At 34.8% G+C, this 281,019-nt stretch overlaps 4 protein-coding genes and 1 long non-coding RNA gene across 15 annotated transcripts; 3 read left to right on the plus strand and 2 right to left on the minus strand.

Moving 5' to 3' along the window:
* Positions 1-9,974: 9,974 nt before the first annotated feature.
* Positions 9,975-27,545, minus strand: LOC128237458 (transcription factor E2F8-like). 2 transcript variants are annotated; one of them, XM_052953017.1, is made up of 12 exons: positions 27,393-27,545; positions 25,559-26,036; positions 25,266-25,345; positions 24,912-25,042; positions 23,965-24,130; positions 23,466-23,536; positions 22,275-22,359; positions 21,276-21,422; positions 20,162-20,233; positions 18,494-18,547; positions 17,854-17,970; positions 9,975-13,806 (listed from the first exon to the last, which is right to left on the minus strand). In XM_052953017.1, the coding sequence occupies exons 2-12, from the start codon at positions 26,032-26,034 to the stop codon at positions 12,440-12,442; spliced, it is 2,766 nt and encodes a 921-aa protein (XP_052808977.1). In that variant the 5' UTR covers positions 26,035-26,036; positions 27,393-27,545; the 3' UTR covers positions 9,975-12,439. The 2 variants fall into 2 exon arrangements, with proteins under 2 accessions (XP_052808977.1, XP_052808976.1); XM_052953016.1 differs by lacking the exon at positions 27,393-27,545 and adding an exon at positions 26,522-26,667.
* A 378-nt stretch (positions 27,546-27,923) lies between these two features.
* LOC128236678 (neuron navigator 2-like) lies at positions 27,924-216,697 on the plus strand. Of its 9 annotated transcripts, none has more exons than XM_052951710.1 (29): positions 27,924-27,933; positions 28,587-28,734; positions 99,059-99,179; positions 99,995-100,047; positions 123,494-123,566; positions 124,497-124,683; positions 135,543-135,700; positions 137,056-139,591; positions 154,549-156,248; positions 156,595-156,647; positions 157,279-157,302; positions 157,747-157,821; positions 160,222-160,263; positions 161,193-161,210; positions 194,166-194,249; positions 200,909-201,116; positions 202,961-203,103; positions 205,996-206,177; positions 207,190-207,337; positions 207,494-207,653; positions 208,119-208,222; positions 208,562-208,651; positions 208,932-209,100; positions 209,721-209,892; positions 210,605-210,820; positions 210,990-211,061; positions 211,647-211,843; positions 212,205-212,323; positions 212,683-216,697. In XM_052951710.1, the coding sequence occupies exons 2-29, from the start codon at positions 28,663-28,665 to the stop codon at positions 212,914-212,916; spliced, it is 7,410 nt and encodes a 2,469-aa protein (XP_052807670.1). In that variant the 5' UTR covers positions 27,924-27,933; positions 28,587-28,662; the 3' UTR covers positions 212,917-216,697. The 9 variants fall into 9 exon arrangements, with proteins under 9 accessions (XP_052807670.1, XP_052807669.1, XP_052807664.1 ...); XM_052951709.1 differs by lacking the exon at positions 27,924-27,933 and adding an exon at positions 28,125-28,204; XM_052951704.1 differs by lacking the exons at positions 27,924-27,933; positions 28,587-28,734 and adding an exon at positions 67,650-70,203.
* On the minus strand, positions 103,624-105,668 carry LOC128236680 (uncharacterized). The gene is made up of 3 exons (XR_008261402.1): positions 105,593-105,668; positions 104,791-104,956; positions 103,624-103,683 (listed from the first exon to the last, which is right to left on the minus strand). It is a non-coding gene; the product is annotated as an uncharacterized LOC128236680 (long non-coding RNA).
* Positions 216,698-220,693: 3,996 nt separating the features above from the next.
* On the plus strand, positions 220,694-235,449 carry LOC128236821 (rhoGEF domain-containing protein gxcI-like). Of its 2 annotated transcripts, XM_052951936.1 has the most exons (9): positions 220,694-220,820; positions 221,865-222,047; positions 222,888-222,975; positions 223,267-223,366; positions 224,761-224,887; positions 225,644-225,776; positions 226,134-226,353; positions 226,831-227,022; positions 229,518-235,449. In XM_052951936.1, exons 1-9 carry the CDS (start codon positions 220,728-220,730, stop codon positions 230,593-230,595), a joined length of 2,214 nt encoding a protein of 737 aa, XP_052807896.1. In that variant the 5' UTR covers positions 220,694-220,727; the 3' UTR covers positions 230,596-235,449. The 2 variants fall into 2 exon arrangements, with proteins under 2 accessions (XP_052807896.1, XP_052807897.1); XM_052951937.1 differs by lacking the exons at positions 222,888-222,975; positions 223,267-223,366.
* A 28,500-nt stretch (positions 235,450-263,949) lies between these two features.
* LOC128238000 (uncharacterized) lies at positions 263,950-264,837 on the plus strand. Its single transcript, XM_052953572.1, has one exon. The coding sequence runs from the start codon at positions 263,950-263,952 to the stop codon at positions 264,835-264,837; it is 888 nt and encodes a 295-aa protein (XP_052809532.1).
* Positions 264,838-281,019: the final 16,182 nt, after the last annotated feature.

Raw genomic sequence — 281,019 nt, forward strand, 5'->3', positions numbered from 1 at the left:
ATTATACAAATAGCCATACTACATGTCATATTTTGAAACCACCTATTAACGATACTCGTAAATTTGATGAAAATGATAAACTATCTAACGGTTTTCACGAAGGTGATAACGGAAATTTGCGTCTTTTATCTTTAAATGTCTGTGGACTGAAATCAAAGATTAAGTGTCTTGAATTTATCGATATTTTGAACAATCATGATATTATCGGCTTGCAAGAAACAAAATTAGATGACGTTGATTGTATTGATATTGATGATTTTGTGGTTTTCACAAAGAACAGACGAAGTGTCGTATTAAATACCCGAAAGTCGGGTGGTGTAGCTCTTTTAGTTAAAGAAAGTATTTCTAAGTATGTACATGTTATTGACACTGATTGTAAAATGGTTTTATGGTTTAGCATTGACAAAGAGTATGTTAATTCTGAGTCAGATATATTATGTGGTATTGTATATGTTCCGCCTGAATATTCTTTATACTCTGTTGAAGACCCTTTTAATGATATTCAATTAGAGCTAAATGAATTGATCCCTAAATATAAGCTTATATGTATATTTGGGGATAACAATAGTAGAACTAAAAATATATACGATATTATCCCAGTTGACAAAGATTTGTCTAAAGTAAACCATTTCGAAGAGGTATATGATGAGTATATACATGAGATAAATCAATTTGAGTGCGCCAAACATGTAGAGTTAAACAGAGAAAGTTGTGACAAATCTGCTAATAATTATGGAAACCGATTTATTGAGTTCCTCCAGTTAAATAATTTATATATTCTAAACGGTAGAACAAAGGGTGATATTCCAGGTAAAGCAACATGTAAAGGAGTCAGTACTGTGGACTATTTCCTGTGCAACGCTAACATGTTTAAGTATGTATTATCTTTAAATATACAAGAATTTTGTTCTCTTTATTTGGATGCACATAACCCTATATCGTTGACGTGTAATTTTAATTTGTCTAAATACAAACAGAACCAAGAAACGATCGAGCCAACATTAAAATTATGGGATAACACAAAACAAAATGAGTTCATAGAAAATGTTAAATCGCATAAATTAAATGACATATTAAAACAACTTGATACTGATAATCAATCAAAATCATTCGCGCAAGAGGATGCTAATCTAATTGTAGATAATATTTCCGACATTTTCGTAAATGCTTGCAAAACGACATTTGGCTTCAAAACGTTTTGAAATAGCACTGATTGCAAAACTACACGGGGATGGTTTGGTCCAAAATGCAATAAAGCAAGAAAATTTTTCCATAGAGCAAGATATCTTTATAAAATCAGAAAAACCGAAACAAATAAAATTAACTTAAACGCAAAAAGTAAAATGTATAAAAATACAATGAGAACTTTTCATATTAAACATAAAAATAACGACATATTAAAGTTAAGAAATCTTAAGGTCACAGAACCTCGTAAATATTGGAAAATATTAAATAACAAAAGTAAGAGCAAAAGTGAAGCAGGACTTGAAGACCTGTCTAATTTCTTTAAAAGCGTTAACTATAAGGATATACAATCCACAAGTAACCAGTCTGGTGAACATAATGTAAATGTGGTAACTAATTAATATTCCAATTACATTGGAAGGAATTGAAAAGACTGCAAAATCATTAGAAAATAACAAAGCAAGTGGACTAGATAAAATAACAAATGAACATATTAAAACTACTTTTGACGCTCTTAACAACATATATGTCAAATTATTTAACTTAATTTTTGAATATGGTGTTATACCTCAATCTTGGACTGTTGGAGTTATTGATCCTATTTTCAAAAATAAGGGTGACCCTACACAACCTGAAAACTATCGACCTATTACTCTACTTAGTTGTATGGGGAAATTTTTTACTTGCGTAATAAATAATAGACTAAAACATTACGTCGAATCTAATAATATCATACATAAATGTCAGGCAGGTTTTAGAGCTGGTTTTTCGACATCAGATCACATGTTTGCCATAAACCACATAATTCAATATTTGAACAGTAACAAAGAAAAGCTATTCTGCGCGTTTATTGATCTTAAACAAGCTTTTGACACTGTCTGGCGAGAAAGGCTTTGGGTGAAACTTTTAAAATGCAATATAAACGGCAAATGTTTAACTCTTATTAAAAATTTGTACAAAAATATCAAATTCTGTGTCACAGTTAACTCAGAATTGTCAAATTATTTCCCAAGTAAAATAGGTGTCAGACAGGGGGAAAATCTGTCTCCACTTCTGTTTTCCATGTTTCTTAACGATTTACACGAGTACTTTTATAAGTAACAATATAGACAGCAGTGTACAATTACCAAATCCGAACTAAATTCAAAATTTGCAAAATTTCATAAAAATATTCATACTTCTATATGCTGATGATACAGTTATAATGTCTGAAACTCCAACAGGTTTACAAAATGCACTCGATGCATACGCACAATACTGCGATTCATGGAAACTAACAGTTAATATTGCAAAGTCTAAAATACTAGTATTTGGAAAGGGAAGACCGGTTACATTTAATTTCTCATTTCAAGCAAGCCAACTCGATAAAGTTAATGAATATAAATACCTCGGTATATGCTTTAGTAGAACCGGTTCTTTTCAAAAATGCAAAGTACATATTGCAAATCAGGCTACAAGAGCAATGTACAGTTTATTACGAAACGCAAATCGCCTTTCTTTACCTATAGACTTACAAATTGAAATCTTTGATAAAACTGTGAAACCAATACTTCTTTATGGAGCTATGGAAAAAACGATGTTTTAGAGAGAGTTCAACTTCGATTCCTTAAGTATATTTTAAAGCTAAAACGATCTACCCCAAATTATATGGTCTATGGTGAAACCGGGGTAATGCCGCTTTCGGTTGATATTGAAGATAAAATGATTGCCTCCTGGACAAAATTATTAACAAATACTGATAACAAAAAAACTCTCGTCTTTGATATATAAGAGTATTTATAATTACTCAATCAACTATAGTGAGCAAGTATTAAAAAGAAAATTTCCATGGATCTACCATCTAAAATGTATTTTAAGTAAATGTGGTTTAATTAATATATGGGAAGGCGAAAACTTTGTGAATCAAAAGTGGTTGAAGGCAACGGTTAAGCAAAAGTTAAAAGATCTCTTTATTAATGAATGGTTTAGTGCTACGGAAACATCCAATAAAGCAACGTTTTACAGAATATTTAAAACAAAATTCGGCATTGAGCCATACATTTTAGATCAACCGACTAAAAACTTACATTTTATAGTTAAATTCAGAACAAGAAACCATAGACTCCCAATTGAAACTGGTAGCTGGAACAGAACGCCTCTAAATGAAAGAGTGTGTACACATTGCGATAAATTAGGCGATGAATTTCATTATCTTTTAGTATGTAGAATTTTTGATGAAGAACGAAAGAAATATTTGAAACCCATCTTTTATAGACACGCGAATATTTTTAAACTAGAGAAACTAATAAATACCCGGAATGAAACGAAGATGTTTAACTTAATACTGTTTGTTAAAGCAATTTTATTGAAATCATTATAGTTGTAGGACATGCCTGTTAACATATATAGAATTTGAGCCATTTTGTTTCTAATTGCTACGATATTTTGTTGACTCTTCATTTATTTATTTATCCACTAATGTATGTGACAATTACCAGATTGACTACACTGGTAATTTACTTTATATAATATTCATTGTCAAACGTTTGTAATATAAGAAAACAAACCTTTAAATGTACCCATTCCACTCGTTTGCCTTTGTGACATTTATCTTTTGATATTACCTCATTTATCCATGTTTGTATTGGAATGAGTGAAATAAAGGGAACTTGACTTGACTTGACTTGCTATTCCCAATCAAGAAAATGAAATATATACTAATCAAACTTTACTCATTAGCAAAAGTTTGCATATGTTTGCCTTGTTATTCACAAAACAACTTCGAAAATACAACAGATTAAAGAGAAATAGTTTCTTAATTAAAATGATCAAAATTAAAATAACTGATTTCAAACAATTGTAGATGAAACACCTAAAAAAGTTAAAGTTATTAAATCCGTGATATTTTCTCATATTTACACCAAACAGCAAAAAAATTAACTCAATTCATTTCAATTAAATGCCATTTTCATAAATAAATAAACAAACATTCGTCTATACGTACACTATAAAAAGTATATAAAATAAAGTTAACATTAAGTCTTGAAAATTCTTTAATTTCAAAACATTTTTCCTTCATTGTCTATATGGTCAGCAACTCTCTTCTATTTCTATATCGTCAGCTAACTCGTCAGCACTTTAGTACGTGCCTGTCAAAATGGCGGGCGTTTGTTATTTCCACACGATCTTTTAAGCGGGGAAACTATGCGATCATTGAGATCATTGTGTCACGTGATGGAATGATGCGCTTTGCGTGGATAGTAATTCTTTGTTTACGTTTCGATGTTCATTCATTTTTGGGCGCACGGATACTACTTTAATATTATCTTTATTTAAGTTCAACGAATTAAATGATTAAAATAGATATTGCGTTATGATTGCTTCTTGCTTTGTCAAATCTAGCTCGGTTATTGGAAACATAGCTTGCAATTTATAAAGTCCGCCCTTTCTCAAACTATATTTTTGGTGGTAAAGAGGCAGACGACACTTGTTACTATTAATAGGCATTCTATGTTGCGAGTGTCGAGTTTGTGGCTGCACTGAACAGGGTTGAAAACAACCCTGTTCAAAAATCACTGCCTATGCAAGGGAGACACCTGGTACCATTACAGGAATCGTAATAATTTATTTTCCAGAGGCGTTGCGGTTCCGCGGGTTGGGCATTCAGTTCTGTAAGTGATCAATATCTCTGGATTTCGATAATCCACTTAAAACAATAGCGCATGTAATTTATATAGTTTGTGTAAAATATATAAGAGAATATGATAATGTATGCATTATATTTGTATATATAGGTATGAAAATATTTGAATGCATTGTTGGTATAAATGGAATGGCATATTAGTGTAACGGCACCTTCATTGGGAATATTGCGTATGGGTATTACAAGGGTTGATTTTCTACAGACGAAGGACAACACTTCAGAAAGTCGGGAACATTGGTATCTCTGAGCGAACAGCAACTTGTTGACTGCTCCCGTTCATATGGTAACAATGGATGCAAAGGCGGGCTTATGGACAAGGCGTTTAATTACATTGAAGGTGCGGGCGGAATTGAGGGCGAATTAGACTATCCATTTTTTCCATTTCCATGGGTAAGCAATCAGTTAGCCAAAGATATTGTTTTGTTTTTCCTTTGTGAGGACAGAACTTAACTTGAAAAGTTTAATTGATTAGCGTATGCAGCTATCAAAAACTGAAATAAATGAACTAAACAGGCCCCAAACTACGTAGCGTGGAGATAGATGGGGTAGGGGAAACCACTGCCGGTGAAGTTTGGGACCGCTGTCAAAATAATTTTTCACTTTCTTGGAGTTCAAAGACTACAAAATCACGTCTAATTATTTGGATAGCCATTACATGTAGGTTATAGTTGTTTTGAATAATATATGAAAAGTACGTAGTTAAATAAATCACACGACTTATGATACGAGTAAAGCTAGGTCATGTCCTAGAGAAACTATCGGGAAATTAACAATGTTAAAACTGTTTAATTTACACCCGTCACACTGAATACGCACGATGTAGTCCCAGAAATCAATGTCTTGCATATGAAGATTACATCTTAGACGTGTGCCAATGCAGTATTATTAGTTACGCATTTGACATAAATGGTCAAAACAAGAAAACATATGATTTGTGAATTGATAAAAACATATATAAGCTACATGTTGGCGCTTTTTAATGCTTTTTAACTGGGGAAGTTGTGAACACGTAGCTGTTTATTGAAAACCCAATTTAAAAAGGGGTATTTTTTCACGGTTAACTGTTTCAAACTTTTAATTTTTCTATAAAGTGTAAACTTATATTTTGCCCCTTGAATATAGACTCAAGTATTGTCCTGTTAAAAATGCCTGTTTTGAAACATTATTGCTTTACGATTTGTCTAGATTAGTCAGTCTCTGACTCTATATTTCGGAAGTTTCACTGCAAGTTCCAAAAGTCTAAGGTTAAAGCTACCGTAACGGGAAGCACACTTGTCACAAAAGGTAGCGAGTCCGCGCTCCAGGCGGCTGTAGCAACCGTGGGCCCGGTGTCTGTCGCTATACACGTCACTCCATCCTTCCAGCACTACGCCGGGGGTAAGACTAAGCATATTTAACAGAAACAAGGTATGTAACTCGAACTTACCGGATTTCACGGTTCAGTTTTTGTCAAATTTCATATTCACCATAAAAACAATCCATTTAAGCTATGCGTGCAATGGTGCCCTTTAAAATCGTACGCGATATGTCGATATAACTTTATTATCCTTAGAAGATTAAGCCAAATTCATTGTCCCATTTTCGTCTTTGTTCTGCAACCGGAAACACTGTACAGCATATCCAATATGCAATGCGTCCCCCACCCCGTGTAAAACAAACACTACATACAGACATCTTTGAGTGAGTTAATTAATGGTTCTGTGAATAGATTAAACTATATAATTCCAAAATACTACAATACTATAATACGATAAATGCATGATTCCAGGAACAACCGTTTTAGTCTTCAAATTTAAATTCACATTACAATTCCGTATGCGACGTTCACCATCCTGACAAGCGCATATATGTTTTTTTCTCAATTTATTGATCAATACAAACTAGGATATGACCCGTGTACAGATAACCAAAATACTAACGAGATTTTATGGCCACGTAGCTATTTATTGGAGAAAAAAATCTTATAAAGGCTAAGGCCTAAAAAATATTTGTTTGGTTAGGGTTACATCCTTTTCAAAAATAGGTAGGGTAGGTAGGCTTTTTTTTTTTTTTTAGTTTTTCATTTTTTTTTTCAAACTGACTATAAACATGGTAGGGTCGGCGCCTATTCCGTAGGTAGGGTCGTGTTACCCGAACCAAATGTATTTTTAGGCCTTATCTATATTTTTTGGATCTGTAGACAAATAATAGTTGTTTTTCATTTGTTTCATCATAAAAGTCAAATGTGTTAAACCTATTGCATTGAAATAAAAATATGTATATCACTTAAAAGCCTGGCGTATGGGATAGAAACTGGGGTAAAGATGTTCACAAATGTAGGTGTTTCATAAGCCCGACAGACTGGCCCTTAACTAAGAGGGATGACACTATAACAAACAAACACTTTACTTTTATTTAAATGGCGCCCATTTAAAGCTGTCCTCTCAAAGATGGGACGTTTTGACAACTTTTATATTTTTTTGTCCTGGAACGAGCCAATTTTTGCGAAAATCCATGGAAACCAGTCATTTAAGACTGCTGACAAAAAATAGATCGCAGATTTTTATATTTAAGTTCAAAAATCGATGTGTTATGCAATTTCCTTAAACCGTTAGTTACGGTTTAAGCCATTAAACATTAATTTTTGAACGAAATAATGACAATCTGCGATCTGATATTTTGTCAGTTATCTTATATCATTGGTTTGCAGATATTTACGCAAAAAATTGCTCATTCCAAGACAAAAAATAAAAAAGTTGTAAAAATGGTATATCTGGGGAGAGTGCAGCTTTAAATCACTATTACAATGCAGCGGCCTTAAACAGTAACATATATTCGCTAACTATGTTAACTATTTCAGGAGTGTTTAGCGACTCTACATGTACACCGGACTCGTTGAATCACGGGGTGTTGGTGGTGGGGTACGGCTCGTCCCCAAAGGACTACTGGCTCGTGAAGAACTCGTGGGGCAAAGGCTGGGGCAAACAGGGATACATCTGGATTGCCCGCAACCATGGAAACCTGTGTGGCATCGCTAGTTTTGCCATCTATCCGGAGGTGTAACTTAACACAATGGCGGCGTCACCCGTAATACCATTCGGAGCTCCTCGGCCATTTTTTTCAAAAACAACTGATGTACCGGCATACATACGAGTTTGTTTTTGAGAAAAATGGCCGAGGAGTTCCGAATGGAACGTTTCACGTTTTGAAATAAAAAAGAGAGTAGAATATTGATTGTAATACACTTGATATAAAAATCGTTTAGATGCAGATAATATATGAAAGATGCAATGAGTCGGTTCATCATTTGCCACCACATATAGTGTTCCTAATTGTATTATGAAAACTATGGACTCTTGATCTAGACAGTGAGTGTATGTGAGTGTTAGATGACATAACATCAATACTATGATTCTTTTATTTGATCCTGTAAATGTTTGGAACCCTTTCAGTCTATATATTATAACACTGTACAATAAGCGGTATTGTTTTCTTTGCCATAACAGGTTTGAAAAACAATACAGATTTTGATATTGAGGAATATGAATGAAAATTTATTACATACACATGGCTTTCTTTTAAGTATGGCACTTATTAATATAAATTTGAGATATTGGCAAGACGTCTTATGGCTATAATCTCTGTCTATTGGCCCTAAACCATAAAAAAAATCGTAAACGAAATCATTTTCACAAAAATGAACCATTTAATACTTTATATAGCTAACTTTGTCATGGGAAGGACCCCTACCCCTCACATTTAATCAAAAGTTGCGTCCCTTGGTTGTGCCGGCATGGACGCCAAATCGTTGAGCCGCCCCTATTGGCCTGACTAAACTTTCAAACATAGAAAATAACGCTGCGAAAAAAACTCTAAAACCAAATCCTTGATCCGCCAATGATTTGACTAAACTTGCCAAACGCCGTGAAAGCCCTCTATAGCCAATTCCTCTACCGGTCCATGATTTGACTAAACTTGCAAAACGCCGTGAAAGCCCTCTATAGCTAAATCCTCTAACGGTCCATGATGTGACTAATCTTGCCAAACGCCAGGAAAAGCTCCCTAAAGTCAACTCTTGCCCATGATTTTACTAAACTAACAGTACCAGACACAATCACAAATGTTTCCCACAGTTAACTGGTATTTGGACCGCAGTTTTTGCCATTCGAGCTATCCCAACTATCTGATTCGAGCTATTCGAGTCCTAGTTTGATCTCTTGGTCCGAGAATGATAAAACAAGTGTGTTCTTGTTCTCTGTTGCACAAATCAAACACAATCCACTTACATTTTCATAATTATAATCACGATATATTAAAAACTATTGAAAGGTCAAGGTCACACTTGCAGACTTCATTACAAGTGTCTTTGACTATTGTCATGTAGTGTCGTGAATCCCATCAAACTTCACCGATTTATAGAGGTGCGTCGCATATAAAAATCTCCATCGCATTTTAAAGGTCATTGTTGCATAAAATGGATCTCATCCCAACACCTAGTGTTTCAGTAATAACTTTGAAAGTATTTAATTGTATATAACTAGAATGTAATCAAATTTCCAATTATTATAGCGCAGCACGACAAGGCTTTTCTATTATAAATTCATGCTCTTTGTGGTATGTTAAAAGTTTGTTTTTTTAATTAATATGTGACCTGACGTCTTACCGGTTGACTTCATATGCGTACGGCATGGTTAGAATGATGTGAACATGTTAAAATGGAAAATGAGGGGAAAATGCAAGCTCACTTACTGGCCAATAATAACATCACATTAAGCTGCAACTATCAATCAGATTAGTACACTATGCTGTTTAGAAGAAAGACCGTGGCCTATGGCCCTAAGTCAGGTGGCAAAAACTCCTGACAGGTAAAAATATGTTGGAGAATTTCCCAACTGTCCTGAAGGGTTTAGAAGAAAGAACGTGGCCTATGGCCCTAAGTCAGGTGGCAAAAACTCCTGACAGGTAAAAATATGTTGGAGAATTTCCCAACTGTCCTGAAGGGTTTAGAAGAAAGACCGTGGCCTATGGCCCTAAGTCAGGTGGCAAAAACTCCTGACAGGTAAAAATATGTTGGAGAATTTCCCAACTGTCCTGAAGGGTTTGTAACACATAATACAACAAAGAGTAGTAATAAATTACATTTATTTGCTATGACATACCCAGATACAACTGCTATGTACAATTGCACTTGCAAGCCATTCCTGCAAGATAAAGTTACTTTTTGCAAAACATTTTCACAAGCTCTAACATCCAAGAATTGTCCTCTAAAAAGTAAATAAATACATATTTTCAGTTAGAACATTTATTTTCACCCACTGAGTAACAGTAGCTAAAATGACTTTACCAGAACTTAGGTTAGTTCTTTTTCTGAAAACTAGGCAATATAAAATATTTCTTCCAATATAAAACTTTTTTTAATCATAATGGATTCTTTTCCCGAACTACCAAATGTTTGTCCTTTTTCTGTTAGTGAATGTAAAACTTACTTATTCATATTGCATGTATTATCATTGGACTAGCCTTATCAAACTCGGGGAATAAAGTGAAGATTTTTTTAAATTATTGTTTAAAATATTATTATTTCATCTTTGTATGAATATGATGCCTGAGGCAAAAGCCTCTTTTCTGTCATTCAATGCACTATTCTAAACCCTATTACAGTCCTATACATCCAGTGTATATACTGTTGAAAGTTTTTTTAGTCAATAAAACATGCTGTAATTTTTAAAGTAAAAAAACACAATTTTCTCACTTGCTTATAAAATATTAAGACTTCATAAAATATACTAAAATTATAAAACCAGGCTCACATATAAAACTGATACAGTCTATAACAATAACATTCCTAAACAAATTTAATGAAATAGTTTGCATGCTACAAGATATTCAACCTCGAAAACAAATCGAGAAGTTGAAAGGCTTCATTTGTCTCACTAGAATACCATTGAAAACATCTATTCCTAAACCCATTTGTACAAATGCGCTATCGTATCCACAAGACATTGAGCAATTTAAGAAAGTTAAACAAAATAGAAATACAATTTTACACTCTATCTAGAATACTTGACTATGAAAAAACAAAATAATCACTAAGTCAACTTTTGCACAAATACGTTTTGCCCCTGGGGTGATGGTGGAAGGGGCATTGCGGCACTGGAGACTTAAAACATTGGTCAATATCCATCATAAGGATGGCAACAAACGCATTGAGATCCCCACCCATTTAATTCATGAACTTGGGTGGTGTGTACACCCGCTCCGACAATTCCGCCTGCTCGCAAGTGGATTACAGACATCGAAATGTTCTCTTTGTCACCTCTTGGGCAAAACATTGATATGTGCCTTACAAATAATTTGCAACTTATATAATCATCCTTACATATTATTATAATACAATTGGATTCTGCTAGATAATAATTAATATAATAATACCAATAAATAGGCTGCCTTATTTATGTAGAATAAACAAAACTCATAAATATAATTAACAGCTTTCAGCTGAATTTGACAATTAAAGCACAAAAAAAAACCCAGATCAGAAACTATAATGAATTTTTTAGATTCCATATTTTGGAATATATTTTCAGATACTCATAAATTATAGGTACATTCGATACAATTATGTACAATTACTTTACAATTTCCGTTACAAAATATCCATGCACTTTTGGAAGTGATCACATTGTAACACACATACATACAATAACACATTTGAATTTTACAATTCATCTACTTTCATGCTTTTCCTATGATAGCTTTTATTACCTGAAGGAAACTACTGAATTTGACACAGTGCTACAGGGTATATAAATCTCTAATTAAGACCCAAATCAGCAGTAAGCACTCAAAATATTATGCCATCTCAATTTGAGTTATTCTTTAACCTCTTTTTACCAGTTAAAAAATTATATACTATAAATTTAACTATCGGGTATAAGAACATGGGACATTTATGTTTAAAAAATTCAATTGATTCTTATGTCATTGCTTGAGTAAGAAATAAAAGAGGACTAATGTTTTAAATACATACCGGTTTTATTTAAGCTTTATTATTTTAATCAGATATTCCATTCATACAGAGCAGACAAATGTCTAAATTACAGAATCAAAAAACTAACAATCTGCCATTTTCATTGTTAAAACCTAGCTACAGCTGCAAATCAACGTGAAATTATAATGAAGTTGTATTAAGATTTCATTCCGAGACTAGACTCAACTAGTTAAATGATAAAAGCACTTAAAACAAAAATAAAATAATCTTTAATCCAAATACTTAACAATGAAAGCACAAGAGCCGCATAACAGCAAGCACAGGGATCCATTTAACATGTACAGAGCAACTCTCAACGCCTTTTTTGATGTAATCAAAAAAGCACAAGCTCAAAAACCTAGTTGAAATATATTGAATGTCTTTCTTGTTCAAAACTTTCATTAAGTCGGGCATGATCGACTGTCCCATTAATCAAAAAAGTTATTTGACGACTGTTTACATTAATACGTTACAATATGAATGTTCATATTTTTACTGAACTTACAAGGTTGACTTAGTGAGAAATCAGTCAGAGTAAAGAAATAGGGTCAATAACTGTCGTGTTAGGAAGATTTAGTAAGAACAGCTGAGGTAGGGAGTTCTGTCATGGACAGATTTGATGAGGCTACAAGCACCTTAGGCACACTGGCTGCAGCAGTTGATATGGGCATAAACCCTCCAGGGGTGCTGTGGATGTACACTGGCGACTTGCTCACAATCTGTGGGGCCACAATCTGGGACCCCGCCCTTGGTGAAGCTGTCACCTTTGTGGCTATTGGCCGGACAAGAGGTGACCCCATGTTTGAGCCAGTCTGGGCAGGAACAAGTTGAATGTTGGTGATCGTTTGTGAGCTGGGTAGAGTGTAGGTGATCACACGTGGACTGCCCACCATGGTGCTCGTCTGGGTCATCGGACTGAGACTGACTGGCAGATGCATAATCTGCTGACCATTCTGAATAATCTGGATACCAGGTGATAATGTCAGCGTACTAGCTTGACTGACCCGTTGATGAACATTCTGCTGTAATGGCATGACTGGCAAATGCAATATGGCAGATGGCTGGTTAGTTAACTGAACAACTGTTTTACCCGCATTTGTTCTTGGACTTTGTAATATGGTACCAGCTCGAGGGGACGTGGAATAATGAACAACTGATGGAGCTGGTCTCACTACTGGGGAACTTGCAACAATTCCAGAGGGTTTTAGTTTAGTAGTCTGAACACTTGATAATGGGTCATTAATAATAATCTCTATTTTCTTTGAGTGTGGCTTGCCATCCCCATCAGATTGTGTTTGAGAACTGGAGGCATCCCCACTAGGCATCATACTGTTCTTTGGATTTGTGAATTCTGGAGTCAGATGTAATGCTCTTTGAGGTGAAGGCTTATCATCAATAACTTTCTTCTTAAGCCTAGCAATGGTATCATGTGAAAGCAATATCGGTGACTTCTCTTCACCCACAGAATTTGGAGAAGAAAACGTCAACTTGACCCTCTTATCCAGGGGAATAGTATCTCCACTGGGTGCAGGCCTCTTAATGCCTTTGTCCGGTGTATTTATAGTTACAACTGGTGTTTTCTCATTCAATTCTTTCATTTCAACTTCCTCTATCTTTTCCACCTTAATATTCGTAACATTGTCCTCAATTTTAATCTGATCGTCTACAGGTGGCGAGGATTGGGTCTGAGCGTCTGTTACAGCAGTCTTCTTTACAGGCACAGGTACCTTAAGCGAGCGGAGAACTGCATCTATCTGGTCTTTAGTCAATGGTATGACTGTTGGTTGTTTTCCACTGATAACCTGCCGTGTCTTGATGATGATGGAGTCGGGGCTGTTTGGATCCCCGTCCTCAGCCCGGATTGGACGCTTTCTAACAAATCCCCTTGTGGGAAGTTTTGACTCGCCATCACTGTCCGATGCTGGAGTGCCTGAAATGGACAATAATTTGTGGGACTATTCAACAATATCAATTCAGGTTTCATACACAAAAAGGCTCAAATTTAAGTATCAAATTGTATTTTATTGAACATTTTATTGAAAATGTATATGGTTGACAGATTTCATATATAGCATGTATATCTTGTATCGATATCCTTTCTTAGTTAAGCTTGATATAACGCATTATGATCTTTTTCAAAACTCATCATTTAAAAACTGCTCATTTGTATAATGTTTATAAGGAAGAGTTTGAGAAAACAAAAGGAGGCAAATAGAAAATCTGAAGTTTTTCAAATTTTATTGCTCCTGCAGAATTTTGCTTTAATATATTTGAAAACTGGCAATTTTCTTATATTGGAGTGTGCTTGTGCTATTGGAGTGTGCTTGTGCTTTTGGAGCCCTGCTAAGGTTTAGAATCAGTCATACTGGCTATAGAGAGTGTATTTGTATCAGCTGTTTCCTTTTTGGGGGGTGTTTCTTTCAACTTAAGGTTGGTATATTAATTTTTACAATCCCCACTTAAAAGCTACCAGACAAAACTGATTTGAAAAGCTTCATTATTTGTTAAGCAAACTGTTAATAAACAAGAGATGTTTGTCAAACATTATGCCCCCCCTGAGCGCCATGTTGTCAGGATTATATGGACAATTGAATGAAATATGCATGGACCGAAATGACAGCTGATTTGTCGCTAACATTGTATGCCGTTGAGGCAGTTTTAAGATTATGACCATTCAAAGTTTGAGGATAGAGTGTGTTATGACCATGACCTTTGACTCTATGACCTCAAAATCCATAGTAGTCATCAGCTGGTCACCAAAAATCTAAATGTTAAGTTTGAGGGCCATGGGTACAGGCATTGACAAGTTATCACACAGACAAGCATTTTTCGTTCAAGGTCACTGTAACCTTGACCTTTGATCCAATGACCCCTTAAATCATAAGGGGTCATCTACAGGTCAGACACAACTCCAAGTCAAGTTTGAGGGCCATGGGTGCAGGCATTGTCCAATTATCACTTGAAACATTTTCGCATTCAAGGTCACTGTGAACCTGACCTTTGACCCAATGACTCCTAAAATCAATAAGGGTCATCTCCTGGTCAGGCCCAACTTACATGTCAAGTTTGATGATCATAGATTCAGGCATTGTTGAGATATCACTGGGAGAAGATTTGTTAACTTTTTTGCATTAAAGGTTACTGTGACCTTGACCTTGGCCTGATGACCCCCAAAGTCAAGAGGGGTCATCTACTGGTCAGGCCCAACATTCATGTCAAGTTTGATGACCATAGGTCCAGGAATTGTCGAGTTTGCTTTCAAGGTCACTGTGACCTTGACCTCTGACCCCTTAAATCAATAGGGGTCATCTACTGGTTAGGCCCAACCTCCAAGTCAAGTTTGAGGGCCATGGGCGCAGGCATTGTTGAGTTATCACTCGGGCAACCTTTTAACGTTCAAAGTCACTGTTACCTTGACCTTTGGCCCAATGACCCCTAAAATCAATATGGGCCATCTACTGGTCAGGCCCAACCTCCAATTTAAGTTTGATGGCCGTGGGTGCAGGCATTGTCGAGTTATCACTCAGACAACCTTTTACCATTCAAGGTCACTGTGACCTTGACCTTTGGCCTGATGACCCCCCAAAACAATAGGGGTCATCTACTGGTCAGGCCCAACTTCCAAGTCAAGTTTGAGGGCCATAGGTGCAGACATTGTCGAGTAATGACACGGACAACCTTTTACCATTCAAGGTCACTGTGACCTTGACCTTTGGCCCGATGACCCCCAAAAATAATAGGGGTCATCTACTGGTCAGGCCCAACCTCCAAGTCAAGTTTGAGGGCCATGGGTGTAGGCATTGTCGAGTTATCACATGGACATCCTTTTACCATTCAAGGTCACTGTGACCTTGACCTTTGGCCCGATGACCCCCCAAAACAATAGGGTTCATCTACTGGTCAGGCTCAACCTCCAAGTCAATTATGAGGGCCATGGGTGCAGGCATTGTTGAGTTATCACTCGGACAACCTTTTACCATTCAATGTCACTATGACCTTGATCTTTGACCCGATGATCCCAAAAAACAATAGGGGTCAGCTACTGGTCAGGCCCAACCTCCAAGTCAAGAATGAGGGCCAAGGGTGCAGGCATTGTCGAGTTATCACTCGGACATCCTTTTACCATTCAAGGTCACTGTGACCTTGACCTTTGGCCCGATGACCCCCAAAAACAATAGGGGTGATCTAATGGTCAGGCCCAACTTCCATATCAAGTTTGATGACCATAGGTCTAGGCATTGTTGAGTTATCACTCGGACAAGCTTTAAAATTATTTTACCATTAAAGGTCACTGTGACCTTGACCTTTGACCCGATGAGCCCTAAAATCAATAGGGGTCATCTACTGGTCAGGCCCAACCTTCATGTCAAGTTTGATCACCATACGTCCAGGAATAGTTGAGTTATCACTCGGACAAGCTTTGGTCTACCGACGGACCGACCGACCGACATACCTTTGCAAAGCAATATACCCCTCTTCTTCGAATGGGGGCATAATAATTGTGGATAGAAAATGGTGCAAGTCACAAGAGGCATCCGGTGCTGAAATTTCTATGCAACTACTTATAATAGATAGAAATCATATAGCCAAACTGATGATCAATGAATATATTTCGATATTTTATCCCATAGATTATATTTAAAAGAAAGAAATTAAAGGGGCCCTACTCTGTATGATGAAATAGCGAAAAAAAAAGAAAATTGTCAAAAACTGACATAAACTTGGTATCGATGTGTACAATGCATTGAAACTTAATAACTGAAGTACCACATAGTTTACAATCAATTTATTTTTTCGCATTTTTTTCGTATTTTTCCATTATAACTGATTACTAGGTATGTCTACCTAGTAGAATTCATTCCTTATGCGTGATTGGCTAGTCGATGTTATCACGTGATATTACCAAGTTAGGTACAATGCATATAGCTTAAATATTTCACTTGATTACAGTAAGCCTTCGTAGCACAGTGGATACAACATTGGTATGCAATTTTGGCGACACCAATTTGAACCCGGGCTCAAACTTGATTTTTTTTTACATTTTTGTATTTTTTTTACAATTATGATATCAAAGAGTAAATCATTATATTAAATAATTGTCCTGAGATTCGTTACAGAAAAAAATAATATGGACAATCAGAAAACCTTTTTTCAGCTTACAGTCACACTGACCTTGACCTTTGACCCACTGACCTCAAAATCAATAGGGTTCATCTCGAGGGGTGAAAGCGAAAAGGTTCTATCTGCTTCTTTATTTAATGTCACTTAGAACCTTTTCGCATTCACCCCTCGATCTGCTGGTCATGACCAATAAGCCTACCTAGTATGAGGTCCCTGGGTCAAAGCGTTCTCAAGTTATTGATCGGAAACCGTTTTTCATGTTAAGGTCACACTGACCTTGACCTTTGACCCACTGACCTCAAAATCAATAGGGTTCATCTGCTGGTCATGACCAATACACCTACCAAGTATGAGGTTCCTGGGTCAAAGCGTTCTCAAGTTATTGATCGGAAACCGTTTTTCATGTAAAGGTCACACTGACCTTGACCTTTGACCCACTGACCTCAAAATCAATAGGGTTCATCTGCTGGTGATGACCAATACACATACCAAGTATGAGGTCCCTCGGTCAAAGCGTTCTCAAGTTATTGATCGGAAACCATTTGGTATTCCGACAGACCGACAGACAGACCGACCGACCGACATGTGCAAAACAATATACCCCACTTTTTTCAAAAGGGGGCATAAATATAAATTATACTGGAAAGAAATAAAACGTGTATGTTTGACATGAATAAGTTCCTAAAAGCATATTACTATCTTAGTTCCAGTGAATATTATTATGAACTTAAAACAGAATTGCAGAGTCCAAACCAAACCACAACATGTAATTTTATGTGTTAATCCATTCTATTGGAATGAGTTACAAATGCGTAAAATTGATCCATGGCGACTAAAAGAAAACAAAAATTGATACCTTTGACAGGACTAGAAGGAGCCGAGGCGTTGAGTTTGTCTGTTTCTACAGACGCTACAGCACACAGGGTCTCGAATGAGGTATGTCGACTGAACCTAAGCTTGTCCTCTTTTGTGCCTGTAAATAGAGGACATCTTTAATGAAACCACACTATTTCCACAAATGGTTAGCACTTATTAAACTGACAAGACATTGTGAAAGTTTGGAAGTGTCAGTCATTTGGTCAAACAGCATCTTAAATTTTGTCAGTCCGAAGAAAAAATATTCAGTCCTACAAATAACTTCCAAACTAACTGATTTAAAACCCATGCAAAATTATTACAGGACCAAAACATCAATACTGATGCAGCAACCCAAAACCCGACTAAAGGCTATGATCAATCTTGCACATGTAAAAAAGTTTTACCCATTTAAATTTCTTCTACTATTCTCCAGATAAAAGATCACTTTAGTGAACACACACAACAGTACCTACAAACATTGACAATAAATGAAAGACTGAATTGGCTAGCTACATTAAATTTTGAACCATTTGCCAATGTTATTTAGTAATACCTCATTGAACTATGAACATAGGGTAATTTATTTCTAATATCTGCCAGCCCTTCTGTTATTAACTATAATTCAGCATTTTACAAACCATCAGGCTTCTTTGTATGGCATTCTCTGTTGTAGGTATCAATGATTTTGGCAACTGAAAGAGATAAGCTTTGAGTAAGAGATACACCTTTTTACATACTTGAATAATCAACACACTTCTTTGTTTTAGACCAACATACATAACTGCAATAAAAGCCACCACAGTACAACTGTGGTTCAATTTAAGATTTCGGATAAACAAGCCAGAAGACTTTTTCAACAAGCCAGAAGACTTACACAAGCCCTCGGAATAAAGGATCTCAACAAGCCAGAAGACTTACACAAGCCCTCGGCATAAAGGATCTCAACAAGCCAGAAGACTTACACAAGCCCTCGGCATAAAGGATCTCAACAAGCCAGAAGACTTACACATGCCCTCGGCATAAAGGATCTCAACAAGCCAGAAGACTTACACATGCCCTCGGCATAAAGGATCTCAACAAGCCAGAAGACTTACACATGCCCTCGGCATAAAGGATCTCAACAAGCCAGAAGACTTACACATGCCCTCGGCATAAAGGATCTCAACAAGCCAGAAGACTTACACAAGCCCTCGGCATAAAGGATCTCAACAAGCCAGAAGACTTACACATGCCCTCGGCATAAAGGATCTCAACAAGCCAGAAGACGTACACATGCCCTCGGCATAAAGGATCTCAACAAGCCAGAAGACTTACACATGACCTCGGCATAAAGGATCTCAACAAGCCAGAAGACTTACACAAGCCCTCGGCATAAAGGATCTCAACAAGCCAGAAGACTTACACAAGCCCTCGGCATAAAGGATCTCAACAAGCCAGAAGACTTACACTTGCCCTCGGCATAAAGGATCTCAACAAGCCAGAAGACTTACACAAGCCCTCGGAATAAAGGATCTCAACAAGCCAGAAGACTTACACAAGCCCTCGGCATAAAGGATCTCAACAAGCCAGAAGACTTACACATGCCCTCGGCATAAAGGATCTCAACAAGCAAGAAGACTTACACAAGCCCTCGGCATAAAGGATCTCAACAAGCCTGAAGACTTACACAAGCCCTCTGCATAAAGGATCTCAACAAGCCTGAAGACTTACACAAGCCCTCGGCATAAAGGATCTCAACAAGCCAGAAGACTTACACATGCCCTCGGCATAAAGGATCTCAACAAGCCAGAAGACTTACACAAGCCCTCGGCATAAAGGATCTGAACAAGCCAGAAGACTTACACCAGCCCTCGGCATAAAGGATCTGAACAAGCCAGAAGACTTACACAAGCCCTCGGCATAAAGGATCTCAACAAGCCAGAGTACTTACACAAGCCCTCGGCATAAAGGATCTCAACAAGCCAGAAGACTTACACATGCCCTCGGCATAAAGGATCTCAACAAGCCAGAAGACTTACACAAGCCCTCGGCATAAAGGATCTCAGCTAGATAAAATCCAAAATTCAAGCAAATCCTTGAAAACATTTTACCAGTGCAGGGTTACAGACTTGTGATAATTTCAACATCCTTAAACCCGTTGTTATATGCTGGTCTGTTATTTTTTACTCAGATAGGGTCTGGTTGCCCAAACAGATTTTCCTTTAGCCTAAATTGACAGTTGAAAGGATGCAATCACAAAACTAGATAGTATCAAACATCTTCCTTATCATACACAAGTACCAGTCCTTTTCTTTTTTCAGGTTTACCTCTGGTGTTCTGTACACAGTCCAGGATGGAGTGCCTGGTACTGGGGCGGTGACAACCATCTGTGCAGCATGCTGAAATGAACATTTTCTATCACATTCTGCCTTATATATCATTAGAACAAATCATAATAAGTACAAGTTTCAAGGTCTCTCACTATAGATGACATTGCTGGGTTTGTTAGGGAGTTCAAGATTTGAATTTTGCATCGCCAGACTTTTAAGCCTTTCCATGTAAACAAGTTTTGAAGGATTCGGACCTGTAGGTCAAAACTCTTATAATATTAATAACTGAATAATTACTCCGACAGTCTTACTAAGTGAAATGCACAACCTCAAAAGCCAGTGGCTTGTAAAATTTCTTCTTGGCATATAGAAATTCCAAGGCTACTGCGCTACAGTGGCCAGTGTGGCTATGTGTTTTGTAATAAATTAATGTGCTATTATAATGTTAATTTGTTTGATGAGTATTGGTGAAAAAAAACCCATTTTAGTTTGGAGTTAAGTGTAAGTTCATGTGTCAGAGCATTAAGTCTCTTAATACAACAGACCTTGACTTTCTAAACTTCTACCGGTATGTTTTTGAGACAATCGGACCATTTTAAACCCTTTGAATCTACTTCTGACAGCCACTGCCATCTCAATTTCTTTTTCGCTGACCGTTCAAACTCTTTAGTAGTGTACCCTGTGGTTGAAACTTCATTGTTAACATTTTGTTAACAGAGTTTTCTAATTACAATTTTGTCACCAATACGTGGTATGTGGTAAAATGTTGATGAAAATATTCATGTAACTCTGCAGAGCACCGATGACAGATAGTCATGTAGTTTACCCCCATCCATCTACCTAGACAATTTGAACTTCCAAAATATCCCCTCCAAGACATTTTTAATTTATCACTGTTCCGGCCCCCGTTACCTCTTTTCCTGGAACAGCCCTGTGTAACTTGCGGCTGAAATAATGCCCTATTCACAATGCTAAAACAGACTTTATTCCAAAATGTGAATATAAAACTAATAGCATTTACAGATCATATGTGAACAGTTATACAGCACAAATATCTCCCTGCGATCACTATTCAACAGTTACTTTAACTGAGTTATAGGATTAAACTTACTGAGATTCACTTCTGTGGGTAGATCAACATCTGGTCCTGTGTATTTGAATGCTGGTTTCCGACCTCTTATTTCCGTCACATGCACCTTCCGGATAAGGCCAAGACTGGTCAAGATGTTGGCAATATCATACAGCCGTCGGATCTTCGCTACACAAAATAGATATGGACAATGTATATATGAAGGCCTTTGTCTAGGCATCCCAATGAATCAGATTTCCTCCCTTATTCCCAATGAAAAGATTTTTAGAGCGTAAATTCCCATTTCTACAATCAATCTTTTGTGCAATATTTTTTGTGTAAATGTTTCCCTCAAGTGCCCTGGTAACAAGGCTTGGTGTAAACACCTTTCCCCCATTTTTTTTAAACCAGTCAGGTAAACAAACCCATTCCCAATTGCTCCAAAAATGTGTTTTTCAAAATAACAATTTTAAATCCCTAATATTGTGGGTCTGCTCGAGTTGCTTCCCTTACACTGGTGACTAGCTGTATCCAGGTTTTTCATTGCTCAAAATGTAAGATTTCCAATTTAGGCAACAAGCAGTGACTCAGCTAAGGTAATACATCTTTTGACCAAAGTTATATTTTTTTTTAATAATTTATAAGGACAAGTTATAATGTATTATATGTTTTATAATTAGTAAAGTTTTATTAACTTCTTTTGGGTGTTTATCTATTGATGAAACCATGAACCTTTACATATGCACCCCTGTATAATAAAAAAATCCCAATGTCAGAGCATGTTTCGCAAAAAAAATTCCCCCCCAATTTGCCTGTTTTTGCGATCAAAAACCCCACCTGGAAGGTTTAGAACCCATTCTCAAAGACGTGAAAAATTATCAATGCATGTATTATTTTTATTTCCAACTATTATTGCATGACTTTAGCAACTTACATTTTTTTCCAGATTCATGACTATTTTTAACAGTTGCAATTGAAGAAATGCTGACCAATTTCAGCAAAGTTAACAATGCAATAATATCTAAACAATGCAAATCTTACTCTTGAATTTTGAGCTTTCTGTCCTGTCAATGTTGGCATCTCCAATCAACAACTTCGCCGCTAGGTCCAGATTCACAGTCTTTGGCTAGAAAAAAATATAAATACAAACGTTAGAATGTTAACTTCTCCCTTTATTTTTATGCATTTCAATCATTTTTATTTTATGCACAGAAAAGTTCTTTTCCTAAGTTTCCAATTATTTTTTTGCCTGGTGATATAATTGGACCATTCCCCATGACCAATTTCTTTGAAACCATGCAGAAATCCCAATTTTAACTAGTTCTCCCTGCAAATTTCCATTCAAAACTTGATGAATTAAGTGACAAATACTGCCAATTGTAGGTGCAAGTACTTGTCCTAAAATTACCCAGAAAAATGCCCAAATGAAACAAACTAACATAACATTTATTTTTCATCAACCCTTAACTAACCACTGTATGGGAATGATATTACAATGTTTAAAATAAACTTGTATAAATTGACCTAATGCCAACTAGTGTGTGGATGCCATGGAGCAAACGCCAATATCAGTCTGCCATATATAATTTAAATAGGGCATAACTCAATAGTTATTTAAGAGACTCGCTTGTTTTTTGGCATCAAAAATAATCATGCCAGAGTACTGCCTGTGTTATTTATTTTGTTCTTTGATATCAAAGTTGCAGAAAAAATACAATCAAAGTATATGAATAAAAAAAACCTGGTTGTAGTGGGGAGCAAACCTACTGGTACAGTCAAGACAACATAAGAAAAACTGATACCAATCTACATGTCCACAGGGACTCATTATTGCTGTTTGATATCAAAAACTTTATTGAAAACATTGGTAGCACCAATATTTGAGCAAAATTTGTTAAAGACTTTCAGTCAATATCTTGGTTGTCACTCATTATTTGCCACACTACATTTCGTAAATACCCCCCCCCCTCTCGAAAAAAATACATTTTACAAACCATTAACAAGTCCCTTTTATGCACGAGCTATGAAGCTAAATGCTAAATCTAAATGGATTGTCTCTATCCACATGTGTACCAAGTTTTCTTGACCATTTGAACAGATCTTTAGTTGTGCAGAGGTTTAATTTTTTGCATCCCAGTGACGACATCATGGCTATAACAATTCCTCAACTCTTTCTTCTCAAAACAGGAGATAGAAAAACTAATTTACTATATAGGAAACAAACTGAAGTACCCTTGAAACCAAAAACAGCATAAGGAACTTCTGACTCATAATTCCCAGGGATTTGTCCTTGCGTAGTGCAGCTGGAAAAACAAAATTGTAGCATGAACATGTACAGTGTTTTTACAGCCAATTTTGTGCCTTTCTGGTTGGTAAAAATGTGTCATTTTGATAAGAATGCTTTCAAAATAGGAAGAAAAGAAAAACATATCCACGACAAATAAATGGGCATTTGATTTATACATCTGAGAAAAAGGATGTTTTCACATTAGGAATCAATGGGGCTAAAGTTTGGCCTCATATTGGTCAGCAAAACAACAAGAAATACATCTTTAAAATAATTTCAAACTATAAGAATGATCCAATTTAAGAATTTTCACCAAATAATTTCCAAGTTTTGTAAAAGCCGCCCTAATAGTCATGTTTTGTAAAACTTGCCTCCAGGGCTCTAACCATTCAGGCATACACTAACTGATCAAGCGAGTATATCAAACAACTGTCAAATTCATACCTTGATTAAATAGGGAGCTTTCTCCAAATATGGAGAAGTCTGCATCCATCCCATTAGCTTTCAACCTTGGATCCGAGCGTCCAAACTGCTCCTCTAGTTCCCTGTTAAACTCAAAGTCCTTGAGCTTCTGAATCTGCTCACCAAACCTCTCACTGTCACCCAGGGCCTGGAAACACAATGTTTAATGCAATTCTTACAATACTTCATTAAGCCTTTATAAAAACATAGTTTTTTTCTGGCTTTGGCTTGCAAAAGATATGGGTCTTTCTTTTTTAGAATGGCAAACAGTACTTATTCTTTTCATTTCAGGTCCGATACATTCATATATTTATTTTATAGACTGCAAACCTTCTTCAACCCTTCCACCCATTTTTTTTATTTTGACAGAAAATAGTAATCAAAAAAAAAAAAAAAAAATGGTTGGTGATAAAATTCTGAGGGCTATTCCATTTAAACATATAAACTCCAGTGGGAAGGCACTTTTAAAATATACCACCCCTCTACAGAAGCAAATTTCCCCTTTCAGGGTCCAAATTAGGGAAAAAAGACACCCATCCCTGTACTATTTAAATAGTTGCCTTTCCCCCGTGGGTTATATATTTTACTGGAATAGCCCTGATCAGTCGGTCAACTCATTTAACACCGAAACATGTAGATGTAAGTTGTGTATTTTCTCAACCTTGACAACTGGCATTGATTACTTCATGTGCCATTAAACATGCAACAGCTGGGGGTTTAATCAACATATTTGTTGGTGATAATTGATTTGGCTCAAGAGCAACATGGGGAAAACACTCCTTCATTTTTTTCAATTTTTATGTTTATTATTTTTAATCTTGCTTATCAAACTATGAAGGAAATCTACCTATTCATTGACCATGTCAGGTTTTCAGCAAGGACTAACAAGTTATGTTATAAAGCTGCGAAAACAATATGCCGCATTGTACCTTGAGTTTGGCAAGTGTTGTACCGAGGTTCCGCTTCCCATGCCAGGCATATCTGTTCTTTGCCACACGGCTGACTATCTCCACACTCTCAAGAACGTTTACAATGTCGTAGATTCTTCTTCGCTCCACCTCTGCAAAATGAAGTCAACAATAGAATGTGCAAAACAGAAAATCAGCACTACTATTATGTTTACATTATTAATAAACAAATTTTTCAAATGTTGCAAACAAGTCTAGTTCGTTTTTTAATTATTAGTATGAGCTTTCTGGGTTTTTTTCTGACACCTTAAAAAGCGAGATTTCTGACTCTCTGCATGAAAAATTATTTAATTTGTAAAATGTAATATAACTCACGAAGTTCACTGGCCACCTCGTCTAAGCATATCTCTATCTTCTCTCCTTGCTCTGGATGTTCTGGGTACATCTGAAGAAACCTGCAGGTTTTTTGCAAATAAATAATTTTCCATGATTTTCTTACATGTACATGTTATGGTATATGATAAAAAATATACAAATAGTTGGTAAATTATGTTATTTGATCGTCCTTGAATTAAGTGTAATGTATCCAGGGTTTTTCTGCTATTAATTTTACGGATATACAGATAATCAGGGTTTTCCAATGGTTACAATTTAAAACATAATTATACCTCTGACAAAGTAAACCAAGGGATTTTTCTTTTCTAGATGGACCAAACTTGCTTTCTGCTTCTGCAGATGATGGAACTTCAATAATAGTTTCAAACTGGAATTCTTGACTAGAACTGAAAACATCTTCATCAGAGTTCAGTTTCTGCTCATCTCTATTCCGAAGTTCAGGGCTCATTGCATTAAACAACACCTTCAAGTTTGCTGTTGGAGTCAATGGCTGCCCAGGTTCAACCTCATTAACTGGTGTCACTGATCTATTTTGGTTTTCATCTGGGTCACCAGTGTTCTTCATGTTTTCTTTATTTTGTTGAGCACTCATTGCTTTCAGACTCCTGTCAATTTGTTTCAAGTCCATCCGTATGGTATTTTTAGCAAACGGAACTCTGTCCATGTTGATCTCGCCATCACTGTCATTTTCTGCATCACTGAGGGATGACTTGATGTGTTCTGGAATAAGGTTGTCCACCTGACTCATTTCTGAAACAACGAAAAATCAGTTACTTATTAAAATTGTTTATTTACTTCAGAATGAAATGTGAACCCATGTGACATTTTTCTGCCAGATTCTGTATTTTTGCTTAATGAAATTATAAAAAAGTAAGTAATTGCTAAAGTAAACTTTGAAGGAAAAGTTTGCCTTGTGTGGACTTAACTGACTGCTAAAATGTGAAATCAAACTTAACCAATCCAACCCGGATGCACAAATTACTGCATCAAGTTATTAGCCAGACAGGCAGACATTGAAATCATTTTGCCCACATAGTTATACATTTCATGTTTATCTCGCTAACTTATATTGATCAATTTCATAAACATAAACTAAAATTAGACAACATAATGACTGGGACCAAGAATAAATCCTTTAATCCTACTACCAGATAAATGATAACAAATAATTTGTCATTTTTTTCCGCCAAACCAGACGGCTAAAATATTTTTTGAATAAGCCATTTACTACTTACTTAAGACGTTCATTACAGGTTGACGCCACATAAAGAAATCCAATAACAATTTCACACCTATGTTAACACGAATCTAACGTTTCTTTCAGAAGAAAACGGGAAAATAATGAGTGCTTGCGTTCTATTTTGAAGTTTGTTGTGGGTCATAACAGCGCGTTCAAAATTTGGCGCGTGATCGTGTGCTATTACAATACCTACTCACGCACATGTAAAACACAAAAATGGGGGCCTGCATTTTATCCGAATTTTCAAGTCAAACTGATTGTTTCAGTAATAAAATAAATAAAGTTTATGGGCACATAAGCGGAATCAAAAGTATAAGGAGCAGAAAATGCATTTCTTCGGCATGCTATGCATGGGGTTTTCAATATGCGCAAACCAGCCATTTCATCAAGGTCACGCGAAACGCTATGCGACTTCTTCGCGGAATAAATCCAACATGTCTGCACCGAAACATACTTGTTATATATTGCGTCGGAAATCGGCCAATACCAAATTTGTAGAAGCTATCCAATTAATATTGAAGACATATGTGAACAATTCATAACTGATTGTAATTAAAACAACTATTCTATGTGTAATAACCCCGCATAGGAGAACCAAATCTCAATGCAAGCGAGCCATTGACAATGTAGGTCACACCCACCGTAAGTCTAGACAGCAAGCTGAAACGGTTTAAAAGAATTTCTTGACAACGATTCATGGTTAAGAAAGAATAATCAAGAGACATCGACCCAGGATTAAACAACAGACTTCGTTGGAACCTCAAGCAACTCATATTTCGCTAAAGAAAAAATATTTTCTATCTACGTCACCAAAATGGCAAAATTCGTTACAAGATTGCAAAATACAACACGGAAATGCCACATACCAGATCAATTACCGTTCAGTTCCACCCTATCATGTATATGTCCAATCCAGCTTACTAAAAATTATATAAATTAGGTCAATTAACTTATTGGAAACTACAATTATTCACTATTTTCACGTATTATTTGGCGCGATATGATGTAGCCCTTGGAGAAAACGGTTCCGCCTACAATTGTTCGACCAATGAAATGCCGCAACTCGTCAGGATCATGGGCTTCGGCCAATGATTTACCCTGTTACATAGAGGGTAAAGGTCAAAACATCTATTTTCTGGGTCATTGAATTTAGACATGTCTGTTCTTTGCCTAGTACATGTATAAGGTATGAAAAAGTTCGGGAAAACATGTCAAGTCATATAATCAGTGATTTGGTTCCAACTAATATGAACTTTTGATTAAAAAACATTAGTGCATATGAATACTGACAATAATACACCAATTATAACCATACATTGGCAGAGCATGAAGTTGGTCAAAACAAATAGAATGTCCCAATTAATGCAATACACAAATATTGATGACGTAGAACCCAATGGATGCTGAGTATGACTAAATACTGATGCTATAGTAGTACTTAGTGTATTTAATAGATATTGAAGCCAAATGAGTAATGTGAATTCAACCTCTGGAATATTTTTTGTTTAAAATTTAAGTTCTTTAAAGTGATTAGTGGAATATGGTTTAAATCACATTGCTATATTTTGCTAGACCAATGAGTAGTTAATCATGCGAGTCTTTGTGTGTACATGCTGGTGTGTACATGTATTTGTTTACAATTTGAAAACACGTGAATTTTTGCCAATTGATTGAAAAGGTATGTGGATTAAACATACAGCAGTACAATGTATGTGATATTTGTTAATTATTGAACTGTGAAGTGGTATGACATTTTACTGATATTGAGTCATCACAAAAATATACAAAATTTGAAATCGATTTCAATAATTAAATGTTATGTATACAGGTTTAGGACAAGAACTGCTCTTTTGTTGGGTTGTGTGTATACAATGACATGTGTGAATTACTATGAAAAAAAATATATATATTAAATGAAGTTATCCAACTTTTAAGATAAAAACAAAACATAAAGAGTAAAAATATTTATTTATTTTTAAAGTCTTTAATGCTGTATAGTAATTCTAAAGTGTCTAAAATAGTCCTTGTATATTTCAATGAATTCCTGACAATATTTTCAGATTCTGAAGACTGAAGCATACACATGGCATTGAACCTACCATATCAGGTGCATGCAAAGTCAAGTTCCTTGTAACCATGTCAACATCTAGCCCAGCAAGGTCAATAGGTCAAGGGGCAGCCCCATCATCCTTGGATGAGACTGTTAAGGCAAGTGGACTTACATTTTGATTGATAGATGTATATTGTGTGGTGACCAGTGGTGGAATTAGTTAGAGGGGTTGTCACTTAAGGGGAAAACCTTTTGACATTTGCCCCGCCCTCAGAAAGAAATTAAAATGTCTGAAGGCGGGTTTGGAGGTTGGCCCCCAGAACATTTAAACTATTTCTTGTCTGAAATAGTGCATTTTGAACATTTTTTTCTTTTTTTTTAATTCTCTGATATTGACATAAAAAGTAAACTTGGATAATTTAATGGGGGTGTTTGATATAATATTATACATGTTTCTTTTAAGATTTCTGATTATTAGAGGAATAGGTCTGAGTCTTAATAAAGTTTCAATATACATATAAACATTGTATTATGCTAGTAGTATTTTGTACACTAACTCACATTATTTAAGTATATACTGCCAGTATACAGTATATATAATATTTTGCACATAACTTTTTTTTTCGAATAAAAAGTCCAGGTATAGTTTTAACCTTGGTGTTGTTGTCAGCGTTGACATCCACATTCTTTTTTAACCTTGGCTTTAACATAAAAAACATTTAAGATTTTCTCATATGAAACTTGGTGTACATGTTGCAAGAGACTATAAACAAATGAAAAGCAAGGATCATAACTGTGGCATTAATAATTGTCTAGTTATGCCCACCGCTTGACTGAAAAAATAACAGACGAGCGTTTGCGTCACTGTTCTGCTAACAGGGGTTTTGTACAAATTGCCTTCATACTTTTGTGGTGAAGAAACCCAGTATGGACTTCTACATTCAGGCTTTCATTATATAACATATTTTCTATAACAAACAGAAATGTGTTATTATTACATCATAAATTAAGCCCATATTGTAGAAACTTTACTACACTTATATTGCACTTATAAGCTTCAGTTGTAAGAAGACGGCTGACCCTGGGCTTTCATATTTTGTCTGTAAATTATTTGCATATGACGCTTTGTTCTGTGTTTCTTTTATCTTGCAGGCAGAATAATTTGGGGAGAAAGATTGCATTTCGTAGGAACTCTCTGACCCATTATTTATTTGTTTTGCTGCTATAATGTTAATCTGAAACCAGGATTACATATGCCAGAATTCTCCCGACAATTCCTGTCCATATATTGAAATAAATTGCCCAATAATGAAGGGTTATGTACATATTTGGTTAAATGTGTTTGTTTTTTGGCCTTTCCTAGAGATATTTAAGTGTGTTGCAACCACAGTACACAAGCAGGAAGACCCTCAAACCCCACTGCCAACATTATAAACCAAATAAAAATCAGTACCAAAGAGGGGGCGAAAGTAAAAAAACTTTACTGCGCCCTTAGCAATTATGTCAAATAACTTCAAATCCTGGATCCACCTCTGCAGCATATATATGTACATACCGAGTTCCATGCAGAAACCTTCCTGATCTATATTATATATATTGTCAGGAAATGTCTTTTATTAATATGACAACTGTTTTTAACAATCATGTTTTGCAGATCATTTTTGATATTGAAAATATTATGTTGAATGTGATTTAACTGCACTGGTCGATATCTCAAACTGGCCAGTATTTGATGTTTTTCTTCAATTTCTTTCTGAACTAAATACTATTTCATGAAAGATTAGCATGAACAATCTTAATTGTTCCCATGTCTAGATATAAAGGAAAAATCCAAAAAATTATATATGAATTGCGACTTTTATATAATTTAAAAAAAATATGTGAATAAAAAATAAATGAAAAACAAATACAAAGTCATAAAACCATGACATGCCTGATTGATTTTAATACAATTTTCATCAACCATATTATTTTACCCATGCTACTCACTCGCTGGTCACCTGATGACCCCCCCCCCCCCCCTTCCACACTGACGAATATTTATGACCAATATGTAAATTTCAGAAATTTTGTTTGTAAATATTTATAACTTTGTTAACGTTCTAACATCATTGTTGTTAACGTTCAAATTGTTACTTTGTGAACTGTTGTATCTTAAACAATATTTGAGACAGCTGTATCTGCTATATTTAAATATGTGAGCACGTCACCAAATATTTCAGTCTTTAAAAGTTAACAATACTGTTGTTATCATGTTGTTAACTTTAACAAAGTTCTGAACAATCAACCTGAAGTGTCATATATGTGGAAAAGCAATAATTGTACAACAAGGATGTTAGAAATCAATTTTAGGATATGCTCTTTCTAACAATATCTCTTATGTTTCCCATATTTTAAATTTTAAAGTTTTTGACTTTTTTTATAATAGCCCTTGAATTATACATTTGTATTAGCAAGAGATCCAGTTTTAATTTGTCATGCTTTCTCAAAATTCAGTCTGTTTAGAACAACTATGTTATATCAATGAGACTGGCTCCGATTTTCTGAGATCAATTTATAACATGATTGGTTACAATTTTGCAAAATTTCTATCCCTAAAATTGATCATTTTTTACTTCAAATCTGCTTATATTGGCGAAATTCCTTCATTGTTCATCTTCCCCTAATACTGCAGGGAAAATAAATCATCTTAGAAAAAATTTAGCTGATTACTGTTGATTTAAATTGGAACAATATATGAGATCATCCGCCGCGTCGCTCCTTATTTGCAGTTTCTCACATTTCCAGCAAGTTACGTGATAAAACCGTGGAAGTGTCAGAAAAGGGAGCTTTAAAATTAAGGGGTTCCAGAGCATTTGCATTCAGTCATATTGTCTTGAAGCAGGTTCCAAGAGATTTATGTTCGAGACATCACATATTCCCCTGAACTTTCCAACATTGATTGAAACCGAGCCAGAAAGACGCAGCTCTTGCGTAAAAAAATGAAGAGAAAACAAGTTGAGATGACTCACAGTTTTGTTGTCATTTGGTAATGTCCCTAATGTGGAAAAATGTCTCTGAGGCAGTATGACTCTATTTCTTAGCCGTTAATTTCTGTCTTTCTCGGATGAAGTCCTACTCGCTCTTCTGGAATTTCAGCTTGTCGTTTGTAAGCTGCTGATGATGACTTCGAAATGATGTCCTTGATTATTTCCAATTTTGATTAATGAGTTCCATGCATTGTTCTTTTTTAATGAATTTAAGATTTTTGTTTGTATGATGAGGATAATTATCTTTTGGATACAATAATGAGTATGAAATTATAGGAATACTCATAATAATATGGATGTTCACTTCTTTTTTTTAACAATTTCTTATTTATTGAAACTATTTATTAGGCAAAATTCAATTTTTGTGAGAAGTAAATTTTCTGTAAAAAAATATTTCAATGATATGATCTTCTACAAAACAGTGTGCTGAAACCTTTTTAGTAAGGATTGAAAATTGGTCTAAAATCATATTTATTATCCCTCATCAGAAATAATCGATCAATCAAGACTTTTAGCTGAATACAAAAATATTATTCTGTTACTCTACCATTTTTTTAAGGCGTAAAGGGATGATCCATTTCAAGATAATGACATTGATATTTGCTGACCTCAGTTGTAAATGATCGATTTTTCAACAAAACTTGATCATTATCGATTTTATCGCTACGTTTTTGAGATATTTTTTTCATGTTTGTTTGTTAAGATATACATTTCATGAGCAGTAAACATTAACTATGCAATTCCCAAAGCGGATAATCTTTCCCTCCATGAGAAATGCTAAAAAGAATTACCCCTATTGTGAAAATTGCCGAACTGCCTTCAAAGTTTTAGGTGTAAGCTGATCCACGACGTCTGAAATATCTTATTGTTTTTTCGGAACGAGATGCAATTTGTATAGATTTTTCCCTTATATGAGTGTTCTTGATGGTATATTATTTCGGAATCGGACTCGGAGGTGTTGATGGAACTGGCGAGAGCAGAAGCTTCCCGACTTGGGAGTTGATGTTGATGTTTGAAGGGCAATCTTGTCCTTTTGGCTGTGAATAATGCATTATTCATATGTTGTTACAATGAAGATTCAGTGATTACATGTAAAAGAACCTGACCATCATTTTTTGTATTGGAAATTTGGAAATTGAACAAATTGAAGATAAACCATATTTTTTTCTTTAGGTTTGGGACGTATTTATCCATAAACTTGCATGATATTCTTGTACAATCATGAATTTAAGTTATAAGTTTAGTTCTAATCACAAATTTAAGTGTTATTTCATGTGTATTTTTTATTAAAAGTACCAGAGTGATTCAAACAAATGGTGTTGAAGTAAAGATTATAGAATCAAATACAATTTTGTGATTGGTTTGTTGAAAAGAATGAAGCTGCTTCATTTCAGTGATATGTTGTACATTTTTTATTCTCAGAATACAAAGAAACAAATAGATCGACAAACTTAAAATTCCTGGCACTATAACATTGAGCCCCCTAGGGAGTGAACGCAGGTCATCTAGCCTTCATTTTAAGAAGATTAGTGTCAAAGAACTTTCTAAAAGATTTTTTCCAGATGTGGCTTGGAGACAGCCTTGACCATCCACCAATAGGCCATCGGTATCAGCCGTCCTAATTGGTCATTCTTGGTCATGTGACATTTGACAAGTGATTATGGTGATAGTCAGTCATATCAGTGATGTCATTTTTGGCCCCTAATCATATCTGATAAAGGGGTTCAGTGATGTTATAATTGTTTCTACATGGATAATGACTAAGCTCTTTAACTTGACTCCTTTGTATAATTGATTCTTTATGACCATAGTGACCTCTACTTTAGATAAAAGGAATTCTATAAATTTATAAGAAAATCTTCAGATAAATATAGGTGTACTTATAAGTAGTTGTTAAACCCAGGAAAGTTGTATCCAGTGTATCAGTGCTGTAATAAAGTACCAAGAGGCCTCTTTCCTAAGAGTCATGGTATCCCAACAAGATCTCTTGTATCTCACTCTGTTTCTTCATGTCTTCTAATGTCTGGATTTTACTTGGAATCACAGTCACTTCAATCTCCTGTCACTTTCGGCATTTGAACATGTTTTAAGTCTTGATGGCATCACAGCAGGGTCAAGTAATAATGCAGACAACAGGCGCAGGCAGACCTTAATAAATTTGAAAAAGCGAACAACTAAAGTACTTTATATGGCTATATTTAAAATATTTTTTTGATCTGGCTGGTTTTGTTCAATAGTTTTTCTCTAAAATCATCCAGTGTCTTGTTAAAAAAAATCAGCTTAGATTGTTACATTGAAAAGTTTGTATGTTATGTTGTTGGTCACACACATGGATATCGTCCAAGTTGGATTCCTCCGGGAACTATGCCCCACTCCCACTTCCCTACCGCAGCATTTTAGTCCTTAGACCCCCATCCCCCTAGCCTATTAACTCCAACCCAAGTAAATAATATTGAACAACTAGATGTTGATGGTCTAATTAGTTTCACAACTGTTATGGAATGAACAAATTTAAATCATTGCTTTTTTTTTCTTAAAACAATAATAATTTTATGTTAGTTTTATGATGCATGATCGCTTAACCAGTGTAAGGGAGACAAATCCTTTTTTAATAAGTTGATGATAATATTTTAGTATTCTCCCTTGGCCTACATATATCCAGATTAACTAAATATTGTGACATTTCTCATTAGCAGAAATTTGCAGACCATTAATGTTGCAGAATGCACTGTGAAATTATTGGATTGTAATCAAAGTGATGAGTTCTTTCATTTATATTTGGACATCAGAGGGACTCATCAAAATTTATCACCTTTATGCCTACATCTAATGAGTTTTGTCAGGAATATGTGAATAATTACTAGCTGTAATGAATTTTCTTTTTTTTGATCAAATGTTTTTACTGCTAATTTATCAATATACAACGATGTCATGCACTTTATTACAAGGATGGACTTTTGTGGGAAATGATGACTCAAATCAGAAAATAAATGTTTTGTTTTTTTAAAAAATAAAATATTGCATATATAGTGATGTGTCCTTCTTCCTGAAATTGCATTAAAACAGAATAATGACTTATTCAACTTTGAATTTACATTGTATACTACATCTAATACAGGGACTCACTCATGGTTTGTAAAATGCACTTTTATATTACCTAATAAAGTGTGGCAAATCATTAGGAGTGTTAAAACTATTTAAGATACTGACAGCTGGAACACTTCAGCAAACGTTGATATTTGTTCAAATATCGTCTTTGAATAGGACAATTTTCAATAGAGTCACTTACGTCTTTGAGCAATTTGTTGTTGCGTGATTGGTTGATTGACATTATCATGTGATGTAATCAATGTATTGTTAAAAGGTCAAAATATCCACAACTGTTGTACAAGTCCTTTCTTCTTGACTTTACCGATGTGGGCTCGCTGCAAAAATACCCAACTAAAACCAAATATATTTTAATACTTTAATTGTATATTTTTCTGCAATTTCAATATTATAGAGTATTGTAATGTTAAAATACGTGTTTTCAGATGCATTAATTATCAGGAAAATAAATTTTTGGTCTTTATTGTACCTTTAACAAAAAAAGCACTCGCAGTTGTTGAAACAACTTGAAGCAGTGTTGATTACCCTGAACACATAATTGCGATATGGAACAAAATCTACAGAAGTACCACATTTTCAGCCAGTCAGAAATGTTACATTTCTATTCCATGAGTTAATATTCAAATGAGGCTTCTCAATCAACTCGGAGTAGTTTATTTGCTTTTTCTCTTTTGTGATGCATTTAAATAAATAAGACAAAAGCACGTTTTGCTTGCAGGGGATTGAGTTCAAAGAATATTCTTAAAAAAACATATTAAGCGATTTTTTCCGATTGTATATTGGTTTTGCTCGGAAATCAAAGGTCTTTACTCAAACCGAGGGCCAAATGCATGTCAGGTCCATCGTTGATATAATTGATAGAGTCGGATAAATGGAGAAATAAACATCGGTCTCCACTAATCACTGTTTTATGGAAACCATGCCCAATAAGGAAGTGGAGTAATGAATTGTTGGGGAAACTTTTCCACTTACGTTTTCACTGCTTTGGACATTTGGCTGAAATTCAGAAGAAATTTTGTGGGTTTTTTTTTGCATGCACGACAGAATCGATGTTCTTCATAAGAAAGTAAAATAAATTTTGCTATGGATAGATTCTTTTTTATTCTTGCAGAATGTCTTCAGTTTCCAAATGCCCTATTCTCTAATGGGAAGGCTTCTTAGAAATATTTTATGGACCACAGATATTGCTTATTTCATCTGTATGTTCATAATGCTGACATAATTATGATACAAAATTCATAGAAATTGCAGGAAAAGATCAAATCGGGTCCCAGTCTGTCTCGCTGCAACCAATTGGCGTACAATGCATTACATTACAACATGTCTGGTATCGAACGCAGTCCACAGCTCTCTCAATATCTGTAATATAGATGTACGGTCATTACATGTGCGCTTATTGTTCTTTTGTTCTGTAATGGGGGTAGATATTATTCTGGTATTACGGTTTCGTTGTTCAAATATTTGATTTATGTAATTGGATGGCAACAAACTGAATACGAAAAAGTACATGGGCTTACATGTGTTCATAGAGATATCAATTGGAATTAACAGTTTCTACAGTGCCATTTATATCAACGCCAGATCCAATACTCATTGGCATTTTTATTGTCCTTGTCATCATCATCATCATCATCATCATCATCATCATCATCATCACCATCATCATCATCATCATCATTTCATCATTTTGTGCCCCCCCCCCCCCCCACTTCGAAGTGATGGGATAGTGATTTCCACAATATGTATGTCAGTCGGTAGACCACTGTGTGCACCTTGTCCTATCAAACTTGGTAGGGAGGTTGGTCATGACCAGCAGATAATGCCTTTGGTTAAGGTTAATAGGTCAAAGGTCATGGTTGCAGTGACCTTGGACTTAAAATGCTTGTCTTGTGATTAATAACAAGAGTATGCTTGGTCCTATGGTCCTAAGCCTTGATAGGGAGGTTGGTCATGACAAGTAGATGATCTTTATTTATTTTGAGGTCAGCAGGTTAAAGGCCATGTTCTAAGTGTCATTTTACAAATAAAGCTTGTCAATTTGAAAGCTACAGTATGCTTGGTCCCACAGTCCTCAAACTTGGCAGGGAGGTTGGTCATGGCCAACAGATGATCCCCATTGATTTTGAGGTCAATATGTCATAGGTCACAGTCAAGGTGACCTTGGATCATAAAAGCTTGTCTGAGTAATAACTAGAGTATGCTTTATTAGGCCTATGGAAATCAAAGTTGGTAGGGAAGCTGGTCATGACCTGAAGATGACCCACAGCCATTTTATGGGAAATGACTAATTGGCTGCCATTAGGGAAGGAGGCATATATGTTTTACAAACATCCCCCATGGTATACGTTATAATGGCTATCCGTCATCCAAGGCCCAATTTTGGGCATTTTTCACATGACTGTGACAGGTCTTGTTAGCTTGATACTTTTACTGAATTTTTTTTTATGGATTTATAAAAATGGGGAACAGTAATTATGGCAAGTTGGCCCTCACAATCAGATAAATAAAATTTTCTAAATAGACAATGTTTGACTGCTTTTTTCCACTGTCAATCCTGGATCTGGCAGACTACGACTCCCTGGAATTGCCTTAGCTTGCAGAGGAGATGCGCTTGACAGGTCGGAAATGCAGTTGTAAAAAGATGTCTCCAATTACATTCATTCTTAATTGCTTTAGTATTGGCTTGGTAATTGCTTTGGGATATATGTTGTTATCTGAATATAGGCTAATGCTTTGTCTTGTAATCTATTTTGCAAAATTATTTTAAGTGTATACAGAACATTAGTGAGAGTAGACATGACTGTTTGTCCAACGGTTCCTTGATTATAAAGATCCATTTACAGATATGACTTCTTGTTATACCTCCTTACGTTTTATTTCCCAAAGGACAAATGTGAAGATATTCTCTTACAGTTTCTGTGCTCATATTTTCTTGGCACATCTTGGTACCAGAGCCCAGAAAGTTTCACAAACAATCTAAGACAAGAAAATATTTTCCCACCTGAAATCCTTTAATAGTGATTAGACATAAGCTTTTGTACTGTAGTGTCCAAAATATCTCCTAAACACTCCTAGCTACATGTACATTCTCTCCCCTGAGAGGAACAAACTTTCTCCTAATCTCTCCTAGGTAAAAAATTATATGAGGCACACAATTTCTTCTTTTCTCTCCTACAAATTATCTCCTTATCTTGCATAGGTACAAAATCTCTCCTTATTTTGCCTAGGTGCAAAATCTCTCCTTAGTCATTCCAGGCTAACCATCATTAAAAAAAGCCTGGACAGCATTTTAGAATGTCTAAATCTCTCCTTATCTTGCCTAGGTACAAAATAATTCCTTATCCCTTCTAGGTACACAATCTCTCCTTACTGGGTAAAAACTCTCTCTTTATCTCTCCTAGGATTCTTGATGAACTTACCACCACCAAGCCCTGGATTTATCTTAGTTAGAAAGAAAGGCAAATTTTAAAGAGTTATAAGACATCATGCAATGCCATGATATATCATGCTTCTCACAGAAATATAGATTTCATGAGAAATGATAACAGTGCTTCTTCATGCGTTTTATTAGAAAACATATAAAATATTAATTATTTCAGTTATGATACCATCAGTAGATGTACACTTGTTCGGATTGATTTTGTCCAGCAGCCAAGTGTCCAGTAGTGGCCAGTTTTCAATCAATTAGCTGGACCACTTTTACCCTTTATGGTCATTGGTGTCCCACAGTGGTCATTAGCACAGCAGGATTATGGGTAATCTCTGTTTTGATGTATGTTTAGAGCCTTGTGTCTGCTGGTCAGCTTTTGTTTTGCTGGTCAGTTGTAAGCTATTGTTTTCTGCATTGGTCAGTAGTTGACCTCGGTGTTGACCGTGTTGTAGTCAGAAGGTGTCCTGGCATGACCTGTCACTGACATATGGAAGGCTTTAACCTCATGGTGCCATTCTGAAATAAAGAAGGTACAAGAAGCATTATTGGATTCACAGTCGTATTCTGCAGCTGTAACCACAAAAGACACATATTGCTTAACAAGTAGCCATTTTTAAAAAAATATTTTAACGTATAGCATTTGCTAGAAAATGTTTTACACCTTTATATGGTTGTGTTTTATCAGGTTATTTTTCTTTACTGTCCATTATTTCTCAAGCAGCTCCAAAGAGACAGTTATATGTTTTCTTATAATTTTAAGATACCATAAATTGGCAAATTTATTTACCTCCGCTCATCAATCTGTCACAGGTGAAAAATTAAATATTTGTTTTTTCCCTGTTTGTACTATCAATTTGTACCTGGTTGCCATGGTTACCCATCACCAGACATTTATTGCCTATTTATTACCAATATCTCATAATAGCAGGAAACATATGTGAGTTTTACATGGAGATAATGAATAATTATAGTTCTCTTATGGAGGTCTTAGATCTCAAGAAAACAGGATTCTTAGAGTTTTGATGCTTCATCGGGGAAGACGTATTTTCTTAGCATTTCGGTTTTTATTCATACAATTTGCATACAATTTAAATTCCTACATATTTTAACGTCAAATTTATTTTCGGCTGGGTGATATAGCACTTTACCATGAAACTTATTGCAGTTAGGACCAGGAGCAAAAGAGCGATGTTTTCAGGGTGTCACCTATTTAAAGGACCATACATAAGCTAAAAATTTAAAAAAAATAAGTTAAGACAGGAATTAATTTTATAAATATAATGAAAACAAGTAAATCAGATCTTTCTTTTAAATCTTTCTGCATCAGGATTCGAACATTTCTGCTCTGGGTCTACAGTCAAGTATCTTATCCATTACACCACTGTGAGTCCGGTATCATTATGAATAATCCACCACAGTACACAACATGTTATCTGAGAAGATCTTGTGTAAAAATTAAGATTTAAAACACAATTAAAGAAATTGTCAGAATTGAAATAAAAGTTGTCAACATTTGAATGTTTACTGTTATTGTTTTGAAAACTGTTGTGGGTTGTTGGAAGATACTTTAAAACAATTTATCATTTTTCAAATTCGGACACTTCGCTTTTAGATAGTTTAGGGTTATCAGCCCATTGTTTATTTTTTTATTCCTAAATATAAACCATCACTAATGGAATTAGCCGACTATGCCCCTTTAAGTCTGGTATCATAAAATTGTCACTGCATAAGGAAATAAAATATTTGCCATAATCACTTTGCTGTTCAATAGATCCTATGGGGAAACATCATACTATATCATATGGTGAATTATTCAAAACTCTCCAAATTGTGTTCCACGCCTAATACAAGATATTGCAGTCAGTGGCAATGAAAATTTATGTTTTAAAAGCTATTGCTGTAGAAAAAACGGACTTGCATACTCTTCCTGATTACCATATTTGTTAACAAGCTCCAGAATTGCCTTTTAATTCCTGACACACTCCTAACTCTGTGTTATATCAGCAGAAAACAGTCCAATGGCTATGAAAACGCCTGGAATTGAATTCCTACAGACATGGATTGGAACCAATAAATATTCAACATGTTTCCTTCCCTTAATTGCATTGTTCAGTTCATCACAGAATGAAGTGTTTTAAGCCTAATCAGTACCAGCATGCAAGCTGAACTTTCTTTTCAATGAAAATGGAATTAAATCTTTGATCTCACAAATCTGCTGTGGTTTCAGTAGATCTAAGGAAAATTGTGATGAATGAAATCATGGTTCTATATAGAGTTGGGGCTTTAATTGTAATTGTGCACAGCCTGCAGAAAAGGCCATTTGTATAGCTCTGACTGAAATTTGCAAACAAACAGTGATGTTTAAGATAGACTTAAATGCAGCCAATATTCAGGGTTAATATTTCTTTATATTTGATTGTCACTGACTCAGAAAATTTGCCATCCAGTAAGAGAATGAATGACTTTCCAGTTTCCATTACTGATGCTCTGTAAAATTAATTCTCACATTGTGAAAGAAACATGGACACACTTAGACAGATAAAGAGACAAACAAGACTTTGAGAAAATGACATTGTTCTGTGTGCAATTAACCACAAATTCAGTTGAATCTCAAAGTATGTTTATGTTTTCAGTCAACATAACCCTAACCCTAGTCCTAACCCTAAACCTCTTGCTGTGCTGAAGGCAAAGGCAGCATCACAAAGTGTGTAGAAGCATTGATAGCCAGAAATTCAGAGTGCTATTGGTTGAATCCCTAACCTCTGACCACAGTCTTTATAGGACTGTCAGTAGTTGTCTGGCATCAGAAAATGATAATACCACATTAGAATTGATTTCCTAAACATGGACATTTATCATTCCAATTGATTATACCAGGCACTTAGAATATGCTCAGCTCAAGTAATGCGTTTCGCATTCAGAATGGTTAAGACCAATTTTTGAATCTTGACATGTAATGTATTATACTTTATCTGAGTTGAGGCTAAAGGCTTTAATTCCAGTGGAAACATTTTGATCCATCAATTTTGATGGAATAAAAATGAGCCTGCTTTTAAGTGTTGTTTAATGTTGCTTATCCGATTTTGTCAAACGGTTCTCTGTATTTGTATCAGTTCTGAAAGTATACTATGGCTAACATTAAAGCCTGAGTGAGTGCTGTAACCAAATCAGTTTGTGCAGCTTAAATGTTTTGGGCCTGCTGAGTTCTGATGTCAATTATGGGAGGCTGTAACAATGTAAGGATTATCGGATCCTGCTGGGGCTTCAAGAGCCACTGACCTCTCTGTTTAGAGACCGATGTGACCAAACCATGCAGTATATATAGTCCGGGGAAGATGGCCAAACTCTCTAACTGGAGTTACATGGCTATACATGTGAAATTCCTCAGAAAAATAATACTATATAGCTTAGAACAATCAAAATGTACAGTTGATTGCACAATAATTGAAAACTAAATAAACATCCAATCAGGCTGTGACAATAACTGCCTTGGATTTGAATCCATTTTCTTGTCCAACTGATTAATTTTATGATTCAGCACATTTTCTTTGTTTCTGAAACAAGCAGTTTGACACAATTATCTTGTTTAACAAATCTTGCCAATTCATCAGAACATATCAGAATTTAATTAACTTCATCATTTCTCCGGAAATTTATTGTATCAGCAGAAAGAGGGGTAAATTTGTCTACTATTCAATCATGGCTATGATGTGCTCTGAAAACATATCATGTAGAGGCATGTAATAAAATTTCATGCCTCTGCATAACATTGATGGCCAATCACAGTGTAGCATATTGACAAACTTCATTTATATTTAATGAACTGGAATATTTATAAGTTGTAGATGGATGCTGATAAAAACTATTAAAGCCAACCAGTGAAAAACACTTTAAGCATACCATGATATAGAAAGTTGAGCTTTTTTTGTGCCCCAGCGAGGATGAATACTGTCCGATGTTTCTGTGTGAATAAAGTGAGCCCACTTTCTATCCATAGCTGTTTGCTTCAGTGAGGATAAAATCCCCCTTCTGGTACCTGTGTGCCTCAGTGAGGATACAATTAGCCCTATTTCTGGCACCTGTGTGCCTCAGTGAGGATAAAATTAGCCCTCTTTCTGGTACCTGTGTGCCTCAATGAGGATACAACAAGCCCCCTTTCTGGAACCTGTGTGCCTCAATGAGGATACAACAAGCCCTATTTCTGGTTCCTGTATGCCTCAGTGAGGATACAACAAGCCCTATTTCTGGTACCTCCATGTATGCCTCAGTGAGGATGTACAACAAGCCCTCTTTCTAGTATCTGTGTGCCTCAGGGAGGATACAACAAGCCCTATTTCTGGTATCTGTATGCCTCAGTGAGGATGTACAACAAGCCCTCTTTCTAGTACCTGTATGCCTCAGTGAGGATGTACAACAAGCCTTCTTTCTGGAACCTGTGTGCCTCAGTGAGGATGTACAACAAGCCCTATTTCTAGTACCTTTGTGCCTCAGTGAGGATGTACAACAAGCCCTATTTCTAGTACCTGTATGCCTCAGTGAGGATGTACAACAAGCCCTATTTCTAGTACCTTTGTGCCTCAGTGAGGATACAACAAGCCCTATTTCTAGTACCTGTGTGCCTCAGTGAGATATACAACAAGCCCTATTTCTAGTACCTGTATGCCTCAGTGAGGATACAACAAGCCCTATTTCTAGTACCTGTATGCCTCAGTGAGGATATACAACAAGCCCTCTTTCTAGTACCTGTGTGCCTCAGTGAGATATACAACAAGCCCTATTTCTTGTACCTGTATGCCTCAGTGAGGAGACAACAAGCCCTATTTCTAGTACCTGTATGCCTCAGTGAGGATGTACAACAAGCCCTCTTTCTAGTACCTGTGTGCCTCAGTGAGATATACAACAAGCCCTATTTCTTGTACCTGTGTGCCTCAGTGAGGATACAATTAGCCCTCTTTCTAGTACCTGTGTGCCTCAGTGAGATATACAACAAGCCCTATTTCTTGTACCCGTGTGCCTCAGTGAGGATACAATTAGCCCTCTTTCTAGTACCTGTGTGCCTCAGTGAGGATACAACAAGCCCTATTTCTGGTTCTTGTATGCCTCAGTGAGGATGTACAACAAGCCCTCTTTCTAGTACCTGTGTGCCTCAGTGAGGATACAACACGCCCTATTTCTAGTACCTGTGTGCCTCAGTGAGGATGTACAACAAACCTTCTTTCTGGTACCTGTGTGCGTCAGTGAGGATGTACAACAAGCCCTATTTATAGTACCTTTGTGCCTCAGTGAGGATACAACAAGCCTTATTTCTAGTACCTGTGTGCCTCAGTGAGATATACAACAAGCCCTATTTCTAGTACCTGTATGCCTCAGTGAGATATACAACAAGCCCTATTTCTAGTACCTGTATGCCTCAGTGAGATATACAACAAGCCCTATTTCTAGTACCTGTATGCCTCAGTGAGGATACAATTAGCCCTCTTTCTAGTACCTGTGTGCCTCAGTGAGATATACAACAAGCCCTATTTCTAGTACCTGTATGCCTCAGTGAGGATACAACAAGCCCTATTTCTAGTACCTGTAATCCTCAGTGAGGATATACAACAAGCCCTCTTTCTAGTACCTCTGTGCCTCAGTGAGATATACAACAAGCCCTATTTCTTGTACCTGTATGCCTCAGTGAGGAGACAACAAGCCCTATTTCTAGTACCTGTATGCCTCAGGGAGGATACAATTAGCCCTCTTTCTAGTACCTGTGTGCCTCAGGGAGGACACAATTAGCCCTATTTCTAGTACCTGTGTGCCTCAGTGAGGATACAACAAGCCCTATTTCTGGTTCCTGTAAGCCTCAGTGAGGGTTTACAACAAGCCCTCTTTCAAGTACCTGTGTGCCTTAGGGAGGATACAATTAGCCTACTGTCTGGTACCCAATTGTGTCTCAGTGAGGATGAAAAAATTGCATTCTGTGCCTGACTGGGGATAAGATAAATTGTCTTTTTGGTACTTTGGTACCTCAGTGAAAAAATATAATGAATGGTTGAATGAATATGTCTGATGGGATCAGCAAGCTGTGCAGCCGGAGTCTGGGGATGGAACCCAGGATTCCCAGCTTGCAAGTTAGTTAATTGTTGCACTGGCTAAGCTCCCCCAGGCCAGGAGAAATCACTTAATCTCTCAGACCTGCGTAAATAACTATTTTGATGCACTGGCATGTCCAAAAAATACCCCATGGACAAATGTTCAGATATTAACGCAACAATATAACCTTGATATTACTAGATATATATTATTTTACCATGATAATCAGAAAAATAATTTTCTTGTAAAATCCAAAATCTCTTAAAAATGTAACCATTAAACAAATTACACCGAAAAATAGTAAGCTCAGCTAAATTCTGTACAGGACTTAAAATGTTCCAAGAACGTAGGGCCAGATAACCTGTTTACCAGTTCCAATAATTTAAATAGCTTAAATTAAATGTACCGGAGATATAACAAAAAATAATTGTGCTTTCAAAATAAGACATTAAAATGCCTGTTATACTGATCAATGCAAGAATACTGTTTGTTTATTCCACAACTTAATGCAGCATGTTTGATGACATTGTTTTTGTGTCTTTTATTGATTCCTGTTTGTCCTTTCATGAAGTCTTGCGGTGGTCTCGTCTCGTAAATGTTTTGCTATACTCGCACCAAGTGACATCAACATTGTTTTTTTCTTAATTCATTAGATGTCAAAGGATTCAATATTCAAAAAAATCGTCCTCATTTGACAGAGGCCAGATAACTTTGAAGGTGTACTGTTATTCCATGTGAGCTGGCTGTTGTATTGTTGGGTGGCCTGAGATTATAGTTACAGACTGTTTTTTGTCCCATTACTGCTGGATTTATGGAAAATAAAAGAGTTTAACATATTATTTAAGTCGGCGCCCAGAAGGGCACCGACTATGTTTGATATTACTTTAGAAATATTCCAACTAAGGGACTGAGTTCATAAATTGCAGAACAATGCTTTCAATAGTTTCGACATTGCATGATAAAATATGAAGTTTAGTATGTTTTATAAAACTGTACACTTTAATTGATAAAGAAACCTTAAATAATAATAGCCCTGCTTATCATTTTGAAAATTTTGATTTTAAATACCAACTCGATCATAACAACTCGGCCATCTCCGAGATAGATACAGGCCGAGATGTTCTGATTGATACCAACTTCCGCCCAAATAGATGAAGGTTACACGGTACTATTACAATATCCTTTATGTTTGTAAACCTCCTACACAGTAATCTCCCTTGGCGACAGCAAAAATGCTGAGTTTTAAAAAATTACCATTGAGCTTAATTGTTTGTTTTAAAATTGTCAATCGAAGGAATGAACTCCAGATAATTCCCTCATGATGTATTAAAGTATTTTTATCCCCGTTCTTTATACTCGTATGAGTGAAATGTGTTACAAAAACTTATACAATATATAAAGCAAGGAATTCGCATAACACGCCAGTACAAATATAAGGTGAATTTCATGCTATTGAACTCTATGTATTAGTCAATTAACTCTATTTCTTCCGAAAAAACGTATGTATATTTTTGGTATAATTTAGTTTTAACCGGAGGATTAGCTTGGAAAAAAACCCAGAATATCTATAATTCAGGGCTTAAACTATTGTAACAATATTATTAACCATAATGTCCTTCGAGCATATGTACACCCAACATAAAAAAATATTATCATTGAAATAATAACCATTTTTGGTTATCTGCATCCACGTTTTTCTTCTAATTTCATTGCGCCGACTTGATGCTATGCATCAACTTTTTTCTTGTTATAGTTTGATTTATAACAAGTTTCCAGGAGCTTTTTTCGACTTTAAGCCATTGAAACAAACTGTGAATCAATGGTGGCATTTCTAAGCAATAGTGTTTCATTTAGTCTGCACTTCAGACCTATTAAAGTCAAAAGAAATCATTAATTAAAGTCACTGAGTGCTAGACCTGAAAACATTATCTACTGTTTCAGAAACAGTCAAATAGGGATTGTCTTTGTTGTACATGTGTTTAAAGCTTTAATCTAATTTAAAGTTAGTTAAATCATGCAGGGGCCTGCATGTAAGAGGAACGTCCAGGTCAAGGTTTTACCTTTTTCTTAAATTAAAAAATGTTTTTAACTATTCTTTTCCATTGTTAGAAAGTATAGTCTGTAATTAAAAGTTGGAAACTTGTATTTTTGAAAATGGAAACACCATTATTTTTTTCCAGGAATTTAACATTTCAAGGGTTAACATTATAAATTTAAATTCTTTTAAAACTTTCTTAAGGTGCAATTCTGTTTTACTGTCCCTGGTGGCCTCTAATTCCTGCAGGCTTTGAAGCATTCAAAGGGAAAACGAACAAAAAACAACATTTTACAAGAAAATCAAGAGCTCTCAGACAAAGTTGAAGTTTGTTTGTTGAACTGATTGTATTGGCAATGTACTTGACTCCAAATATTGCTTGGCACATTTCCTTGTGCAATATTGTGGTCCCAAGGTGCAAGTCTGCAATATCGGCCTTAATTGCTTGGAATTGTGCAGTGGGAATACTCCTGTTAAACCACATTTCTATTTGACAAGAACAAGTGTAAAATACTTGACTCTTGAGCTAAGCTTCGATTTCATGACTTAAAACTAAATGATGGAATATTCCAAGGAAATAGCTAGAATGGATGTGATTCGAATTAACTTCCAATGCGCTGTTGCCAAAGTCATAAATACTTCTTGCGGAAAAATAATGGAAGTTGAGCTTTATTGCTATAATCATAGGGTTTATGTGTAATTTTAAATCAAGCAGGCAATAAAGTAGGGATATTTTGTACTTTGTTATGGAAGTATAATGTGCTTTCTAGATTTTTTTTAATCTTGAAACCTGTTGCGTAATGGAAAGTAGAACAATTGATTTGTGAAGAAATAATTTCTCAGAATTTAAAAAATTCCCATATGTTTGGAGAATATCAGCTAGAGACCAATTTCAAGTGGGAAATTCCAAACTGCATCAAATAACTTTGATAAACTGTTAAGCTCTTCCAGAAGTAATAAATCTTATTCAGCCACTCACAGAAGACCGAGAACTGCTTGCCTGCGATTGCTAGTTGACAGCCATTTTCACAGCCGCGATGACATAAAATTGTTCATTTGTCAATGCGATTTCCTTTTATCTTCCGATGGTGGTCCCTCCATTCAGACATCATGCACCTAGGGAAATGTTATTGAATACATATTTTCTGATTGAACATTGGTGTTTTCCTGAACAGAAAACTATTTTGTCTGGTAAATTGTACAAAAGATATATCAAGCCATCAATTTTGTTGCATGAAATGTTCAACTCAACATAATTTTTTACTTTTCCACACATGGTGTTTCTCATGGAAGCCAGAGACTGTGTTAGATTGCTCATTGCATGACTTCATGTTTCATGACATCCTAATCCAAGATTATTGGCCAGAAATCAGAAAAGCATTTCCCACCAACTTTGCAATTGGTCATGCAACCAAGTTTTTGTTTTATTCCATGCTGGATTTTAGAGAGCATTGTCATCTGGATATTCTTGATGCAAGTGTATTTCACCAGTTAGTATTTCTCCAGAGAATATCTGCAAGTATTCTTTGTATGGAACTGTCAGTTTTGTCTACAGCGTTTGCTTTGCAATCTTTACGATGCATAAAAGGGAAATTTGCCGGCATAAATGTGGCTTAGACATTGAACTGGTACGGCAGGTTGGAGGACTGGTTTCCAATATCTTAAAGCAATAATACAGAGTCAGAGTACAGTCTCTATATTGTCTGTTCTGAGGAAATAGTAGATTGTCACAAATGAATTTTAACTCATTGTAAATAGATCGTTGACAGTTCTAGATATATGCATTCATTTTATTTTTTATGGAAAAATAAACCGTTGACAGGTCTTATGTGAGAACCAGTCATTTTATTTTTTTTATGGAAAAATCATAAATTCTGTCTTTGTAAGTGAGTGAATTTCTGGAATAGAATGGAAATGGTGACATTACTTATACTGAGAGTGAATATTCAGAGAAGTGATATTTGAATTGAGTTTTAAATTTTTGTGGGCTTGTCTAATGAAGTTTGTTGAATGATAACATTTCAGGATTTATCAATAGTGGATCTAAATTGTTAAATTAAGTGGCAACTGATTGTTGCTAATTGTAATGCAAATCAATTTCAGAGGATATATTTGGAATATAATCGAATTTGAAATTTGCTTTTATGCTATTAGCTTCACACTGTTCTCTGAATGCATACAGAAAATGGAGATTTAATATGTCTGTGGATAGGAGATTGTGAAAAAGGCTGTGGAATAATTTCCTGGAAATACCTGTGTTAATTGTGGATTATAGTGACATGTGACATATTTACTATGAGGATTTCCATGGATATGTCCGCTGGTAAAAACACGAAGATTCCAGTGTCCACTAGTAGGAAGGAAAGCCATGTACAAAATCCCAGTAAACTTAAGGTATGTTAAGTCGGAGTGCAGAAATATTTCGCTTTTACGTTTTGTTTTATGTAAGTCTATAAAGGCCTTAATTGAGATATAGATTAATGTTCATCTGTCTGTCTGTTTGATAACTGTAAATTTTGATTCTGTGATACTATGTTATGGTTTAAGATGAAGTTGGTCTGGCGTGGTCATAATCAGGCCAGACCGGCAAATTGCCGATTTTTAGAAGCCCTGTACATAATGTATATTATTAACCTTAGGGTCAAGGTCACTGAATGCTGAACTCAATATGTTTGATATTTTTATTGTGCCAGTTCTGAAGGTGCTTTATAAGTTCAATGTACAGGTCACATGCACATATAAGTATTATTTCCTTTACTGAAAGGTCAAGGTCAAGAATATGTGCAAGCAATTTGACATTAGGGGCGGGGGTTAGGGGGCCCTTGAGCATGCTCCCCTCTAAATCTTCAAAGTTCACTTTCTATTTCAGTATTGGAGAAAAAAAGTAATAAAATACGCTCAAAATGCACCACTTCGGACTAGAAATTGTTTAAAATTTCATTGGGGAGTAACCCCAACCCCACCTGCGAACATTTAGAACAATTTTAATTTCGCTTTTGAGGGACAGGCGAATGTGAAAAGGTTGGGCTCGTAGGTTAGGCCCCCACTTACATCAATTCCTGGATCTGCTCCTGTATATAGCTTGCAAGACAGTTACTGTCCTGGGGTAGGCCTTTAGTTGCCACAACAAGGGCAAACATTGCTGCTGTTAGAGCTATGGTAGATGAAGATGGCCGATATAATATTTCCCAGATAGCTAATAATCTGGACATTTCATATGAGATTTCTATCATATTCTGAATGAAAGAAGCTTTGTGGTAGATGGATCTCCCACTTGTTGACAATGACCAAAAGGCCAATTTAGCCCTTTGATTGTGCCATGAACTTTTGAAAAACAATAAACATTGTTATCCTAGTAAAATTTTCAAGTTGCCCTCGGGGATGAAACTTAGTTTTATTATTTTGAATCCTAGTGATACATAAATATCAAACAATGGCCTAGTAAAATTCAGGTAATTAAGGCTGGTCATTGCAAAGAGGACAAAAAGAGATTTTCGTCAATTAAAGTCTATCAAAAAATCTAATATAACAACCAAATAATGGTTTGAAAGGCATGCAGCATATTCATGACCATGCTTCAGCCCACACAAGTAAAACTGGACAATCTTTTTTAGAACAAGGAAAGGTTATTCAGGTTGTACACCCGTCTTATTTCCCCGAACGACGCCTGTGTGACTTTTTCTTATTTCCCTTTCTAAAATAACCCTCTTTGGTAAGTGCTATGCTACTAGAAGTGCCCTTGGTTCAGCATTTTTTCAGTGTCTCAACAATTTTCCAAAGGGAAACTACTTTGCAGCATTTTGGTCGTGGATAGCATTGTTAGCATTATGGTGATGAAATTTGTAGTATAGAAATCCTATTTGAAGACATACACTGGGATCGCTTTTTTGGGTCAGTAACTGGTGAAGGTCGCTGTTATTCATATATAGCAGAGGTGGTTTGATGAATTGTAATGACACTTGGTATGTAGGTAGATCATGTTAAGACTTAATTAGCTTGTGATTGTTTTTGTGGTTGGTGGGGTCAAGGTGAAGTGCAATATTACTAACATACTTCTCACTATTTACTTACATACGTTGGAATTGGGTCAAGGTCAAGTTTGCTGTTTTTTAAATAGGAAAGTGATTTCTGCTCAATGGCTTTGAAAAGTAATGATGAATGTGCATGCAACTTAGTATATATATAGCAAGCAAATGTATATTAGGATTCTTTATTGGTTCAAGTGGGGGTGAAAGTCAATGTTGCTGTTACTTTAAATAGCAAAATGGTTTATACTAAAAAAAATAGTTAGGAATAACTTATTTTGATGAAATTGGTTGGAAGTACCTTTTGTGTCAATAATGTCAAGGTCATGCATGCATGTATCTGTTATAAAAATGTGGGCAAATCTTCAAGGGTATGGGGATCAGGTCACTGTTACTATAATAGAAGTTTGCTTTAAAAAATAATAAGGAATAACTCACAGTGTTGAAACTTCAACATATCAAAGTAATTATACCAAGCTGATGTGAATTTGTACATTGAGTTGCATATGTGATAAAAGGGGTCAAGATCAAGGTTGTTGTTGCTTAAAATAGAAAAATCAAGGTCAAGGTCATCTATTATAAAATGTTTAATAAGACTCATCAGTGATCATGATACCCATTTGAAAACAGGTTTTGCTGTGAATGATGTGCAGTTGTTAAACTTGGAAAGTAGCAAACTGAAGATAACATTTTGGGTTGGTAGGAAGACGATGAAGGTCACGGCATATTTAGATACCAAAAACTTTAATGTGTCAAATTTTCTGATTGCACAAATAAAAAACTTGGGGTCATGTTCCATGGTGTTGCTGCAAATTTAGTTTCATTATTTCTTTGAGTGAGAAATCCTGTTCCATTATTTGATGCATTTTAGTCTAAGGATTGAATGAAATGAAGAAAAAAAATGCAGGAGAAAATAGTTTCAATTTCAATTGTCTAATTAAGTTTTGAGAAAACTGCTTTGATTGATTTTTGGAAACTTGGACATATTTTCTACTTCATGCAAATTTCTGATTGACTTGTATCAAGATAATGATGGCATATTCCAGCAATATTCCAAAAATAAAGATTAAAACTCAGAAAAATCGAACCCAATTTTCGCTAGATTGTTTATATATAACTCTCCAGAGATGGAATATGGTTTTATCTTTTATAGCTTTGTGGATTGAAAAAAACTTCAAAACATCAGCAATTTTTCTGCTGAATTGTTCAATATTGGAAATCATTACTTGTTGACAGTCATTTGCAGCAGAACAAATTCCCATGTTGTTCATTTTGTCATGTTTATTTATTTGTTAATCAGTTAAGTTTCATGCTATAATGTTCATTTATAATTCAGAGGGAGATCTAGTGTGCAAATTGAAATATGTGTGAAAACATTAAAAAAACAATGAAACAAATTATTTCATGATAGTCGTAAATTGATGTTTCTAATAGAAAAGAATGAATGGAGGTAATGCCTGTGTCAGTATAACTGGGAAACAATGGCATATAATTTTCATACTTGTATATTAAAGCAACAAATGCTAAAAACTGTTTTAATTTTATTTCTGGGTACAAAGGTTTAGATAACTGATGATTGTTACTTGTGTTATCTGGAAACCAAAGCAGATAACCCTTGCAGACTGATATGTCTGGGAAACAAATGCAGATATCTTTGATACTTGTATTTTTGAGAAGATAGAAGATAACTCTGGTACAAGTATAAAGTACACAAAAGTAGATAATTTTATTTCTAGTAAATCAAGGCAGCTAAATCTGGTATAAGTATTCTTGTAAAACAAGGCAAATAAGTCTGTTTTTTTACTCTGATAAACTTAGGTAAACTTTTTTTCTGAGAAATGTCTTATGTCTGAAAAATACAGGCAACTTACTCTGGTGATTTTACCTGAGAAACAAAGGTAAATGACTCTGGTTTTGGGGGTGGGGTGTGGATAAAAAACAAAGGCAGATAACTTTAGAACTTGAATTTCTGAGAAACACAGGCAATTAAATAAATTTAGTTCTTTTATTTTTTTGAGAATCTAAGGCAGATTACTCTAGCAAATGGGTTTTAGTTCTTGTATTTCTGAAGAACAATGGCAAATAAATCTGGTACTTGTAGGTTACACACCACCATTGTTATTCCCTATATAATTCAATGTAAAATTATAATTTTTAGACAACATTTAAAGGCATTTTGAGCGAATGCAGGCTATGATAACCACATATATTCTTAAAGTACAAGCTTAAAATTACCTTTTAAGCCAATAAAAAAGGGGGGTCAAGTTATTCCTAAGAAAAATCACTCCACTTGAAAAACAAACTCTAAAAATTGCACCGTCCGCCATGACAGATCTTCCAAAATGACCTTTCAACTATAGGGCAGCGGTTTATGCTTTAATCTCTACTCTAAATGATAAATCAAGCAAGAATAGATACTTAAGGTATAAAAGTTTCAGGAATAATGATAGTTTTGATTTACAGTGTATTGAGCATGTGAAAACATGTCTATCAATCATAAGAACATTTTTTTTTTATTGAGAACTTTCCACACAACGGAAGTACATATGACGTAATGGTGACGTCATTCCTGTATTCATGAGAAAGAAAGGCAGAAAACTCTAATACTTGTATTTCTAAGAAACTAAGACAAAACAATCTGGTGTTGTATTTTTCAGAAAAAGGGCAGATTACTCTAGTACATGTATTTGTGAGAACCAAATGCAAATAAATATGTTGCTTGTATTTCTGAGAAAGAGAGGTGGATATTTAACTCTGATGCCTGCATTTCTGTGAAAGAGAGGTAGGTAACTCTGATGCTTGTATTTCTGAGAAAGACAGGTAGATACCTCTGATGCTTGTATTTCTGGAAAAGAAAGGTAGATAACTCTGATGCTTGTATTTCTGAGAAAGAGAGGTAGATAACTCTGATGCTTGTATTTCTGAGATGGAAAGGTAGATAACTCTGATGCTTGTATTTCTGAGAAAGAGAGGTAGATTACTCTGATGCTTGTATTTCTGAGATGGAAAGGTAGATAACTCTGATGCTTGTATTTCTGAGAAAGAGTGGTAGATAGCTCTGATGCTTGTATTTCTGAGAAAGAGTGGTAGATAGCTCTGATGCTTGTATTTCTGAGAAAGAGAGGTAGATAACTCTGATGCTTGTATTTCTGAGAAAGAGAGGTAGATAGCTCTGATGCTTGTATTTCTGAGAAAGAGTAGTAGATAACTCTGATACTTGTATTTCTGAAAAAGAGAGGTAGATAACTCTGATGCTTGTATTTCTGAGAAAGAGAGGTAGATAACTCTGATACTTGTATTTCTGAGAAAGAGAGGTAGATAACTCTGATGCTTGTATTTCTGAGATGGCAAGGTAGATAACTTTGATGCTTGTATTTCTGAGAAAGAGAGGTAGATAACTCTGGTGCTTGTATTTCTGAGAAAGAGAGGTAGATAACTCTGATTCTTGTATTTCTGAGATGGCAAGGTAGATAACTTTGATGCTTGTATTTCTGAGAAAGAGTGGTAGATAACTCTGGTGCTTGTATTTCTGAGAAAGAGAGGTAGATAACTCTGATTTTTGTATTTCTGAGATGGCAAGGTAGATAACTTTGATGCTTGTATTTCTGAGAAAGAGTGGTAGATAACTTTGATGCTTGTATTTCTGAGAAAGAGTGGTAGATAACTCTGATGCTTGTATTTCTGAGAAAGAGTGGTAGAACTCTGATCCTTGTATTTTTGAGAAAGAGTAGTAGATAGCTCTGATGCTTGTATTTCTGAGAAAGAGTGGTAGATAACTCTGATGCTTGTATTTCTGAGAAAGAGTGGTAGATAACTCTGATGCTTGTATTTCTGAGAAAGAGTGGTAGATAACTCTGATCCTTGTATTTCTGAAAAAGAGTGGTAGATAACTCTGATGCTTGTATTTCTGAGAAAGAGTAGTAGATAGCTCTGATGCTTGTATTTCTGAGAAAGAGAGGTAGATAACTCTGATTCTTGTATTTCTGAGAAAGAGAGGTAGATAACTCTGGTGCTTGTATTTCTGAGAAAGAGAGGTAGATAACTCTGATGCTTGTATTTCTGAGAAAGAGAGGTAGATAACTCTGATTCTTGTATTTCTGAGAAAGAGAGGTAGATAACTCTGATTCTTGTATTTCTGAGAAAGAGAGGTAGATAACTCTGATGCTTGTATTTCTGAGAAAGAGAGGTAGATAACTCTGATTCTTGTATTTCTGAGATGGAAAGGTAGTTAACTTTGATGCTTGTATTTCTGAGAAAGAGAGGTAGATAACTCTGGTGCTTGTATTTCTGAGAAAGAGAGGTAAATAACTCTGATTCTTGTATTTCTGAGATGGCAAGGTAGATAACTTTGATGCTTGTATTTCTGAGAAAGAATGGTAGATAACTCTGGTGCTTGTATTTCTGAGAAAGAGAGGTAGATAACTCTGATTCTTGTATTTCTGAGATGGCAAGGTAGATAACTTTGATGCTTGTATTTCTGAGAAAGAGTGGTAGATAACTTTGATGCTTGTATTTCTGAGAAAGAGTGGTAGATAACTCTGATGCTTGTATTTTTGAGAAAGAGTGGTAGATAACTCTGATGCTTGTATTTCTGAGAAAGAGTAGTAGATAGCTCTGATGCTTGTATTTCTGAGAAAGAGAGGTTGATAACTCTGATTCTTGTATTTCTGAGAAAGAGTGGTAGATAACTCTGATGCTTGTATTTCTGAGAAAGAGAGGTAGATAACTCTGATTCTTGTATTTCTGAGAAAGAGTGGTAGATAACTCTGATGCTTGTATTTCTGAGAAAGAGAGGTAGATAACTCTGATGCTTGTATTTCTGAGAAAGAGTGGTAGATAACTCTGATGCTTGTATTTCTGAGAAAGAGTGGTAGATAACTCTGATGCTTGTATTTCTGAGAAAGAGTGGTAGATAACTCTGATGCTTGTATTTCTGAAAAAGAGTGGTAGATAACTCTGATGCTTGTATTTCTGAGAAAGAGTGGTAGATAACTCTGATGCTTGTATTTCTGAGAAAGAGAGGTAGATAACTCTGATTCTTGTATTTCTGAGAAAGAGTGGTAGATAACTCTGATTCTTGTATTTCTGAGAAAGAGTTGTAGATAACTCTGATGCTTGTATTTCTGAGAAAGAGAGGTAGATAACTCTGATTCTTGTATTTCTGAGATGGCAAGGTAGATAACTTTGATGCTTGTATTTCTGAGAAAGAGAGGTAGATAACTCTGATGCTTGTATTTCTGAGAAAGAGTGGTAGATAACTCTGATTCTTGTATTTCTGAGAAAGAGAGGTAGATAACTCTGATTCTTGTATTTCTGAGAAAGAGAGGTAGATAACTCTGGTGCTTGTATTTCTGAGAAAGAAAGGTAGGTAACTCTGATGCTTGTATTTCTGAGATGGAAAGGTAGTTAACTCTGATACTTGTATTCATCTTAAACAATGGCAAATAACTCTTTTGCTTGTAATTCTGAGAAACATAGGCAGATTATAGCCCTGTTGTTTTGTTGTTTATGTCTTTTGCAGCAATTAGCTAATGCATATATATAAACTCTGATAAACTTCTTTTCTGTCTGAGCTTTCAGTATATATAATTATATTTACCAGACCTTGTAAATGAAAATTAAGCAGAGTCTCCTTTCACAGACAACGTTCTGTTATGATGGAAAACGAAACCATGCATTTCATGCATAAAGGAAACTGAGCTGCAGATATAATTGGGGATAGGTTTTCCTGGATTTGCAGAATTTGATATTTTATTGCAAAATATAATAGAGCCAACCACCGGATCAATACATTTGTCTGATAAATTCTCCTGAATAGACATATATATCTCGCATATGCCATTAATGTATTATCATGCAATTTCCATTAACAAAATTGTACCGATTTGTTGTATTGATAATACATAATTAGGTGAAAGTTTTCCTGAAAACTTCATAATAATAACGCAAGTTTGTCATCAATTCATGGAGGAACAATTGAGTAAATGTAATAGCTGTAGAATCGCAGATAAATGAAGGTGAATTAAATCTTTATGAGTGTTTTGGGATTACCATGTATGTTGATATCAGTCCACTATTTACTGTTTGTGAATCTATAAATTCTGTATTGATTTGTGATTTATGTTGTCTTTCATACTGAAACTGACACATCTGTCTCAGAGTGTTTTTTTGTGAAAAAGTAGAAAAAAAGAGAAATAAATAATTATCATGAAAATTAAGTGAGCTTATAAGTTATTGGCTATTCGTAAACTTCTAAGAACAAAATATAACCACAATCAGTAGACCTTATTTTTAGGTAGTTTTGAACTAAATGCCAAGTGCCCAGCTGTGGTCCAGTACTCACTATCTATATTTAAAATTGAGAATGCTTCTTTCTTAGTACAATATGTAGAGTGCATTTTGGCGATCTACAGTAAAAGGAGAGAGAGCAGGGAGTCCGCAGGCTGAGAAAGCATGTAGTAGTGGGGATTGTCAAAATGCTCCTCCCCCCTCCCCAAATGTATTTTTCCAAAAATTAAAAAAAAAAAAAAAAAATGAAATGTCAATATTTTTTTTCAATAACCACTAACTATTCCCCACAAATTGGTAAACATTTCTAAAGCACCATGAGGCACCTGTCTATGTCATGTTAGACTGAGTTTGAAAGAGGGTTATTTTTGGGGTCATTTCAAAAATCATAGTCAAATGAGTTTTAGTCATCGTTTAAAAGAAGCATTTATGATACATCTATAGGTTCAAAAAGTTCCCATTTTCTGTAATTTTTCAATCGGTGTCAATAATTTTTTTTTTAATGCTTAGCACCCCCACATCCGTTTACAGTACTTCATTAGAATAACGGTTTCATGTTACTTGAAGTCACAGTTTTAGTAAGTGGTGAAAGAGACTTTATAAACGGTTTATATTCTTTTCAACATTTATTATTCAATAGATTGAGCTACTGGAGAACTGTAAGAGGGACCCTGTTTAATGATAAGGGAACAGCTAGAATGGCAACCACCTTGCTCGTTGGAACTCAAGATTCCAGCAGGGAGTGGTTTGATCCCACACGTTGCATTTTGAGGTGTTGTATTGAAATGCCTTATATAAGCCAAAACTTTTCTTTAGTAAAAAAGTTGTCAGTTACTTCCACATTTAGTACAGGGGTAAATGAAATAGAATGGCTAAGTCTGGGCTGCCCAGGAACGGTTATTAACTGACCCCGCAATATGACTGAAATATTGTTGAAAGCCTTCAAAGCAGCGTAAACCATCATTCAAACAAGTCCAAATAAACAAATTACTATTTCTGACTCAAGACCCTTGTGACTGTTGCGCTTTAATTATTCTCTGTTTGTAGTAGAATGTTAAATGTGCACAATAAATGATCTTTTTATTCTGTTCAAATTCAAAGAGAAGAAAAAAAATATAACTTAATTTTCAATTTTCAATTTTATTTTTATTTGACTGCTCAATTTCAGAGATTTTAATTTTTATCGAACGACCCCCTGACCCTGACCCAAAATCTGAAGAAAAAAATCCTGTTAATCATTTAATAAAAAAATGCAGGCCTAAATAGGGTAAATTCTTGATTGTCATTGTCCCACAAAATTAATATGTCCGATGACCAAATAAAGGTTGATATTCAGAGTAATGCAAATCATTAATAGTTTGTTATACTTTGAATTCTGTCCAATATCTACATGTAATTAGAAAGAACCAAATACATGAATATCTCAGAGATTTACACATTTTCTGCTGGTTTAGAATTTTGCTTCTAACCTGATGTTAATGTATTTTATAAAAAAAATAACATTGGTTATCTTTAAAGTAACTGAATTTTCTTAGGAGGAACAAGACAATTGACCTTTTATTTTTCTTAAACAAGTGTGTTTTAGCTGAATTTAAAGGAAATGTCTGGTTCTAAGATACTGTAAATGCTAGAAATGGTATTTTGTTCAGCCTGAAGTTTGCCTAATTACGGTATATTGAAACGTATATTAAAGGTAAAAGTCTATGTAATCTTATAAATCCAAGGGCACCATTTCATCAAAAATCTACTGAGGAGTGATATAATATTATACCTTGTAGAGATTTTTTGCTATTCTACTTATGTAAGACAAACTTGAAATTTCTTCTAGGTTTCATGTGATTAATCACTCCTGGCCCCTGTACTGATATACACATGTACTAAAGTAGTGTCTGCAAAAACTGTCTTTAAATTGTATGAGGTGTCTGTAGGGTCATAAACCCATGTTCATTCTGTCAAAGACAGATATTAGATTGGAATTGAATTCTAAAGGAGGATAATATTTCCATTAACTGCTGGACGCTAAGCTTATTTCCACTAGTTACCATAAACATAACTGGTAGCCTGGGACCTTTAGTGCGTCAGACTTCAGACGTCCTGGAGTCGGAAATGTTTCTAAAAATTCTCTTAACTCATGAATAATCTTCAAACTCATGAATAGTAGCTACCTTAATGATATATGCTATATTTTCTTGTAATTCTTGAGAATTAAATATCTGGAAAAGCTGATATTCTGGAAATAAGCTGTTCTTTTTCTTGTTGTTCTTCTGTTTAATTAGTAAAAACTATTTTTCATAGTTATATTTTGAACTTATTTAATCACACTTAAATATAACTGTGAAGAATAGTTAATCAATAAATATAAACACATAATAAATTTTGTCCCGAAAGAATAAATCAAAGGGAGCGTATTCTTGATGTACTATTGTAAAATGTGGATTTAAATCAGTATGCCTGCAAGAGTTGTCCCTCTTTCATATGAAAAAAACTCGCTTTAGGAAATACTTGCCGAGAATATCATACAGACATTTTTCCTGCAACAAAACGCCATAAAACATTCGGAAAACTTGATCGCAACAAGTGATTTCTGCGATATTCCCAGAAAATGAGTCTGCCACATGCAACTTTCTCGTTTTCTGGTCAATATCGGAACTGTTTGTATGATGCCTGCCAGAGATATGATTTATGATGAAACGAGCTTGTGACAAACAAGTTGATTGACAGAATTGACTGTTTTTCGGTTGTTTATAGGATTTCTTATTGTAATGCACAAAGTAGACACCAAATCAGTGGATACCCATTTAAAGAAAACAAAATTTTATAATTGGTATATCAAAATTCCTATGCGTCTGAGAGACTTTTACTGTGAAGATATTTCTTCATTTGATTTGTGTTCTTAAGTACATGAAATTGCCGTAAGAGTGCAAGTCTTTTTGCCGAAAAATCATTATTTTTGGTAAAATTTCTTGAACAGTAAACAATTGCATCATTCATTCCTACTATGACATTTCAGAAATAATGTTAATCTAGCAAAATCAACCAACTAGAATTATATTGACCCTGCTGCAAGCTGTTACGATTAACAGAGATGACGGGCACATTGATGACGTTTTAAGGTTATGTATAAAGTTTGATCTTTTATTTACCAACTGATATTTGATACATGATAATAATCTTCGGCCTTGCATTGTTTATAATTCAGTAAAAAAAAACCTGTTAATAGTGATAATTCTTTGCATTAGAAAGTCCGGATCATGGGGAGACATTTAGTAAAGGTAAATAGTTTAAATATCTTTCATTTTTGTGTTCAAACTTTAGTTTTAATACTGAACTGCATGAATTTCTTTTATTTTTAGCAATTTTAATGAGTTTCAGCGGCTAATTGTATGAAACTGGTTAAGTCTTTGGTTTGGTTAAAGTATGCCTAAATCTTTATTGATTGGTCAATATTTATCCAAGTATTGCTTAATTAACCAATCAAATCATTTTAATATGCAAACTGGCCTAAGATAAACCTGTGGACAACTTATCCAAGTTGCTTTTTTACTAAACATTACTAAAATTCAGATCATTTAAAGTTTGGAAGATAATTTACATTTGAAGACTCACAATATTCAGGTTGATGCAAAAATATTTTGAAATTATCAAAAATAAATAAATACATATGCGATTTAGGTACCATTAAAAATATTAGCAATGTTTAGTGCTTTTTTAACTTTTAAACAGGGGAGTTTATGGCTTCGTATTTAGCTATTATAATTGAAAACATTTATAAGGCTATAATATTTTTTATCCGTGCCTATAAGTCATATGCTTTGTTTATTTTAACATTGAAGTCAAATGAGTTAAAGATGATAACGCATTATAAAAATATAAAAAAATTGCATCGTCCTAAAATGCGCCTTTAAGATAGTTTACATCATTCAATAGTTTTGACTAAAAAGTGATAGTCTGGTGATTTTTTTTCGTTAATTCAGCCTTAGACCTGTTTGCCTAAATAAATATTTGAAGCTTCAATCTAAACAAAATATTAAGATAATGCCGATTTGAAGCATTAATCAGCCATTAAGAATATCTTGAAAATGAATGTAATGCTATTTGGAGCTCATATATTGCAAGGACGCCATTAAAATAGTCATAACTGTAAAAGCCAACTGCAATTTCCCCCCATATCCCTTCTTGCCCAGGATATAATTATATTAAGGGACAGAGGAGACTGCATGAATCACCCATCAAGGCACCACAGGGATGCTGATTCCATATGCTGGTCGCCCCCCTGTGATTCTTAATGCAGTTTGCCATCATTTATGGATACATTTGTCTCCGTGTTGACATTTTCTGCCCTTTTTGACAACGCAGACTGAAGGATCGCATATTGATGGCGTCTGATCTCACCTTAATGTAAGAAATGTTCATAGTGTGCTTGCTTGCAAACTGTTGAAACTGAGTAAGGGTATTTGGTATGGAGGCAGGAGCTTAATTAAACTGCTTACAAGAGAGGGTATTATATACTACTCATTGTATTAAACCAAGCCTGATCAACACAGGTCTCTAATCTCACAGTGGTGATTTCTAATGATTCAAACAAATTAACCCTCCCTGCCAATCATTCAGATTTCTTAGCAGACAGCAAAAACCTTCTTCTGACTAACACATTTTTGGGCTAAAACGGTACCGGAAATATATTAATTTAATTTAAGAAATGAAGACTTAATACATACTGAAGAATATTTATGACAAATAAAAGATCGGTTTAGTATTCAGTCCATTGTAAATAAAGTTTCAAGTACACAGAAAGAGTGGCCATTTCTTTCTCTGTTGTCAGCATCACTGTATAATTTTTGTATTGGTCTTCAAGGTCATAATTTTGTTCCATTATAAATGAATCATATTTAATATGAAATCAGAGAAGCTGAAGTGGGGCCCCTAAACCAATTATAGCAGGGGCTAGTTATGAGAAAATGTAACCAAACCACTATATTGACCCCTGGGAGAACTATGACTACTGTCTCCTGGAATTTGTTTCCTCGGAAATACTCAGAATTTTAGGGGCATCTCTTTTACTTGTTGCTTAGAATTTTTTGGTAGATGTTAATTTTGTTATATTTATTGATATTTTTTGTGCACCTTAATGCACCAGTCAATTGTAACCATGGCCCCCCAGGTCCAGGGAATAGCGGGGACTTTGACTTTCGGTCCAGCCAACCCTGGGTAAAATCCCCGTCCTGCGGGGACAAACTGATGGTAAAATCTCCGCCAAATGCCCCCGCACCCAAGGGACCCTAGGTAATAAGGCCCTTTTCCCGCTATATTTTGCTTGAAGACAAAACCACCGCATTCACCCGGCACTGCGGAGCCACCTGAAAGGTAAAACCACGGCCCATTTCCCCGGCTCTCCCCAGGATATCACCAGACCTGGGGGGGCCGTGGTTACAATTGACTGGTGCATAATTAATATAGCAAAGTATTGAAAGGTAAATAACTGTGCTTATAATGCTTGATAAGCAGTTGTTTAATCTGCCTTTATTTTCTTAAAAGAGCAGAGGTGCCACTAATGGGCTGATGGTTGTATTAATAACACTTGCCTGTTAGGGTGGCGCAGAATTGGACGCACACCTCTCTCCCCCCCATGTTCATATTAACTTTGTTATGACAATATCATATGGCAAATCAATAAAATACACGGAAATGCATCTTTTAAGACCACATATACCGTAGGCAAAATGTTCTTGAGGGAGGAATCCAAACACATGACCTAACCATATTTAAAACATATATTTTTCAGCTTTGGAAGTTGTGGCCCTTGGTTACACGTCCCCTTTAATGCCAAGTCCTAGTTAAGTCCCCTTTAACGCTATGTCCTTGATCAGCTCCTGAGTAAAACTGGTCATACTGCATTCTCTTGAAATTTATTCTGATTTTATAAGTTTTTTAGCTTGAGAGCTGTAACAAGATTTAAAGACTTTTCAAACTCATTTATAGTTCAGATCTAATTAGTTGCTTATGGAAATGAAAATCTGTTTTTGATAGTGTTATATATTATTACACCTTTCCATCTAGTTAACAAGATCACAGAAATTAGAGAAGCAATATAAATCATGATTAGTGGGAGACAAAACTCATTTGTTGGCGCTGTTTTGGGGGAGTCACAGTAGGAAAACAATCACAAGTCGTCTGATAGCCGGTGGGAATGGACATCTTCACTCCCTGGTCTGTCTTTTATCAACTCCATGACTAAAAATATACACATAATTTGTAAGAGTTAGTAGGTGTTTTAAGATCCGGTCTTCTAATAGGAAAATTGGCACTTAGTCAATTAATGGAAATGTTGTGGTTTTCATCATTACATAAAGGAAATTATATTTAGATTGGCACTTAATTGTTTAGGTTACTTAATTGAAATTTGGTGGTTGTTTTCGTTACTATAATTAAAATGGAAATTTGGCGCTTAATTGTTTTTGTTACTAAATGGAAATTTGGCGCTTAATTGTTTTTGTTACTTAATGGAAATTTGGCGCTTAATTGTTTTTGTAACTAAATGGAAAATTGGCGCTTATAATTGGTTTTGATACTTAATGGAAATTTGGTGCCTAATTGTTTTCGTTACTTAATGGAAATTTGGCGCTTATTTGTTTTTGTTATTAAATTGAAATTTGGCGGTAATTGTTTTTGTTTCATAATGGACATACATGTGATAACGTCCTGGACGTCCGGGATTGTCCCGGAAATTTTTATCTCTGTCACGGAGTCACGGAGGGTGCATGTTTGTCCCGGAAAGTCATAAAAAAAAAACGAAAAAAAAAAAATCTATCTTAATTTTACCAATGTAAGTCAGCTATTTTTCCGGGACACTGGTTGTAAAACCAAGACATGTTGACACTAATCTGTTAATTGGTACGTGTGTCGTCGAGATCATCGTCAATCACCCAATAATTGATCTATTGGTCTATTGTTGTGCTTAACGAGTCGGGGAGGGTTCTTGTATACAAATTCATTGTTTTCATATGGATTTGTTTGGTCTTATGAATGATAGCTTTTAATTGATAAATTGATATTTTTCACACATTTTACCGACAAACGAGCATGAAGGTAAGTTCAAAGAAAGTGACAAAATGAGTAAAAAAACAAAATTAAAACACGGAAAACATCCCATATTCCATTCAAATTTCAAAGTCGATACGTCGTTATACTTTAAACAACTTACGCGTCCATAAGGAATTTTGAACTTTTTTTCGAACTATCGTTGTGTATTTTTACCCCGAAATAAAACTGACGGTTACAGGTGGTTATATAGACTGCTTTAATCATGTGACCATGGTAAGTCACGTGATCGCTTTAAACAGCCGATTGTTGACACGTCTCTATCAAAATTATATGCATCTCCAAACGGAAAAAAAGCTCATCGACTGGAAAATCTTCTTGATCGTCTGGAAAATATTGTGTGTCATAAATTGCAAATGTTTTAAATGTGATGAAAACATAAATATTTTGTAATGCAAGTTCTCAAAAGCGCGGGAAAACAGGTGCCTGTATAGTTGTTTATTTCCTGTTTTGATGAAACCGAAAGTAGACTGCATATCCTCCTGGTTAGCACATCATTTACAGCCTGGGAAAATATCTGGTGGTTTTATTTTTTCAAGAAAATGCATAAAAAAACTAACCATGTCAAGTAAAAAATACGTCTTGGCAGTCAAAATAGGTACATTTTCCCGACGTTAAAAACGACTAAAATAGCCCCAGATATGCTTTGGAATGCACCACAGATGTTCCCCATTTAAAAAAAATTCAGGGGGGGGGGGCATGCCCCCGGATCCCCCTAGTGTGTGTTGACATTACGATGAGTGTCCCGGAATCGACCCAAGAAATTATCACATGTATGATAATGGAATTTGGAGGTAAAAATGTTTTTGCCACTTAATGAAAATTTGGAGGTTTTGTAATCTGCTTAATAATGATGGTTGTCAGAGCTCTTCTGAATGATCAATTGTGAATCTGTCCTGCAATTCCAGTGGCTGTCAAACATGAGTCTGAATACTTAGTTTAGATATGAAATCTCTCTGCTACTGTGTGCAGTGACAAATGCCACGTTTATTAGCCCACAATTAAACTGCAATAAGGGTTCAAATAGGAGCACTAATATGTAACTCTTAAAATAATTGAAAATCATCTAAAACTTGCCTTTATCAGTGGTGATGGCCTCGTAATTAACATATTAGACTCTGGAGCAGAGGGTCTGTGGTTTGATTACCTGCCTGGAGCTTTGTCAATGATTAAAACGTGGTTTCAGCAAGGATAATGGTATTAAAAGGGTTTTGAATCACTTCACAAATTTTATAACAGTTACTGTACATATCTTCTTCCCTATATAAAAATAATAAGCTCTTCAAAACTTATTTTTGGTAATGTGACATTTGAATAAAAATGTATCTTCACTGTGAATCTCTTGTTTCATGTCGACCACAAACAGTCTTGCCTTATGCAGTTGTCAAATTGGCAATGTGTTGATATTTTTGCAATAAGGAAGTGTCCACTATGAAATTGACGTATACATTAATCATTGAAACATGAAAATTGTTCAAAATAGCATTTAAAAAGTGAACATAAATTCATGGGTTATGAATCAATTGGTTCTCATCGAAATATTTCTTTGTTTCTTAAGTTAAATAAAAAACATAAAGACATGCTTTGTTTTGATACAAAACCGTCAGTTTCAACTTCTGATGAGACTGAGAAACTGACTAGCTTTAAATGGTTTTGTAAAAAGGAGCAATTATTTGCTATGTGAAACTGAAGCTTTGAACGATTGCTAGCAAAAAAAGAGCAATTATTTGCTTTATGCGAAATATGATACAAAATTGTCCTTTGTTATTGATGTACAGCAGAAAACAGTCGGCAGAAAACAGTCGCCTTTATTATCACACTTGTGGTGTTTGGACAATGGCGATATGGAGGGGATATGGAGGTTAATTGATGGTAAATAGTGGAAAATGGTGCAGCAAATTACCCTCAAACAGTGGCTAATGTGGCCTTATCTGTGGTTTGCATCTTTTGTAACAAGTAAAATTGATATTGAAGTTCAATAATGATGTTAGATGTTAGATGTTAACATAATTATCAGGTAATTATCTCACCTTTGTAATACATTTGTAATACATTGAAAGGGGAACCAGAGATATCGAGTGGAGTGGAACCATTTATGCAGATTTATGAATATTTCTTTGTTTATGTTTGAGTTCAATTTTGGTGATCCACAGAAAGTTCTAAGAATGGGTGTTCCTCGGTAACATGCGTGGGCAAGGGAGGGGGCGGGATATGATATGATTATGAACTAGCCACAATAATGCGTGTTTATGGAAAAAAAATAACATTTGGATATTCTTTATGTTTCCTTACGCCACTCAACCATAGAGTCGCTAAAACAATAATCGTCAAAGACTCTGAAGCGGCTGTTAATATGGACTAGATTATGACCCTGTATGCTCATTAACAAAATACTCACAAGTAGCATTACCACCTAGGTAAAAGCCAAATTGGGCTGAACATAAAACATGATAAATACAGAGCCTTAGGATTGGTTGGCTTCCGTCCCTTGATTGGATATATTTTATGTATATTAACAGATGATGCATGTGGTATTGTTATGGTTGATTAAAATGCCAAATGTCAAGATGTAACACAGTGCAAAGGTGTAACAATATTAGCTGCTTGCAGCCTCCCTGGGGTGACTGTGTTATGAGGAACTATTAGTTGAACCAATAACCAATAATTACTGACCACATGTTATAAACAAACATCGCCAGAAAAGTCAATATTCCATGCCGATAAACATTATTCAGACGATATTTATTTATTTTTTAAACATTTGTGTTTTTTGTACCAATTTTATATAAAATAATCTTAAACAGGAAGACAATTGGACAAGCATTAAATAAATAATTAAGTCAGGTTGTTTCATGTGGTTTGGGTGGTAACTCACATGTCGCTATATCAGTAGGGTTAGGTCTGAACTCACCCTCAAGAAATATTTGGCTATTTTTATTCCAAAATAGTGAACATTGGTGTGGTCTATTCATTATTTTTCTCTGATATTCACATATAAAGTACATCAGTCTTGTACAATGTTAGTGGGATCGACTGCGCCACTTCCTACTTCCGTCAGTGTGCCTCCATCTAAATCAGCTAGTCAAAATGATTTGTAAAAAAACTGTACACTAATTAAAGCTAGTTTAGTGTTGTAAGTTTTAGATATTGAGTAATAAACACTGAGGTTTTGTTCTGGTATAGTTTATGGTCCCTAAAGTGGTCTGAGGCATCAGGTCAACATCTCTGGTGGTCAGCTACAAGTACACAATGAATCATAACCACTGGACTCAGGCCATGTTGTCGTATTGTAGTCCAATATTGGTTCTTAGTCTGTGGCTAAACATAATGGAATAGCATGGAGTCACAGAGGACACTCACAGATTTCCGCCACATGATTATACATTAATGGCCTGTTCTAAAGTCTGTCCTGTCCTACAGCCGTGCTCGTATTAAGACTGTCAGTGTCACCATTGAATTTGTCACCCTGGCTTTGTCCTGTGGAATTTGTGATTTTTGTCATTTTTTGTCTGGAACTTGTGGATTTTTTCTCTATCTCAGACTCTCATCAGTTTGGGTTGTGCTGGAATTTTTGAAATAATCTGGTGTCTGGCCACCTGGTTTGAAAATTAGTAGAGGAAATATTGATGAAAGATTCTAAATGTGCCAATAAATGAAATTGATGGAAAATGGTGCTGACATATATGTGGAAATTATAGATAGATGGATATAAAGATACACCTTGGACAGACACAAGAAAAAAGTATTTCATGGATTTTCTTTGGTATATATTGTTTGATAGCATATGGCAACGAATTGATAGCTTTTACATTGTGAGTGCAAAAGAAACAGAAAGTGAATTCATTTATTTGCTTATCGATATAATTCTTATTTTTGTAACTGCTCTCTACCAGTGGGGTAAAAATTGTGTATGATTTTGAGGAAGTTATTGCAGTAATTAATGAAGAACTGCAAATGCTGAAGATAAACATGGGAGTTATGATAACCTGGTGAGGGTTTGGGCTATAAAAAAGAAAGAAATTGAAAGGAGAGGTAAATGGCTTGGATCGGCACCAGGAATATGAGGCCCAGATCTTGACAGACGGTTGGGAGATCAATGGAGTCACCGAACTACTTGTTAATGGAAATTAAAGATATTTTGGCTGAGAAGAAAACAGATCATTTCTTAATTGTGGAAAGTTAATTGTGTTTATGTGATGGGGTTATAACTGTTTGAACAGATTTGAGACTTTGGTTGTCTGTTCTATGACAAATATAGATTCCCTGGAGGAGTTTTGTAATACATAGTGATTGCCATTTTGGATTACTGTTATCACATGTGTTTGAAATTGATGATTATTTCAAATTCGGAAAATAATTGCATGATTTAGATAGCTTTCATATTTGAGGATAGTTATAATTAAATATAAATAAAGAGGAGAAAAGAAATAAAACTATACCTTACCTGCGAAATGGAGAAAAAACAACAACAGTGACATATATAATTTGCTTTTAATTATAAATTGAGGGAGGCTGTAATATATGATTACAACAGAACAGAGCATTTATTTACCCATATGTGGCCAAATATCCATGGCCAAATATCCTACGTATATTTGTACAGAAAAGTACAGGAAAGTATATTTAAACATTTCTGAAACAGAAACTCTTGTTTAAGTGGACTTGTATTAAGCTCTTTAGACTTGGACAACACGGCTCCTTGATGACTTGTGAAAGTGCTTAAACAAAAAACAACTTGTTCACTCCAGTAATGAAGAGTGGTTTAATATTATACGATTTAAACAATTCTGGCGGCATTCAGCTATGTTTGTGGTTTGGGATTAAGTGATAGACAGTGAAATTGTTTACTGTTTGAACAATTATGATCGGATGCGCCAGGATGAGAACATACCAAAGCTCAAAGGTGGCTTTTCTTCTATTCATACTGTTGTTCAGTGTGTGAATTAGTAATTAATGCATTCTCATGGACTGGGTTAGTGGCATGTTGGGTTAATATATAGACACATGTAGCTTTCATTTTTACAGTGTGAGCTTATCGGATTGAAAAATTTGCGAACATTTAAATTGCTTCCCTGATTCGTCATCAAGTGCTGAATTTACATGAATTAAGTTTTTATTAACATTAAACTGATTGTGAAAATTCTAATGGAATAGTGTGAAAAGTTCACAAGAACTAAAATAATGCACTTTTTGGGGCAAAACAGGTGTTATTCTATATTTAATGCAAAAATATAATCAAATTGTTTCAAAGTAAGCTGCAGAAACTGAAGTTGTTTTTTCTACATAAGATGCTGCTAATGTCAGAAGATGAAATAAACTTAACATGCTTCTGCTCAAAGAAGCTAAGATTATCTCTGTAACAAACTGATCAGGAGATCAAAGGCTTGAATAGGTAGAACAATAACTTAATTGTTTGAAGAAAAAAGGCAGACTCATAGTGAAAATGTTATAGAGAGGGATATTACATCAAAACTTGTAAGAATCACATCAGTGTTAATTTCAAGTTAAAGACAGTATGAGTTACAAATGATTGGTTTACGTTTCACCTGTGCATGTTGACATAACTGTCCGTTCTGTCAAATCAAATCGGGGCACCTGGCGTAATTGACAGGAACAAAAATTCGCTTGAACAGAAGCTGTGACACGCGATACGGCATCCTATCACTTCTCCACCTTAAACGTGTAACTCTATATTTCTTATAACTTAATAACTTGTTTGATGAAACTTCACATTTGCCAGGTTGGAGTTTAAACTCTTTTTTTTTGCTGTTGAATTCATCAATAGTTTTAAATGTTCGAAAGTTGGGAGTTTCTTGTCTAATTGGATACAGTCTACACTTTCCAGTGTTTTAATTGAAAGTGGAAATGTTTTAGTTGCCAAAACAAAGCTTAGAGGATAAAAGAATGTTTGTCTGTAATGTTTAAAGTGAATTGAAGATGTTTTAAAACTTAGTTTACAAACAGTTTTCCATAATAAAATTTCTAGCGTGCATGAATGGAGTTTAAAATCAATGCATTCATGGATGATTGTTATACGCAAGTGGTTAACGTGTTATGAAATAATGTGGTATGAATATAATTAAAATAATAATTAAAAGTTTAAATCGAACATGTTAAAGTTCCGAAGAACTAGTGGTACAAAGACGGAAAATATTGTTGTGAATGGTGACAGTGGCGGTAAGCAAGATGTTGTTAACAACAACAACAACAGCAGCAGCAAAATCAGCAACATTGATAATGTTAAACATGGCAAGGAGGAAAATAATGCCAACAACAGTCTTAAACGAACTCCGAATGGTAGTAGCAGCAAGGTTGCTCCAGTTGACAACACCAGCAGATTTGGTATGGTGAACAGCACCACCCATAGCAACAACAGCAACAATGTTTACCCTAACAGCAGATCAAGCCCCAGGGGTCAGGGGCAGCTGGATAACAGACAAATGGGTGTGGGGGAAGATGGCAGGGGTAGCGGCGGAAAATTTGGATATAATACCACTAATAATAAGCAACCAGCATCGGATTTAAACTCTTCACTGAAGGTAAAGGCTGCCCTTGTGAAGAAACAAAATAACATAATCAAAAAGTAATATCATAATTATATCAGTCTTTAAATTACTTATCTTTTGACAATTATCTTCTCTTTTTTTTCATTAACAATTATCATTTGACGATAGATTTATTGTTTACTGTTAACTGAAAGGATTATGATGTTTTTTTGAACCCAAATTTATATGGCGGAATCAATTAAGGCAATGTCGAAGAACCACATTAATTTATTATGTGTATTTTAGTATACTCAATTTAATAAATTCTTTGCCTTAAATATTGTAATGTAGGTAGCTCTAGATATTTGACCTGCTGCTGATGGAAGGAACAGATTTGTAGCTTATGTTTATTGACAAACCTATTAACTCAAAACATTTGTTTATTGACCAGCTGATTGTGGTTGCTTATTCTGGCAAGGGTTGCTTCCCTTTGCACACTAATGGGACAGTTCATTTTTTATTCCATACTTGACATAGTTAATGTTCTTAAATTTCTAATTAACACGTGCAGTACTTATAATAACCCAGAAAACTCTTGAACAAATGTGATCATACTCTTAACTATTATTTTTATTCAGACATTTTGGCAACATTTAGTTAGAAATGAGGAGCATTATGCATGTACTGTATAAGGATGGAGGAGGTGTGTAGGGGGGAGGGGGGGTGTACACCCTTAAGCCTTGCTCTCACTGTCACAATTTAAGCCATTATTATTCCTGTCTTATCATAAAGGTATTACTTGAGATGAATTGGAAGAACAATTGGCCCAAAATTTGTCTATTTGTACGAATGCTGACGAGTATGACCTATGAAGGGAATACGGTTACTCAGGTTATTATCCCGAGACGGGAATACAAATGACAGTGATAATAAGTCTGATGAAAACATATTCCTCTCAATCAGTTAAAGATATGTTATATATAATCATCAATTACGTAACACAATGTATAAAATGAGATGATAATTCTGTCCATTTGACAAACTGAATCATCATAAAATTAAAGTTGTGATAAGCCACACCTTAATCTGTTGTTATGGAGGTAAGACGTATAAGACTATGACATCACTTAGATTATGCTATGGTCTGAAAATCTTAGCAGCATATATCATGACAGTTCTGAACAGTTCAAATTGTTGTTGATCATCTGTTCTATAAGGTCTATCCAAGACTCTTATGGATTTCATTCATGTTGATGTTGTCACAACGCTTAGTATCAACTCTTTGTCAAAATCCACCAAGATTTTGTTGACCGGGCTTGAAATCGTGACAGTGAAAGCCAGGCTTTAATATATGTCCATTTTCACCCAACTTGATTGTGTATTTGGCAGACTTGAGAAGGATTAAGTATTGTCATGTCTGCTTGGCATCTAGATCTGCCAGTGATACAGCTTTTTGCAGTTTTATTTTGGTGCAGGAAGTTTTTGTTAGGAAAACTATGGTAGTCTGTGGGAGGTTAGCTAGTTCTGTTTGGGTTATGGATGGTCAGATATCCAAACAATATTGACCCATTGCTTGCCTCAGGCCATCCAGTTGTTTATGTTGATAATTAGATAACTGAGGTCACCAATTAGTCAGAATACTAGAAACAATGCCAGCTAGCATATTGGGATTTGTAATTCTGTTAATGTGATGTCCCACCTTTTCTGGAAATATGTCAACTGATGGCTTGCAATTTACTGCATCCATGATGTAGTGTTTATATAGGAAATCAGGTTCATCAACTTTCAGGTCATTTTGATTTTTCAGCCTAAAAAATGGAGAAATTCAAAGTACCAATGAAACTGACTCCTTCCATTCTTTACATAATCAGAAATGATGTTGAAACCAGAGAATGATTTATGGGATCTCGATCTTAACATTGAATTTGACAATCGAATGCCAATTGAAAAAACCTGAAACAAAGGCAGTTTTTATCACTATCTGTAACAAGGGAATGGTAACCTTGCAAAGCATTTGTTAGAGAACATGTTCAAAAAAATGTTACAACATGCATATTTGAATTCCTCTCTGCAATTCATAAAAATTGCCACCGTTGAAATAAAGGGAGATGACAGTTAAAGGGCTTCTGACATTGTTACACTGACAGTTATCCTGATTGTTAATGACATTGATAGGGTAGGGGAGTGTGTCTCCAAATCAGATAACACTGTTGCATATTATCATGGAAATACCTTTGTATTCTGCAGGGAATTACAGTTTAATATGGCCCAGGTAATGGGGATTGTGCCTGTGAAGATTAATTATGTATCCGACCTTAATTTAATGTATAGAAATATTCTGATTGCATAGATTTCAGGCTAATTGAACCTTGGATTGAGAAAATATTCTAGGGTATGGGGGGGGGGGGCATGTGATTGAGTTTGGAGGATTTTAAGTCATCAAGTTTGTAGTCTTCAGTTTGGCAGTAGTTTATTTCCCAGACTTAAAATGACACTTCTAAAAGGTTGTCATCCTTCTGTAAATTCTGCTGGGTTTGACTTCCTGTAATGTTATTCATTGGTTAAAAAATGTTGCCGTTCTAAAAAAGGATTGAAGGCTCTCCTCAAAGTTGTGAATTTGTGTCCACCAGTCATACAGATGATATCAGTGGTTACTCTCCTTCCCAACTTTCCTTTATTCACTTTCACATCTAATTCTGTGCAAAAAACAACAAACTTGTTCTTGTATGAACTTCTTAAACAAGAACTGTTTGTGAGCATCAAGAACTGTTTTTGAGCATCAAGAACTGTTCGTGAGCATCAAGAACTGTTTGCAAGCATCAAGAACTGTTTGCGAGCATCAAGAATTCATCAAGAATTGTTTGTGAGCATCAAAAACTGTTTTTGAGCATCAAGAACTGTTCGTGAGCATCAAGAACTGTTCGTGAGCATCAAGAACTGTTTGTGAGCATCAAGAACTGTTTGCAAGCATCAAAAACTGTTTGTGAGCATCAAGAACTGTTTTTGAGCATCAAGAACTGTTTGCAAGCATCAAGAACTGTTTGTGAGCATCAAGACCTGTTTTTGAGCATCAAGAACTGTTTGTGAGCATCAAGAACTGTTTGCAAGCATCAAGAACTGTTTGTGAGCATCAAGAACTGTTTGCAAGCATCAGGAACTGTTTGTGAGCATCAAGAACTGTTTTTGAGCATGAAGAACTGTTTGTGAGCATCAAGAACTGTTTGCAAGCATCAAGAACTGTTTGTGAGCATCAAAAACTGTTTGTGAGCATCAAGAACAAAAACTGTTTGCAAGCATCAAGAACTGTTTGTGAGCATCTAGAACTGTTTATGAGCATCAATAACTGATTTTGAGCATCAATAACTGTTTGTGAGCATCAAGAACTGTTTGCAAGCATCAAGAACTGTTTGTGAGCATCAAGAACTGTTTGCAAGCATCAAGAACTGTTTGTGAGCATCAAGAACTGTTTTTGAGCATGAAGAACTGTTTGTGAGCATCAAGAACTGTTTGCAAGCATCAAGAACTGTTTGTGAGCATCAAAAACTGTTTGTGAGCATCAAGAACAAAAACTGTTTGCAAGCATCAAGAACTGTTTGTGAGCATCTAGAACTGTTTATGAGCATCAATAACTGTTTTTGAGCATCAATAACTGTTTTTGAGCATCAAGAACTGTTTGCAAGAATCAAGAACTGTTTGTGAGCATCAAAAACAACTGTTTGTCAGCATCAAGAACTGTTTGCAAGCATCAAGAACTGTTTGTGAACATCAAGAACTGTTTTAACGAACTTGTTGAACAGTATCTTGTCTTTAAACCGGTGTTCTAGAATCTGAATGGTTCTTCAGCTCTTGTCAGAGAACTATACCATCTTTGGACTGCACAAATAAAGCCCCATTAATATTACTCAGCTGGTATATATAGCCATAGAAATAAGCTTAAGAAGCCATTGAAGTAAGTAAGCTAGGCAGCGATGAATGATTACACTATAAAATAATGCTGATGTCTCTTAATATGTGGATTAGCCCATCTAAAGGTGAACAATTTCAGGAGACACCATTGGCACTATGTACTATTCAGTCTATTCTTATTGTTGATACTGAGGCACACTGTTGGCTGGGAAGCCCAAGGGTCATGCAATGTGTCTTAGTTCTGTTTATCTCACAAAATGAAATGAAACTTGAGTAAAGCTATAACAAATGTTCCAAGAAAACCAGCTGAAGTTTGATGTATTATTGAGATCCATTGAAGAGGTCCATTAAAAAAACCATCATCAGAAGTGTGTTTATAGAGCAAGGAACATCTGGGGATGATTAAGGTGAGCCTAAGATGGTATCCTAGCATGGCAACAAACTTTCTCCAGGTCATTCTTGAAGAAACATGAGTCAATGCATATACTTATTTTGCTTCTGGTCAAATGAAAATAGTAAAATAAAATACAAAATGTGTCGTAGACCTTTTAAGTTTACAATAATCACTTCCAAAGGCATAGAAGAAATTTCAGCCTGATTTTGATGAGAATATTTAATGCACAAGTCAGTTTTCAATTCAATAAGTTATGCATTGTTGCCTCTGATGATGCAAATAAAAAAATGAAAGTGAATATTTATTAACAAAATGTGACTTTCACCTATGCAGCAAATGTTAACAAGGTCTTGCATGCATATGTTGTATTTTTGTCTTTGACTTTGAACCCAAATGGTAAGGACAACTTTTAGGTGGCTTTCTTCAATCAAAGGGAGGTAACTAAATATGTTACTGTAATTAAAAGCTCTAAGGATTGGATGCCAGTCTAATGCTTACCTGAAAAATTACCTGAGAAGTAATTAAGATTGAAGAGGCTCCTGAAGTGTTGGGAGAAAGTGGAGAAAGTCTGTAGTTGTTCAGGATGATAGCTATAACTAAATATTAAAAATTATTGCTCAATAAAAAACATGCATGCAATGTTCATTATCGGTATGACATGATTTGGTCATCACTTGATTCGATATGTATCAGTACAGCTTCATGCACACAAGGTATTTCCAATAAGTTACAGATACGTAATTTAAAAAAAAAAAAATTACCCGTCCCCCCACCCCCAATAGTGATATTTTTATAATTCCAAAATTGATTAATAAATATTTTGTGATGTTATTGTGATATTGTTTGAAAAGGGAAATTATTCAGGAAATATATTTACATTTCTTAAACAATGTTTAAAATGATTTTTTCTTACAAACTTAACATTTTTCTGAGATATTTGTGACTATAAGACGTGATTAGAAAAAATAAATTATGGAAATAACATTTTACAACTCTTTTTCAACTTTTCTACCATCTTTTACAAATATCCAAGGCTTGTGAAGACACATTTTTTGATTGTTTAAAACTACTTCGTTACGACATCTGATCGACTGGTATCGTTACAATGGGCTTGTATATAGATAATTATACGTATATGAACGGCATATATATCAGTACAGTATTGATATATTTTTTTTTATCGTCTTATCCCTTAAATGTTCAGCATTGTTCATGTCATAGCTGTATAAGGTCTGTTAGGCAGACAGGAATGGTACCGTTGAGACATGGCCTGCTGACGGTCATACAGTGTAATATCCATATAGTCAGATGACCAAATTATTTCCAATATTGTGAAATATTTAATGTATATGGTATTGTTGTGACTCAAATTTCTGATGGGCAAGCCGGCCTCCCACATAATGATGCCAGCAAATAGGCAAACATAATTAAATATTTATAAGGGCAAGCCTTAATCTTTTCTGTTTTAAGGTTGAAAGGAAATAACCATGAGTAAATTTTCTTCTACACTAAAAAACAGTGAACCATAAATGTCCTATAAGACAAGCTGGAAGCAATAATTTTTGAACTCTGCTAAATTTGATGACTTAAGTCACTTAAGTCAGGTATCACCCATGGTGTGTTAAACAATAAAATGGTCAACTGATCATGTGGCTTCAATATAATATGCACAACTTTAGGCAGGAATGAGAAATGTTTCCCCTAAATCATATGTTATAGGGTATGGGTTTATATGCCTCAGGTCAGCATTCTGAACAGGTGCTTGCTTCAATAGATGATAATGGCACCGATGTAATGCTTCTCAATGGAACAAATTGCAGGAAAAGACCCATACATGTTTATTAAGGCATGCACATCTAATAGGACATGCATGTAGGATAAACATAGTTTTGAACCAGGTTTTCGCAAAGTGAAACCATATTATTTGAATGATGTACGTCGATGTTCAGGTGGGCAGGCAATCAAGGAGGGCGGAGGCTGTCATACTCGCCTATGAAAGTGGATAACTTTAGTTACGGTTTATATATTTTCACCAAACTAGGTATAAAGGAGAGTGTTTAGAGACCTTTCATGGTATTGCATTTGGGGCTACTAGGGTCAAGGTCAAGGTCACACAATAGAAAAATGGTTGGAACTGAATATCTTCAGTTTGGGTTGACAAATTATAACCAAACTCAATATGTAGGACTTAGAGTTTATGGAGACCATTCATATAGCGTTTAGGGCCCCTAGGGCCAAGGTCAAGGTCACTGTTACTAAAAATAGAAAAACGGTTGAAATGAAATAACTTAAGTTATAGTTGACATATTATGACCAAGCTTGGTATAAAAGAAGAGTGTATGGAGGCCTTTCATGGGATTGTGTTTAAGACCCCTAGGGTCAAGGTCAAGGGCACTGTTATTATGAACAGAAAAACTGTTGAAAATGAATATTTTTAATTGTGGTTGACATATTGTGACCAAACTTGGTATATGGGAAGAGTTAATGGAGACCTTTCATGGGATTGTGTTGAAGGCCCCTTAGGGTCAAGGTCAAGGTCATCGTTATTGAAAATAGAAGAACAGTTGAAACTGAATATTTTTAGGTATGGTTGACATATTGTGCCCAAACTTGGGTTTTGGGAAGAGTTTATAGAGACCTTTCATAGAATTGCGTTTGGGACCCCGATTCAAGATCAAGGTCACTGTCGCTAAAAACGGTTGAACTGTATTTTTAGTTTTGGTTGACACAACTCTTTATATAGGAAGAGTTAGGGGACATTTGATCTACTGTAAAAAGGACAAGGTTCATATCCTGACATGTTGAAACTTGTGAGGCCCCTATTAAAATCCTATAGTGATATACAGTTGAATACCGCTATTTCGAACACAGTTTATCCAAAATTATCGCTATTTCGAAATTATTTTTCGGTCCCAATTTTACTCCTTCTTTTTATCCCCCGCCTATGAAATAGGGAGGGGGATATTGAAATGGCGTTGTCGGTCCGTCCGTCCGTCCGTCCGTCCGTCCGTCCGTCCGTCTTTCCGTCCGTCCTTCCTTCCGTCCGTCCGTCCGTCACCTGCGTTTTCTCAGTAACTAGCCGGTATAATTTCATGAAACTTAAAATAAATATGAACCACTATACTGGAATGATGCCCGTCCAAAAAAAAATTTGATTGGTCAATTGTCCTTGGAGTTATTGCCCTTGATTTTTTGAAAAATGCACATTCACAGCCATTTCTCAGTCACTAGCTGGCAGAATTTCATGAAACTTAAAATAAATATGAATTACTATACTGGGATGATGCCTGTTCATTTTTTTTTTGGATTGGTCAATTGTACTTGGAGTTATTGCCCTTGTTTTTTTGAAAAACTCATTTACAGCCATTTCTCAGTAACTAGTTGGTAGAAATTCTTGAAACTTGAAATAAATATGAACCAACATACTGCGATGATGCGTGTTTATTTATATTTTGGATTGTGTAATTTGTATATGAGTTATTTGCCCTTGATTTATTAAAAGATCCATGTTTGCAGCCTTTTCTATGCAACTAGCTGGTAGAATTTCATGACACTTGGAATAAATAAGAACCAACATACTGTGATGATGCCTGTCTATTTTTCTTTTGGATTGGTCAATTTTCCTTATAGTTATTGCCCTTGATTTATTAAAAAATCATTGTTTGCAGCTGTTTCTCAGTAAAACCAATGTGCTTATCTTATTCTTTCTGAGATTTTTTTTAACCTTCAAGCACAAACAAGCCATCAAGCACAAACAAGCCATCGTTGGCGGGGGATATCTTTTCACTGAAAATGCTTGTTTAACTAAATTTTTGGTCTTTAATCCGAAATCGCTATTCCGAAATAATCGCTATTCCGAAGTAAAAATTACGGTCCCGATTTGGTATTTCACACCTATTTATCAATTCTTATTTCGAACTCGATCATGTCATAGTTTTTCACACCATACTGCGAATGCATTCGGGCAATGGCTTGAGGTGACAATGGAGCACAATTAGCGCTTGTTAAAGAATTACATTGAGCACGCGTATGTTACAAACATCGATGTCAGAAAATGAGCGATTCATTTGGGTGATGTAGTGTGTACATAATTGCTGGTTACCACAATCTGAAATTCATTCGAAAATGTCTATCTCATCAGATTCGATCACCGCATTGCTCACTCGACCCGCTACTGATCAATCTGAAGAAGGGCCCGGTAACCGATCCAGGAGGATACCTGGATAGGTAATAAAAGGGAAGGGTGCTAAACGGCACCACAATTCGAAAAGCTACTAGGAGAAGTATGACGCAATAAAAGAAGTGGAGGGTGGTATGAAATCTAAATCAAAAGTCACGGAAGCATATGGCATACTCACAGCTGAGCACACTTTCCACATGGCTCAAACAAAAGGAGCACATAAAGTCGCTATATCTCTCCGGAGGTATTGAACCTTTTTTCATATATGAAAGATAACTCAAATCAAGTGTATCGTATTGGAAACGTGTAACTGACATTGTAATCTTCATGACTTAGTATTTCACGTCATCTATAATTCGCGAACGCTGTCATTTGCGGAAAATTGTTAATCCGATTTAACATTGCTATTCGGAAGTAATTGGTTGGGTCCCAATGATTTCAGATTATCGGTGTTCAGCTGTACACATTTTAAAATCAAACTATTAATTACTTTTGTTGGTTAACCAGTAAAAGAAATCATGATAAAACATTTACTTTGTAAAAGTCAGTGAATAAACAAATGCAGATATTCCATTTTTGAGTAGCAACAGGGTTATTTCCCTTGAAAGTACATAATTATTTCTCCAATCCCATTATAGAACATGAACTATATAACATCACATGATCATAAAAATTCTTACTTGATTTCATTCTTTCACATCTAAAATTTATGATGTGGCATTTATAATGTAGCTATGAGACTGTCCAGACAACAGAAATGTTGCTTTTTCCCTTTAAAACAACAAACCAGAGGCCCATACTGACTTGCAGCACCCATTCTCTCATGGGAAGGGAGCAGTTTATATAAATAAAACCCCTGGATGTGGTTTCAAGGTGGAAATTTGATACCATTTTCATACCACTGTAATTGAACTGATATGCAACAAGTGTGCACATTTTCCCAGGAGAAGTCATAACTTCTGAGAAACAGTGAAATTTCATAGTTCCAAATCACTCCCTTTTCTTGTAATATTCATTATATGTTTTTGCTTTAGGGTGGCTGAATGCAGGGTGTGAAACCATGAATTCTATTAGTAATAGTTTGAATGCATTGTGTCAAATTATAATGATTAAGAAGGCGGAGAGATTGAAGTGAGGCAGCTCAGCTTTTTTTTTTCTCAATTAAATTATGTTTAAATTCACTAGGCTCTTCTTATTCAGTTTTTTAAAAAAAGTTCTAATTTAATTAGATTAAAAATTGGTCTTGCGTTTTGTTTTGTTTTATATTTGGATTAAGCAGGAATGGAACCAAATTATGATAGATGTATGTCATGTCAGTAAAGCTGTCAAACTGCTGGTCCGTTTTTCAAAGAAAACAAGTTGGGTATAATGTCATGAGATTATACCCAATTATGTATATTCACTATAGCCTTGCAAAAGTCACATTTGTATTGACCTAAAAATGGCTATAACTGAGAAGTGTTCAAGATACTATCATAAAATTTCGATGAGTACAGGTTTAAGTATAACATTGTAACTAGTAACTATATGCACAGATGTAGCAAGGTAGATAACTCTGTCTTTCATAATTGTTGATAGTGTATAAACAGACAAGCCTATGTCACAGTGGTGCTTTTGGTGTTATATAATTAATTTTTCCTCTAATTAAAGTTCATAAACAATTTAAGAAACAATTACTGTACATAATCCATCAGCTACTCATGTTGCATGATGGTTTTGATGGTAGAGCTGGAAAATGGGTGTCTGTTTTTTTCTTCAATTTTTTTAGTTTGTTTCTCTAATTTTTAACGAAGATTTCTTTCAATCCTTGTCTCTAAGAAACCCCATCACATAAATCTTGTGATCATTTAAGAATTGAATTGTTTAAACCATTTCCAATTACTTGATATTCTAAAACAGGCTCGAGTTTTTGAGATCACTACAGGAAAACACACTTTTCCTTGAAACCATAAAATTACACAGCCTGTTAATTGATTTTACCTGTAAAATTGGAATCCCGAAAATGAGGAAACTGCTACAATAAGTTATTATGTTGAATGGTTGAGAGTGATTTTTGTGGATGAATGGAACCGATAGCAAACACAGATGTGCAACAGAAGTATATAGGTTCGTAAAAAAACAAGGAACTCAAACTAGCTTGATTCAGCAGAAATGATGGCAAAGTGCGCTGGTAATGGTATTTCAGTGGAGAGAAAACAGAGAGAACAATGAAGCATTTCTTATAGATTTGTTTTTGCCACTTACTTCAAGTTGATGCTGGCTTAGATGAGGCTTGTGTAATTTATTTAATGAATATTGATAAATGTTGGGTTGAATGCTCATGAAACCCAGTTTAAACCCCCAGTGAGGTCTAACTTAAGTTGTCACTCAAACTGTGCCAAGACAGTTACCCCAACATCTACCAATAGTGATAACTTGATAGTTGAGTATTTTTTTGGCCTTGATCCATGTGTCATTAAAGGGACTCAACACTTGAAAAAAAGAGAAAATTGTCTAAAACTTAGATAATGATATTGATATTGTTGTGTTACAATTCATTGATTCTTATTTACTGATGTATCATATTCCTTTCCACTTGTATCTCTCGCAGTGTTTGCATAATTGTTTTTTCAGTTTGTCTATCATGTAAATCCAAGTTAGTTTAGAAAATGGCGTTGGTATATGTATCTGTACTAATCACGTGACTTTCACATGCTAAATATACACACTATAAACTGGGAAACCATTATGTGTTATTTTTAAACGGAAAAACTCTGAGCTGAGACAGCGACAAAGTTTTCTTTTAATCGTGTAAAATTATGTATTATAGGCCTCATACTAGCTTGTATTGAAAATTCTAGGCTTGTTTTGTGGAAATAATTTATTTGCCGATTTTGGGACCATCTGGGTCTAGCACAGATAAATATACCAAGGCTATTTTTAAACTAAGTCCAGGGATTTATGTGGTAGGCAACCCTATTAAATTTTGAGTTTAAAAACTGCCGAAAAACTGTGAAAAATTCATGTGTAGTAAGCGATGTGATGCATCATTAAGTAAAATTCAATGCGTTGAGCACAACAATGTCAATTTTATGTAAGTTTATTTTGACAATTTTCTTTTTTTCTTGCAATTGTATCATCTGGTGTCAAGCCCCTTTAAATAGGACAGCTAGTAAAAAGCTGGTTTGTCTTGATTGCCCTTATCATTTTTACTTTTTGCCTGATGTTTACATGATAAACTTCCATGACAGTTGTGATAAATCTGTCATGAATATCATGATAAAAGAACCATATTACATTCAATCAACTGCTTTGGTTGGCTCTGATGTCATGCAAATTTGAGCGAATTATAAGATGAATGGGCTTATTGACTGCCTTTTATGTCTTAATTGGACAATATTTCCAGTAAACTACCCACTCAGTAAGAGTTATTGACCAATCTCTGGCAAGTCCATGATAAGCACCTTGTTAGACATGCTTTTGTTATTTTTAAGGACTTTGATATGTGTAGATCTGTGATGGAATTTGAAAGAAAACATTATTTTATTAGTGATTTCTGATAGTGCTGATGTTTACCATGTCTCATGTGGTATTGTAAGTGCTGACTCCTGGACTTTCTAAGAAGTATTGATATCTCAGATGACTTTGAAAGATCTGAGACAACAACAATAAGAAATGTTGGGCATTTTATTTAGCTTATTGTCATGGCTTTAATGATCAAATCATTTGTCTTCCTCTGCAGTTTAATTATGTCTGGTTCTCTAATGAAAACATGCGGAGTTATTTATTACCTTTGCAAATGAACTCAGCACTTGAAGTTTTGATACATTTGCATATGATGATCGTGGCTTTTGGTCCACCCAAATACACAAATGAATCTTGTGCAACATCAATAGCCTGTCAATCAACTCCACACATCTGCAACTGTGTCAGCGATTGAGCATACCGGTACTCTTTTGTATAAACCAACCTGGAACTTACTATTTAGGGGCATGCACATGTAACACCTGCAAAGGATCTATACATGTTCAGGTTGATTAAGTTTTACATCAACCTAAACCAATTAAATTGATATCTTTGAAGTGCGGAAAACTGTTGTTTGTAATTCAGCTCTTCTGAGCAAAAAGGCATTTCAAGCAAGCATTTATAACATATTGACAGGGGCGTACCTAGCCATACGCCAGTACGCTCGGGCGTACAAATCAGTGATGAATTTTCATTATAAGTGCATGAATCTCTAAAGCATACTGAATAAAAAACAAGTCTTATGAGTTGAATATGCGAACATTTTAATTACTGCTTAAAATTTATGCTACAGGTTGACACTCATAATGCTGAAAATGGTTATATCATTATTGTATTCTAAAAAAATAATGCTCTCACCCCATATTACATTTGGAGTACACCCACAATGATCGTCACATTTTCACAGCCCACTCAATTATATTGGTGTACAAATGAAAATGATCCAGGAACGCCCCTGATTGACAAGTATAAGGTTTGCTGAGTTGATCTGCAAACAGCAGTTACTGTATTAATACATCACAACCAAACTGTTTACCACCAAGATCCCTCAATTAAACAGTATTGTTGAGCACAACCCTCAATACTGGCAGACTAAAAATCTGTCAGGGGAGTAATGGCCCTTGATCACCTGAGAGAAAAAGAAAGCCAGAGTTTTTGTTACAAACAATGCACAAAGAAAAATGCTTCTTGAGGTTAATTTACTGCCATTCCTAATGCAGGAACTCGAGAGTTATCATCCCATGCATTTTGTTGCAGGAATTTTTATGACTTTGCTAGTTTACAAAGCCTTTACTAAAATTGACCTCCATTTAACCATGAACACCCTAGGAGAATAGATCATGTAAAGATGTTCTCTTTGAAAGACAGGCATTTGTCTTTGATCATGGGGGTGTGACTATAAATCAGGGGTAAAAGGCAGTAATGGATCTCAGGTGATGGTCTTCTTTCAGCACTGGTGTTGAAGATTTCAGATGCCTGATGTGGAGTTGTAGGAAGCTAATATTAATGTGCAGGTTTTTGTGTAGGTTTCCTGAAATTTCTCCAAAATTTACAGAGACTCTTGAAAAGTACAAACGTTAATTTAAAACTTTCATACACAAATGAGTTTTATATTAAGTTTTTTTTTGGAAACTCATCTTATTTTTAAGCCCCCACATTTTGCAGTGCTATGCTTTTGCATTGAAGATGTGAACATTTTTAGCTCACCTGAGCAGTGCTCAGGATTAGTGTCTGTTCAGCGTCTGTCAACTATTGCTTCAAATGACATCTCCTCCAAAACTGCCTGACCAATTTATAAGACACTTCACTGAGATGTTCCATGCATAGTGCCCTTTCAAAATTGTTCAAAGAACTGAATTCCATGCACAACTCTGGTTGCCATGGCATCCAAATTGATTTTTTTAACAATCTTCTTGACAAAAACCATGTGACCTAGATATTTGATGCATATCATTGTCTACTGGCCTCGATTTCTCGAAATTTCTTAAGCTTAAAAGGCTTAAGTCGCTTATTTCAATTAGCCAAAATACATACTTAAAATTGATTTTGATAAATGAAAAACGGTTTATAATGATTATCATACAGATAATTCCTATATATCGTCTAAAAATTCTTAAAAAGGTAAAGATAACGCACATTATAGAAACATAAAAATAGTGAGCTTAGCTTAACCCTGTTATAAGGGACTTAAGAAGTTTCGAGAAATCGGGGCCAGGTCCTCTATTAAGTATGTTCAAATCGTGCCTCTAGGTGCATTAAACTGGTACCTCTATGGGGGTTACACTAGTGTCCTATATTCTTATCTAGGGAAATCTTTGAAAATCTTCTTGTCTGAAACTGTTAGGCCAAGACCCTTGATGTTTAGTATTTAGCATCATAATTTATAATAGTCCTCTTTCAAGCTTGTTCAAATTGTGCACCTGGGTTCAAAACTGACCATCCTGGGGTTCACAAGATATAAACTCATTTAGGGAAATCTTTGAAAGCTTCTGTAACATCATATGATGGCCCTTAAATAAGTTTGTACAAATAACGCCCCTGGGGTCAAAGTTGCCCCTCCTCCTTTCGACCTTCTTTGTTATTTTCAAAGCAACAGCAATGACATTTAGACCATGTATACTATGAAAATAAATAGCAATATTGTGCTTAGATGATCTTGATTGTGACCTTTTGACCTACTTTTTTTATTTTTGAAGCTACAACAATGAAATTTAGACCATATGTGGGCAGTTTTGCAAACAAATATCAATGTTGTCCTTGGGTGTGCTATACTCTGACCTTTTGGCCTACCGTTTTATTTTTCATGTGTACAGTTTCAGTGAAAACAAATATCAATGCTGTGCTTGGATGGCTTAAACTGCAACAACATTTGACAATATTCAATCATTGTTTAATCCCTAGTTGCAAAAAGTGCCATAAACCATAAATTCATTCTCATTAAAAACAAAGGTTTAAACCACTCACTTAGGTTAGCGATTTAGGGCCATCATGGTCCTCTTGTTTAAACAATATTCTCTTTTTGTTCAACCTTTGGATGATGTAAGACCCTTATGCATGAAACCCCACACAGTTCTTTTGTTTGCTTATAATTTTGGTGAATTTTATATTGTGTTTATTTATATGATGAGATTGAACATAAAGAGGTGGGAGGGGGCGGCAAGTTTACCTGAGGGCCAAATTTGTGCGAATCAACGCAATTACAATTATACCCATGGAGGTAAATTTATCAGCATTTGTTTAATATTTATTATTTGTTTTTAGAATGAAACAATCATGAGCTGACGTACACACAGTTTAAATATTTCCTAAAATAGTATGACAATATTATTTTTTTGAAAGACAAAGATTTCCTTATTATTTTCCCCGAAATTACTGCAACATAATATTGCTATTAGTGAATAAGAGTGGTATTGATTACAGATATGATTACAGATATGTTTATCATATGTTAGTAATATAAGCGTCATCACTTTTTAGAAGGAAGCAAACATGAACAAGTACAGTTTATTTGTTTTCTGACAGTATGAATTAGTTTTTTGAAAGACGTATAGATTTCTTTTGATATCATCTTCTCAAAATTACTGCAACATAATATGGCTAAGTGAAGTGAATATAAGAGTGGTATTAAATACTGATGTGTCAGCGGTGTAGCTTTTGTGAGGCCAAAAGGCCAGGGCCTGAAAAAACAATTCCTTTTTTAAAAAAAATGTAAATATTGTTGATTTTGATAAAGTCGACTCGAAATTCTTTTTTTGACTTTGACTTTTTAAGCATATTAACCCTCTTGATACATGTATGCCAAAGGCACCATTGCAAGTTCACATTCAAAATTTTCTAAGGGGACATGCCTCCAGACCTCCCTTCTTCTGTGCCTGCCCTTCAAATTGGCTTAAGCTACGTCCCTGTATGTATATCGTATGTTACTAATACCAGTTTCAGCATTATGGCCATTATGTACTTAATATTATACACAAAATATTGGCATTTTAATAAAAATATTATTTTTCTCAATTGCATCCCAAAAAATACGCATTTGTATTTATATAAATGCAACATATGATGACAAAACTACATGTATTGTCACCTCTTTGATGTTCATCCATTATTTCTGTTTATGCTTGGTATTATATAATGGTTTTCAGAGAAAACAATTAATCAGTTCAGCTGATGTATTCAGCACTCCTCCTTGATTGAATTTGATTTCCAGCTCTGTTGTGACAAATGAGGATGTTTTTCCAGACAGATTAACATGGTTAAGCTCCCTCAGCCCCCTGGAATAAAACTGTTTCACTTGATTAAATCACATATAACATGCCTGTAAAACTCCCATCAATGTCCCTTATACAAGAAATATCTCATTGGCAGATTTATTTTCCATTGATTTAACCAACAAATCTGAGATTTTGTCCAAATTTCATGAAAGGAATATTTTGAAACTAACTAATTCCAAGTTTGATGTTATTGGCAATCTATATGGATAATGGCATAATATGTCTGCCTTGTAGCAGAAAATGAATGCCTTTTGTAGAAATAACTGCATAAGGACTGGAAAGTAAAGAATCTGTCTGCAGATTGTTTCCCTGGTTAGACATATTCGCAGATGATCAATGTACTTTAAAGGTTTTTGGTGCAGAGATGAACCAAGAAAAAATGTAAAGGTGCTGTTTTTCCAGTCCAGGGAAATATATACTTCAGAAATTGTTCACAGAATTATGAAAATGTGGCCCCTTCAAAAAACGTTGCTCTTCAATTGTGTTAATGTTGCCCCATTAAAATACATTGCTTTTCAGTTGTGAAAATATGGCTCCCTCAAAATACATTGAGAAAATGTTGCCCCCTAAAATATACTTTGCTCTTCAATTATGAAAATATTGCTCCCTCAAAATACTTTGCTCTTTGATTGTAAAAGTGTGACCTGCTGCACAGCTCTTTAATTTTAATACTGTGGCCCCCTCAAAATACATTGCTTTTCAATTTGTGAAAATGTGCTGCTCTAGAAATCCAACGAAATGCTCTTTGCCATGCCCAATTAGCAGTAAGTAATATTTTCCCTATCACATGGGAGTGACCTAAGGGGTCCAGGGGCACCAATTGTCCAGTCTGCTTTAGCCTCCAATATCTTTTGTTTTATGTTGTTACAAATATACTTCTGTGAAGGAAAATAGCCCCTTGGTAATAATATGAAATGATGGTCATGCCTGGTGATGTTGGTAATACCTTTGAAATGTGTTTTGTTGGTGCCCTCTGATTTAATTTTAAGGTGTAACCTTCCACCTCTTGTCATTTCATTGTCAAAGCCAGTCAAGATCTCTTTCATGTTTATCTGATAATCTGAGTATTCTGTTGTGTGTTAGGTTGGCTTGCTGTGGCTCAAGATCTGAGGCATCATAATGAGCAAATGCAGGTCTGCAGTCTGTAATTATCCTTCAATTATCTGGATGCTCATCTTATCATGGTGGCTTCCCAATCAGACATTGTTCTTCTTGTAGATAATAGATCCTGGTCATCTGCATGCATCTTGCAGACTCAGCAGTCAAAATTGATGGATTGTATATTTTCATTTGTCTGTATTTTCCGATATTTGTGACTCTAACTGCTATTGAGCTTCCCAGTTCATGCATACAGTGACAGACATCTGGGAATTATTGGGAATTATTGGGAAAATTCATGAAAAATCATTCATGAGATAACAATTTTTGTGTTCAACTGTTCAAGTTCTAATACCATATCTGGAATATCCAACTCAACAATTAAACAATATTGGACTGAAATTGTAAACAAAGTTTATGGGTGTGGGAGTATTAGAGTTTTATAGAACAACATGGTGCTGATAAGCCTGTGGGCTTGACACAGAGTATGAAGGGAGTGTAAACACAGTAGGCAGTAACTCAGGTGCGCTGCAGTGTATTTTCGACTGCAGGGTTCCGATAACACGGCCTCATATACTTTCACTGCCATCAATCACTGAAATGAGTCTTACAGCCGTATGAGTACTAGAAAATGTTGCGAAACTTTGGAAAGATTCTAAAGCACTCAGTTTTTGGATTATTGCCCAAATGTGTTCTTCAAGTTCTGTTTTCATAGACAGCCTGGAATTATGTTTTTACTGTCTGCAGTGATGTGATGTGAGAAAGATTATGGAATATTTGTTTGTGAACTTTTTAACAATGTTTGTGATACTCGGATAAGATTTATTTATTGGGTATTGTGTGATTCAAGTGAACTCTCTAATGAAAATGGAAGAATATATCAGGAAAAACATTGGGGTAAATATCAATTTTGATAGAATTTATTGTGAATATTATGTATATTATTATTCTTGTTCACATCATGGTGTTTGTTACTATGAATAAACTAAGGTTGGTTCCCTCATACTTTAGGCTGAAACCTCTCTTTTTGGTATTGGGTAATCAGGTTTTTTTAAGGAGTGCTCAGAGATCGAGGGGGTGGTGGGCAGTACTCAGCAACTAAAAATTTGGCATTTTTTGATTTGAAGACTCTCTAAATTGTTAAATATTATTTGTCATGCCAGATTTAGGTAGAATAAAGCTGACAATTCAAACGTCACAGTACGGTACATATTCCTTACGATGTGTAGCATGTCTTATTAGCTTGAATGTTCATTGGTTACAATACTGCTGTTGTTGATGTGCCTTAAAAGTAGTTAAGAGTATCATCATGAAACTTTTCATGTTTAACAATGCCAGTACCGTAACTCTGGTTGAATACATGTTAACATATTAACAATGGCAGTAAGGCAAAGCAAGAACCATAACTCTAGGTGAACCCATGTTAACAATGGCAGTTAAGGCAGAGCAATAACTGTAACACTAGGTGAACCCATGTTAACAATGGCAGTTACAGGCAGAGCAATAACTGTAACTCTGGGTGAACCCATGTTAACAATGGCAGTAAGGCAGAGCAATAACTGTAACACTAGGTGAACCCATGTTAACAATGGCAGTTACAGGCAGAGCAATAACTGTAACTCTGGGTGAACCCATGTTAACAATGGCAGTAAGGCAAAGCAATAACTGTAGCTCTGGGTGAAATATTTGTTCAGTTATGGACCCTGATTGACTGAGAAATAAATTGAGTGTTTCCTCTGATGATGAGGTGGGGAAATATTGTCATACACAACTTGATGATCCCTTTGTATGGTATTTTAATGGATTGTTTAAAGTTCAACTCAGTTTTCTTGTCTGAAATTTTTCTCGGTTTTGAAGAGCTCTGGAAATATTATTGTGTTTGTATCGATTAGTAAATTGAAATGACATAAAATAATGTAAAATGTTACAAAAAAAAAGCTGAAATTTTATTGAAGCATTTAATTGATGAAAAACGTTTGAACTTTAATTATGTATTGATTGCAAAACGTTACACTGGGTAAGTGCCATAATGTTCCGAGGGTCATTAGTCTTAATGGTGATTTAGTACAATCTTGCATCATGGCCTTAAAGGTACATGCTCATGTTTTGTAAAATGCACTCTTATTATTACATAATGAAGTGTGGTAAATCATTTAGAGTGTTAAAGCTAAGCAAATGTTCATATATGCTTATATATTGTCTTTGAAGTCCCCAATTTTGAAAAGCATGCATTCGTTGGTAACACTTTTCAACAAATAGCTTTAAGGTTAAATTATCCCTCAACTTAATTTGTAAGAGGTCTTATGGGAAAGCAGTTGTTATTGTTTTAACTGTATCGGCGTGCTGTTTCGCTCCCCACTAAAACCAGGTTATTCTTTATATTTTAATTGTATTTTTTTCTGTAAAATTGGTACCAAAGAGCAAAATGATATAATGTTATTGTTTCCAGACATATTACCGTGAAAAAAAATTGTGTCAAAAATCATGAGCAAGTACCTTTAAATTATTTTCACCTCTGCTTTGTTCTTATTGAATTTTCCACATTTAAATACTGGTATTAAGAATTATATTAAACCAAAAAGTGACATATTGTGATTTTCACATTTTAATAATTAATACCATTTTGCACACTCCCTGCAGCTGCCACTTGGAAATGGAGTTATTGAACTGTGCTATTAGCCAACTATATTTCTTTTATTGGCTGAGACAGCTGTGCTGATGAATCAATCACCAAATAAAACCTCAAGTCTCAAGACTTATAATACATGTAAACTAATGGTTGAGTAAATAGTTGGTATAGCACTATCCATGTGCATGTCTGACATTTTCTAAATAATATTTTATTTTAACATATTAGAGAATAGAGAGCCTCAAATTTGGTTGTTAAACCTGAAACCTGGAGCAGAGTCAGGTTTATCAAAGTCCTCAAAGGTTTAAAGGTGTTCAGGGCATCATAAAATATAGTCAGATATAAGTCTTTAATTGTTGTGCATTATCTTTCCTAGTCCAGTCAGAATTGCCCCTGATCAACCCATTTCTATATACATGTGTGTTGGCTATTGGATAAGTCCTTTATACATGTGTGTTGACTATTGGATAAGTCCTCCATACATGTGTGTTGACTATTGGATAAGTCCTCCATACATGTGTGTTGACTATTGGATAAGTCCTCTATACATGTGTGTTGACTATTGGATAAGTCCTCTATACATGTATGTTGACTATTAGATAAGTCCTCTATTCATGTATGTTGGCTATTGGATAAGTCCTCTATACATGTGTGTTGGCTATTTGATAAGTCCTCTATACATGTGTGTTGACTATTGGATCAGTCCTCCATACATGTGTGTTGACTATTGGATAAGTCCTCCATACATGTGTGTTGACTATTGGATAAGTCCTCTATACATGTGTGTTGACTATTGGATAAGTCCTCTATACATGTGTGTTGACTATTGGATAAGTCCTCTATACATGTATGTTGGCTATTGGATAAGTCCTCTATACATGTGTGTTGACTATTGGATCAGTCCTCTATACATGTGTGTTGGCTATTGGATAAGTCCTCTATACATGTGTGTTGACTATCGGATAAGTCCTCTATACATGTGTGTTGACTATCGGATAAGTCCTCTATACATGTGTGTTGGCTATTGGATAAGTCCTCTATACATGTGTGTTGACTATTGGATAAGTCCTCTATACATGTATGTTGGCTATTGGATAAGTCCTCTATACATGTGTGTTGACTATTGGATCAGTCCTCTATACATGTGTGTTGGCTATTGGATAAGTCCTCTATACATGTGTGTTGACTATCGGATAAGTCCTCTATACATGTGTGTTGACTATCGGATAAGTCCTCTATACATGTGTGTTGGCTATTGGATAAGTCCTCTATACATGTGTGTTGGCTATTTGATAAGTCCTCTATACATGTGTGTTGGCTATCGGATAAGTCCTCTATACATGTGTGTTGGCTATTTGATCAGTCCTCTATACATGTGTGTTGGCTATTAGAACATTCAACATCGAGTTCTTTATTTTAGACTTTCATTTAACTGACTGCAGAATCTTCTCTGAATATGGATTACAGTTTTCCAACAAAATAACAAGTATGAAAGTTAAAAATTTCTTCATTTTACTGGAGACTTCAGAAACTTCTCTGAAAATAGATTACAGTTCTCTAATAAAATAACAAGTATGAAAGTTAAAAATTTCTCCAGGAAATCCCAATGCACTTAAGTTGTCCTAGTTATCATACATCATGATAATCCTAATTAACTGATAAAAACATGACAAAGCAGACATCTAAATTGCTACCATGCACTGTGCAGTGAATTTCTGTCTTAGCAGGTAGGATTATTAAATTAAGATAACAGGTAGCCATGATCAGGGTCCTGTTGATTAGCATCTAGTTAATGTTATGTGTTGAAATTCAGGTTGTTATTAATACAGTTTTAATGAGTTTGATAGATGGGGTTTTCTTCATTTTCAGGGGAGGTTGTTGGCTTTCAGGAGCCAAGTTCCAAAAGTCTTACTGTGTGGGTTTAACTTAAATCAAGTAAAAGTTTTGGCACACTTTTTATCAACTGAAGAATCATGTTTCAAAATAACCATAAAGAATTTAAACAACAAATATGATCAACCATAAAATATCAATTGTTTCATGTAAAAGTGAGCTACTGGGTTTTGCTGGTTGAGGACATTATTGGAAATTCATTTGTGTCATATTTGAGTTTGACATGATCCTGTTAGAGATAAACAAATAAACAAGACAAACTTGGATATTTTGACATGAAAGACACAGTTAAGATAAATATATTTTTATCATAATTTAAATCGGGGTATAAACATTAGTTTAAGCATAAAATCTAATAAGTGATGAAAATAAGCAGGGCTGACATGAGTTGATATATATAACATATTAAGCTAAGAGCGCAGTGCGTGTTGTCAGGAACATGATAAAGATTAAATGAAACATGTATCTCCCAATAACCGAATGGCAGCCAATTAGAAATTTTACAGTAAATGTCTGCAGGACAATTTTTGGAGATATGTGGAAAATATTCCATACACCTTCAAAAGGTTGTTATCTAGGTGCGTAATCGCCTTCTTTGAGTTTATAAAGGACTTTCCTTGCCATTATTATATGATTATAATGGCTGCATTATGGCTTAATGTGCTGTATTGCCTGAAATGATTCGGCTATTTTAGTTATTCTAGCTGTGCCGTGAACCCCAGACTTGTACCCTGTTTTTCTTTTAACGTTAGAATTTCTGACGTATGCATGTATGTATGTAGTGATTTAAGGGCAGTGCTTTCCCTTGACAAAGGGAATTAACCACTGTGTCTGACCAGAAACCAATCTAAAGCAAAAGGCAGCTAATAAGTTTGTAGTTTATGGTTATAGCCGTCTGGCTTATTTCCTTGTTTTAAACATGTTATATATATCGATTGTTTTTAAACCATTCCTTTATGTAGTGTAAGGAAAGTTGAAAGAAATGTGTTTTTGTTTTCACTTTTCTTACAATCTAAAAATTTGTCCATAAACCCTTTTCCAACAGGAATTGTAAACATGTATCCCTATAAACTAGTGTCTTTTCTAGAACATGAAGTTGGACTGGGTGCTGTCATAGGTAAATTAGGGACCTTTCATAAACTATAAACCAGTCTATTTCTTCCATGTGATGAGGCTGTCCCAGGAACTGGTGCCATTGATGTGCTCCTGACATCATTATAATAACAAGGACAGGGAAAAGTAAGGGGGCAACCAACTGCTTCTTTGATGGAAATAGCTCAATCACAGAACCCATTTTTTCTTAGGAAGCTAAAATAAATGAAGCTTATGAATGATCGCATGAATGGCATTTAGACTTTCATGGAAGTACATGTACTGGAGGAAAAAAACAATTGAGGCATTAAAACCATCCTCCTCATGATCTCTCACAACTGAAGATGAATATTTACCGAAAATACAGAAACAAACAATTGATGATGGTGCTGAGCAATTTTACCTGTGAGTAGAGTTATAATGATGTGTGAGATATACAGGGTAGATGTAGTTTCCGATATCAGGACACAGCTGTTCTGTAATTGTCTGCCAGATGGGCTGTCTTTCTATGTTTTCTGTAGGAGCTGTCAATGACCTTCACCTTGCCAGGAGAAACTCTATGTTCTGATTTCATTCATAAATTAATGATATTATCATTATGCAGAAACATTAATGTTTGTCTAAATTCATTGCTGCTTTTTGGCTATTTTTGGTGGTTTCATTGTATTTAGATACTCACATGAAATGTTCATTATGGTAACCATTGTGTTATGTATGGCAGGCCCATTACCTGGCTAAATTTGTTGTCAAGTTTAACTATGGTGTGGTGACAACAGAGAGAAAACTAAGAGCATTAGTACTGTAAGTGCTCTTCTATTTGTGCGAAGCATGGGAAACATTTAGGCATTACTTTGACCAGCAGCATCATTATCTACACTACAAACAGTGCCTTTTTTAATTTCTATAAATTGCCCCGCGCCACCCCTGCGTCAAGTCAATGCTATATATGGCTTTGCGAAATGTTAATTAACAGTAATTAAGGTAGCAGTTTTCAATTTTCTGAAGGCCATTTCTTTGTTCCTGTCCTATATATAATTCTTGTCAGTTTTATTAAACTCATATGAACTTGATCCATAATCTAGTACAAATCAGTGCTTTATACTTAACACTTAGTTTGATCCCTGAAAATTTTGCTTTGCAACTGTGAAAGTTTTCAGATGCTTAATTGTCACCATAGTCGCACTTATTTAAATTTCGAATGCCCTCATTAAACTTGTGTCAATATGAATAAATAATATATTGAATACAATGTAGCGTATAATTATTATGATATTTATTATTGGTGGTTAAAAATAGCTAGTGATGTTTAGGGGAATTTTCCACTCAAAAATCAGGCAAGAAGGCCATGTTCTGTGAAATTTGAACAATTCACAATCTTCTTTTTGTACCTGCGGCACCTTTTAAAAATCTGCATGTCGCGGTAAGCTGCATCGGGGCCATTTGCCCCATGCTTTTTTCCAAAGATGTACATAGTAGAAGCAGATATATGTGTGGTGATTACGTATTTAAACCATGGATACCACTGCATTGGCTACTGCCGAATATATCCCTGCCATTTAACGTAGTTTTTAATGACTTTATGTAAAGTCTTCAAACTTGGTACGCACTTTGCTCATATTCAGTAGATGACTAGGAGAATCAAAGAGTTGAAGGTCATCGTGACTTTCCTGAAAAAAATGAGCAGCTCTCCTGACAGTTAACCCATTGTATTTGGAGGGGGGGGGGGGGGTCTAGGGTTTCCTTATTTAATGTTTTGTTACCACATCCAATTAACTTTTACATCTGGGAATTGTTGTTGATTCTTCTCTTTGTTCCCACAATTGGAGCAACCTTTTTAGAGCATATAAAACGGTTTTCTTGTATTTCTTCTAGAAAATAGAATATCATGTTAACAGAATGTGTGTCAGCTATTGATAGATAGAATATGACATCATAGGTTGATTAATTGGCATTTCGCAAACAACATCAAGTCCTGGTACAGGGCCAAAATATTGATGATGAAAGCAGAGAATAGTTAGGGCTGTTTACAAGTGTTTTGTATGTAGTGTTCCAGGTTCTTATTGAAACCAGTGATCCAGTTTTGTCTGGTGTTAGAAAAAACATCATTGTTCATTTCTTCATGCATTTATATGAGCTCTGATTGTGAAGACAGCTTAAAGCTGATATGGATCATTATTGAGTCCAGGGTAGAAACCATACTGGTGTGCTTTTAAAGAGGTCATGAGAAAGTAGCAATGGTGGGGATCAAACCCACTATCTCTTGGGTGAGAGGAGGACATCTATAACACTAGACCTCTCACCCTCTGACACATTTCAGGGATATTTAAATACACTCATATAATTCCCAAATAAAAATATATGCTCAAAACATATAAAAAAAAAACGCATGTTTTTGTTGATGAAAAATTCAATTTGAACCAATTGACAATATGCTCGTGTTTAGCAAGACCATAAAGTCTTGCTTTAGTAGCAGTTGAGTCATACCCATCTGAAATAAAGAGAACAGTTCTGTGGTCATGTGCTGCAGCTTGTCCTTTCTTTCTTGTTTGTTCCTGCATCTTCTTTCTAGTTTATTGCAGTGTTTGTCACAGTTTCATAAAGTTTTCTGACTTAAAACTTCCTCTTATAACTATTAAAAGAGAATCTCCTTTCACTGAAAACAGGAATGTAATATTAAACTTCCTTTGCACTTTAATTTGCTGATCATATTATATGATTGAGTTGTCATATGCATGCTTTGTCCAATAATGCTTTATTTATCCACAGCATGAAAGCTAAAAGGGTCCACCTGCTTTTTGATTTAATGTCACTAAGACCCTTTTTGCATTAATTAAAGATTACCAAATTTCGTGATGTGTTACTGGTTCCCAGACATGAAATTTGTAATGTATATCTACAATCATGGCAAAAAAAGTAAAAAATTTGACAGAAGACAAAATAAATCATGTTATAAAGGTTATCAAGTGGTTCTAGATTTGGGGAGATTAGATGCAGCGTTTTTTGTATTTAATGTAAACATAAATTATGACAGCGTTTGGCTTATCGTACATTGTTACACTTGAAAGTGATTAACTGATAAAACAAGTTTTTGTTCATCTTTTTTTCTGATAATAAAGGGCTATAAATAACTAACTCAAATATTTAGTAAGTTGAATAATTTAACCCACTCTTATTAAAAGGGATTAGCATAAAAAAGAGCTATATTAAAAATAAATTTAACATTAAATACATGAGGAGATCCAAATAATTATTGAAATAAAGTATGGGTGAAACCGTATAATGTACATAAAAAAATTGAACAACACCATAGGTCAAATCATTTCTTTTGTCAGAACAAGACTTTAAAACATGCTTTTGTATGGAATGTTAATGTTTTCAATAAAAATGGGGATTTAATGGTTTTGCAAGTTCTGTTCAGTATGGTTTTGTGTGTGTTGAACACATGTTCCATTATTACACAGTAGAGTGGGTGACTTAATGGTTCAAATCTCATAAAACCCTTCTGTTTGTGCTTAGAATTCTTCCCATTCTGGAGTATTTATGACACATCCAAGTGTTCTATTTGTGCATGTATCCCAGAAAGCCCTTGAAGCCAATTTCTGGATAAGTTAACTGCTTTTGGTCCATTTTTTTGTTGTCACAGTTGTCTCCCTTTGTATGAGATAACATTGTGATCAACAGATTTGTCTCCCTTCCATTTCCTGAAGTTTAAAAAAAAAGAAGAAGCTACATTTGAAAAAAGAATTACTCATTTAATCAAAATTGCAGTTAGCTGCAACAGACTTACGCACATAAAAACATTACAATAGTGACACTTAAGAACATTAGAATAGAGATCTGTTTATAAAATAAGGTATACAGCACCCATTACAAAATTTTGTGATGTGTATTAAATTGGTTCCCAGACATGAAATTTGTAATGTATATATACAAGCATGGCAGGAAAAAAAGAAATTTGACAGAAGAGAAAATAAATCATGTTTTAAGGTTATCAAGTGTTTCTAGATTTCGGAGGAATAGTTGTAGCATTTTTTGTACTTAACTTAAACATTAATTATAACAGCGTTTGGCTTATCATACATTGTTACACTTGAAAGTAATTCACCGATAAAATGATTTTTTGTTCACCTTTTTCCTGGTAATAAAGTGATTCACAACTTTAAATCAATTAGTCAGTTTCTTTCAGTTTCAGTTGTAAGTGTAATAAGTTATCTGCTGTAATGATTTGGATGACTCCATGAGCATGAAATATTAAAGTTTCATAATTAAAGAAATTTTTTATATGACATACATGAGGAGATCAAAATAATGATGAAAACTAAACCCATCTTAATGTTTTATACTAAGTTTAAACCTCAAGTGTTGAAGGAGGATGCTTCACCCTTCCCCTTTTGGTTTTACCCTTAGCATGAAGTCTAGCATGGGCGCCCTTCTGCCTTCTTAGACCAGTATGTGACCCCTCCTGCCTCCTTAATATACCAAAATGTGCCTAATACTACTTGAATAGCATTTTTTGAATGCAAGCTTAAAGGGGCTGTCTCATGTATGATAAAATAGCGAAAAAAAGAAGAAAATTGTCGAAAACTGACAAACTTGGCATCGATGTGTACAATGCATTGAAACTTACTAACTGAAGTACCACATAGTTTACAATTTATTTAAGTTTAGCAGTTATTTCTTATTTTTCCATTAAAAAAGATTACTGGGTATGTCTACCAGGTAGAATTCATTCCTTATGCGTGATTGGCTAGTCAGTGTTATCACGTGATACTACCGAGGTAGGTGTATAGCTTAATTATGTCTCCCGATTAGAATAAGCCTTTGTAGAGCAGTGAGGAAGATGCTGGACTTCAATTTTGGTGATGCGGGTTCGAACCCGGTTTCCGACACAATTTTTTTTTTACATTTTGGTACTTTTTTTACAATTATGATATCAAAGCGTAACACATTCTATTAGATAATTGTCCTGAGATTCATTACAGAAAAAAACTTTTTTGTGCCAATCTGTGACACAGTCCCTTTAACATCCCTAAAACCCAGTCCCTTTTCTGAAATACTCTACCCTTTTTAAAACTTGTCTAAACCCCTGTTTATACACAAATGTTAAGGTCAAGTCTACTCTTTTGTCAAAACAAGTCTTTTGATCGAGTTTTTGTATGGAATGGTAATTTTTTTAAGCAAAAAACTGTCATGAAAATGGAGTTTTAAGGTTTTGAAAGTTCTGTTCAGCCTGGTTTTGTGTCTTTTAAACACATGTTCCATAATTACACAGTAGAGTGGGTTTAATGGTTCAAATCTCATAAAACCCTTCTGTTTGTGCTTAGAATTCTTCCCATTCTGGAATATTTATGACACATGCCAATTTCTAGATTATTGTTGTCACTGTTGTCCCCCTTTGTAAGAGATAACATTGTGATCAACAGATTTGTCTCCCTTCCATTTCTTGCAGATTTGTAAAAGGATTTACACAGCAAAATAAAATTGCATTTAGCTGCAAGGGACTTACACAAACAAGTATAGACATAACTTCTGAGAACTGTGTTTGTACCATAACTGATATGTTAAAACTTATTTTGATTTAATTATGAAAAGTAATAACAGTTTACATGATGCAACTTTGAGCCTCACTGTTCCTAGTTGCTTGTCTGAGTTGTTTGTCACACTTAGTAAAAGTAATCCATTGGATTATACAACCACATGATTTTATTTTTTTACAAAATATAATTTCTTTATTGGTCAATTGAATGGTTGAATGTCAACCATTGTTGTATTTATTGTACATTGAATAAAGCATGACCTCCTGAATTTTGGCCATTTATCTACACAGGTTACATGAAAAACTCCCAGGAGATGCCAAGAGTTCTACTTTGAATTTCAGTTAATTTTTTCAACTTGTCAATCACTTGAGCCATAAATTTCTACAACTTTCTTTTTCTTTTTAGATTTACACTGACTGGGCAAACCATTACTTGGAAAAGGCGGGCCGGACGCGACGCTTCATCTCAGACCTTCAACAGGACGTCACAGACGGCGTTCTTCTGGCCGATGTCATAGAGGCTGTCAGTATGTACCATTTGAAACTTAATGCAGTGATTAATCAGAGAGGTTTCGAAACACGACTTGTAAGAGTGCGTGTACGTGTGGACTACTTTTTGCGCATTAATACCTTATCAACGAACCCAAACATTAAATAAGTGTAGAATTGCAAAAGGAAATTGATTTACGCGCGTAAAAGCAACTCTATAAGTGTTTGGCCGTGTTTCTCCAAACTCTCTTCCCCTCTTTAAAGTGACACCCTTATTCAAAATCATAACATACACATTTATAGCAAACATAAATTTGACTGATAAGCCTTTAACTACTTACTAAATAATGCATTTATGGAAAATATTAATTACTGATAATGAGATTGTAACCGTGTATTTAATAGCTGAAAACGCAAAATTATTAAATGATTGGTGAATGCTAAAAGATTTATTGTGATATACTATCGTTTCATAAGGTAGAAATACCATGTTTTCTGCACCTTTCTTTGAAATTCAACTCGGTATCCTTCATAAGAACCATTGTTTTATACATTTATTCATCCTTTTTGGTATATTAAAACAATTGTATTAATTGTGGTAAATCTTATTTGGGAGTAAGAGTGCATCTTTAAGACTTAGTAAAATACATAAGTGTTAACAGTGTGGAAAGTGATCCATGCAAGCAATACATTGGTCAAGGGTATGAGTAAAAAGAGAGAGGTGTTAATTATCAGCTCAACTCAGATCAGTTACAACAGTTTATATACCATATACCTGTTGACACAATAGTTATGATGTTATTTAACTAGTGTATATTTGTTGTTTTATTGTATAAATTTATTTCTATTACAGCAAATGAAAAGCTCCAGGATATAAAGACAAAGCCAAAGAACAACACACAAATGGTAAGAGAAATGTAGTCCATTACCTCTAGTTTATCTCCTGAAGTCCACTACCATAGAAAAATTCAGCTGGGGGTCCCTAAGGATGAGCATGCCTGGCAAATGAGGGGTCTCTTGTGATTTTATGTGGTCCCAGTATAACTGTTTATTATACTCAATACTTGAGGATTCTCAGAACTTCTTGACCAAGGTTGACCAAAGGGAAGTAAATGGTGAATATATGATACATTGTATTTTGAGTTACTTCCCTTGACAAATGAAAATCTAAAATCCCTGCAGGCACAATAATTATTGCAATTCTGTAGTGAACTACCGAAACCTAATTTAATAGTGTTGCTGCTTTTCTAACAAGGTGTCATCAATGGCAATTATTTCATCATTTCACGGTCAGAAATTTTTTACCCTGCCACCCTAGGGGAAAATGTTTCCACCCTGTCATTAAAACCTATGCCCCATTATAGTCCTTTGGTGACACTGCTTGCGTCGTAATGACCATAGTGGTTCAAGAACAAGTTGCGGAATATATCGCCTCATTTCTACAGCATCTCAAGAATCAATTAAATGATAAGTTGGTAGCCAGACATAGCAATATAACTTGTGGAAAATTCTATGACATTTGCTATATTTGTGATAATAGTGCGAAATTGGATAGCTTCGGAAATTTCCAATTAATGGTACTTCTTATCTTTGCCGTGTAAGTATGCTATAAATTTGATACTCAATTTCTTAATTAGATTCTCTAGGCACCTTAAGTTCAAACAACATGGCTTTTTATGTATATTTTGACAGTATCTGCATAAAATTGGGTTATACTCTTAATACACTTTTTTGAGAAATCAACAAGTTATGGTTAAGGGTTATAAGTATGAATTTACAAAGATAAAACATTAGAAGTGCCTGCTGAGATATGTTTATTTTGGTAACTACATACTTAAATAATCTTGAACTGTTTCAGTGTTTGAAATGATACTTTCGGCTTCCTGGCCACTGAATTTGCCCACAACATGTCATGTGTCATACGGTGTAGTGTTTTGTTCCTTATTATGCAGCATCATTGCCACAGAGAGACAGCAATTAGTGTGATTTGTCTTTTTATTATAAACCTCAGATTCATTTTTCACTAAAATAATGAAAACAAGATATACTGGTATCATACATGCCATATTTTCTGGAGACCATTCAGGGGGATTTGTTCAAAAGGCTGAAAATTTAGGGGGATTTTGGTTGTATTCAGGGGGATTTTTTTAGCAGGTCTAAGTTGGCGAAATTTTAAAGTATTTTCAGACGCAAGTATGAAAAAATGTATTCACATATAGTTTGCTTTGAAAACCTCTTAACTTTTTCATTATACAGAATTCTTTTATGTCATGATTTATCATATTTTTATGATACACTGTCATGTCATACTGTAATGCACTTGCAGAACAAAATATGTCATTGGAAAAATATGTTTTCGAGACAATTAAATTAAATTTACCTTCCTCCAAAGTCTTTAAAAAAATTGTGCTTAATTCTATCAGCTTTGATGACTTTCAGACAATAAGAGAATAGAATAAATATTCTTAATTTCTTCCTTCCAAAATAGTAATATTTCTTTGCCTTTGATAATTACTAATTACTACAAATTAATTGATCACTTGTTGTAAAAGTTTCCTTTTGGAGAGTTTCACTCACATACTGTGGTTTCACTTTGTCATTATTGCCTGATGAAAAATTAAAAAAAAAAAAATAATAATTTTAAATTCCGGGGGATTATTATCTCCCGCCGGGAGACCGGGGGATGGATCGAAAATTCGGGGGATTTTTCCCCCCGCCGGGGGATATGGCATGTATGTGGTATATCTACGTACATTTCAAACATTTTCATCGAAAATTGATAAATTGTTTAGCTGATGCACTATTAGAATGCTTTTTACATGTTCCTGAAATGGGATTTTAGGTGCACTTGAGTAAACACAGTTTGTGAAATATATACAGCCAGCGCCTGTCAGTTTAACAAAATGTGTAGGTAAATACCCTTGCGCATTATGATTATATAATGCATCAGTTTGATACTGTCATTTACCAGAAGAATGTCATAATGTCACGTTCATACAGAAGCGGATTAACTGAAATAAAAAAAAAATTAATCAATGTTTTTTTTGTTTGTTTTTTAAATCTGCATCCCGATAGACAAAATATAAGTTCAAACACTAAATATAGTTATTGAATTGCACTTAATTAATCAACAGCTGAAACTGATCTCAAATCATCATAAATAAGTTAATCACTTTCAGTCTTTTCCGATTATGAAATCTGGGACATTTAATGGCTTCAAATCATTATTTATGGTCTGTTAGTTATTATTTATGACATCTCTTGAATGTACTTCAATGTTTTCAGGGCTTACTTGCCCTATCAGGAAAGTTCAGACTAATTTCCTGTATTGAAAGCAACCGCAAACCACATTCTTCTTGCAGTAATCAAACTTTAGCTATATCCATTATTACCACACATTGAGTTAAGATGATTTGTGCTGGAAAAGAAAGAACTATTATGATATTCTATTAAATCTGTCAAATAAAAACTGTTGAATTTGTCATATTTCTTCTGAGACGTTTTTCATGCAAATATTTGTGATTGAAGTTCAAGAAACATTTCTGTAATTATAGAATCATTTGCCTCATCAACAGGCAAACATTCAAATAACTTCTGTTATTTTGTTTTCATACTTTTTTTATTAGCATTATGCGATTTTTTGTCTTTATTAAATACAGCGCCTGTCAAGGTATTATTTATAGAGGTGTTTGGTTGTTGTTCCTTGAAACTTTTTATAATCAAGATTCTTATAAATATAAAGGTGATAAAACAGGGATAGAAACTGATTTTCCGGGTAAAAGTTCTCAGTACAGTTGTTGTCTCAGAGTATCAAGTTAAAAATATTTAATTTTATGTAATAATTGTAATGATTATAATAATGTAAATAAGTTATATAATTGTTATAAACAAAAATAGTGTGTGATTTTACACAGAGCAAGTGTATATTTTCAAACAGAAGGGTTGCCGGCACCATAACTGCTTTGTACAATGTTGTCAATGACAACGTTTAATAAACAAGGTGCTGCACGGTAGTTTTAGAATGGGGTATGCCCATTGTACTTGCTACCATTCTGATATGGAACTTAATGTGTAGACAAAAACCAGCAAAACATGGTACAACATTTATTAAGCTCATACATTAGTTGGGATCTTTGAATTTATGCTCCTTTTTGCTAGACCTCCAGGTGTACAGTGCATTAAGCCTTAGGTTGGTGTTGTCTCTTCCGAAGCAAACTAAAAATATATAATATAATGGTATATGCCTTAACATGAATATTGTAAACAGAATCAACATGAAACTTGGTACACACGTTAACTATGCCGATTCACCCATTTGGTGCAAGTTCTATCACTCTGGCTTAAACATATGGTGAGTTATGCCCCTTATGTGACTGAGAAAAAAACCCAGATGAATGTCTGCATCCAACTCTGTGTTCTTCTGGTGCCAATTGTCTCAATGATAACATTTTCTGTCTCAGACTATTACCTTGCCTAGCAGATCCAGAGTTGGGCTGAGGGCGCATCCAGCACATCCAGACCCCCAAAACCAAGGTCACCTAACTGAAAAAATTGAGTGAAAAAGTGAACTATTGGTGTAAAAAAGTATGATTCTATACCAGAAAGCTCCAATTCTGATCGAAAGTAGCCAAAAGATTCTTAGGGGACGACCCCAAAACCCCACAAGCCTCATTTTGAGCCAATATTATTCAGTTTATGGGGAGGGAATGCACATCCTAGGTTGAGCCCCCAAAGTGCGCCCCCTCTTACCTGAAATCTTGGAGCCGCCACTGACTTTCCAGTACTTGTGATTACTCAAGGTAAAAGAGTTTATGTGTTAAGGACCTAAATGAGCATTAAATGTGGGAAATGATTATATTCCAGGGCTTGTTAATTATATGTATGGATGAGTCAGTAATCTATAGGAGTTAGAAAATGAGCTCAGTTCCTGATGATAATTAAAAACGATTTTATGTTTACATCATCAGTATAATATTTGCTCATTTTCATATTTTTGTTGTTAGTTTCCAGGTGTTCTGTTTTGGGTGCATGGCAGATGTGAACAAAGAAAAGCCCTTGATTTCATGTCTGTGCATTTCAATGATAATGTTTGAATGTTAAGAACTTCTTGCAGTCACTGCAGCTTTTTAATGGCATACTTACTCCAAAAGCTGCACTGCCCTAGTTAAGGAAGCATATACTTTTATTATGGTACTTTTTCTGTATAACTGTAACTAATTGTCACAGTTATCAAATTTCTGTTGAATTGGAGAGGAGCATATGAGAAGATACCTGTCACGCTCTCTGAAGCTCAAAGGTCACACTTAGTGAGTTCCAAATTAATATTTAATGGATATCCATTACAAATGGCTGCATTCATCTGACAAGGCCAAAATGGGGGCATTTGTCAATCTCCTGTGGCAGCTGTTGTTTTTAATTAAATCTGGGCTTAATAATGTTTCTAATATCTGAACTTATGATTTACCTGAGCTTTATGCAAAGTTTACTCAATTTCAATTCAAGCATTATTAATGACCTTGAGGTAGGAGACAGAAAACAGTTTTGTTTGTAGCCAGACCAACCCTAGGAGACAAGAAGATGAGACATAATGCTTTTAACTTCTTCCTGATGAGTTTTCAGGTAATTTTCATTCATTAATCCTGTAATCACCTTTGCTTCCACTAAGTGCTGTGAGCCTGTACAAAACTCAGTTGGATCTCAGGTAGGGGAAATCCTTGTGACAGTCAGGCAGCTTTTAAGCAGATGTTGGGCGGATGTTGAATCACACACCCACAGGGCTGAGGAATATTGTATAATCATGGTTCATGGCCCACACCTGAAAGAAAATAACATTTATAAATGTTACACACTTTTTTTGTTAGTTCATAAATTTACATCATGAGTGAAAGCCAACGTAAAGGTATGCTTCAAATTTCTTTATTAATTTTAACATTTTATATTTTACAATTGTGAAGAAAGGTATGACAACTTATACTAAGTCACTCTCGTTGGCACGATGTTGCACAAGAGTGTGGTCTTGTGTTGTGAGGGAAACAGGAGTACCCTGAGAAAACTCACTTGTCGGGCTTGGTGACCACAAACCAAGCTCACACTTGCCCAGGTTAGGAATCAAACCAGGAACCTTGGAGAGAAGCCAGTGTGGTAACCACTGCCCTAACTGGATAACTAATTGATTTCTTTATTGAGTTTGCAAAGTATGATCAGCATTTCCTCAAGTAACACAAAGACGAAGTTTTATTTGCTTGTTTAAACACATGGCTTCAAACGGTAGGCGAGCATTCAACCGGGGGCTCACCCCATGCTCATTTGCATTTTAATATCATTGATTTCTTTTATTTCAATTTTCTTTGTCAATAGACTGAAACAGCCAGTGTTTTTGATATGGGTGGCATTTAATATCATTCACCATTCATTGTTCTTCAATGTTAGGTTTAGCAGAATCTTTACAAACTGTATATATAGCTGATTTGATATTTTCCGATTTCCAGTAAGTGATCTTCATCACTACAGCATTTACTCTAACAAACTAGGCACCAATTTCTGAAATGGAGAAAGAAGACTATGCACATTTTTATCTCTTTAAGAACGTTCTTCAGGACGTGAGTGGCTGTTGGTTGGTAGTCTGTAATGTTACAATAAGAATCACCACCATTCATATAAAATAGCCACTGGATGGTCAACAAAAACAGTTTGTGGATCTGCATGAACTCTGATTTGATTTTCCCAATTTTGCCTCCATGTATAAGAGTGACCGAGGTGATGGATTGTAATGGATGATGTTTACAAGATAATCTACATCAAAGTGATGCCCAGCCTGTTTATTACCTTGATTTCCAAGTTTTGTTTTGATAAAAAACTTAACTGTAAGATAAATCAAAGGTCTGAAATAAATATTCTTTGACTTATGGCTGGAATTGTTTTTTTTCTAATGTAAAGGGAGGTTTCTGTTTGATGGTCAGACTATAAATTCAGGCTAAAACTCAGCTTTTTTTCTCCAGAAAATAAGTGAATACAATTCAACTATGACAGTTAAAACTTACAAGTTTACATAGAATAATGAAAACATAGTTTAGTCTTACGAGTTATACACAAAATGAAAACATAGTTAAACCGTAAAAGCTTATATATAGAATAATAAAAAACTTGGATGATGCCGGTTTGTTTAAGCTTGAGTGCATGCATGTCATCGATGGAATCTTATTCATCAAATTCTTGTTTCCCTCTAATGGCTCTACCTTTTTCATGTTCAGCTGTTGAGCTAAACCTCAATAAAACCCTGACATACTCTCTGTGATTCTAAATCCCTGTTATTCCAAAGCCCTGAAATGCTTGCTGTGATTCTAAATCCCTGTTATTCCAAAGCCCTGAAATGCTTGCTGTGATTCTAAATCCCTGTTATTCCAAAGCCCTGAAATGCTTGCTGTGATTCTAAATCCCTGTTACCGTATTCCAAAGCCCTGAAATGCTTGCTGTGATTCTAAATCCCTGTTATTCCAAAGCCCTGAAATGCTTGCTGTGATTCTAAATCCCTGTTATTCCAAAGCCCTGAAATGCTTGCTGTGATTCTAAATCCCTGTTATTCCAAAGCCCTGAAATGCTTGCTGTGATTCTAAATCCCTGTTATTCCAAAGCCCTGAAATGCTTGCTGTGATTCTAAATCCCTGTTACGGTATTCCAAAGCCCTGAAATGCTTGCTGTGATTCTAAATCCCTGTTATTCCAAAGCCCTGAAATGCTTGCTGTGATTCTAAATCCCTGTTATTCCAAAGCCCTGAAATGCTTGCTGTGATTCTAAATCCCTGTTATTCCAAAGCCCTGAAATGCTTGCTGTGATTCTTAATCCCTGTTATTTCAAAGCCCTGAAATGCTTGCTGTGATTTTAAATCCCTTCCATTTCAAATCTGTGATTCGGACACTCAGAAATACCCTGTGATTTCAAAGCCCCAGAATTTACTGAAGATTGTATGAAAGTGAAATCCTTTTAAAATCGTATTTCTGTCTGAATGTCATTGAAGACTGCTGTTAATGTCTACTTCAAAAGAAATCACTGACAGCAATTGCAGACAATGCATTCTCTACTAAGGCAATTAAACCCAGGGAACATGTTTCATTAAATAGCTCTTTTTTTTGCAGGCCTGTGTTGTTATTAGCTTCTTCATGATCCTTGGAGCATGTTTCTTGAATTCTTACTGTTTAGACAAAAAATGTTTTACATCATTGCAATGTTTATAATGGGTTTTGGGGGCCATTTGCATGAATGTATGACATCTGGATGGTTTGAACATGGTACCCACCTCTGATGTAGCTCAGTATAAGCATACTTCAAGAAGAAGTAAGAAAAAAGTCAAAGTATTATCATAGCATTGATGCCAATGTCATAGGCATCAGTAGTGTTTTGCAAAAACCATAACATTAAAAACAAAATTTATTTCAATAATTTTGTACAGACAGGCCCAATATTAATTATAACTCTGTCTTCAATAATTGTAGAATTATTTCCCTTGTGCGACTTAAATAACTGATTAGCCCTGGGGTTTGCTCTGATCAAGATCAAGTACACACTGCGCATGCCTACACAGATACTGTGACAGTTAAGACTGAAGGTATTTGGAACAAAATATCTTTATGAATATGGAACTTAAATAGCCAAGCTTTGTACCTAGACAGGAGTGAGTGCAAATAGTTTCTTACGCTTTGTTCTAATTGGTATTGAATTGATATCAAACTAAGTGTAAATACTCAAGTATATGAACAATTTTCTGATTATTAATGTTCTTTTTATGTTACCTCAAACTATTTAAAACTCTTTCATTGTGTCTTAAAAGGAAAACCCTTGTTAATCAATCTATATAAAGTTGCTGATACATTAATCACAGAATGTCAATTAATCAAACCTGAGTTTTACTTTAATAGCTCATATTATGAAATATAAGGCCATTCTCTGAGAGCCATTATAGTATGGTCTTTGTTTCGCCCAGCTGTAAAATGGGGTATCCCATCAAGTTTGATATTTTGCATTCATTAAAAAGTGTCATATTTTACAGTATTGATTTCAGGGGCCCAGACTGGAAAATGAGGCTGGGAACCAGTCCATTTATTGGGGGGATTTACTAGAGGGATCATTTTTCAAAATTTGTAATTGGTTATTGTTTTATTCATTTTCCATTTATATCATCCCTCCTCCCCCGTATTTGCAGTCCAATTAAGTGCTATTTTCAACTTAAAATTGACTGTTAACAATCAAAAGGCTGATAGAAATGAAGAAATACTATGAAAATATTTTCCCTGCTTTCCCTCTCAGAGGTAACAAGTTGAACTCTTCCAATATTTGTAAACAGAAGCTGACTCCCTCAGAAGCTTTGATTTCATTAATGTTGCTTCTACATGATCCAGAGCAAAATGCTATGACAGTGTCTTGGATTAAAACCCAGACGATTTTAATTAACAAACCCTGACAGAAACACTTAGCACAGTGAGTTTTCATTAACGGTTATTATTCTGGAAGGAAAGTTTTAAAAACTCATATCAGTGAAAAAATCTTGGTGAATTATAGCCTTCGTTTGATAGCATGATAGATACATGTAGAGGTCTCTTGAAAAAGAGTGGAATATTATTGGAACTACTTATTCCATAATTTGTTGCAATTTGTGATAACGTAATCTGAAGCAATTTGAGAGGTAGCGATAAATTGTTTTATTCGTAAGGATACACATAAAACAGTAAGTCATTGCAATTCATATTTTTTTATTTGAATTTTATTATTTAATCACTTAATCTGGCACACAATCTGGCACACCCGAGAAGTTTTTAGGTCTAATGATTTATTGTGGATATTTACATGTTTGTTTTGTAATGCTTTAATTTGGTAAATCTAAATATTGCAAGAATGCATAATGATGTTGTATAGTAAGAACAAACAAATTGTTTCATATTATTCTTGCTGGCTAAAACTGTAAAATACTACACACTTTAAAGATTACAATGCTAATAGGAATTTAAATTCATTTGCCATGTACTCTATGTGATATTGTAAGATATTGTCATGTACCTTACACTGATGGGATGACATTGCAATATTCCCTACACTGATGTGATGACATTGCCATGTACCCTACACTTATGTGGTGACATTGTCATATTCCCTACACTGATGTGATGACATTGCCATGTACCCTACACTTATGTGGTGACATTGCCATATTCCCTACACTGATGTGATTACATTGCCATGTACCCTACACTGATGTGATGACATTGCCATATTCCCTACACTGATGTGATTACATTGACATGTACCCTACACTTATGTGGTGACATTGTCATATTCCCTACACTGATGTGATGACATTGCCATATACCCTACACTGATGTGATTACATTGCCATATTTCCTACACTGATGTGATGACATTGCCATATACCCTACACTGATGTGAAGCCATTGCCATATTTCCTACACTGATGTGAAGACATTGCCATATACCCTACACTGATGTGAAGACATTGCCATATACCCTACACTGATGTGAAGACATTGCCATATTCCCTACACTGATGTGATGACATTGCCATATACCCTTCACTGATGTGATGACATTGCCATATACCCTACACTCATGTGATGACATTGCCATATACCCTTCACTGATGTGATGACATTGCCATAAACCCCAGACTGATTTGAAGACATTGCCATATACCCTACACTTATGTGAAGACATTGCCATATACCCTACACTTATGTGAAGACATTGCCATATACCCTACACTCATGTGATGACATTGCCATATACCCTTCACTGATGTGATGACATTGCCATAAACCCCAGACTGATTTGAAGACATTGCCATAAAGCCTACACTTATGTGAAGACATTGCCATATACCCTACACTTATGTGAAGACATTGCCATATTTCCTACACTCATGTGATGACATAGCCATATTCCCTACACTCATGTGATGACATAGCCATATACCCTACACTCATGTGATGACATTGTCATATACCCTACACTCATGTGATGACATTGCCATATTCCCTACACTGATGTGATGACATTGCCATATACCCTACACTGATGTGATGACATTTTCATAATTATACCCTACACTGATGTGATTACATGTTCATATACCCTACACTGATGTGATGACATTTTCATATACCCTACACTGATGTGATGACATTTTCATATACTCTACACTGATGTGATGACATTTTCATATACCCTACACTGATGTGATGACATTTTCATATACCCTACTCTGATGTGATGACATTTTCATATACTCTACACTGATGTGATGACATTTTCATATACCCTACACTGATATGAAGACATTGCTTGAATTTTAAAGGGTAGTGCTTGGAAAAGTGGTTTAATCAGTATTGGTTTAACCCTGGAAAGTTTTACCCCACCCATCGGTGCTTTACACCTAGCACATTAAAGAACGGGGGTCTCTTCCAAAAGAGCTAGAGTACCGCAAGAGCAAGAGCTAGTGTATCGCAAGAGCTAGTGTATCACAAGAGCTAATGTATGGCAAGAGCTAGTGTATTGCAAGAGCTAATGTATCGCAAGAGCTAGTGTATTGCAAGAGCTATAGTGTATCGCAAGAGCTAGAGTATCGCAAGAGGTAGTGTATAGCACCCAGATTTCCTTGTAGCCCATCCACTTTCTCTTTGGTGTGCTGTCCCTTCAGCAATAATATTTAATTAAGGACCCCATTGAAAATGAGTGTTTGCCCTTTAATAACTGATTATCCCTGACTGCAAGGTCTCATGAAATACATACATTGTCATTATGCTACACTGATGCAACTTTTAAAGAATTTGAGGACATCTCTTATAATATTAGCCTTTCATAACAAGTGTGTATATATGACATTAATGGATCAGGCTATTTTATATAACCAATACTTATAGAAGCTTCAATCATATATTGTTTTTGCCTCTACTCTGATTATAATTATAGATAAAAGATGAAAATTATGATTTATTTTATTTTATGCATATTATATCGTATATATTATTTCCTTAAGAAATGTTGCTATTTTGAACAATTATATCCCATTGATCTCGTTTTAAGAAGAATGTGCTTATAAGAAATTTATATATCTGAAGGCATAATTCCTGGGGATTATATAGTAGATTTGATAATGCTGATCTTATTTTCCAAGGGAATGAAAAATGTCATTGTTGCTTAATATCAGATGAGTATTTATTTTGCTCCTGGTTACTAGACAAAGAGGAAATGGTTGAAAGAGACATCTGTTATAATTGGAATGTTTCTTCAAGAAATGTATTATTACAAATGATAACCTTTTCATATTTTTCTGGGAAGTTTTATTACAGAATTGTTATTTGGTTTCTGAATTTTCCCTAGTGTAGTTTGGTAGTGTTAACCATAACTGACAGTATAAGGGATCATACGTGCAGGAAAAGTGTATGTTTCCTGCTGTTATGGGAAAAAAATGCTCAAAATTGGAAACTATTAAAGCGCTTTACATCAATGACAAGTAAATACTTTGATATAAAGCAAGTAATTATAATACAATTTGGTAAAATTTAGAAAAATGACAATTAAGTTTGTATATGTACTTCTTATATGTTAAAATAATGTATATTCCTTCTTTCAGGATAGTAAAAAAATGGCCGAAAATACCCTGATTGCATAAGTTCCGTTTCAAAGTCTGTTCTATGGAATTTCCCGGAAAAGTATCGATATTGTGGTGATATTTTTGTGATTCCAAGAATTATTTGAATTGGCAGGAATGTTGACAGTTGTTGTTTCAGATGCTCTTCACAACTCTTTGTCTCTGTATTCAGGGACTCAGTTGCCAACTGTCCATTTTTTGTCCGTGCTTATGTTTCATTCTGTTAAGGGCAATGATCCAAGGCCTGTTTGCAATGAAAATATTTCTCTCAAGACGACTGTCTTGAATTAGAAAAGTTGTTGTTTTTGAGAAAGAATCTAGCTTGTCAGAAAAAGTCAGAAATCAAGAAACCATGAATGATATAATGCTAATTTTGTTCTGCAAACAAACAGTAAAAGTTGATGTTTCACTGTATTACAGGGTTAATTGTTGTGATAAACCCAGGCATTATGATATATATGCTTTATAGAGATTAATCGCCATTTCCAATATGAGGTCATGTTGGCATGCAAAATGGTGTGTTTTTCTAAAACATAGTAATTAAATTACTTTTAACTCATGATTATCTGATTCAATGAAAATTAAGAAGCTGAACACATTTTCTCAGAGGTCATCTTTAGCCCTGAAATTTTCCCAAAAAAAGACTTGAAAATGTTTTCTGCATAAGATACTGGACTAATTCATGCATCTACTGACAGTTCCATTGTCAATCTGGCCTTTCCTGATAAAAGTCTGGCCATGGTGTCAGTGGTATCTCTTTGTTTGCTTTCTCCTTCTCTCATCTTATCTCATTGACCACTGGTCAGTCTGTTCAAGAACAACTGGTCATTCTGAATATTCCAAGATCTTTCCAAACTTTCTAAGAATAGGTTTGGATAAAGTTGTAGGTATAAGAGGTTTCACTGTTTAGTCTTTGGTTATGTGTGTAATTATTGCTGTCTCTTGGGGTAACAGGATTGTTACTTCAATATAGAATGAATTTAGCGCTGTTTATAAGAGAATTTATTTTTTCATAATGCTTGTGGAAATTGTGTTTATGTGAATTCCAAAGTATGGACTTAGGATCGTATGATTAATTCCCGCAGGAGGATCCTATGATTAATTCTCAGAGGATGTTGCTTTTTTCATAGGTGACTTACTGTGTGAATTTTATTATAGACAGAAATGGATTTTTTTCAGGATTATATCCCTTGGAAAATCAGGATTTTTATTATTCCTCAGTTAATTCCAGCGTGTATGATTCCAGTAAATGGATGCAGTTGGAGAAATAGATGTTAAGTGTTAAGTATACACATTTGAAGGAATAACATCTTTTACATTTCTTCAGTAGTGAAACTATTGTGCAATGTCATTAAATTTTTCCTCAGCAAAAAAAGCTTTAAGCAAAGCCTTAATTAATCTGGCCAAAACGAAAGGCAAAGGAGATTTAAAAATGCTTTCCAAAGGAAAAAATGTGCACATGGTGTTAAATGTTCGCCTGAGTTAATGACTTGAAATGAAAGCAAGAAATGCCAGTGATAATTGAAAGTAATGAATCTGCAATGTTTTGGAACACATTAAACATGTTAAGGTCCTAAAGGCAGATACTCCTCAAAAGTCAAGCTTTGTGAAATAGCAGGGAGATTTTACTGTGTGTTTATTGGTGTTTTATGGATCGTGGTAGCTCCTCTGCCATCTGTTCCCTCAGGGGGTCTAACACACTCCCCCACCCCTGGGGAAACATTACACAAAGTTGCCCTTCTGGAGGTTAAAGGTTAAAAGCATGAGAACATTCTTGCCTTGTGAGCCATTGCCTAAATCAATTATGGGAAATTCCCTTTCATGAAAATGCCACTGAAAGTCAGAACTATAATAATTTTATGTTGAATATCATGCTTTCTGAGTCTAATAGATGAAAATCTGGATGTAATAAGATGGTGGCGTCTATTTCTAAAGACTTGTGTTTAATGTGTTATGTTTGAAGTGTTTTAACATTTAAAAATAGGTAAATATATACTTACATTGGGACATTCTGTTCTTGGTAAACTAAATCCAGTAGCATCAACTAACTATACAATGTAAGTGCACTTGTTTAATTATTTATGTAGCAGACAACAGTTCAGGTAATTAGTCTCTGACTGCACAACAACATCACCACACAGTTACCTATTTGGATAAGAAAATCTGTGACATATTTTTTACTTATATGGGTAAGAAATGTGCACTGAATTCTTTACATTTATTGGTGAATAAATCTTGGACTTCTTCATTTATACAGGCAGGTACACATGTAAGAAAAGCAAAGTTTACTTGAATTATAAATGGGTAGCTTTAAGGCTTGAACTACTGGTATAGGTAGGGAAAAATTCAGGCTACTTGACTTATTTTGGGAAGAAAAATGCTGACACGATCACTTGTTTACTTGTAAGGAAAAGAAATTCTGAGACTTAACTTTACTTGTATATGTAAAAACACTCTGATTGCTTAATCACTTTTATGTGTAAGGAAAGTTCAGATTTAACTTTGCTTAATTATGGGTTAAGAAAAACTAGAAAAAAAGACCTATAATTATATATAATACTTGCTTTGGAAAGAAAAGCTAAAACTACTTTGATTATAGTGGGTGGGTGGTGGTGTTAGTAGTTTTTACTCCGGGTCCCGGCTTGAGCACATTGAAGGGTCCCAGAGTGACAGTTCATTGTAACTACATGTACCGCACACCTATCCTGGGCAGACACCTATCCTGGGCAGACTATCTGGTGGTTAACCAGTACTAGGTGCCTTCACCTCTGCAAGGAACTGACAACTTCTGTACATGCCAGGGGCAGTACGTGGTTCAGTGGTCTTAGAAGGGATTTCATAATCAATCGCAACAGAAGTGAGCTGCTCCGCCCGGAAATCAAACTCGGGTTGTCTGATTCACAGTCCAACGCTCTAGTTTGATTGAGCTAACCCGGGCCGACTTAATTGTGGAAAGAGAAGCTTGGATTAATTTTGGATCTCTTCAAATCCTAATTTCCAACATTTACGGCATTGCACACAACACTGAGGAATGATGAAGGTGTTCTTGAATATTTCATAGTGCAAACACAGCAATTGTTGGTGTTGTCTTACAGGCTTTCATGGAAAATCCATGATGGACTTTTAGAAAACGTGAGAAACCAGTTGCAGCACTTGAAAGTAAACACTTTAATTACTCCGGCAACATTTGCTTAAGAGGTATTGATTAAATGAAAACCAAAAAAATAACAATGCACTTTTACAATGAGGCTTTCCATTATCAGTATATTTATGTAATGGTTGAATTCTGATTGCATAATAACTCATACTTTACTTCAAGGATACAACACCTGAAGATGTCTCAAAATTGGTTTGTCATCTCTCAATCACAATTCAACAGTCCTAATTTCAAGAATTGATCAACAAGAAGCTCAGTTTATTTTATGCCAATTTATTTTAGCTTGATTTTGAAGACCACAGTAAGCTTATTTAAATCACACTGGCTAAAAACTTAAGTGTTGAGATTCGGTTTAAGTTTGACTATCGATAATCGGTTCAACTGAAGTAACCGATTATGGAAAGTACAATCGGTTTTTGACAATACCTTAATTGTAGTTTTATTCTTGTACAATACCTAGTTATCCGTACATATGTGTATGTTATGTGTATTTTGTTATTTAGTGTTGTTGTTGCTTTTAGCGGTATTGTTAATGATAACACATTATACAATTCCGTATGTATAAATGGACTGAAAGGTGAATATTGGTGGATATTAAACTGAATGCAAGTAACAATAGGAAAGAAGAATCAAAGCGCGAGGCGCTGAAAGACTATCTGCGGGCAAATATGTGAGAGTTGCCAATTTTTTTTAACTATGGGAATGGGTGAAGGGCACATAGATAAAAGTGAAAAATGTGCCGAAGGCCAAGAGCGCTTGTGCCCACACTGGGCGAGTAAACAAACATATCTATATCTATTTGTTGGCGTCTTGTGTCATTTTGTTTATATAAATGCACTTCAATCGTCGTAATCCCCCATCCCAATGTATTTAAAGTTACAATGCATGCCCCTTTCAATCGTTTCTAAATGTTTTTCGTTGCTTAGATTAGATTTCATACGATAGGAAACTACAAAACATCAAATATAGCATTCCCACGTTTTGTATAAGGAAAATCATTTTTTACAAACAACTTCAGCAATAATTCTATTCAAGATGCACAGCTTATCACTTCAGTCGACGTATCCCCATGTATTTAAAGTTTCAATGCATGCCCCTTTCAATCGCCTCTAAAGATTTTCGGTGCTTTGATTAGATATCATACGTTAGGCAAGTTTTTATGAACATACACATTTTAATTGTTTAAGGAAAATGATTTTAGAATAACTTAAGCAATAATTCCTATCAAAATGCAGAGCTTATCAGATGGCCGTTTTCCGGCGGTGAGGACAAACATGTGGTCAGTTAATGTATGTAGAAACTTTTTTTAGAAAATCAGTCAGTTAATGTAGTTGAAACTAATTTTAGATTATCGGAAATTGTCTGTTCTAAGAATGGGAATATGATTGTGCCTTTTTAAGTATTATTGATAAAGAAATGTTATTTATGTTTTATGTAAGTATCTGTGTAGAAATAATACTAGTGCTGTTATGAATGCTTCGCACTCTTTGGGTGTTTTACAGGTTAAATCCGAACTACTTTGCTTCATCAAACGTATGCATGACTCACTGTCGTATCAGGGCATGTGTGTTAGAATAAATTGAAAGCCTAATGTCCAAAACCTATGTTAAGAATACACTGGAACGAAGCTTTTACGCAAAAAATGTAAACATCTTATTAGAAAAGTATACACCTAAAAATCATAGAATGAATATTGTTATTGTATAGCAGGCAAATCATAGTATTCGAAGCATTAGCAACGCGAAACCTGGGATACAACTATTTTGACTTTTAGACAATCATTTTTGTTTCTTATCTCATAAAAGTAATATCAGAAATACACACTTACAAATAAGCCTGCTTCATGGTCACACCAGGTTATAATAACAAACCTTGCAGGCGATGGTACACTTGTGGTCGGTAATAATTTCTAGAACATCTTTGGCTGAACTCAGAGTGAATATCAGTATGTTACCTTCCTACCAGAGCATCTATTATTTTGACCCACTGTCATATCTGATAAATATAACGATCTATAAATAGTTATATTCTGCTAAAAATAAAACGCCGGAATTCAGAAACACAGCGCGGAAATAGCAGAACAAGCAAGAACTCATACTCTATAATCTATTTTTATGATAACGACGTCATTCTGCTAAACATAGAGCGCATTGAGACAAAAAATGGGTTAAAACAACATGAATAGCAGTAGGTCTTTGGATTTTGCGGTCTTAAGACTACCTGCGCGCATGCGCAGATAGTCTAAAAACAACACACTGGTTGAATCAATGATCGATTATGACCAAACACAATCGGTGGTTGCCGATTTCATGCCCAGTCTGAACCAATTATTTTTTTATTATGATGGATCATCGGAACATCACTAGTAGAAACAAATATAACTGGTGTCCATGGTGAGACCATGAGAACCTTCCCCCGTTGGGGTTCAAACCCACAACCTCTTGGGTGACGTTAGTGAGAAGTAAAATATGCCAGCGTCATCAGGTGCAGTCAGATCTTCATAATTTAATCCTCATTCAAGTAAAGAATATCTGAAATTTTTGGATTTTTGTTTCTCTATTCCATCTAGCTTGATATATTTGAATACAGTGTCCTCGAATGAGCTTTAATTTAGCGACCAAAATAATATTCAGCTCTTGGGAAGTGTTTCAGTGATTTGCCTTTTCTAAGAAATATTCATCTTGATAACAATTCCATTATGGTAGCTGACAATAAGAATTATCTTTTCAGATAGATCTATTTGGCATCATTTTTTGGCTCTGTTTCCCTCAGTTTATCTGGAAGTCGACTCAATTTGTCATTGATTTCCCTGCGGGCAGAAAAGTGACCAGTGGGGTGTAAATCAGTGCAAGGGACTTAATATGGCCAATAAACAATCATATAGGTGTATAAGTCAGGATTTGTTGTACAGATTGTTTAAACAGACTGAGATGTTCAGATGTTTTGTCATCGTGGAGTAAGCAACTGTTGGAAACTAATATGGGATCCGGTCAATCATTCTAGGAAGAGATAGATGTTTATAGACATTGCATGGTCTTTGTTGGCAGGCTTCTTGCAAGGAAAGTTGGGGTTAAATATTCTTAGCTCAGCTTAGGCTTACTGGCCTTTAGTGAGCCATGCTGTTATCTTAAGGTGTACTTTATAAAAAAAATTCTAAAGTTAATATCTAAGTTCAAAAGAGGATATTTCATCCCATATAATTATGATGTTGGGGGCTGTGAAACACAAGAAATCAGTGCTTTTTGCGTGAAAATCTGGAAATTTTCTATAGAATATATAGAAAATTCATTCAGTGGTCTATAACCTTTAATAGTCATGATTTCTGGTTTCTTGGAATAGGTTTATAAAACCATTGTCATGACTGGTAGGCATCAACTTGCATTCCATAAATATTTCTGGACAGGGACTCTATGGTAATGGATGTTTTCTCTGACAGCCTTTAACAAAGCACCATTTGGATTTGGTTGTGTATGCAAATGACTGACAAATACACTAATACCATATCATGACAAAATGATATATTTCTAAGGAACCATGCCTTAACATGGACTTTTAACAGGCATTTGACATGAGTGGAAAGCCTGTAAAAGCTCAGCAATTAGGGAAATTGGCACCAAGGGAGGTACGGCTTGTCAATTAAGCCGGCCCTACATAGGGTCTAAATCTGTAAATCAAACCTGAGACAGGCCTTACAATGTTTTTATTGGGGTCTAATGGTGGTAAATCAATCAGCCAACAGCTAGGGCATTCATAATAGAGGCCCTTATTATAGAGACCACCATTCCCTGTGCTATACTGTACCTGATCAGTAGGTCCTGGCACCTTTCTAGCCCCTCAATTCTTACATGGGGTGTCATAGAGTTAAATCAAGCCTTGGACCAGACAAGAGGCCCCTACTGGCTGCTTTCAAGTTAGGCCCTGCAGGCTAGACCCTTATATATAATTCTAATGTATGATTGGCATTTACCCAACTCAGGTGATGAGGGACTTTTGGACATTTGGAAGTTCTGTTGCCAACAACTTTCTGTATTCTTATAGCTTTAATGTACAGGAGGTAAGACTAGTAGGTCATCTTATGATATTTCTTTGTTTGTTGGAAGGCAATGTGAAGCAGTTATTTTGAGGATTTAGCTATTGCAATTATCTAGAATATAGTTAAAGCATTTTTAGATTCAATGGGAAAATATAAGGCTAGCTGTGAGCATGGAAAATAGAATGACAGTTGTCAGCATGCTGTATTTTAGTGCTAAGATGATGGAACTGAGAAATAGAATCTCAAATTAATCAAGTTACTGTAGACACTTACTTTATTTCATGGCCTAAGCAATAAATTCTACCATCTCTATGACAATGTTCTCTGTGTGATCTGAAGGAGCTTGGTAAAGATTAGATCACTGATTGTGCTGCATCAATCAATGAGTGATCATTGATCACCTCGGCATCACTGCACGCCTCAAAGGCATCACACAATGTCAGCTACTTCTCGTCCTCTAGCAATCTGCAAACTAGGGATTTCTTTAACAATGCCCCAGTTTAATTAAGGAAATTGGAGAGTTCATTCTCACTTCATGATGAGGTTGATGTTGCTTGCTACCTTGCTGTAGTTGAAGCATATAGAATTTAATGAATCAATATTTTATGAATTATTGATTTTTACGGATAAAAAGAATGATGATTAATTGGGATAAAAAATTATTTTTTTTTATTTTCGGCATAAAGTGTTGGTCAAATTTCATATATTTTGTCATTTTTGATATTAGACAGAATTTCTGAGAGTGTCCACAGTGTAGGTTATCAAGTTCTTATGTAGTTTTTTTTTAGTGATTTAATCTGACTGCAGCACAATTAAGTTTAAATGTAGTTTTTAAGTCCTAAACTGTGTATTTAATTACAGCAAAATCCTGTCATTTTTTTATTTCACATCATAATTTACCCCCACTGTGAGCCTGATCGTTTTTTTCCGGCAAACTGTTAATCAAATTGACAAATTTAATAAAACTTTCCTGATCGCAAATGATAAGGCATATTTTTCATGTTCTGATGGATAATTCATGTCCGATAGCCATCTGTAATATTGTGAACAGCCAACAATTTCTTTGTCAAATAAAGACCAACGCCTGCAAAAAATGTATAATCAATAGCCACTCTCAGAAATAAAGCGCTTGATATAAAAAAAAAAAGAGTTTGAGTGTTTTGCCAATTTTTAATCTCTTTCTGGTTTTTTCGAAGACAGAGTTCATGGTATATTTATAATGTCATAGCCCTGATGTCATTTCCGTCTTTGGAGAGGCTGAAACTGAGCATGGGCATAACCTCTAATCTTCGCCCAAAACCAGTGATTCTGTTTTATGTTGGCAAAGACAATGAAAGTCTCAATTATAATCTTGATATATCATTATATTTCTAGACTTTATGCCCATTGATCAGCTGAGAAAAAAAACTGACAAGCTTAATTGCTTGAGATCATCTCTTGTTTATTTTAACTTTCAGGCAAAATATTTTTACTTATAAGTTAATTACTATTAGCTATTGTCACTTACGTTGTTATTAGAATTAATCTTCTACAGAACTTGAACTTGAAACTGCTTATTCAATCAATCTGAGATTTGTTAATCACAGAGTTAGTATGCTTTAATCTAATAGTAATATCTTCAATGAGTGTTTGACATGAAAACATGTTGTTAGTAAAAATTGGCCAATTTAGAAAGATGAAATCTTTCAATTCAACTCTTTTTTTCATCTGTTTTTTTTTTGTGGATCAATATCCGTAGAAGGATTATGCTGGTTTTATTGTTTCATTAAACTGCATTCAGTGGGTCATTACTGGCAATCAGATCATTCAAGTTCAAACATGGCACTGGTTTTCCAAGAAAAAGTAGGTATTTATGATTTTTAAATGGCAACATTTGACCAAAAATCAATACACTGTCTCCCATTATTTTTACATGACGTCTATTTTCATTTTTTAACAAAGAGAAAAGAACAAGGACATCAGAATAACTAGATTAAAAACATCTGTTGCCATGACAATTTGTATTTATTTCCTATTATGTGTCCCATGATAATTCACTAGTTTTATATTGGGTCGAGTTGAAGTTCAAAACAAAAACTTTGTCAGTAAGATGCAAAAGTGAAAAGAAACCCAAATAATTGGCTTTAAAAACTGATTTTCAGAGTAAGTGTAAATGGTTTTAATGAAACAAAGGGAGCTAAATGTGTTCTGTCAAATATAACAGATTAGTGAGATGGATTGAGTTGTCTGGATTGTCACAGATGGTATTGGGTGTCTTCACTTTTTAGGGTTGTGTTTCAAAGAAAAGATTACATTAGTGATCAAATTAAGATGATGTCACTGGTTTCAAATTTGAACTTTTTAATTCATGAAAGTACTCTAATGGTGGATGTAATACAGTAAAATCCTAAAGTGTCCTATAATAATATTCCTTTGATTGGTTCCATGTGATAATGCATTGTTCACATTGTTTCTATTAAAGTTTTAACCAACAAAGTGTCACTTAGCTTTGACACAACATTTCTATTCTAGAAATGACATCATAATCAATTGCATTAACAATTCAATGCATTTTCTTAAACATAAGAACAAATCAGCTGTTAAATTCTTTCTGGAATAATTTCTTTAGAAAATACAGTAGGATCTTGAAAAAGCATATGGTATTGATTCATTTGCAAATATCATAAAAAATCTTATATGAACATCAATATATAAAAGGCGGCACTCAACACATGCTACTAACATAATGCGGTTTCAGAAAACAATAGTAGTGACATACAGATTTAATATGTGTTGAATAATACTGAGATTTTTCCGAGTCTCTGACTAGTATTTCTAATTATTTACTTAGAAACGGTGACATAAATGACAATAATACAGAAATATCCTTATTTGACATGAACAGTATTACATTAAATCCTGACAGGTGTTAAGTATTTTGGGAATTAAGTCTCTCAGGAGATTCTCATGTCATTCTCTTTGTCATTAGCTCCAGACCGAAGTGACACGGAGCATCATTTAGGATTCCTATATCGATATACCAACATAGTTTACAACATAGACAATTGTGAACAAGGTGAAATTTATTGCAAAGGGGGAATATATTGTCTGGAAGATTTGAATAATAAAGAATTCTCATTTATTTCTCACATAGAGTACAAATCAATACATATATTCAAATCTTAAAATAAGGCAATTAATAACCATTCTATGCTTTTTTATTTGTCTATTTAAGCACACATAGTTACACATTCTCGGACGCAGCACCCACACACACATATTCTGTCAATCTCCAAAATATAATTTGAATACTTAGGTATCTATGTATATTGAACCATTGTATGTACTGTCGCAAGATACTGATGTGCTTTGTTTTCTTGGAAAAAAGAAAATCTATGTTTTTAGTGTTCTCAATAAGAACCGGATGCCAGTCAAAATAGACACTGTTCAATGGCAATTGGGCTGGTTCAAATTTGTTCAAAGTTGAAAAATAACAATGTTACTTAGTTAACATGATGTCACCAAAATAAAATATTGTGCATTATATAAGCAAATATTATAGATCAGTCTCAATAACGCTACACTGTACACCATATGAAAAAGTTGTTGAGTTGTTGAATGCAAATTCCATTTCAATACGTTCCAATGGCAATTTGGTTGGTTCAAATTTGGAAAAATAAGTGAATATTAAGTACTAGCTGGTCTGTTTCTTAACTTTTTGAGACAGTTACTTTACTGTTTTATGCAACAGGAACTTATTGAGAACCCTGCTGTTTTACAGATCTATGTGTTTTGAGTGTGTTGTTCAAAGTGTTTGTTACAGTCTTCTGTTTTAGAACTGTATTGATTATAAAGAGCATTATAAGGTTTTAAAATCAGAGATATTTTTTTTCTTTTGTGAATAATATATTTTTCTGGAAGTTATATCAGCATTATTATGGAGTTTAAGGAGACATTATGTGATCGATTTGCTGGATTTTTCTGAAGTTCTTCCGAAGATGAATGCTTCAATGTGGCTCTGAGTCAATGTACTCAGCAACGGATCAAGAGATTGACTTTTTCTAGTTGTAGATTAATGATATTCTGGTTATTTATGTGGGTTATTTTCTGTACGGAGAGGAAGTCTTACAGACTGTGACTGTATACATGTACAGGCACCATATGATCAAACACTTCTCAGAAAAAGAAATATGTTGAACATTTTGGAAATCTGAACCCCCCCCCCCCCCCCCCACACACACACACACACACCATTTTTTTAATCCCTTTACCCCGTAAAAGACAATGAACTATTTTCCCCAAAAAATCATCATTCTCTATGTGAAACATATTTTCTATAAGTTAATTTGGTGTTACAAAATATTGTGCATAGCAATTTAGTACCAATCTCGGTAACACTTCACTGTTCACCATGTGAAAAAATGGTTGAATTGTTGAATGAAAATTCCATTTCACTATTGAACTGAACAGCGAACATGCATTATATAGTCAGCAAAATTTGAGCAACTATTTTTTTTTGTATTTTCAGATTGAGAACATCAACACTTGCTTGACGTTCCTTGTCAATCTGGGAGTCAACATCGAGGGAATCACCGCCAAGGGTAAGTAACTCCAGGAACGGTAGGTAAGCTTTTTAGCTTGTCTGATATTTGAAGAAAAAAGATCAGAGGTATCTTCATAACTTTTTTGTTGTCTGCAGCAGTGAGGTATGTGTCATCGTGTAAATCATTTCATCTCTGGCCAACATGGAACAATTCACCACCAGGGAATGGTAGGTTATCATTTTGGCCTGTCCGTTTATTTTGAAGAGAACAGTTGGAGCATTATCATAGCTTTGTCTACTGCAGTGTGGTTGTTGTCATCTTGCAATTCAACGTGGCAGTCAACAGTGAGGGAATCCCTGCCAAAGGGGAGTAACTGTTGTAACAGAAGGTTTGCTTTATACCTACTTTTTAGTTTGTCATATTTTTGAAGTAAAAGACTGAGGTATTGTCATAGCCTTTAGGTGTGTTGTGGGCTGCTGCAGTGTTGTTGACATACTGCGCAAATAAACATGGCAGCCAACATCATCAAGGTAATCACCATCAGGATAAGTGACTACAGGGACGTAGGTTAAGCACTTTTACTTGTCTGTTGTTGATTTTTTTAAGAAAAATATTGGGGGATTTGTCATAGCCTTGTTGTCGGAGAAAGCAGGTGCATTCACAGTTGTTGTATTACAGTTTTTCAATCAATCTTCAATGAATGTGTTTGTATAATTTTAAACTTAATGCATGATAATTTGAAGTGAAGCTTAAGATTGATTTAATATATTTTATCCTTTATATCAATTCAGCATGCAGGGAAATTATACTGAAATGATTCAAGACAGTATTGCAAAACCTGCACTGATTTTCATGGCAAGAATGGCATATTAAATCAACCTGGGATAACTTCCCATTGCAGCCCTCAATAGATTGCAGCATAGAAGTGCTATTGTGAGTTTTATGACACAACTTACAATTTGAGTAATTAAAAATATTCATTGACAGATATCCGAGACGGCAACCTGAAGGCAATTTTAGGCCTATTCTTCAGTCTTTCCCGACACAAACAACAGCAAAAGTCCCAGCAACAACAGCAGAAGACTCAACAACAGCAGCAGCGCCATCTTGCAGGGGAGACAACTGAGAACCACACTGGCAAGGGAGGCACTTCAGCAGAGGACAACCAATCTAGGTGTGAAAATAATGGTGTTACCACTCTGTAATTGTTTTATATATATTTTTTAAACGGGCTCATCTGATTTTTGAGTTTTCTGTGTGTGTTTTTTTTTACAAAGTTGGCATCTAAGGCATATACTTAGGCTTAGTACAAAACTGTTGTCTGTTATCTATAGTAGAGGTTACATTTTTGCACCAAGCCAAGGAAAACTATACTAGGTCTAAAAAGTTCATTGCACGTAACCAATAAAAAACTGATTTCAAGAAATATAAATGAAATTCAAGAACATATAAGCACAAGAATAATTTATTACATCTATTAATGAAAACCACAAAGCTTTCTCGTTCCAGACAATTACCAGCTATTGACTTAATAAGGCTTCTAGTGAACTTTGAAGACTTATACGGTGAAAACATATTATAACGTACGTCAGCCGTTACCATGAGTGGCTAATTCTGATATCTAAAAGCGTTCTACGAGGCTTATTAGTCAGATGGAAATGGTCCTGACTCAGATAATGGCATTTGATTAAAGCCTGGCTGATTGCTTGTTGATGTTGTCGTATCGGATTAGGTGACAATTTCGCGAGGCGTATGTAAATATTGACCAGAGGCTTTTAAGAACCTCCTGATAGTTTTAAGAAGGATGCTTGGGAAGTTCAACAATTGGCTTAAAGAATTCAGCTGAAAATATCCTGTTTCATTTTTAGAATAAATTTAAAGCTTCATTTAATGAGCTTACAGATTTAATCTTTAAATTACATTAAGTAGCAACAGACTTTAAAAACAAGATAAAAGTTGAAGTATGAAGGACAGGAAAAAGAGTCATTTCTATATAAATTTTTGTAGATTTGTAATTGAAGACTACCAGAATGAATTCAGGGGTGTTGCTAGTGTGGTACAGAACAGACATGTATGTGCATAATATCATTTGAAAAGGTTAAAGAACATTGTAAAAAACTGGTGTAAAATCTGAGAAAACTTAAGTGTTAAAGGCCTTTGGTTCTGTTATTAACTGCAGCAATTTATTATGGAGAAAATGGCAAGTTCACAAAAACTAGAGCTGTTTTCTTTCAGTAAACAAATGCTGAATTAGCTTTTGTCTTTGGTTTTTCTGTTGGTGTAAGAAAGTCGTAATTATCACAATTTCTTGTGGTCTTGACCTTTATTAAACCTACAGAACCCAAACAAAGTAGCCTTAATTGGCCAGTATTGATCCGAGCATTCATTGTTAGCCTAATTACAGAAAATGTCAGCGAGATCTTGGAAATAATAGTACCACAAGTCACATGTTGGTGTATAATTAAAAATTTTACTGTAGGTAATAAGCAGTGGGAGAATGGGTGCTAAAGCTGCTCACAGGTTGACCCTTTTCACAACTTTTTAATTTTTTGTCTTGGAATGAGACAGATTTTGTGTCAATGTCTGAAAACTGATGATATAAGACTGCTGATCAGATTGCAGTTTTTAAAATTTACGATCCAAAATTAATGTTTTATGGCTAAAAACGCTACCAATACTTAAAGAAAAAGGAAAATTTGGCAGTGTTCTAAACAACTGAGATCTGTAAACAGTTCTATTGTGTGTTATTGTATATGACTGATTTGAAAACACTGATACTAAAATCAGCTGATTCTGAGACAAAATATGAAAAAGATGTAAAATCGGTCAATCTGTGAGAATGCAGCTTTAATACAATGTATAGTATATCGGGAAAAAATCTAAACAATTTATTCCAAGTCCCTAAAGACTAACAATAGTATGCAGGCAGTATTGGGAATCATATTCTGCGTATTATATATCTTAAAATTCGGTATAAACCATAATCATTATAAGGTTTCCATGGATGTTAATTCTGCAAATGACTCTTACCAGTACACCTAAGTTACCATGATTGGCAACTGTTTATGGTAAACTGATCCAAGATAATAAAGAAAAAAGCATGTCTGGACACATGAAATATGTCGCACATAAATATGTCTGGAATCAAATACTTAACTTTTCCTTAAAGGGCCATAAACAACAGCATAATGCAGACTGATATAAAATCATAATGCTGCAAGCGCATCATGCAAACGATAAACTAAAATATCCAAGACCTTGACCTTGCACAATTACGTTATTATGTTAGAAAGAATAAAATAAAATTCTGTTAACCCAGCTGTGCTAACCAGATAAAAAATGTAAATAAAATGTAGGTACTTCACTTGGAAAAAAAGAAAGGAATGTTAAAACATGCTTAAACACCCAACACACAATACACAAAGTTGACGTACAAGGTATTTCCGAGAAGACAAAAAAACTGATCCTCTTACAGAAAAAGAAATAACATGCAAATCAATGTTAGTTTTTTCTATAAGATCTTGAATAAAAGGTTAAATGATTCAAAGAAGATTTTTATCTAAATTTAAAATGTTTGTTTATTAGAAAAATAACACTCTGTTCATGTTCACTAAATGGACAAATGTCCTTATTGAAAAATATATTGACAAAAAAGGTTCAAAGGTAAGATGTACAAAAAGCTACAAAAAAATAAAAATATATTTAAACCCATAACAATATATAACACTGTTGCTTGTGAATAAATGGGACATGGCTGCTCAGCGGGTGATGGAAGACGTTACTTATGTTGTTGGACTGATTTACGCCCGCTAATTACCATCCATACGAAGTAATTTACATGTCCTGCAGACTTACAGTTGCACTTGAGCCCCATGTAGGGTTGTAAAGATGTTCTGCAGATATTTAAGATTACATCATGCCATAAAGTGACAGGTGGCGAAAGTGTCGATTATCTTATGTTGTGAACTATGGAAATATAAAACTAATTTATTTATGAAAAAAAATCATTATTTTGCAAATTTATTTCATATTTAAGGAAGGTTTTGGAAATAAAATATGAAAATATTTGGTAAATTTAACCCATACTCAAGTTTTTGTGAGTAAAAAGTTTTGGTAAACTAATGTCTATACCATATCTTTAAAGTATGATTTATAATTTTTTTCTATAGGAGTCCGCTTAATGAACAATGTGAATGAATTCCACCGCAAACTCCACCTTGGAAAAAAGAGAAGACTTTCCTATACAACTTAAAGCTGCACTCTCACAGATTGAACATTTTGACAACTTTTTTATATTTTGTCATGGAACGAGGCAAAGTTTGTGATATGGCATGGATAGCAGTGATTTTAGACAGCTGACAAAAAATGAAATCACAGATTTTTATATTGAAGTTAAAAAACGATCGGAAATATGAAAATCTACGATCTGTTTTTTTCTCAGCAATCTTAAATCATTGGTTTGAAAATATTTACATAAAAAATTTGCTGTTTCCAAGATAAAAGATAAAAAAGTTGTTAAAATGGTATATCTGTGAGAGTGCAGCTTTAAATAAAAAGCGAAAAAAAATGAAATTTTATAAAAAATAAAATGACATTGTTCCTTGTTAATGGTAATTTTTAAGAAGTGGCATTTTGTTAAATCTACTTTTAAATAAAAAATCTTTAAACAATTGATTGAAATTAAAGCCTTATCATCAATTTTGAGTTTACTATTCATTTATCTCAATCATCTATCAACATTCTTTAATATTAAGCCATCCACTCAGCAGTCAAGGTGGCAAAACAAATGTGCGTGACCTTAAAAGGTGAAAGTCTGAACGTCATTGTTGGCCTTCAGTTTTCAAAACAATGGCTCCCTCCTTATCGCACATCAAAGCAGGCTTAAGAACACAATTTAACAGAATTAAAAGCTTCTATAAGCGCAGTCAGTTATACTTGAGATACACATTAATATGTATATAAGACAAAGCCATAAACTTTGAGGATGATTTGCATTTTATTATGGCTTCATAGTCCAATGAACATACAGCTGATTGTTTTATTTAGATGCACGATAGTTTATCTTGCTTAAGCTAATTTAAATAGGGTATCAGTAATGAAATCCTACATGTTTAGTCATTTACCGGCTTATGAGACCCGGTTTTCAATGTTTTGTTATTGTCATCTTTCAGTGTGGTTTTCGGGACTTTTGAATCACGGTGACATGTAAACCGTCCAGTGTTCATTTGTCATTTCAAAGGTGCTTAATTATGTTGGAGGATACTGTGAAGTGAAATTTTCGTAACATTTAAAAATCATGAACGGGAATACAACCAATGGAGGTGTTAGCCCTCTATTATCAACGTTTAGAAAAACTGTGGCAAACATGCAGAAAAGCAGGTAGTCTATTAATTTTAAATTTAAATCTAATTCAATCAGCAAATAAATTAAAAGATTAAAAATTGCTAAAATGAAATTATTTTTTTGAAAAAGATAAAAATACCATTTAGAAATATGATGTTGTTGTATTTCTGTGCTAAATTTTAAAAAAAGGAAAAAATAGTTAATAACATGTTTTTGAATTTTTGAAATTTAACATGTGGCTTTCAGTCATGTATATTGAACTGAAAACTCTTGGTGTGGGTTGAGTCAGGTCTTTTGTTAAATTTCACAAATCGGAAGTCAGTGTTGTATAAATCCTCCACTTCTGTGGTTAAACTGAACTATTGACTTCTAGTTTTGATCCCAAAAAGCAGCATGTTATGATCTTTAAAAAGGCAGGTGATCGTCACATAAACGTTACAGCATTTGTCATCTAAGATTTTTGTTAGATTAGTGTCATTTTTAAGGTAATGTTATGTGAACCAACAAAAATAATTGAAACTAAGCAGATGACATTCATTGTTATATCAATAACTTTAATGGTGTTTTTATTGTTGTTCAATGCACTGAGATCGGTTTTGTTTCAAACAAAATAGTTCCTAAGGCCCTAACTGCATGACATATCTTTAATTGATCACTAATTAAATTTTAGTGTATTGAATTTGAGCCCTCCAAAATTCATTACAAACTTGAAAGTTTCACTTCTTTTTGAAAGTCATTTTTTCCTGATTTCTTATTAACTCTCTAGATTTTTATTTAAAACACATTTGCTGGATTAATGTTTAAAATGGTAAGTGTTTTTATGATGAAATTAGGCAAGATTTATGGGGAAATCAATGAACTAGCATGGGTGAAGATTGTTAACAGCTGAATAAACAGCTTTAAAAATACAAAGCATACTTCATGTGAAGTTCTCCTTCACAAATAAATAACAAGCTTTGAATAAATATTTGTATTATGCTTAGTGAATGAATATTTAATGTCATTTCGCATTATGATATTAAGGCTTTAATTAATGACAATATAAGCTGTAAATGGTATGGTATTAGAAGAGGGAAGAATGCTTGAATACAGATTATGTTCTTCAACCCAACTCAACTCAACTCAACTCAACTCTGTCTGTTTGTCTCTCTGATATACACTTAAAACTCAGTTCATGTCCATTTATTTTGAATTCTAATAAATATGAAATGAAAAAGCTAAGTTAACAAGATAATGTTTGTAATTGTATAATTTTCTACACAGATTACTGTTAATTGATATGTTCCTTGATTACAAGATATGATACAAGTAACTCGTAATCATTTGTATTATATAATAATAAACTTGGGTTATAGGTAAATTTATCTTTATTACAACGATAACCACCCGCATATTTGATGGAGATATGTCAGAAGGTACAGAGATTATGGTTATTGAAGTGTAATGGATGAGTTCACCTTCCTTGAGGTAACATTCACTGAAATAACTGATATGTATAACAATCATTAATTCATCAATGTTAATGTAATGGAAAAATGGGAAAAGCTCCGAGTGATGTAAATACCTTAGTCATAAGCAACTCTTATTGTTTTGATTGTTTATCTTTTTTAATGATCACTCAAATTCAATGTTCAGAATGGACAATGTGATTCAGATACTGTAAAATAAGAGGACACAAATCTTGCATTAGAATAACAAAAAAATGCAGATAAAGTCCAGGAGTTCTGTCACTGAAAGGAACTGGTTTTTTACTAAAGCTAATGTTTACAGATCTTTATTGCACGTACAGGCTTTGATGCATCAAGCCCGCTTAATTATGTTGCAGCATTAAACGCTTGTTATATATTATAATTTTTTTTAGAATGGTTCACATAAACACCACAAAAATGTTATATTCCAGCACTGTTTTTTGAAACCAACAATTTCGTGAGGAATTTTATTACCCTAAATACTGCTCCAGTTTTGTCTTATGTGAAAGACACCCATAAAAAATGATGTATTATTGCTCAATAATTTATAAGCCTAGACAGAGTATAGACAAAAGACTAGATTATATTTATTTCTCTAGGGAGAAATTCAGCAGAATGTTGTCATACATAGGGGACATTCCTTTGTCTATGATTTCTGATGTATTTGACAGAAACTATGTTTGAAATACACTTGTATTATATATTCAGTTATCTTATTGCATGGACATCCAAAAACCATGGTTTATGCTTGTTGTTGTGTTATAATGATTGCACAATAAGAAGCTTGATTGTCTGGTTTTGGGGCAGTCATTTCTCACCAAGGCGCATGCAGTTTGGATTTTAGTGTCACCAAGCCAGACAAGTTGGTTTCCCCTGGGAAATTCAGTTTCCTCCACAGCACAGGTTCACACTTTTGCGTAACCCGTGCAACTGACAGAGGTTAATATACAGTTGTAATATATGGTTTCTCCATCGTAGAATATAAGATGAAACTAAACTAATGTAATATGCTTAAATCCCCTCTTAGTTTGGGCATGTTACAAAATATTAATTATTTTGAGAAGAGAACAAACCATCTATAAAACAAATGCACACACATTCACTTGAAATAATTACATCATCATTAGCTTAAATTGAGAAGTACAGTAGACAATTTTGTATATTTTAGGTTTTATCTTTCATTATCTGAAGTAAAGGGTGTCTGCTTTGATAGGGGAGTATTACAATGCTGTGACATGAGACAACATTATGTCCATAATGTGAATTGCTATGATAACACCTTATCACGAATTTGATAGGAATAGTAAAACCTGTTCACAAGATGAAAGCTGAACATTTGTATGTACAAGCAAGACATTTATCTACAGGGAGCATTTTTACTGATGCACATTTTGATTTTGTAATAGTGAGATGACATGAATTAAAATTTTAATGATTTAGAATGGGCGGATTGAGCATTGCGAATGAACCCTTCTTAATCATTAAGATTTTAATTCATGTCATCTAACTGATTCAAAAATACATCCTCATTGGCTGACACATTGTCAACGCATAATCTGATGTAGGTATTGTGTATCGGATAAGTGGCAGTGGGACTTTTAAACACCCGCGAAAGTTGAAATTCTTAATGATTAAGCCTAGTACTTAATGATTGCAAAAAACAGCATGTCATGATCTGCAATTTCATTGGCTGTAAATGTATGCTGAATTCTAAAGCTGCTTAAGACTCAATATCCATGGTTTAAAAGGTATAGCAAGGTAGTTAACTCTGGTTTTAATGATTGTAAAGTTATGGTCTTTGATTTTTGACTGAGGAAAATTTAACAAGCTCTTGGCATGTGCATGCAGTGCCCTTGTTTAATTCACGCTACACATATAGAAGAATAAAGATAACAAACAGCGACTGAAGGATTACGTGCCTTGAGTCACTGCCGTTACAATACAACATGATAGATGATTGAAACGGAAAGTGTTACATTAGCGCTAATGATAAAAGGACAATAAATCTTACAAAACAACTTCATGGTGAACGTTTCATTTTAACTTTTTGCAATTGTTTGTGTCATGAAATTAATTTAACCATTTATACGCATTTATATGTATGTAAGCAGTATATAACAATCACTTAAGATACATACATTAATAAAGTCATGGTTAGCATTAAGACGGTTTGTTTTGTTTCATTTACTCAGTTGTAGTGAATTAATTAGATTAAAAGGCATACCAGTTTGTTTAATATTATTATGAGTTTTTATTTGTGTGCCCCCAAACGAAGGCCTATAATAGGTGCAGTGTTTGTATATTCATACGTTTATGAGTATGTCCGTTTGTTGCAATAGCGTCTCAGCTGTAAGGTACTCAATTTTATTTGAATTTTGATCAAACTTCACAGAAATGTACAGAAGCATGGGAAGGCATGTGGCAAGTTTAAGGGGTCAATTGTTGATCACTCTCACGAGGACAAATCTGGGGCAATTGTCACATTCCTGTGACAGCTCTTGTTGAACTCTTCTCTGAGTTCCCTGAACATTTACATATTCCTATATACAGTTCCATGATGATGATAATAAATAATTTATATGAATTCATCATATAAAGCCCAGCGTAAATAAAAAAAATATCATTTACTATTGTCATGAAAAGTTTTCGCGGGAAGGCAATACACACTAGGAAACGAATCTACGGCAACAACAAAATAGCAGTGTTGATCCGAGCGTTGAAATTACCGGCTATCGAGGGAAAACAGAAATAATTGTGTAATTCTAGAGAGTAATGTAATTGTATTTTGTCACAGCACCAACTCAATTTTATCCCCTGTTTTTCTTGGGAGGAGATTTAACGTAGATATGGCATTCTCTGACAACAATGAACATTTTTATGTATTGATTATTTGTTTGCTGACTAAGCTGCATTAAGTTTCAAAGCAGAATTGTTCTAAATTAATATTATTACAAAGTTTGTTTAATTTTTAGTTTTTAATTGTAGTCTTAAAACAAAAGTCCAAGATTTGCACTACATTCTTAAAATGCAATCTTTGATTGTATTCTGAGAAATTACTGCATTTAAGGACTTTTAATTTTCAAGAATAAAATATAATTGATTAACATTGATTAACATGATGAAAACTGCATAGAATATATCACATATAATGTTTTTTTCTAAAATCATTTTTCGTATATTATTATAGAGAAATAAAAAAGAATGTATTAAACATGATTCTTTGCTGATAAATACAAATTTTAATTCGATCAATCATGAGTATTTTCAGTTTACAATTGTGCTAGCTTTCGCACGAACAATGCGTTGATAATCAATCTTTTACTTCCACTTTCTGTGTGATTGTGCTCATTTTTTTCTGTTTTCTAAAACACTCATTTTCATTTATTTTTATTATAATGTAAGTATGGTAGTTAATTAAAGTACTAAACACCGGATGAAACAATCGGAAGAAAAAAAGAAAATTGTCAGAAAATTCACATGCTAAAAATACACATAGACAATTCTAGGCTTGTTTTGTAAAAAGAATGTATTTGCTGATTTTGGGACCACCTTGTTCTTAGCTAGCCCCGGTAAAGTTTCATCGAACCAAATATCTATACAGTTCATGATAAAATAAAAATTGAATGTTTTGCCACCCGAAGACTGAGTTCGAGGAGACAGTTCAGACTCACACCTCCAACACTGTTATCGCCGGACAGATTCACCTTTAATGAAATAGAATACCTCTGACAGTCAAAAATTAAGCCATTAAGCAGGTGACACAACCATCAAATTTCCATAAAGTAACAAAAACAACCTGCCGACTTAAAGATGCACTCTAACTCCCAAATAAGATGTACCACAATTAATACAATTGTTTTAATTTACGGAAAAAGATGAGTAAATATATTGAAAACAATGCATGGTTTTTAAGAAGGATACTGTGTTTAATTTAAAAAAAAGGTTCAGAAAACACAGTATTTCAACCTTATGTATTGATCGTTTAATCTCCTTAAATCTTTTAGGGCCTGCCAGTCATTTAATATTAGTGCATTTTCAATTATTAAATACACAGCTACGATCTTGATATCAATAATTGATATTTTTCAATAAAATAATGCATTATTTATTAAGTAGTTGAAGGTTTATCACTCAAAATTTATGTTTGTTAAATTGATTTTAAATATGAGTATCACTTTAATTGTTTAGAAGACCAAAGATTTTACATTGTTAAGTTACATGATTCTTTTCAATAAACAAATGATATATATACAACATACAACATAATAAGTATAATGTACTTATATTGTGATAAACATTATGCATATGTCAACACAGTAAGAAACAGGAAAACCACTGCTATATGTTGTATGGATGGAACTTTAATTAACTATCAAACTCTCTCAAGAAATATATCTAGGGATCGCCTGCGTGACTTGTTAGGAGTTAAGCTTGCTTCGTGTTTAGAAATATATAATTGCCCGTGGTGAATCTATATGGATATAAATGGACAGTTCTAAGAAATGTGCTTATTGACATTTATTACACTCCCCGCAAGTCTGCAAAAATGTCTGAAAATAACTTACTGCATCTCCAAAACAGTTTTTTACAATGTGATATACGGGAAAATAATTGAATATTTCTTGCGAAATGCATCATTTCTTGTTATAATTCACATGCGGTAATTTCATTTATATTGTCTTGTTTCAACTAATACATGTAATCTAAATTTCCAGGGACCATTTTAATAGATTTGTACTGCTTTAGGGAATATTAGAATTAAAATGATCAGAAAATTAGAAAATGTTATGTGACATGAAATTGATTGCTTTTCAAGTTAGATTTATTATCTAAGTAAAGGAATCAACTAAGAATAGTTGCCCAGCATCCGCCAATCTTTCTAACTTTATATTCTATAGAATAAATAATCATGTACCAAAATAAAGAATGAAAAAATGTGCAATGTACATGCTAAACCAATAGAAGTGGTCTGTAACTCTGTTTTAACTTATTCAACAAAATAGGAATGACATTATGAATTCTGATACACATTCAAACAATATCTGTATATCAAATGCTCTCAGAGAGGGGTTCTAATGATTTCTTTTCAAGTTTGTATATTGAATCAATGGTGCCTTTTAATATAAAACATTGCTGTCAGAATTCTTCATAATATAATCAAATCATATCATTTCCACTTCTCTCTGCTTTCAAATGTTTCAAAATATTCTTCTCTTTTCAGGCTTCCCTCGTACAATAGTAGACCACAAGGTTCTAAATGCCCGACCATCTCCCACCCGGCCTCCAAGGACACCGGTCAAGGACGTAGTAAAGGTCAAGGTCAGGGAACAAAGATCAAGCAGCCCTCACAGCTTCCAAATGGTCAACCAGCACAATCAGGTTATTTAAATCCCATGAAATAAAATAATGATATGCCAAGGGAGATAATGCTGATGCAAACCAAGAAAAAAAATGAGCTGCATTTATTTCCTATTATCTAAAAAAAGTGATTTGAGGGAGATAATCAGGTTGATTGTGAACAATTTGATTGCCTCCCTTTGTTTATATGTTGCATGACTAAGAAAGTTTAAGTGTAAACTATGCAAGAAAAGAACGACCATGTCATACTGTGTAGATATATGGAAGCATTGAATGTCCTGTATCTGAAAATTGTCATTAACGCAACACATCCTGCATTTTATGTTTCCGTTCAGCAAGAAACAGTGATTTAATTCCGGCTACAAGCGCCATTTACAAGTTGCATAATGGCTTTATGCTCTGCAACATCAATACTTAATGAGAAGAAATGGTGAGAAAAGTTAACTGCTCTGGGAATAATAAGTTAAATGTATCAATGACTCATGTTCTGCGGTATACTCTGGAAGTATTGAATGTGTGAATTATTGATTCATCTCTAATGCCATCATGGTCTGCCAGATTTGTGATGGATGGTTAAAATTCAAGTGATTATCAATATTTAGTAATATTTAGTAAGAAGCTGAAATATTGTTATCAAAAAGTGGCTTAAAACCAATGTATGATTTTATGAGGACACATTCAAGAAATTGACAGACTTAAGTCTCTTTATGGCCTGATATTGTCATGCATCTTTTTATTACAAAAAACAATTATAACAGTCATTGAAATCAGACTTTTGAATGAACAGGTCCAAAACTTACACTTTTGCCTGGCATGAATTCTTCTGTTAAAAAGCTTTGAGCAATCCCAAAAAAACCATTTTAGGAGTGAAGGGCTTGAATTGAAGTATTAATTTTGACCAAATTGTTGTACGTATTTCTTTTTATGGACTAGATTGTTACTTTGCCCCACTGCCTATTTCTATTTAAGGACTAGTTGGTTATTTTGCCCCACTGCCTACTTCTATTTATGGGCTGGATTGTTACTTTCAGCCATGCACTAACTATTTATGGGCTGGATTGTTACTTTCAGCCACTAACTATTTGTGGGCTGGATTGTTACTTTCAGCCACTAACTATTTGTGGGCTGGATTGTTACTTTAAGCCACTACATATTTAGGGGCTGGATTGTTACTTTCAGCCACTACATATTTATATTAATGGGCTGGATTGTTTCTTTGAGCCACTCCATATTATATATATCGAGTAGATTGTTACTTTGAGCCAGTACCTATAATATTTATGGATTAGATTGTTACTTTAAGCTGATACCAGTTTGTATTGCTTATTGCAAACATGTTATACAATTTATAATATAAACATTTTCTGTATTTTCAGGAGTCGATGTAAATAGTATATCAGACCCTGGATCCTCTGCTCAACGAGCCACCTCACCACCGAGCACAGGAATACCAATCCCTGGTGGAAGGGGCCTACCTGCTCGAAGCCAATCTGCAACTCCCGATAAGGCCCAGAATAGAAACGCTCAGTGCTCAACCCCTACCCCAAACTCTCAACAGAAGTCGGGAATCCCTGGGAGTAAACAGAATTCATCTATGTTAGAAAAGTTCAAGTTATTTAACACAAAAGAGAAACCAAAGGCAAAAAGTGCTGGAAAAAGTAGTTCCAAAGGTGGAAGCACAGGGACAAGCAGTGCAAGTACAAGTACACTAAGTACTAGCTCACGTAGTGATACATCCTCATCGATAAGTGCTCGTAGTTCCAGTTCAGCTGACGCAGGTCCCAGCAGCAGTGCCACAAGTACAAATGATCCTGACAGTCCCAAGTTTTCCAAAGCCCGCCCCGTAGTGGGTGGGACAAGTTCTTCCAAGCGTGAGAACCCTGGCAGTCTAACCATAGGTCAACAACAGTCCCGGCAGGCTTCCCCCTCCCACTACAGTAGCTCCCTCCCGGCTACTCCTGTATCCTCTCTCCCTGTGTCAGCACATGGGAAAAAATTGAGCGGGAAGTCTCAGCGATCTGCCGATGGCCAACACCACCGTTTCCAACAAGGGTCACAGACTCTCGGAAAACCATCAAAGGGAGGAAGCCTGATTCCAAAGTCGGGAAAATCTCAAAAATCTTCATCCACACTATCTCTCACGAGTTCTTCATCCGGATCACAAATCCCATCTTACTCCGGTGCTACCCTCCCTGCTGGAAGCTCCATTCCAACCCCTGGTAGTGCCATACCCACTTCCAACAACTCCATTCCAAAATCTTCTCAGTCTTCTAGCAAGCTATCCAAGGGAGGGAGAGAGGAGAAAATGAGGGGAACAGGATCTTCCAAAGACAGCCAACCCAGTCAAACCCCTACTCAGACTGGTATACCTCAGGCTAATGGACAGACACAGGGGATGACCAGTCTGCCAAGAAAGTCTAAATCATCACATGCTTCTTCTTCCCAGCAACAACAGATAATGCAGCAACAACAACAGATATTGCAACAGCAGCAACTACAACAGCAGCTTCAGCTGCATCAACAACAGCAGCAGCAACAGCAGCAGCAACAGCAAAAATCTACTTCCAATCCGCCAACAACTTCAGCACCACCTGTGCCACCCCATCGTAATGGCAGCCAAATCTCCACTAATAGCCTCACTAGACAGCAAGCTAAACACACACCATCTTCATCACAGTCTCAAGGGCCTAAATCACCACAGGACAATTCTACCTCTACCTCTTCCAAGCCCAGGTATACGGAGATTGAGTATACAGACGGAAAAGTTGAATGTGTCGGAGAAGGACATTTTGTAAAACCAAACAACCAAGCTCAAACTGCAATAAGCAACCAATCAGGAAATGTTAGTCATTCTTATCTCATTTCATCTCAGTCGGTGAATGTTGTGAAGCCCACTTGTAGCTCGCCGAGTGTGTCGAGGTCAGACCAGGCTGTTCAGCCGAATGTTCCCATAATGCACAACAGGTCTGCACAGCCACCTCCTCTTCCCAAGACTGAGCCCCCACCATCTACCAGAACCACAGTCAACAATCAGCAAAATATTGCACAGTCTACTAATGCAATGAAGGCAACCAATCAGGTTGCAGCAAACAACCAGCAACCGACCAATCAGTTGCCATCTTCACCAAATCTGCTGACACCAAAGTCACAAGCACAGGAATCACCAGACAATACACACAGTACAAGTAGTTCTTCCAACGACAGTGTCATAATCAACACAAGTGCAACAAATTCCCCGAGACTCGGAATCAAACTCGGCTCTCAGACAAACCAGCGTGCAAACAATGTGGCCATTGTTCAACCTCACCATGGCGAAAAGAAAGAAACAACCTTTGACAAAGATGTACGCACTGATGTTATTAATAAGGACAATAAAGATAATGATCTTAAAGATATAAATAAAGATACTGATAAAAAGACTACATTTATTGCAGATTCAGGTGAAACGTTAGACATTAAACCCATGGAACCAATCAACAGGTCAATGCACTATGCCCAAGGATATATGCGGAGTCCATATGCATCTCCAGGCAAGCCCATACCGATCGCAATGGCCCAGAATCAATGTTACGCAATGACCGGAATCACGCCAAATAGAATGGGTGTAAACCGGTCTCTAATGGAGGCAAATAAGTTCTACTCTGGTTCAATAAAGCGTACCATTTCAAGTGGTTCAGGAAATGTATCGTATGATGAATACAGTTCAGACTATGACACCTATGACTATATATCCGGATACATGTCCGACGGGGATATTCTAAAAGGTAACCGCGGTGATGACATGTCGTCTGGTTACATGTCAGAAGGTGGGGCTTCATTGTACGCTCGTCGTCTGCAGCAGAGGTTCAGAGAAGGCATGCAGGCGGTCAAGGAGTGTATGCAGAAAAACAACAACTTAGGCGATGAGGACAGGTAAGAATGATTGAACTAGATTAGGATCACTTGAATAAAGCATAATAGAGGTGATAAAAAATTATATGCTAGGGAAACTCTGACATTGCTGAATTTAAATTACTCTAAATTACATTGTAAATAACTGTATTTGATGAAAGTTTGGGTTCCTGTTTCAGATAGTTTGACATTTGTTTTGTGTTTTATAAGTAATAAATTCCATGAATTGTTTTCAAGGTATATGAACTGTACTCGTAATTTTCTTGCTACGTATAACCATAACTTTGTCATTTAAAAGATAAGTATTGTATTTCTTTTATTCAAGATTCTATTAAGTTATGTAGTAAGGAGTGCTGTTGTCGTTATAAAATGACTAGCTATAGAATGTCTAGTATTTTCTGACCTTGGGAGAGAGACAATTTAAATATGACGGTGATGATCGTCGTTAACCCTATGTATGGTATCGAAGGCTGAAATGTTCACTTGACATTGATTTAGCCCCCAAAAACCCAGATGTGTGGGGGTGGTTTAAGATCGTTTAAGAATGAATTAAGATGAATGCTTTGTCTTTGGTGACATGTTTTATGAGATGATATTCAACGTTTGTGTAAAAGGATGGTTCTCTCTGCTTAAATGATCTTGTAATAGGAATCTCTTCAAAAGATGGCAATAACTTTCATTACAGTGTTGCTTAAAATATTTATACAAGTGTCCTCTTATTTACATTTATTCAGCAAACAGTTTCATTTTTCATCAATTTTCATTATAATTCTTAAAATGAAAGAATACTGTTACTGCTGTAGGATCATCTCGTTTTGACCAGGAACAATTTTTAGCTTGCCTGTTTTTTTTGGAGAAAAGATTTGTCATAGGGTTGGTTCAAATGAATTTGGTTCACATGTTACCAGAGACAGAACACGTGAACAGTCAACACCCATGACTCTGGATTCTATAATGATTGAGTTATCCCCCTTTTTGGGTGTTTACTCTGCAGCACTCTTTAGTTGATTAAATTTTGTTGGCAAACTGGGTTTATATATTAGATATAAAATGATGTCTTTGTCTTTTATATCTATGAACATAAGAAATGTATTTCTTTCAAGTTGATAATGTTGTACCTTCACCGTAGAAATAACTATCATATGAATACTATATGATGATGGGAGAAACCACTCTTGTAGGATTTCTCGATCCTGCGTTTGTTGATTTGCTTGGTGATAAAAATATCTTGTACAGTTTTGCTAATTATTCCTCTCAGCACTGCCATTCGGTTACTTCCACCTTTTTCTTGTAATTTGTGTAAAATTATTATGAAAAAGTGGTCCTTATTTTATTCCATTGCAATTTATAGAAAGCTGACTCAAGCACTTCTTTGAAAAAGTAGTTTTGTTTATTCTGCTTGATAGTTAAAAAAGTGTGCAATAAAATTTTGTGGACATGTTTTCATGGTGATGGAGGTGAATTATTACCGAGAATAATTGCGCCAACTTGCCAGGCTTTAATAAGCTGATTCTGTGAAGTTTGGAATTGTTTTTACTGGCATCGAGTTTGAAAAAATAAAAGTTGATTGAGTGTTGAGTTTATGGGGATTTTGTGCTCCAATTTAGTAGTGCTAACAGAATATTGAAAGAAATTTACACTGGTGTGGTTGATTTTTGGAATATTATATATACAAAAGGTAAGCATCTTTTTTCCAGCATGTCTTAATAACTTAGCTTTCATTCTCAATCTTTGGGTTGGAATCTTCTCTTGTAAATGGCATCTGTTATAAAATCTTAATAGCAAAACTGCGCACTGTTAGACTTGTTGTCATAGTTGTTGTTGTTGTTGTTGATGTTGTCATCATCACAGGTTTGCAAAAACTCCAGTGTTTGGTCACTCAATGACCATGTGTAGACTCATAGCGAGCAGGTCACTAGCATTGATATAACTTGGTCAAGAAACAATGAACATGTTTTTAGCACCAGTCATGACTTTAAAAATAACTTTATTGAGAAAAAAATGGACAGCTTTGGCATCTGAGAAAAAATGGACAGCTTTGGAATCCATTTGTAGTTATCTGTGTAACAATCCTCGTAAAATATACACATCAATAATTATAAGACTTGAGTAAAAACTTGGATCTTCTCAATGTCACCTTGACAGGCAGGCTGACTGGAGCCATGTCAGACATCTCTAATACTAGGAGTCAGTGACTTGGATTAGAATAGACAGAACATAATCAGTAGATACTTACCAATCTGGCTATGATGCCAAGTCACATGAGACTGAGGTTTGGAATGACCCGCCTAAGTCTTTCAAATGTTACAAATGCACTTATGAGGTTACATATTGCCTTTCATTTTGTCACAAAATTCAGTTAAAGGGCCATAACTCTTGAATAAATTTACCACAACAGAACGAAAATGTGTTAGACAAGTTGTACACTAAATTCATGGTAATCACATGCAAAACTCTGTATAGTGGAGAGCATTCCTGTCCTTTAAAATCAATTGTTACAGAGTAATTAAAGGTTTGTTTACACAGCTTTTATATCTTCCATACCTTGCAACCTTTCTTGATAAAGCTGTCCCTTCAGTTACATTGTGGCTGCTAGTGACTCCAAATGACTGGATAGACATAGCTACCATAGCCTTTTTATCTGGTTCGTTTCAAGTTTCAGCAAATAATATAATAGAATTATGATTTCTGAGCGAATATGATATTGATAATTAACATAGGCACATAATTATGTTTTTGCTTTTTATAATTTTTTTCCAACAAAAAGTCTTATGATTCATTACCCTGACTGGATGTCTGCAATGCCTTGCCCAGACTATCTCTGGTCTGGCAGTTCCTGAACCCTCCTAATTAACGCTGATATACAGGTATTCCAGGATAATTACCCAGCCTCATACTTTTGTTTGTTCTTCATTAACCTTTGTCTACCTTTCTTTTTCTGATGGATTGTTTATGCAGGACATTATTTCAGGTTGGTTAGAAGTGGTTGGAATGTGCAATCTTATTTTGGGCTCTAATAAGCTGAACTAAATAAATGTTGCAGGATTTTCTTGCTCACAAATTTTTAATATTCAGACTTTAATATCATTGTATTGAGGGTTTCACGGGGTCCAGTGGGGGCCGGCATGATCTCGGGGCCAGGTATGACTATTATAGATGTTTCACAAAAAGTGAGGATAATCGCAAAATCTGAATTTAAAATAGAACGTGCTTGATCTTAATGACATGTTATTGATTCAACATTCTGAGAATATTATAGAAATATCCACATCATGTCAGATTATTTCTAATTCAAACGGTTTGAAGGCCCCACAGTCCTATTATAAATTTCATGAGCATACTTAATGTAAAAAAAGTATTAAAAGTAGTTTATCATCGTTTCACCACCTTTAATGGCTGTTCTTGCAATTACTGAAGGTGTTTTTTCATAATTTCTTGGAAATAATTGTCACCACTGCTGGAATAATGATTCAACAACCCGGATAATGTAATGATGGTTTGATGGAGATTTCCCCTGATTACAACCTGGTAAGTTCATCAGTAAAACCAGCTTCTGTCATGCAAGCATACCTGTTGTATGTTAACAATAATTCAGTGATTGAAGTTTGAGGTGTGTTGGATAGAAAAAAATCGAATTTTCTTTTAGTTGAATAGTAATTAACATATTTGTATAAAAATTATACAGTCTACTCATGGTAAATCATGTGGCTCTCATTGTTACCTCTGTCATGGTCAATTACTCCTAGTAAATAGTAAACCGTCTCCGTGGCCTTGTGGTTAAGGCGTCCGCCTACGGAGCGGGAGGTTGAAGGTTCGAGTCTCACAAGGGGCTTGTTCTGACATGGCTGGTTGCCGACCCAGCAGCTAGTTAAATCGAGGGGTACCAACTGCCTTCCTGCCAGGCGCCTGGCATTTGGGATATGGAATCGGGGTAAAGATGTTCACGAATGTAGGTGTCTCATAAGCCCAACGGGCTTAACTAAGATGGGTGACACTATAATAAACAAACACTTTACTTTACTTACTTTTACATATGGCTTCCATTGTCAAACTCATGGTTCAACTTTGTTTACCATTTTGTGTCCTCAAACCCCCTTGCTTAAAATGATACCCAACATGCTTCTCTACAGAAGTGACTGGAAACGTAGAACATAAAATTTGGTTCTTGTCTTGACATTCAAGATGTTCTGCGAGTGTGTATCAAGGGCCCAATAAAAGTTGAAATTTCTCGATGCCAAACCTGAAACTTATCAATATTTAGTAATTGAAAGCTATCAAAATGGAACACATAGCAAGGCCAAGAGGTATGAATCAGACTTTAGATAGGCCAAGAATTAATGTTTTATGTTTCTGGTTTCCCTATTGTGGTCTTCTTTTGCCTTGCAGTAAATTTGGCCTTGCATTCCCATTGTGATGGAAGCAAATTTATAACCCCGCTAGATTATTTGATAATTTTTAGATAGAAATCAGTTTTGGGTGTCCACTTGGAGAGGCTTTGCAGATACCTTTGGTTGAGCTCTAATCCACAGCCCCTTCGGTGAGGTGCAGGCACCAATGCCAATAAATATACCAATAGACCACCTCACTTACTCTGCCAACTGCATGTATAACTCTAGTTTCAGATCATAATCATGAAACAAGATAAAAAACATTATTTTATTCTTGGCCAAAGATGGTCTAGTTATTTCTATGATTCATCACATTGTTCCCGCTTTGTTACTGGAGACTGGAAGTGATACAATTCTGAGGAAATGATGTCTTATATAATTGCCTTGCCAGCTCTGATATCTGATGATGTGTCTTTAATATTGTGACATTAATGCGCAGGTTGCGGCAGGTTCGTTAGATCATAGAGTTAGTCATCAGCTCAGGTATTAAGGCTTTTTGTAAGAACATTTTAATGACTTCATTTTGCAGATGCATTTTAACAAGAATTACGTTTGAAATATTGCACCTCAGGATGAGACTTGTCTGTAAAGATGCCAGCGATTTCAGAACTTAATGAGGACAAACAGCATATGAATCATATTTGTAAGTGTTTTCTCAGTTTAGTCTTATCTTTAAATCCTGGTATCAGAACAGTTACTGAAGTAGGTGGAGCTTAACAATGCAATAACTAACATGGGGATAAATTGAAATGCTATTCACCTATATGCATGCTAGTTATTAAAGGTTGTCCTTTATTGCATGGTACATTCAATTACTTGACCTATTAGTAAGTGACTGTCCCTCATGAGTGAAATGGAGCACTGAAGCTGTCTTTATAAAGAAGTATCTGTCTTACATGATTTAAGTTTAACAAAAGTTAGAGGCTTTATAAACCCTTATTGTAAACTTTCTTTGCCTTCTCTTTGCTGCTCATGCACAATTGAATGTCACCTCTTTGTGATTTGAAAAATAATAATTCCTCATAGAATACACTCGCTGATTTAGAGGTGCACACCCGCGTGTGCCTCCTTATAACTCCCAAGTTGACTAAATTTGACCGTGTCAATATTGGAGTAAAAAATAAGAAAATAATACGCCAGAATGTACTTATATTTTCGACCAAAAGCAGCTAGATCTTGCCCTTGGAATGACCTTAATTAACTGCAATACACTGATTTATAGGTGTATTTTGGATTATGGAGGGAGGTGGAGGGGGACATACATTGTTAGTTGTGCCCCAAACATGCGCCCTTTCAACTTTATATCCTGGAACTGCCTCTGGAATATATCCTCCAGGCACTGTTTCTGAAAGTTGAACCTGAATTATGAATATTTAAAACAACTTGTAAAGGATTGCTTTTTAATTTGTTTTAGCTATTTCAGGATTGTTTAAATTCAATTGATTTTTCTCAAGCTTGACTATCAAGGGAATATTGCTTTTGTATTTATTGTATCTAAATTAAGTACATTTGCATTGTCCTACAAGTTGTTCAATTCTTACACATTTCTGAAGCTCTTGATAGACAGTGTAGACCTGAATCTTTCTTCTGAGGTTTAAGGGACATCTTCTATAAAGCTGTTTTCCGGAGGAATCAATTTTTGGGCTTTTATTACCACAATATGTCAACTGGAAGTTTTGATGCATATCTTGTCCCGAAATGTGAAATTATAGGGAAAAACTTGATTCATGTTTCCTTTTGTTTCCAAGAAGTCTGGATGTAGGAAAAATGTAAATCTCGTGCAGTGGTACGGCTTGCATGCTCTTCAAACAGCTTTGAATGTATTTTAATTCAGTCGTTTGAACAATGATAGGTGTCTTTGATGTATATAGGTCAATATAATTGCATTGGTAAAAAACTTTCTAGTAAAACATTTGGTATATGAATATAGACATATTTAAAGATGAAGGTATTTTAAGGAGGCCCAGGGTTATAACACATCGAGAGAGCAGTCATGCAGAAGAATCATCAGACAGCGAAATATAATTATCATTGCAATTTTAATAAAAAATCTACATAAAGCTCCCTGTGGAGTGAACACTGACATTACTGGCTCCTGATGTATATTCCCGGAGCAGAAACTTGGATGAGGCCCATCCTAATTAGGGGCACAATATAATGATAGGAAACAGTCCTATCGGTTTTATGCAATATTTATGGAATTCCATAGAACATACATTCAAGTGTGCTTAATTTCATCGATATTTTTTCTCTTAAAAGGCCAATTTAATGCATCCAGTAGAATTGATTGATCTGACAGTTGTCATGCTGAATCCCCTGATTACAGGAATGAGTCATTCCATTTTCTGGAAAATTTAATGTTGTCATCCCCATTGAAATAATGGGCATGTTTTCACTGTGTTTTTTGACTGGACATGGAATATCCAATGTTTGAGAAACTTTCTGAGAAGTGTTTCTTTGTTGTTGTTGAGAAAACCAATATGAATTAAGCATGATATTCGCATTAGATTTTTGCTTGTGAAATTTGTATGAATCTCCCAAGCTTTGTGTAATTTATAGTTATGAGATATTAGTTGATAGATTTTCAACATTATTGGTGAATTTCTGCAGATACTGTGCATGTGGTATCTTTGAGAAGTGACATGGATTTAAGAGATATATCGAATTCCGTAATTGGAAAATATTGTGATACCTCTAGGAAACCAGCCAGACAGTTGGTGTTATGTCTGAGATATTTTTATGTTTCTCTAATGTAGCGTAAGGTGAAGATATTGAAATGGAAGTTTGCATATCTGGATGTTCTTTGAAAAAAAATGTTTTGGTTAGAAAATGCTTGAAACTGTATCTAAAACAAACAAAAGAGTTCTAAACAGCCAGTCTATGAGTGGACATGGTAAAAAAGTTTCTCGGAGAGGTTGCCAGTGAAAATCAATTCCAGGAAAGCTTTTAAGTCTATAGAATTGTGAAACTTTTGCTATTATTTTAAACATTCAAAGGTCTGAGCTTCAAATGAGTTCATATTATCATGACAATATTATCTGGAAGAATTTGCAATGATACTCTCTGTCTGTTATCTACTGGAAAGTTGAGGGAAAAGTTTGATCAACAAAGAGATAGTGGATGCATGAATTAGACCATAGAACAAAGGCTATGTGGGACATGTTTGTTGGGCTGGAATATTACATTACCCCTTTGGATACCAAGTACAAAGTGAATTTTATTCATTGGAAATTTAGTTATCCTTCTGTATTTTGTGAAATGATTGCTTGATGTTTAAATCTATTCTGTTGGATTGCGGAATGTTGGCGACTTAAAAATTAGATGCTATTGCTATAAAGAACAATACAAATAGTATTTGAAATAAAGCAAACGGGTTTTTCTAACAGTTACTGAACATTCAAGGAATGGTGATCACAGTTGTCTGATGATTCATACAGTTAAAACTAAGAGGCCAATTGCAAGAGATAAAGCTTAGAATTAATGCATTGCAAATGGAAAAATAATTTGATTTGCTGGAAGAAAATTTTAAGAATTTTTTTTTTTGACTTTTTTTCTGTGCTTGGAAAGTGACTGATAGCATTAAGGTGTGCAATACTGTCAGAGAATAAAAGTGATCAAGTGAACATGTTGGTTAGGGTAAAACTCATGTTGAAGATTTGTGGAACTTTTTCTTTGAAATTATAAAGTATTAATCATGATATGGTAGTAGATCATTCATTTTTGCCTCAACAGTTTTTATTACCAGGTGAGAATGAATTTGATAAGTTTAAGATAAGAACTGCTGATGAGAGGGGAGAAAGAAAACTTTTATTGAGATATTGAGAAATGTTTTCTCCAAAATAATAAAAACAATTTTTGTCAAAAACAGTTTCAATCTGTCAAGAACAGATGTTAAGGCCAAACCTGATTTTTTTACGGACTTTCATCATTTCAATAAAAGAGATGAATTAAAAAAAAATAACAAGATATTCAGGTGTTTAATTAACAGTGAAGTCAAAATGGTATTGAAAACATAAAGAAATAATCCTTTGTTCGCAATGAAAAAGGTAATAAATATTTTGTAAAGAGTGTTTTTTTTTGGATTGTATCCATCCAGGCACGGGGTGCAAGTTGTTCCAGGATTGATCGGGTTGCAGCTAATTAAATTAAATTCATGGCACTAATTCTTAGCCAGAGAAACTTGGATGTTACCTGAAATTTACAGACTCTTTGCATGGAACATAAGGAATAGTGTGGTGTTTGTTGATTTTCTGCAGTCTGTTTTGCATATCTGGAGTTTCCATATGCACCCATATGATTAACTTCTTCATGCATGCATTCGAAGGCAAAAAAGTGATGGTACTTTTCAAGGAGCCTTTGTAAGTTAATTTCCTGAAAAGATTGCAATCATGGAAATGAAAATTAAGGCAATGAAAAAAATGGACTTCAAACGTTTTTAAAATTTCATGTTTCAATGGCTTCTTTTTTGTTGTGTTAAGGACTGAAAATGTACAAACAATGAAGTTGAGTTGAATGTAGATCATCAAAGTTCAAGACATCACAATACACTTACAAAAATTCATCTTTGTAAAATGAGTACACAGTTTTCTCATGGTCAAATTCGGACCAATCCATTTCAAGCCAGCAAAATACACTGAACAAACATCTTGCAAAATGAGTACACAGTCTGCTCAGGGGAAAATGAGGACGAATGGGATGTTTTTGAGGAGTTTTGACTCCAAACGGTACCATGAACTGCAGACACAAAAAGCCAAGATACTGGAAAAGCAGAAAGAGCTTATGAAAATCAAGGAGAAGAAAGAAAAGAAGAAGAAACAAGGTAATGGTGATAATGTTGGAGAAGTTGGTGATGAGAGAGCTGAAGCTGATGTGGAGAATCATGTAACTGTCGAAGATGGTGCTTTTGGAATAACTATGACTCTGAAAGAAGAAGTTCCTGAATCAGAAATGGATATGATCGTTGAAAAGGCTGGAAAAGAAACAAGCAATTCTAAAACTAGCAATGCAAATGGTATTAAAAGTCCCAGTGCAAAAACGTCCAAAAGTAAAGAAAGCAAGGGGAAGGGTGCTGGAAAGTCCTTAAAAAGTGTGCAGCCAAAGGTTCAGTCAATATATGCAGATTTAAAGGCTGCCAAGGAAGAAGGTAAAGGGAATGCCTCAAGTGTAGTTATGAATGGTATGTTGAATGACAATGAAGCCAAGTCTGAAGTTACGTCTGAACAACCTGTCAAGGAATATGCTATAATAGCTAAGTTAAACCAGAAAGCCATTCAAAGAGAAACTGAACTGCTAGATAATGAAAGCAAGACTGGTGTTTATGCAAAAGTCAATCCTGGTGAGGTGACAGCTAATGGTAAAGAACTAACTGAAAGTACAGAGACAACAAGGAAAACTAATACAGATGCATATGCTATTGTTGATTTGTATGAAACCAAAAGCATTGTTGATGAAATCAATGGTAATGTGAGCAATGCTTTAGACCAAACAAAAGATGTTCATGCTGATAAAACAACTGAAGAGGTTGTACCTAAGTCAACAAGCACATTGTCAGCTAAATATTTACCAGGTAAACCAACTGTTGGAAACACTGGTTACAGAGAAATAGTGTACAACTACAGACATGGAAAGATGTCTCTCAGTGCAGGCTACCATGGTGATATGGACACTTCCACCTCTTCCATAGAGCCAGACTACATGGACATTGGTCAGTTTGGTGCCTTGCTGACCAACAAATTGACCACTAGAGACAAACTTGTCATCACAGAGGAACAACTGGCCAGTTTGCAGACTGTTACATCTTCTTCATCTGGGTATGTTTGTGGCTGAAGGAAGTTTGGTTGAGTTTAAATGTTAGTTGGTAGGTGTTTGGTTGCGTTAGAAGTGTGATTGGTTAGAGTTCTGTTGATTTAAAGAGGTTTACTGGTTTGCAGGTGTTTGTTTGACTTAAAAGGGTTGTTTGTAGGAGATTGGCCGGGTTAGTTGGGTGATTGGGTAGTACTCTCTGTTAAAGCTAATTGTTTTATTAATTGCAGATTGGTTCAAGTTAGTAAGGTGGTTAAATTGATTGAATTGAACAGAGTTTTGCGCTTTTGGGAACTGTTGGGTTTAAGTTAGAATTTGGGAAAATCTGGGGAAAAAAGAAACTTTGAGGAAAAGAAAAGGATTAAATAAACAACTTCTTGCATAAATGTTTGATTTCTGACATTTATAATGTTTGATAATTTTAATTGAAAATTGCATTCTTGGCTGCAAGTTTGGTGAACTCATTAATTTTCCCTAATGGATGCTCTTCATTCCTGTAACAGTACAAACAAGTGTTCATGTTGACATGGAAATATAACAACATTTAAATGAATAAAATATACATGTGCCAATTCAATCATGCACCACCATCATAACCAATAGCACTAAGCATACTTTGTCAATAATTAATGACTTCTATGAGCTTGTTGAAATATCATAAATGCAGAATATCAGACATCAAAGACAGAATGATTAAAGCATAATCGTTATGCATTAGTTCCAACTGAGCATGGGAGCCCATGCAACTCAGCAGTTACAAAATGACAAATAAACTATTTCATAGTTGGCTCTAGTCTGAGTCTGTTGGAGATTGATTCAATTCTAGAGAGGTGGTTGAGTTCAGTCATAGAAATGTAGTGCCGGTTGGGGTTTAGTTCAAGTCCAGACATGGAGGTGGTTGGGGTTAATTTCAAGTCCAGACATGGACTGGGCTGTTTGGTCCAAGTTTAGACATGGAGGTTGTTAGGGATTGGTCCAAGTTTAGACATGGAGGTTGTTAGGAATCGGTTCAAGTTTAGACATGGAGTTTGTTAGGGATTGGCTCAAGTTTAGACATGGAGGTTGTTAGGGATTGGTTCAAGTTTAGACATGGAGGTTGTTAGGGATTAGCTCAAGTTTAGACATGGAGGTTGTTAGGGATTGGTTCAAGTTTAGACATAGAGGTTGTTAGGAATCTGTTCAAGTTTAGACATGGAGTGTGTAAAAATGTGGTTTGGTTCAAGTTTAGGCATAGAAGTTTTGCGGATTGGTAACAGTCTAGATGTATTGAGTTGGTTGGGGATGACTTGGGTTAAGTTTTGTACAGTTTGTTGCAATTCATTAAATTAAAGGTTTTAGGATATGGATGTTGAAATATTTCAGGTTTATAATAACTGTCCAACAAAATGGAGCTTTTTGTTGTTAAGTGCATGTACCTGATAGAATCAAGTAAAAGCCATAACAATACTTGGCACCCAAAATTATGAGACCTATTATGCAAATAGGCTCATACAAGATTACTTGTATTACTCAGTCTGTATTGTATTTATAATACATGCCCAAAATGTAAATATACGTCTGCAGAGATAATGTAAGTAATGTTTTATTTTTAGGAAACTGATTGGTATGTTGCCTGTTTATTGGCTGATCTCAAGTTATTGAGGAGAGAAAGTTCAGCTTAAGCTTCCTTAAAAGAATCTGATTGTGTAGCAAACTGATATTAAGAACTTAAGACAAACAATGTGAAACTTGCCCTCTGGTGCAATCTAAAATATCTAATATCTAAAATTAATGCAGTGCTCTGCAATATAATTGAATCATATTTCTCTTGACCGTTTTTTGAAGCAATTGTGATTATAGTCATGGTGTTTGCATCAATATCATTCAAAAGCGTAAATTACTCTTGGGTATAACTCAAAAACCTTGCAAGATATTCAAGGGCAATTTGGTACATACATTTATGGGCACAGAGATAATCTCCCAATAACAAGGCCCATAACTCTGCTTTAATAATTGTTGTATTATTGTCCCTTGTTTAGCAGAACACAAACAAACAACATACATGCTTTTGTGTTGCCCCATTTAAGTGAATCTATACATGTTTGTTTCATTTGGAATATTCTTCAGATATTTCAGTGTTAGTTTTGTGATCAATAAATCTTGCTGTTTTCTTACAAATTCCTCTAACTTTCAGAAGCAGATGGTTTATTAGTTTTCTTAGAAAAAATCTATAAAACAATAAAGCAGAGGTGCATATTTTGCAAATGGTTAAGGGAGATTTACGTTTATTGCTGCTCTGTGGTAAATTTTTAAAGAAAGATTAAAATAGCCAATTCCAGCCAGACATAAAAACTTAAATGCCTTAGATCTGAAAATATTTCAGTAAGTCTAATAAGAGCAGATTTTATCTGGAGTACATTAATGTTCATTTGTTATTTGTCTAATAGCCTTTTGGTCTTTAAATCTTGTGGCAGGATATTTTGAAACTTGCAGACTTAAGTTAATTGTCATGTAATTCTATTTCATACATACTTATCCATGTTTGTCTTCCAAAACCAAATATTACTGTTTTGGTTGATCACTGGGTTGTAGTTTCAGATTCTGATGATATGTCCCAATGAAATCTCATTGTTATTTGACATCAATATCTAATGCAGAATTGTTGACCATTTTCTGTAGAAATACAAGAAACACTGCAGATCATAATATCTGTAGAAATGCAAGAATCATTAGATGTGTCATCTAGTTTGTCAAGATGAAATATGCACATGCAGCAATTCCCAGGATTTCCTGTATTGCTGCAATGCATTATGGGACAAAAACAGACTGTGACTCATTCTGTCCTCAATGGACTGATTCTTGTACATTGTTAGCAGTAAACCAGTCAGAAAGTGTGCTGCACTGTAAATTGGTATTGATTCCTGGGAGTCATGCAAATTTTGTATTCATGACAGTGAGCCCCATTACAAGAAACTACTTCTTGTAATGAAATCCTATTTGTTGTGCTAATATGCAGTAAATGAAATGATTTGCTGTTTCCTTAGAATAAGCACTCAAAGCTTCCTGTTTCTGTAATTCAATAAATTTCAATCACAAAAGAATGGGAACAAGCTAACTTGCATTCACAGATTTTGTTTCCCTGCAAATAATCTTATTAAGAGGAACATGCAGGAGTTGTAATACAAGCTGCCTTCCTCATAATGCAATAGACAAGACATTGATGTACGTGAACAAATAGATTGCTGTAGTAAAGTTAATAAATTGTTGAGCTGTTATGTTCTTGCATCTTTATCATTGCAATAATTTGAACTGTGATTGTTTGTATTTACTTAGTAATGTGTGATTGTTTGTATTTACTTAGCAATTGTTAATGGCAAACATCTGTCCTATGATGCTCCAATAATGACTCAAAAAGATCACTATTTTGTACTTCACTTGCTTCCATATTTGTTTGTTCAATCTCACAATGTTCATGATTCCCGCCAGCAAATGTCCATAGATAGAAGAAGATTCCTCGTAGGGATTAGCTCTGGAAATAAAGTACCTATTTACTCACAGTGAAATTCAATCAGGGTCTTTAAATGGGACACAATGGTCATGGCCGTTTAAGGCTTCTTCCAAGAGTGTGATCAGATTACAGTGGGATATGGACGTGATATTGGCACTCTCCGTGATTGATCTGTCATCGGGAAGCCATAGATGAGTTAACCAGTCAATACTCAGCGATGACTAACCAGTCTGTGAAAGAAAACATATATTTTTGTATGACGTTTTACATTATTCATTTCTTGACATTGGTTATCTCTCGACATGGGAACCCCTTGACACTTATGGCTTTTGCTATGTTTTTTTCAAACTGCTAGTATATATTAAGGGAAACTGATTAAAACATTGCAAAAATGAGATCTATATTTTATCAAGGTGTCCTAAGAGAAGTTGATCTTGTTATTTTCACTGCCTGATCAGCAAGCAGCAAGTGAGGTATCTTGTATTGCTTTCTGATTTGATTACATTCATATTTGATGGATCATTGGAGACCTCCTCTTTCTGACATTATTGTCAATTGATCTGATTAATATCCAAGTTTGTCAAGCCCTTGTGTATAACTCAATAATCATGATGGAATTTTATTTTGACAAAACATATCATCTCTTCTTGTCGACATTGAAAAAGGTAAATTGTCAGTGTCAAAGCCTGGCATTGTTGCTGTTGGCATTTCAGCGAGCAATAACTTTAACCTAAGCCATAACTCTAAGATTGCCAGAGACAATATACACATGTAAAGCAAGGCCCACAACTCTGACTTAATTAATTGTTGAGTTATGCCCCTTTTTGTCTGAAAAAACAACAGGAAAGCGTTTTTGAAAGAGTATGACTTCGCTCTGTTGTGCATGAGTGCCCTGTATATTCTAAAACAATTAAAGGGTGGTATTGTCAGAGTTTCAGCTTTCTGGGTCAATTGTACTGCTGATAAGCATCTGGGTTTTCACTCAGTTCCTCTATCAGCCTGACACATCTTATGTCACTGTGTATCTGAGCCATCTACAAGGCACCTGTTATGATCCATACTTACAGTATTAGGTGTTGGAAAAACACAAATTGGATGGATTTTTAGATTTAAGATCATTGCATATTATCTGAGTGAATATTGTGATGAATTTCTTGTGAGTCATGAGATGCAAAGTACAAAAACATGATAGCAATTAGTTCTCCCAGGTCAGCAAATGGTCCAACTCATGTGAATTCTATCAATGATTGTCTGTTAATTTTAAAGAACTAAGTAATTTACATGTGAACAATTTGTTTCAGTTTTGATGACAGCAGTTCCATCAGCAGCGGCGACATCAGCGACACCATCAACGAGATTAGCACCGACGAGGGCAATCTCCAAACAGGCTCAAACCAGGACCAAAACCCATATGCTGCCGGCAAGCGGGCCGGGCCCAAAGATCTCTTCCGTAATCTCACGAACGCTAACCTTCATGCTACTCCAGGAAAACGGGTACCAAATCTGGGAACCAGCGCGTTTCTTGGTACAGACTATATGAGTGATGTGCCGAAGCCCAGTGACCATCCTCAGCAAGTTGGGTTTAGAAAGTTTTCTCTTCAGAATAATCGTTTGTTAAGCAGTGATCCTGCTGATTATGCTTACCTTTATAATGGATACGATCAGTGGCGCAGTGGGCAAATGCCTAATGCCCATCCGGGACCTTTTAATCAAGAAGCTAATGTAGGTCATTTGCGGAAATTATCACAGCCAGATATTCAATTCAGATCTCAGAGTTCCACTGGAGATTATGCCTCCAGTGATAAGACCTATCCAAACACAAAATGTGACTCAGAAACAAACACGGACCAATCTCATGTGTATGAATCTAATGTTCGAAAAATGCAAAATATGCGTGGATTACAGCCAGGAGGAGTGGGGTATGGTTTTAATCGAAGACCACTTAGTAACACAAGCACTGGATCTGTGGGAAGTACCAAGAGTGCCCCTGGTGGGCACATGGGCTCACCAGTAGGAAGCCCAGCTAAGGGCAATTCTAACACAGTGGGCTCCAGACTGGCTAAGCATGGGCTCGACCAAATAGCCCAGCAGTACCATGCAGCTACCTCAAGACAACGCCAAGAACAAAGCATTGCTGCACAGCACCAAAAAACTGGCCAACAACAGGATGGCGGCAAACATGTTCCTGAGTTTAGCAGTGCTTCATTGGAAAGGAGAACAAAATCAAGCAGTGCTGCTCAAACTGAAATGGAAATATTCAAGTCTAACTCTCTTGGTAGAAGGAAAGGTGGTATAGGTTCTCAGATGGCACAGAATGTAGACAATGGTTCTATGGCCAGCACTATAATCTCAAACCCTCATGCCACCTACAGCAGGCCAGATGGTAGCAGACACAACAGTCCCTACAGTTCTGTGCACATCCCCGGCCCAGCGTTTACAGTGGGAGGAAACTATGTGCCCTTGGAGTTTGCTATGGGAAGTCCACGGAACTCTGCCGCCACTGGAGGCTGGATTCGAACCAACTCTGGGGCCGTTACAGCTGATGGCCGAAATATCTACCACCATGTGTCAGACAGTGAAAGCATGGATGCTTTGTCTTCAGCGTCCAGTATCAATGCTAGAATACAACAGGCAAGGGCCCTGAGTAGTGCTAATGCCCGAATTCTTGCCCAGTCATCCACTTACGGCCTACAGAGGTCAAACAGTATGAAATCCACTCGTTCAGATTCTGCTTACGCCAGTGCCCAGCAACTACAGCAAGGCATGCCTCATCAGCACTCTGAGGGGGAGCTGCCCAGTCCCCCACCCCCAACCTCCCCCACCCCCAGCAACAGTTCTCATGCATCGTCACGCTTCACGTTTCCGATGTCATCCTACGCAGCCAGCCATGCACACGGTCAAGGTCAGCCAATGGTGCGCTCCAACACGAGCAGTAGTCTACCGTATGGTACACCACTCGCAATGACAAAAGCAAATAGAGGAGAAGACGATCAGGACAGTTGTTAGTATTGATATTTACCATAAAAAGAGTTCTGACACAAAACTTTTTATTTAGTTTAAGTGAGACATGATTGAGCCAGCATTTTGTCAAAAATGTAAATAATTTTTATTTAAAGTTATCAATGTGTAACTTTACTTGTAATGGAAAGGAAATACAATTTTCAACCGTAAATTCTACTACAAGGTCATAAACAATGTATGATACCGTTGATCTGTGGGGTCAGCAGGTACATTCTTCTGGTTCCACAGATTTTCTGTTTATTCCAGACACTCCAGTCTAATCCCATGTCAGACATGTTATATTGGTAGAATCTCCATATAATCAGTGTTGATGTTGTGTTTTTCAGTGCATGGCTCCTCCCTGTCTCTGGTTTCCAGCTCTTCCTCCGTCTACTCCACGGTATGTAAGACTTGGGTCAAACAATATTTTACTAGTTGTCAACAGAATACAACATGGATATCCAAATATGGATGTTGTATGTTATTTTGATAATTGCGACAAAAATCATTGCAATATAAGACCAGTAAGCATTTCATTGACAGGCAAGTATACAAGTAGAAACCAACTTGTCCAGCTTGGTGACCTCTTAACAAACTTAACACTCCACTACAGTGGATAGAAATACACTCCAATACAGTGGATAGACATACACTCCACTACAGTGGATAGACATGCACTCCACTACAGTGGATAGACTTATACTCCATCACAGTGGATAGGCATACACTCCACTACTGTGGATAGGCATACACTCCACTACAGTGGATAGGCATACACTCCAGTGAGACTTGATCCAGTTACACTTCCTGAGAAGCTGCAGCTGCTGCTGCTAATGATGATGATGATGATGATGATGATGATGATGATGATGATGATGATGATGATGATGATGATGATGATGATGATGTCGACTATCATTCTGATCTGATTGATGTTGCTTGTGGTGATGGTAAAATGTTGCAGCTTATTAATAATGAATAGTTTGTTTTTATATCCATGATTTCATTATTTTGTCATTTTTCACTTGCAGGCTGAAGAAAAACAGCAAGCTGAGGTATGAATTTTCTTTTATTTACAATTTGAACATGAAATGTGTTCACTATTAAACATCTGAAAGTTAATATGGTTGGGTGAAGGCCATATGGAACCAAAGCACTCGTTTTTTTATGGCTTTAACCGCTCATTATATCTGACAATGAATTATTTGCAAAACATTGAAATGTGAAAGGATATGTGATAATGGTATGCATTAATGTGAAACATTATATTTTCAAAGAATAAGTCTCAGCAATTGTCATCTAAAAGGGGCTTATTAAAATATTCATAACCTCAAACTATCCTTGTGAGATAGAAAAAGAGTTAAATTAATACTCTTGAAGGTTAAATGGATGTTAAGCATATAAAATATTAATAAGGGAACAATCATTGCTATCAGAGACATTACAAGTCAAATTAAAATAATTTTATGATTGTGCTAAATGAAAAAACTTTTCTATAGATACGAAAACTACGACGAGAGTTAGAGGTTGCCTATGACAAAGTGACAACTCTGTCAACACAGCTCAATACAAATGTAAGTGTTACCTCCCCTTCTGGTAAAATCACCATTTGCAGTGGAACTCATATATTATGCATTTTGAGTAGTTATACGGACTATGTATGTAAACATGTACATTTTAGATGTTAAGTTGGTTTCTTCATTAAACTTCTGTTGTTAATACTAACTTGTTGAAAACGAAGCTGATAAATAAGTGGGTATGAGTAATAACAAAATGTTATTGTGCGCAAAGGCATGGTCAGACTTGATCTACCTAGTTAGGAAAAATAGAGCAACTATAAATATAATTGAATATATTTTAAATAAAGATTTTAACATGCAAAAGGTTCAGTTAAAGATAGCACAGCACATATCCATAATAGTCCATAATAGTTCCTTCCCTCAATATTCTTTTCATAGTCCCTTCCCCCAATATTGTTTCATAGTCCCTTCCCCTGATATTCTTTCATAGTCCCTTCCCTCAATATTCTTTCATAGTCCCTTCCCTCAATATTTTTTCATAGTCCCTTCCCCCAATATTGTTTCATAGTCCCTTCCCCTGATATTCTTTCATAGTCCCTTCCCTCAATATTCTTTCATAGTCCCTTCCCTCAATATTTTTTCATAGTCCCTTCCCTCAATATTCTTTCATAGTCCCTTCCCTCAATATTCTTTCATAGTCCCTTCCCTCAATATTCTTTCATCATTCTATAAGAAACTTGATGGTTTAGCGCAAAACTATTGTAACACCTTCTATTTCTAAATTGAGCTACAACCATCTTGCACTTAGCCTGCAAATTGTAGAAGTAAAATAAGTTATCCACACATAGTACCACAGTCTACAACATGCAATTTCCCATTCATTTAAGAATATATGAGGCAATGATTTATTTTGCTGCACATCTGAAGTCCTATACTGTTTTTATCCTGGGTCCAGTTACTTTTTAATATCTGCATCCTGGTGATTTGCTGTTTTGTAAGTAAAATGCTTCTCTGGAGCCATTGCTGTGAATTAAAGCAGAATTGAAAATGAATCACGCATACATATGATTACAAATTTGACCCTCTGTTCTTTTGTTGAACTGCGACTTTCCTAGATTTCATTAGACCCTCTAGTAGAAACTAGTCACAGAATGTGCCTTTGCTATGTTTTCTGATTAGGTGTAGGCAATATTGTTTCCTAAATGTTTCTACCCATGCTGGTTTCTTACCTGTGAAACTAATAAAACAAGGTTAACATTGATTTATACACATTGATATTGTATGCCTTTTGGCCTTCATTAAGAGAAAAACACAGTTTTTTTAACTAGCATAATGTCATTATGAAAGAATTTTCTCTGGCATACTATTATCAAAAGAGACATTTCTCTTGCATAATGTTATCAAGAGAAGTCTTTAGGTGGTATAATGTTATCAAGAGAAGTCTTTAGGTAGCACAATATTATCAAGAGAAGCCTTTAGGTAGCATAATGTTATCAAGAGAGAACTTTTGGTGGCATAATGTTATCAAGAGAAGTCTTTAGGTAGCATAATGTTATTAAGAGAGAACTTTTGGTGGCATAATCTTATCAAGAGAAGTCTTTAGGTAGCCTAATGCTATCAAGAGAAGTCTTTAGGTAGCATAATGTTATCAAAAGAAGTCTTAAGGTGGTATAATGTTATCAAGAGAAATATTTAGCTGGCATAATGTTATCAAGAGAAATCTTTCGGTTGCCTAATTTTATCAAGAGAAATCTTAGATTGGCATAATGTTATGAAGAGAAACCTTTTGCTGGCATAATGATATCAAGATAATTCTTTAGCTTGCATAATGATATCAAGATAAATCTTTTGCTGGCATAATGATATCAAGATAAATCTTTTGATGGCATAATGTTATCAAGGGAAATCTGTTGCTGGTATAATGTTATGAAGAGAAACCTTTTGCTGGCATAATGATATCAAGATAATTATTTAGCTTGCATAATGATATCAAGATAAATCTTTTGCTGGCATAATGATATCAAGATAAATCTTTTGCTTGCATAATGATCTCAAGATAAATCTTTAGCTGGCATAATGATATCAAGATAAATCTTTAGCTGACATAATGATATCAAGATAAATCTTTTGCTGGCATAATGATAACAAGATAAATCTTTTGCTGGCAGAATGTTATCAAGAGAATGCTTTCAGAGGCATAATGTTATCAAGAGAAAGCTTTTACTGGCATAATGTTATCAAGAGAATCTTTGGTGGCATTGTGTTATCTATAGAATAGTAAAATTTGTTTTGTATCTTATAAGGCCGTTAATTTGAGCTAGTACTGTTTTGTAATCAAAAGTGCATTTAACCATGGAAACAGTATTTCTAGACCTGTGCCTATCAGATATGCATGCCCTGTTTTTTCATGTCCGTCCCTGGGTGCTTAAAACTTTTATCTTGCTTCTTTTCAAGCACCCCTATGCAAATGTGTCTTTTGGAGGAGGGAAATACCAGGTACTGTGAAGACTTTTCTCTTCTTTCTTGTTAACACTCTAAAGAAAAGGTCATTCTACAATATGATGATGAATTGTAACTGATTCATTGTGAATGAGTCAACGTTTACAAGATACAAGAATCTTAATTTAGAGTCAGGTATATAATAACAATAAACAGCTCATCAAGCTAATATTCCACAAATACTATTACGATTGTGTTTGTAATAATATGTTTATACTTTTATGAAATTTTGCAACAATGATAATTTGAACGGCATTGTTTTGATTTCTTATTTCTGTTTTTATCCATAATCAATAATTTAGGACGGCTTTTTCATTCGCTATATTAACCCTCTAGACTAAAATCTGCAGTTATAAGCTGTTATCAGATCCTGGCAGAAATCTTAAAGCTGAACTCTCACAGATTGACCATTTTGACAACTTAATTATTTTTTGTCTTGGGATGAGCCAAAGTTTGCGTAAATGTCTGGAACAAGTGAAGCAAGATAGCTGACAAAACATCATAGCTCAATGTTTCATATTTACGTTTCGAAAATTAATGTTTATGGCTAAAAGCATTACTTATGCTAAGAATAAATAGAATTTTTTCGGCAGTTTCCCAAATGATTGAGATCTGATCTATTGTGAGTTATGTTATATGAATAAATTGAAGGCATTGATACCAAAATCAGCTGATTCTGAGACAAAAACTAAAAATAATTTAAAAACTGTCAATATGAAGGAGTGCAGCTTTAAGCCGTAATTCCTCCCATTTACAGAATGAACTTATTAGATGTGTTTTCTTTCCAAATATTTCTGTAAAATAAAGATTATATTGTTTGCTAAATATCATTGCATGGCTATGCATACATAACATTGGCATGCTGTTTCATCATAGTCATTAATTATCATATAATTGTTCATTATTTTCATTTCATCTCATCACAGAAGAAATCACAAATACCAGTAAGTGACATTTTCATCTATCACCTCAGCTTAGGGCTTCATATTTTATGTTGTCCCTAATTTATGTTGTCAAAAAGTCAAAAAATAATTTCAAGGGGAACAACTATGTTGTTGATTACCAATATATTTATTGAGTTTTCTCCCTTGTTATGTAATTTATCATAGGACTGCAAAAATATTGGGAAAAAAAATCTTGATACATCAATGATAGGGCACAAAAATTGTGCAGATATCTTGTAATTACTATGGTAACGTCATAAATCAAAGCCAATTACCGTTGAAAAATAAGACATTTTTCAAAAAGGGTTTTCGAGAGCTGTTTATTCCAATTCAAAGAAATATCATGATAACGCAAGATTTCTTCTTTCAATCATTATGTGCAGAAATTCTTCATTCTAGATAACTGCCTTTCAATTTCTAGTCAGGCTTAATTCATACTGGAATTTCTCCAAAACTGCAAAGTTTCTACAGTTGAATTTTTACGTTTTTGTCAAATGTCTGTGGAATAACATCATAAATATTTTTTCAAATATTACACTTATATGCTTATGCGGATATTTTAGGATATTGGTTGGTATTTGGCATGTTGGTGTTGTGAGACTTTTTTGCATTGTTTTTCTATTTTCAGGCAAAAATTTTGACTTACCATTATGAGACAATTACTCTAAAATGCCTTTCTAGCATTCAGTTGAAATTTTAAGATTATTTTGCTTTTGTATTTAGCGTTAAATGGCCACAGTTTGTAAAACATTATCATTCCACCTGCTAAGCCATTTAACATATAAGCATGCAACTATTTATACAGTTTGCAGAGGTAGAAATTTTCGATTAGTTGCTATTTAGGGTTGAAAACATGAAAGGAAATGTAGTGAAATAGAGTTTTTTCCCTTTGTCAATGTTTTCTGTTTGAAAGGGAAATAAGCACAATTGTTGATACAGACACCTGATGATTCACGTTTCAATGCCAAGCATGTTCGTAAGCTATATCAGTTTCTTGATTTAGTTTTTCGCAATTTTATAGGGCATGATATTCTCATATAAAATTCCATTGCAAAAATTGGAGATAAAGATAATGTAATATTTTGCTACTATTTTTTTATGATATCTTACAATGAGGCTCCTATGCCAGAGAAAAAGATTGTCGGAGTTTGAGGTTTTGGAAGTGGTTGATCATAACAACTTTTCTCTAGCCACTGTAGAAGTTTCATGAGATTAGTGTTTTGAATTGTACTTGTACCATATTGGAGTCAGTTTTCTTTGTTTTTATTTATGAATTAACTCCCGTAAGAGGTAGGTCGAGTTTAACCATGCAATAACTAGCATGCGATCAATTGCAACGCTATTCTCTTTTACAAACACTTATTATTGAACGTTGTTCTTAACAAAATTAAACAAAACAGTTATTTCCGCCAAAACCTCGAAGATTGAAAACCTGCTTTATAAAATGCGCTCATGTATACATTAAATAATTAGGGTAGAGGCTGCAAAAACTATTACTTAATTCACTTCAGTATTTGGCAAGGCTCTGCAGTTTAAGCTGGTTTCAACTGTTGCATCTCAGAAGTTTTGCCAAAATTATTATTTGTGTTCATTTATGTGTGTTTATAAACACCTGTATTCATGAAGAATATAACATGGGCTAGCATGTTCTAAAAGTAAGAAAACATCTGTTCCTGTGTCAGTGGAATGCGACCTCATGAACTCTTACTTTGGTGGAATGTAACCTGCAATTTATATCTTATCTCAAAGACTTGCTACTCAACTCCCATTTTATGGTAATGATGTGTCCAATCTAATTGAATTAGAGTTATGGTACAAGTTCAGTAGAAAAGAAGGAAAGAAAAACAACTTCATGAAGTCCAGTTAAATGACATTTGGGCACCACGCAGTTTGAGCGATCAGACAGTTGCAATTCTGTTGAAAACTAGAAGGATTAACAACTGTCTTGCGCTATGATTATCTCATAAAAGAAACTATACAAGATTATACCGTGCATTGATAAATTGTAACATTCAAGAAATTTTGTAATCAAAATTCCTCATTTTGCACTTATGCTTTTAATTTTAATTGGTAATAAAGCAAAACTTGCAATTGTTTCTGCAATTGCTGCTCAAGCCTCTAATGAGTAGGTTTCTCATCTAATGAAAAAGTTCTGTGTTGTTGGCCATCTGGCAAAATTTGGCAAGGAGGGGTGGTGTCCAATTAGTCTTTTCTTAATTACCAAGCCATCCCTGTCTGTTCCTGTTTTCTTGCCAATGGATGGATTCTCTACATGCTTGACATTTTGATGTTTTTTGGACAAAAAATTTCTATTGGCTTGGAAATGAAGTTTCAAGGCCATGGAAGGTACAACACATTCTGGCCTTGTGTTAAGTGAAAGGTCCATTATTTTTATCTCATTAAAATTTTCAAGTCAGCAACGCCAACAGAAACATTGTTTAAAAATTACAATGATAAAATAATAGATTGAGTATTTATTGAAATTGCCTACTTATGTTTTGGAGTTCTGAAGCTGTTCATGTGTTGTGCAAAATATAATCAAATGTTCATTCAAATTCATATAAGAACAAAGAGTCGGTCTGTCCTGACACTTTATTGATATAAATTGATCTTTTTTTTTAAGATTAAAATCATATGAGTTACTCATTTTCTGATAAAGCCTAAAAAAAGTATGATAAATTTGAAAAAAATATGATAACAAGCATGATAAAGGAGCATCAACCTTTGAATCTGAAAAAAGAAATGAACAGGTATTGCCAAAAATAACAATTCTGTCTTAGAAAATTGAGAAATTTAGTTTTATTCAAGAAGACAGTTTGTCTCAAATACCAGAATTTGAATTGAACATGGCATTTAAAAAAATAATTGCAATAATCAACTAGGCGAGAATAATTCAATTGTTTGTTTGTTAACCCCTGAATTTGTACGTCAATTTTATTGTTTTATACAGAAAAATAATATGACAACTTGAGATGCTAAAAACAATTTGGTTCTAGTATTTTATGACTATGAGTGGTTTGGGTCATGCCAGATAAGCTGTTCATTACTTGAGGCCCTGTGTTATTTTGTGAGTCATATGGGTAATGTCAGACAAACAGTTTATTGCTTGTGGCTTAGCTTATGGTATTTTGTAAGTTGTTCCGGTAATGCCAGACAAACTGTTCACTACTTGTGCCCTTATGATATTCTTTGAGTCATTTGGGTAATACCAGACAAACTGTTCACTACTTGTGCCCCTGTGGAATTTTTTGAGTCATTTGGGTAATGCCAGACAAACTGTTCACTACTTGTGCCCCTGTGGAATTCTTTGAGTCATTTGGGTATTGCCAGACAAACTGTTCATTACTTGTGCCCTTATGGAATTCTTTGAGTCATTTGGGTAATGCCAGACAAACTGTTCACTACTTGTGCCCCTGTGGAATTCTTTGAGTCATTTGGGTAATGCCAGACAAACTGTTCACTACTTGTGCCCCTGTGGAATTCTTTGAGTCATTTGGGTAATACCAGACAAACTGTTCACTACTTGTGCCCCTGTGGAATTCTTTGAGTCATTTGGGTAATGCCAGACAAACTGTTCATTACTTGTGCCCTTATGGAATTCTTTGAGTCATTTGGGTATTGCCAGACAAACTGTTCATTACTTGCGCCCTTATGATATTCTTTGAGTCATTTGGGTAATACCAGACAAACTGTTCATTATTTGTGCCCCTGTGGAATTCTTTGAGTCATTTGGGTAATACCAGACAAACTGTTCACTACTTGTGCCGCTGTGGAATTCTTTGAGTCATTTGGGTAATGCCAGACAAACTGTTCATTACTTGTGCCCCTGTGGAATTCTTTGAGTCATTTGGGTAATGCCAGACAAACTGTTCATTACTTGTGCCCCTGTGGAATTCTTTGAGTCATTTGGGTAATGCCAGACAAACTGTTCATTACTTGTGCCCCTGTGGAATTCTTTGAGTCATTTGGGTAATGCCAGACAAACTGTTCATTACTTGTGCCCCTGTGGAATTCTTTGAGTCATTTGGGTAATGCCAGACAATCTTTTCATTACTTGTACCCTATGGTATTCTTTGAGACATTTGGGTAATGCTAGACAAACTGTTCATTGCTTGTGGTCGAATGTTTTCCTTTGAGGCATTTGGGTAATGCCAGACAAACAGTTTATTGCTTGTGGTCCTATGGTATTTTGGTGAGTAATTTAAGTAATGCCAGACAAACTGTTCATTTTTGTGACCTTATGGTATTTTTGTAAGTAATTATGGCAATGCCAGACAAACTGTTCATTACTTGTGGTCCTATGGTACTTTTACAAATGGTTAGGGTAATGCCAGACAAACGGTTCATTGCTTGTGGCCCTATGGTATTTTTGTAAGTTGTTCAGGTAATTCCAGACAAACTGTTCATTACTTGTGCCCCTATGGTATTTTGTAAGTTGTTCGGGTAATTCCAGACAAACTTTTCATTGCTTGTGGCCCTATGGTATTTTTGTAAGTTGTTCAGGTAATTCCAGACAAACTTTTCATTACTTGAGGCCCTATGGTGTTTTGTAAGTTGTTCGGGTAATTCCAGACAAACTGTTCATTGCTTGTGGCCCTATGGTATTTTTGTGAGTCATTTGGGTAATGCCAGACAAACTGTTGGTGTCTTGTGGCCCTATGGTGTTTTGTAAGTTGTTCGGGTAATTCCAGACAAACTGTTCATTACTTGTTGTCCTATGGTATTTTTGTAAGTTGTTCAGGTAATTCCAGACAAACAGTTCATTGCTTGTGGCCCTATGGTATTTTTGAGAGTCATTTGGGTAATGCCAGACAAACTGTTGGTGTCTTGTGGCCCTATGGTATTTTGTAAGTTGTTCGGGTAATTTCATACAAACTTTTCATTACTTGTGGTCCTATGGTATTTTTGTAAGTTGTTTAGGTAATTCCAGACAAACAGTTCATTGTTTGTGGCCCTATGGTACTTTTGTGAGTCATTTGGGTAATGCCAGACAAACTGTTTGTGTCTTGTGGTCCTGTGGTATTTTTGTGCAATTCAATTAATGATATATTTTGATTGTTTCTTAGAATTATTTGGTTAATCTATTAAGTAGCCACTGCACAACTGCTATAGTCATCAGTTTCAGCAAAGTTCAAGCCTGATCAAAAGACCCACCTGTCCACAGCTTTACCTCTGGATAAATCTTCTCTGCTGATAAGCCTATGGGGCTGATTGGCCTACTTTTTTACCTTTATAAATCTTAGATCACACTGCTGATTATATTGGATTGAAGTCGAATAAAAACTTTTTGCTTCAAGGAATTGGAATTGCTTATCTCAAATCTGATAACAATGCAAAGTTCTGCTACTATTTTTTTCCTTACTTCTGATAAAGAAGGTGTTCTGCTTCACATTTAGCTAAAACAACACCCTTTTCATGATCTTTCCACTGCTACCACCATTTGAATGTTGCAGTTTAGCATTTAAATTTTATTAGTTCATGTTCTTGTACCATTACTGTGAAAATCTTACCTTGGAAGTGAGGAGTTTGAATCTTTGTGGAGAAGAGCATGGTGCTTTATTTGAAGATCACAGACTGATTCAATGCTGGCTGAAAATAATTGAAACATTGTTCCAGGAAGGGTTGTAAAATCCAAAATATTTGGATTTAGAAGGGAATTTGAACTTTGTTATGGCAAAGAATACCCTGTTAATGATTCTAACAATGTTGATACAAGCCTATCGGTTGGCATCCTAAATGATATCACCTTGAATTTGGATTTAATTGAGAAGAGAGGGGTCTATGTCAGCCCATCAACATTCATCTGTGATTTTATAAGACCTTATCTTTCCTAGCATTCTTCCTGGATTATACAGTTTCATGCATTCCAAGGAATTTACTAAGAATTGTTTTTTTTATATATATATGTGATTGTACACTGTATGGGAATTTCTTTTTGCACATGCTCCTATGAATAGTTCAAACAGTTGTGGTTTGCTTTGCAATTTACTTTGAAAGACCTTTGTATCTGTACTTTACGTTAGAAAGCCATAAGAGCCTTGCTGGAAAACTTTTAGTGAAGAAAAAATTGAGTGTGAAAAAAATAAGTCATAAGTGTATGTTACATGTTTTTCATTGTTATGATTTGTTTCCAAAACAATGAACATATATTTATACAGCGGAATACCAAAGGAGGCTCAGTGTAATTACCCTGATTAGCATCAATATATCAGGATACAATATCTGCAAAATATTTTTGCTTTCTGAACATTACACATATCTTTGAATTTCTGATCTATTGGAATATTAGAAAGTTATAGCGAGAGGCATTTAAACACAAATTATGCACTGAAATTGGACTCTTGCCTAAAAATTTGCTATTGATAGCTTCTGCATAGAACGCTGATTGATTTAGTGGTGTGTAACCTTGTGAAATTTCACATTGAATTAAAATATTACATTCTGGTTATCAAATATAATGTCATAAAACATGATTATGTTGTAGTTTGCAATGTGCTAAAGATAACTGCCAAGGAAATTAAATCATTAAAGTTCTTGGAATTAAATGTTATGTAAATGAAGCTGAACATCTAAGAGAGAAAAAAAAAGAATAAATTGATAAGAATGTGTGAGTTGATCAAAGTTACCCAGATTTGTGTAATACCCATGTCAGGTGGGGATATCTTGGATGCTATTTTATGATGGGATGGTTTAAAATAGTGAAAACATGATCAATTTTAAGTTATTTATTTTATATTTAAAAACATCTTCAGTGTGACGTGTTAAAATGTGAAATGTGCAGAGGGTCCATATCATGAAAACAAAGCTAAGGAATAAATTTTAAAGAATAAACAAAAAAACATCAAAACATATGCTTGACTGTTTGCTTTGAACTTGTGATGGAAAATCGAGGTCACAACAGTTTCTGTGAAGGTGTAAGTGAAAGCCAGGAACTGGCAGGTCCCAGGTGCAAATCTCTGTACACAGAGTGGAAATGTCCTGCTTACTTCCCCTACCACTCGTACCAGAAGAGCAAGGCAAAGTCTGAAGTAAGTCATTTAAGCAAATGTTGGTTGTGTTTATAGTTTGATGTTTTTGGTCATATATAGTAATGTTTTCTAGATATTAAAAATCAGATGATCTGTATAATAAGTTTATCTATACTAGTTTGTATTTCATTGAAATATTTCAACTGTATTGATACGGCCTTCTTCACCTTTGCCAGCTAGATTTGTCAGTTTTATTTCATTTGGTAACTCCTCTGCCTTTTTTTTGTAAATTCAACTTCCAATTTAACATAAGTTACCACTCTGTCAGAATATATTTATCTATGGATACTCTTTTCATTAATTTTGGTTTTGTGTGATGATACTCCATTATCTGTTCATGACTTGCCTTCGAGAAGTACAGATCTTGAAGAGGGTATAACTCACTAGTATATTTTACTGGTACATGTTCTGTAGACATCTAATATCATGACTGGTACATTATATGTTGCCAAATGTTTGTTTTTTTAAAAACAAAAGTGATGAACATATAAGGCTTATTGTACTTATTTACCGAGACCACTCACTCTTGCTAACAAGAAATACAGATATCGAAGAGGGTTAATAGATAGCTAAAAGTAATATTTTTGAAACCTATTCTTTAAACTTCAAATTTTATTTACTGATGCAACTTTTTTGTTTTTTTATGTACTAATAAAAAAGATTTGCATTTAAGGCTGAATGTCATAAATAGCATAATCTGCCTATCATTGCCATCGAGAAATACAGATCTCGAAGAGAGTTTGTTAAAGGATTCAACTTGGTTAAAACATATTCAATGGACTTTCAACTTTATGTTTGGTCAATATATTTTGCCTATTTTGTTTTTTGTGAAATCATAAATTATAAATACTTTGGCACATATTTTCACCCCATTTATTGAGTATCAAATACTACTATTTTGTAGACTTAAGGCATTTTCAAGATGTTTATGAAGACATTTTCAAGAAGTTAATCCAATAAATTGTAAAGCCTTGAAAAAACACTTTTGAATGAAAGATATTATAAAAACGCAAAATGGTTTTCAAAGATAACTGTAATCATATTTTGATCTTTGCAGTATTTGAAGTTGCTTCCCCTGCATTAGATTCTGGCAAAATACATCCTCCTTAACTTTTGTAAGAAACATTAAGAGGATACAAAAAATCCATGTTAATGTTTATATTGCAAGTGTTGCATCAATTAAGTAGCTGTTTAAAATGTCACTAACCAATTAGGGATCCTGAGAAAAAAGAAGCATTGCTATGTTCAGTACATTAAATGTGCACTTGAAGAGGGGTTATCAGCAAGGGAACAGAACATAGATGTAATCTTACCATGTTCTTGGATGTCTTTTACATTCCCTTTGATCAAAGTTAGAGGATTCTTGGTTTAATTGATTGGGTTTATTTCTGCTAAAAAGCCTGTATAGCCCTGCTTCTTAGGTCTAATTCTTTGCTTGATGTTCTGAGGAAAAGATATCAGTGCATTTATCATCTTCAATCTTACTGTATAAATACAAGAGGCTAATATCAGAAGCTCCAAAACTTGTTTTGTTTCTCCATACGTCCTCCAATATTCTGAAAATATACTACAGTTAATACTGTTCGAAAGATTTGAAATGGTTACATTATGAGCAATTGTTTTTACATTTTGATCTTTTGATATCAAGTTTAAGCACATTTTAATTTTAGTACTGTTACTATCAATGTATACAAGACATCAAATGTTGCCATTTGAATTAAGATATAATTCTCAACAAAAAGGTTGTGGCCTTGGCAAAAATGTACTGATGACAGATCCTAAATCAGGATAAAACTGTATGTTCCCAACTGGAAACAAATCTTGCCAGCATTTCCTGCATGAGCCCTGGTTTTAGGGGAGATAATTCAGTTTGTTAAGATATATAATAAGTTCATTATATAGATGAAAACTTGCAGGAGATGGCTGTTAATGATAGCAGTAGATCAGGAAGACTGCAGGACATGGCAGCCATGTTGAAATGATGAATGGCTTGAAGATAATGTAAGATTCACCTCAAGGCCTATATGAAATGGCTTCTATTTTTCTCTGCCATTTCCTGATTGTGTTTCACAAGGATGATCACCATGTGATATAATCTATATGATACTTTTGTCTTGGCTTCTATCCATCAAACACTGGGAAAACTCATATAAAACTGCAAAATCAAAAATATATATCAACATTATCTTTGTTACAGCCTTGGTTATGGAACATTTTTATCAAGTCAATGTTATAATCATTCTATAGACCAAAGATTCAACATTTTGTACAAAAGTTCTCGTTTAACATATTGAAATGGTTGATATAAAAGTTCTGCGTTTTCATTTTGTTCAACATTATGGTATTTTTTATTACAACAATGCTGACATTCAGATTCAAATGATCAGCCATATATTCTTATATCCTTGTCAACCATTGCTCTATATCTTTTTGTGCTTGAAGTTGGTTTGTTCACTTCTCTGGAGATTTACATGTATTTCATTAGAATTTAGATTGCCTATTCCTTGTGTGAAAGAAGGTCTTCTTGGTGTCCAATTTTGTACATGGATATGAATGGCTTTTTGTTGAAATAAGAGGTTCCTAAGCCATCTATCAGGGAAAAGGGTATGGTAGATTATTTTTTTGTTAATGCCAGATACAAAACCATTCTTTACACAGAGAAGTATATATATATATATATTATATACTAATAGATTTATATATACATATATATATATATATATATATATATATATATATATATATATATATATATTTATATATATATATATTGCTTTGTCCCTTATGTAATGGCATAACCATAAGCACAATTAAGTTATCTCCTGTGTAAAGAGAACAAAGGATATAAGATTTTAAAGTTTTTGATGTGTTTAAATTTGCAACTATAAGTGTTGCCAAAGCTCTGTTTTCAAATTTTCCATTTGAGATGTGAAAATGCTGATCAGGCTGTATTTCTAGCTATAAATTTAATGGAATGATAGGTTTTGTGCCAGTGTAACCTATAGTTATGCTAGAAAATAACAGTTATAAGTCTATTTTACTGCAGAATGGAGCAATGTTTGTCCAGAAAAATCATTATTTTCCTCTTTTATAGATCCATTCTTGAAACCATTTTCTGTGAAATTTGTCTGAAAAGGAGACTGCAAAAACATTTATGTAATAGGTTGTTTATCCTAATGGTTCTTCAAGGTGCTTTTAAAGACCAAAAAAAAGCTCCCTTGCATGGCAGTCTGTAAAAATATCCCTGGAGTGTTCTGCGGTAAGTTAGACCCTGTTTAAAGGGACTGACTCATGTTGTTAAGGGTCTGACATTGACTATTTTTATTTATTGTGAAATTTTAACAAAATGCTTGTTTCAGTGATCAAACATCCAAAAAAGTTTCAACTAGAACTAAAATATTATTTATTTATTTTGAAAATGGTTCAGGAAATTCTCTATTTTGATGAATAGCATTAATAATGTTATTGAAAATTGAACTATTTTAGGCTTGAATTTACAAAAATCTGTTAACATAAGGATCTGCTATTTGCTGTTTGATTTTTCCTCATAAAAAATATGTAATTGAACTCAATTTCAACACAGTTTAGAAATGTCACTGCCAAAAACAAGCTAAAAACTTGAATGAGTCTCTTTAAGCTATACTGGTGCTTGGTAGGCAAAAACAGACTTGATTTTGGAACAAGAGAAACCTTAAAATCATACATTAGTATCAATGTCTGAGAAAGCCTGTTTTTATGGTCAATTTCATATAAAACTTTGGCTTGTTGTAAACCAGAGGTTTTTGTTGAGATGACTATCTGACAGGTAGCTTCTCTTTGACATAGATTACCTAGTTTGTGGGAACCAGAGCATTTCCACATGCCCCACCTTCTTAGCTGAATATTGGGAAAAATGTTCTCTGGACTCATCCACTGTGTTGATAGACAGTGCATCTGGAGTGATATTAGCTCCAGTTGATGGTTCATTGCAGCACAGATTTATTAATTGGTAATTGCAGTGTTAATTAATTGGTGTAATAAATGTAAATATAACATGGATCTTTGAAGATATTGGAGATTGCTGATTGGATAAACAACATTTTTTGCACAGGTGTGATATTTCATGATACACACTGTGGTATATAGTGCTTCCTTGTACAATGTTTGATTAACTGGCGTTGACAATCAAGGTGACAAACAGACAGTGTTCAGGATGAGTTCCAGCTCCGTCAATAGTCTGGACTGGGATGTCTCAGATGGATGGCAGGTCGGTACTTACATAAGGGCAAATAGACATTGATCATATTTTACTGGATTGTGTAATAATATATAAATTGGAGTCAAATTGAAATGCCCTACTTAGTAATAAATATTGTTCAATTTTGCTTTACTTAACAATTTATTAAAGGTTATAAGAAAGTTGGCGGTTATTTTTGTCAGAAGCTTTAGAAAATTATTACATCAGAATCAGTTTGGAAATCCATTTGGCACTGGCATGAGTGTAAACACTATGTCAAGCTTTCAGTCAAGAACATTTACAAAGGTCCAGATTTGCCTCACTAAGAACATAATGCATGTCAAACAAAAGCAGGATGCAAACATGCTTGAAGAGGACATATACAACAATTTGTAAACAGGACAGATAAAAACACATGTAAACAGGACAGATAGAACACACATAAACAGGACAGATAGAACACACATAAACAGGACAGATAGAACACAAGTCATGTAAATAGGACATAGCTAATTTCTAGAGCACATGTAAACAGGACAGATAGAACACACATAAACAGGACAGATAGAACACACATAAACAGGACAGATAGAGCACACATAAACAGGACAGATAGAACACACATAAACAGGACAGATAGCTAATTGCTAGAGCACATGTAAATAGGACAGATAGAACACACATAAACAGGACATATAGAGCACACATAAACAGGACAGATAGAACACACATAAACAGGACAGATAGCTAATTGCTAGAGCACATGTAAACAGGACAGATAGAACACACATTAACAGGACAGATAGAGCACACATAAACAGGACAGATAGAACACACATAAACAGGACAGATAGCTTATTGCTAAAGCACATGTAAATAGGACAGATAGAACACACATAAACAGGACATATAGAGCACACATAAACAGGACAGATAGAACACACATAAACAGGACAGATAGCTAATTGCTAGAGCACATGTAAACAGGACAGATAGAACACACATACTAAGTAAAGATAGAACACACACTAAAGAAGTTAATGCAATTTAACTGTGTGATTATCTATTACTTATAGACTTCAATATGTATATATCAGCAAGTGAAACATAAGTTTGCATTATCTGAACAGACTGTCACAATTTTAGAATATAATGTTTCCATGTCATCCCATAAATTTAGGTGTTTGTTGATCTTTACCCATTTTGTCTATTGTACTCATTTAAAAGAGTTTCCATAGTTGATGGCGTATGGGTTTTTGCTAGATGTAATGACGCATAACAGTTCCATCTGTTTAGAGTTTCATGGCATGATATATTACATGATATCTTGTATTAAACAACTGCCCTCTTCTTAAACCAAACCTGAACCCACATTTAGTGTTAATCAATGTAATACTGTAAGTTATGGTTCATTATGTTGTTATATGGTAACCTCTATGACCTTTACAAGTCCCCTTTGGGGATTCCAGACACTCAGGTCAGTTTTGTTGTGGACAATGGTCAGTCTGTCTGTCTGTTTACATTGATTATTGGTGCATTAGTAATTAAAGAAGATTTCTGTATTAGTCATTCATTAGCCACAGATATTGGGGTTTGTGGTTGATTACCCTTTAAGATTGCGCCTACATAATAAAAGACCAAGATGTTATTCCATACTTGATGTAATGAGACCCTTACTGGAGAAATAGCTTGGTGACATCTTCTGATTCGATAAGTTTACTGCCAAAAATGGTGGCATCTTCTGACCCCAATTTATTGCCCAATTAGCATGTTCTGACCCTAGTTTATTGCTGAAATCAGTTGCATCTTCTGACCTAAGTTTTTTGCCCAAATCTGTGACATCTTCTGACCCAAATTGGTTACATTTCCGACCCTATTCTGTTTCTTTGTCATAAACATTCTGCATTTTGATTTTTTTTTCAAATATAAAAATTAAGCTATGCAATTTGAAACATATTTCATTTTGCAAATAACCAATCCAAAATAGGAATTTATTAATCAAGGGTTCTTTATGTCGCAATGAACGAATCCTGAAATCAGAATCTATGTAGAACTTTTACACTTCAGACTACTGTACATGCAGTCTTTTGCTCCAACATTTGCATATAAAACAGTAGGAAGTAGTACAGTAGAACTCTGTTGGCTCAAACTTGCTTGGCTAGATTTCCTCGTTGGCTCGAACTGGATGTAAAGGGCCAATTTCTTCAGTACTGAAGGTAAACATTCCCTCTTGGCTCAATCTCCCCGAGGCTTGATGTATTTTTGACAGTCCCTGGGACTTTGAGCCAACGTGGTACGACTGTACCTTGAAATGAAGACTTGCCAAAACAATTTTAAAAGGGGTCTAAGCCCCTGTACAGAAACCGTGGCTATTTTTCAGGATAGACAATTGTCAGCTGTTAGAACCTTTCGTTAATGGATTATTAATGATATTGCCTTGCTTTTATACAAATGAATGTACATAAGTCACTCTCTATGGAAAAATATATTAAAAAATCATTTCAACAATCAATTTATATCTGTAAATATTTGTTTATGGAAATGTAAATGGATTATTTGAGCCATTTTAAAGATATTAATTCCCATCTATAAAAATATTTGGCTAACACACAGCCTGAACCCTGCTGTGAAGTCTTATCCAATTCTGAGCACTCAAGTCAAAATCTTCAGCGGAAGAGATACAGGCTTAGCTAATTTTTTCCTGTTTCATTCTGAAACGTCTTTAAATCCACATGATCATATCTGTAGATATAAAATAATAGAATATTTCGGTCCATAGCATTATCTGGAAGATGTAATTTTTTATTTTCAAATCACTCGGTTCCACCCGGAGTATGTGATATAAAAATATATGTTAAAGATAAGATCTGCTTGATAGGGGGTATCAACATCTTGGCATACATTTCTGAGATCTTTTTTTAGCAAGTAGAACGATGTTAATACCTTATGAAATAGTTATTAATAAATAAATAAAATAGATAAGGTCGAAGTGCACCTGCAATGCCCACTTTACATGTTCATAAAATATTTCCTTCATATCGAAAACTTGAGACAGATCTGACAAGATCTGTCAATATTCACAGCCTGGTCCATCTGAATGCCAATGATTTTGTAAGTGCTTCACAATTTTAATTTTCATATTTGTGTGAGATCTAAGGAAGAGCTAACTTGTCTTGAGCAGACAAAATTACATCTAAGAACAGTTGTACTGATAAACCTATGCGTGCGGAGAACATAAGGTATTACCTTTAAGTAAATGGGTATTTTGCAACTTCTTTAAAACAGATGCTTTCCAATATGTGACCTTTGACCATGTTCAGTTTCCAGATGTATTGGTTCACCAATTGCTTGGTTTTGAAGAAAGTGTTACTGTTCTGTATGTAAGGATAGAACTTTGAACTGGACCATATGTTAGAGCTGCAAGTTCATCCATCAGTATTAGTGTAATATATGGCCCTGCCCTGTACCTGGGACTGATAGTGTTGTCTTGCCCTCAATTCTGTCATGGGCACTGCATGTAATATATTGGTCCTTTACCATGGGCTGATAATGTTGTCTTGACATCCTGTCATTGGCTCTGCATATACAGCTGGTTGGCGCTGGATTTATGGACTTTTAACAAGTGTAAATCAATCATTATTCTTAATTTTATGGCTACAATTTAATGGGAGAGGATATTGATGATGTTGAAGACAAGACCCATTCCTATATTATACATGCCTGTTTATAGCTGTGAGGATTCACTGAATAAATTTTTAGTAATAATATTTTAGGTTTCTGCGCATTACTTTCTGTTCAAATAACCTTTCTTATAATGAATTGCAATTACAGCAATATTCATATTTATGCCAATTGCTGACAGCATGAATTTCTTTGGCAATATTTATGCAAATTTTGGGATTTGGGTTTGTACGTAAATGAGCAAATAAGTCTTATTTTCCAGCAATTTGCTTTCCTGTGAATTAGTTTCTGCCTTCATTTGAGAATTAACTGAATTATGGCAATTAATTCCTCCAAGTTGTCTTGATAATTTGTCTTAATTTTTTTAATGCAATTACTGAAGTAGCTGCAATTTACCTTTAATTGCTGAACCTTCCTTTATATAAATAAATTCAATTAAGATTGGCATTCAACTATAATTTCTTCACCCCTTTAACTCTCTTTTATGTTCATACTCCACAGCTCTATCTGAAACAACACTTTTCTTGTGGATGAAACTATTATTAAATATTGTCTGAAAAGGATAAGTAATTGATTGGCCAGTTTGGCATTGTGTTTTATGCATCTATAAAGCTGTCTGGATTGTTTTGCAATCCGTCCTGTAGGAATGAGTCTGTGTAACCCTGGTGCAAAAGAACATGGTCATATGGTCATGTGCCAAAACTCTGAAATGATGATCAGCCAAGCTAAATAACATATAACATACAACTTAGCGCTGACCTGACGTGCCATTATCATAGATCTTACAGTGTTCTGTTTTACATAGACATGATTGCTTTTTATGATACCAGTGACATTTATTATGGATTCTAAGTTTTATAAAAAGGAAGATCTCCCTTTCTTATTGAGGAATTACCATTTTAATTCTGTTGGTTACCAAGCATAAATGGACATCTCCTCGCAGTTATGGCAGAGAATCTTGATAGAAATTCAAGAGATGTAGGCAATGAAAGTTACTGTTTGGTGCTTGATGCATACCAAAATTGGGTAAGAAATTCAGGGGAAACAGATATGGAGATGTTTAAAGCTGTTGAAGATACTTGTGAACAAGAAGGTGATGAGATTGCTAATGAAGATAACACTGATCAAATTGCTGATGAAAACCTCTCTGTAAATGAGCTATTTGGTGAAGTTTCTTTCATTATTGGAGCCCCTGATGGGTGGCGAGAAGATGTTGATGAAAAGGAGGAGGTAGAAGATTGTAAAAAGTATTCAAGGGCAGATAATTCTTATAAAGATAATGCTGTAGGTGGGCTGGCTCGAGAGCAAGGAGACAGTGATGAGGAAGATCTATTATGGGACGTGCCTAATGACTGGATGGTAATGGTTTTTGATTCATAGTGTGTTTTTGTTACATATGGTGTAAATGTGCAGTATCATTTTTGGACTGCACAATTACTTAATTATATCAATTCAACAATTATCTGTATTCTAAACATATTTAGCATGAAGTTTACGATTATGATCATTATATATAGCTGAGAAATGAACAGTTGAATATTAAATGCTGAAAGCATTGTTTTTCTGTAAAAAAAAAAGCATTTTAGAAAGATTTTGTCAAATTGTTCTTTCCAAGAAGTCAGACAAAGAATCCTAATTTTCCAGGATTTATAGAAATTGGTCCTACAAAAAGTACACAATATGAATCAGGATTGAGAAGGGTCATCGATTCTATTTCAGGGATTGATGGACTAAATATCAATCATCCCTGATTCTGTAACTGATATATGTAATAAAATGTCTGCCAACAGAATAGGTTTTCTAGCTCTTTAAGGCCTTTAAATGGTTCTATTTGATGAAATACCCAAATATTCTCACTCTAACCCAACTCGTCTTGACAGCAGACCATTTTGCCATTAGGGAATTATATATTGACAATTATTAGGCATTTTTTTGGCTGGAGGGTAGTTGCACCACACTAGACCATTTTCTGGAACTGTCCAAATAAAGTTGTGCAATTGATTTGGTCGGTTATATATCCAGACATTTCTTGATTACTTTGAATTAGGTATTGACTTTTTTTGTTTTGATATTAGACTTCTTCAATGACACTGGTCTAAGTACTTTATTTAAAAGGAATAACTTTAAAGTAATCTAGTATTATTTTGATTATTAAAAGTAGTCAAAAGTCAAGTTGTCTAATATTACTGATATTTATTTATCCTATTTAACAAGTTTTTTTTCTTGACAGTTCATAATAAAATTTTAGCAGGTCATGATCCGAGTACCCTTTGTTTTTTTATGTGAAATAAAATAAAAAAAATATTTAAAATAAGGTAATTTATATATTAACGAGTTTTTCATACTCCATTTCATCTGTGAAATTTTGTATTCACCAGGAGTCCAGTGGATTTTTGCGGATTCGGCCATTATTTTTGCTAATTCTGCTAAAATCTATGGGAGTCCAATTCAACATTCCTGATCAAAATGCAGTGTTGATAACCCTTTTATTGTATACATTAGTTGGATTAATATCAGATAGGAAACACTTTATATAAATATAAGATAAATTTTCTTTTAGTGAGCTTTATTTACTTTTCTGATGTCATTTAACATCGCACAGTAATACTTGTTATGAAGTTACATCAGCAGAATGGATTACAGCCATATTTATGCTTGAGTGGAGTTTGGGCTACAGGTTTTTTATGCCCCCACAAAGTGGCGGCATATAGGGTTGCCCTTGTCCGTACGTACGTCTGTCTGTCTGTACGTACGTACTTCCCGAAGATTGTTTCCGATCTAATTCTTGAAAACCGTTTGTCCAATCCTCACCAAACTTTAAACACATGTTTGTGACCATAATATCTTGATCAAGTTCCTTAGCCATGGAAATCGCTTTTGTCATTTAGGAGTTACGGCCCTTTATTTGCAAAAAAAGACTTGAAAAATACGTCCCGAAGATTGTTTCCGATCTAATTCTTGAAAACTGTTTGTCCAATCCTCACCAAACTTTAAACACATGTTTGTGACCATAATATCTTGATCAAGTTCGATAGTCATGGAAATCGCTTTAGTCATTTAGGAGTTACGGCCCTTTTTTGCCAAAAATACTTCAAAAATATATGTTTCCAATCTAATTCTTGAAAAGTATGTGTCCAATCCTCACCAAACTTTACATACATGATTGTGACCATAATATCTTGATCAAGTTCGATAGCCATGGAAATCGCTTTAATCATTTAGGAGTTAGGGCCCTTTATTTCCCAACAATACTTAAAAAATATCATCTCGATGTAAATGAGATGTGGATTCAACAAGTTTTTTCCTGCCTGAATGGAGCCATATAACCTATACAGTCTTGCGATGCCGTAAAACCCAACTCAACTCAACTTATCCTATATGTGCAGATTATCCTGAATAATCATTATGGCTTATTTTCTGTGACAAAAAATCAAAGTGGGGGCATCCGTGTCCTATGGACACATTTCTAGTTTGGAATATGTATCACTTGCAGATTTATGAGGATTGATATAATGAAAAAATACCAGAAGAGCCCAAAAGCATTATTCAGGTTTTCTTTGAATATCTTTGTTTGATGTTGGATAGCTTCTTTGACATCATGTCCATTCTGAAGTTCCATTCATATCTTCAGTATTCCTCAGAAATCAGTTCATTCAATCCAATAGAACTATCCCAGATTGTTACAAATAGTATACAAACAATAGCTCTTGAAACCTCAAGGACAGCCTCAATATAAAGAGACCTAGCTGTGTTTGCTGTGAGGTTGGGACCTATTAGCCAATGTTTGCTTTGTATGTTGGTGCTCTTCAACTTATTGACCAAAGGCATTATTGTTAAGTGAAGTTGGGAAGTTTGTAAATAGTGGTGCTCATGCACATCAATACTTCTTTTGGCCTTGTTAGAAATTTCCACTCTTTGTCCACTTTAGTTTGCCCCTGGTTAAAGTAATAGTTCATGGACATTTCCTAGAAAATTGCAGGAACTGAATAAAATAACAATATTTTCCTGATATATATAGTTTTGTAACACACAAAATCTTTTTGTGCAGCATTTAAGTGGTATTATAAAACGTCTTAAGTCATTTCCGAACTTAAGTCTCTTTCTAGGTTAAGTATCTCTCTATTCATGTGATATAATGACTTGATAATACTTTATTTATTAATTTTATGTAAAAAAACACATACTAAATATGTCCAAAACAAGTATATTTTGTTTTTAATTTGAGTATGGAAATTTTAGGACATTTGTTAAAAAAAGACTTAAGATGTTTAAATATGAGTACCCAAGCAGTCTGGTTTAGGTTCAATTTCTGCCACCTTTTCAGTGGGGAAATGATTGAGCAACATATATGCACTTTTGGTTCCAATGTTTTCTTGTTACTCTCAGTGGTGACGAATTCTAGGATTGTGATTTTGCTGAAACAGTAGTGCTAAATAATTAGCAACATATCTAAAGCAGGTGCTGTTACTATTTCTGGGTGCTCAGTTATGACAATGTTGACACTTTATTATACGAAATATGTAGAAGCTTGTATTTATAACCCATTACTTGTCACCTCGCCCAGCTCTTTGATATAGTACAGGGGCTTTCATCTGCCTGGTTACCATTTTCTGTAACTTTTTTGGCTGTATTGTAAATCTCCAACCTTCAGTACAAATGATATATTTGTCATAAATTTCCAGCCCAATGTCACATTTTATGTACCATTGCAATATTATCCATATTATGACATATTTTCTGTGAACGAGAAATATGAAATTCAGAGGTGGACATTTTACCAGACCTCTTGGGAGCTGCTGCCAGTGTGCTATCATTCTTAATCTTTTATTAACCATAGTGCCTGTTCCATTTTTCTCCTTACTTAAAAGATGATCTTAGCTTCCCAATACTGCTATTTTTACTTCTAAAACAAATAAATTAGAATGCGGGTGAGATAAAAAAAAAAAGATGTAAGAAAACCACCTGAAACATGACATGAAGTGTCAATGGCCGAAATCACCTGGTGTATCTACCTGGAGATCGGCACTGTTATTCCTACACTCACCTGGTGATTTTGTGGAGAAATCTTAGAAATTTGACAGTAGATACAATCATTGTTCAGGCCTTGATCCTGCCAATTCTCCCTGACCTGAGAGGCAAAACAAAGAAATTTGTGGATGTTGTTACAGACATGCTTAGTGAAACTGAAGATATTGTGGAAGATTATCTTGGTGATAACATCCTTGCTAGGTGATTAATGCAAATAAACTGCTGTAACACATGAGTAATATGAATAACCCATTTCTCTGCTCCTACAATAGATGCACAGAATATGATAGCGTTAATTGATAATTAGAATATTGCCTTGTAGAATCTCAAATGCCTTATAAATTATTCCTTTCATAAACAAGTTTTGCAGATTTTGTAACAATTTTAGAAGCTGAGCTACTGTCACATATAATATGCTTACCATTCTTGTTGATTGTCTTGTTTTTTATTTGACTGAGTATAAGTTGAATCAATTATTTTTCCCATAGCTCAGGTAACTTAATGGGACTTATTTAATTGCCTTACAGACAAGTGCACTTAAATGATAATCCAGAAGTCTGTTAAAAAGTTAAGTTGAAAACAATGCTGGTACAATGGTAACCACATTATATGTATGTATTGTAATTCACTGTGAGTATTCATTTTTTCACTAATCACACCTATCTGAGAATGTCACAGGCTATTTAGATTGAGTCTCATTCTTGGAAACAGGTCCCTTGGGTGTAATTATGGCCATTTCTCATGAAAAGATCGCTGAAAGCTTTATAATAAGATTATTGAGGACAAAACCTCATTGTTTTGCAGTACATCTAGTGTTTGAATGTTGTTTGAAATAAGCACTAAATTATGCTTAGTTATTTTGAAATTCATCTTCTGGTCATGACTGTAATTGAATGTTTCATAATCACACAAATGCATCCAAATTTTATTTTGAACTTCTTTACAATTATAATTTTAATGTACATATTTTCACTATCATAAAATATTATAAAAATAAAATATTTGTGTATTCTCAAACAGGCAATTCTAAATTAGGACAAACATTTGAATTTAATTTCCAGTTGTTTCTTTTTGCATATCGGGTGCTATATTGTAGTAGTTTAAATGCTTAGAATTGTTCAGGGAAATAAAGTGATTGATAACATGATCGTTTCAAAATGATTCATCTCAATTTTTCATTCAAACAGATCAGATAAATTCATGTATTCGCTGCTGATCATAAATTTGATGCCATCTTCAAAATCAACTTCAGGAAAAGCTGCATGTTTACTTTGCACGTCCTCTCAAGTTTCAAGATTTCTGCTGTTGATTGCAAAATTTCCTGGCAAGAACGACATATGCCGGATTAATCACATTTGTGTTTGCAATTAATCAGGGGATCTGATATATTGTCATAAAGATTACATCAGATCATTCTTGCAGTTCTTTATCCAGAAAAGTTTCTTCTCCCGAACCATTGGCTGAATTAAATTTTTATATCAATTAGCTCAAATAGTTAAAACCAGCAATATCAGCCATATTCTATCATTTTTTGTACCGTATTCCTTACTATCTTTGCCGGTAAATAACTTGTACATAAATTGCCTCCCCTAGTTTGCAGACTTCATTTTCACACCGAAGACAAAGGAAAGATTCCATATCCAGCATATGCACACATTTTGTTTTGTCTGGAATCCTTTGATCTTTCATCACCCAGACCTGGAGTATGTCTTAAGCTAGGTCTGCAGAACTCCTGTATTCAAGACTATTTGTGTGTTCATCTACAGCAATGCTGTGTGCAAATAGATGTCATATTCAGGAGTTCTTAAGTTCAGAATTAATCCTGAAATCAGAATTGCATGAGAGCTTTTAACTCCAGTTTATAAAAATTATATGGCTGTCTAGACTTGTCTGTACTTAGGTCATTTATATGGCTGTCTGTACTTACTGTAGGTCATTGATATGGCTGTCTAGACGTGTCTGTACTTAGGACATTGATATTGCTGTCTTTACTTGTCTGTACTTAGGTCATTGATGTGGCTGTCTGTACTTAGGTCATTGATATGGCTGTATAGACATGTCTGTACTTAGGTCACTGATTTGCCTGTCTAGTCATGTCTGTACTTAGGTTATTAATATGGCTGTCTAGACTTGTATCTACTTGGGTCATTGATATGACTGTCTAGACTTGTCTGTATTTATAAGGCTTTGAGAGCTTTGTTACAGCATTGCATTCCAATAATTATGAATTATTATAATTTTGTTGGGCACTGACTATTTCAGATTCATACCAACCTTACAAAACCTTGTATAGGATGATCATATTTGAAAATTTCATTGTGAGGACATTCCACAAGCATTAAAAACAGATTTTCAGAGAATGCATACTGCAATTCCAGACCTTGTAAAAAACAGTGCCTAGATATACAGTAATGGTAAACCAAGGCAACGTTGTTTAACATATATCCACTTACTCCAAAATCTGTGAATTAAGCTTGGTTTTGACATAAAAATGTAAACTAAGCAATCCATGACTGGGCTTTGATGATGGAACCTTTCAGCTGCCTTCTGTTGCTGTAATCCTAGCAGATTTACTGGTATCCAGGCCTCTTGAAATATTTCCCAGAATATTCCAAAACCTTCCATAATGTTTTTACAGTTTGGGACTTTGTCCTCTTGTACAAATTACTTGTTTCCAAGCCCATATCTGTTTGTTGATTGTGGGATTTAGGATGAATTTGTTGGCCAAGTTCTTTTGGAATTTGTGGCAACAAAGTTAGTTTGTGTTGTAGAAAAGTGAGAGATGTCTGTTGTTTGATGTATAAGCAAGATTAATCATTCACAAAACTGACCTTTCCCCCACAGCATAAACATAAGGAGGGCATAATTCTAATCTTTTTGGGTCCTTTGTATTTTATGCTTTTTCCTGTTGGATAAGAAAGTTTTATCACATCAGCATTGAGAACTGTTCTCTCAAAATGAACTCACTACTTCTATCTTCATGGTTGGGTAAAATTTTCTGAATTATGTGTTGGCCTTTGGACTGATGGCTTATCATGGCTATAATTTCCAGGAGCTTTTTTGCTACAGGGGTATAAAATTATAAGGCAAAAGTGTGTAACATTGAGTGATAAAAATGTTATCAGATCAGAAATCTTGTTGGAATGTTTTTGCATGTTGAAGATGAACATGGTACAGTAATGTTCACTTAAAATGTTTATAACATGTATTCAGCACATACTATATATATGTTTTAATAATTAATTTCTTCAAATTTATGAGAACAGGAAATTCAGAACTTAAGTGCTTAAAGTGACACTCTTAATCAGAATCAATACAAACACATGTATAACAAACATAGTTTTTAAGTTACTAAATAATGCAATCATGGAAAATATTAATTACTGATAACACGAGTGTAACCATGTATTTAATAGTTGAATACCTAAAAATATTAAATGATTGGTGAGTGCTAAAATATTTACTGCGATCTACTATTATTGTCTAATACGTTAGAATTAATACTGTGTTTTAATTCTGCACCTTTATTTCAAAATTATACTTGGTATCCTTGATAAAAACTATTGTTTTTGACATTTATTCAACTTTGTTGGTATAATAAAACAATTGTATTAATTGTGGTAAATCTTATTTGGGAGTAAGAGTGCATCTTTAAGTATGATCATGAACTACATATCACTTTTAATTTGTGTATGAAAATTGAAATGATGGCACTGGGTCCTTCACTTATGAAAGTGTAAAAAAACAAGAAGTGAGGCTTACAAGTTTGTTTCTCATAGCTGATAAGTGAGTTTTCCCTTTCTTTGTTTGCTCAGTTTAAAGGCCCAATTTGCAGAAGTTAAATTGGCTAATTTGATTTAATTATTTGGAACATTTATTTGCAATTATCTAAGTGGTTTAATGTGGTTGTGTGCACTTTGTACAAATTCAGTGCCATTTGCTTTTTTAATTTAAGCCAAGCAGAATTATCTAGGCAAAGATAACGAATCATGTCCCAGCAGTTTTAAATATGCAAACATTTGAAATGAAATAGGCCAAATTGGCAATCTCAGGGATGGGAGTTGTCTGCAGATTCGCCGATATCGCAAATTCAATGGGACCAAACATTTAAGGGACCAAAAAAACGATGAAACTAAAAAATAATTTAGATTTATGTTTGTGTTAAGTGATTAAAAAGAGTTGAATGGTTAGTTTTTGTTTGTTGTATTGTCACTCCATTTTTGTTCAAATTTGATTATGAAAGGTCAGAGCCTTAAATGGGCTTCTAAAAGCAAGTTTTGCTTCTGCAGCAGGATGCTTCCCCCCACTTAAAGAAGACCCCAAATCTCGCCCTCAGCCCTAATCAATCTGCAAAGTCAATCACATATTCACATAGTCTCTGTATTTTATTTCTTGTGTAAGGAAAAAGAGGTCATAATTAGTATATTTAATTAGTCAGTGTCCTTTCCAAGAATACAATATGTGCTTGCACAATTTCAAGAATATTTTCTTGGGTGAAACATTTCAGAAAACGTGTCTGGTCATTATTTATTTTCATAATTTCCTCAGCATGTATCTTCAGCCAAACAATGATGATCTGTCAGAAGTAAATAGTTCTGGGTAATTTACTCCAGCAGTCCTGGACAAATGTTTGGCTTAAGCTACACCATTCCGATGTCATGTCTCATTGTGTAAATCCATTGCAACCGAGGATAACAGTTGTAAGTCAAGAGTTTGTTTGGAGTTAAGAAAGGATGAAACATCTGAATGGTGGATCGACTATGATTTTAGGATTTTTTTACACACTGTTTTGTTTCTTACAAAAATATAGAGACAAGATAAATTCAGGCCTTGATAAAAAGGGTATAGAGTTGAGTTGACCAGAGCTAAAATATTGTGTCAAAATTATTTTGTAAAAAAAAATATTCAGAAGAATTAAAGTACTTAAAATTGTTATGATTTAAAGTCTTAGACTTGTGGTGCATGTTCTTCCAAGTCTTTTACTGATCTTGCCACTTGGTCATGGTCATTATACATGATAATGGTGCTGATGATGGATGGGGATTGTGTGAGGCCCTGATAGGTGTACAGTGGCTGCAGACTGAGCATGTATCATAGTAACTAGTTGATGGATGGGCCTCCATGGGGGTGTAGCCCTGCTGTATCTTAGCTGATGTGGTAGTACTACATGATATATGGAAAATGCATGGGCTGAATATGTCTACTTTCAATGTCGGTTTTCATATCAAAATCAAATATTTGAAAAATATCTGGTCTGCATATTGCTTTCTTAATATAATTGTTGTCTTCAAAATGCCACAATTATAATAGATATATTTCCTAGCTTAGTCTTCAAACTTAAACAACAAGTTTCATGATCTATGGCAAGAGAAAGTTTAATGAACACTTCTGTTTCATGTCAAACACTTTAAAATAAAAACCTTTACATTACTGCACATTGTCAAATCTTACAAAAATAAATCATTTAAACCCCATTATAAACAGTGAGGACGCAGCAGCTTTTGTTTTGATAGTGCATCGCTTACGCAACATGGTGCCAACAGATGGCGCAGTGAGAACGCGCGTCACTCGCACATATCTACATCAGGCTGAGCTTATCAGGGGATTTACTTTACTTATCAAAATACAAATTTGTCTTCTTGTGAAACAGCTGGAGATGAAAAAAGTCCTAAATGCTGAGCAATGTTTAGATCTGTGTATAATATGGTTTCCATCATGTTGTTTAATTTTATGCTTATAGTAATCGCTATTTCAAATTGCAAAAAGAAATCACTCTTATGTAGCTGTTTTTCGTTATTAATGCATATAACATGTCCATGATAAAATTTCTCACTCAAGTTAAAATTAAGGTTTATTTTAGAGAACATTTATTGCAACATCTAAGCTGTTTTTTTACCCTCTGGGAGGGGGGGGGGGAGGCAAATATTGGTCATAAAAGCAGGGTACTACATTTTATGACTGACATTATTTTGCACCTTAATTGTGTCATTATGTGTTGGAAAATCTATAAAGTAAATTAACCAGTGCGTTCACATTGTAGTATTATAAGTTCTAGAAAATGTTGGGATGAATTTTGTGCTTATCTTTGACATAATTTTTACATTTATTTGCCTGATTTTATTTGGTATATTGTACAGTTCTACGGAAATACTATAACAAATAAATGTAAATAGCCTGCCAGCCCAGTATGCTTTCCAACCTGTTAATGTATAATTGCCATTACAGATGGATATTATGATCCCCCAAAGTATTTTCTGAAGTAGATATATAAAGTATACTCTCAGTAATATTCCCATTGCCCAAGAATGCCCTCCCAGAAACATTGGTATTGTGATATCATACTGGTATACTCCACTAAACTTCTTACCAATTCTTCTCAATTATTCTTGTTTGGAATTTAAATTGTTCTGAATGCATAATGTCAAGTATAAGTTGTGCAATTTTGAAATTATTATATATTTTTTTCTATTTTTTTTTTATTGACTTTGATTTATTTACTTCCTAAGCCATTGCCAATATTTGAGAGAGGTCAGGCAAAACACCTAAAACGATATAAGAGTTTTACTTTTTTACCAAAAAAATGTTAATTATTTTTGTCAAATTATTAGCAATTTAAGTCCAGTGAATGTGGGCAGGATAACATTGGAGTTATGTCCCTTGATTTTCCATGCATACATAGAGCAACTAAAAAGAAATTTTATATCTGTAGCAATAATTAATTGTAAGATTACATAATACTTAATTGTTTAACCCTATTGGGCAATAAGCAAGATGTCTTAACTCAGAAACAATTATGAATCATTAGGATAAATTAGGAAATGATGATTGTTTATTCAAGGCTGTTGAGCTTATTGTAAGGAATGGCATGAGGTGGCTGGCTTATCAGTAAGGTGAGAAAATTCTGATATAATCTCTGATAATCGCTGTAACTGTTTTACTGTTACTTCTAGTATTACCTTTTTAGAAGGATGCTTACATGAATACCAGCTGAAAGTGTATGGAGATTTTCTAAGCCAGTTCATCTCTGGCATTCACTGAAACTTGGCCTGTCTTTTAATATGTCTAGTTAGAAGTTTAACCAAGTAATTTCAGTGCTTTGTTACTTTATCTGCAAGTGGCGGATGGCTTTTTCAGTGAAATAACTCATAAAATGTACTTAAATCATAAACGCTAATACAGATAATTTGGAATTTGGGAAAGTACTCTCAGATGTTTTGGAAAAGAAATGAACTAGAAGTATTGTTGTTTTCAACATTTAGCAATAATTAGGAGACTAGATAACTGAATAAATAGCAGAAACAGGTGTAATAGAGCTTGTGTTTTTTTGTGAAGTTGATCATGCATCAAATTGTGAAATTATAGTTTCAATTAACACCAGGAACAAAGTTAATTGGAAGTTAATGGAATGCATGAGGAACTATTTCTGTGACAGGCTACAGGTGCATTGTATTAGGCAATGTGCTTAAAACGTTTTTCAGTATTATAGGACTATTTTGCTCTGAATAATGGAAGAGAAGGCTGACTTTGAGACTATTTGGGACAATCCAGAAAAAGAAAATCATTTGGTAGGTGTTTCTTATGTCATGAAGGAGAATATCTTATCTTATTTGTGAAATGTTTATCATTTTTCACCATTTGTTTTAATATTTGTCATTTTCTTTTACTTTGCTTTAATTCTTATATTAGATTTATGTGTTATAAGTCAACATAAACAAAGTCTATTTATAACTGTCTGATTGTTTTTCTGCATTTTCAATTTTATCATTCTTATAATTATTATTGTCATTATTATTATTAATTATTGTTATTATTATTATAATTATTTTGATTATTATTATTATTATTAATATATTATTATTATTATTCTTATTATTATTTCTTATTATTATTATTTTATTATTATTAATTTTAATATGATGATTATTATTATTTGTTATAGTTATTATTTATATCATTATATCATGATAAAACACAAGAAAATATTAAAATCTTGTGCCGGTCAGTTTCTTGACATTCAGATAAGAAAAGTCTTGAATTTGCTGTTACAAAAATTGAGAACAAGGGAGATAAGTCATCATGTCCTGATAAAATTGTCATTGCAGTAAGTGCAAGGCAGACAACTCTTGCTCTGGTCTCAACACTCATGATAAGCAATCTGACATGTAATGGTGCACATGAGGGGAGGTAACTGGAGACAGATACACATCTTGACATCTTCCTTCAGGGAATAGGTGCAATTTCTTGTTTGCAGGAGATTGGGAGATATCTTAATACTGGCAGATTAATCATTTTCTATCAGAAATGGGTGTTGTCTATAAAGTATCATACAATGTTTGCTAGGGCAGGATGTTTTTTCCCCTCATTGCTTGGAATTAAATTATTTGTTCTGTTCTCAAATATGATGGCCTTCATAGTAGTCATGATTGATTACTTTTCTTGGTTATAATGATTACGCATTGTCCGTCACATACTTAAAAGCTGTTCTAAATCTTAGTTTGCCCGAGTTTTGGCTTACAACTTGAAAATGCCATGTTCAAAATATTAGAATTACAGACATCACATCAGTGATATTTGCATTAAGGGAAGATTTCTTTTTTAGGAAACATTTGTATCTTAATGGTGATATTATTTTTTATGGGCTAAATGTACAAATCCATTCTTTGTTCTAAAAAGTTTGCCATGGTTTCATGTGCATATTTGCATAATCGTTTTTGATTTGTATGTGGAATTGTTACATATATCTCCCCGATGGAATTGAGAAATGACTCATTAGGGATCCTTTTTTTCCTATCCGAGACGTTTATGTTGGTTTACTTCTACAATAAAAGATATGTTATAAAATGTTCATAAATGCTTATAGCAGTAAAAACATTTGAATCATTGAAGAGTTTGTGGTTAATTTATCTCTCCAAGAAAGATTACTTTTTTTCACTGCTTAAAGAATCCATTAGAGTTGTCTTTCTTGTTAACATTCGTTTGGGACCAATGCCGCAGGTTTGGGTACCTTTCGGCATTAACTGTTTGGTATTTAGACAATATCTTATGTTCCAATTCTATAATTTATTCAAGAAACCAGTTAATTGATGTTTTACCCAAAGGGCTACTTTGTGTGTTTTTTATGATATTTTATGTAGGACTGGGATTAGTGTTTCAGAGAAGTGAAACTATTATGGAGTCAAGTTGCCAGTTTACAGTTGGAATTATCCATCTCACGTCATTATGTAATCAATGGGGACCTCCAAATGCAGATTTTTGTCTAAGGAGGATGGCCTTTAGAAGATGGAAGACATCGTATAGTTCTGTGGGGAAAATAAGTCCAAAGTAATCAGTGGAAATATTCTTCGAGTTGAGTAGAAACTCACCCCAAAGTAACCCGACCACCATCATACATATAAATTATACATATTTTAATATAACAATTAGAACTTACCTTAATAAAATTTCAGACAATACCAGACAATGGCTGCCTAATGATCAAATGTTAACTCAAAATCAATGGTATTCAACAGATCTGCCTTCTTACTATTGACCAAATATTGTTGATTGTCCCAACGGACATTTTGTGTGTTATTATAGCTCCTCAGAGGAAATACCCAGGTTTCTCAGATTTCTCTTGTTCTGCTATGGCATATTACCATTAACAGTCTTGCCAGATATCTTTATTGATATGATGCTGGAAATATGGTCATTATTGCATTTGTATATTCAGTGTTGTTTAAATATGGAATATTATGTTTGCCATGATAAGAGAATGGCCGCACTAGCTCAAAAAAGATTTACTGGTTTATAATATCAAGTAGTGGCTAATTGATTGGTAGTAATTGATAGCTTGTATGGATAAATGGATAACTGATGGGGGTATTGTTTTCATGTATTGATTGTTGGAGGCAAAAGTTTGGAACTTTCCTGGGACCAGCAGACTTTCAGGCAGGCAAGGGGTATTGGCACGTATTGACTTATGACAGCTGGCTCAATTTGGCAGAATTTTCCCAAACAGGCAGGGGTGGGCTTTGGTTGGAATCTGTCAGTTTTCCATGTTGATATGATTTTTTTTAAATGTTATTTTTTGTGATTTTTTGGGATCAAAAATTGGCATTTGTGTACCTTTGAAAATTCTCTTTACTTTGTATTTATGAATTTGTTATAGGCTGTATTTATTGGTGCAAAGTTTTGTGTGCATAAAAAATGAATTTTCATGGTACCAGGCACTTAGTTACTCCATATGGAATGCCTTTAACCACAAGAAACGATACTGTACTCAATGAGACTTCACTCATGGAACATGCACTTAATTATTGATGTTCATGAAAATTGAATTCCATGTCTCGTCTACTTTAATGTTTTAAACATGCTTTGGATGCTCAGAAAACGATCATGATTAATTACCTGATTAGACTTATCAATATGAAATCATAATACAAGATGGCTCTAATATTGGAATTTTTCTGGCAATATATGACTAATGGAGGAATGATTGACGATGTCCTAACATAAACTCTGGGACTATCTCTCTGTGAGCCTTGCAAATTACGTTGAGACTATAAAGGTTTATTTTTGTGCGTTTTATTGTGTAAAAGAAACCTATATCAACCTTGTAATTGGCTTTAAATTGCCTAAGAACGTGCTAGTGCACATTTTTGGAATCATTTGAAAGGGGCTGTAATTGGAATATCAGAGTATTGGCACATATTTGAGTGTGTGGACTTCAGGCCGCTGGTACTCTTGGTTTTATTCTGGATAATAGAACGGGCTTTAATGGTTTCTGTATGAAATATTCAATGCTATATGTATTTTATTGTTTGGGAAGAGAAGGTTTACAGGAGCAGCATCAACGATGTAATTGGATGTTAAACAAGATTAATGTTAATTGTTTTCATGAAGTTTGCCAATTTGGATGAAAATGCAAAAGGTTTTCAAACAGAATGGCCATTACCAATGAAATGCTTTTGCTGTTTTAATTTAGTGCTACAAAGTTTAAGTTTTTGTAGTAACATACCTTAATGGACATAGATGACAAAAAACTTGTCTGGGACTATATAAGGTGTGGTTGTGTTTAATCTCTGGAGCCAACAATGGGCTCCGAAGCCCCAAATGAGATGCCGAGATTGCTTGCTGGTTGGCTTTTGACGTCAAAGAATTATGATACGGATACTGATGATGACACTGTTGGCTCTGATCCTGAATGCCCCTTTGATGTAAGAGGTGTCTGTATTATTTGATGTTGTATCGATTGTGTATTTAAAGTTTTAAATCACCTTGTAGTCCTTTCTTTAGAATGTTTTAAGCAAGATTATACCATCTAAACATTGTTTACAAGAATTTTAACTAAATGGTCTACTTTTGAATTAATTGAACTACATAAATTTGCTTCCATTCACCAGGTTATCGATTCAATTTCAAAAGTTCATTTCTTCAGGGAAAAACAAATCTTGAGCCATGTGTTTTCAATTCTGTTTTCTGGAAAATGTATGAGACTCCTTTAAATGGTCCCTGATAAATTTTATTGAAGTTTAATAAACAATTTTCTATTTATTTAAAAGTATGTATACATGATTCTTATCCCTGTCTTATCTTATAAAAATTCCAGGGGCAATTTCATGGTAATATATATAGCAACCGTCTATCAAGGTAATTTAGACTATTTACATACCGATGGCACCCAGCAGACTAGTCGAACAGATCAGACTCTATCAATTATTTTAACGTAGAATTAATTGGTGGTTTACTTTAATGACCCATTAAACCTTTTCTTAAAAAAAAACAGTTTACCAGGGGGTTGCTAAGTTCATATCCTCGTTTACATTTTCCTCTGAGTTCATATTCATTTTAGTTCATATTCTTCTGAGTTCATACTCTTCTGATTTCATATCCATCTGAGTTCATATTCTTCTGAGTTCATATTCATTTTAGTTCATATTCTTCTGAGTTCATATTCATCTGAGTTCATACTCTTTTGAGTTTAAATTCTTCTAATATTATTTTCCATACAATAAACAATTGAACACACATCATTGTTTGTGATCATTGAATTGAAGTATTGATTTGATTTTCATTGATAAGACGTCATGCTGAGGTCTATAAATATATAGTATGTACATACTTATATATATAACGCCCTGTTTTAGAGGGTGGAGGTCTTTCGCCTGGGCATAACTTCAGCGAATATAGTTTTGAAATCTAATGCAACTTTTTCGCCGAACTGTTGCCCTGTAACTTATTATGATCCCTGCATATAATATTAATATTCTACCTGTAGGTAAAGCTTGTAGCATGCAGTATTCATATTTATCATTTGTGCATGTATTTTGTATATTTTTTCATGATTTATGTAGTTATTTTTCCTATGTGTTGACACAAGCAATCAGCAGGCTTTTACCTTCATCTTGTAATACATTTATGTCATCTTCATCAGAACATCTCCTTGTCTCGCTCTCAATGTCATATCGCAGAAGAAATACAGGAGCTGCCATGAGCTGCCATGACAAGTCTTCTGCAATAAAAATGCTCTTGTGCAGAAGAGACTATTGCGAAGAGTACATAGCAATTAGTAATAGTTATGACACCCACTACCTGAGTTGATTATACAGAGGGCTTTAGCATGAGTGTATAATTTCAATCATGAGGGTTGCCGATGACATAACTGTTTTGCACCATGTATTCAAGGTCACCATTTAATAAAAAGCAGTATAATCGAGTTGTAATAATCTGCACAGTAGTTTTTGAACGGTTATCCCCATTCCTCTTGTTAAATTCTGATAAGGGAGTTAATTTGAAGATGAAAACCAAAAGATATAGTGATGGTTTCCTTTATGACAGGCACTTCAAACAAAAGACGCATTCTTCAGTGCAGAAATGGAAGGGGGACTACCTCTGGTGTATCCCACTATGCATCCAGTTGTCTTATGCTATGTTTTGACAAAAAGAAAATACATTTGACAAGGTTACTCTATAGTTTGTGTCCAAAATAACACTCAGCAGTGTTTGTTCTTTGTGTATTTTCAGGCACATGTGGTGGCAGCGTTTGAGCAGAGTCTCTCCAACATGACACATCGGCTACAGCACCTGACCAGCACGTCCGAACAGAAGGTACATTCCTCACTGTTTCATCATATGAAGGCCCTCCAGTGTGTTTTCCCTCTTTAAAGTGAATCGTGGTAGGGTCTTTTTGAAAGGGCCAGAGAAATAGTATTGTTTTGGCAAACAGGAGAAAAATCCTCATAATATGTTCAACTTGTTTGCAGACACCTTTTATTCAACAAACATTTCGACATTTTCAAATTCAATTGCTTATATTTTTTAATGGGGATTTTTTTAACCTGGGTAGGAGAAAGGGGCTGAATTTTGGCCCCAAAAAGGCCGAAAAAGACACTGCCCTCTTTATTGTGAAAGTTATGCTTCTTTAAACTGCAATGCAATGAAGGTGGATGGAACTACAAGCTCACCAAGTTCTTAAAAAGAAAATCAAGATTACACTTAAGTCATTAGTGATGGTAATTGCAGTAGCAAACAAAGCTGGATATTGTATTTTGTAGGGGTTACATAGTGTATGTGAAACAAATACATCTCTTGCAACTCTTTGGCACCATCAGTTAGTGTTTCTTTGACTGAAAAAAAACTTGTGGCCACAACACTATTGCCGACAAAGAGTTCTTACTCGCACTGCAAACCTGCTACACTGGATGATCTCAGGGGGGAATTATGGTTTATTCCTGCAAACATATTCCAGTCATAAATATGGCATCTTTGAATTCCTGCCAGAGTCTTTTTCTTTCCAAAGCGATCAATATATATGTCATAGTGAGTTGTTGTTTTTTTCCTGCTAAAACGCCATACAGCAATAAACAAAATTCACAACAACACTAAGATAATGTATATGGTGTTTTTTTTCCAAATGTACCAAGATTTCGGAAAAAAATCGTGATGCCCACTCAAATTTGGAAATTATTACTTCAATTTTCATTTTGAGAAGTTTTAATCAAAGGTATCATGCCAACAACATTTAGAGGAACGATAATTTTTTAATCATGAAGTAATTATAAAAATGGCAAAAAGTTCATCAGAGAGTTTCTTCAAGTTATGTAAAGATAGCATATGCATTTAAACATTGGCATGAAAGATATAGCAACAGATAAAGGACCAGATAACATGCTGGTATAAATTGGAACTGAAGAAGTGATGAATGGAATGGATTTATATTCAGCTGCATTAATATTTCTGACATGGGCTAACATTTGTAACCACCTGTACCACCTGACTAACAGGTGCGTTAATTAGCTACTGCAGGTTGGTACAGCCAAGTTTGTAGGCGGGTGAGGTATATTTCTTTGCTTTTTAAGTCTGATTGTGAATGTTGAATTATGCAATGGTTAGGAGATATTTTGATTTAAGTCTTGCCAAAGTACAAAGGTACAAAACGAATATAAACGCATAACATTAAATAAAAATCTACTGATAGATTGGCACCCCCCCCCCCCACACACACATTTTGTTAAACCCTAATGATATTGCCACTAGATATGATGCCTGGCTCAACTTGTCTTTGGAACATGTGAGCTAGGAAGTCCTTTGACATTGACTTAAATATTTCTGGAGTTATGCCCCTTGATTTGCTATCAGCTATGATAGTCCCTCTTGTGGTACAGAGCTATGATACCCAATTGCTGTACCAAGCTCTTGTACCAACTTGCAGTGCCCAGCTACGGAACCCAGCTCTAGTTCCTTCTTGTAGAACCCTGCCTTGGTACCCACTTGCTGTGCCCAGCTATGGTATCCATGCACTTGTAGTATCCAGCTATGGTACCCACTTATGGTGCCCAGTTATGGTTCACACTTGTAGTGCCTAGCTACGGAACCCAGCTCTATTTCCCATTTGCAGTACCCAGTTATGGTACTCACTTGTAGTTCCCAGCCTTGGTACCCACTTGCTGTGCCTAGCTATGGTACCCATGCACCTGTAGTGCTCAGCTATGGTGGCCAGTTATGGTAGCTGCTTTCGGTACCTAGGTATGGTACCCATTTTCGGTCCCGAGCCATGGTACACACCTTCAGTACCTTTGTCTGTTCTTAATCTTCTTGCATGTTTGTCAGCAAGTTCATTACCTGCAGTCTGCAACATACCTGGTACTGCAGTCTGACAGTTAGGTATCAATGACAGACTGATTGATGAGTTTCTTGCAGACAGAGTACTGCTTGGAGGAACACCTCCATTATTCATAACATTTTATAGTCACCTTCCAAAGGGGTAGAATTTGACAGACAGGAACAGAAAATATGGAGTAAAAATGCTTAGTAAATCTAACTTTTGCTGAAAAACATACGTCTTCTCTTATTAATGGATTTCAAACTTACAAAAACTTGCAAAGATCAGGACTGAAACTTCAATCTGTCTGATTAGCTATTTCTTTGGTATTTTAATTTTATTTCTGTTGTCAACAGTGATACATTACCAAACAAGAGTCAAACCTAAGGTTGGAACTTCTAAGTAAGTGGCCAATTTTCAGGCAATATAGACAGTAAGCACATAGACGCTGTTTCGAGTATTTTCCATTCATTTTATGCAACATAAATTGAACATACAATAAAATATATAATAAGTAATCATAGACTAGATCTGCTTTGTAAGTATTTGCGATACTTACATCAGCTATCTTTGATAACGCCTAGTATGCCTGGAAAAGTGCTTATGTTCTAAAAACCTACGCCCCATGAGGTTGAAAACTTGGTAAGTCTCTTGCAAAGCTCATACCCTACCAATAACTTTCTGGAATTATACTTAATTTTGAACGAATGTTTATCATGTTTTGCGTGGTGGAGATTATTTAATGGGGACGCCAGAAGATGTGAATTGTCTGCTGTACGTCTTCATCCAACTTTGCTGCTTAATTATGTTATGTACTTAGCATAAATAATAAAACAGGATACATAGCAAAAACCCTGAATCCCCGCAACTTGTCAGCAATCTCGTCAGTGGCACAGAAAACTTCAAGAACTCAGGATTTAATGCGAAATTTTAAATATAGCAGATGCAGTTTAATTTGTTTGGTATCAGATGATACTTGTGAAGAAGTAATTGGTAGATTATGTTTATTTCATCTGCGGATATATTTGTGTCTGATGTCGTTTTGAAAACGGGAACAACTTTGCATTATTTTCAGTAGTTTTGCGCAGATCCTTTCCCAGGGATTTAAAAAGTCTATTAAACTGCATCAAAAACAGATGACTGTTTGTGATAATAGTTTTGTGTCGATGGAATTTCATTAAAGGGATTAAGCTCGTTCTTTGTAAAAACTTGGGTCTCGGGTAAGTGTGATCCTACTTTGAAAAATGCTGCTTCATCAATAAATAAGACAAATAAAAACATGTAGGTTTCATATGGTAGTGATTATGTCACACAAGCCAATGCTTCAGCATAATCACCTTCAACTTCCAGGCCATAAATCAGAAACCGCAGATCAAAATACAAGAAACTTGGTACACAGGTAACCTCGATGACCTCATTATTTAATATGAATAATTTGATAAAATTTTTGCTTTAAGTAATAATTATTGTTTACTTATGTGGTACTTTCTTGACTGTCAGATTGGCATTCCGGTCTATGTCTGGCGTTGACATAATGGTTTAGAAGAGCAATTCAAGTGTAGATGATAACTTTCTTAATATTGAATGTGAAATGTCTCTTTAGAAGCCAGGGAGCATGAAGGGCTGAATAAAACACTTTATAAAACCAATTATGACCATATGGAACAAATTGGCTCGTCTTGGGCAGTAGCTGAAACTAGCTTTCTATTTGATTTATCAGAATCCCTCTATTGATCACATTGGCGGCTGGTATCAGCATAGATTCTACAGTTTTAATGAATTGCAAGTATGTATGTCTAAATTTCCAGTTAGATTTAAAGCAATTATATTTTATAGAAAACATATATTTTGTTGTAACTTCTGTACAATAAGTAAGGTACTACAGGATGATCCAACAATTGTCGTGACTAAATTACAATATTTTGTTGAAATAGTTTTCCAATCAGTTATATAGATCTAATTTAATGTTCTATCAATTTGCGTCATACACAGCGGGGATACTAGGATGGTTCAGTATCAGAAAGATTCCCCTTCAAGAATCTATCCTACCTTCCAAAGTAAACAAGCCACTTTTGATTAACAATTACTGCTTTCAAAATATTGCAGTATTTATACTTGGTGCCATTGTTTGTTATGAAACATTCTATGAATATCTTCCTTCCTATTTTGAACTAGTTCTGGTTTCAAGTAACTTCCTGATAGTTTTATGTACTAACAGTAACGATGCCACTCAAAAAAGACATGCCAGTCAAAAAAGATGTCTGTTTTTTTTCATCCCAGGCTGGTTGGGAGTTATTCCCCTTTTCAGCTCTCTTTGTTATGACATTGATAATATATACTTACAAACTATTATTCAATATTTAAATATCTGTTTAAAGAAGATTTTCATTTTGATTTAATATGTTCAAACATGCAACCCCAGTTTGAATGTATCCCTATAAATCAAGTTGAACTTCTAGAAATAGAACAATCAATCAGTGATGGCAGGAATTATATGCAAGTAAACAGAGATACATGACTTCTAAAGTTCTTTGTCTTTACCATGTATATTTGTACATGTAACATTTTACGAGGGACGTCACAAACTGAGGTTTTGACATGTAGATCCGGGCCAGATCTCTGACTCATCTGCATTCACAAGGGACGCCTTATTTCCATAACCATATTGATCATGGGTAATAGTTATACTGGGACAGCAGAAATGTAGATCATAAATGCCTCTTAAGATACACCCACTAAAGCTTTATGTTCTGTTGTTTTGTTTTTGGACCGCATGGGTGTACAATTATTTTAAACTGAGATGATTGAAATCTAAAAGGAGTATTGTGATGTTTGCTGATTGAGGTGTACATACAACAAGGGATGTGTGGGCTGCACTTGATTCACTTAGAAGCTAGCTAAAAAACTCTCTTTATTACTGTTACATTTGATTATCACAATTGCCTACATTGCAAGCTCATTTCCATTTCTATGGTCATCATTTGGTCATTTGACCTTACTTGGGACAATTAGTTTGATAGATCTAGTGAAAGTCAGTAAGGCTGGAAATGCCATCTGCTCCTCTGAGGGAGGGAAAGCCAGCTTAGTTCAGGGGTGTTGGAATTTCTGCAAGTAATTAAGCATAATCATGTAAGTGATTCAACAACTGAATTTTTTTTCGACAATGTATAGGCATATCCAGAAAGTTTAGCCATCCTGGGAAATTCCTTCTGGCTCTACCCCGTGCTAAACAATGCGCCACTTTTAAGTTATTTTACTTTTCTTTTTTTATAGGGTTATAAAAATTAAATGATGTCATTTCAATGAAGCACAATTAAATATATTATTATATTATACCTCATATAAATTTGTCCCTTCTTTGTATATATAAACTCGATCGGTCCGTATATCACTGTATTTTGATGAAAATCTATTTTTATGACGTCAGTGGTCCATATTCTATTTTTGACCGGTCCGGACCTCGCCAAAAATGTAATATGGACCGCTGACGTCATACAATCGGTAAGTGCGGCTTGCTATTTTTACAAAACTTTTGGCAAGTAAACATTATTAGATTTGTTCAATAAAATACATTTAAATCGCTTTAAAAATATTGAATTGTAATGAAAGTGTTCGGTATAATATAAGAAATATAACACACCACTTCGGGCCATATGGCATTATAAGGACCGGTCAGTCAGCCCCCAAAGGTGAATGGACCTCGGCTAGTGCCTCTGTCCATATACACCTTCGGTGGCTGACTGGCCGGTCCTTATAATGTCATATGACCCTTAGTGGTGTGTTATATTTCTTAAATTCAATATTTTTAATTAAAAACGAAAAAAAGGAAAACAAGTTTGGAAATAACTTAAAATGTTTTATGAATTCCAGCCATGATGTCTACAAGATTTTAAACATGTTTTTTTTTTTTCCAAGTTCTTGTGAGTCATTATCAATTAGCATTTTTATGTTATTTTCTTCTTTAATTCTTCCGATGCCAAGTTGTGTTGCTAAGGCTTTTAATCACAAATCATCTATCATTTCAGAGCCGTGAAAAATGTTCTGTCATACTTCTGTAATGAAAATCCTTCCCCGTTATACAAGAAAATGCAAATATGGACATGTAAACCAATATTGTACATGTCATTCTGCATTGACTAAATTAGCGTTTATAAAGCCTTGTTTGACTTGTTTGCGCAGAACTGTTTCAAGGGCTTCTCATGAAAAATGGCCCAATTATGATAAAATCTTGAAATGTATTGATTGCCCAGAATTGTGCACAAGCGTCCTCTTGCACAGATTAATCATACCAAGGAATTTGCTTACAATTGAATAATATTGAGCAAAAATATCCCGGCAATTTGAGCCAGTGTTTCTTTTTCACCATTTCGTAATGAGGTCAGGGCTTTCCTGATTGGGAAATATGCGTCATATTGACTTAAATTGGGAATTCCGATTTTGCCTAGAAATGAACAAGAAATGCTTTAAATATATAAAATGGAAAATATAAAAGAATGTGAATAAGTTTATTTGTTTATAAATACAAAAATTATTTCATACAAAAACAGGTGATGCCTTAATTTTATTTACTGTCTATGAAAATATGAAATAAAATCATAAGCATTGTTTCTTTGATTTATGGAAAGTTATTTTGAATTTTTATAATGTTTCGCATTTATATTCACAGGATTCAGAGTTAAACGAGCTGCGTGCCACAATAGAAGCCCTGAAACGTCAAAGCGGACTGAGTATACAAGAACCATTGAACAATGTCAGCGCGGGGGGCGGGACCCAAGGACGTCGACACACGACCCAGGGCATGCTGGGTCGTGACGTAGGATCACATCACCCATCTCACGGAGGTAGAGCGTTTCACACACTGCCTATGCCCGCTGGTAATTTTCATCTACTCCATCTTCTTTCTAATTTTGTCTCATCTATCATTTCATAATTCTTTCATCCAAGGCACTGTGAAAACTAAGTTGCAATATCAAATTATTTTTGTTGGTTTGAAAGTAAAAAGTACATTTGGTCAAAATATATACTGGCGAAACCCATTGGCTCGATATCTCAAGAACTGGCCAAAATACTACGAGTCTCACGAATATCGAGCCAAGCGGGAAAGCTTACATTAAGTAAAAATAAGTCGGTCCTTGACATCAAATTTGAGCCATCGAGCCAACAGGTCTGGACTGTATGGAAAAAAGGGGGCGGGGCATAGTTTAATTTGGTATATTTTGGTTGTACTAATTCTGCTTACAATACGTAAGGGTCATTATTCACTTTTAAAGGTGAATATTTTGCAATAATGACTGTAATACCATTGGCTTACAAATGATTTCAACCATGTATACAGTGTTCATCTTCATTTCATCTTTTGTTTCTCACTGATTTATGATCTCTACTGCTTCTTATATGCATTTGTTTATATTCCTTTTTATGTTTCTGGCTGTTTTTTACTCCTGTGCCATTCCACCAGAGGGCTGTAATAGACATACCCATATTGGTTTATTAAGTTTCCATTTATCTATGTTACGAGTTAAGAACGGGAAAGGCCTGACTTTGGAAGACTTAAGGCCAATATTGTGCAAAGCCAGACACTATTCTTAGTCCCTAGTTGAATGAGTCATAGAGTCATTATAAGAGGCAGCCTTCTCAGAAATATATATGCATAATAGCGATACGTTCAAGGTTATATGGGTTGTCTGTTTATAATTACAGTTTTGTCATATATGTATTTGCCAATTATATAACTCTATTATTTCTTGGAAATGTAAAATTTGAAATGTTGATTATTGCATTACAAATTCTCGTATCCCAGTATTTCTCACACCAGTTATTAAAACACTTATATTTCAAGGGGTGACTGATTGATTGTTTTTCTGTTTTGGAATTACTGTAGAGAGCATTTTGAGCCGTTATAATTATAGTGTACATATTTTAGACATTCTTCCTATTAAAGCTTGTAATAACTGTTTGACAAAGTATCAATTTCATGACTGTAAAATATGGAAAACTGAGAGAATTTCATGTTCCTGTCATATTTTTGACAGTCCTACAAATAACTACAACAGCAAAAGATGAGAACATAATAATTTAGCAATATAATGTAATTGGTTTGTGTATTACGATCGTCATGGTAATTAAGACATGACAGTTACTATTTCTGTTATAATTTCATTAAAATATCTGCTGCAATTTGTCTGTTTTAGAAAAAAGATATTATTACACTTGATCTAATTATATGGAGCTGTCTGCACCTGGGGAAGACTTTGTTTCCTTTACCATGGGGTCCGATTCAATAAAGATCTTAGTCGATTTTAGTCGTAATTTGAAATTATCTTAGTGCCATAGATTCATTATTTTGCTACTTATTTGTGTGATTTGAAGACTTAAAATTGACACATAGTTCATGAAATAAAAGAAGTCAATTTGTTGCTATTAATATGTGACATTTTACAGATTTAAGAATTTATTAAAGTTAAGACTTAAATCCTTAATTGAAACATACCGAAGTAGTAAGTTCACTTAAAAAAAATTGAAAGTTCTTCAGAAAGGAAAATCTGATCTTGATGCAAGAAACCCCACCTTTGGTTTATTGATGGTTGCCTTTATCAGATCGTGGTAACTGACCTGAATTCAAACAAGGTGGTTCTTGGGGCAGTCTGTGTCAGGCATTTAACTATTTCGGTTAAATAGAATGATTTTATTCTTGTAACGTTGTTAAAATATTTTCCAGACTCAGGCACTAGAATCCAGCGTCAGATATCGTCTGATTCTATGTCAAGCATCAACAGCATGTCCAGCGCGTGTAGTTTTAGCAGTCAACAGTCAGCCGTCACCGACATTGAAGCTGCAAAGAGGAAGAAGAAGAAAGGATGGGTGGGTTATAGTTGTTTTTAAACCTGTCTGTTTTCCAAAGAAAGTCAAGAATTGAGGTATTTTCATAGCCCTGGTGTGGTCATTGTTGGTTTTGTAATTCTTGTCATCCAAAAACTTGAATTTCAGTCGAATTGTTAAATCTTTGAGAATGAACATTGGTACACATATTCGTTACGACTATATGCACTTACAGACATCACCTTGAGTACACTTAGGTTACTGTCTATGCATGGATTCAATTAGTTCTAACGTATTCTTAACAACTCTTTATTGAGCAATAAATTTATTTTTGGCCTAGAAATGCTAATTTAGTGACTTCTAAAAATACAATTATTCAGTTATATATATTGTGTTAACCATGCAAACATTCCTGGGAATTTCTAGTGCAATTTATTCTCCAACAAGGTGGTCCTTTGGGCAACATGCTTTCCCTGTTTAACTGGTTAATCTCTCACTTTCCAAATGACATTGATGGGCGCAGTTCTTGTTTTTCCCCCTGATTTAATTGTTACACCTGTCTTGGTTATTGGCAGCGGCAATCGGTGCTGCAGTGTTTGTTTACAAATTGCAACAATAAGCAGAGAATTACAAAGATTATTATTACCTAAGATGCACGTATGGAATTTCTATTTTCAAGATGTATTTGAGATTTATTTTCTTTGTAAAAGTTGGAAATGCTAGACAGATTGATATTTAAATGACATGAAGACATGTCAATAAGATTGGCAGATATACATTGAAATATCTGTCTTGTCGGCACTGATGTTTCTGGCTTGTTGGTCGTACAGGCATAGCCTTGTCTTTGTATTGCAAAAACTTGGTCATAATTCATGAACCATTATACATGTTCATATAAAACTTGGTATATATGTTGCAATGTTCATAACTCTGGAATAATTGTTGAGTTACTCCCCCTTTTTGGCTAAAAAACAAAAGATGAGTAGTGACAGATGCTCCGCTGTGCGCGTGTTTTAACTGGCAACCTCATAGGTGAGAGGGAGATCACCTCACAACCTCATGAGTCAGGGGAGATCACCTCACAACCGCATGAGTCAGGGGGAGATCACCTCACAACCTCATGAGTCAGGGGGAGATCACCTCACAACCTCATGAGTGAGAGGGAGATCACCTCACAACCTCATGAGTCAAGAGGAGATCACCTCACAACCTCATGAGTCAGGAGGAGATCACCTCACAACCTCATGAGTCAAGAGTAGATCAACTCACAACCTCATGAGTAAGGAGGAGATCACCTCACAACCTCATGAGTCAAGAGGAGATCACCTCAGAACCTCATGAGTCAGGAGGAGATCACCTCAGAACCTTGTATGTCTGGGGGAGACACCCTTGATCATCAATTCTCAAATTTTGTAGTGAGGAGGATATACCTATTACCTTCACCTCACACTCAGAATGTTGACTTGACTGCAAACAGTTCAAGCTTATATTTCTAAGCTGAAGTTCATCGTAAATGTAATATCTTACAAACTTAGTCAATGTATTTTCAGACAAGTGTAGGGGCTTGCTCAGTGTGGCTCTATTGTTCATAACAGTATTTTGCATAAATGATACCACTAAATGTAGTAGTTGATATATTGTCACCATACTTACAATAATAGAACTGATCTAAAAAAAAAACTATGCCATTGATCAAATGAATATTTTATTTCTATATCAATATACTGTTTTATGTAAGCTTCAAATAGGCAATACGAGAATATTATAACGTTTTATTTTGGCCATTAACATTGTAGGTCAGACTTTTCATTATTATTTTATGGCCAACACAGAAGCCATTCAACGGCACAGAACCCAGACTTGCCTTTTTTTGTGCTGCATGCACTCTGATGCATAGCCAGTATGGTGAAAAGCAAATTATGTTTTTGAATTAATAATATACATAATCATTTTGCCTGATTGATACTTCCACCTCTGCTCAGGGCCCATGGTTATAATCAAGTCTGATTCTGGACTCCTTCTATGAAAAGCACTTTTATTAATTTACAAAATTTATCTTCATTCCATTCGCTTAACAAAAAATATGTAAATGATTGTACATTTTTAAATAGTTATACAACTGCAAATTTTATCTTCAAAACTCACCTACAAAGAAAGTTACAATGAAATGTAGGTTTACTGTTTTGCCACTTGAGTCTGAACTGACAGACTTGAGAATGTTCGTAATCCTGGCCCCAGGTGTCCATTTATTTCACTTGGCAACTTGGAAAAAGTCCCAATGTTTTGTCTGAGGTTCATGTATTTAAAGCAGGTCTGATTATGTTTTATGAGAATTAAACTGCCCAATGTTTTATAATTTTCCGAGACGTGACAAGCAATTTCATACATATTATTCATCCAATGAGATTATCTGATATCTTTGAGAAATTTAATTATATCCAAGGAAATAAAAATGCTCCTGGAATTTGCAAGTGCTCAAAAATATGATGTTAGTGATAAAGGCAGGTAGAATTTATTGGTGCAATCATATGAATGGAATTTACATTGAATAATTTGAAGATGTTCTTTGTTAGAATTGCAGACTTGAATTATATACACAAAATTAGGGAAAATAGAGCGAGTGTTGCAATTTAAATTTAAATTATTACTCATGGAATAAATTAATTGACAAGTTTTTTTTTGCATTCTCTTATGGAATGTGATTTAGTGTTGTTTAATGTGAAACACTTTAGTGGAAAGCTTAAATATTAATAAGCTGCCGAAATTAGAAAAGTGATTCTCATTGTGAAACCATTTAGGCTGGATAAAGATAACTAACTAATTGATTTACTGATAAAGTTACAATTATTTCAAAATCACACCCAATATAGAAATTTGATTTCTTTGTGAATGGAAATAACTATTGTATTCATGGATAGACGCAAACCATTTCAGCTACGCAGCTCATTCAGCAAAGCTTTCAACACAAAGAGGAAGGGTCGTACAGGGTCGCTCTCGGACAACGAGCAGGATACGAACAGTCTACGGTCAACACTATCAGTGCCGAACTCGCCACTGCTTCAGGTTCACATGCAGAACGGGCACCCATTGATCAAGGGAAGCCATTCTTCAGGGGCGTAAGTATCTTGTCTTGTAGGAGTTGTCTTTCTGGTCTTAAAATTTCTCTAATGGATACAGGGCATAGTTGGACAAATTTAACTGTTAGTTGCACAAATACCAGGATCATAATTGTGGCACACTTTGTGAGACCCCAATTAAATTTTAGTTCTTTATTGATAAACCTTTTTTTCTTTAAATTAAGCTACCGGTACTCATTAAATTTATCATTTTACAAAAGTAATCTGGATTAAACAACTCGTATGTGGCCTCAAATAAGAAAGTCAATGAATGGAAAATTGATCCATAAGGAATAGATGTCCTAATTTCTAATAATGACATTGTGATTTGTCTTTCACAGGATAATTTTTTATCAGAATAGCAGTTGAAAATGTAATATGTTCCCTTCTAGTTTTGTTAAAAACAAATTGTTTTGGAGGATGTATTAAGAAGTGAGACTACATACATCTGATGATGGGGACTTGACATTTTGTTTTCGATTTTTTATCTATGTTTTAGATGCGTAGGATTGCAGGCTTTGTTAACATAATAAAATACACATCGGAAGGATTATAGTTAACTTTAAAATTATGCATGCATTTCGATATTACTTGCAGTACATGTATACATGTACAGATGGCATTTATGTATATTTCAAATTGTAAAATGCTAGTTCCCAGCAAGAGAATCTCAGTGAGTGAGAGTGATCCAGTGGTATAATGTCAACCTCTCACCCTAATGGTATTGGGTTGTTCAATCCTCACCAGGGGAATTGCCTCATGGCCTTTCAAAACTGGACACCAGTACTGGTTTGTACCCTGAAAATGGACTCCAGCATGATTCTATAAATGATCAGTGTTCATAGAGCTTAAAGGAATTAGTATAACTTTCAAAACCTGTTCAGAGTCCATGTAACTTGTTTCTCAGTGCGATGAAATGAATTATTCTTTCACCTTCTGTGGAAGACATCTTCTTTCACCTCTACCCTTGCTGCAATGAAATATTTACGTTTAACCTTATCCCTTGCTGCAGTTTATCTGAGGGTGAAGACGCAGTGACGGTGATGGAGCTGCGTAAACAGTTGCGTGATAAAGATATGAAGTTAACGGACATCAGGCTTGAGGCCCTGTCCTCAGCACACCAGCTAGAGCAGCTCCGGGAAACCATGAATAAGATGAAGGTAGGTAAAACAAGTTTTATGATGCTGTATAATTTTTTGTAACAGTAGTGACTTGAATGTAGATGACATTATCCTGGTGTTTCAGTGTTAACAATACTTAAATATTAACATGAAGCAACACGAAAGTTAACACATTTGTCCCATTTTGTTTTGCAGAATGAGATGTGTGCCTTAAAGTCTGACAATGACAAGTTGACACGTATAGTTCACTCTACACACTCCCTGAACTCGTCGCAGACGTCCCTACCCCACAACACGCGAACCAGCAGCGAAAGTCTGGAGAGAACCATCAGTCTCACGGAAAACACAAGTCTCGGTATGTGTGATGAAAAATGTTAGAACTGATTCATTTCATTATGGTTATCATGTAAAGTAAAGATTTTGTTAACTGTAGTGTCACACCTCTCAATTAAGGGCCAGCCTGCTTTATTTATCAGACTCCTTTCTTGATGAGCAGCTTTATTCCTGATTTCGATCCTATATGCCTTGTCAATGGTAGGAATGCAACCAGTACTCATTTCTTTTATTAGCTGCTGGGTAAGCAACTCGGACATATCAGAACTTATCCAACCATCGACCCCCATTCTGTCGTATATAAAGGTCTATGGAGAAGTTTTTATGCAGTTAGTCTCATTATTTATGTGTTAAATTGAGACCATTATGATATTAGAAGAACCAGGCAAAGAATTATTTATTGTGAAATAATAATAAAAGACCAGAGTTTACTTAGTCGGTCCGTGATCAAGGACTATAAACTCATACATGTGCCCTTCTATTTTAGCAGACCTGCTCATCCAGGAAAGCCCGGACAGGTCGGAGGGGCGACGGGTACCGATCACTGTCTACCTGGGCTCAAACCCCGACCCCAATAGAGCCAGGGTTGATGTAAGTCCTGGCTTTTGCTGTTTATAATTTCTAATTATAGACTCATCATTTTGTTGTGCCATGTATGTAGCCTTTGTACAAAGTTGGCAGCAGAGATGTCAGTTGTGCCATGTATGTAGCCTTTGTACAAAGTTGGCAGCAGAGATGTCAGTTGTGGCATTGGGCAAAATCTTTTATGTTTACACATGTTAAACAAATGAAGTAATATAAGTATGTCTGCAATTCAATGTAATTCCATATCTTTCTAGAGTTATGGTCCTTGTCAGTATAGTTTATATATTTTATCTTGTAAGAAACATTTAGAATGCCGAACTAACACAAGGATTTTGTCATTTTCAGAGAGCAGCAGAAGTGCCAATAGGATCCCTCGCAGTTAGCGGGAAAACTAAATGGGACATTCTGGATAATATAGTCCGGAAAATATTCAAGGTAATGTACATGAGGTCGAGGGAAGGTTGCAATTAGAAAAGTTATCTTACACTTTTCATGTTAATGAATATGATTTAAAGGTAAAGAGAAAATTTTAATGATGTCTTAAAGTTATTTTATTCAGTGTCAATACAAATATTTGTTTCACTGATTATGTCCTTAACACCAATGATGTTTAAGATTTAAAAAATTAAACAGCTTCATTACTTTATCTTTGTAGAATATTTTGCACAAAATACAGATTCTATAATAAATTCTAACTTGAAATGTATTTCTGCAGGAGTATGTGTTACGTATTGACCCGGTGACAAATCTCGGCCTGAGTGCAGAGAGTGTGTTCTCGTACCACATCGGTGACATTGTACGCAGTAAGGACTGCGATGTCCCGGAGCTTCTGCCCATTGGCTACCTTGTCGGTGACACGATGCAGATTGGCATCTGTCTAAAGGGTAAGGAGCAGAAAACCATTTATGTAACATTTCATTTAGGTTTTGACTTTATCTATCAAGTTCTCTTGTTACATTAAATAAGTGTTATTTTATTTTGGTTTGGGTGTGTGTTTTTTATTGGATTAATCTTTTATAGGAACATTTGAAGGTTTTAATTGATGGACTTGTAGGTAATGTTGTGTTTACTGATATTTCAAATATCAATTAAATATGCTTCATGTATATATATGTAAGCCATGGAGTCAGACTGTTGTGACATGTTCATTGTTATTTGGCTTACTGGATTATCCAGGAAAAGTCTACATATGTTTTTTGCTATCACTTACTCAGTTATATATGCCTCATGTACAGTCATCAAAATTAGACTTTTGGATGAACAAGCCCAAATTCTTATACGGTACTATTGCTTGGCATCAATTTATTTAAGAAGCCCTGCTATATAAAATGCAGAATATGAGCAAGCCCAGAAAACATTTTACCAGTTCAGGGCTTGCGGGCTTGTGTTAATTTCGACCACTGCATGTAGGTTTACATATCCCATGGAGTCGGTCTGTTTTGATGTAATCATTGTCCGATTATGGCGGAAGAGTCTATATGTTTTTTAACTATCTACTCTGAAGGTACAAAGCAGAACAGTGTTGATTCTCTGGCATTTGAGACCTTGATACCGAAGTCGATCGTGCAGCGTTACATCTCGTTACTGATGGAACACCGCCGCATCATCCTTTGTGGACCCAGCGGCACCGGAAAAACATACCTTGCTCAAAAACTCGCAGAACATCTAGTGCTCAGGTGAAATTATGACAATATTGGAGAGTGATTTCTTTACTTTTATTTATTTTACAATTTGTAATCACTGCGAATGACTCTTTAGTACACTCAACCTACATAAATCAGTTTAAACATAATGCTAATATCTTGTACAGTTACTATTAAAAGTTTGCCTTCTGCATGTCCTCAAAAAAAGAAAATCAATCAATCTTATTATGGTAATTGCCATATTTTTTACAGTATGAGAATCTGTATAATTTTATGTTATTAACACTTTACCACTTTTTGCTTAAAATTCAAGCAGATTAGCTTCTTTTGTTGATAAAGGTTGCATTGTCTTTCTTTATCGTTCATTGTTGATCTAAACACCTAGATATCTCTCTTTACAATTTATCTTTTAAATAAAAAATAAATATTTGGCAAACAGTACATTCAGTTGTCAGGCGAGTGCAACGGTTATCTGGCTCACTCCTCAACAAAGCATCCCTGGTTTGATTCCCAGCCAGGGCGCATTTTTAGTTTGGTTTATGATTACCAAGCCAGACAAGTGGGTTTCCTCCGGATACTCCAGTTTTCTCCACAATATAAAACCACACTCTTGTGTAACATTGTGCCAATGAGAGTGATTAATATAATGTTGTTATAACTTGTTTCACAATTGTTGTAAAAAGAATTAGTTTTAACTATATAATACAAAATGTGTAACGAAGGGTCCTGTTTTGTCTGTGAATAGGTCAGGAAAGGAATTGACAGCCGGTTCAGTGGCAACGTTCAACGTGGATCACAAGACTGCCAAGGAGCTGAGACAGTACCTGGCAAATATTGCCGAACAGTGCGAGAATACAAGCATGGGCGAGTTGCCGTCTGTGATCATTCTCGACAACCTGCATCACGTGGGATCCCTCGGTGACGTGTTTAACGGCTTCCTGTCAGTCAAGTACCAGAAATGGTGAGAATTGATTATAAGAACAATATTTTCATATGTAATTAAGTATCAATTTCTGTTTGTTTTAATTGTATTTATTTATTGAGGGTTAGTAAGCTTAATTCCGGACATTTTTTTATTTTTTATTTTTAGATATTTAAAAAAAATGTACATGTATGGGTTTGCCTTTCAGTCCATACATCATTGGGACAATGAACCAAGCCACTTGCTCAACTACCAACCTCCAGCTACATCATAACTTCAGGTAATATTCACTAAACATAATATAATAATTATATAATATATACGGAAAGAGTTTAAAAAAAAAATAATATCTAATATAAAGTGGTGAGGGGATCATTCAAAATGATTATTCGATGAAAAGTTTATATTTACAAAATAAGTAATTTGAAAAAATGGTATGCTATGTGCTGTATGAGTTGACGAATTTTACACAACCAACCATTTTGAAGACATCCAAATTCCTACAATTTCTTTACATGAGTGTTATTTATGTAAAAGTTAGCGTAGGAAACAAGCCGTTCTGAATCATTAAGATTTTATTTCTGGTCATCTAACTGACTTAGAATGCATTACCTCATTGGCTGACACATTGTCAACCCAAAATCTGACGCAGGGATTGTGTATCGGTTGAGTGGCAGTGGGCAGACCTTTAAACGGATGAGTGGCAGTGGGCGGACCTTTAAATACATTCGAAAGTTGAAATTCTTAATGATTAAGCCTAGTTCTAAATGATTGCATTTCTGCAATTTCTTTGGCTGTAAATGTAGGATGTATTCTTAAATTTGATTAAAATAATTGAAATACTAATCTTTAACTTTTGTTGTAGATGGGTGTTATGTGCAAACCACATGGAGCCGGTGAAGGGGTTCCTTGGTCGTTTCCTACGGCGGCGACTGGTTGAGGCAGAGGTGATGACCAGTCTCCGTAATAACGACCTCAACAAGATCATAGACTGGGTTCCCAAAGTGTGGCTACATCTGAACAAGTTCCTGGAAACACACAGTTCCTCAGATGTCACCATTGGTGGGTTATTTGTTTAGTTTGTAAGCTAAACATGTAGTATACTCTAGAATATGGAATAGCTGAACATTTCAATAAGATTGCTGCTAGAAATGTTTGCTTTAAGCTGTTAGTTTCTTTTGAATTTGCGAATAATGTTTGTGAGAGTAAAGTGTAAACAATGATGTTAAGGTGCTTAAAATCATAAAATTATGTCATGTCTATTATATGACTATACAATTTATAGCAGTCAACGTCAAAAATGTTAACTTCTGTAAATCTGTTCTGTAGCATGGCACTCTTAGGGAACAGTCAAGTGATGAATTTTACAGGACAAAGTCACATTTTTAAGTCCTCATTCACTCAACGCCTAATTTCCCTCCAGGTCCGCGGTTGTTCCTGTCCGCGCCTATGGAGATTGGGGGCTGTAAGCTGTGGTTCACTGACCTATGGAACTACTCCATTGTACCCTACATGCTGGAGGCTGTCAGGGAGGGACTACAGGTAACATGACATCAAATTTAAAGTTTGGTCTCATCATTTTATCGAATAATGAGTCAATTTAGCTCCATTTAGCTTCTATTTCCTGTATCTATAAGTATGCTAAGGTAAGCGTCTAGCCTATGACCATGCACCACCATATTTAAAAATGTTGCTTGCACTCTAAAGAAGGCATGCTTATGAAAAATGGTAAGCAAGAGGTCTTAGGATAAAAATTCCCAGCTGTTCACAATTGTGGACAATTGGTTTTCTTTGATTACCCTCAAAATAAGACCGCAACAGGCAAAAACAAAAGGTTGTTTTTATTATATTATGTTTTACAATCCTAAAAAAAACAACAACAAAAAACCTTTTTTCCCCAGGTGTATGGTAAGCGAGCCCAATGGGAGGACCCTACAGACTGGGTGTTGGAGACGTTTCCATGGGGCATTGCTAAAGACGGCGAACAGTTGCTCCTCAAGGTCAGGCAGGAGGATGTCGGGTACGACTCTATCGGTATGTCGTCCGAGAATAGCAGCCCAAAGGTGCCAGGAAAACACAGGGATGAGATTACTATCGACTCTTCTGAGCCGGACTCTATGATTAGTGATGTGTAACCCTAGGCCTTGTTGAAAAGTTACTGACAACTATGATATAGTGTTGTGTAACCTTTGATGACCACACCTGTTGCCATAGCGATGAGAAAGAGTGACAATTTGTTCCTCTGAGGACAAAAGTTAAAATATGGTTGGACGTTTGATCGAGAACTCAAAAAGAACAACTAACAGCCCGTGAATATATTACCTATGGTACTTGAAAAAGAGTGACATTTTATGTAAGTTGCCAAGTTGGTTGTGTGCTGACAAAGTAGATAATGCAAGTGCAATGTCACTTAATGTAACTTTCATTGTGGCAAGATATACATGGAGGTGATCAGAAGTAGTTTGCCTTTGCAGAAACAAATTGAAGGAGAACAATTACTTTGTGATAATTTCTGCATGTTAACTATTTATTGACTCAAAACTTAGTAAAACATTACCTGTTGAGACAGGCGTAGTTGCAGAGACACAAGTGTTTAAAGGTGCATATGTGATAACTGTTTATTTGTGTACGTACATGTAGATAGAATTGTTACAGTTACATATACCTGGAAATGTGCAATAGAGGGTAAATGCAATGGAAGCATTTAGCTTAGACATTGTTTTATCTCAAATACGGTATTTTAGTTCTATAAAAAAATAACCAGCTGTGCCAATTAAAATGTTTATTAAATGGAATTTTCATAGTTTTGTTTTGGAAAATGATTTGTTCTTAATACATATATATATATTTTGGAAAAATGATCACTAAACTTTTTCATGATAATTTATTATGATGGCATTTTCTTTGCTCAGTTTAACTCTTAGATAATAATTCTTCAGACCTGCTCCCGTCTATGGGAGACATTGGTTGTCTAAAGCGCGCCACTTGGAAAACAACATTTCTATTATTTTCTTTATTCAGGTTCCTCTCCTTGCATGTTATGGATTGGCATGTATTATGTTTTCATGTAGTTTGGTAGGACCAATTATCATGAATTGGCCAAGTTATGTCAGGAATTTGTTCATGCTTGTTTGTGTTTTCGTCATCTTTGTCAGCGTGCAATTCTTCAGTTTTCATCTCTTACATTATTATGTAAACATTGTTTATTTAGACACAACATTGGCATTGGTGTTTGATATAATTATTATTCTTCATTTTTCATTTATGAGTTTGCATTTATGAAAAATGATTTCATTTTAACATCCGGTTTTATGTTGTTATTTTTTTTGTTTGCAAAAGGTTTTCAACACTTTCTACCTTCTTTTTTTGCACACATGGATGTTCATGCTATTTATGCTTGCTTTTGATTTATGCTGCGAGTATTTTACTGGTTTTGATCTCTGTATTATTTAAAATGGTGTTCAATTTTGTTTCACAATCATATGTAGTAAAGTTATATTATATGAAAATAATGCTGTGTTTTTTGGTGCTTACTTAGATGCATTTTGAATGTTTTCTGTCCAGATACTAATAAGAATACTGGGCCATTATTCATAAAGCTTCATAAGTCATTTTCTAACTTAAGTTGATTTCTTTACATAAGTACCTCACTGTTAATATTGAGTAATTCCTTGATAATGTAAAAATGATTTTATTTTTATAGACTTAAGTCAAAATTCATGTAAAAAACAATTTAATTCACTTTCTGGGCCGGTTTCATAAAAGTCTCAAGTCATTTCCTAACTTAAGTTCTTTACCTAAGATAAGCATATCACTGGTCATATGATATAATATATTAAATAATATCTGAAAGACTTCATTTTCATTGAATATAAATATTTTTGTGTTAAAAAACACTAACACTTTTCTTTAAATTTGACTATGAACAGTTTAGAAGTTAAGAAATTACTTAATATGATGTTGTATAAATACCAGCCCTGGCCCTTTTTTTATTGATGAATAGCTGATCTTGCCATTTAAGTTATTCTTTAAGTTTTATAAATAGGGACTCATGTTTGATTGCCAAACGTTATTGACAACTGGTTTAATTTTCAGTTATTACTAAATATCTTTGGAAACGGAACTTTAGTATTTTCTAAGATAACCTTCACATTTGAAGGACGGAATGTTCTCTGATGTTATGTTTTAATTGGCATTCTTTACTGTTGCTTGTCAAACTAATTCTATTAATCCCCAGCCATTTTAATGGATTGTCATCCATTTTTGGAAATTATAATATTTCTTTTTTGGATTTCTTTGCCATAGAAGTTCCTTCCTCTTTGTGTTTTATTTTGTAGCTGTGCATTTATGAGACTTCAAACTGCATTTACCAGTACATGGGGGCGGGGTGAGGGGGTTCACTTCCGGGATACAAGGAAGAATGTATTTCCCCTTCCCCAGGAACTGGAAATCTTGGCCCCAGAAAGGTTTTAAAGTTTGTTATTCATTTTAGTCAAAAATTCTGGTGTAGTTTACACAGCATTGGCATTAAATGTTTACTGGGAAAACTTACAGGGACTTGTTCTCGTTTAATATGGTTAGATTGACATGAACAAAATCTTCTAGTGTGAAATATGAACAAAATACTGCACAAAACATCGTCACAAGTTTAAATAAGAGCTCTTTTCTTAACAGATATTGGAAAATGCAGGCCCCAAAATACTCAATTTTGCCGAAAAGCACTAGTTACCACTGGTAAATTAAATGACTGTTGAAATGGAAATGTTGGAAATTTACAAAATTCTGTTATAACTGATATCTCCAAGGTGCTGTTTGGTGTTTGTTTATAAAAGCAGGTAAAAGGAATCTGCTTTAGCCAAGTTCATATAAGTATAGTTTCCATTGAATATAAAGTCCTTGAACTTGTCCCTTTAAAGGGATGAGATTTAAAACAATCTATGTGCTGAGTAGATGTAGGGAGTTGTCTGTGTATGCTTACTTTATGTTTGGCTTGCAGATGTAGAGCTTGTGTAAGCATAGGGTTTATGGTATATTTCACTCATTCATTTTATCATTATTAATATGTATAATCTTCAGCAGGTGTTGGTTTATAAATAGTTTCGGCTAAAACAAGGATTCTTACAGGTTTCCAATTCCATTATCAGGATTCAGTTTTAAATATATGTCAATATTTTTTGCTAAACATGTAAATGTCAAATCAACCTTCATATCACTTTACACCAGTCCTCAACGATTTCAATACAATCTAATAATGATAAAATTATTCATGAGTTTTCAATTTTTAGCCTTTCGCTATACCATAAATTCATAACATGAATGTCACAAGCTCAAAATTTACACATTGTTTATATTTGTTTCTGTCATTGTAATTTGTTCCCTTCTACCGAATCAATGAATAATAAGTATTCAGTGATTGTCTTTTTGCATCAATTTGCTTAATATTATAAAAAAAATGCAAAAAAACAAAGTCACTAAGACCCAATTTACAAATCTTCTAATGGATTGTTCCCATAATATGTGTTACCTTCATCATTTGCTGGTTTAATATTTATTACCTTTTTTGTTACATGCTCAATTAATACATTTATTGTTCTACTTGGTGTTTATAATACTCTTACAATTGTTCTTTAGAGTTTTAATTAGTGTATAATAAGCCATAAGGCTTTTACTTACATGTAAGTAAGTACATGTATCATTCTCTAGACCAGACATAAAACTGTTGTATATTTTTCACTATTTGCGAGTTAAGATGATTATTTATTTTTCTGTTTATAACTGTTTCTTGTACATTGTGTATAATATCATTATATGACTCATGTTTGAATCCTATTATCACTGCATTTCGTGTACATCACTTTAATGCGTGGTGAACAATTATAATTTATAAATAATAATAAAACGCAAATCTGTTCTAAATCATGTTGTCTTTTTTCTCCCCCACATGGTATGTTTCTGCTTTTGTGATTCCAATGTATTTTAGTTTGCTTTTCAAGACAGCTATTATCACTTTTGTGTCCATAAATGACTGACAATTGTCTAGCAAAGTCCTTTGTTACCAAGCGTTGGTGTCATAGTAGGCCATGAGAATGTGCCCCTGGTGGAATTTGAAACTACAACATCCTAGTGGGGAGACAGACACCAATATGTGCATGCATGTCACCAAACAACTGATATAACTATTCTTGAATTTAACATACTAGCTTTCACTCAAGTAGCTTGAGAAAGGTGCAATAGTGGAGGAGCTACATGTATTACAGGAGTGATCAATATCCTCTCAGGTCAAAGTGACACAGAAGTAGGTCATGACCAACGAGATAGAAACCCTGAGCCACTTGTACAATTCGTGGGGAAAATGTTCACTAAGTTTCAAAATAATCTGTTAAACTGTAAAAGAAGTTTGTTCCATGATAATGGCTCATACAGGTAAATATTGAAATAAAAGTCAAATATATGTTCAAAGAGCACCTATCAGTATCTGTAAGTCTATCTGCTGTTGGAAGCATACACAATTATTTTATAATGATATTGTGTACCAAATACTCATTTAAGCGGCGATCCGATCTGCAATACTGCAATAGGCCAGCGACCAACCCATTGTGAAGACATAACTCCACCAAACTTCGCTTCATAATTAGAAGATGTACATTGGCCATACCGTAAAAACGTGACCCTATATTTCAACCAGGGGCGTTTCCAGGATTTGACGTCAGAGCGGTGTAACTAAAGGGCGTACCTTTTTGACTTGCGCTTATTCCTCAGAACCGAAATTTATCATACCGTACATTGAGTCGCCCTGTGGTTGGCGGCCGTTCGGTCACTTGTCCGGAGGATAAGTTGAAATATACTGGATGGAATTTAATTAAACTTCATACGATGATAGAACGTAATGAGAGAAAGTGCAGTGTACAAGAAATATGCCTCTATTTTATGGTAGTGGTTGGAATCCAACCAGAAGCCATGTAATTGAATACAGTGTGACCGTTGGAACTTATGTAGGGTAAAGCATGCTTTGGTAATAGTTTGCCAATTTAATTCGCTCTATATGCATGTCTTGTTGTATATAAACAATGAATTCACAAAAATCCCTACCAGTGATAAGAAACTGGCCTTGCATTGCCACAATCTTGAGTAATGCACCAGTCAATTGTAACCACGGCCACCCAAGGTCCGGGGGTATACCGGGGATAGCCGGGGAAATGGGTCGTGTTTTTACCTTCCCGGTGGCCCCGCAGTGCTGGGTGAATGCGGTGGTTTTGTACTCGCGCCAAATATAGCGGTGAGTGTGCCTTACTTGGGGTCCCTGGGGTGCGGGGGCATTTGGCGGGGATTTTACCGTCAGTTCGTCCCCGCAGGACGGGGGTTTTACCCGGGCATGGCTGGACCGAAAGTCAAAGTCCCCGCTATTCCCCGGACCTGGAGGGGCCGTGGTTACAACGGACTGGTGCATAATGGAATGTGTCTGCTTTAAACATCTTGACTGGAATATAAGAAAAGTTATGCGTATATTTTCAGGGACATCACTATTGGATATGTTTGCGCTAAAATCATGGTCTCAAAATATGGAACATTATAAAGTTAAAACAAACTGTTAGTAGAATTATAAATCATGGTCCGTAATGTCCTTAATAGAGGGTCGTTATAACGTTGAAACCAAAGTAGTAAAATGATAAATTATGATCCGTAATGTCTCCAATATGGTACGTTATAACGTTAAAATCAAACTGTAAGTAAAATACTTAATTATGGTCTGAAATGTCTCGAAATAGTTTACGTTATAAAGTTAAAACAAAATATAAGTAAAAGTTCAAATCATGGTCCGTTATGTTCTTAAATATGGTACGTTATAAAGTTAAAACAAACCGTTATGTCTCCAAATATGGTACTTTATATAAAGTTTAAACAAACTATAAGTTAATTATAAATCATGGTCCGCAATGTCCTAAAATATGGTACGTTATAAAGTTCAAACAAACTGTAAGTAAAATTATAAATCATGGTCCGTAATGCCTCCAAATATGGTACGTTATATAAAGTTAAAACAAACTATAAGTTCATTATAAATCATGGTCCGTAATGTCCTAAAATATGGTACGTTATAAAGTTCAAACAAACTGTAAGTAAAATTATAAATCATGGTCCGTAATGCCTCCAAATATGGTACGTTATATAAAGTTAAAACAAACTATAAGTTCATTATAAATCATGGTCCGTAATGTCCTAAAATATGGTACGTTATAAAGTTCAAACAAACTGTAAGTAAAATTATAAATCACGGTCCGTAATGCCTCCAAATATGGTATGTTATAAAGTTGAAACAAACTGTAAGTAAAATTATAAATCATGGTCCGTAATGTTCTAAAATATGGTACGTTATAAAGTTAAAACAAACTGTAAGTAAACATATTAATCATGGTCCGTAATATCTCCAAATATGGTACGTTACGATGGACAATGGTCACGTAGTAGGTATGATTCTGTTAGACCTCCAAAAGGCTTTCGATACAGTTGACCACTCCATCCATCTTATGAAGCTTCGATCAGCAGGACTTGGTGATGACATTTTAAGATGGTTTGAATCCTATCTTTCATATAGAAAGCAACTAATTGATGTCTCCAGTACACATTCTACTACTTCTACTATTACATGTGGAGTTCCACAGGGCTCCATACTAGGGCCCCTTTTATTTTTGATTTATGTTAACGATATGTCAGTCGTGGTTAAAAACAAGCTCTTGTTATACGCTGATGATTCAGGCATACTTGTTTCAGGTAAATGTAAGTTTTCTGTGGAAACGTCATTGAAAGATGACCTGCATCTTGTCAGTCATTGGTTGGTTGATAATAAGTTGTCACTTAATTTAGGCAAAACTGAGTCAATTTTATTTGAGCCTAAACATGAAATAAGGTCAACTCAACACTTGATATTACATATTATGGTACCACTATTGAATCAACTTCTGCTGTTAAATATCTTGGCGCAACTATTGATCAGACCCTGTCTTTTGATTCTATGGCTCGTTCTATATTAAAAAAGGCTAATGCAAGATTAACATATCTATATCGAAAGAAAGGTTACCTTACAAAACACACCAAGAAACTCCTTGTCATGGCCTTAATTTAATGGCATTTTGATTATGCCTGTTCTATGTGGTATCATGGTCTGACCAAGTTACAAATGTACTTTAAACAAAGCTCCAAACCACACAAAATAAACTTATGAGGTTTGTTTTGGATCTTTATGCAAGGTCTCACATTTGCCCAGAACACTTTAAATTACTCAACTGGTTACCTGTCAACAAACGAGTAGACCAGATTATTTTGGGTCATGTCTTTAGAATAAAAAATGGCATAGCCCCGGACTACATGGGAAACGATTTTATCTCCCAAGATACTTGCACACACACATAGGACAATATTATGTCACAAAGGGGCTTATGCTGTTCCAGAGGTCAAAGGTTTTGGATTAAAGTCCTTAATTCTTCTTTTCTGGTATTTCCTTACGGAATAAGTTGCCATCTTGTATCGTACAGACTAAGAATTGGGACTTGTTATTAATAAACCCTACTTGTCAGTTTAAGGAATTTGATATATCTGCCACTCGCTTATCTAAAGAGGAGTGGTTGCAAATCCATAAAAAAATGTCTGTAAAATAAGTTTAAATACGCCATCAGTGCACTATGTTATACAACTGATTACAAAAATTGTCGATATCGCCTCTTCTAACGTCAGATTATGGTACTATCCAGGACTTGGCTAGCGTTTTGGAATAGTCGCAATGCAGTTTAGAAGACAGCCATATCTATACATTGTGCCAAACACGCTTCGTGACATTTATAACAAGTCAGTCTTTCGACTGCGAGCTTTTTCGAAAGCTGCCAGGTTCCGGTGACATCGGAAATTACCGAAAATACCCGACTAATAAATTTGTAAACACCAGCCGCAAACTATGCGAGCCGAAATGACTGTTGGCTTTGAAATTGAAAGTTTACAAAACTTACGGATTTTCAATGGATACGCCGAGCAGAAACGAGAGAGGAAGGTTTGTTTTGTGTCTTCGTACTAAAATTTGTTTCGTTAATTCGACTTTTGAAGAGAAAATGAAGTCGAAAGAATCGGTAACTCGATTCAACAAAAGTTAATTGGTTAGTTTATGACATTCTCAAAATAGGAGTATACACCGGAATTAAGCGTTTTAGGTGAAATTTATGTTAACAGTTAAATGACAGATTTATACTTCTTTCATTTTATATAGGTTTTGCCATCTTGCAGAGCAAAATAGGGCTTTTATTTGAACTTCAGTGAAGGCCACACATTTTGAATTGATTTACGGTGTGTTATCTGTTCGACCGCTAACCTGACAAGAACGTTTTAGTGGCGCTACTGCAGTATATATACCAGTGACCTCGTAAGGTCACATGTTCAGTTTGTCGGCCAATGGCTGCATAAATTTTTGTCTCAGACGTTGCAGACAGCCAATCATTGCATAGTTGCTTGCAATGACGTCATTTCATTCATGAGTATTTGTGAGGCCCTCACACGGGATTTTGCACAATTTACAAAAATAAAATATATATTGAGTATGATTATAACAGGTCCCACATTTATTATAATAAAAAAATATTATTCTGTATTTTGTGTTTGTTGATAAGAGATATAAAATAAACTTCATTGGTTACTAATATAATTATATTAAACTTCTTTGGTTACTTAATTATTTTATTTATTTCATTATTTATATAGAATTGTTTCATTTATTTTGTTTGTTTGTTGACCATGCTTTCCACACTTTTCTTTCAAATTAAACAAGGTATCCTTCATAAGAATCGTATTTTTCTGTATTAATTCATCCTTTTTGGTAAATTAAAACAATAGTATTCATTGTGGTAAATCTTATTTGAGAGTAAGAGTGCATCTTTAATATTATTGTTAGTGTTTTTATTTAAACTTTTATAAATAAAAATCAATTAAATTTGAAGTCGAAAAAAAGTTGTTTTTTTTAAAGCACAGTTAAATAAAAAGTGAAATAAAGAGAATAAAAAGAAAGTTTGTGGTGAGTATTTTTATTGTTAATATATTTCTTCAGTCCTCCCTGGAGCTTCCATCCTCTCCTGAGGAGTTTGAGAGTGACACTGGCCTTGCTGACCAGACAACAAGTGATGGCACCAAGAAAACACGCTCAAAATGTGGCCGCCCGGCAAACCCCATACCCCGACACAAACGGCAATCTCACATTAAGGCAGAATACAAGCGAAGAGATAAAATTCAGGTTTGGTTCAGTTCAGCAGTTTTAGTTAGTTAGGGGTAACCTATTGATTTTGAATACTTGTTGAAGAATTTGTTTTGTTTTCCAAAAAGTTCAGGCATTCAAACAGGCTTAAATAAATGATACATTGTGTATAAATTTTGTTTATCCTATTTGGCATTTAAGTATTTTGACATTGACTTTGACCTTTCGTCTATGAATCTGTAAACAAAATTGTTTGAAAATATTTTTTGCGATGTGAAAGAGTACATAAAGTTATGTTTGTTTTCCATAACTTTTTGGACCTATATCTTTTGATGTTCTGATAATGGCTAGCTATAATCGAAGCCTTTTTTTTTAAAAGATGGTTTATTAGGTCTACCACCCAAAATAGGCACTGTAAGACTCGGAATCATGTCTCGAGAAAGGCCTTCAGTATTTAGTAAAGCTACGGAAGTTCCTGTATGGTAAGGCAGGTAAAAAGTGTGATAAAACTTTAGTATTTTTTTCCTTGAGTGGTTATCTAATAAAAGTATTTAAATTTATTGTGAGAAATTTCTTTAAAACCTTTTTTCTATTAAATACTGTTAAAACAATAACATTTATTGTAGTGTCATGAAAATTGAATAGGTTCAAAGCCCGGTATTATTTAAATTTGATTTTTGTACATCAATTAAGAGGTGTAACGGTACTTGTTTGATACCCTTTTTTCATTCAGATTTGGCTTTGAACTATTCTTTTTTCAATCCTTTACTGCTATTTGCTTTATTCATGACTAATTTTGTTACCATTTCAGATATCTTTATTACAAAATGATCATTTTAATCTTATCTCATGCAGTTGTTTTTGTATTTACTTTCACAGAAGGGTTTTGACACTCTATTGTCCACGGTTCCATCTCTAATCGAAGTGTCCTCAGCTAAAGAGAGTAGATCAGCGATGCTGTTGAAATGTAGGTATTTTTTTCTACTTTGTTCAAGTTTTTATGACCAAGTAGATAAGGGCTGGCTTTTACATTTTTCTCACTTCTTGATATGCTGTTTGCGAAAGGGTGCATAATTTTTGCCTTCAAAACTGGCAAAATTATGAATGATACATCAATAGCGCAAGAAACACAAGGAGATAGAATTTATGTGGAAGCCTTCTAAATCCATTAGCTAGGGTTTTAACCTGTTAGTTTGAGCCCCAGGTCTTAAATCAGGGGCGCCCTTGCAAAATGTTTGAACATTCTCCCATATTGTAGCCACCGAGTACTGTCGACAGTTAAAAACTGAGTGTGCCAGCTCAAAGGATGAGATTGAAGCCCTTCAGCGAGAGCTGGAAAGCCTGGGTACCGATATTCAGTAAGTCTAAATATAGATGTCCTTGCTAAGTGGTAGACTTGTGGTACGTCAGAGGTTGCACTTTCAAATTGTCCTTTCTTGACCTTGAGTTTTTTTGAGGTCAAATCCTCTCAGTTTTAGTTTTGATTTGGAGGAAGATTGATTTATCTGTTTACTTTCCATGAATTTTTTTCTAAATAAATGCAAATCTTTACAAAGATAAAACACACAAAGGTGTATTCACAAGTTAGCTTTTGAAGTTTTAATAGGGTTGAAAATAACCTTGAGAACCTATGACTAGGTTTTGCAAAGTTTATTGAAGGTGTTCAAATTTGCTTTCTTGAATGTGCTTCTTCTGATGTGAACACTTTGCATGCTAATCAATCATTATTTTCTTTCAGCAACAGTTTGGGTTTAAAAGTCATGCTTCATGATAAGATTTATTACTAGTATAATGCACTTGATTCACAAAGGCTGATTTCAAATATCATATCACGTTACAAAAAGTTTAGATGTATCTACATTTAACCTATTTAACAGTTTGAGGTTAGCCTTTGTGGAAAGCTATAGTTTTGTAGTAGCACACACTATAATATTCAGTACCTTTTGAATAGTTTGAAAAGTTATATAACATGAATACATGATATAAACATATCATGACTAATTTTCTTTTCATTTTTTCAGAAAAAGAGGTAATATGTTTCATATTATGAGTATATAATGTCACAACCAATTAATTAGTCTGTATCTTTTTCAGAATGCATATTCAACTATATATATATAATATGTTAGTTTGTCTGTTAATTTGAATATATATTACTGTTATAATGATAATTGTAGGTTAATCAATGTTTGTTTTTGTTGCAGATAATGTGTATTACCTTGTTTATTTGTAGTGCATTTTCATATTGTTTATGACAAATGAAGCATGACTTTTAAACCCACAAAATATACATTTGGGGAAACATTTTGACAATGTTCAAAATTTGTTCGAGTTTGTTGGACGCAATCAGCTGACAGAGACCTTATCCAACCCCATGTTCAAGGTCATTGTAAAATAGGATGTATATAAGTTCATTTATAAAAAAGTTAAACATTCTAATAACAGCATCTTTAACCTGAAATCTCTTGTAAATGTAACTGCTTTATAAAAGGTATTTAAAACCACAGATTGCCAAAAACAGTCCATCAATCAGTCTAGTCTTGTCAATACAAGGAATATATAAAACAAAGGGGTTGGAGAGCATCCGTCAACAGTGACCTTGACACAAGGTCACATAGGAGTTACACAATACTTCATTCAACAAATTAACCCCCTCCATCCCGTTACCCCCACCCCTCTCCATATGAACCCAACTACCCCACCCCCTCTGTATATGAACCTCTATAAAGCAACTAATTTGTTTACTCTTCAGGAATTTGCAAGACCAGCTGCCCCAACACGGCTCAAACCAAAACAAGGAAGTCGAGATGGTTTCCATGGATACGCTGTATGACCAGTACGTGACTGAGCAGACGAAAAAAAATTGGAAGTTTTGGATCGTATCCTTTTCACTTGAAAAAGTTTCAAATCTGAAATATAATCTTAAAATGATTCACTGGATCATGTGTGTTCTGTTTTTTAATGCCGCTGGTAAAAATACAACAATTTATTTGCAGAACTATAAATCAAATTAATCCGCCATTGAACATTTCAAGCCAAACATTAACTTTGCAGCTGTTCAAAACATAATTTACATTATTATATTTATGTTGTTTTATATCAACACATTGAGTAAAACACTACAATTAATTAATACTATTATTTGATTTTTTTACAAACTACTACTAATGTTCCGGCATACATCTAAAGTTGTTTTTGATGGAAAATTGCCGATGAGTTACAATTGGTAAAAATTGCGATTGATTTGCAATTTTCATGACCTAATTTTTTAACTATGTTTGATGCAGTATAACCATCTTTTATAATGAACAAATGGTAGTTTGTTCACCATTGTAGTCACTAGCTGTCTTTAATTTTTAAAACTGAAATGTTTATAAGAAGTTATAGAATTAATTTAAACAAAAATTCTAATGTTATTCCAAAAATGTTTTGAAACTAAGCCTATGAAAGAATGGAGTTTTGTATATGGCTGAAATCAAACTCGGTATTACTCAAAAATCCATCAACTCAAGCTTCAAAGCTGTCCTTAGTGTCTTTGAGTCTTAGTCAGATTACAGTATATACTAATACATGAATAATAGTCTGTAATAGTTCATAAATTATAAACATAAAGACTAGTCCTTAATGATTACAAGTTTGGGTTCTTCATGAGACCCCTGTATGACTCGTTCAAGCGGACAATGGCTAACAAGAATACGCTGAAGGAGTTTAGTGGAACCGTTCAGGATTGGGTACAGACGACATTGTCACTGAAGACTCTAAGAAAAGGTGAGCTATTTCATTGTCCCATTTGTGAAATATTTATCAGCGATTAAAAGATTGTAACAGAAATGGATCTCTTTTGGTATCCGACAATGACTGACACAAGCTTGTATGTTATATGCAGAAATAACGTCAATCTATTGTAGAATTTTTCTTAGTGTTGGGACTTGTCATCATTGGACAAAATCATATTATTGGCATAAAGCAGAAATATTAAAGATATAAATCTGACATTTAAAATAATAATTTAAAATTAGTAAGAGAAAACATTTGTTTTTTCAGTTTTACAAATTAGTTTTAGCTTACACCAATGAAGCAGTATTTCTGACTGAATTTTATCAATCCCTACTTCTTACATATCAGGTATCCTTGAGTCACTACGTTACATGAGCAAGCATACGAGCATCATGACAACCCCGGAACAGCTAGAGGAGGAGGCGCATGCCAATGTCCACCGTCACTTCCTGTGTAAGGCAAGACGTGACTCGGCGGGCAAGCTTGACCTTGGCCCTAGACCAAAAACCGAGAGTCCAAGTGGACATCGGACTCCCCGAACACCCACCCCAATACCGGGACCCTCAAGGTTTGTATATAGTTCTGTGCTATTTTTCTATCTCTGACAGAGCGCAAAGTGAACAATGTGTCCTCTTGCAAAAGAGGTTCGGGTTCCTGCCCCAAGAAAATGACTATCTTGTGACCTGTCAAAATGGGTACCAGTGTCCAACAGACTTGAACGTTATTGAAATACAAGAAGAATGTTGTTCTACACAATAATAAATAAAAATAAACGGGAGTAAAAGATTGAACAATAAATCCATTTTTTTTATAAACATCTCATTGTTAAAGTTATCTAAGCCTGAATTCTAAAAGTTGGCATTGGTAATATTCAATAGCTTAAATGACATAGCTATTATGATTCTTTTAAATTAATCCTACTAACAGTGAACTATAACATACTGATATTGCTAGTTTTACTGGAAATTCCTTTTCTATGGACGCTTTGCTTGATTCTCCATTCAAAGAAAGAATTATTTGATACAAGGCAGTTATTTCTTTCTAGGGTTGCAGGTTCTGTGCCAGGGACCCCTTGCAGCCAGACCCCACTCCATACACCCTGCCCCACCCCGCCACGTACCCCAGTGGTGAGCAGACGTAACAGCAAGCGGGAGAGCGTCAGGTCAATGGAAAGTAGGTCAAGGTCGAATTCTCCAGCCCAGGAGGAAAACAAGGCAAAGAGGAGATCTGGGTACAGGTAAAGAAATGTTTTAACCACGCTATACAGTGCTAGACATTAATTATTTATGCAGGAGTTGGTTGGACTTCCCATTTACAAATTTTAGGAGAGTCAAGGGCATTAAGGAAATTGTATTGTCAAAGAAAAGTATTCAAAGCAAATGGAGTTCCAAACAAAACTTATTAGAAAGTTTTGAAGTTTCAGAAACTCACAAGAATACTTATAGTTATGTATAAAATTCATTAATACTGTCGTCTTTGCTAAAATAAGGAGTCTGACAGACTCCTTAGCTCCAATATCTAAGAGTTTGTACACAAGTCACAGACTCCTGGAGACCCTTTAGTGCTGAACACTACTACCTTAAAAAGTGTATCTGTTGGAGACTCATTAAATATGCTCTGCCTAAAAAGCTTTTACGACATTTGTTTTGTCGAAGAAAAAAGTAGTGTTCTATGATAGCTTTTGTGTTGGACCGGTGTTGTTGGTTTCAGCATCTTAGTGATAAAAACTTTAACCTTGGCCATTAGTGAAAAAATGTTGGAAGATATTTAAATGTTTATTTAGACAATCCATACACGCGTAGCAAGGCCCATAAGCCTGGCTTTAAAATTGGTTGAGTTATTACTGACTGAAAATAGATAAACATTGGCATTTGCTCTTTGGCGCTTTATGGTATTTGAAAAATACATTGTGTAGCATGTTATTCTCCTAAACAATGTAAAATCATGGGAGTTTTAAAAAAAAATCTAATTACTGACCCACTGAAATAATATTCAAATTTGAGTCAAGCCACTGCAAACAATTAATTTTTAGGATGGCCCAATGAGTTTGACATATTTGTAACATATATTATCTTTTAAAGTGTACAATACACAAATATGTGAATATGTGGTGACCCATATCTTTTTGGTATCATTTGGTCATGGTTTTATATGCAGAAAAAGAATATACAAATAGCCTGCCTATATAAATAGCCTACTTATAATTAGTTAAAAAACAACGTTTTTGGCCTTAAGAGATTGCAAAATAGATAATTAGCTTCCAATTTCAGTTGAAATAAAGGGAAAACTGTCTTGTGTTTATTTATGAGTAAATGTGAATGGTGATTTATAACATATTCAAGTTTTAACAGAAATTGTATTGTATAATATAATTGTATTTAATATTTGTCCTAATAACTGAATCCTCTACAAACAAAGACTGCGATGAACTAAGTAGTTATGTCTCCCCCATTCATAGGGAGACATATTGTTTTTGCCCTGTCCGTCAGTCAGTCAGTCCTTCAGTCAGTCAGTACGTCACACTTCGTTTCGGCTCAATAACTATAGAACGCTTGGACCCAGGAACTTCATACGTGGTATGCTAGTTGGTCATGACTAGAAGATGGCCCCTATATATTTTGGGCTCACTAGGTCAAAGGTCAAGGTCACCTTGACCTTGAGGTGAAGAAACGGTTTCCGCTCAGTAACGAAAAAAACGCTTGCACCCAGGAGCTTCGTACTTGGTATGCTGGTTGGTCATGACTAGTAGATGACTCCTATTGATTTTGAGATCAGTAGGTTGAAGGTCAAGGTCACTGTGACCTTGAGGTGAAGAAATGGTTTCCGCTCAATAACAAGAGAACGCTCGCACCCACGATCTTCATACTTTGTATGCTAGTTGGTCATGACTAGAAGATGAACCCTATTGATTTTGAGATCACTAGGTCAAAGGTCAAGGTCGCCATGACCTTGAGGTAAAGAAACGGTTACCGCTCAGTAACTAAAAAACCCTTGCACCCAGAAACTTCATACTTAGTATGCAAGTTGGTCATGACTAGTAGATGACCCCTATTGGTTTTGTGATCAGTCAATTAGTCAGTCAGTCAGTCCTTCAGTCAGTCAGTACGTCACACTTTGTTTCGGCTCAATAAATAAAGAACACTTTCACCCAGGAACTTCATACTTGGTATGCTAGTCGGTCATGACTAGTAGATGACCCCTATTGATTTTGAGATCAGTAGGTCAAAGGTCAAGGTTGCTATGACCTTGAGGTGAAAAAACGGTTGCTGCTTAGTAACTAAAGAACACTTGCACCCAAGAACTTAATACTTGGTATGCAAGTTGGTCATTTAGATGATCCCTATTGATTTTGTGATCAGTAGGTCAAAGGTCAAGGTCTCGATGACTTTGAGCTAAAAAAAAGTTTCTGATAAATAATTGAATAACGCTTGCGCCCAGGAACTCCATACAATGCAAACTTCCGTTTACATTTTCCAAGATTAATCAACAACACTTTTTTCTCTTCACTATTTAATATGGGTGAATAAACCAAACTTCACTGTTGGTTCGTCTCCAGTCCAAAATTACAATTTTCATGTCCATTATTTATTTTTCTCAGCTATGACCACACAATAGGGGAGACAAGCGCTTTTTCAAAAAAGCAATCTCTAGTTAAAATTTAACTTCAAAATAAAAAGTTAACCCTGTATAGAGGCTCAACGCAATGTAGTTATTTCTTTGCAATATTTTTAGGTCAAGGTCAGGAAGAAGGACCCCCTCAGATGCCCAGGATGACAACAGACCCTTGGAGTTCCTATCAAGCCGCCCCAGCCATGCTATCCAGACTCCCTTTGCCCAGTACATGGTGACAAGCCAGAATGCCTCTGCTCCAAACACTTCTGTTGTTGCCATGGTGACAGGGTCATCCTTTATTCCAACTGTTGCTATGACAACTACTGTCAACTTGGTGAAGGTTGCTTCCATAACAACCACTGGACCAAGTGAGTCATCTTATGTTCCCATGACAACAGAGTCAGCATTTTCTCCAACTGTTGGCATGACGACCACTTCCAACATGATGCAGGGTTCTTCCATGGCAACCAGAGTGTTCAATGCAACATACAATAGTATGAAAAGTGAACAACCTTTAGATAACAATATCAATGACCCTCTCGTGGCATCGTTTGTTGAATCTCTTATATCGGCAATGCAGCCCCACTCCCAGCTACCTAAGCTTAACACTATGCTCACTACTGATTCTGCCAACATGTCCCAGCTTAGATTGTCCTTGCCCATAAGAAGCCCTGTTCAAGCGCCCTCCTCTAGCCAGATGTTCATCCCAGAAACACAAAGGAATACAACAACATTACAAGATTCTTTCTTAAACCAGACAAGCATGTCAACTGCAACACCCCATAGAGGGGAAAACCACAAACAAGCCTTTGTCCCTCTCAACAGACCTGTTGTCATCAAGGAAGGCATTTTGACCCCTGTTTTTACCAGTGCTTCAAATAATACAAATATGAGCCAGAATCTGTCCAGCTCAAGTTTAATGGCAATGGATACTACAAGTATAAACTCTTTACTGTCAGTTCAGAATTGTGTAACAAGCCATTCTCCTATGGTTCAGTGCAGTGAAGCAGATCCCTTGCTCTGTGGGGCCTCTAATATGGACCTTACAATGGCTGGAGGGGCCTCAGTGAATGGGGCCACTAAACCAGAGTCAGCTTTCATGGAATTCTTAAACAATGAAGAAGACAGCCTCATGAATATGTTGAAGGTTGATGTGTTGGACGTCAACTCTGTGCTCAGTTTTTTCACTGATTCATAATAGAGGACGGTTTCTCCACTTATCGTAGTATTAATTGATAGTTTTCTGTACATTGGCCACATATCAATGTGGTACATCATTTAAAAAGGAGTATTTATGTTTGTTTTCTTATTGCATTTAAAATGTTGTTTAAATACTTTGAAGTTTTTTCTCATTTTAAAAATGAATAAATCAGCATTAAACCAAGTTTAAAATATTGGTCAAATTTAATGACTGTCTCACCTCAGATTTTATTAGTATTTGCGACTACAGTATTTCAGTTTAAGTGCCTTGTTGACCTAGAATTACATTGCAGTTACCATAATATTAAAAAAAAAACTTTAATCATTTCTCAATATCAGTTCCTTTTTCACGTAACAGCTCAGCATGATTTAAAATATTAATCGTTTTTACTCCTTTTAAAAGACCTTTGTTTAAAAAAAAAATGTTCATATTATAAAGAAAGTAATTATTCACAATGTGGCATGGCAAAAATATGACAATCTGTCATGTTGCGGAGTGAAAATACAGCAATTCTCCTTGTGGTTGAGCAAATATACTTTCCATTATTTATTTTCTTTCCTAATTCATGATAAACATCTTTTAAATATTCATAACTGTTGAGTCAGAAGTTAAGTTTTTTGTTGTGTTATTGGGCAACAGCATATCCTTTTGGGGAAATGATATGGAAAATGACAAAGATTGTTGTGATTTGATACTATTTATTTTAGTCATTAACTTTTGTGTTGAGTAATTGATCGGCTGTTTATATAATAGTTTACCAGTTAAACTGAACAACTGTTAATCTATTTCACTGTAATTAAAAAGTTTTATCCTGTTAACAATGATACATGTATGCAGAACAGATAAGATCCTGGTTAAGTTTCTATTCATTGCGCTTGTTTATTGGCCTGTTTTATTATTATAAGTAGCATCTTGTGAATATATGGTCCATTGTTTCTAAGTGTAATGCATATAAACACTTAAACTCGATCTTAACACTTCAATTCATGTGTGACCCATCATAAATTGTTAAATTTGTCCTGGCTGTCAATCATTCAGGCCACATGGGAATATGTGGGAATCTTGACCGATTAATTCATACATTTTCATTTTTGATGAGGAATTTGTATACAGGTCTTTTGATGGCGTTTTTATTCCCTCTATATAAAGTTGTTTTTTTTTGTAAACCCAGTCACAAAACCCAGTCACAATAGCCTATGCTCAAATATGTGGAAATATCTTCAAGGGTATTATACAAACTTTTGTAAGAATTTGACTCATTTATGTATTAGTTTAAGATTCTGATGTAATAAATTGTTGCCCATACTTGAATGCTCTTGAGATTTTAACCTACATTTCCATCCAATGAGATCACCAATCGGCCTCCAATAAGTACCACACTTAATTGTTTAAGGGCCCTTCTAATGCACCAGTCAATTGTAACCACGGCCCCCCCAGGTCCGGGGGTATACCGGGGATAGCCGGGGAAAAGGGCCGTGTTTTTACTTTCCAGGTGGCCCCGCAGTGCCGGGCGACTGCGGTGGTTTTGTCTTCACGCCAAATATAGCGGGAAATTGGCCTTATCTAGGGTCACTTGGGTGCGGGGGCATTTGGCGGGGGTTTTACCAACAGATCGTCCCCGCAGGGCGGAGACTTTGCCCGGGCTTGGCTGGACCAAAAGTCAAAGTCCCCGCTATTCCCCGGACCTGGGGGGCCGTGGTTACAAATGACTGGTGCATAAATCATTAAGTTTTTGCACAATAGGTTTTGACTTTTGCTCAAACAAAACTATTTTATTTACTTTCAAATTTCACTGAAGGATGGGGCATTATGCTTGGAACTAAGGGTTGCAAATATCATTAGGGTCTTTTTGTTTCTAGTAAGGGCATTTAAAAGTTGTTATTTTTAATCATATTTTCTAATACGTGAATATATTTTTGTAGTCAACCACATAAGGTCATTCTATGTTCTTAAATAATGAAATTTGCCTCATGAATTTTGAATCTGTATATATTCCACATTAGACTAGTTGTGTTTACATGTACATCACCCATAATCTGTGGAGTTGTCAGTTATTTACATAGCAGTTCAACCTCAGTTTATTAAGGTTATAAATACATATACAAGACCTCTGCACCTTTCAGTAACTTCCTGACCTGATCTTAAGTACATCTGACCACTGGTCAAATTAAGGTCATTATGGTCATAAATTGATACCATAGGAGTACTGGTTTTGCTTGTTTAAGTAGGATGCAATTTAATTCAGCCTGTAATGCAAGGGAGAGAATCCATAGTTTGTGGTAGAGTAATACTAGAACTGATCATTGTATATAGTGTTCATTTAATACTGTTGTAAAGGTTATTTCTTATTTTAAAAATATGTGTATAAAAAAGATAGTATAAAAAAGAAAATTAGAACTGAACATTGTATATATTGTTCATTACTGTTATAATACTTGGTAGAAAAGTATGTTATTATATAGAAAAAAATATATTAGAAAAAAATGTAAATGTGGGAAAAACTTCTACTGTTAGGTAAAGAAAGAGTAAAACACACACACACAAATACATACAATGAAAATTAGTGAATTGAAAGAAATATAAATTGAACGTGTTTATAATGAAATATTGATTATTATGCCCCCCTTCGAAGAAGAGGGGTATATTGCTTTGCACAGGCATGTCGGTCGGTCGGTCGGTCGGCCGGTCCGTCGGTAGACCAAAGCTTGTCCGAGTGATAACTCAACAATTCCTAGACGTATGGTCATCAAACTTCACATGAAGGTTGGGCCTGACCAGTAGATGACCCCTATTGATTTTGGGCGTCATCAGACCAAAGGTCAAGGTCACAGTGACCTTGAATGGTAAAAGGTTGTCCAAGTGATAACGTGACAATGCCTGCACCCATGGCCCTCAAACTTGACTTGGAGGTTGGGCCTGACCAGTAGATGACCCCTATTGTTTTGGGGGGTCATTGGGCCAAAGGTCAAGGTCACAGTGACCTTGAATGGTAAAAGATTGTCCGATTGATAACTCAACAATGCCTGCACCCATGGCCCTCAAACTTGACTTGGAGAATTGGCCTGACCAGGAGATGACCCCTATGGTTTTTGGGGGTCATCTGGCCAAAGGTCAAGGTCACAGTGACCTGGAATGGTAAAAGGTTGTCCGAGTGATAACTCGACAATGCCTGTACCCATGGCCCTCAAACTTGACTTGGAGGTTGGGCCTGGCCAGAAGATGGTCCCTATTGATTTAAGGGGTCATTGGGCCAAAGGTCAAGGTCACAGTGACCTGGAATGGTAAAAGGTTATCCGAGTGATAACTTGACAATGGCTGCACCCATGGCCCTCAAACTTGATTTGTAGGTTGAGCCCGGCGAGAAGATTGTCCCTATTAATTTTAGGGGTCATTGGGCCAAAGGTCAAGGTCACAGTGACCTTGAATGATAAAATGTTGTCCAAGTAATAACTCAACATTGCCTGCACCCATGGCCCTCAAACTTGATATGGAGGTTGGGCCTGACCAGTAGATGATCCCTATTGATTTTAGGGGTCAAAGGTCAAGGTCACAGTGACCTTGAAAGCAAACTCGACAATTCTTGGACCTAGGGTCATCAAACTTGACATGATGGTTGGGCCTGCCCAGTAGATGACCCCTATCGAATTTGGGGGTCATCAGGCCAAGGTCAATGTCACAGTAACCTTAAACGCAAAAAAGTTAACAAATCTTCCCCCACTGATATCTCAACAATGCCTGAACCTATGATCATTAAACTTGACATGGATGTTAAGCCTGACCAGTAGATTCATAGAGCCAAAGGTCAAGGTCACAGTGATCTTGAATGTTAAAAGGTTGTCCGAGTGATAACTCAACAATGCCTGAACCCATGGCCTTCAAACTTGACTTGGAGTTGCATCTGACTTGTAGATGACCCCTTATGATTTAAGGGGTCATCGGGTCAAAGGTCAAGGTCACAGTGACCTTGAACGAAAAAAACTTGTGATAACTTGACAATGCCTGCACCCATGGCCCTCAAACTTGACATTTAGGTTTCTGGTGACCAGCTGATGACTCTGGATTTTGAGTTCATAGAGTCAAAGGTCATGACGGTCATAACACACTATATCCTCACACTTTAATGGTCATAATCTTAAAACAGCAACAAATCAGCTGTCATTTCGGTCCATGCATATTTCATTCAATTGTCCATATAATCCTGACAACATGGCGCTCAGGGGGGGGGGGCATAATGTTTGACAAACATCTCTTGTTAGATATTGCTTTTCTGTAATTACAATACATATTCTTATGTGACAAGGGTTTGCAATGAATTTTTAGCATTATATTAGCACAATACTATAATAGACATTGTATAGAGTGTTTGTCCTTTTGTATGTTTATTGCTATTTTTAGAACATAGAAGGACCTTGTATGTTTGTTGCTATTTTTAGAACATAGAAGGACCTTGTATGTTTGTTGCTATTTTTAGAACATAGAAGGACCTTGTATGTTTATTGCTATTTTTAGAACATAAAAGGACCTTGTATGTTTATTGCTATTTTTAGAACATAAAGGACCCTGTATGTTTATTGCTATTTTAAGAACATAGAAGGACCTTTTGTGGCTTCCACATATTAAAATAATTCTAGGGTGAATCTTATCTTATACTTGAAAGCTTTAAGATAAATATCTGCAATTCTATTGTTTGTTTGTGTATCTTAACAAAGTGTTGGGTTTGAGTAACCAAAATTTTGTATGTTGTATATATGTAAAAAGGTGATATATAATATTATCTCTGTGACGGTCATAATGTTGTTATCTTCAGAATTTTTGTTGTTTGGTGGAACCCAATAAAACGTTCGTTTTAAATTTGTTTGTGTTTATAATTTGCTCGCCCTTCATGCACGTGAATGGGAATGTAGGGACCGTGCCCCAATTTCTTGAAAAATCTTGAAGCGTAACATGTTTAAAAATCATATTTCATTTAGTCAAATAAATGGCTTAAACTTAAATTTGGAAACCAACATAAAGTTTATCATGGCTGTCTTATTACTTTCTTTATAAGTCACAAAACTTTTTAAAAGGAGAAAATTCCACAAAATATGTCAAGACAAAGACATTTTTCGGCAAATTGTCTCAGCCGTAATTTAATTTTATTGAATTAATGGGATTTCAACTTAAATTAACAGAAGAATACAGCATTAGTTAGAGGTTGATGATTGCTTGCTGCTCACCATTAATGCAATAATTTCCTTTTGACAATGTAAGCATACTATCTAATAGCTCATGTCAGAAATTAACTTATTGAGCTATTGTTTTTTGTTAACCAGGTTTTCTCATTATTAGAATGAAGTTTGTCGTTGTTCGGGCGGACGACCAGGCAGGTCGTCAAACTAAGCTATGAAACTGAATAACTTTAGTAAGTGTTGACATATCTTGACCAAACTTCATACATAAGAAGAGTGTATGGATATATTTCATGGGATTGCGTTAGTGGCCCCTAGTGTCAATGTCACTGTTACTAACAATAGAAAAAAACGGTGAAACCCGAATAACTTAAGTTAGGGTTGCCATATTTTGACTAAACTTGGTAATTATGAAGAGTTTATGAAGACCTTTCATGGGGTTGCATTTGGGACCCCTTGGTTCAAGGTCAAGGGTACTGTTACATAAATAGTAACACGGCGGAAGCACAGTAGCTTAAGTTTGGGTTGCCATATCTTGACTAAACTTGGTATATATGAAGAGTTTATGGAGACCTTTATTTATATTGCGTTTGGGGCTCCTTGGGTCAAGGTCAACGTCACTTTTAGTTAAAATAGAAAAAAAACAAGATGAAACTGAATCTCACAATGTAGGATGAAGTTCTTTCAATCATTGAAACTCTGGTTTCGTCGCATTGCTTCGTTTTTTGTGATTATATAACCGACTTTGAATAAAGATTCTTGTATATTGTATCTCATAGCACCCATGGATGGCCAAAGTCGCAAACTGATGATACAGAAAAAGACCCATAATTGTCTCAACATTCGAAACAAATACTATTTATAGTAACATATATACTGGTTTTGTAAAGTATAACACGTGTGCTCTCAAATAAAAGGTCACATTCATATGTCATTCTCGTTTCCAGAGTGAGGATGCAATGTGTATTCTCCCCTTAATTATGAAACTATACGGACCAACCTTCATGGTATGTCATGTTTTAAATGTTTTACCAGTATATTGTATCATTATGCCCAAATTGTAGGGCCCATTTTCCTCGACATGTAGATAGACTTATATATAATTGCCATATTCCCCGAAGTTTGCTATATTACTTTGCAGAAAACGTCCAATACAGAGCATATGTATGAGATCTGAATGATAAAATTGGCGAATCGATGTATTTTTCATCTCATATGTCAACTCAAGGGCAGTTTATAGAATACTTATTCTTGATACATGTCGACATGCTATTTGAAAAAAAATGTGCAGAAATGGTTTTCTCGCCTAGGTTGCAAAAGAAATAGAAAAACTTATTATACAATAATCAATAATTGATCAAGCAGGCAAACAAAAAAGTAGATAAAGTAGGCTTATCATCATGACAAATTCGACACTTTATATCAATGTGGAAACACTATACAAAGTATAGAATAAGTTTCCGGAGCAAGTCTGGATCGAGCTTTTGTCGTCGTCGGAAAACGGAACGGTGCCATTTATTTATAGATTCCGAAAAAAATATTCTTTACGGCAATTAGAAGTGCAACACTGTCGGCTACCTGCTTAAGCTAATAGGGCATTGATATGCCTTTTTGATAAAACATTATGCCTCCTGGTCAATATATTTCATGTTATTTCTGCATTCTGAATTGAATACATTCTTTTTCTTTGAACAATAACATGGCAATTTTGTAAGCGATGTCTAAAAGCGGGTTATAAATAATTCTTTCTTTTACAATATTTGTCCATACTTTTAATTAAATCTTGCGTTAACTACGTCAATGGCGCGCGAAAGCAGTCGCACTATACCTCCGGCAGGGTTTTCAGGACTATTTCATCTTTAGGACAATCTAAACTTCCACGCAAAACGCCTCTATACCTTTGCCTCCGAGTTGTCTAGGCACAAGCGGAACTATATTGTTACGACCCAGCTTATGACGTTTTTGGGGTTTACGGCACGGCTAGTGTAACAGTGACCTGGCTTTCGATAAACCTTCGGTGACTCAGATTATGAGGCGATATTCACTTTTATTCAACTGTAACTAACATATGAATTTCATAGGTATTTAATGTCTTTGGTAGCGATGTTCATCATATTAAAGGCATACAAAAACAGTGCATGCACCAGTTTTAAGCACCAATGTTCCCTTACAAAATGATATCAGGGAGCGATAGATCCCGTCCTGGTCGTAAGGGCTGATATCGTACAGTGTTCCTTTATTGCCCAATGGTAAGTATATGTAGCTAGGACCGGTTGTTGAGTGGTCTATCAGATCAGGCTAGTGCTATGTTAAGTTACGCTCTAAAGTTCTTTAAGTTGTATAAATAAGACCAATTAGAATGACAGTGACGTAGAGATACCGGATTTGAGCCAACAATAATAGTAAACAATAAAATCAAGTTTAACATCAAACTAGTTTATACAACTTTAATGAACATATACACAATCTACTTTCGACTGTTTCGAGTTGTTATGGGTTATTGAATAGTTGAATCTGACTGTTCTCTCCATCTCATCCTTATGTTCCTGTCATAAAAGCATTTCTTTATGTTGACATTTTCGTCGCTCTACAAATACTTTTCACTCCGTCAAACTGATGGTCTCTGTAATAAATTAGTTCTATATGTTTATGTACTCAACCTATTTATATGTGTACCTACTTAGTATTACATTTCTAACCATTCAGCCTGGTTAATATATATTTTTGCTCTTTTACATGTTTATATACAACATATTGTATTATTCATGTTGATGATCTCAAAACACATATTTGTATTAGGTGATGAGAGTAAATAAATACTGAAACTGAGATGAAAGAACACGTGAACAACTTCATAACGTCATTATTGTTGCACACTCTTGTTAATACTGATACAATGCCGTGATAATGCTATTATTTCCACGAACTGCATACACTCTCAAAATGTTTTATAAGTACGGCGAAGTAAATTGTTTAAAAATAACGAGACGCTGTAAATAAGGTAAGAATAAGTTGCATTCTTTCCTGCGATTATTTTTAGTCTCTTTGGCGTTTACCCTTTGCCATTAAACGGGGTTTATGTGTAAACTGTTGGCTACTGAGCTTGTTTCTGTAGTTTTTCATATAAGTATCGTATCTTTTCTCTTTATACACATTTAATGGGATATCACTACATTCAATACATAAATGCAATTCCTCATTGTTTTAACAGCCATCTGAGTAAATTAATCTACATTGTATAATCGCCTTGTTTGTATATTCTATGTGACTTTGAGCGGACACTCTCTGCATATCCGACACGTTTGTTTATGACACGGATGTATGGCTACTGAATCGTCAACCGCGTCATACACGTTCGACTAGGCTGAACTGTAGACAAACGTGTAAAACAAATTTAGTCTTATACTTTTTATCACCATAAGATTCTTGCATACTTATATAACAATATTTACGTACCTGTTTTATATTTGTACACGACTTGGTTACCTACAATAAGGGATGGTTCTGTGGATATAATAAATATTGTCACGAATATTCCCGGTTATTAATAACTCGTAAATACATTCCTCGACCTTAAGGCGAGGTATGGTGAAAAAAGTAAAATATGTTAGGGCTGTCACTGAAGTGGGAGGAGGTCGCTGCTGTTTGCTTCTGGTACATGACATAATTAAATTAAAGGTGATTTCTTTGCATGGTTACACACATGCAAGTATCTGCAAGACTTGTCCTGACAGCCTGCATGATTATTATAACAGTACGTAGCCTGCTGTCCGCCAGTTTCTCATTTAAATTGATGATTTTATCCACAACTGTTAGTCTGTTGCATCCCATGAAAGTGGTTCGCCTTTGTCGTGCAAGTAATACGTAGGTAATATTCAGTTTTACCATACAAAACTACTTAGAGAATGTTAAATAGATAAAAATCAAAATTAAATTCATATTAATAAAAAGAACTTACCTAGATGATAGTGATATCTTCCGCTGAGTATGATACTAGACCATCACCATAACCAATACCCTAACCACTGTCCATCTAAATAGTGTCAACTTCTACGCAATCTTCTGGCAATGAGATGGACTTGTGTGAATGAAATTACAAAACAAAAAACAAACAAGCACAAAAAACATCTTCGTTTAAAATGCGAAACTGAAGATGTGTAACTTATTAAAGAGTTTAATGTCAGGAGAATAAATAAACATTCACACTGTAAATAAAGAAAGACAACATAATTAGCTATATTTGATCTTGAAGAAGTAAATGAAAACAAAGGAATTCCTTTATCTTGCATTAAAAAGCGGTTTGCAACAAAATAAAACTAAAAGAAATACTAGTCTGACAGTTCTTAATATGCATTGCTTTCCCAATTGGATATCAATACAATTAATACTTTAGATAAATTTTAGTTTTTTCTTTCTCTATTAATGATACAAAACAGCCTTAAAATAATTAAATGAACTAACTAGAGACGTGCTGCACTTTACCGAAAAACTGCTTTGTTTTAGTAGTTTTAAAGAAAAAAACACATATAAAATTGGTATTTATTAAACGGCTGAAGCATTTTTGCCAAAATTTACGCAAACAGAAAAAAATGTTACAAAATTTATCACTGTCAAATTTTTCATTTTCATACTAGTCTTTGATGTCAATTCAACTCTTAAGATTGACATTTGACGAATTTATTTCGATTTGAAGTATTTTGATGAAGTTAAAATACACAGATTGACTGGAAATACGGGCTCACATTTTTCATACTACATTGTACTTTACATGGATTTCATTTTGTGTTTTTATTAAACCCCTTCCATTAGCTTTGAATCTATGTAAAACTATTGAATTTTTCATAAGTCAGTCATGAATAAAACGAAAAAACAAACAATCATAACATTGCTATAAAAACTATGTATGCCTATGTAATAGTAAGATGACATGAAGTAAGATCTTAATGATGAAGAATGGGCAGAGTTAGCTTAGCGAACGAGCCCTTCGTAAGAATTAAGTTATAACTTAAGGTCATCTAACTCACTTTTAATACAACCTCATTGGCCGAAACATTGTAAACGCATAATCTGAAGCAAATGAGTGGCAGTAGGCGGACGTTTAAGACCCGTGAAAATAAAAATTCTTAATGATTAAGCCTAGTACTTAATAAATGTCTATCTGCAATTCCATTGGATGAGAATGTAGGTTGTATTCTTATAAACGTTATCAATGTATTGTTTCCTTCGTGCTAGAAACAAATTAAAATGTAAAGTTTCAAATCATTTTCCGCTGAGTATATTTATTTACTACACCAGGCTCCAGTCACGAGGCATTCCAAAACAAATAGAATGTTTTTTGTGTTTCAGAAAAAAATACAAACAATGAATATATGACATCTTTCCATATCAAACTCATAATTTTATGTCATTAATCGTCTTGACAAAGCTCAGCGAAACATAAATTGCACCATAAAACGTTAGTATCCTACAGATATATATCACGTATCGTTTAAACAAAGGTGTCTTTAATTCCGATCATACAAAAGAATGTTGATTTGTTTTAGCAATACACACCTGATGGCGATTAATTTTCTTCTTTAAAGTATCACCAGGCTTCCATAGATTTAAATAGATTTTAACTAATAGTTTTGAATGAAAGCTATTTCTATTGTGTTTTGGCCAGCATTTGTTCTTTGTTTGTTCTTTGTTTGTCTCATCTATGTCCATAACGCATGATATACGAACATATAAAGAGGCAGAACCCTTTTCTAAGCAGGGTGGCATCCTGCATTTTCAGCTATATGTTTTCTCCTTATAATCCAAATTCTGATAGTAGAACTAACTGCTTTATCTGAAGAAGATGTATTATCTATTCGTCAAGGTGACGTAGGACAGGCTTTATGCACAGGAACTGACTTTTGTGAGACCAACAGAACAGAATTAGAGCGGCGGAGAACGGCGACGGGAGACTCCACTTGTTGTGCAGGTTAGTGATTGTCTGTTTCCTTAGCCTTCACTTGTAAATACATGTTGTAATACAGTCGAAACCCGTTGGCTCGAACTCACAGGAACCGGCGAAAAGAAATCGAGCCTCTAATATTCGAGCCAAGCGGGAATACTTACCTTCAGTATAAAGTAATCGGTCCTTTACATCTAGCTAGAGCCATCGAGGAATTCGAGCCAGCGGGGTTCGTTTCTGTAGTCTGTTTTAATAAAATTTATCTGATTAATATAAATTTTGTGTTTCCAAATAAAGTAATACCGTTTCCATAACCATTACACTTTTGAGTTTGTGGTATCGATTTGTTGTGTTTAAATTTTCTGTTTCAATAGCTGGATGCGACATTCTTTTGCAAGCTTAATGGTGAGTTTCAAAAAATACTGTAATGACAAAGTAAGTAGGATTCCTTTTCTCATATGACACATTCGTTGCCCAAAAATCATTTTTCTAAGTTTGATGCTTAATTAGTAGGGTTAAATGACATCAATGTCGAGTATTATACAATTATTGCATTTGTGTTAGGCCGATATGTGAATTTATCGACTGGTGAATTATATCGACAGTTTGTATGTAGTTCTGCCCTCGCACATTGGCTGCTTGTGACACCATCAAGACTTAAACTGTGTTTAAATGCCATCCTGATTAAATATTGGGTTAGATCCCATCACGTAAAGTGATTAATCTACCAATCATTAACAAATGTAACATTGACTTTGAACACAAAGCCAACAAACTAACTGCCAGGCAGTACTTCCCCTAGTGCAGGCATGTTCTCTCACTAAAGATACAATAGCACAATCCAGTTTTTTAAACCTTATCATTAAACGAGAACTCAATATTTATGCGAAAAGCTACAGAAACAAGCTCAGTAGCCAAAAGTTTAAACACAAACCCGGTTTAATGCCACTGGGCAAACGCCAAAGACATAGAACATAAAAACAAACATGCACAAACAAGAAACATTGAAGAACAGCACAAAACTCTACACACAGCGCAGTGCATACATACTTCATATAAAAAAAAACTAGGTATGTTTATCAAGGATTGTTAGGTACCGCCTTGGAACCGTCAGTAAAATGTAAATACACACTTATGCTAAACAAGTAATAGACAGGAAGGTTGACCCTAACATAAACCACCGAGTAGTAAATGAACATATAAATAGCAAATATTACAACCCACGGATGGAAGCAAAGACCATACTCTCCATTTGGCTGGGACCGGGATAGTGGTCTTTTCTAAACAAAAATCCCTTTTTGAATGTTGGTTAAAATTTGATTTTAGGCTATCTTTCTATTCAACTTGTGAATATGCGGCGAAAGACTTTGCACTAAAAAGGCTGCACCAGTAAGCAGAATTCGGATATTAACACTTCAATCAAAACATACAGTACAGATACACTAAAAGATAAAGTTTACACTCTTCGTCTAGGAACTGACTGCTGTAACCAATGCGATAACAAAAACATTCCACAACATTTTCCTCAAATGCCTATCATATAAGGAATAACCACAAAACCCGAAATTGAATTTCAGAAACTAAAAATCCTAGTCATTCAATGCAGTTTCCCCAACCTGATATTACAAAGAAGGTAAGGGAAGCACTGTTTGTATTTCGTCAAATTAAAATGTTCTGTTAGAAATAGGGTCTGAGTAGGTTCACAACACTAATGAAACAACAAATGCAAACATGTAAAAAAGCCTGAGCATTGTATACCCGTGTACCTGTTGTTGGAGCCCCTTTCTACAATGACTGCTTAACATCCCGGGTACGCAGAAAATACAAATGATACATTCAAGAATAAAATAAAAAAAACACGCTCAGTGTGTACGTCGTGTACCCGTTGTTGGGGTGGGGCCCTTTTCAAAACGTTGGTAATACAAGGACTGCTTAAACATCCCTGTGACGTTGTACACATAATTTATAATTAAAAAAAAAAGAAGATAAAATACACAATCATTGTATACGCCAAGTACCTGTTGATGGGCGCTTTTTGAAAAGGATGGTTATATAATGACTGTTTTAACATTCTAGATTACGGCTTTGCATTAAAACAACATATTTCATCAAACTCGTGTGAGTGTAGTAGTACCTCGGAATATATTGACGTCTAACGTCCTCATATACTGGGTATTTAAGGACGACATGAAACTTAATGTCATCTATCAATAAAATCAACAATAAAACAACAGTACAACTGTTTTTATGGATTGGGATAATAACAAAAGACGCCCCAAAACTTGGAAATGACTTAGTGTCCAATATATGATTAAAAATGAATTCAATGGTCCAATAATTAGTGGAACTGATACCTCAAAATACTCGTATTAAACATTATTATAGAGACTGCCTTATTTGAACTAAATTTCCCAATTGCTTTCTTACTTTCATCATAAGAGATAAGTGTATCGAATTAATCAAACGTAACAATGTGTTCTAAATCTGCATCAAACTTACTAACAAAGTCATCATTATCACTAGAATCAACACCTGACATGAGGTTACTAAAAAGGACCGAAATTCATCGTTAGTGATATTATCAGCACCATCTTCCATTTTCGATGGTTTTAATATTTTCCAAAATTCTCTATGGGACTTAGATCATTCATTTGACGACTTCGTTCATAATTAAATATTTTTTAGGCCTCTGACACTGACACAAATTGTAGTCTTTCTTCGCGTTATACAAAGATGTTCAAAATCATGATAAGTGAGATTAAATTGACCCACTGCATGCTTATATATATCATATTTATGTTGACACATATCGTCAAACTAATTCTGTTTCCTATTTCCATCCTGGAACATGACAGTTCTTTTTTAGAAACTTTACGTACATACTTATGTCCGTGATCACTTAAAAAAGTTGTAAAAAGCGATGTCAATCTATCAACATTCCCCTCCCCGCTATTCTCAGTATTAAGATCATGTACCAGGCTATATTAACAATTTGTGTAATATCTCTAAGATAAGAACCCCTGTATTTTGTAAAATCCATTGTCTCTATCGCTAGGATCCAGCTGCAATGATTTTATTGAATGAAAACGACAGAGGTGCATGATGAATAAACGTATTAAAATCACCAACTGTGAAAACTGTAAGCAGATTGAAATAACCATGATGCGTCAATAAAATATAAACTACACTATATGATTGGGAACACACGAACAGAACTACTTAATACGCGCAACAAAAAACTGCTTGTTCACCTGTCAAAATTTGCGAAGCATCAAATGCGATACGTTGCGTTCTAATTATTGACTAATTATTAATTAGTATTCTCTTAACCATTTGGCACTAATCCGAGTACACATGTCGACCGCCTCTTATCCATGAGTCCATCCTTATCTACTTTGTCTTAAAGAGACACCGTCTTACAAACATAGACAAAAAGACAACAACTGCTCCTGCTTTGTTAAACCCTCTCCCATTCAACTGATGCACCGAGGATAAATATATTCACACATGTGTATTAAAAGCGTTCTATACAGAAATTAGTACATTTTTTTTTGGAAAGTCTATTATAAGAATTTACCTTAAATTGTGGTAGTCGGTACTTGGTGTCTACTCCCCATCTTGAGGATTTTGTATTTTCTATTTTGTAATCACATTTGGTTGTCACGTATTATTACGTAACTGTACCATATATGTACTAAGATTGCCTAATATATCTTGTTTGCCATGTGATTGCCGATATGCTTATAATGTTGTTTTGTACGTCTGTTGTAACAAATGTTACCGTGAACTACACATGGCGGTTTCCATGGTATGTAATGTTTTTAAGGCTACTGTGGTACTCATATCTTGCCATAAAGTGACACGAAACTGCAAGAAACGTCTGCTCGCGCAACAGTTCAATAGTGGAATCTTTATTTATTTCCAGATTGCTCTTGTGATGAAGACTGTGGGGTAAATAGAGATTGTTGCTTTACGGACAGAGAAGAAAGAGCTGACGAAACTTGTGTGCTGACATCCGCATTTTGGGATTCAACACCTGCGTACTCTATGGTTATCTCATGCAAAGATGATTCAAATACTAAATCTTGTTTTGGATTCAATGACACAGTCCTCTTAGGTAGTCTTTATCCGGTTTATTACGAAACAATGAATATAATATATCTAAACGCTAAATGCGCAGAATGCAATGGTGTTGATACATCAAAAAATGCCATTAAACACTTTGAAGCATCGACCGAATGCCGAGAATTTTTTTATGGCATTGGACATTTTCCATCTCTTATAGGTAAACTCTTGGAAAACATCAACACAAAAGTCGTTGAAAATTGCAATATTCATTCAAATGCGCCAAATAAATATCGTTATAAAATCTCTAGGAAACGTTGTTTTAATCAGACGTTTGACACATGTTTTTCTTTTATGTTTACATATTCAAAATATACACACAATATTATTTTTGGACATTGGGAACGTCTCTGCAAAAGCACTTTCTTTTCGCCATATATTTCCGTCATTGGACGTGTGTATAAAAATGTGTTCTGCTTTTTATGCCCCGATATGTATTTCATGGATGAAGAATCAAACTGTCAAACGTTGATTGACAATGATGAGACTAGGTTGTATTTTCCAATGTTTTCTTTTTCTTTCTCACCTGAGACACTAACAAAAATGAAGAAAAACTATGTGTCTACAAAAGCTTCTCTGACCGCCTGTCTTCATGGGAACAGTTCAATGGCAAGGCCTCGCATTACTGTCAATGGACTGTCTTACTCATACCGAAACTGCCAATTTCATACTTAGTATGTTTGTTGTGCTTTATGTTGCGATCGATCTTTTGGTAAGCAGTACTTGTCTGAATCTCGATGTAAAATAAGCTCTCAGATGCATGTATTATTAAATAACGTCTGCCATTTGCATTAAACATCATTGAAATATACTGTTGAATTTTAAGAAACCGATTGTAGACCAGTCTTTTGTCCAACTGCAAGGACCTATTCAACAGATCAGGATTGCTCCTTCCAGACGAGTTCAATAGAAGGAAATGGATCTACATTATTTTTGAAACTGACACTCAAAGAACTAATTTGGCTTACTGTTCCAACTGAACAGTATATTTCAAAAGATATAGTATTACCACATTTGAAAGAATGCACAGTTTTAAATGCGTACCATAGTGCTTTGGAGATACCGATTTTGCAACCAGAAAACGAAAGCACCTTAACAGGACGAAATGTTTCATTTGAGATTAAACACTTAGCTGTTAATATAGTAAACAATAAAACATATCGAACGGATGGTGAGATCATATTACGATTACAAAGTGTTCTTGCTAACGATATCACAGTATATCTTGGTAATACTTCACGAGCATGTACGGCTGAAATTCTGCCTGGACCTGCACCACGCATAGGCTACAACCAGCGGTATGCCCTAGATCGTGGACATTGGGTTAACGTATTCCCAAACCAAAACAGTACATTTGGAGCCGTAGCCCTTTTTGAGACGTTCTTTTGTTTTCTCCTCGAGTTCTGTGGTAATGATGAGCTTGATATCGTTTATGGAAGCACAGATACAGTCTATATCAAGCAAATCGACAAGTTCTTTGAATACGATGAAATAGTTCGGATCAAGAGACAGACGTCAGAGTGTTTCAGAATCTGCATTCACCACACTCCATTTCAGATTCTGCTAAACAACCAACCAATAGATCGATGTGTGTCCCAAACTGTGTTAGTAATGGCAATTGTTTTTATTATGTCAACCATTGCATGTTGTTGATAATTCCGAAATGAGACACTGAAGTACTAACTTTCAAAGCGGAAAATGAACTTAAAAACTTTTAAACAAGGATTTCGGTATAAGAAATTGAGGATGTTAGGATTTTTTCTAGGTTCTTTTATAAGCATTACTACATACACTCTAAATACAATTACAGTGTTTAATCTCTGAATGTTTATGCTTTTACTCATCCGGATTCCTTTGGCATTTGTCTTTTCTCAAATCGCTACATACTATTAAAATACTTGCTCCAAAAAGACTTACTAATCAACCTAATGACCTTTAAGCTGCACTCTCCCAGATTGAACGTTTGGACAACTTTTTATTATTTGTCTTGGAACGAGCGAAAATCCATGGCAAACAGTTAAATAAGACTGCTGACAAAACATTAGATCGCAGATATTTGTATTTAAGTTCAAAAATGATGTTTTATGCGTTTTTCTTAAACCGTTAGTAACGGTTTAGGCTATAAAACATTAATTTTCGAACGGAAATATGAAAATCTACGATCTGATATTTTGTCAGCAATCTTATATCATTGGTTTGCAGATATTGACGCAAAATTTGGCTCTTTCCAAGACGAAAAATAAAAAAAAGTTGTAAAAATGGTAAATCTGTGAGAGTGCAGCTTTAAATACTTATTTGAATCGATAGTATAATGGTACTTTTTTCTTCTAGTATTTGAAAAATATTCCCTTGAAAATAAATTTAATGTTGATCTCAACTCCTTGCGACGACATTAATTGACAACCATTTATAACACTTATGATATTGTGTTTTCAATTCTATAAGTGGTTCTGTTATTATCCTACTTTAAAGCAATGACATAGTTTGACTTAAGCTTCAAGTAATCTTTACTTTTCCCGATATTATAATACTTCCCAATACCATTTTCGATCGAGGTGAGCGTTGCATTCCGCGAATGGTTTTCTTGAAGCTTGATAGTTATCTTTAAGAACATATTTTGTCTGACGCTTCAGCTCATATATAATTGACAGTTCGTATGTTTTTATTTATTTCGTGTTTACATTTCGAAGAATATTACACAGCATTTATATACTTTATTGTATTATTTCAGTTTCATCGTGTTATTCTTCCTAGTTTGTACAATGATACTTTCATTATTAGACTAAATGAAGACATACTTCTAAACCTTGTAAAGGCGAGCTATGTCTGTTAGTTGTCGTTAAATGACTTTATCGTTCCTCTTAAGAGCTAGCAGTGTTGCTCCGACTTGGTTCTTTCGTTTACAAGTGATGTTGGTATCCGGTCGTTGAGTACTTGAAATTGATTATGTTTGTGTGTTTTCGTTACTCTTAAATTTTTTAAAGTTGGTGCATGCTCTGATGGTTAAATATTATAATTTAGGAATTATTATTAAATTATGGGAACAGTTTGAGGCTATGGCCATGCTAACTAGTTTAACTTCTGGCTGACTCGAGCTCCAATGAACTCTTGTTCCACTGACAGGGGCGGTAATGCGATCATTTAACGGTTAAGCAATTTTGATGAGGGTATGGTTTATTTGTGGTGTTTGTAGTTGTGTTTGTTGTGTTAGTTTGTTTTGGGTGTTTTTATTTTTGTATGTGATGTTTATATGTCTGTGTCTATAGTTCATTGTCGTTTTGGTTCCTGCCTTGTGTCCCTAAACAAGTTTTTTTTTTTGTTTTTTGTTTTTTGTTTTTTTTGGACTACTAGACTTGTCCCTATATCTTTCATTGTTTTATCGATTCTGTATTGTTGCTTTATCAAGATATCGATATTATACCAATAAGGCAAAGCATAATTATAAACAGACATGGTACGGAAAAAATAAACAATCTACCTAAACTTTGCTCATATTCATTATTTAAACATGATTTTGACCAGGAAAAATACCTTAGTGAAATCACTGAAAATAAATTTAGAATTGCTTCAACCAAACTCAGAACTTAATCACACGATCTACAAATAGAAATTGTCAGATATACTCATACTTGTCGAAACGAAAGACTGTATAATAATTGTAACATGAGAATTATTGAGGATGAATACCATTTTCTTTTAGTTTGCCCTAAACACAGAGAATTACGGAAAATGTTTAAGCAATTTTTACTGCAGATGGCCGACATTAACACAATTCGAAAACCTTATGATTATTAAATCGCAAAAAAATACTTCTAAATTTATCAAAGTTGGTATATTTTTGCAACATAAAAGGAAATTACATGTTTACTCTTCTTCCGTGCAAAAGTTTGTGTTCTTGTGTACTTGTACCACTGTTATTCATTGTATGTAATTTTTGTATGGCTATGATGTGGTCAAAACATTAATGCTAATAAAACTTATGTTATGTTATGTTATGTATTTATACAGACACAAAGACCATACGACGGAAGGTAAACAACGTCACGAGATAACAGACCCAAATTATATTAACTTTATTATTCCTTTTCAATATTTTTGTATTGGTTGCCGCCTTGAAATCACCAGCGAAAACAGAAGTTCATAGAAAGGTTTCTCTAGTTATTGATATTTCAACATCTAATTATCGATGGGGGCATAAATTTAACATGGATGCGTCATCGGCAACGTGATAGTAATTAAATGCGCATCAAAAGTCTTACCAATGTCTGTCCAATTTGTAACTGCAGTCTGTTCAATTTTGTATCTGTTTTAACTTTTAACAGGTTGTGCAGTTTATCAATCGCTCTATTTAAAATTATTGCCAAACTCTAAGCTTTAAGTTTAATTTCATCACATTAAAACTTAGGACATAGTTATTAATACCGATAATGATACAATATAGCGACCATTGGTTAAATTAACCCGAACTGAATTAAGGGTGTGCTGACAAATGTAACGCTCACAAACTAGACATTTTTATGAGGATGCTGCCCTCGATTACCATAACATTTGAGCCAGACCCATTCCGTCCACCCATTGGGTTAGGAAGCTGCAGGTTCAATTAGCTGAAAGTCTTCATTTGTAGGTACGTCCTAAGATATTAAATACAATTCATATGTTAGCATAACACAATGTTCTTTCGTTGGAAGCAACTTGTACATTGTTTCAAATTGCTAAATCGGCTTGCGCCTCGTGAAATCCGAATCTGCAAAAATCCAATCGAGTCGATTGTGCTTGGTAAATACAATTTGCATTAATTGTTTATCGTTTTATGTTACATGGAAACTTATAAAAGGCTAAAAATATCTGAAGAATATTCTAGATTTCACAGGAATGTTCTTCAGTTATTTTTAGCCTTTTATAAGTTTCAATCAATTCATCCGCAATGTGAAAATTGCAACCAAATTTATGATTTTAACACTTAACAATCAGAACTTACGACAATTGCCAGAGCACATGCATGAGTGTGTGCGTGTGCACGTGTGTGTGTGCGTGTGTGTGTGTGTGCGTGTGTGCGTGCGTGTGTGTGTGTGTGCGCGTGCTGGTGTGCATGTGCCTGTGAGTGTGTGCATGTGCGTGTGTGTGCATAGATAGTGGATTTATGCTAAAAAACAAATGAAAGTAAGTGTGAAAGGTTCCATCCTTATTTTGATATTATTGAACTTAACAAAACTGTTTATAAACAATTCAATTCAATGCGGAATGTTAACACAATGGGAACAATTAGCCCCAATTTTGCCGGAAATACATGAAACCCATTTGTATGTATGTCCCGCAAAATGCTTTACGAAAACAAATAAATTGAGTCTGATATGACGACGAACAAATACTGCAAAACTATACAGAGTGTATTGATAAACTACAATGATAGAGAAAAAAAACTCGATTTGTTATTTTATTTTACAAAAGCGTACATACACTGCTAGAATTTCAGATGTTTGCTTAACTCGTTATCTTATGGTAATATTCTACAGTATTGCAAATTCACCCAAGGACATTGTTTTTACTAGTAGGTACGACATTTGCAACCCATTTTGTTTGGTGAAATGTTACGTAAACGCGTTTTTTGGGACCACCTCGTACTTTTTATAAGTGGAACCTAAACACAACGCATGTGCTTTGAATGCGGAAGACATGTACGGAATAAGAAGACATTTTGTAATTAATTTATCATTATACGCATAATAATGAACATTGCCATGAACGCTTTCATCCGAGAAAATATGACTGTCGGTAAATTGTCAAAAGCAGAAAAAATGAAACGCTACCGGATGACTTTAACAAACATATATCTCTTAAAGTGATCGCTTTTATAATTCGGACGTCAATTTTAGAGTAAAAATTAAAGATGAGATTAAAAGGGCATTCGATGCCATAGATCTCCATGAGACTTTAATCTTTTCTGATTAGATTCTTAAACGATGAGATTGCCGTAAGGGACACCCTTCACAATTACACCGCTCACTTTAAAGGGATTAGACACCAGATGATACATTTGTAAGAAAAAGAGAAAGTTGTCAAAAACTGACATAAGATTGAAATCGTTTAGTACATAACATTGAATCTTACTTACTGATGTATCACCTGGCTAACGGCACTTTTCATTTTACATATTTTGAGGAAATTTAATAATTATTAAGATAGGGAACTCTTTCTCTTTGCCGAATGTTCAATTGTCCGCCCTTCTTTATTTTGGCGCCTTTCCCACTGGTTCTTTAGTTTTAATCCGGTTCGGACCTGTGTTTTCTCCCTCACTCCCGCCCGGTTCTTTTATTACTGTTTTGTCTGACAAGTTCTCAATTATATCTTTACTATTATGAATAATCTTTTTTTCCCTAAAAGAAAACTAATGGTAGGATATTTAATATTGTATTATGTTTTCAATTTATTATGCTTTCTGATGTGGTGTATCCTTGCATCGAGAATTTATGGCTGCTTTTGACATAAGCTTTATATCTATGTTATTTTTTTCCAATCTAGCAGCCTATTATTTCGGCCAAATTAAATTTATATTTTACATTTGTCTTTGTTCTTCCTGAGCGCCATAATTTTCGCAGTGTTTTTCCAATTATAAAATCTACTGGGTTTGTCTACCCCGAAAATTCAAGTAAGTTTAAACATAGAGTCGATATATTTATCATCACTCAACACTTAACTTTCACATCCTAAATAATTACACTTCATGGCGTACCAAATGGACGGACACTACAAGGAAGCGGAATACCGCTGCGAAACAACGTAGACACAGAGACCGATGGATAAACATCGGTGATGAAGTTGATCAATGGAAACTTTAAAGAAATAAATTAACAATGCTGAAAATTAAAACGAATTGGCTTAAAGGCTTATTGGCAGGTTAGTGCAAGATGTTCGAAACAACAACGAAACATTCCGCCATTTTTAAACAGGGAAACTGTTCCGCGCTATCTTTAAATAGGGAACTCAGAGTTGACTGCGTGCACTATTGTTGCGTTAACTCTTTAAATCATGTAAAATGGTGTAGCTAGTATGAACAACTCTACGCTTGTGGAAATATTGTGTGCCGATTTGGGGGCCATCTGGTGTCTAGCCCCTTGAATCCTATGTGTAAACAAAGTAGTCATTTCATCCAGTCATTGTCCATTAAACTTGATGCCACCTGACCGTACGAATGTTTGTCACCTTCTGACCGAAAAAAACATGATAGAAAGAGGTGTCGAATTTTTTTTTGTTCTTTATTCATCTCAAATCGTAAGTGACATACTTCTCAATATTTCCATATCAAAATACAGTTGGCTTATTTCTGTTGTTATTTTGTTTTGTTCTAGTCGATTTCAACTTGATTGATAAGACAGCTAGTTTAATAGCCAACCTTAAATCATACCATCGAGTCTGTTTTCTGAGAAGAAACCTGTTTACTGGTATCCTATTTGAGAGGAGAGGATCATCTTGGCTTGCTATGACTAAACCTGAATTCAGATGTTTAAATTTAGCGAAAATGTACATTGACTGGTCAATATTTATGCGAAAAGCTACAGAAACAAGCTCGGTAGCAAAAAGTATAAACATAAACCCGGTTTAATGGCACTGGGTAAACGCCAAAGACATACAACATAAAATCACAAACAAGAAACATGGAAGAACAGCACAAAACTCCACAAGCAGCACAGTGCATACATACTATATATAAAACAATTAGTTATGTTTATCAAGGATCGTTAGGTACCGCCTTATTTGATAAGTGTTGCTGACCAATCATGTTGCTTAAATATGCAAAAAGACAAAAGATAGCCTGTAGATATCTGATCCAGTTTTACACAATTGACAGCTGATCTTCTTGTCGACACTTTTCTCTGTCAGGTGGAAAATTAATGTGAAGCATCCAAAAGACCTATTGCAACCAGTAGTTTGTTTCTTTATCCGTGATAATAATCAAAAACACTGCCAAAGATCAATTATGTGACTTCAATTGCCATTGTTTATTATTAAGTAGTCATGATAGCGTTTAAAGTAATCATTATGACGTTTAATCAGCGCATGGGGTCGTTTTCGTGGATACACTGAGGCCTACGCATGCGCACATTTATAATACGCTTGAGTTGCAATTTTTCATGACAATGCTAAAGCACGCGAACGATTGTATTATCATTGGTTTTTTGCGTATTGATCATTTTGATCCCATGATTTTTAAAACTTAAGTGCGGAATTAAAGGGTCTGCAATAAGAAATATGTGCACCAATAAACCTTATATACTCCGCTTTATTATCTCCATATACACGCACCAATTTACTTTGTTATACTCTAAAACTAATGGTAGGCTTTTAAGTCATTACACTAGGAATCCCTGCATTTAAATTTGATAAAATAATAATTCAAAGTTGCACTCTCACAGATTTACCATTTTTACAACTTATTTATTTTTTTTTTTTTTTGGCAAGGGCAAAATTTTGCGTAAATATCTGCAAACTAATGATAAAAGATTGCTGACAAAAATCAGATCGTAGATTTTCATATTTCCGTTCGAAAATTAATGTTTTATGGCTTAAACCGTTACTAACGGTTTAAGAAAAGTGCATAAAACATCAATTTTTGAACTTAAATATAAAAATCTGCGATCTATTTTTTGTCATGGATTTTCGCAAAAATTGGCTCGTTCCAAGACAATAAATGAAAAAGTTGTCAAAATGGTAAATCTGTGAGAGTGCAGCTTTAATAGTTGTTACTGGAAATTAGTCTTGTTTATGTCAGTTTCATTTGGAGACTTGCAAAATTCTTATTTTTTATTTTTTTATTAAGGCTAAAATGTTTTGTGATACGGATTGTCTTGACCCGTTTTGGACAGTCCATGGAGTTTTATGTAAGTTAACACATATTTTTTTCGCAACAACTGTTCGAAGAGCCTTCCGTTGCATTATTGTTTTGAAATTACAATAATGCTTGGATCTTAATAAAATGTCTGACAATATTGAAAGAATGAAAATCCGATATCGCGATATCGATCAAACAAACACATTTAATACAAATGTTACATTTAATTGTAAATTAACAAGTAATGCAAAGATTTTCCATTATTCAGGTTTTTTTCAATGGTATTTACTTTTACATTAGTTTAACATTACGTGTAAAACCCAAGTGGTAAAAAGATTGACCTTAATGATAGGACTATTGCCAACGGCGATAAGACAGTTCTTTCAAGTCACCGTTAAGGGGACTCGTTCACAGATTTTATCTTGGCATTGTTTTATACTGTTTGAACATGAGTTTTTGTACTTATTTGTATGTACAAACATCAAAACACAACCGGCAGACTCGCATTTTAACTAAAATAACGCAATGTTCGATAGCGTTAGTAACGCTTTTCGACAAAATATAGCATTTTCTATCGTATTTCATTAACATTAACAACATAACTTTTATTTGAATTTTTAATGATATCTTATCACTGGTGCAAACATATGTTACACATTTTCATCGAAATGATTATTTTTGAGGTCAGACCCTTTAAACGAACGCGAGCCTCTTAAATGGCCATTACTCTCATTTTGTCTTTCTTTTTTTATCAAAATACACCATAGTTCGTGATTATATTAATCATATTAAACAATATTACAATATCGGTCTTGTTGCTGTTGTATTACACAGTGTTTTGCTTTTTTGGCTTAACGCTGCACTGTCACAGATTGAACGTTTGCACAACTTTTTATATGTTTGTCTTGGAACGAACAAGTTTGTGCGTAAATGTCTGCAAACCAGTGATAAAACACTGCTGACAAAAGAATAGATCGCAGATTTTCATATTTCCGTTCCAAAATTGATGTTTTATGGATTTTTCTTAAACCGTTAATATGGTTTAAGCCACAAAACATTAATTTTGGAATGGAAATATGAAAATCTGCGATCTGATCTTTTGTCAGCAATCTTGAATCACTGTGTTGCAGCTAATAACGCTAAAATTTGCTCATTCCAAGACAAACAAATAAAAAAGGTGGAAAACGGTATATATGTGAGAGTGCAGCTTTAAAGAATACCGCTGCTCATGATGGTTCTTATAATGGATGTTGGAAATTTTTGTCACCGACCTAAACGTGTTTATCAACTAAACGTCATACATTGTGACCGCTGCATAAACTTGACCGAAATGGCACGCATATTGAAAGCCGCGTGACAAACAGAATCCATGAGATAAAAAAACAATTATCTGACAAACATGTGATAATTTTTTAAGATACCACCTATTTCAATGAACGTTAGATAAATGATTGTCCTGGTTACCACAGTGTAAAAGGGACTAGACACAAGAAAAAAAGGAAATTCAAAAACATACATAAAATTTATTTCGTTGCGTACAACGCATTGGATCTTATCTACTAAGCGTCACATCGCTTAAGACACGGGCACCTTTCGCAGTCTTTGCGCATTTTTCCAATTCGAAATTTACTGGGGTTGTCTGCCACGTAAATCCCATTATAAAAATAGCGCCGGTATATTTATCCGTACTCATAAATAGGTACGAACTGTGAAACACTATTCGCTATTTTTAAACGGGAAAAGAGAATGAGAGAGCGACGTGATTGTTGGCGTCTATTTTTTTATCATGTAAATGATAAATTAGCGAACTCCATCTAGCCTGAATTAACAATTTTAGGCTCGTTTAGAAGAAGTTTTGAATATGCTGTTTTTTTTGGACCATCTGGTGTCTATTCCCTTTAACAAGATAAATTGTTGCGGGCTCAAACCGGTTAACCAGCGTATTTTTCAGAGGAGTAACAAAAAGTTCAACGTGATGACAAATAAAAACGCGAACAGCCCGGAGTATGGGTTAAATGGTCCTACTTGACAAACTAATCTGTGACTTCTATTTACCAGCCATTTATTAAAATATAAGATTCGATCCCTACAACCACTATTTATAAAAAAACATAGGGAGGTCCTCGAGCTAAGACCGATTAATGTTTGGATTCCGAGTGAGATATGACAAGCCTACCATCAACATTCGATTAACATATCATTAACGGAATGATTTATATTCTCAAGCTAATTTTAATATACAAATTATACTAATGGAGTAACCACTCTAAGTTGCAATTTATCTAGAAGTCGGACGTTTTTGTCCCTTAATAATTTTTTTATCTTTTTTTCATAGTTCATAAAAAATATTAAAGATTCTATGGTTAAAAAAAACAACCCTGGTGCAAATCGTTCGAACCCCCCGTATCTGACATTCAAATCTGTTCCAAAGACCTCAATCCTCGTTGTCTTACAACATAAGAGGGAGATGGATAATGGCGATTTGATGTAATCCTCACTCTCTCTGTACATCGGCGTAAACGTTGTCTAGTCATTTTGTATTGTAATAATCAATTGAACAATATAATCCCGACGGTTAAAATCACGTTCCAACATTGCATTACTTCATGACCACCCGAACGAGAGCCGTTACATGTTAATACACAACTATCATGTTTTCCATCAACTGCTTGAATGGATTAACGCTATTTCTTTTTGTTTTAACTGTCAAATATGGAAATTTAATGTCAACGCCAACTTCCACAGACTGCTTTGTTGATCAGACAAATGAAACACTCACATTGTGTGAATATAGTACTTGGTTGCCGTGGAATTGTTCGTGCTTGAATTCCATAGGAAGAGGCCCGAATATGTCTGCAGTGCGCTACCGAGGCCAGTGTTGCCCTAAACCCAATGCTAGAAACCTGACCGCATGTGCTATAAAGTGTAATACTTTAGTGTCGGATGGACACGAGGAATCAGTTTGTGAGAAACAGTGTCAGAATGGAACCAGTATTGGTTCTTCTAGCAGTGGTATTGGCACTTCGACAGGTGTCCTTATGTTTCCAAGTTGCATCAACATTTTGTCACAGAAAACGATGACAACAGTTTCTGGCGGAACCTCTAACATATTTGGTACAACTGAAACTCCTTCACACAGCTCCATGTCAATGCCTGGCGAAACTTCTACCACGCTAACAAAGCATCCATCAAATAGTTCGAGCAAAACCAATAAACCTGTCGGAAGTGAGTGTCTTCACGGGAATGGTGTTGACCAATCAAATGGGTGTTCGTTTGGATCATGGGAGGTGATCATTGCGGACCCAATTTCCAATGGTAAAAGTTGATCTCTATCATGTATTTGATTATGGTAATGTTATTTTGTTTTGTGTGGTCTACTGTCATTTTCTTCCTAGAAGAATTAGATTAAAATAAATCGTATGAATAGAATAAGAGGCGCTAGCTTTTATCTGAATAATTAAACTTTGGTGCGGTCGACATTTTTGCGCCTTTAAATCAGGTGGTCTCAGAAAACTACAAAGGGAAATGTAGTACAACGTAGGTACTAAAAATGCTGCTCGGACATTCGTGGTAAACGGTTTGTCTGCATATTAAAAAAAATATGATTGGTTGATGAATATTGCCATGTCAGAAACCATTTAGATTCACTTGCAATAGTATCAATAGTACCCTGGTATTGGTTGCAGATCAAAACTTTATTTGCAATCTACCGTATTTCTTTTACTTTTTACCATTAATCAGGGCCTAAAGATCAAGTTGGTAATATTTGTTTGGTCATACTCGTACATAGAGGATAATAATCAGTTTCATTGTAACAAGGTATTTTTTTATTGACTGTTGGTGCTCTCCATCTGAACTCAATGCAGAACTGTATGCCCCCGCAGCCATATTTCAGAAAAAAACCTCGTTGATTAAGCGTCCAAGCTCTGTGCGCGCTGATGTTGGTTTTGGATATTAGAACGGACTAAAACTTCAAAACAATAAAACATGATCAAATTGATATTTTTTACAGTTTAAAAGAGTGAAAATTCATTATTATTTCACTGAAAAGTATCTATAAACCTTTAAAAAAATATAATAAAAACAAACTATAAAACGTATGCGTATTGTTTATTGAATGAGGAGTTGATTGTCACTTTATCCGTGGGGGGAATACCTCCAAAAATCCAATTAAGCGCTGTCAAATAAAAAAAAGTATTTTGGGTTATATTCGAATCACAAAAATCTCACGAAGTTCCACAGAAGATCAAACATGAGCTAAATACATAATACTCTCTAGGCCAAGACCCACATTTTCAAGTTCTCATTTTATTCACAGTCTTAACTATCCGCATTCATGCTAAACTTTTTATCCAAATTGCTTTATCAGTTGGTTTCAATGTATCAAATAAACATTGTTAACTGTGATAAAGCATGACTGTTCGACATATTTATACATTTTAAGTTTGAAGTAAACACTCGCATTAAATAGTAATTTAGAGACACAATTTGGACGGATTCAGTATAACAATTTCTTTTTGAAAATGAACAAATGAAGTCGGGCAGAGAAATATAAACATTAGTATATGCCTTCCGTTTGTTAAAGAGATTTATCAGTGAAATAAGATATTGTTAAAACAGCGAAAATATCAATGACTTGGACCAAGTTTTAACGATGTCATTACCGAAATGACGTTACGTTCGAATACAATTTGGCGCGCTTTTCTAAAACACAATGTATTTTTTATCTATTTTAGGCATATGATAAAGAGATATTTGTCTTTTGCAGTGTAAGATCGCAAAATATTTTACTCTTGGCTTAGCCATTCATGGACAATAGCCTTGGTGCTCACTCGGTTGAATATATTTCGTCCTTACACCGAAACAAACAATTATCCTCTAGTTTGTAAATTACATCTTGGTATAAGATACCAAACAAATATAATATTTACGCCATTAATCGTTCACTTTGCCTATGGACGTGACATTTTGAACCAAATCGGATAATATAAATTGAGGGAGATCGAAGTATCGAGCCAAGTCATAACCACGGTTTTTTGCAGAGACGCCATTCCCAGTTGCATTGCTTGAACATATTATTATTAAATTCCTGTTGTTTTAGTCACTGTGTGAGTAGTCTTGCGGCTATTGTGGAACTACTGTTCATTGTAGTGTTGTATGGCTTATTAATCATAGCATTGGTTTGTTTCAGTATTAGCTGTCTGATCTCTGTACTGCGGATATTGGTGGTGCTACCGTTCTTGTTGCACTAAATGGCTCATTAATTCACGCCCACTTGGTTTGTTTCAGTGTCTGTGTGCGCGGTATTGCGGCTGTTGGTTGCGCTACTGGTATTGGTGATGCTATACGGGTCACTACTCACCGCCTTTGTTGTCTATGTGTACAAGAAAGGGAAGTTTCCAAGTCTGGTCGCTGTCAAAGCCCCCGTAGTCGCCGGAGCAAGCAGCACTAAACGGTTTATCGGTGATAAATGGTCAGCTCTTCGAAACAGATACAACAGAGCAAAAACATTGCCAGATGACTCGGCTTAAATATTTACTTAAGTAAAAATAAATGAAGTTGTTTGGAAAAAGAAAAACAACCGCAGTCAGAAAGTTTTTATTACAATGTCAGATATTTTCTAAGCAATTCACATATTAAAACAAGCAGTTTGCATGCGTCTGTACCATGCTTTAATTATTGTTTTTGTTTTATGTGATGTCATTAAAAATGGTGAAGAGATAACAATAACCCAGTCCCTTCAAAAATCAACTTACATACTTATAATATGATGTCAAAGTATTTACAACATCTTTTCTGCATGTTCTGTTCGTTCGGAGATTGTTGATGTTTTAACTTGTAAAAGTTTATAACGCTTCTTAAATTCAAAGGCGTATCCATAAGTAACGTCCTAAAGTCCTGGGCAATATTATTGTACTACAGAAAAAGTGGCATCTTCCATGTGATATAAAATTTTAAAAAATGAAGATATATAAAAACAATATTTGCGAGACGCCCTTGAGATTCCTGAAATTTTTGTTCTAGTTCAGATGATACCAATACAAATCTTAAAAAAATGTCTCTAGTGGTAAGTTATCATGCAGCTGTGATAAGACATGTAAGGAATAGAGGACCACGATAGTTCAAGATCGGTCACTTGCTCACAGAATATCCGGCTGTATATCAATAAAATAAAAGTCGCTGATATTTTCAAGGAGGTTAACTCACCAATATCATAGCAATAAGATAGTAATGTAGACTGTTGTGCTCTGTTCTACATGCATAATGCACCAGTCAATTGTAACCACGGCCCTCAAGGTCCGGGGGTATACCGGGGATAGCCGGGGCAATGGGCCGTGTTTTTACCTTTCAGGTGGCCCCGCAGTGCCGGGCGAATGCGGTGGTTTTGTCTTCGCTTTGAATATAGCGGGGAAAGGGCCTTACTTAGGGTCCCTGGGGTGCGGGGGCATTTGGCGGGGATTTTACCATCTGGTTGTCCCAGCCTGGCGGGGATTTAGTTACAATTGACTGGTGCATAATTGTAACGTTTCCTGGTCGTGGCAATTGACCGACACACAAAGTTACGCCTTACGGACAAAGTTCTCAAACCCTGTATATAAATGGTACAATACATTAATATAGCGACTAATGAATTAAGGAATTTTTGCCTCCTTGATAACGCCATGGTACGCAGTTTGTTGTTTTACCTGACTAAATCATTCAATACGAAATTGTTTTTTGAAATGTTTAGAGAGAAATCATTGCTAATTCGAATGATATCTTTGTCTTGTGTCCTGCTGCATCCATGTATATATATATATATATATATATATATATATATATATATATATATATATATATATATATATATATATATATATATATATATATATATATATATAATATATATATATATATATATATATATATACATTTGGATATGGAGTGTGTATCAATGGGAATATAGTATTGAGCTACTGAAGCAGCATGTTTATATGTTCTTTAACAATTTTGATGAGAGCTCGAGGCCCTATCAGAACAAAATATTGAAATTTCCTATTAGACTTCCGAAAATACACTGAAATTGTGAACTAAACTATGTTAAACGATGTTTATAACAGCCCTGTTCATTTCAGAGCCATTGCATTGTGCTTCTAGCCTAAAGATGACCCGTAAAACTTTTCAATAGTGCTGTACCGTTGAATTGAATCAAAACTAAACATTTTATCGTTTAATTGCATTAGAAGGCTTTAGTCGTCTCACAATAAGATAAGCCGTAAGAGGGCTGGGGTACGAGAGCTCCGCTAAGCTTTATTCATTTTCGTTTTTCTTCTGTGAACCAACGAATCACTCTCATTGATATGATTCCTTTTCACAATTTCAGTGAATAAATAAATATTCAAGGCGATTGCCTGCTTTTAAATAACCAGATAATTGTTATTACCAATATCCACTTAATTATCCTAGAAGCTCAAATCATGAAGACGGAACACAGAAAAATAAAGCAGACATAAAATAAATAGTTTAATCAATTTTAGCCGAAAAAGGGAGGCTGTAAAGTGAATTACACGAAGGTATATTATGCAAGCAGCCTTCAAACACGTGAAACACAAGAATTAATCACACAAGTAGTAAATAAATATATTTATGATACACAAGCAATATGAATACGAATAATACAAACAATTATTATACATAATACATAATCAAGACATAAAAACATTTATTACTATCATTCGAAGCACAACATAAAAAAACACACATTAATAACGTAAAAGAAAAGAAAAAAAGCAAAACCTATTAATTTACTTTGAAAGGTCGGGAAGGAGGGATTAAATTTAAACTATAAATAATAACCGTTCGGCTGGCGGCGCGCTTAACAATGAAATAGGCGCTATAAACAGCGCCAACTATCACCTAAGAGTTATTGGAAAAGCGTGTCGTCAGAGAGCGCTTAATAATTATCGTATTTATGTCTAAGTACTTAGATCTACGTTTTTTGTTTGCATTTTCAAACGCGTTCTTTGTACTCCTATACCGAATGTGGTCATTTTATCGAACAAATGATGGTAACGTTGAACTGATTTTATTTTTATGATAAGAAACCTGACTTTATTTCTAATGTTGTTTCATGTTTGGTACATTAGTTTGACTTTCTTCACAAATATGATGTAGGGAGTCGTGAAACGCTAGAAATCAGAGTTATGTGGCGTACTTTCGTTTCCAGGCTGCCGATATTATAGGAAAGTAAACGTATAACGTTTCATTTGTATTTAAACCATTTGAATTGCAAGAGTTACTCATTTTTGGAAGCATATGTGATAAAATTCAACTAACATGTTTGTATTTAATTTACGCGGCAGGTCTGAATATGTCTAAAAGCCACCATGAAAACAATGCTTTTAATAGATCTGTTCGAAGTAGGTACACTTAAACCGCCAATCACGATGTTAAGCATTTCAGTCTTTTATCGTTCATCGTAATTGCTAGGAACTGAAAGCTTCATATTGCTGATAATGTTCACAAGTTAGGTCAAAGTATACTTAATAAAACTGTCTTCTGAGACTACGTAAACTTAAATTCAAACTACCCTATTAGTCCGGCAGCGGAAGTCGAGTACCTTGCATAAGAGTGTATAGAAAATGTTTTGGGGTTTTTAAGTAGCTTTGACCCTCCAGTTTATGAATCCGTTTGATGGCCTCGCGCCACCCTTAGGGAAATCGAGATATTCAAGATGGCGTCCAAGATGGCCGCCAAATTTAACCATAATCACCAATTAACTCCTAATTTTGTTTTAATGATTTAATTCCTGTGCAAAATTATACCATAATGTATTAATATTGCAAACCGATCAATTCTAAAATATTTCATACCATGTTTAGGCCATCATGGCGTCTAAAATGGCCGCCAAACTAAAATGATTGACAATTGAGTGAGGTTTTGTTGCAAATACCATCATTGTTTGTGGATTTTAGTATCACGTGACTGAACTGTGAAGACATGGATTTTACCGTGCTCGAAATAACTTAAAAAACAAGGGAATTATCTGTGTTTAATTGTGGAAAATTTTGGATTATCATGTTTACGAATGCATTATCTTCATGTCGGGTGAAAATTCAAATCAAAATTCTAAACAAGGCAGCAAAAAACAACGAAAAGCAAAACGGAAAGCCACCTCCCCATTGTGTGAAGAAAGCGGACATTTTGATCATCTTTCATGCACGAGCGCATCGAGTGTACCGCGTTATATACCAGCTCAGGTAAACAATAGTACATTTACACCTGAACTTTATACGTCAAATATGAATCTAAACATGACCTCTCCTATTGGAAACTTCCAACAAGCGTTCGCCTATGGTATGCAGCAGTCACCAGGGATGTTTCAGCCAGCACCCCCGGCGCCGTCAACGCCGCCAAGTTGGGCTATACAGATCATGGAAGATATTAAATCCATTAAAACTTCACTTCCGAATATTGAAAAGACAGTTAATACCATCAATCTCAAAATATCGGACATGGATATTAAAATCAACAATCTAGAGTCAAAGGTTACGGAAGTAGAAACATCATGCAGCTTTATCAGTAATGAGTTTGAAAAACAGAAAAATGAAGTGAACGAGGCAAAAATTGAAATTAGAAAATTGCAACAAACATGTGGTGACTTAAAAAATCAATCGCACGAATTTGAAATCCAAAAAGATCAAATGAATGACAAGCTCTTAGACTTAGAATCAAGATCAATGCGGGATAATTTGATTTTCTACGGAATACAGGAACATGGTCCCGAGGAAAACTGTGACACTCTTGTAAAGGATTTTATAGCCTCTAAACTCGGCATTGAAACAAAAGACTTGTTATTTGACCGCATACATAGATTAGGTTCAAATAAAGCACCAAAACCCCGACCGATCGTCGGTAAGTTTCACTATTACACCGACAGAGAAAAGATACGACAAAAATCGTACGACGAAGGCGTAAAAAAACAACTCAAAGAGGCCAGGCAGGGGGTCGGTGTTCAGAGACCGCAACAGACCAGGAATGCCAGGAAAGCGTTATTTGATATCATCAAAGCCGAAGAATCAAACGGGAAAACTGTAAGGCTTGCTGGAAATAAACTTTACGTAAACGGCAACCTCTTCAAGACATACGTCAACGGGAAAGTATGCGATCCTCCACGTTACAACGCACAGGGCCAGAACTAGGGATGTCAGGAGAGTGATTTAAAGATCCTGTCATGGAATATTAATGGACTTTCACGAAAATTAGCAGACCCAGACTTTCTTAATATATTATTTAACTATGATGTAATTTTTCTATCTGAAACTTGGTTATCCAATAACAACAAGATTAATTTAAACATTAAAGGATATCAAAGTGAACATTTATATGGTAATAAATCATTTAATACAAGGAAAGGCAGATATAGCGGTGGTATTTCAATTTACTATAAAGACTGTTTAAGGAGTAAAATAAGCATTGTGAAGAAACATCAGTGCGGTATAATATGGGTTAAATTATGCAGTTCATTGTTTAGGTTTGATCATGATGTATACTTCTGTAACACACATATTTTACCGCAAGGTTCCACTGTTTTAAACCAAAATGATATAGATTTTTTTCGATATTATTGAATCTGATATTGAAAGTTTTAAATCTCTTGGCAAAATATTTATTTCAGGTGATATGAACTCAAGAACAGCGGATTTATCCGACATATTAGATTATGACAAATACATTGATTACGATGACAGCTATATGTCAAATATTGTTGATATTAAACCACGTGTCAATAGGGATCAAGTGATCGATTCGCACGGGCAACGTTTGATCGAGCTTTGTAAATCTACCTCGCTTCTTATTGGTAATGGTCGGTTACACAATGATAACGGCGACTTTACATTTCATTCACTAAATGGCTCGAGCACAGTGGATTATTTGTTATTAGATAAACATGATTTTGAATACATAAGTGACTTTAAGGTATTAGAACCGAATGAATTCTCGGATCATAATGGAATTAAAATACATTTACAACGTTATATTTACCAGCAGCCCGCGACTAATGTAAAAAATGCGGAACGATTTATTAAATGGGATGAGTCTAAGATAAATGCTTTCCACGATCTTCTTTTAAATAGAGAAAATGTCGAATCTATGCAAACTCTTACAGAGCGTATTGAAAACTACAATCCAGACGAAAATTTAGATAATATTGTTATACAGTTTACTGATCTCTTGCAAGAAAATGCATTGAATATTTTCGGTAAAACTCGTCGTAATTTTGATAAGAACATAACTAATCATGCAAAAAAGAAAAAATGGTTTAACGAAGAATGTTACAGCGCTAGAAAACAATATACGATTGCAAGAAATGTGTTTTTAAAAAATAAAACAAACGAAAATAGACAACATTTTGTAAACACTAAAGCTTATTATAACCGAGTTAAGCGAAGAGAAAAGAATAAATTTAAAATTAGAGAAAAGAATACACTACGTAATTTAGCAACAAAACCAAGACAATTCTGGAAAAAGATCAAACAGCAATACAAAAGCAATAATAGTAATGCCGAAAATCTAAGTGTTGACGACTTATACTCTCATTTTGAGACCTTGTATGGTACTGAATCATATACTAATGCTGACAATGATACCCATAATCCGATTATTAATTTTGACGACGAATTGGACATAGATATAAACTACGATGAACTTAAACACGCCGTTTTTTTCTCAAAATAATAATAAAAGTTCGGGCAATGATAACTTAATCGCAGAAATTTTTAAACATTCTTTCGATCAAACATCTGGATTTCTACTCAAACTGTTTAATACTCTATTTAATAACGGCGAATATCCAAACTCATGGGGACTGGGCATAATTGTACCAATCTTCAAAGGGGGGGGGGACATAGAGGATCCCAAAAACTACAGAGGAATCACTCTGATAAATATTATAGGAAAAATATATTCACAGGTACTATTAAATAGGCTCACAAAATGGTCAAAAGAACATGAAAAAATTATAACGAATCAGTTTGGTTTTCAAAAGGAAAAGTCTACAGTTGATTGTATTTTTATTTTACAGTCAATTATTTCTAAAACACTTAGCTCGAAAAAGAAATTGTATTGTGCGTTTATAGATTATGAAAAATGTTTCGATAAAATAGATAGATTGCATCTATGGCAAAAACTACTAAACGAAAATGTGAGTTCAAAAATGGTAAAGGCGCTTCAAGCTATGTATAGCGTTGTCAAATCTTGTGTACGGTATAATTCGAACACATCACGGTATTTTGAATCAAATATCGGTGTTAAACAAGGGGATCCAAGTTCCAGTCTAATGTTTTTATTTTTCGTGAACGACATTATAAATAATATTAACGCTGATATAGCTGGTATTTTTACAGCAAATGAAATCAAGATATTTCTGTTACTCTTTGCAGATGATGCGGTGTTATTCGCTCAAACACCAGAAGCATTACAGTCTATGTTAAATGACCTGGAACGATATTGCAATGACTGGGGACTAAAAATAAATACCACCAAAACAAAAGTTATGATATTTGAAAATGGACGTCACACAAACAATGAATTCTTACTCTGTAATACTTTACTAGACGTTGTAAAATCCTTCATATATTTGGGCATCCACTTCTTTAAAAATGGCAATTGGTTTAGAACACAAAAGCGACTAGCACAGCACGCTTCATACGCACTCCATAACTTATTTATCGTTTTCAACCAAATCGAGTTACATTCAATTGATAAATGCAAACTATTCGACAGTCTTGTTTCACCAATTATTAACTATAGTGCAGAGGTATGGGGAAATCACGAATCTAAAAATATAGAAATAATCCATTGTAAATTTCTCCGAAAAATTTTAAACGTAAAAAAGTCGACCAATTTAGACGGATTATACGGTGAACTTGGGCGCTTCCCTATGATAATAGCTAGGCGATTAATAATGATAAAATATTGGATTAAAATATTAAAATCAAATAATGCGTTATTGGTAAATGCATATACATTTCTCAAGACTGACGCTGATAACAATAACATATATGGAGGCAAAAATTGGGCTAATCAAATTAAAGTAATATTAAACCAAATAGGTATGACAAACATCTGGCAAAATCAATACACTGCTGATATCAGCTTTGAATTAATTAAACAACGCATCGTCGATATATATAAGCAAACTTGGTATGCAAACATTAACAACTCAAGTAGACTATCATCATACGCAAGGTTTAAGCATGACTTTCAGTTTGAAAAATATCTAAACTGCGTTAATGAAAATAAATATAGAATAGCTATTACAAAATTTAGACTTTCGTCACATGACCTAGCCATTGAAACTGGAAGGTATATAAACATTATAAGATCGGAACGTATATGCTTACACTGTAACATGAATGTAGTAGAAAGTGAATATCATTTCTTACTCGTATGTCCTAAATACAAACTCCTCCGACAACAATATCTCAAACCTTATTATAACTCGTGGCCGAATCTTAATAAATTTGACAATCTTTTGTCATCAACATCTGTTCACTGTATTAACAACTTAGCGAAGTTTATCTATTTCGCATTTTGCCGTAGAACAAATGCTACAGCAATAACACTTCATTATTGATCATTTATCTGAATGTAAATCTTAGCGTATTGAAATATGTAAATTGTTACTATGTCTTTTTGTAACATGACACCTACTTTGTTGAATGTTTGACCTCTCTGTAAATAATCTGTGTCTTCATTGTTCCATATTGTACTTTATTATATGGCTATAAATGTGCACATGCCGTTTAATGCTGAATAAAGATATGTTATGTTATGTTATGTTATGTTTATGCACATGCATCTCGTTTTAACATAACAATGTATTTATGCAATATATTTATCACAAATAGCATTATAAAGACACATTTTAACCAAGGTGGCGTCCAATATGGCCGCCAAAAAAGCATAAATTAGCACAGACTAAATAAAACGGGCACAATCGATTACAAATGTATAAAAACAATGGCATTTTTCTTTATTTAGAATTACACTGTAGTTTATGGTATGTATTAATAGCTTTAGAACAATTACTACATCAGTTCTAACTTAAATAGAGAAGTTAGTTTGTTAGTTCAAAGATTTATATATTTGTTTTGTTTGCTTATTGTAGCAATTTTCTTATGCTTGACAATTACTAAATATTAAACATGACATATGCGCATTGTTGCAACGACAGCAAGAGTGTTGCATTGAGTATCTGACTGACATGAACATTTTATCATTTTAAGCACATCATATAAGGCCACTGAAATTTGTTTTGGCAACATTATTTGGACCAAAGATCCCGTGTCCTTTTTTATAACCAGTTTCAAACGGGTCCAGGTTTGGTTGGTCTGATTTAACTGCACAATTCCAAACGCACGTTTGAAAATGTGCTCGCTTGACATTGTCATTTAATGCGTCTGTTGTTGGGGGTAGAGAAGCAAGCTTTGGTGCACACGATGTCGCTTTCCTAACCTTAGAACTTAATACCTTCTGTAGAACCTGTGACATGTCGTCGTCAACAACTGCAATGTTGTAACATTGCGAAATGAAACGAGTTGATCCTCGGTTGACTGTCGAGTAGTCAGATGTTTCATCTCAAACACACACGAGTGATACTTGCTTTCAGTACCTTCAATACTATGCATTTACATATGCCGTAGCAGCAAGTAGTAGTATCTGATCCTGATAGAGCGTGTGCTGCAAGTTAATCTGGAACTATACGTTTGTATGTGTTGACTGTGGGTGTTATATCTATCAATAATCTGTCTTTCACAGGTCATTCCATAATAACTTTGTTGAAGTTTTGTTCCAGGTAATGGTGAAGAAGAAGTACAAAACATCGGTATCGTCTGAAATTACTAGAATGCCTCCATCATTTTCCTTCACTATACCAACAATTTGATGGGCAACAATGTTTTCAGCTTCTTTATGTGTGTTGCGCATATCATGATGCGTAATTATTACAGTTGGTGTAACTTCAATTGGTGAATCTTCATCTCCAATAACAGTAAGCACTCACATGTCTAGGGAATGAAATGTTGCTACCGACATGATCTATTTCTGAGGAACAATTTGCATTACAGTTGACAACTGATGTACGCGCTACTTATGTGATCCTCTGTTTTCCCGTGTTTCAGTTTCAGGCTTGAGATATCTGCCTCCAGCCTGCTACAAATGTGTAGACCAGGCGACCATATCTTAGGTGTGCCGGATTTCAATGTAATACAAATAATGCCTTGTTTTCCATACCATTATCTCATAAATTTTGTCTCAATGAACATATCACTCGAAATGCCGTTCCAAACGCCAAGAATGTGACGCATCACATGCTCCCCTTTCCGAAATATTTCCCTACATGAACGGGCATTGACTCCATAGTTCGTAAATAGGAGCGGCAATACAAAACGTAATGCACGTGTCTTGCTGCAAAGAAGTAAGGGATCGTATATTTAACGAAAATAACCGTTTTCCGGTAAGGACGTTAAACGGTCGCCGCTTTCAGCTCCCTCCTAGCTGACTGCATTCTGATGCTGGTGATCGTAGAACAAAATCATATATTTCTTAAGATAATAATTTCGTCTATCTATAGCGATAGGTTTAAGCAAGGCCTGAGCTCTCGAGGTCACTGTCGAAAAGCCTTAACAAGGTTAAAGTCTTTAAAACAGGAGAAAATGAATAAGTAGAAAAAAATGAAATACTGCTTTTATACACCGCATCCAGTAACATTGCTTTTCTATGTTTTACCACCTAACCTAGTTTTACACTAACTTATAATCAAGCAGCGAGTGTATTTGAGATTTTGTGACGGGGTACTGTAAAACGTATCTTGCACTGTTCAAGAGTTACAGTCTTATTGCCTTCAAGGATTTCTCCTATTAATGATTGAAATTCGTCCCTGCGGCTGTAACATTCGAACGCTGCTTCAAATGGTGTCAATACATCGTTTGATACATCGACACCATTGCATTCTGCGCATTGTGCATTCATAAAAATTGAGCTCGTCGCCTCATAATAAACCGGATAAAGACTTCCCCAGAGTGCTGTGTCGTTGAAGTTCGAACATTGTTTAGTTACTGCAGTACTCGAGGACCGTTCGCATGAGGACACCATCAAATACGCGGGCGAACTAAACAAAGACGGTTTTGTCAGCACACATGTTTCGTCAGCTCTTCCCTTTTTATACGCCCATCTTATTATACGCCCATCTTACGATGGCCGTATTATGGGAACACCCATGGCGGGCGGGCGGCGGGCGGCGGGTGGGCGGGCGGTTCCACAATGTTGTCCGCTCTCTAACTTGAACATTTCTCATCCAATTTCCACCAAACTTCATGAAAGTGTTTGTTGGTGAAATATCTAGGTCAATTTCGATAACCAGCCAAATCGCTTTAGGCACTCCAGAGTTATGGCCCCCTGAATTTGTCAAAATTGGCCATTTTAGCTTTGTCCGCTCTCTAACTTGATCATTTCTCATCCAATTTCCACCAAACGTCATGAAAGTGTTTGTTGGTGAAATATCTCGGTCAAGTTCAATAACCAGCCAAATCGCTTTAGGCACTCCAGAGTTATGGCCCCCTGAATTTGTCAAAATTGTCCATGTTAGCTTTGTCCGCTCTTTAACTTGAACATTTCTCATCCAATTTCCACCAAACTTCATGAAAGTGTTTGTTGGTGAAATATCTAGGTCAAGTTAGATAACCAGCTTAATCGCTTTAGGCACTCCAGAGTTATGGCCCCCCTGAATTTATCAAAATTGGCCATTTTAGCTTTGTCTACTCTCAAACTTGAACAGTTTTTTCATCCGAATTTCACCAAACTTGCTACTATAAATGTTTGTTGGTATATATTCTTGGCAAAGTTCTATAACCAGCCAGGCTCTTCAGGATTATGGCCCTTGAATTGGTCAAAATTTGCCATTTTTGCTTTGTCCACTGTCTAATTTGAACAGTTATCATCGGATCTTCACCAAACTTGCTGAAAATATTTGTTGGTAAAATAAATCGGTCAAGTATGATAATCAGCCAAATGCCCCGAAGCACTTCAGGATTACTGCCCTTGCCATTTAAGCTTTGTCTACTCTCTAACTTGAACAATTCTCATCTGACCTTCACCAAACTTGCTGAAAATGTGTGTAGCTATAAAATCTTTACCAAGAATGTTTGCCGGTATAAATGCTTTGCCAAGTACACACTGATTGTCTCTTGGGTACGATTAAGGATGAATCATCTCTTGGAGACTTTTGATGCCATACGTCTGAAAATTATAGACATTTTAGCACCTTTTGACTCGAAACCCTCGAATTAAATTTTTTTTTCTACTGTTAATGCCATATTGTGCCAAATCATTTGCTTCTTGAAAAGCTTGCTTCTCAAAGGGCCAATGTGACAGTAAGTTGTCTTAGAATCCAAGAAATTATTGATGGGCGTATTTTGTGAGTGTCACTCTTGTTATCCTTGAAGCAACAATCGTTATTTAGCCCACATCTTCATCACAAGAACAGTCTAGAAAAAAAAATCAAATGATACCATTTCAATTAAACTGACACTCTTATTCAAAATCAATACATACACGTGTATTACAAACATCAATTTTGGCTAATAAACCTTACTTAATAATGCATTTATGGAAAATATTTGTAACGTAACTAAAAACAAGATTGTAGCAGTGTATTTAAAAGCAGAAAGCGCAAAAATATTAAATCGATGCTGAATGTTAAAAAAATCTTCTGTAATCTTCTATAGTCCCAATGGATGAACGACCGTGTGTTATGCTCATTTCCTTAAAATTTAACTGTGTTTCCTTTATGAAAAACATTGTTTTCTAGATTTATTCATCCTTTTTGGAATACTAAAACAATATTTAATTGTAGTAAATCTTATTTGGGAGTAAGAGTGTATATTTAACGTTTAGGCATTTGTCTTTATGTTCAAATTTAAATATACGCCCCTCGACACAAGAGTATAATTGAGTGGTATTCTAAAATGTGTACATAAAATATTCAATATCATGGAGTTTTAGGCTTGGAACGATTACCATTGTAGTTGATGAACCATCACAAGAGCAGTCTGGAAGATATCCAAATTTAAATATACGTTCCGGAGAAAATTCTACGAAACGTATCGAGGTGTGTGTGAAAGTGAGTAGTTATTTCTTATATATATATTAAGAAGTAACATCAGTTTTACGGACACCCCTTGACATAAAAATATAACTGAGTGGTATTCTAAATGGTGTTTATAAAATATTCAAAATCATGGAGTTTAAAGCTAAAAAATATTACCATTGCAGATCATGAACTATTAAAATAAAGTTACGTTATTTCACAAAATATTTAAACATCTTGAATAAATAGCAAGGTTGCGAAACACGATGTGTACGTGAACTTGTACGTATGACTTCATTAATAGGTATCTGTTTAATTTGATGGTTTAAAAGTGTACTGGTCGGCTTGCTTTTGTTGTATAAATTCCTTTCCCCACGCTGTCGTACAAGTAGTTGTTACCTTGTACAATGTACACATACGTGGGTAACGTAATGCATTTAGTGCATGATAAGAAGTACACACGTACCCGTTCAAGTGATGTTTTTCGACTTCTCAAGTTACTTAATATTACCATCCATTTAACCTGATTTAAGTACGCAAATATGCTTTAGTATATTGGACGAGGTTTAATTTATAAAAAAATACTTTATTTTGCAAACAGTCAATAGTAATTTGGAGCTTAACATTTTTACTAAAAACAAAACTCTTAACAAGGTGTTTTTTTTTACTACGGGTCCCTGTTGTATCATTGTATTAATGAACAATGTCAATGTCGATTTTGAATACTGGGCTTATGGGAAAATGATAAATGCCAACTATTTGATGTTGTGTTTGTTTCAGTGTATTAAATATGCATATAACATACATAGTTTGTATTACGAAGAAATTTAAGAAACTGGAAAGAGTATCAATTGGGGAACTCTTCGTCCGAAAAATTGCATAAGTTGCATACATTTTATACAATTATTGTCGCAGAGATATGAGATCATCATTATTTATTTCTCCAATAGTATTAACAAACCAATTGTAGTGTAAAGTACTGAATGTAAGCATTCCGCTGTGCTCGATCTTCGAGGCTAAATATACTATTCCCGGTTCCAGGGCGTTCGAGACAAGGCGGTTCGATTGTTTGAATCAGGATGGGTTATACCATAATAATAATAATAATAATAATAATAATAATAATAATAATAATAATAATAATAATAATAATAATAATAATAATAATGATAATAATAATAATAAAATCTTTATTTAGAGAAGGTATATACACATTATGACATAATAACAGGTTCAGCTATAACAACATCATAACTACAATGTAGAATTCAGAAGAAAATCAAACAATCAAAAACAAAATGAAATTGGTAAATCATTAAACATCTGCATCGCACTTATACATTCGCATACAAAATCTATTGCTGTTTTGAATATATTTATTCTGTTTAATTAACATAACAATTTGAGTCATTTCAATATACATCCTGTACACGCCGACAGACACTCAATAAAACACAACAATTAATAAAACAACAGTAATTTTCAAACTTTAACATACTGAAAATATAATATATGATATTCCTTTTTGTAACTAATGATATGCACATTTCAAGAGGTGCACTTCGTATTTATGCTTAAATGTGTTTAACTTTTTGCATTTCGTATTTCATCGGGAATAGTATTTCAAACCACAGTTTGAAGATTTGGAATTGTAAGAATGATTTTTGCAGGCCTATTTTGCAAGATTTTAACTTTTATGTATGTAACTTGAGTTGCCTTTGCCCCAAATATGACAACAATAATCTAATATTGGAAGGATATATGCATTGTAAAACAAACGTTTCATCATATCATTGAGGCAGAACAAAAGACGTTTCAAAACTGAAATTTTACAATTGTTTTTATTTTTGCAAACAATATCTATCTGCGGATGCCTTTTTATGTATATATCTATGTAGATTCCAAGTAGATTTCGCACAGTCACATTTTATAATGCTGTTACATATATTGTTAGGTTTAATCTACTAATTTGTTTTGTTTTATGTATAGTTCCGATAACGATACACTTGGATTTAGATGAATGCAATGACATGTTATTTATTTTGCACCAGTCAACAACGAGATTAAGATGTCGTTTTAGTTGACTTTCAATGGTGTTTATATTTTTACCGGTTTCATGCAATGTTGAGTGATCTGAAAAAAGTCGATGTCCATATTCGTATTACAAAGCGCAATGTCATTGATATATATAGAAGAAACAGCAGTGGATCAAGGATCCCAGAGTTTATCCTGATGATATTTGAAGCAAGCCAGACTGTATGTTTCCGACTTTAATTGTTTTTTATTAGTTCAGTAGGGTTTAATTTTTTTTCGAATTTTCAGAAAAATGATACAAGTTTAATTTATGAAGAAGAATTGCAAAATCCACTAAATCAAATGTCTTTTGTAGGTCTAGAAAGATAGCACCAAAAATTTTGCCTCTGTCAATATATTTTACCCAAGCATTTATTAAACTTGTTAACGCTGTACAACACGAATGGGTTTTTCTAAATCCAGACTGTTTATGTGTATAATGTTTGTAGAATGGAAGTTATCTTGAACTTGGTTTCCAATGTGTCTTTCGAATATGTTCAATATTGTTGGCAATATCGAAATTGGACGATAATTACTTGGATCCTTTTTACATCCTAATTCAAACAATGGTAATACACGTGCAGTTTTCAAAGAGTCTTAAAATATTCCGTTCATGATACCGTTATTTATAATAGACGCAATGCATGTTGCATTATATCGGGTTATGGTATGCATACCGTACCCCGATAAAATGCAACATGTCGAATTTTAATACTTTTATTTACGTTCATTTAAATCTACACTTCTGCTAAAATAAATTGATTATTCAAGAGCATTTTCTCTTTTCTTTCTCTCGTTGTTTTCAACGGTGGGTAAATTAGAACAGCTATCGTAACCTAATTGTATACGACAATGAATGCACAGATAAAATAGTTCCTTATTTATATGTTTATTTTCTATCTTTTCAAGGTCAAGAATATTATAAATACGTATTTTTGCATACAATGTGCGTTTTCGGTCCGTTATCGTGTATTGAAACGCAAAAACCCGGGCGTTATCGGTAGAAAACGGTAATTATTCAGTAAATTCGCGTGCCCGGTTTTTTGTTTTACATATGCGCTTTCAGGGCTCGCATAATAACAATGAAGACTGAGCGACCTGGTTTTTGACCGAAAGTTGGTCAACGATGCAAACTTTTGCACAAAAACATATTTTAGAATACATAATGTAGCTGCATACAAATACCAAAACAGGAAATAAACCACAAAAGTCATATAACTTACATATTTTCTGCTGAGTTGTCTTTTCCTGGCAAGTTGATGTGATTTCCAAATAGTTTTTTTCTGCAGTTGTTTTGACTATTAAAAGCACTAAATTATGTCTTAAACGACTAACTCCTCCGAACTTTTAGTTATTTCTGTCGATTTTATTCAGAACATACGACTTATATGGACATGATTCCACTATGTCGTATGCAATGAACAAAGAAATTTCAAATATTTTCTCTCTGATGCTGAAGATGATGTACATTTTATCAAGAACATGTTTACAAAATTTTCAGGTTTAATTTAGCTATCAAAACAAATAATGGTTAAAGTAGGACTGAATAGGTAATTAATTGATTACCCAATAGGTATTGTGTGCAAGTAATTCCAGTAATCCAGTCACTTTTCGAAAAACAACACTTTCAAAACGAATGAACACTGCAAAAAATGGCGTCGAAAAAAATGCAGCTGCCGAGTTATGCTGCGGCACGTATCGAGCTTAATTTAAAACTTTTTCAATGACATCACTCATGACGTCATACAAGCACCTGTTATAGAGGTTATTTTGAACTAACTGATTTTGCATTTTCGTGACATTTAACAGCATTTTTATACACAAACGTATCTTCAACTGTTCCATCCATCATGAAATTATCTACATTAAAATCAATCAAATAATCGTTGCTTATTTTGTTTTAACTGCTTTACTGCAGATTACTGCTGTGCATGTTGCCAATAATTGTACTACGATTGTAAAAAATGTAAAAAAATATTGTCTGGTGGAGAGTAATACCGGTTGCTTTATGGACTTTATACAAAAATGAAATAAAACGATTACTGTTTTCTCCCTTGGCATTGTCACTTAGAAACCTAACGGTGTCAATGCAAACGAATAGCTGTCAAACCGTTGCCTTATTAAAAACTGTGAAAACAAGCTTTTCAACGGAACTTTACCTTTATCTTAAGAAATGAATATGATGATATAGTTTTCTTGTTGAAATTTACTGCATATTTGGATGATTCTCACGTTTAAAATCAAACTTAAGCCGTCGGGTCCAAGAAGTTGCAGAGAATAGATTGTATGTGTTTTCACGTCCGTGAATCTGTCAGCCCTGTTGGTCTTTAAAATGGCGGAACATTGTCAGATCTACGGCGGAACATTGTCAATTCTACAGAATAACCCTTTTCCACTAGATGTCGTCGGGTCGATGAAATTACTCCTTGTATGGCTGTAGTCTCCAGTTCTTCGCAAGTTTTTTGTATTTTAATGCAAAAAGGAAATGGGACAATAAAACATCAAGTTTAATCGCTGGGATGTTCTCCAACTCTCTGTCTTTCCCATCCGTTCGCAGCTATTCTTTGCTTCGCCGTATTTTTCTTAGAGACAGCGAACTTCAACGTATCTTCAAATGTTATGTTGTTCGCTTCAATCTTCAAGGACTCGAGCAGCCGCTCCGACGCCAAGATGATACTGACAGCTGATGACGTGGTTTTGCACGTGCGTTTATTCACTCACCAAATTCGGAAAAATAATGGGTAGCACGTGCCGGCCGAAATTGCATTATGCCACAAAAACCCGCATATTGACCTCAAAAACCATTTTTTTTTGCCATTTTCGTTACTATATATTGTAACATACGTATTAAATGCTTTTGTACCATCGTTATAAAATGTAGCAAATTAGGACAAACGATATTTTAAAGAGCTGTGTAGTGCTCAAATAAAGAAAGGCATAGGCTTTCAGAATCTTTTATTATACAGAGAAGGAAAATGCTGACCGTTTCTGAAAATATTTTGCTAGTTTTAATAGATTAAAATAAACATATATATTAATGCCAGGCATGTAATCTAACCTCGAACACTTGACTGTCAATCCAGGAATCAACGGTTTAAAATCACGCCTCAGCACTAAAAAAATATAACCATTTTCCTTCAGGGACGTTAAAAGGTTGTCCTTGTCAGTTTCCCTCTCGCTGACCTTTCAAAGAACTTTTTCTGATGCTGGAGATGGAAGAGTCATACATTTCTTATGACAAAATAACTTCGTCACTCCAATAGAATTTAAACACTGTCCTATCAGCAGGTAAAATATGTTAAAACAAAGGAGTTCTAACAAAATTATTTACATTAGTGATAGGTTGAGGTATTGTCTGAGCTCTCGGGGTCAGTTATTGAAAGCCTTATTATAATGTCAAGGTCGTTAAAACCGTAGAAAAGGAATAACTAGAACAGATCAAAGAAATATTGGTTTTATACACAGCATCCAGAAACTCTGCTTCTATATGTTTTTTGCACTTAATCTAGTTTTAGACTTACTTATAACAGTGAATGCATTTGTCATTTATTACTTGAAAATGATGCAGAAGTTCGAAAAACCACATTGACCTAGTATCCAACTCGTCAAGTATTTCATTTTTGTAGATGTTCTGACCAAGTTCCATAACTACTTCCACGAAACCGCTGTATTCAGGATAATCGTATTCTTTAGGAGTTTTTTCTATTGGATTCACAATCATTATTTTACGACATGAGACCAAGAATTAATCATGTCCGATAATGACACATAAACAACAGTTAATCTTTTGTCAAGATTTTGCCAAACATGTTAAATGCGTTTTTTTTAATATGACCTTAATTGTCGATTTCTTATTTGTTTTTTTCTACACGACATAATATTGAACTCGTCTAAAATTTCCATTAGAAAAAAACAACAACATGTTGACAAAGTATTATGAACGAAACGCGTGACATCGTCAATACAATTGTGGAGACAAAACTTCAAACTGATCCTTCCAGCTCAGCATGAATGTTATCATCATAATTTTCACTTTACCTGTTCGGCGCAGTAGGTTTGTATATACATTGTGATGATGTAACATTTTTTCTGCATACACTTGTTTATCCTTATTTACATATAACAATCGGTAAAAAGATACAATGGCTATTATATGATTCACAGGGATCTAACATTTGTTTAGCTCTGTGAGCAATTTGTGATTTGCTGGAGAGAAATACACTCATGTAAGATGAACATTTTATATGCAATTTGCAGATAGAAATTGTCAAATTGCAACACTGCAGTCGTCATGTAATAGTTGCCATCGCAAAAACAATTGATATACCTAATACAGTACGAGACACTGATGAAATTGTCGGTTGTTTGTTTTGCAACATTTTAAATGGAGTATGATGAATGCAAATGCGCAAACATTCTGTTGATTGTCTATTGATTTTCACCATTTGATCAGTTTCAAAGTACTTATCTATTGTCTTGATATAAGCGCGATTTGGATCTACAGAATCAACCTCAGTACCACAGAACTCAATAAGATAGCAAAAGAAAGTCTCAACAAGTGATACGGCGCCTAATGAACCGGAATCGTAAAATACCTTTACCCAATGCCCATCATCTAGATCATACATCATATTGTAACCTATGCGCGATATATCTCCGGGCAAGACTTTAGCCGTACACAGTCGCGATATATTACCAATAGAAATCGCTATCGCGCTATCTAAAACACTTTGAAGTTCTAGTATGATGTCAGCGTTGAAATCTCTATTGTTGTTATTGTGTTTTAAATGAACAGCTAAGTGTTCGATTTCTACTGAAGTAAAGGCACTCTTGAAGGTTTGTGCATTTTCTACGTGTGGATATGGTATCTGAACGATGCTATGGAACACACTCAGTATTTGCCAGGCTTTCAAAAGCGGTATTACTATTTGTTCCGATAGGTTTTGGTTGGTGGAGAGTGTAAAGGGTCGGATGATTGGTTCCTTGAGGGTGAGTTTCAGAAACAAAGACAAACCACTTCCAGATATAGAACCCTTAAGAAAGGAACATTTTTGATCCGCTGAATACGTTCTTCCAGTAGGACAATACACGTGTCTGCAATCAGCCTCCTGAAAACAAATAAAGATTGATTTATTGATGTTAACAACCAATATCAATAGTAATTGTTTTATGGAGATATCTAAACTGTCATTTATGGATAGTTTTAGTTTAAAGAATCATTTACTAATTAATTCGTATAACCAAATGCTGCATTCTGCTTATCACGCACGTACACACGATGTTAAGCATTCCGATATCATGATGTTTGGGAAATCGGAGTGGCTGAGAGGAAACCTACTTGTCCAATAAAGTGACAACAGGCCAAACTTATATACGTCCAAGGTGGGAAAGGAATCCGTCACTCATTCCTGAGATGCACGTACGCTCACCTCTGTGATTTCTGACTTACCCCGTGTGTTCTCTTGCGAAACAGACAATAATATAGATAAACCTTCAAGTAACAAAAACATGCACAGTTACCACAGAACCGTTCGAATGTAGACAAGCACTCAGAGAAGTTTTCGTAGAGACACTCTTTGTTGTAATGTTTGAAGAAAACGCATTCGCCAGAAGTGTAAACATAGGGAAGGACGACGTCTTTGAGATAGTGTTGTAGTCATACATAGTTTGACAGTATGATGCTCCGTCTTTAAATTCATTTCCGGAGCATAGAAAGCAGAATACATTTTTATACACAAGTCCTTGTTTGGAAAAATATGGCGAAAAGAAAGAGCTTTTGCAGAGTGGTTCCACCATGTCAAACGTAATATTGTTCTCATTAATTGTATCATTTGACCAGTTAATTAATCTTAAAGGGGAACATGAGTCAATCACCCTGATATAGTTAAAACAACGTTTCTTTGAGATTTTGTAAATCTTCTGACGGGGTACTGCAAAACGAATGTTGCACTGTTTAAGAGCTACTGTATTAATGCCTTCAAGGATTTCTCCTATTAATGATTGAAATTCGTCCCTGCGGCTGTAACATTCGAACGCTGCTTCAAATGGTGTCAATACATCGTTTGATACATCGACACCATTGCATTCTGCGCATTGTGCATTCATAAAAATTGAGCTCGTCGCTTCATAATAAACCGGATAAAGACTTCCCCAGAGTGCT

Source organism: Mya arenaria, chromosome 6, assembly GCF_026914265.1.
Source record: "Mya arenaria isolate MELC-2E11 chromosome 6, ASM2691426v1".
Classification (NCBI taxonomy): Eukaryota; Metazoa; Mollusca; class Bivalvia; order Myida; family Myidae; genus Mya; species Mya arenaria.

Coding starts and splice junctions, on each gene's coding strand:
- LOC128237458 (XM_052953016.1), bottom strand. CDS start 26,552: ATGTGGCGTCAACCTGTAATGAACGTCTTAA. Junction 23,537..23,964: donor AAGCTCCCTATTTAATCAAG/GTATGAATTTGA, acceptor TTGTTTTTCCAG/CTGCACTACGCAAGGACAAA. Junction 20,234..21,275: donor ACCCACAGAAGTGAATCTCA/GTAAGTTTAATC, acceptor TGTTCATTTCAG/CATGCTGCACAGATGGTTGT.
- LOC128236678 (XM_052951704.1), top strand. CDS start 69,775: ATGTTAAAGTTCCGAAGAACTAGTGGTACAAAGACGGAAAATATTGTT. Junction 157,822..160,221: donor CAACACAGCTCAATACAAAT/GTAAGTGTTACC, acceptor CTTCTTTTCAAG/CACCCCTATGCAAATGTGTC. Junction 210,821..210,989: donor TCAGTCAAGTACCAGAAATG/GTGAGAATTGAT, acceptor TTTGCCTTTCAG/TCCATACATCATTGGGACAA.
- LOC128236821 (XM_052951936.1), top strand. CDS start 220,728: ATGCGAGCCGAAATGACTGTTGGCTTTGAAATTGAAAGTTTACAAAAC. Junction 223,367..224,760: donor AGCCTGGGTACCGATATTCA/GTAAGTCTAAAT, acceptor TTTACTCTTCAG/GAATTTGCAAGACCAGCTGC. Junction 227,023..229,517: donor AAGAGGAGATCTGGGTACAG/GTAAAGAAATGT, acceptor CAATATTTTTAG/GTCAAGGTCAGGAAGAAGGA.
- LOC128238000 (XM_052953572.1), top strand. CDS start 263,950: ATGACCTCTCCTATTGGAAACTTCCAACAAGCGTTCGCCTATGGTATG.